Source organism: Mustela nivalis (genome assembly GCF_964662115.1).
Source record: "Mustela nivalis genome assembly, chromosome: 18".
In the NCBI taxonomy this organism is placed as follows: domain Eukaryota; kingdom Metazoa; phylum Chordata; class Mammalia; order Carnivora; family Mustelidae; genus Mustela; species Mustela nivalis.
This window is the reverse complement of record NC_139037.1, coordinates 45246327-45480796: the sequence shown is the minus strand read 5'-3', so window position 1 is coordinate 45480796 and position 234470 is coordinate 45246327. Positions and strand designations below refer to the sequence as shown.

The 234470-nt window shown below is 51.8% G+C and overlaps 11 protein-coding genes and 4 long non-coding RNA genes across 44 annotated transcripts; 11 read left to right on the top strand and 4 right to left on the bottom strand.

Annotated features, from left to right (window-relative positions):
- Positions 1-273: 273 nt before the first annotated feature.
- Positions 274-14835, top strand: BLVRB (biliverdin reductase B). 2 transcript variants are annotated; one of them, XM_082709274.1, is made up of 5 exons: positions 274-635; positions 10011-10175; positions 10312-10401; positions 11509-11637; positions 14577-14835. In XM_082709274.1, exons 1-5 carry the CDS (start codon positions 557-559, stop codon positions 14732-14734), a joined length of 621 nt encoding a protein of 206 aa, XP_082565400.1. In that variant the 5' UTR covers positions 274-556; the 3' UTR covers positions 14735-14835. The 2 variants fall into 2 exon arrangements, with proteins under 2 accessions (XP_082565400.1, XP_082565401.1); XM_082709275.1 differs by having other exon boundaries at positions 442-656.
- A 1428-nt stretch (positions 14836-16263) lies between these two features.
- LOC309852518 lies at positions 16264-17184 on the bottom strand. The gene is made up of 2 exons (XR_014305228.1): positions 17069-17184; positions 16264-16738 (listed from the first exon to the last, which is right to left on the bottom strand). It is a non-coding gene; the product is annotated as an uncharacterized lncRNA (long non-coding RNA).
- A 48-nt stretch (positions 17185-17232) lies between these two features.
- On the top strand, positions 17233-20734 carry SERTAD3 (SERTA domain containing 3). Of its 2 annotated transcripts, none has more exons than XM_082709272.1 (2): positions 17233-17473; positions 19483-20734. In XM_082709272.1, the coding sequence occupies exons 1-2, from the start codon at positions 17435-17437 to the stop codon at positions 20083-20085; spliced, it is 642 nt and encodes a 213-aa protein (XP_082565398.1). In that variant the 5' UTR covers positions 17233-17434; the 3' UTR covers positions 20086-20734. The 2 variants fall into 2 exon arrangements, with proteins under 2 accessions (XP_082565398.1, XP_082565399.1); XM_082709273.1 differs by lacking the exon at positions 17233-17473 and adding an exon at positions 17694-17818.
- Positions 20735-22775: 2041 nt separating this feature from the next.
- On the bottom strand, positions 22776-26747 carry LOC309852517. Its single transcript, XR_014305227.1, has 2 exons — positions 26669-26747; positions 22776-22887 (listed from the first exon to the last, which is right to left on the bottom strand). It is a non-coding gene; the product is annotated as an uncharacterized lncRNA (long non-coding RNA).
- Positions 26748-26801: 54 nt separating this feature from the next.
- Positions 26802-29733, top strand: SERTAD1 (SERTA domain containing 1). 4 transcript variants are annotated; one of them, XM_082709268.1, is made up of 2 exons: positions 26802-26981; positions 28663-29733. In XM_082709268.1, exon 2 carries the CDS (start codon positions 28663-28665, stop codon positions 29374-29376), a length of 714 nt encoding a protein of 237 aa, XP_082565394.1. In that variant the 5' UTR covers positions 26802-26981; the 3' UTR covers positions 29377-29733. The 4 variants fall into 4 exon arrangements, with proteins under 4 accessions (XP_082565394.1, XP_082565395.1, XP_082565396.1 ...); XM_082709269.1 differs by lacking the exon at positions 26802-26981 and adding an exon at positions 27011-27067; XM_082709270.1 differs by lacking the exon at positions 26802-26981 and adding an exon at positions 27038-27331.
- Positions 29734-36062: 6329 nt separating this feature from the next.
- On the top strand, positions 36063-50921 carry PRX (periaxin). The gene is made up of 7 exons (XM_082709251.1): positions 36063-36119; positions 39519-39562; positions 39657-39761; positions 39883-40008; positions 41943-42099; positions 46097-46293; positions 46922-50921. Exons 4-7 carry the CDS (start codon positions 39982-39984, stop codon positions 50714-50716), a joined length of 4176 nt encoding a protein of 1391 aa, XP_082565377.1. The 5' UTR covers positions 36063-36119; positions 39519-39562; positions 39657-39761; positions 39883-39981; the 3' UTR covers positions 50717-50921.
- A 1839-nt stretch (positions 50922-52760) lies between these two features.
- HIPK4 (homeodomain interacting protein kinase 4) lies at positions 52761-61540 on the top strand. Its single transcript, XM_082709252.1, has 4 exons — positions 52761-53643; positions 57319-57675; positions 58458-59306; positions 59959-61540. The coding sequence occupies exons 1-4, from the start codon at positions 53179-53181 to the stop codon at positions 60136-60138; spliced, it is 1851 nt and encodes a 616-aa protein (XP_082565378.1). The 5' UTR covers positions 52761-53178; the 3' UTR covers positions 60139-61540.
- On the bottom strand, positions 61189-79237 carry PLD3 (phospholipase D family member 3). 10 transcript variants are annotated; one of them, XM_082709256.1, is made up of 13 exons: positions 78970-79114; positions 71557-71619; positions 68451-68542; positions 68270-68344; positions 68033-68175; positions 67364-67547; positions 65962-66082; positions 65725-65852; positions 64320-64520; positions 62896-63035; positions 62347-62512; positions 61798-61897; positions 61189-61688 (listed from the first exon to the last, which is right to left on the bottom strand). In XM_082709256.1, exons 3-13 carry the CDS (start codon positions 68475-68477, stop codon positions 61501-61503), a joined length of 1473 nt encoding a protein of 490 aa, XP_082565382.1. In that variant the 5' UTR covers positions 68478-68542; positions 71557-71619; positions 78970-79114; the 3' UTR covers positions 61189-61500. The 10 variants fall into 10 exon arrangements, with proteins under 10 accessions (XP_082565382.1, XP_082565385.1, XP_082565379.1 ...); XM_082709259.1 differs by lacking the exon at positions 71557-71619 and having other exon boundaries at positions 79014-79237; XM_082709253.1 differs by lacking the exon at positions 71557-71619 and having other exon boundaries at positions 78970-79176.
- LOC309852513 lies at positions 69804-72799 on the top strand. Its single transcript, XR_014305226.1, has 3 exons — positions 69804-70787; positions 71764-71836; positions 72598-72799. It is a non-coding gene; the product is annotated as an uncharacterized lncRNA (long non-coding RNA).
- A 40-nt stretch (positions 79238-79277) lies between the features above and the next one.
- Positions 79278-99470, top strand: LOC309852512 (uncharacterized protein C19orf47). Of its 5 annotated transcripts, none has more exons than XM_082709265.1 (11): positions 79278-79374; positions 80705-80811; positions 84207-84259; positions 87881-87968; positions 88100-88214; positions 89624-89705; positions 93297-93434; positions 95340-95489; positions 96554-96624; positions 98174-98522; positions 99179-99470. In XM_082709265.1, the coding sequence occupies exons 3-11, from the start codon at positions 84241-84243 to the stop codon at positions 99274-99276; spliced, it is 1110 nt and encodes a 369-aa protein (XP_082565391.1). In that variant the 5' UTR covers positions 79278-79374; positions 80705-80811; positions 84207-84240; the 3' UTR covers positions 99277-99470. The 5 variants fall into 5 exon arrangements, with proteins under 5 accessions (XP_082565391.1, XP_082565389.1, XP_082565393.1 ...); XM_082709266.1 differs by adding an exon at positions 84658-84688 and having other exon boundaries at positions 79280-79374; positions 98174-99470; XM_082709263.1 differs by having other exon boundaries at positions 98174-99470.
- A 14999-nt stretch (positions 99471-114469) lies between these two features.
- On the top strand, positions 114470-159899 carry AKT2 (AKT serine/threonine kinase 2). 11 transcript variants are annotated; one of them, XM_082709235.1, is made up of 15 exons: positions 114492-114697; positions 124841-124986; positions 133195-133324; positions 141889-142017; positions 143220-143331; positions 150014-150167; positions 150596-150727; positions 152527-152592; positions 153652-153720; positions 154531-154653; positions 155837-155965; positions 156154-156368; positions 156828-156915; positions 157010-157112; positions 158187-159899. In XM_082709235.1, exons 3-15 carry the CDS (start codon positions 133279-133281, stop codon positions 158264-158266), a joined length of 1446 nt encoding a protein of 481 aa, XP_082565361.1. In that variant the 5' UTR covers positions 114492-114697; positions 124841-124986; positions 133195-133278; the 3' UTR covers positions 158267-159899. The 11 variants fall into 11 exon arrangements, with proteins under 11 accessions (XP_082565360.1, XP_082565352.1, XP_082565361.1 ...); XM_082709236.1 differs by having other exon boundaries at positions 114522-114697; positions 124853-124986; XM_082709227.1 differs by lacking the exon at positions 114492-114697 and adding an exon at positions 124031-124299.
- A 4077-nt stretch (positions 159900-163976) lies between these two features.
- CCNP (cyclin P) lies at positions 163977-167846 on the top strand. Of its 2 annotated transcripts, XM_082709245.1 has the most exons (7): positions 163977-164075; positions 164243-164437; positions 165612-165701; positions 165783-165938; positions 166509-166667; positions 166803-166954; positions 167593-167846. In XM_082709245.1, the coding sequence occupies exons 1-7, from the start codon at positions 164070-164072 to the stop codon at positions 167756-167758; spliced, it is 924 nt and encodes a 307-aa protein (XP_082565371.1). In that variant the 5' UTR covers positions 163977-164069; the 3' UTR covers positions 167759-167846. The 2 variants fall into 2 exon arrangements, with proteins under 2 accessions (XP_082565371.1, XP_082565370.1); XM_082709244.1 differs by lacking the exon at positions 163977-164075 and having other exon boundaries at positions 164082-164437.
- Positions 167847-170410: 2564 nt separating this feature from the next.
- Positions 170411-172747, top strand: TTC9B (tetratricopeptide repeat domain 9B). The gene is made up of 3 exons (XM_082709248.1): positions 170411-170887; positions 171425-171607; positions 172528-172747. The coding sequence occupies exons 1-3, from the start codon at positions 170473-170475 to the stop codon at positions 172635-172637; spliced, it is 708 nt and encodes a 235-aa protein (XP_082565374.1). The 5' UTR covers positions 170411-170472; the 3' UTR covers positions 172638-172747.
- A 173-nt stretch (positions 172748-172920) lies between these two features.
- MAP3K10 (mitogen-activated protein kinase kinase kinase 10) lies at positions 172921-187382 on the bottom strand. The gene is made up of 10 exons (XM_082709209.1): positions 186399-187382; positions 182463-182643; positions 179429-179577; positions 178803-178978; positions 177939-178185; positions 176209-176325; positions 175501-175672; positions 175273-175385; positions 174217-174867; positions 172921-173524 (listed from the first exon to the last, which is right to left on the bottom strand). Exons 1-10 carry the CDS (start codon positions 187078-187080, stop codon positions 173202-173204), a joined length of 2811 nt encoding a protein of 936 aa, XP_082565335.1. The 5' UTR covers positions 187081-187382; the 3' UTR covers positions 172921-173201.
- Positions 187383-187733: 351 nt separating this feature from the next.
- On the top strand, positions 187734-226048 carry LOC309852507. The gene is made up of 4 exons (XR_014305224.1): positions 187734-187940; positions 197463-197557; positions 221991-222071; positions 225964-226048. It is a non-coding gene; the product is annotated as an uncharacterized lncRNA (long non-coding RNA).
- The last annotated feature ends 8422 nt before the right edge of the window (positions 226049-234470 follow it).

The window sequence follows — 234470 nt, the reverse complement described above, 5'->3', positions numbered from 1 at the left end:
CCCACAAACTTGCTCTCCCTTGGGGCTACTCACAGTCCCAGAGTCACACGGGCACATATACACACAGTTACAGGGGCACACCCTCCCTCCCTCACTTTCTTCCCTTGCAGCTTCCAGAAAGCCTTTGGGCACAGTGCGAACCCCAGGTCAGCGTCAGGCCCTAGGAGAGGGGGCGTGAGCCAGCCGAGGCCGGTGGGCGGAGCCCGAGTTTCGCCCCGCCTCCGGCTGGAGCTCAGAGGCGGGGCACCGGGTCCACCCACGCTCCTCCCAGTTGGCCAGATACGGCCACGCCTCCCAGCCTAAGTGACAGGCGGAGGAAACGGTGCGGGGCGGCAGGCAGAGGCGCGCAGCCTACTACGTCCCGCCCGCCGCGTTCTTCCTGGCTAGAGGCGTGGCCTGTTTGGCCCAGAGGCAAGCTGAGGCGTGGCCTTCTGTCCCTGTCCCGCCCCCTCTCTCCCGCCTGAGAAGGACTGAGAGGGCGGCCAGGCAGCCAGTAGGTTCCGGGTTCCCGCGCGTCGTGCAACTTCGTGGCCTCGCACCCCCACGACTCCGCAGAATGGCCGTCAAGAAGATTGCCATCTTCGGCGCCACGGGCAGGACCGGGCTCACCACGCTGGCGCAGGCGGTGCAAGCAGGCATGAGCTGGGGTGGGCGGGGTATGTCAGCGGGGTGCACGTGCAGCGCATTAGGAAGGGGACTCTTGAGGCTGGTTGGGCCATCAGTGCTTTGGTTTGTGACCTGGGGCAAAGCAGGTGGCGACGGGGACAGTAGTGGGGGACGCTGTGAGATCCAATTTTATGTGAGTCCAAGGACTGGGAATTGGCCTTGGGAGGCAAGGGGGGACTCCAGTGATAGGTTTATATACAGTGCTCTTAGGAAATGTTGTTATTGTAGTTTTGGTGGTTGTTAGCACACCCAGCGAAGACTTCCTCAGCCAGGAAGCGGCTTGCCTCCCAGCGCCTACCGATCTTTCCCAGTGTTAAATCCTCACCGCCCTCAGAACGAGTATCACTTCACTTGACAGAGGAGAAAACTGAGGCCCAGAGAGTGGCTTGCCCAATATCAGACCACTGGAAAGTGCTGGTGCTGGGATTTGAACCCAGCCTGTGCTCTTAACTGCCAACAAAAGTCGATGGGCTCCGGGCTGGGGCACCAAGGCTGGAAGTGGAGACTTCTGGGGGGGGGGGGGTTGCTGGGAGCCCCTAATGGAAAAAGCATAGCAGAGACATAGGTGAAGACTTGGGCTCTGGTCGTGGGAAAGTGGGTGAGAGCTGGAAATTCACAGTTGTCTCAAGAAAAGGGATAAGCACCTCGCAGCCTCCCTGCCTCCACTATCCAGACTTCACCAACCCCCAGTAGGGCCTGGGACTTCCAGATATAGGGCCCCACCCTTGCTGGTCTCAGTGACTCTGAAGATATTAGCTATCTGGGTGCCCCAAAGGGGTGGAGGCTGCTATGATGTCTCATAGCCCAGCCCACCCTTTGCACACTCTGCCTGAGAGTTCCTTGTCAGACAGGCCCACTGCTCACCCCTTCTCCAAAAAGACCTAGTGAGGATCTTGATTTGTGGGGAGGGTGGAAAGAAATTTGTGGATAAGCATTTCTGGGGGAGGAAGTAAGAGGGAGAAGTTTAGAGGTGCTGAGTCACCATGAGGATCTGGATTCTCATGTGACTCCCTTACCCTTAATCCTGAATTCCATGAACAGCGTTTGTCCGCCCTGCTGGGCACAATTGGGACTGCACCCCCAGGCAATTGAGAGCTGAGGCCTAAGTCTCTTCAGAGCCACAGTGAACCCCTGAGCCTCACTGTCCCCATCAGAAAAAGAAGAGCTTGACTGAATTGGGACTTTATTTACCTCAGTCATTCTATGACGCTCGTTCTAGCCTGCCCGCATGCCAATCCCAGCTCTAACACTTACTACCTACATAGTCAAATGCCTTATCACCTGTGTGCCTGGATAACTGGAAAGTGGGAATAAAACTAGTAGCTCTTGCTCCCGGGTGCTTGCAGTGATTAAATGAGATAATATATGGGAAATGTGCAGAACCGTGTTCAGTATATAGTTGGTGCTCAGAGGGATATGAGCCGGAGGGGACTTCAGTAAGCCTTCTATAGGCTAAGTGAATTCATAGTCATGTGAACCCCGCTTAGTTGCCTAAAATTGCTTCAATTTCTCCATCTTCAAAATGGGCAGTTAATACCTTTTAGGGTTGTTGCAATCTGGTGCTTTTCAAACTGTGGGTGATAGCGAGTTCTGAAATATACTTAAGTTGGTCATAAAGGTGTCAGAGTGTATCGCATGTTGAATATTGGTGTTATGAACCTTCTTTCAGTTACCTATGCATGGATTTGTATATACTGGGTTAGGCTTTGAAATTCATTTCGTATTGAGGGTTGAGATCAAAAAAGCCTAAAAGGGGAATGATCTCTGTAACGTACTCTCAGATTGTTAGGAAAAAAAAATGTGTGTTTATGTATAAATGTATTTATATATATATACATATACAATTATGTATGTTATATATTACACACACACAGAAAGATAAAGCAAAAGCAAGCATGAGAATTGAGGTCTTGCAACTTTCCTAGGTATCTAAATTTATTTCAAAATAAAAAATTAAGAGAAAAATATCAAGTAAGGGATTTGTTAAAAAAAAAAAAAAAGAAGAAGAAGAAAAAGATGAAGAAGAAGGAAAAAGTTTGGAAGTACCATCCAAACACTCTGTTTTCTAAAGGGTAAAAATCTGTAAATTCTAAAACACTGCTGTTTGGTATGGTGGCCACTAATCACATGTGGCTATTGAAATTTTCATTTAAATGTGGGTTGTGCTAAAAAATTTTTTTGAAAAACAATACCATTCATCCATTAAAAAGATTAGCACAGCACTTGGCCGGTAAGAGGTTCTCCATAAATGTCACTAATCAGCAAAAATAGAACACTAATGGGCACCCTTGTACTGAGCCTGTGTCCAAGTTCTCTCCAGGAGGACATTTTTCTCCCCCAGAATACCCGGAATTACTAGGGTCCATTTTAACCATTGGTAGTTAACCAATGCCTACATTGGCTCCCTGATGTGTATGAGTACAGCACAGGTTTTGTGTCATTCCCTTAAGAAAGGTGGTCACACGGGATGGGGACACTGGGATTTATCGTTTTCACACTATAGGGGAGACTGGGGTTCAATCAGGGAAGGTGTTTCCTGTGATTCCTCAGCTAGTAAGTGGCAGAGTTGGAACCCAGGTCCATAGGGCAGTAAAGCCTGCACTTTTGTGTTTATCAAACCCCAGGGAGATGGTGGCGAATGTGACGATGTCCCCAGAACTGCAGGGCCATTGATTTACTCCAGGGCAGCGTAAGCGACAGAGAACAATGACAGAGGACACCCAAGTAACCAGCGGCCCCAGGGAAAGGAGAAGGGTGCTTGAGGCAGAGGGGGCAGCACGTGCAAAGACCAGGAGGCAGGAAACAACATGATGGATTTGGGGAACTGAAAGAGGTGCAGTGGGTGAAGAGGGCAGTGGGTCCAGGGCAGGCTGAAGAGGAGAGGACAGACCCCGAGGGACTGGAAGGCTGTTGTGAGGAGCATAGACTTTATCTCAGGGCGCTGTGGGGAGGGGCATCATGGGAGGGATATGAGCAGGAGGGGACTTCAGTGTAACTGTGGAAAGCTCTGCCTGGCTGCCATGTGGAATACGGATGGGAGGGGGTGAGACAGGGGCCAGGAACCCAGGGAGGCCTAGACCAGGACAGGAAATAACATTCTTTTTTTTTTTTTTTTTTAAGGGTTTATTTATTTTTTTTGACCGAGAGAGAGAGCGTGCACAAGCAGGGCGAGCAGCAGAGAGAGGGGGAGAATCAGGCTTCCGCTGAGCAGGGACCCTGACACAGGACTCGATCCCAGGACTCTGAGATCATGACCTGAGCTGAAGGCAGACTCTTAACTGACTGAACCACCCAGGCCCCCAGGAAATAACATTCTGAGATGATTAAAAATTGTGGGAACAGCCAGCACCTACAGATCATTCATTCCTGTGCCAGGCACTCCCCTAAACTTTTCATTTGTCTTAGCTTCATACTTTTTTTTTTTGAACATTTTATTTATTTGAGGGGCGCCTGGATGGCTCATTGGGTTACAGCCTCTGCCTTCGGCTCAGGTCATGATCCCAGGGTCCTGGGATCCAGCCCTGAAACAGGCTCTCTGCTCAGTGGGGAGCCTGCTTCCCCCGCCCCTCTGCCTGCCTCTCTGCCTACTTGTGATCTATGTCTGTCAAGTAAATAAATAAAATATATTTTTTAAAGATTTTATTTATTTGACAGAGAGAAAGAAATCACAAGTAGGTAGAGAGGCAGGCAGAGAGAGAGGGGGGGAGGAAGCAGGCTCCCTGTGGAGCAGAGAGCCCGACGTGTGGCTTGATCCCAGGACCTTGGGATCATGACCCGAACTGCAGGCAGAGGCCTTAACCCACTGAGCCATCCATGCGCCCCAATAAAATATTTTTTTAAAAAGATTTTATTTGAGAAGGAAAGAGAATGAGAGAGAGAGAGAGAGAGAGAGCATGAAATGGGGGAGGGTCAGAGGGAGAAGCAGACTCCCTACCCAGCAGGGAGCCCGATGCGGGACTCAATCCCGGGACTCCAGGACCATGACCTAAGCTGAAGACGGCAGCTACTTAACCAACTGAGCCCAAGTTTCATACTTTTATAACAGCTTTGTTTTGTTTAGATTTCCTTCATATCCCATTTAATTCACCCACTTGAAGTATACAACTTCGTTCTTTCTGGCCTAATCACAGAGTTGTGCAGACATCATGCCAACTAATTTAGAACATTTTCATCACCCCCAAAAGAAATACCTAGAAGTCACCACCACCCTCCATTTTTCTTCTCAACCTCTCCCCCAGCTGTGGGCAACTACTCATCTACTTTCTGTTTGTATGGATTTGCTTGTTCTGGATGTTCCGAATAAATGGAATCCTACACAGGGATTTCTGGGTGGCTCAGTTGGTTAAGCGCTGCCTTCGGCGTCGGTCATGATCCCACCATCCTGGGATCGAGTCCCACATCAGGCTCCTTGCTCGGCAGGGAGTTTGCTTCTCCCTCTGCCTGCCGCTCTCCCTGCCTGTGCTTGCTCTCTCTCTCTGACAAATAAATAAAAATAAAATCTTTAAATGGAATCCTACACTATTTGGCTCTTTGGGCCTGGCTTCTTTCACTTAGCAAAAAAACATTTTTTCAAGATGTATCTATATTGTAGCATGTGTCAGTATGTCCTTTCTTTCCATCATTGGATACTGTTACGTGCATTGTATGGATAGACCATATTTTATTTATCCATGTGGTTGAGGGACATTTCCACTTGGGGCTATTGTGAATAATGCCTCTGTGGACTTTGACCTAATAATTTTTATGTGACCATATGTCTTCAGTTCCCTTGGGCATATACCTAGGAGTGGAAAGGCTGAGTCATCTGGTAACTCCATGTATTTTTGTTGTTGTTGTTTTTGTTTTTGAAGATTTTATTTATTTATTTGACAGAGAAAGAGAGAGAGAGAGAGATCACAAGTAAGCAGAGAGGCAGGCGGTGGGGAATGGGGGAGGAGGGCGGCGAGGAGTGGGGGAGGAGGGCGGCGGGAAGCAGGCTGCCTGCTGAGCAGAGAGCCCAATGCTGGGCTCCATCCCAGGACCCTGAGATCATGACCTGAGCTGAAGGCAGAGGCTTTAACCCACTGAGCCACCCAGCCACCCCAGATAATTCCACTTTTATTCTTTAGAGGAACTACCAGACTTTTCCAAAGTAGCTGCATCATCAGCACACCCATAAGTAGTGTATGAGGGTTTCAATTTCTCATTGTGCACTAGTATTTATTTATTTATTTATTTATTTATTTTTTAAGATTTTATTTATTTATTTGAAAGACGGAGATCACAAGTAGGCAGAGAGGCAGGCAGAGAGAGAGAGAGAGGGAAGCAGGCTTCCTGCGGAGCAGGGAGCCCGATGCGGGGCTCGATCCCAGGACCCTGAGATCATGACCCGAGCCAAAGGCAGCAGCCCAAACCACTGAGCCACCCAGGCGCCCCATCATTGTGCACTAGTATTTAATGTCTGTCTTTTTTATTACCCATTCTAGTGGGTCTGGAGTTGTCTCAGTGGTTTTGATTTGCATTTCTTTGATGACCAGTGATGTAGAGTGTTTCTGCATATTTATTGGCCATTTGTGTATCTTCCTTGGAGAAGTCTCTATTTGGACATTTTGCCCAATTTTTTTTTAAAGATTTTATTTATTTATTTGAGAGAGAGAGAGAGTATGAGAAGGGGAGGGTCAGAGGGAGAAGCAGACTCCCTGCCAAGCAGAGAGCCCGATGCGGGACTCAATCCTGGGACTCCAGGATCATGACCTGAGCCGAAGGCAGTCGCCCAACCAACTGAGCCACCCAGGTGCCCCATTTTGCCCAATTTTTAATTGGGTTTTTTTATTTCTGAGGTGTAGAAATTCTTTATATATCTTAAATACAAGTTCCTTATCAGATGTATAACTTGCAAAAGTTTCCTCCCATTCTATGGATTATCTTTTCGCTTTCTTGATGGTGTCCTTGAAGCACACAAGTTTTTAATTTTGATGATGTCAGTGTGTCTGTGTTTTCTTTTGTGGCTTATGTTTTTCATGTCATAGCTAGGAAACTATTGCCTGATCCAAAGTCACAAAGATTTACAGCTGTGTTTGTTTGTTTCCCTAAGATTTTTTTTTTATGGTTTTTTTTTGGTTTTAGCTCTTACATTTAGGTCTGTGGTCATTTTGAGTTAATTTTCATATATGGTGTGAGGTAGGGATCTGAATTCATTCTTTTTACAGATGGATATCCAGTTGCCCCAGCATCATTTGTTGAAAAGATTGGGGCCCCTGGGTGGTTCAGTGGGTTAAAGCCTCTGCCTTTGGCTCAGGTCATGATCCTGGAGTCCTGGGATCAAGCCCCACATCTGGCTCTCTGCTCAGCAGGGAGACTGCTTCCTCCTTTCTCTGCCTGCCTCTCTGCCTACTTGTGACCTCTCTCTGTGTCAAGTAAATAAATAAAATCTTTAAAAAAAGAAAAGCAAAGACAAGACTATTCTTTCACCCCTTGAATTGTCCCGGCACACTTGCCAAAAATCACCTGATCACGTTAAGTCTTTTGATACATTATTTAAATCTACATTAACCCTGTAAGGTAGAGACTATTATTAGTGTGGCTTTACAAATGAAGGCCCTAAGGCCAAGAGAGGCTAAGTGACTTGCCCCTTGTCATACAGCTAGCTAGTGGTGGGGCCGCAGTTCCAACCCAGGGTTACTTTGAGTGTTAAATGAATTAATATATGTGAAAAGTTGTATAAATATTATCCTTATTATCATCACCTTTGCCCCAGAGTGTTCAAATCTCCCATCATTTGTTTGTTATTTATCTATCTATCTATTTATTTATTTATTTTAAACATGTTGGGTTTTTTCTTTTTTTATTATTTTTTAAGACTTTATTTATTTATTTGACAGAGAGAGAGAAAGCACAAGTAGGCAGAGCGGCAGTAGAGGGTGAGGGAGAAGCAGGCTCCTCACTGAGCAGAGAGCCCCATGCAGGGCTTGATGCCAGGACTTTGGGATCGTGACCAGAGCTGAAGGCAGACGCTTAACCAACTGAGCCACCCAGGGGCCCCTTTGTTGCATTTCTGTTTCAAATATGCACAAGACATCCTCTTCCCAGTGTCCAGTGATGTTTAGCACATGGTGGACCTCTCAGTGGTAGTAGTAATACCTGTTTTCTTGCATGCCGCTTCTCTATAAACTCTCACTAGGGTTACGGGCAGGTCTGCGAGGAGGTCAAAGGCCTTCGTCAAATAGGTTACAGGGTTGGGCAGCGAGGTCTGCGGTGAGGTGCGAGCATCGGCACTGGGGCTTGGGGTCCCTGTCCTTGTCCCAGCTGTCCGGCATGGTGGCAGCAGCACAGGGGGTGCTCTGCTATCCCACATGCAACCCTTTCCCATCATTTGTTTTTAAGAAATACATGAGGACTCGGGGAACCTAGATGGCTCAGTGGGTTAAAGCCTCTGCCTTCGACTCAGGTCATGATCCCAGGGTCCTGGGATCGAGCCCCGAATCGCCCTGCATTGGGCTCTCTGCTCAGCAGGGAGCTTGCTTCCCTTCCTCTCTCTCTTTCTCTGCCTGCCTCTCTGCCTATTTGTGATCTCTCTCTGTCAAATAAATAAAAATTAAAAAATCTTTTTAAAAAGAAAAAGAAATACATGAGGACAGAAGTGGAACAATGTTGTTTTTCCTTTTCTCATTTTCCAAATAATGAATGAATCCTCTCACAACTGTCCTGATGACCCATGAGGTTTCTTGGTTACTATCATTAGGAACTCACAGATTTTTTTTTTTAAAGATTTTATTTATTTGACAGACAGAGATCACAAGTAGGCAGAGAGGCAGGCAGATAGAGAGTGAGAGAAGGAAGCAGGCTCCCTGCTGAGCAGAGAGCCCGATGTGGGACTCAATCCCAAGACCCTGAGATCATGACCTGAGCCGAAGGCAGCGGCTTAACCCACTGAGCCACCCAGGCGCCCCACAGATTTTTTTTTTAAGATTTTATTTATTTATTTGACAGATCACAAGTAGGCAGAGAGGCAGGCAGAGAGAGAGAGAGAGGAGGAAGCAGGCTCCCTGCTGAGCAGAGAGCCCAATGTGGGGCTTGATCCCAGGACCCTGGGATCATGACCTGAGCCGAAGGCAGAGGCTTTAACCCACTGAGCCACCCAGACGCCCCAGAACTCATTTTTAAGTACTTCATGTGTTTCAGTTCTTTGTGGTCCATATTTGTTTGGATAAATCATATTGTCCCTGATCTTTCCAGTGAGCTGTCTCAGTCAGCTCAGGCACCTGTAACAAAATAGCATAGACTGGTGACTTTAACGATAGACATTTATTTCTCATAGTTCTGGAGACTGAGAAGTTCAAGATAAGGTATCGATAGATCTGGCTTCTGGTGAGGACCCTCTTCCAGGATTCCAGACAGCTGTCCTCTTGCTGTGCCTCCCCTGTTGAACAGAGAGTGCTGGTCTCTCTTCCACTTTCTTTTTATTTATTTATTTTATTTTCTTTCTTTCTTCTTTTTTTTCTTTAAGATTTTATTTTGGGGCACCTGGGTGGCTCACTCGGCTGGCTAAGCGTCTGCCTTTGGCTCAGGTCATGATCCCAGGTCCTGAGATCGAGTGCCGCATTGGGCTCCTTGCTCAGTGGGAGCCTGCTGCTCCCTCTGCCTGGTGTTCCTCCTGCTTGTGCACTCTCTGACTCTTGTCAAATAAATAAAATCTTTAAAAAATATATAAACAGGGCGCCTGGGTGGCTCAGTGGTTGAGCCGCTGCCTTCGGCTCAGGTCATGATCTCAGGGTCCTGGGATCGAGTCCCGCATCGGGCTCTCTGCTCGGCAGGGAGCCTGCTTCCTCCTCTCTCTCTCTGCCTGCCTCTCTACCTACTTGTGATTTCTCTCTGTCAAATAAATAAATAAAATCTTTAAAAAAAAATAAAATAAAATAAAATAAAAAATATATAAACATAGAGTTACTCAAAATTCTTTGGGAGGGGACATACCAAGATGGTATGTCCATCTTAATGACCACTTAGACTGAGCCCAGACCTTCAGAAGTAAGCCTAGAGGACCAATTGCATCACTGGGCAACCTTTGGGCAGCTCATATTTTCCTCTATACCTCAGTTTTCTCCAGGACCGAGGATAGGGGGCATAGACCAGTGGGATGCCAGGGTTTAACCCTGTAGTTTCTGGAGAATGGAGCAGTTTGGGAGTGTTGGGGGAGGCCCTTGGAGGCAGGTCGTTTACAAACTGGCATGAAGGTATTGCAGCCTCACAGGGGGCCTGGGGGGTGATTTGGGGTTCATGGCACCCTCTAGGACCCAGCTCCTGGAGCCTGGGGGTGCCAGCCCACAAGCCTACTGACATGCCTTTCTGTCCTTCTTTGCCCACAGGTTATGAGGTGACAGTGCTGGTGCGGGACACCTCCAGGCTGCCCCCAGAGGGGCCCCAGCCGGCCCACGTGGTAGTGGGTGATGTTCTGCATGCGGCCGATGTAGACAAGACTGTGGCTGGGCAGGATGCCGTCATCGTGCTGCTGGGCACCCGCAATGACCTCAGTACTGGGCCCCCCCTCTGCCCACGGCCCACCCCTGGGCCTCGGCCCCCAGCACCACCCCCGCCCCCGGCCCCACCCCTGCCACCCCTGCCACCACCACCACCTGCTAGTGACAGCCACTCTCTGTTCCCTCTAAGGTCCTACCACAGTTATGTCCGAGGGCGCCCGGAACATTGTGGCGGCCATGAAGGCCCATGGCGTGGACAAGGTCGTGGCGTGCACCTCGGGTGGGTGGCGGGGTCATAGGGATGGGACTGAAGGGTTGGGCAGGGCAGGTCCTAGACAGGCAGCCAAAGGCTTCTGCAAGGTGGCATTGGAGCCATCCCAAGTTACTCTGCATTTATTGAGCACTAACTGTGCATGAACCTTGCTGGGTGATGCTGGGGACACAGTGGTGACCAGTACATCCCCAGGCTCTGTACTCCTGGGTCTCATAGGAGGGAAGGAAGTGGTGAACAGCCCCATTGCCACACAGTGATAGGCCCCAGAAGTCAGGGCCAAGATGGAGAAATACAGGCAGAGGGAAAAGGGCCAGAACAGGAGAAACCCTGAGGTGGCCCCTGACCCAGCCCGGGAGGAGGGCAGGGAGAGCCTCCTGCAGGAAAGGACAGAGCCTGGCTTACACAGACCAGGTATGTCCTCTCTCCTCTCACAGAGTTCCCTCATTTATGAGGAGAGAGACATTAAACAAATGCTTGCCTAAAATTGTCCAAAGGACAGATTTCATAAAGGGACAGCTAAAGCGAACAGCATTTACTGAGCACTGACTGTGTGCTAGGCACCATCTGAGCCCTTAGGGACGAATGCCACTTAATCCTCACCAAATTCTGAGTATCTATGCTCACAGAGGCACATGCTAGGTGCTCAGTTAACAGAAGTTCTTATGCCCTGTTGTATGGAAGGCAGAGGAAGCCCAGGGAGGCCCACCAGCTGTGCTGAGTTCATACAGCTCATGGCTGGCTGTCTCTCCACGGTCTCCACGCCTTGCCCCTGGGTTTCATCCTCCCCAAGAAGGGAAGCGACCTGGGGGGTGGGGAGAGGGATCAGTAGGTGCAAAGGCTCTGAGGTGGGACCATGGCGGGGCAGAGTATGTGAAAGGGAGTGTTGGGTAGGCAGACCAGGGAGGAGGCAGATAGGTAACTGGACAGGAACAGGTAGGGAGAGAAGTGGTCAGCCCTTGGGTGGCCGTCAGGAAGCCAGGAGGCTGGGCCAGATGCAAGGCTGTGGAGAGCCCCTGTAGGGTTTTGTCCTGGCCTAAGGCTGGCAGGCTGTGTGGCCTGGGCAGTCTGTGTTCAAGCTTTGGCTCACCATGCCCTGTGTTCCCTCCACCCCAGCCTTCCTTTTGTGGGACCCAACCAAGGTGCCCCCACGACTGCAGGACGTGACCGATGACCATATCCGGATGCACAAGGTGCTGCAGGAATCGGGCCTGAAGTACGTGGCTGTGATGCCACCACATATAGGTGAGTAGGGCTGGGACCTGGTGGCAGGGTCGCCACCAACTCACCCCCCCTCCTGCCTGCAGGGGAGGTCTGCCAGGGCTTCCCCAGCCATTCTAAAATTGCAGGCCTTCCCTTTTCACTTTCTCTTCTCTGTCTTGCTTGCTTTTGTCTCCTTTCTGACACCTTTTTTGCCTCGCTCTGTTGAACCAACCACCCCAAGTTCAGAAATGTAAAACAGCGCTTATTTATTATTATTATTATTTGAAGTGAGTTACTGGAGCTAGCCCATCTTCAAGGGAAGGGGACTTCCCTTTCACCACACAGAGCATATCATTCCTTTCTTTCTTTTTTTTTTAAAGATTTTATTTATTTATTTATTTGACAGAGAGAGCGCGCACAAGTAGGCAGAGCAGCAGGCAGAGAGAGAGGAGCTGACTCCCCGCTGAGCGGGGAGCCAGATGCGGGGCTCGATCCTAGGACCCTGGGATCATGACCTGAGCCAAAGGCAGAAGCTTAACTACTGAGCCACCCAGGTGCCCCATATCATTCCTTTACTTATTTAGTGTGTGCCTCTATCACTAGGATGTTAATTAACTCTTTGAAGGCAGGGATTTTGTTTAATTTCAATCACAGCTGTGTTCCCACTACCCAGAACAGGGCTCAGCATATAGTAGACACTCAGTAAATACTTGTCTGATGAACTAATCCAGAGGAACCATACTTCCCAGTGGCGTTGTGGAAAGGATTAAAAACTATATCTACTAGACCTACATTCTCTTTTCCTCTCCCAGGTCTGGAATCCTCCTTGAGAGACACACAGAGTCAGACTCAGGGAGACATTCATTCATTTACTCATTCATTTCACAGATGTCTCTTGCATACAGAGTGTGTGCCCTTGTGACACAGTCACAACATGAGCAGGAGGCAGCAGAGGGAGGGAGAAGCAGACTCCCTGCTGAGCAGGGCACCTGACACAGGGCTCGATCCCAGGACCTCTAGATCATTACCTGAGCTGAAGGCAGGTACTTACCCTGCTTAGCCACCCAGGCATCCCTGCTTTGAGCAGTTCTACTTTGCCTTCTGCCTCCTGGGACCCCTGACAGGAGGAGGCCTGCATACCTTCTAGAGGGTCAAATAAAGTTCAGTGTTTAGGCCCTCCTGGGACCAGAATCCTAAGCTTTGACTCAGCAGCAGTGGTGAGGCTACAGGGTGAAGCTGGGTCAAAATCCCAGCCCCGGCACCAGGTGGACCTCGGGCCCATGGCGTCTGGCCTTGGTTTTGTCGTCTCTGAACAGAGTACGTATTACAGAGTGCCTGTGCATATCTTGACCTCCCGGATTTGAAAGTGAAACCCAAAGACATCAGCCTCAAAAGTATTGAACACATAGTACCATTCTAAAAAAAGGGAAGGGAGTAAATATATCTATTTAAATATATGTATGTTTAAAAAAGGGGGTATATATGTATAAATATATACATATTTTAAACTTTTTTTTCTGAAAAAGAAAAAGAAATTTTTAAAAATTAAAAAAAATTTTTTTTCTGGCTGAACCATTTGAGAGTAAGGTCCAGACCTTGTCACACTCCACTCCTAGAACATCAGTAGGCATTTCCCAAGAAGAAAAGTCTTTGGGAATGACCCTGTGTACCATTAGTGCACCAAGGGAATGGATCTGAACTCTTATCATATCATTTAGTGTCCATGCCATAGTCAATATTCAGATTTTTCAGGGTGCCTGGGTGGCTCAGCGGGTTAAGTCTCTGCCTTCAGTTCAGGTCATGATCTCAGAGTCCTGGGATCAAGACCCACATCGGGCTCTCTGCTCAGCAGGGAGCCTGCCCACCCCCCACCCCCACCTGCCTCTGCCTACTTGTGATCTGTCTCTCTGTGTCAAATAAATAAATAAAATCTTAAAAAAAGTTTTTCAGATTTCTCCAACGGTCAAGAAATATTGGAATGCCTGCGTGGCTCAGTTGGAAGAGCTGCAACTCTTAATCTTGGGGTTGTGGGTTCAAGCCCCACATTGGGGCATAGATTACTTATCTGCACGCACATTGGGTGCAGAGATTACTTAAAAGTAAAATCCTTAAAAAATGTAAAAATATATATATACTTCAATATTCCCTCCCTACGAAATCAGGATCCAACCAAGGATCGTGGGTTGTGTGCTATGCCACCTTGAATCTGGAACAATCCTCCATCTCTTTTTTGAAATATGTCTCATAAAATTAACCAAGCCAGGTATCTTTCTAAATATCCCATGTTCTGGATTTCTCTGCTTGTTTTCTCTCAGGCTCAGATTAAACATTGTTGGCAGGAATGCCACTTGAAAGAGGGTGTGCGTTTTTTCGTGCACATGGTTCCATTCCAGGTTGCCCCTGCACTGGTAGGCTGAGTTCAGTCCCTCAGTTAAGTTGGTCACTGTCAGAGTTTTTTAACTATCATAGTGGAGCCAACAGATGCCCTCCTAATGGCCAGGTTCTGCCTCCAGATGTAAGGACCCAGAGCAAATCTAGCCTTTACCACTGGGAAGTCACCCTTTGCAAGCCTGGGGTTGACTTTGTCTCTTGCGGATTCAGTTTACTCATGGGTAGCATTGAGTTAACCGTTCCTAGCCTAGTCCCTGCTTTATTTCTCTCCTTGTAACATATTGTCTATTTTACTCTCTTATTTGTTGACTTTTCCCAGGGAAGCTCTGCATGCAAAGGGCAGGGGCTCTTGTATGTTTGGCCCTTGCTGATTGCTCAACACCTGACTCCTTATAGGCCATCAGTAAGGATTTGTCGAATGAATGAAGTAAGGGGTATAGACTGGTATCCTCCATGTTTGTAAGGGTTTCATACATCATTGACTCTTATACCTTCTGGGCTGGGGATGCTGTAAGCACCCAGGAGTGATCATGTGCTGTGGGGAGGGGAAAAGACATGGGCTTCAGCCATCCTGTGTCCTTACCTTGCAGGAGACCAGCCGCTGACAGGGGCCTACACGGTGACCCTGGATGGACGAGGGCCCTCCAGGGTCATCTCCAAACACGATTTGGGCCACTTCATGCTGAGCTGCCTCACCACCGATAAGTACGACGGGCACAACACCTACCCCTCCCACCAGTATGACTAGGGCTATGGCCCTGTCTGGGAGGACAGCATTCTGGGAAATGGAGAACAGAGGAAAGGAGTAAATAAACCTTGAGCCAAGAGCTTCAAATTATTCTACAAGAACCAACTCTTGTGACTCTTCCTCTGTCTGGATTTGTGTGGGTGATTCGGGGTCTTTGTCTGCCTCTGGGGAAAGTTTTCATTCATGTATGTCTGGCCCTGTGCTAGAGACCACATGAGGATTGTGAAGGCCCAGGTGTGACCTGAGCTTCACAGATTTCACAGTCCAGGGAGGAAGACACCGGGCCTGCGAAGTGACAACCCAGAGAGGCCACAGCTCTGAAGGAGGCAGCCCAGATGGCTGAGAGAACTATTTGACCAAGCTTGTGGAGCAAAGAAGTTAATAATACTCCTCCACTCAGAGGGGAGAAGTGGTCGGCCCCAAGAGGCTGTTACATGGAAGCTATACCAGGCAGAATCATTATAAAAAGGTTGAGCTTTATTATGAGGTTCTGTGCAAGGAGTGGAGCAGGAGAGAGGTGGGGAGGGGGCACAGTCAGATTTTTGTTTTATAAAGCTGCCCTTGGCTGCTGGGTCAAGGGATACCAAGAGGGAGGCCTTGAGCAAGAGAGTGGGTGTGAGTGGAGTGGACAGTCCATGATGGGGGTGGGGGTAGAGATGGAGGAAGAAGCAAAGAGCTAGAACCTGGAGACAGGGTTACAGTGGGGCCACTCTAACATGAAGGGGAGTGCAGGGGGGGCTGGAAAAGGGGCAGGTTTGGGAGGGGGAAGAATGATCCCTTCCTAATCATGTCCCTCTTTGATATCTACTGTCCCCTGCCCTTGTTCCCCAGAGGCACCTTTCCCGCCTCTGAGTGAGCCACTCCTCCCTCGCTACCTCCAGCCTCCCCCACCCCTACCTTTTCCTTTCCCCTCAAAAAAAAAAAAAAAAAAAAAAAAAATCCATTCCATTCCTATATTGTTTCTGCAAGCAGCAGGATGACTGGTTGACAAATTCCAACCTATGAGAACTGGTCTGAAGAGCCTTAAACCTCCCCCCTCCTCTTGGTGAAACTTGTGGGGGTGGGGCACGACTGGTTCAGGCCTTTGGGGCCCTAGCCCTGTTTTGCTGTTTTTTGTTTTGTTTTGTTTTGTTTTGTTTTATGCCCCCTTGCTCTTTCTGTCATATTGGGCATTTACAAAACTTCACTCGGTGCCTTCCTTGTGTCCAGCCTTGTGCTAGGTAACGCTATGGACCAAGTCCCGGTTGGTACCAGCCCTGGGTGGGGGTGGGGGGGGGGCCGCAGTCCCAACCGCGAGTGCACACAGGGCCAGGAATGGGAGGCATGGACAGAGGGGTCAGGGCCAGGACAGGGGAAGCCCAGGACACTAAGGCAGCCCATAGTGGTACTTCACCCATTCTGGAGCGTCAAGGGAGAACTGAAGGTGTATTTTCAGGATGGGGAAACAAGTTTAAAGATCCAGAGGCCGTCTACCGTCATTTTTGAGTACTTGCTATGGTACATAAAAGACTGGGGATTAGGCAGGAAGAAAACAGACAAAAATCTCAGCGTTTATGTCGGCGGCGGGCACGTAAAGTCATTTTGTGAAAACTGAAATTCAATTATTGTGGCCGGATTCTGGGGAGCCAGGAGGAGTGTGCATCAGGCCAGACGGTGAAGGGCTTTGTGGCCAAAGGGGAGGAGCTGGGACTTTGTTCCTGGGGCAGTAGCGAGCAAGGAATGAGTTCCCAGCAGTGGAGGTGGCATCCTGCCTGAGAGGAAGGACGGGGCTCCGGGAAGAGGGGTGCTGGAGAGACCACCCCAGGACTTGCAGAGAAATCCAGAGGATTAAGAAAGGGGCCGCGGGGGGCGCCTGGGTGGCTCAGCGGGTTAAAGCCTCTGCCTTCGGCTCGGGTCATGATCCCAGGGTCCTAGGATCGAGCCCCGCGTCGGGCTCTCTGCTCAGCGGGGAGCCTGCTTCCTCCTCTCTCTCTGCCTGCCTCTCTGCCTACTTGTGATCTCTGCCTGTCAAATATATAAATAAAAATATTTTTAAAAAAAAGAAAGAAAGAAAGAAAGAAAGAAAGAAAGGGGCCGCGGAGTACGGAGCCGGCCGGAGCTGGGGGGCCGGGCAGGAAGACAGGAAGCGGGTTGCGATCGCCCAGGCAACGTAGGTCGCGCGGAACCATTGGCTGGTCTTCAGCTGCGTCATCCTCCTCCCCGCAGCGTCCGCCCTCGGAACGCCGGGGGCGCGGCCTCCGCGAGGGGCTCAGCCCCACCCGCCCGGAAAGCGGGGTGGGGAGGGGCGTGCCAAGCAGCACCCCCGCCCGCTCCCGGGCTGACGGGCGTCCTCACCTGGTATAAAAGTATCCCAGAGAGCAATGCTGACGATTTTGGAGCGAGGGCAGTGGCTGAGTTGAAGGAAACGGTTCTGACGTCCTCGCCACGCTCCACCCTCGAGACATGGCCCCGCCCCCGGGCGAGTCGGAATCCTTTAAAAGGTCCGGGGAGTAAGGAAAGGGAGGGCCAGTCGGGCGTCTCCTGGCGACGGGCCGGTGACTCCACCCAGCCAATCCTTGCCCCGCGGCGGGCAGGACTCCAGCCAATCGCGGCTCGCGGTTCGGCCCCGGGGCGGAGCTGGGTGGGCCCGAGGCCAAACCGAGAGGCCCTGGGGAGGTGATTGAGTCTCCTACTCGGCGCTGCTGGGTCGTAAAGCTGCGGATGTTCCAGGACTTGGTCACTGCGAACCTGGCAGCTAAGGTGAGAGAAAGAGAGTAAAGCCACCCGGCTTGAGATTTGCCCTGAGGTGGAGGCGCGCCCCCCCCGAGAGTTGTGGAGGCGGGGTCAGGGCGTGGGTAGGGGGTGCAGATAAGGGTGACTGATGGGGTTGGTGGGGTTTGGGGACTGGAGAATTCGAGATCCCGGACTGAAGGCGAAGTTGGTAGGGCAGGATCTTCCAAGTGGACGGAATTTGAAGCTGGGACATGGGGTGTTTGGAGAAGCGAGAGAACCAAGGAAGGAACTTTTGGGGCAGGAAATCTGAAGATTGGGACAATTCGCGTCTCCCGTGCGGGTTGAATTCGGGGCTCCAGTGTTCTGGAAAAGGTGTGAGGGGTTGGGGCTGGGATTCTGGGCATTTGGAAAAGCGAGAGAACTACGTGCAAGGAATATTGGTGAGGGAGACGCAGTGGAGGAGAGGAGGTGCTGGGGAAGAATCCCATGTTCAGGTCTTGGAGTCGGGGGGGGGGGGGGAATAGGAGAAAGTTGACGACTGAGGGTATCAAAATTAGGCTCCCGAATGGAGTAGATCGGAGCGCATTTGTAGTTTTTGAGCGATGTGTTGGGGCCTGGGTCTGTGGACCCAAGAGCAGTTTGGGGGAAGAATCTGGAGCCTTCTTCGGGTCCGAAGGACCAGGAGAAAGCAGTTGTAGGGCCGGAGTCTGGGGTGGGGGAGGGGAGTTCCAGGCGTGGAGCTCAGACCCGCCGCCCTAGAGGCAGCGGAGGGCGGGGCTCGGCAGGCGCCCGGCAGCTGGACGTCCGGGTTCCCTTCCCCCACCCGCCCCGGGCCCTGTGCGCATGCCCTAGGGGAGGGCGGGGGAGGGAGCTCCCTCCGGCGTGCGGAGCCCTCTGGGGATTGTAGTGCACGCTCAACATTAGCGACCGTGCCAGGTAGCTCTTGGCCCACATTTCCCAGAAGCCTCTGGGCTAAATTGTTGCCTGCCAGGATGCTGACTGGAGTTCCATGGAGGGGGCGGAGCCTGGCAGGAGTCGAGTTTAAACAAATTTTCTTGTGGGGTGCGCTTTGGGGGAGGCCGAAGCGGTAGAAGAGGGAAGGAGGGAGGCTCCTTCCCAGCTTTTGGGTGTGCTTCCAGTGGGTTAGGAAGAGGACATGGAAAGAAATCTACTCCCTGGGATGCCTGGGAGGCTTAGTCGCTTAAGCGGTTACCTTCTGTTAGGGTCATGATCCCGGGGTCCTGGGATGGACCTCGCTTACAACTCCGCACTCGATGGGGGGGTCTGCTTCTCCCACTCCCTCTGCCTTCCCTTCCACTTGCGCGCGCTCTCTCGAAAATAAATAAATAAAATCTTTAAAAAGAAGATACACTTCCTGTGAAAGAAGAGTCTCAACAAATAGGTGTCTTAACGGGGCTCCAAGTGGCTTGAATATAATAGGCCGTCAATAGATAAAAATATTGAATGAATAAATGGCAATTAAATTCTTGTTTGTTAAGGTTAACTGTAGGTGGGCCCCATGCATATTTTACAGGTGGGATCTCCTTGAGAATATGGTGAGAAATTTTACAGTCCTCATTTTTTTTAATTTACCTGACACAGAGAGATCACAAGTAGGCAGAGAGGTGGGGGTGGGGTGGGGGTGTGGCAGGCTCCCCACCAAACAGAGAGCTGGAATCGGGGCTTGATCCCAGGACCCTAAGAGAGAGGCGATATCACATAACTCAGAAGGATCAAACAGCTGAGCAGTGTCAATGGTAGAATTTAAACCCAAGTTTCCTGCCTCCAGGCCAGGTCCCCATACTCCACACCTGTTATATGTGACACTTTTGAAAAAATGAGTATTGTGTTTCAAGGAGGCAAATTCACTATTCAAGGCCACACAGACAAGTAAGTGGGATGTAAACCCAGCTATGTGTCTGTCCAGATCTAGTTTTCTCCTCCGCGGCCCTGTGGGATTCCTCCTATGTCCATTTTATAGATTTGGGATTTGAACTAGCCCTGCTATATCTGACTTGCTCCTCTTCTCTCTTCAGGGCACCATGGTAGGAGGCTTGAAGAGGAAACACTCGGATTTGGAGGAGGAAGAGGAGGTTGAGAAGTGGGACTGGGGTCCAGCAGGACTGCGGAGCTACCAGCAAGCCCTGCTTCGAATCTCCTTAGACAAAGTCCAGCGAAGCCTGGGCCCCCGAGCCCCGAGCCTACGCAGGCATGTCCTCATACACAATACCCTCCAGCAGCTCCAGGCTGCCCTTTGCCTGGCTCCAGCACCCACCCTACCCCCTGAGCCCCTCTTCCTGGGCGAGGAGGACTTCTCCCTGTCAGCCACCATCGGTTCTATTCTCAGGGAACTGGAGACGTCCATGGACGAGACGGAGCCCCCTCAGAATCCAGTGGCTCCCCCAGGTCCCCAGAACGAAGTGCTGCCCCAGCCCGATCCAGTCTTCTTAGAAGCTCTGAGCTCCCGCTACTTGGGGGACTCCGGTCTGGATGACTTCTTTCTGGACATTGACACATCAGCTGTGGAGAAGGAGCCTGCCCTGGCACCCCCGGAGCCTCCTCACAACCTCTTCTGTGCCCCAGGGTCCTGGGAGTGGAATGAACTAGATCACATTATGGAAATCATTCTGGGATCCTAAAACTTTGGGGGCTCTTTCCTCATCTCAGCCTTGGTGGGCTGGATCCCTGGATGCAACTGTGTGTGTGTATGTATGTTTTGGTGGGGTCTCTAAGCAGTGACTGTGGCCTCCTTTCCTCCCATTTCAGGGTTCCACAAACCATCTTGCATGTGTGTGTGTGTCTGGTTACCGCAGCCTTCTGTGAAGGTGGGTCTTCCTGAATTAATTTATCTGTTCCAAATGCCTTAACATGACTCTGTTTCTGGGAGTCTGATTTCCCACTTCCACATTGCTTCTGCCTTTCCCTCCAGTTCCTACTCCCCTTGTGACCACTGGGGCCTCAGGGAAGATAAAGCTGGGCCTGTCAGAGGATGACAGGGATGTGCTGCCTGGTTACTATGGGAACTCAGACTTTGCTTCTTGCACCTCAAGGGAGCAGGAGGGGCTGGCCTCCTCCCCCAAGGTTGAACCCCACCTCTTTGGCAAGACCCCATCCCAGCAGTCTCCTGATTCATAACCAGGCCGGACCACGTGCAATAGGGTGGAAACCAAACCGCTCCATGCCGCGTTATTTAAAAGAAAGGCGGGTTTTGTGGTGGGTTTTGTTTTTTTTGCTTGTTTGTAATGACTTTTTTGTTGTTGTTTTTTAATAAAAGTATTTTGGAAGGGCTGGTGTTGCCTGAAGTTTCTAAACCTCAGTGGGTCAGTGGGAGGGACCCGGTAAGTTCCCTGGACACCTGCACCCTGCACCCTGCCAAAGTGGGGGCAGGCACATTATTAAACATAATAACTACTGAGTACTTAAGAGTACTATTCTATCCACTTTGAATTAAGTCATTTAATCTTAATGGTTATATAGAATTTTGTTAACAGGCTTTACATAGGAGGAACCTCAAGTTCAGAGGGGCTAAATCACTAGCTCCTGGTCACAATGCAAGAAAAGCAATGACCATGGGGTGCCTGGGTGCCTCAGTTGGTTATGCAACTGCCTTCAGGTCATGAACCTGGGGTCCTAGGATGGAGTTCTACTGAGCTGGGAGCCTGCTTCTCCCTCTGAGCCTCTCCCCTCTCATGCTGTTTCTCAATCTCTCTCAAATACATAAATAAATAAAATATTTTTTTTAAAAAAATAAGCAAGAACCAGGGAGCAAGGACCCAAAACTAAGTTTGGCCTCGAGCCACTGGTTCTTAACTATTTGTGTCTTTGCTACTTGGTAAACTTAGATCTCCAGCCACATGGATGCATACAGGAGAAACGGTACCATGAATTACCAAAAGGATAGGTCACTCTTAGCGCTTAAAAAAAAGTCACCGCTTTCTTTGTATGCAATGTATTGCTGAGGCCCAAAGGGTAAGGAAGATGCCCCAAAATAGCATTAAGTGTAGATCTTTCTAGGGGCACCTGGGTGGCTCAATTGGTTAGGCGTCTGCCTGCAGCTCAGGTCATGATCTTGAGGTCCTAGGATCAAGCTCCCTGCTGAGCAGGGAGCCTACTTCCCCCTCTCCTTCTACCCTTCCTCCTGCTGTGTGCTCTCACACTCTCTCAAAAAAGAAAAAGAAAGAAAAAAAAAATCTTTTTGAAAAAACATTTTAAAAAAGGATCTAGAAAACTGTTGACCAGGCTGAAGTTAAAGTACTAAGGATTTATTTGGGAGGTACAAGTCCAGGCTAGTGAGTAGAGAGAAGAGGGGAGGCCCGGGAAGATGGAATGTGAAATACTGCTGCCCTGGCTAGGCCTACAAAGACCTCTGAAGGCTCACCAGGTGAGTTTACACAGCATTAGGGACTTTTCTGGAAGGTTTGCAAAGAGGAACCACACCAGGGTGGAGTCCACAGGCCAGGAAAGGAGGGGGATTTTGCCTGTGCTTTCTGGCCTAAAGCCAAGATTCTCTTCCTAAGGGGGGCTTTGCATCTAAAAACAAGAAATAAAACACACACACACACACCTGAAAGTGAGGTAACTGACCAATGGGTGCCAATCAAGAGAGAGAGGAGATGGTCATGAGAACCTCAAGGCACATGTGTTTCACATCTCAATATGGATGCCCACTGGATCAGGTCTTACTCCTACTTAAAACTCTTAGTGACCTCTCACACCCAGAATAAAACCCAAACTTCTGTAAGAACCGGCAATCTTGCTCCTAACTCTGCAGCTTAATCTTCCACTATTCTTCACCTCAAGTCACACAGGTCTCATTTGACCTCAAGCTCATATACCCCAGGGCCTTTGCATTTGTTAATGGCCCAGAGGACATTTCTCCCATAGCTTCACTGATCCAAATGTCCCCTTCTCAGATCTCCAGGTGCGCCATCCCCCCACCACCCTCTATTTGATTTTCTTAGTAGCACCTATTCTATCTCAAGTTATTTATTACCTATTTATGGTTAGGTTTCTGGTCTATTAGCAACTGGGAGAGGGAGGGGTTTTGTTGGTCTTACCACAGCTGTATGCCCCAGTACACACAACTATGCTCAGTACAGGTGTGCACTCAAGAACAATTTGTTTTCTTATTGAAAAAATGAACTCCCACCTTGCAATGGTCAACCCTCGCTCTCACCTCTCTGAATTCATCTTCTTCACACTACCTCACACTACCACTCTCCAGTTCTTTGAACACACCAGCATGTCCCAACCTCAGGCCTCCAGGAGTACCCACCTCACCCAGCGATTGTGTAACCCATGAAAAGGAGGATCCAATGTACCCTAAGGATTCCAATAATTGCTTACATTTATTGGGTGCCTACTCTGGGCCTGGTGCTCCTCCAGTCATGGGAATAAAATAGACAGCTCCTGCTTTCACACAGCAGTGCATTTGGGGAAGGCTGAAATACACACAAAAATAAGTAAAATGTGCAGTCCCTCAGGAGGTGATAAATGCTGTAGAGAAAAAGAAAGCAGGAAAGTGGTGGGGGCATTGTTATTTCAGTGGGATGGCCAGAGAAGGCCTCACTGACAAGGTGACATTTGAGTTAAGACCTGAAGGAGGTGAGAAGTGAGTCATTATCAATTGGGGGGGTGGGGTGGGGAGGGGGATCCATCCTTGTAGAGGTAACAGCTAGTGCAAATGCCCTGAGGTGAGAACATGAGTGGAATGTTTGCAGGACCCTGAAGAGGTCAGTGTTCCTGGAGCAGAGTGTACAAGAAGAGATCATCTTACGAGATGAGGTGAACAAGGTGGGTGTCCCACGGGAAGGAGTGAGCTTTACCGAATTTGATGGAAGCCATGGAAGGCTGCTGAGCAGAGGAGAGATGAAGCCTGACTCACCTTTTACTAGGCTCTCTTTGCCTTACAGATCCTGTAGCTTGCTAGTACCACAATGAGGTTAGTATAAGGAATACCCCCACTTTCCAGATAAACAAACAGGCTAACAGAGACCCAGCTCCTGCCCCGTTAAAGAACTGATGAGAGAAGTGTAAAGGATGGCCCGCAGACGAACCGGGCCTGAGGACAGAGTCCACCTTCCCCAAACTGCCCTCCTCCCGCCGGCGGGGCGGGGGGCGGGGCTAGGGGGTGGTGGTATGGATGGGGCGCGGCCGTCGTGGGGCGTGGCCGTCGTGGCGGGCCCCTCCCACCTGTCCGGCTGCATCCTCACCCCGAGCTGGGGGGGCGGTGGAATACCCCGGAGGCGGCGACGGTGGCGGGAGCCTGCCCGGCGCCTGCTCCCTCCCCAGAGGCCGGGTGGGGCGGCAGGCTGGGCGGCCGGCTGGGGGCGGGGCGCTTCCCTCCCCCACCCCCTTCCCCTGCGGGCGGAGGCTCCTCCCCAGGCCTGCTGGACCCGATGGCTTGCTTCTGGTTTCATTTCCCAAGGCTTGACCTCTCTCCCTCTCCCTTCCCCCCAGCCCTTTGAATTCCTGGCTTCTTCTGCACTTTCTGGTCTCAGCTCCAGGGTCACCTCCTCAGGGACGCTCTCCTGGACCACCCTGGCACAGGCCTCCGTATAATCCCGTCCTATTTTGTTTTCTTCAAGGCACCGAAGAGAGGCCGACATTATCTTCCTCGGTTATTCATCTTCCAGGGTCTCAAACCACTTGGAATAAAACATAACCTTCTCTAGACTTCTCTAAACGGCCCGAAAGCTTCTCCGACTGCCCCCTCCGCAACATACAGTCCAGCTACACTGGCCTTGCTGCCCCGCAGACTCCGTCTTCGGGACCTTTGCATTGGCCCTACCCTGTGGCTGAAGCATTCTTCTTCCAGAGCTTTACTACTTCTCCTATTTCATCAGGTTTACTCCGGGAGCTTTCTACCAGCATCAGCACCCGCCCAGTCTACCCCACACCTTCATTCCTCTCCTTTTCGCTCTGCTTTATTCTTTTCCATTTCACTTGTCACCTTCTAAAATACTAAATTATTTATTATATGAAGTGTATTGTCCATCCCCCCCATCAGGGATTTTAATATAATTACTGCCCTATCTGGTGCACAGGTGTTCGATCCATGAATGTTTTTGTTGTCATACTTCTTTTCTGTTTACTTCCTCCCCTGAGCCATGAAAAGCGAGACCACTGTGTGAGACTTACCCAGCACTGTACCCCTAGTGTCTACAACGGCGTCCATGATATAGTAGGTGCTCAATAAACACATTTTGATCAAATTCTTGAGGTTCCTATGAATCTCCAGCATGTGATCTGGAGCAAGCCACTTTTTTTTCCTAGGCCATAAGGATAGGTTATGAGGGAAATTATGTGAATTTGCCTGGGAGGGGTTTGGTTCTATTAGCATTTTACCCTCCTTTTATTAGGAAAAAAATTTTTTTAATTAAGCATATAGAAAAGATAGGGGCAGGGGTGACTGGGTGGCTCAGTCGGTTGACTGTCTGCCCTCTGCTCAGGTTGTGATCCTGGTGTCCTGGGATGGAGCTCCCTCTTCATTGAGTCACCCAGGCCTCACCCCCTCCTCCTGCCCCCTGCCACAAATATCTTTTGTAGCTGTCTCCTCTTCCCCAAATCAGGATTCATTGAGCATTCATGTGCTTATTTAGTTGTAATAAAGAAATTATATAGTAACTTTCATTCCAGAAATTTCCAAACTACCAAACCCACCAATCCCTTTTTCTGTTTTCTCAAAATTGAATTTTTGGTGGAATAGCCCAGTTGTACTTGTAGATGTCCCACATTCTGTATTTGTCTGATTGTGTTCACGTTTAATTTGTTCCTCTCTGTTTTCTGGAAACTGAAGCTCAGGTCTGGAGGCTTCACGAGATTCAGCCTATGAAATGTAACAGGGAGACCCCAAAGGGAATGTTGTATACTTCCTAATGCATCACATGGGGTGGTACCCAGTGTCGGGGTGTCCCATGATTGTGGGTGCAGGGTTTCCTCACATGGTTAAGATGGTGAGCAGCACATCTCCCCATCATAAAAGGCTATTTGTCTCTTGGCAGTTAGCAAGCAACCTGTGGGGGAATGCCTTGGAGCCTGCCAAGATCCTGTTAACCTTTTACCCTAAGGTTTGAATGAACATCCATTGCTAACTGCTCCCTGATTCAACTAATATAGTTAGGATTTTCTGGAGCTTGCTTTAGCCAGGAGCTTTACTCCCGACAGTTCTTCCCACAACTCCAGAAAAGTTAGCAAATAAGCTACTTGGCGAAGCTAAGTCCCACTGTCAGTTTATCAGACAAGTGTTAAATTCCTGTCTACCTATATCCCACTCTGTGCGTCCCCCCGCCCCCACCTAATTGCCTGTGCCATAACCACAACAGCTTTACTACCAACAAAAGAACATGAGCATTTTGTGCAATTATTCTTTCTTGTTTTTAAGATTTTATTTATTTGAGAGAGCGAGCCTGCGCACAAGCAGGGGGAGCGGCCAGCAGAGGGGGAGACAAGTAGGCTTCCCGCTGAGCAGGGAGCCCAATGGAGGGCTCCATCCCAGAACCCTGGGATCATGACCTGAACCGAAGGCAGACGCTGAACCGACTGAGCCACCCAGGCGCCCCCAATTATTATTATTTTTTTTCTTTTTAAGTAATCTCTACACCTAACGCAGGCTTGAACTCAGAACTCGGAGATCAAGGGTCGCATGCTCCTCCGACTGGGCCAGTTTGGCGCCCCTGTGCAATTATTCTTTTTAATCCTCAAAATAATCTCATTTTAAAAAGACGAGGAACCGGAGACCCTAGGGTATTAAAACACTTGCCCAAAGTCGCAGAGTTACTTAGGGAATGGAGCCAGGGATGTTACTCCCGTGGCTCCACTCCTAACTCCGCCCGCTCCTCCTCCCCCTCCTGTAACCGCCATTGAGTCCAGCTGCCCGGCATCTATTTGCTCAGTGTGCTACAGGGCTCTTACAGACACAACCTTATTTTAAATTTTCTAACTTTCAAAACATAGGCAAGAAGATGCCCATTTAACAGAGTCTGTATGGCTCAGAGAGATCCAAGATCTTTTTCCAAGATCGCACACCCAGTGAGCGGTGAGAATGTGAACCCATGCCTATCCGGCTTAGAGTGCAGACTCCTGTTAGGGCAAGGAGCTCAGTTGCTGGGTTTGGGCAAGTCTATGGGCAGGTGTGCGGTCCCGCACCTCGAGAGGCAAGAAACACCGGACCCCTCGCCCGCCGCCCAACTGTCCCGCCTCAAAAAAAAAAGCCAAACCCACCTGGCCGGGTACCCCCACGCAGTCGCTGGGCATGCGCCCTGAAGCCACCCTCCTTTCCCTCCGAGCCTTCCTTCTACAGGCTCCGCCCATCACCGTCCCAGGCCAATCCCCGGGTGGAAGGCGGGGCCACTACAGGAGTGGGCGGTAGTTAAGGGGAGTCAGGAGCCCGGAGTCGTGAGCCGGAGTCAGAACTGCGTCTCCCGACCCAGGCGTCGGTTGCTGAAGGAGAGCTAGCGAGCGATGCTGCCGTCGCCGCTTCCTGATTGGTTGCGCGTGGATCCCTCTTCGTTCTGATTGGCAGCGGGTCAGCTAGGTATGTAAATGAAGTAAAGGGGCCTGAGGAGAGAAGGGAGACCCGCGGCGGGGTCGTTTGGCAGGTTCGATCCCCGGGTCCGGCCGGTGAGCACCGGGGCTGCCCGGCATCGAGATGCGCGGGCTCCTAAGTGCCGCCCGGCCGGGCTGGGTGAATCACGCCGCAGCCCGGGAAGGGGGCGGAGGCGCCGGCTCTCTGGCTCCGGCTGCGTGACTCACCCGCCCCCGCCGCCGCCGCTTCGGGAGGAGCCGCCTCCACTGCCTGCCGGAAGCGAGCACGGGCCGAGAGGGCAGAAGAGCCCTCCGGGGATCCCGACCCGCACGGCCCTGGGAGGCAGGCAGGAATGACAGGCAGGACGTGGGGGCAGTGTCGAGGATCCCGGGGTCACAGGGGCCGGAATCCCCGGGGAAAGCCGTCCTGGCGCCTCTAGAGGGCGCCGGGACCAGGGGGAGGAGTTCGGGTGGGGGCTGAATTCCTGCAGTTCTGGACTCCCGGGTCTTCGGAAGGAGGCAAGGACCGTTTTGAGTAGTGTGAGGGGGTCAGTCTTAATGTACTGTTGGGCAAGGGCTCGGGGACTGGACCTTGCAATCTACCAAACTCAAAAAAGCAAGTTGGGCCCAGGGTCCGGAACTCCAGGGGCCCCTACCCCGGGGAAAGTGTGGGTTTTTAAAAGTTCTCTCAGTGACCCCCAGTGCCCGTCAGGATTTCCCAGCAAGCTCTGTCTACTCTGCCTCCCAAATAAATCCTGAATCAACCAACTTTCTTCCAAGACCACTGCCAACCACTTTCTTCTCCAGGCCACCATCATCACCCGCCCCAGAGTGCAGTAGCCTCTGAGTGGAGCTCGGGACCACGTTCTTCTGTTTCCCTTCCTTCCCGCATTATCTTCCTCAAAGCAGCTTAGGGGAATCTTCTGGAAACCTAACCAGTTCACAACGCCACTGTATTCCCTGATCAAAATCCTTCAATGACACAGTGCAGTCCAAACTCTGCCTCTGCTTGTTTTCCAAATCCCCTCCCATCCTGCGTCACTCTGTGCGCTGACAACACTGGTGCTTTTTATTTTATTTTATTTTAAGTTCAAGTTCATCCAGCCTCCAAGTCTTTCTTTGCCTTTGTTGTTGTTCTTTCTTACCTGAATGCTTTCCCCTTGGTTCTTCCGTGGCTGACTCCTGCTTGAGGGCTCAGCTCAAATATCACCTCCTCCCAGGAGCCTTCCCAGACCACTCTCCAGAGAACCTGCTAGTATCTTCCTAGCACCATCTGTACATTTCCTATATTTTATTTGTCTGATGGGTGGTAGACACTTAATAAATGTCAAACTATGTGAAACAGCTGCTTTCCCCCGGGGTTAAAAAAAAATTTCCTGAATATTGGGTGCTTCACCTGGTTTGCTAAAGAAATATACTAGCTATTCAGAGTACTTGTTAATCAGAAGAGTTACAATGTATTAGGCACTGTTGTAAGTGCTTTTTTGTACATTATCGCGTTGATTCCATAAAACAACTCTTTGAAGTAGATAACTATCATCATTCGTATCTTAAAGTTTCCCTAAGAAAGCAGAGGCTCAGGAAATTAAATGGCCTGCCCAAGATCACACCTGCACATCAGTTATCAGAGCCTGGGTTTGAACTTCACGTTGACTTTCTATAACGAATGACTGACTCCTCCCTCCCTGCAGATGATGCTGAGCAAAGGTCTGAAGCGCAAGCGGGAGGAGGAGCAGGAGAAGGAAACCCTGGCAGCGGACACCTGGTGGCTGGATCCCAGCCTCCCTGCAGTGGCCCAGGCCCCCCCACCCGCCACCTCCAGTTCCCTCTTTGACCTTTCGGTGCTCAAGCTCCATCACAGCCTGCGGCAGAGCGAGCCAGACCTGCGGCACCTGGTTCTGGTAGTGAACACACTGCGGCGCGTCCAGGCATCCATGGCCCCTGAGCCGACCCTGCCACCCGTGCCCAGCCCCTCTGTGGCCCCTTGTGTGGCTGACAGCCTGCTGGCCAGCTCCGACGCCGCCCTCTCGGCCTCCATGGCCAGCCTGCTGGAGGACCTCAGCCATATCGAGGGCCTGAGCCAGGCCCCCCAGCCCTTGGTGGACGAGGGGCCCCCAGGCCGCCCCACCGGGGGATCCCCACCCAGCCTGGGTGCCTTGGACCTGCTGGGCCCGGCCACTGGCTGTCTGCTGGACGATGAGCTTGAGGGCCTGTTTGAGGACATTGACACCTCTATGTATGACAGTGAACTTTGGGCACCAGCCTCCGAGGCCCTCAAACCTGGCCCTGAGGATGGACCTGGCAAGGAGGAGGCTCTGGAGCTGGATGAAGCCGAGTTGGACTACCTCCTGGACGTGTTGGTGGGCACACAGGCCCTGGAGCGGCCGCCGGGTCCGGGGCGCTGACGCCCACAGCAGGGATGGTAGTCTGGTGTCCCAACTGAGCCTCGTGGCCAGACCAGCTCTCCTCTGAAAGACATAGCTGGCTTCCCTAGAACAGAGAGAGAGGGGCTTTGGAGAGAAGAATCCAGTCCTGAGTAACTCCACCTCTGTCCTCTAGTCTAGGACTTGTGAGGGGAGGCTGGGGGAGACTGGGATTGGCTGTGGGGATGGGAGGACAGGGCCTGGTGGTTGGAATGTGATTTGGACCAGGGTCTGTGCTGGACTGAAACCCCAGGGGCTGGAGCCTGGGAGTCTTTTCCCTGATGTGGGAAGAGACCACACCATTTTGTGGAAATTAAAACTAGTCCTGGGAAATTTCAAGTCTATGTGCTTTGTATCTGGACTAAGGGCGACATAGTAACTTCCAGCATTTAGTGAGCAGGGAACTGGGCACCTGGCACAGTGCTAACCCTTGCCAGCCCCCGAACAAGATGGGCGTGATTACTATCCCCATTTGACAGCCCAGAAACCTGAAGCTCCAAGGGGTCATCCCTTGAGGACATGGGTTTCAGACCATGAACTTCACTGCTTTATATTGGTCTGAGAAGCAGATGGATTAGCTCTAGTAATTGGAGAAAACTCCCCAGAAGTACTCAGCCAGGTTTCCCTGGTGTGCCCAGTGGGTACATAATGGGGGGGGCGGGGGTGAGCCAGGCCACTTGAATCTTCCTCTGTGTCTTGGGGCTGGGGGCAAAAGGGAGCTTTCAGAATGAGCCAGAAAGAAAAGCCCAAAGCTGGAGGCTGGACAGAGTCTCCCAAAAGAGCATGGAGAGCTAGCTCTCCAGGAAAATGGGGAAAGACAAGGAGACTCCAGCAAGTTTATTAAAAAAAAAAAAAAAAAAAAAAGGAAAAAAAATCCCCCCGGGGCCTCAAATCCGCATTTGGGCAGAGGATAGGGCAACTTGGAGAGGGGCTGCGAAATAAAGCCACCCGGTTTAGTGGCTTGACAGCAAGACAGGCAGTCCTGCTTTCCTTCTAGAAGAAACCCAGGCCCCCGTGATCCGGGGCCACCTGCCCGACTGCTTATGTGATCGGGCTGGCCTGAGCGCCGAGTGTCTGTGCCGCCCCCGCTGTCCAGCCGCATTCCTGGCCGGGCTGGGAGGGGCCGCACACTCAGAGGCCTGGCACGGGACCCAGGCGGCGTCCTTCCTGGCGGCCGTGGGGGCAGGGCAGCGCCCGGGGTGCGGCGGAGGGGAGGAGCACAGTGAAAGCCGCGGGGGGCGGGGGGTGGAGGCAGGGCGGGGGGTGAGGGCCGGGAAGAGCAGAGGGCCGGACGGTGAACTGCCAGGCCCACTGGGCCTCGAGTGGGGAAGACGCCAGCGAGGGAACATCAAATCGTTGGGCCCCAGGGCCTACCCTCCGGCCGGAAGCTCCAGGGAGGCTGAAGCTGGGGTGGAACTGCGGGAGGCGGGCAGCTTCGGGCCAGAAGAGATGCCTCTGCCTCTCTTGGGCCGGGAAGGGGCGGGCAAAGCGGAGCTTCTTGGAGGAGGAGAGGAAGTCGTGCCCATTTCTGGAAGTGGCTGAGGCGGCCCACCGAGGCGGAGTGGAAATGGCCCGAAGAGAGCTGGGGCGGTGGCTGAGGGTCTTCCGGGTGCCTGACTCCAACACCTGGTGACTTCAACTCCCGGGCAGTGGGACTCAGACTCGGTTTTGACCCGAACCCAGACCTTGGGAGTTCGGGTGTTGGGCTCAGCAATGCCCTCTGGTGCTCAGTCTGAGGTTCTGAGATGCCACTGCCTTAGGTTCCCTTGAGGTCTGTCCAGTGGTCAAGGAGTCCCCCAGTGTGGGGTCAGCAATGTGCTCTGTTTACGACACTCTGGGAGCCTGTTTTTGATGTCTCTGTGTGCCAAATTGGGGGATAATCTGTGATACATGCTGGTGCAGACAGCCTACCCATCTGTCAACGATGCTCCCATCTGCCCCGGTGCCTGCTTGGCCAGCGATGCCCCTTCTCCCCAGAGCCTCTGCAGACAGTTGCACAGGTTGTGCACTAAACATAAATTCCATATTTAAGGGGCTACCGTGCATGTTTCAGGCATTTACATATTTACTACAACAGTTTCCCAGCAGATGGAGGTCAAATGCCTTGGGGAAGGGGCAGGTCTTTTGCATAAAAGCACCATATGGGCTAGATCAGTCAGTACTAGTCTCTTTCCTCTGGTACCCTCAGGTTTATGAGCAGCTCAAGCCTGAGGGCCTACCTGACTCTCCCCTCATCTGATCCCAGATGATTGTGCAGGCTCCCTGGCTCAAGTGTGCCCCTCCGCCCTCAGGCTCAACCCCAAGAGGCCACAGGTCCTCAGCCAGCAGATTCCAGGGCCCACACCATTCCTAGCTGAGCCACCAGCCCTGGCACTGGTTTTCCACAGAGCCTCTGTGTGCTCCCACCAGGACACTCCCCAGGCTGGCTCCCCTCCAGGGACTTTCACGGGGACCCCCTCCCATGACACACACATCCTCTCCCCTTGGACACCTGGGAGAGCTGTCCTCCTCCTTCCCTCCTTCCCTTCATTCCTTCTCTCATTCAGCAAAGATTTATGAGTAACAACTGTGTGCCTGGCCCGAAGTAAAAGGCAAACCATGTCTGTCCTCTGCTCTGGACCCTCCGAATTTATCTCAGTCCTCTGAGCTTTGAACAACTCTGTCCCTTCCAAGCCTTGCCTTCCACCTCTGTCCCATTCACACACTGAGCGAATCCTTATGGAGCACCTACAATGCTGGCCAGGGAAATCCGATGATGCTTAGTCAATGATTATTGACCCAATGAGACTTTGAGCAGATGTGATGCTTGAAAGCCAGACCACCTACCTTTGAAACTTTGCTTTGCTGTTCTGCAGCTGTGTGACCCCAGGAGAGGCACTTCACCTCTCTGGGCCTCGGGAGCTCATCTGTAAAGTGGAACAGCAACAGTGCCCAGCTCCAAGGGCTGTGGTTCCGGGGAGGGGGCTGTCCCAGGCAGAGGGAAGAGCACAAGCAAGGGCTGGGATGAGAGGGACCTCACAACATTTTCAGGGATCTGGAAGCTATGGGTTTGGCTGGAAAGAGGGAGGAGAAGTGAGGCAAATCATGGGGCTGGAGGGGTCTGCAGGGGGCCAGTGCACAAAAGGCCCTGGGTGAAGGACGTTACTGCTAAGGCACGAGGGAGTCAGGAAGTGCAGGGATCCCTCTGGCTGCCACGTGGATGTGGTGGCTCAGAGATGAGACTGAAGGCTGGGAGCCTTGAGGGGAGGCTGGGAAGGGACATCACACCCCTGGCAGGGTGGTTGGGAGGACGGGGAGAGGCGCTTAGCAAGCCAGGAGGACAGGTTCTGGAATTGATGAGACTCGATGGGGCAGGGGCCTAGGATGAGGTCCAGGGTTCTAACCAGGGAACTGGGGTTGGGGGAGACTGTGGGGCTGCCCTGGGATGGTGACTGGGGGGACAAGCAGGTCTGGGGTTGATGCTAAAGCCAGAGAGGGACACAGGGGGTGCAAGAGGCTTGGGGAGAGGGAACCAGGAGAAGGCATCCAGATTGCTGGGCCAGTGGGATTGGAGCTTGGTAAGGGAGGGTAGGAGGCTGGAGCAGGTAGAGAGGATGGGAGGGAAGAATGGAGAGATCAGCTGCTCTGTTGGGGACCCAGCTGCCACTTGGCTCCTAGTGGGTGGGAGAGGGTTGTCCCTAAAGATAAGCTTCGATACCACTCCCCTACCACCCCCCTCCCACCCCGTCCCACAGGATGTCCTGTGTTTACTGAGGTGACTTTGGCCGGAACCGGGATACTGGTGCCACCCCCTAAACTCAACTTCCCATGGCCACACCCCCCTGGGGGAGGGAAAGCAAGAGAACGCAGAGCGACAGAGAAAGAGAGAGACAGAGACAAGGAATGAGGACAGAGAGTGGAACAGAGTGGTAGAGAGACACACGCCCTTCATGACAAAGAAGCTTCCTTTACCCGCTGAAGGGTGACCACAAAACACAGCCAACAGGGCAAAACCCAGTCTTTGATGCACCACCTGCCCAGCAGCCTTGCATGAATGCCTATGTATCTTTCAGGTGCTGGCTTAAATGCCACTTCCTCCAGGAAGCCCTCCCTGCCCTTTCCGATAGTCCCAGAGTGCAAGGCTCCTCTTGCTGGCCTATATCTGTCCCTCATACTCCTTAAGTCAGTGTGAATTATATACTCATTTCACTGAGCACTTCTTGAATTCCTGCCCCCATACCGCACCCCCCCCCCCAAGCTCACAAGCTGTGAGCCTTGTGAGGCCGCAGTCATGGTCACTTCCATGATAAAACCCAGGGATGGATAAAGAAGAGGTGTCTGCAAATAGCTGCTGAATAAATGTATAAAATAGGAGGAGATATAAGCAAGGCGCATATTTGGCCCTGGGGACGCAGCCATTAACAAGGAGTCAGCTCTCAACTTTTAGAAATTTCACATGTGCTGAGCTCTCTCTGGATTCAGGTCCTGTGCACAGGCTATTCCCTCTGCCCATAAAACTGTTCTCTACATTCTCTTGCCTGGTTCCTGTGGGTCATCCAAGTCTCAGTTCACATTTCTCCTCCTCCAGGAAGCCTTCCCTGACCTCCCTTGCAAGGCTGGAGCAGGCACGTTTCCTGGGCTCTCCCATCAAGGCCCTGACATTTCTGACCACGACTCTCTCATCACAATCGTCACCATTCTGGGTCTATCTCCCTGTTAGACTATGAACTCCACAAAAACGGGCCCGGGCTGTCCAAGTCACACTGTGTCCTCGGCACCATCCAGCATAGGGTTGGACACCAAACCAGGTGCTCATGGACTGCTGACCTTGGATAAAGACCGTTGCCTTTCTCCCCTCTGGTACTTTGCCTGCATTTGCCCCTCTCCCTGGAAGCCCCTTCCTACACATTTTTTTTTTAACCTGGCTCCCTCCTTCTCAACCAATCAGTTTGACTTCACATGTCATGTCTTCCAGAAATCCTTCCCTGAGCCTGCCCCCCCAGGATAAATTTAGGTCTGTCAGTGTCCCCAGTGCCTGGCAAAGAGGCTGCGGCCAAGGGCTTGTGTTTGTTGAGTGAATAAACAAACACATAAATGGTTGAATGGATCAATGAGAGAGACTGAGAGAGTTCGCCAGGGTGAGGGTCTCCTCAGGCCCATCAGACGCCCTGATCACACTGTTTCTTGCACCCTTCCCATGAGAAGGGTTCTGGCAGGGACCTGGCCACACCCCAACCCTTGGTGGCTGCCAGGCCTGGAAGGCATTTCCCAGAGCTCAGCACATTCCTGCCTTCCCTGGCGGCTGAGAGTGGGCAGGGGGCATTTTGGAGAGAAGGGGGGAGGACCCTAGCACTCTGGGATCCTGCCAGCCTGCGCTTGGTCCCTGTGCCCTCGGGAGTAGGCCCCAAGCTCTCGGTGCAGGGTGGGGTACAGGTCCCCAGAGGGACTGGGGGGCTGGTGCAAGGAGCAAGGTTGACAACTGAGGTGAAGGCTTGGTGGCCGTGTCTGGCTCGACAATGGGACAGAAGCTGCTGACGCGTGCTTTGGGGGTAATCCCCAGTTTCATCCCAGGTCTGGCCCCAGGCCGGGACTCAGAGAGCTGGGAGCATCGGAGCCAGCGGCCGGGTGGGCGCAAAGGGCATGTGGGAATACTTGTGCTCCTTTTGCCGCCCCCCAGGGTCTGGTGAGTCAGGGCAGGCTGGGGTTGGGGGTCAGGGGATCAGGGTGAGGCCTGGTGGCCTTGGTTTGGGACTTGGGCAGGTCTGGCTTCAAAGCCTGTTGCTACCAGTGACTTGCTGCAGGCGACCTTGGGTGTCACTGTCTCTGAGCCTCCTTGTCTGTTACATGAAGAGGACAGAAGAGAGCTGCAGGGTCTTTGGGGCCCCGCAGAAGTGGGGTTGAACCCCAGCTCTACCACTTCCTGGCTGGGTAGCTAAATACTGGGCATAATGTGCTCACCTTGAACCCTGGATCCTGGGAGCAGAGCTCAGGGTGCCCAGTATAGTACTTAGCCCACGACAGATGTACCCCCAACATGGAAACTCCATGAAACAGAGAAGTGGGGCTCCTCCGTGGCCAGCCTCACTCAGGCCTAAAGATTCCCAGCGACAAGTCTAGCCAGACCCCTAATTTGTGTGAATAATAATGCAAAATTCTTAGAAGTGGCGCTCACTTGATGCCAGGCTCTTAGCCTCTTTTAATTCCTGTCATCTTTGCAGCAACCCCATGAGGTGGGCATTTTTATCATCCCTGTTTTAGAGATGAAGAAGAAGAGACCCAGGAAGATGCTGTCAGGCAGCCGGCAAGTGACTAGGCTAGGACTTGAATCCAAATGGACCGAAAGAGGGAGCGTTAGGACTTTATTTTAGGGGCCCCAGGAACCAGCAGGACCGTCCCTGGGTCTGGAACCAGGACATAATGCTAGTTGGGTGGTCAGCCTCCAGCCTCCAGCAGCAACGAGCAGGTCTCTGGAACAGAGGCTCCAGCAGAGGTCTCAGCCCAGGCCAGGGCAGCAGCTGTCTCTGTCCTCTGCCAGCCTAGGCTCCCCACCCGCTTCCCGGTGCATGTAGCTGGGAGAGGGGGGATGTTTGTTTCCCCACCACCCACTCCCTGGTGATGTCATGCCTCAACAGCCAATGGCTGGGGGTCTCCCCGCACTTCCCCCCTCCCCATTCCTTTTCCCCCCCAGCCTGGGCTGGGGCTGAGCAGACAGACCGGGAGCTCTCAAGGTGTCTGGAGACCCAGTGGTAAGAGATCTGCTGGTCTTACCCCATCCTTGGCAATGCCCGAGAAGCCGTGGGAATGAGACCTAGGGTCCTGGGAGGTGCTGGGAGGTGCGGGGAGGACACCTTGGGGGCTTCAGAGGTAGTATGGTAAAGGCACAGACTTCGGAGCCAGACCCTGGGTTCAAATCCCAAGATTCCTCTTTTATGGCTATGTGGTTTTGGGATTGATACCGCACCCTTTGTCCCTCTGCTATCCCACCTGTGAAATGGGCGGACGGAGGTCTCTTCACAGGGCTGGTGTGAGAGTAGATGAGTTGCTGCTTCCAGAGAGCTGGGGCAGGATGCCTAGGCTGGGGCCAGCTTTTTGGTGCTTAGAATAGAGTGCTGGGGATCTTGGTGGTAGGAGGCCAGTGCCTGAGCTGGATGTTGTCGCTCACCCAGAGTTCCCCTTGGGTAAGAGAGAAAGTCTGATGAGCAAGAGCTGGATATGAGACAGCCCACCTTCCAGCATACATTACTTGAGCACTTACTGTATACTGGCTGTATACTTTATACTGGCTCCGTTTCACAGATGAAACCGAGTCCCTGAATACCTTGCCCAGGTGTTCAGACATGAGATGTTCTGGAGCAGGGACGGACTGAGGCTGCTGCTAGGCCACTGTCCAAACAGAATGTCTAGGGGCCCAGACAAGTCAGGTTAACTCCCATTAACTGCTGAGGGCTCCCCATCATTGGCGATTGGGGAAACTGAGGCTCTGGATGGGGAGCGTTCTCATATGGGGTTGGCACCAGCCATGGGGAGAAGAGGGTGCCAATTCGGGATCCCTCAGCAGGCCCCGCTCAGCTGAAGGGCCCAGGGCCCAAATGACAGGCCCTCCCCCCAGCCTGCTCTGAGGGAAACCAGTGACATCTTAAATAGGACTCTCGGTCACATCTTCCTCAGGGAGGTATTCTGAGGATGTAATGAGCCAAGGTGGGCAAGGATCTTTGTGCATCGTAAGTACTCAAGAAATGGGGACTCAGGAAAATTCTGGAAGCTGAGGAATGTACGAGGACAGGGCCACAGGACCCACTCAAGAATAGCTGTGGGCATCTGGAGGGTCCTGCCTGACCTTCAGTTACCAGGGGAACCCCTTTAGAAGATCTTCCCCTAATACAGTCAGGGACCACCAGGAACCTTCCCCCACTTGTCCTTCTCCCATCCGTCCCACCTAAAGGGATGGGCAGAGCTGGGAACAGAGAGTGCCCGGGGTGTATTTGGGGGGGGCTTCCTTCCGAAGCCACCCCTACCCCACCCCAGGAGCTGGGTATATGGTTCAGGAAGGGCACAGATGGGCTAAATATAACCTGGGCTGGGCAGGGAGGAGGGCACTCTCTCTTGCTCCCGCCCTGGTTAAGCTTCCTGTGCCAGCCTTTGGGTGTGACCCTTGCTGCCCTGGCCTGAGATGGGGAGCTGGCAGGCCAGGAGAGCCTCCCTTCCATCTCCACTACCTCCTACAAGTATCAGGCTCTCCCACCTCCTGCTCAGGATGCTATGTAATGTCAGGGATTCAGTTTTTCAGACCTGACTCTGTCACTGTGGTGTCTTTTTTTTTTTTCTTTTTATTAAGATTTCATTTATTTATTTGACAAATAGAGATCACAAGTAGGCAGAGAAGCAGGCAGAAAGAGAGAGAGGAGGAAGCAGGCTCCCCGATTAGCAGAGAGCCCAATGTGGGACTAGATCCCAAGACCCTGAGATCATGACCTGAGCCAAAGGCAGAGGCTTTAACCCACTGAGCCACTCAGGCACCCCTGCCACTGTGGTGTCTTAACCCTCATTTATTCATCAGTAAAATGGGGTATCAAGGCCACATCTATAAAGTGCCTGCCCAGCCCATGGTTGGCCGAGGACTTACCTTTAAACATTCCTGTTTGGGGCACCCTCAATCCCCACCTCCCTTCCCAGCCCAGCCCCTCCCCCAGTTCTTTAGCTACTTGGGGCTTCTCCAGTGCTCAGAGCCACCAATGAAAGTTCAGGTCCAGAGTTGGGGTCAAGGGCAGGGGCTTGGGTGTGTGACTCCAGACAGGTCACTTCCCTTCTCTCAGACTCAGTTTCCAACCCTAAAACAATCACCATATTCAGGGTGATTCAGAGACCTAGGGGGTTCCTCACTGGGGCTAGTCTGTAGGAAATGCCACAGATATGGGACCTGGAGCAGCTGCGGTCTCAGAGGAGAGGTTGGGGAAGGCCACAGAGACCAGGACTCCTAGGAGGGCCAGAAAGAAGCCCTCTGCTACTGTGGGGTCCCTGCCAGTGGAGTGGGTACAGCTAGACCATTGAGGGGTCCCTGTGTCCTCTATCCTGGCCAGTGGTGGGCTATGAAGGGCCATTGTGCGGCTGGGGGTGGGTGGGCAGGGGCGGAATGTGACTGGGCACAGCAGATGGGCCATTGTTTGAGGGAATGTGCCGCGTGAGGCCTGACCTTTCCTGGTAGAGTGGGGGTTGGAGGTTTGGCATGCCAGGTGGGGGCTGGGAGGACAAGGCCAGAGTCGGCCTGGGGAGGGGATATGGAGAGACAGTATCCATGCCCTTTTCCCCAGAAAGGCCTGTTGGGGAAGAGGCATGGGAATCCCAGTTCTGCCTCCTTCTCACTGGGCTGTGTGACTTTATGCGAGATTCTTGGCCTCTCTGAGGAGCTGTGGGTTTTCCACAGGGAGGAGGTAGAGCACAGGACTGACAAAGAATAACCGCTCAGTACCCATTAGTTACCATCACCTGTAGAAAAGTCTGGAATTCTCAGATAAGTTCAAATCCTGGTTTAGCCACTCGTGACCATTTGTGGTTGTCCTTCTCCCAGCCTCAGGTGTCTTCTCTGTAATGGGCTCGAAAACTCTCTTGACCTCACAAGAGTGTTCTGAGGTTTAGGGGCAATGAATGACCCCTGTGGGACATTTGTCACAAGATCAGGACCACAGAAAGTGCTCAGTAATAATAATAAGGCTTCAGAAGCCCCTCCACGTACCCAGCATTTTGTATTTACCCACTTCTTTGACGTAGTAGGTGCTCATCTCCCCATTTAACAGATGTGGAAGCTGAGGCCCAGAGAGGTGAGGTGATTGGCCCACAGGGAGGACAGGGGAGTGGTTAGGATTGTTTTATGGTGAATTTGGCTCTCTCGGTCGACCCAGGTGGCTGGCACAGGGGCTCTACTCTCAGGCAGTCCTAGGAGTCAGCTCGGGCTTTACTTTACTGTTTGTTGGCCAATAAAGGTCTTCTAGGCCTCAGTATCCACCCCCCCCACCCCCCCCACCCCCCCCCCCCCCCCCCCACCCCCGCCACTGTGGGGATGGGATCCTGACAGAGCGCAGGAAGCATCCGGCACTCAGCAAGCAATGGGTGGGGTTAGCTGATGGTAATGCTCACATTCTTCTTCTCAGAGCCCGGGACCCAGGAGGCCCAAGGAGCTGGCCGTGACCCTGAGGTGAGCATTGGCCGTTGCCACATGCCCCCCCACCGCTCCCACCAACCCCTCCCCGGCTTGCTTGGAGCCTCATGCCCTGGTCTCTTCCTGACAGGTAGCAAGACCCCAGAGGAAGGGCGTGAGCCCCGCAGACGACTGTGCCTGTGCTACACCCCAGGCTGGGCTCCTGTTAGGCGGGGGTGCCTGTGCCCAGGCAGTGGTGAGAGGAAGGGGTGGGGGGCCCTTCTCCTGTTCTGATATTTGTCTTGGCCTCTCCCTCCACACCTGGCTTCCTCCTTGCCACTCTTCTGGCCTCAAGCCTCCCTCCCTGTCCCCCACAGGCTCAGAGGCAGCTGCTCCATGCAGAGCTAAAGCTGGTTCTGCAGCAGAAGGGAGAGAGGAAGCAGGAGCCTGGGGCTTGGGTGACTCCCAGCTGTGCCATGGAGGCCAGGAGCCGGAGTGCTGAGGTGAGCACCCACATGCCCTGCAAGGGGAACTTGGGGGCGGGGGGTGGGTAGGGGGCACAGACTGAGGCAGCAAGAAGACACTTTCTGGTTTCTCTGTGCCTCAGTCTCCCCATCTGTGAAATAGAAATAGCGACAGTGCCTATTTTATAGGTCACCGGGAGGAAAAGAATTTGAACATATGGAAAGTGCTTAGCACAGTGCCTGGTACAAACTGAGAGTCCAAGCAGCGAATTCATTGGGGACATAACAGAGTTATATTAATAATGAGCTGAAGAAAATTGGGCAGAAACTTTTTGTTGGAAGAGGCAGGCTGCTATGGGGGTTAAATACATCAGCTTTGAGCTCCTGGGCTTAAATGCCAACCCCCCACTTTGGTTGTGCAGCTCCAAACAGGAGACCTGACCTCTCAAACCCTGTTTTCCCATTGGTGAAATGGGACAACGGTCGCTGTTATGGCGCTAGAGGACCCGCATTGACCACTTCTTACAGGATGCAAGGCACAGAGCGGGTCTATTTTCCCGGAGCCAAGCTGAGGCTGAGGGGTGGCAGGCCAGGGGGAAGGCCAAGGAGGTCACTGCCTCCAGGATGGCCTATGGGCTCCGAGGTCACAGACGGGGTTTAAGCCCAGCTGCTTAACTTTGCTGTGTGGCATTAGGCAAATCACTCCGCTTCTCTTTACCTTTGTGTCTGTCGGTGCTGTGGGGAGGATGAAATGAGACGCTGTAGGTAAAATGCTTAGCCCAGGGCTTTGGGGAGGTGGTCATGTTCCTGCTGTTCCCAGCTGCCTCTACAACTCTTCTCACCTCCTCTCAACATGCTCCTCCCAGCCCTCTAGTCCCAGGGCCAGGGCCAGCCTCGACCGGCTGCCCTAACCCTCTCCAAGCCCTGGGCTCAACTCCAATCTACTCAGTCCCGATACCCCGCCCATTACAGCATCCTCAGATCCCTGTTGCTTCAGGTCTCAGCTCACACGGACTCCTTCCGTAAACCCATGTCACCCATGGGCCCAGAGAGGGCAAAGTTCTCCTCCAGAAACACACAGCAGATTGAGTTCCTAGACCGTTGTGGAACTGGGGTCTCTCACGGCCTTTTCTAAATCCCGGATGTGAATCGCGACGGGCGCTGCTGGGCCAGGGCCAGGACAGCACCATATACAGTGAATACCAGGAATGCCACGTCTGCTGGTCCACTACTCATCACCCACGCACCCTTCTTCTTCACTGGATTCCCTCTCCCAAAGGCGTTATGCAGGTCTTGGGGTCACAGAGTCCACAATAGGGCATAGTCTCACACGCGTTCTGGCCTCGGAAGAGCCCAATCTCACCCTCCCCTCCATCCTGCACCACTTAAAGACCCAGCGCTTTCCTCGGAAGCCCATCCTCACCCCACCCCTTGCTGGGCTGTTTTTAAAGCCTTTTTCCTTATCTCAGTCCCACCCTTCGACTATGGATCCCCGCCTTACCTTCCCGTATTACTCTCTTGCCACACCCCTCTCAGATTTTTGGCCCCTCCTCTGTGGCCTGAGCTCTACCTGCGACTGCGGTCTGTTCACAAGCCCCGCCCCCGAACTGGTCCCGCCCCTGAAGACAGAGCCCGCCCTATCATGCCCTCCCCTCTCGCACACCCACCGCTCCCTCGCCTCCCTACTCCGCTTCTGGTCTATAACTCCGCCCCTTCCACCAGGACCCCAGGGCTCCCGCCGACAGCAGTGGGCCGAGCTGTTGGGCCTTGCCGCAGGTGTGAGAGAGCAGGCGGCCCTCGCGCTTCCTTAAAGGGAAGATGTCGGAGTGGGTGGGCCCGCACGGCCGGCCGGAGCCGCGCTCAGGGTCGTGTAACTGGAGGGCCGTTTTAAGAGCCGCTTTTAAGCGGGATGCCGGACTCTGGGCGAGGTCCGGCCCCAGCGCCCCATGGCGACCCCTCGCTGCCCTCCGTAGGAGCTGAGGCGGGCGGAGTTGGTGGAGATCATCGTGGAGACCGAGGCGCAGACCGGGGTCAGCGGCATCAACGTAGCAGGCGGCGGCAAGGAGGGAATCTTTGTCCGCGAGCTTCGGGAGGACTCGCCCGCGGCCAGGAGCCTCAGCCTGCAGGAAGGTGGGCGGGCCGGGAGCGTGCAGCGGGGCCTTTCCGAGGTGGCCGGGTTAGGAGTGCGCCCCAGGTCCCGGGCGTGGCCTGCTCCCAGGAGGCGGGGAGAGTGGCTTGGGGCGGGGCTTTGTGTGTCCGCCTGGCAGTGGCTAAGAGCGGGCTCTGGAGGCTCATAGTGTCGGTTTGACTTTGAGATCTGCAGCTAGCTTGTGATCTTCTGTGCCTTGGGTTTTCCATCTCGAAAATGGGAATAATTCTAGTACTCACCTCGCAGGGTTATTACGTGGATCAAGTGAGTCAGTAGTTGAAAATGCTTAGCGCATAGCTAAGTGGCACACAATAAGCACCGTGTAAGCACTAGTTATTATTTTTGTTGTTGGGCCTGGAGAAAAGAGGTGGAGTTATCTTGGAGGGAGTCTTAGTAAGGGATATTTTAAGTGACATGGATGAGGCCGATGTGATTTATTCATGCAACAACTATTTACTAAGTGCCTTCTATTTCCAGATACGATTCTAGGTGCTTGGGCTACTACAGTGAACAAAACAGAACACACTCTCTGCATTTATGCTTATTTTCTAGAAGGGAGAGATATATTTGACCAAAATATGTAAAACACATAGTAAACTAGAAGGCATTGTGTGCTGTGCATGCCTGTAGGACAGTTGTATTTTTAAATAGGGTGAACCAGGAAGGGAGGAAAGGCCTGGTGGAGGGAAGGGAGTGAGTTGTGTGGCCATCTGGTTTTCAGAGGGCTTCATAGGCCATGGTGAGAATTTTGACTTTTAATCTGGGAAGGTTTGAGTGGGACAGCACAGAACTCCCTGCTTGTGCATGTACTCTCTTTCAAACAAATAAAATCTTTTAAAAGTTTATATTTTTATATTTTTATTTTTTTTAAATTTTTTTTTTTTTAAGATTTTATTTATTTATTTTACAGAGAGAAATCACAAGTAGATGGAGAGGCAGGCAGAGAGAGAGGGAAGCAGGCTCTCCGCTGAGCAGAGAGCCCGATGCGGGACTCGATCCCAGGACTCTGAAATCATGACCCGAGCCGAAGGCAGCGGCTTAACCCACTGAGCCACCCAGGCGCCCCTATATTTTTATTTTTAAAGATTTTTATTTATTTGACACAGAAGAGAAAGCACAGGCAGGAGGAGCAGCAGGCAGAGGGAGAGGGAGAAGCAAACTCCCCAATGAGCAGGGAGCTGGGTATAGGGCTCAATCCCAGAACCCTGGGATCATGACCCGAGCCAAAGGCAGCTGCTTAAGGCAGCTAAAGGCAGGTGCCCATCTGAGCCACCCAGGCACCCTAAGACTTTTTTTTTTTTTCTTTTAACTTTATTTGAGAGAGTGAGAACTAGCAGGGGTGGGGGGGCAGAGGAAGAGGGAGAAGCAGATTCCCCACTAGTCAGAGAGCCTGATGTGGACTCTATCCCAGGATCCTGGGATCATGACCTGAGCCAAAAGCAGATGCTTAACCAACTGAGCCACCCAAGTGCCCCAAGATAACTTTAAATAAATAAATAAATAAGTACACACACACACACACACACACACACACACAGAGGCTACTCTGATTATCCAGGTAAGACATGGTGATGTTCAGAGACAAAACAGTGTTAATGGGCATGAAGAGAAAGGTTTGGATTCTGAATCTATTTTATTTATTTATTTATTTATTTATTTTTCTGGATATATATATATATTTTTAAAAGATTTTATTTATTTATTTGACAGATCACAAGTAGGCAGAGAGGCAGACAAAGAGTGAGAGAGGAGGAAGCAGGCTCCCCGATAAGCAGAGAGCCTGATGCAGAACCCTGGGATCATGACCTGAGCCGAAGGCAGAGGCTTTAACCCACTGAGCTACCCAGGCGCCCCTTTCTGGATATATTTTAAAGGAGGAGCCTTCAGGACTGGATATGGGGTGTGATGAAAAGAGAAGGGTCAAGGATGTGTCCAGGGATTTTTTTTTTTTTTAATATATATTATTTATTTATTTGAGAGAGAGAGAGAACGAGAGTGAGCACTAGCAGGTAGAAGAGCAGAGGGAGAGGGAGAAGCAGGCTTCCTGCTGAGCAGAGAACCCAATGTGGGGCTCGATCCCAGGACCCTGGGATCATGACCTGAGCTGAAGGCAGACACTTAACCAACTGAGCCACCCAGGCGTCCCTGTCCAGGGATTCTTAACCTGAGATTGGAGTTGCTAGTTCCACAAATGGGCAACTGGGGCTGGAGCTTGTTTGGAGTAAGGCCAGAACAGTCTGGATCTGTCAAGTGAAGGATATCTGTTGGATGCCATGGTGAAGCTGTGGAGGGGGAAGTGGATGTATGAGTCTAGAATGGAGGGGAGAGTGCTGGACTAGAGAAATAGACTTGGGATTTGTCAGCCCATTTATGGTCTGGGTGACCCAGATTAGGTCACTCCTAATCTGGGTGAGCTTCCTAAAGGGGTGAATATAGCATGGAGATAGAGATGAGAAGGGGCCCAAGGCCTGAGCTCTGGGACAGTGTGTCATTAAGAGATCCAGGAGGTGGGAGGCTGAGAAGAAACCTCCAGGAGGTTCTAGAGGGTGTGTCTTACCCTGGAACCCAAGCCAGACAAATGAATGAAGGAGAGTGATGTTAGGTCGAAGGCTGTGAGGTCCCCTCAAATGAAGTCTGGGACTTGATCACTGGGCTTAGCTATACAGATGTATGGGACCTTGAGAGGGGACATTCAAGGTTCTGGAAATGGGTGTCAGAAGTGTGATTGGAGCCATGGAAAGTGATGCAGCTAGACGACTCCGTGCATTTGCCGTGAAGGTGAACAGATAAATAGAGCAGGAGCTCCAGGAATGAGGTCAAGACAACTTTTCCTATGGGGCAAATAATGGTATGTTGTATGCAGATGGGGATAACATAGAAGAAAGGGACAAATTGGTGATGTGGGGAGAGAAGGGAGAACTGCTGAGAAGGTAGTGGAAAGGCTGACCTGAGTTGGAAGTGGGGATGGTTCATCCTTAGAAATAGGTGGAGAGTGGAGTGAATAGCCACAGGAACTGGGGGGTGAGTAATGGCGTGGGGAGAGAAGGGAGAACTGCTGGAGGATGTCCCTGAGAAGGTAGTGGAAAGGCTGACCTGAGTTGGAAGTGAGGATGGTTCATCCTTAGAAATAGGTGGACAGTGGAGTGAATAGCCACAGGAACTGGGGGGTGAGTAATGGCGTGGAAGATTCTGGAAGTTCTGATTCTGTCCTCTCAGTAAAGGAACCAAAGTCAGTGTCTTATAATGTGAGAATAGGGGAGTGCATGAGTGGCTCCACTGGCTAAATTTCTGCCTTGGGGTCAGGTCATGATCCCAGAGTTTTGAGATTGAGCCCTGGGTCCAGCTCCCTGGTCAGCAGGGACTCTGTTTCTCCCTTTCCCTCTGCCCCTCTGCCCACTTACTTGTGTGCTTTCTCGCTCTCTTAAATAAATGAACAAAATCTTTAAAAAATAAAATAAAATAAAATAAAATAAAATGTGAGAATGGGGAGGGTGCCTGGATGGCTCAGTCCTCTGGACAGGGTGGGAGGGGTCTGTCTTCCACTCAGGTCATGATCCCAGCATCCTACGATCAAGGGGCTCCCTGCCCAACGGAGCGCCTGTTTTTCCTTCTCCTCCCTGCTTGTTCTCTCTGTTGCTATCTCTGTCTCTCTCTCAAATAAATAAATAAAATCTTTATAAAAAATGAAGTAAAATGTGAGAATGGGGGAGGGAAGTGGAAAGGCAATGGGCGTGGCTTGGATGGGAGGAGATTTGTTTGGCTGGGGCGGGGCTAAGGCCATGGGGCGGGGCTTCACTGGAGACTGTTCGGGATCTCAAACTGGGAGGACTTCGCTCAGGGTGGGGGCAGGGAGGATAGGCGGGGCCAAGGTTTGGGGCCCACCAGCCTTGCGGAGGTCGCTCCAGGGAAGTGGGTGGAACCAGGCCTAGGTGGAGCCAGCAGATGCCCACGCCCTGCCCACCTCCACCTTGCCTACAGGAGACCAACTACTGAGCGCCCGTGTATTCTTCGAGAACTTCAAGTACGAGGACGCACTACGTCTGCTGCAATGTGCCGAGCCTTACAAGGTCTCCTTCTGCTTGAAGCGCACTGTGCCCACCGGGGACCTGGCTCTGCGGCCTGGCACCGTGGCCGGCTACGAGATCAAGGGCCCACGGGCCAAGGTGGCCAAGCTGGTACGCGTGCTTAGCCCGGCGCCGGCTCTGGACTGCCCCAGCGATCCAGTCTCTGCGCCCTGAGCCCTACTCTTCCACACCGTGGCCGTCTTATCACTAACCCAACGCTAATCCCACCCTCGCCTTCTGTTCTCTACCCCTAAACTCCTTCCTGGGGAGGGGGACCCACCTATCTTAGACCAGGGCCTTTATCCACTTTGGAGAGCTATTAGCTCTAGGCTTGCCAGTAGTCCTGAACCAGGGGACTCCAAACCAGCAAGGCCAGTTCAAGCCTGAGTGCTGCTCACTTAACTGCTGAGTGACCCTGGACCAGTTTCTTTCCCTTTCTGGGCCTCAGTTTCCCCATCTCTAGAATGAGGGTATTGGGGAAAATCCTGGATGAGGACCTGGCAGTCTTGGGTCCCAGTTCCTACACTCCTGTTGACTCATTGTCAGCTGCTAAATGAATGTCTGTGCCTTACAGGGGCAGTAATTGCGAAATGACAGGAAGGAAGAGGGGCTGGTGTTTTGGGGACAAGATGCTTCATCCAACACATCCCCACCCTGGTGCAATGCCAGATGGGGTTCCCCCATCTTCCCCGAGCCTCTCACTGTCCCACCGCCTCCCGCATCTCTCCTCTCTCCCCAGAACATCCAGAGTCTGTCCCCTGTGAAGAAGAAGAAGATGGTGATGCCCGGGGCCCTGGGGGCCCCTGCAGACCTGGCCCCTGTTGACGTCGAATTCTCCTTCCCCAAGTTCTCCCGTCTGCGTCGGGGCCTCAAAGCCGAGGCTCCCAAGGGTCCCGTCCCAGCTGCCCCAGCCCGCCGGCGCCTCCAGCTGCCTCGGCTGCGCGTCCGAGAAGTGGCAGAAGAGGCCCAGGCAGCCCGGCTGGCCGCTGCTGCTCCTCCCCCAAGGAAAGCCAAAGTGGAGGCTGAGGTGGCAGCAGGAGCCCGTTTCACAGCCCCCCAGGTGGAGCTGGTTGGGCCCCGGCTGCCAGGCTCCGAGGTGGGTGTCCCCCAGGTCTCAGCCCCCAAGGGGCTGGGAGAGGTGGCCCTCCACCTGCCAAGCCTTGGACTAGGAGCCCCTGCTGCCCCTGCTGTGGAGCCTGTGGCCCTAGGGATCCAGGTCCCCCAAGTAGAGCTGCCCACCTTGCCATCGCTCCCCACTCTGCCTACACTTCCCTGCTTGGAGACCCGGGAAGGGGCTGCGGCCGTGACGGTGCCCACTCTGGATGTGGCAGCACCTGCCGTAGGGGTGGACCTGGCCTTGCCAGGTGTGGAGGTGGAGGCCCGAGGAGAGGTGCCTGAGGTGGCCCTGAAGATGCCCCGCCTCAGTTTCCCCCGATTCGGGACTCGAGCAAAGGAAGTCGCCGAGGCCAAGGTGGTCAAGGGCAGCCCCGAGGCCAGGGTGAAGGGGCCCAAACTTCGGATGCCCACCTTTGGGCTTTCACTCCTGGAGCCCCGGCCGGCTGCTGCCGAAACTGCTGTCGAGAGCAAGCTGAAGCTGCCCACCATCAAGATGCCCTCGTTTGGCCTTGGGGTCTCGGCCCCTGAGGTCAAGGTGCCCAAAGGGCCTGAGGTGAAGCTCCCGAAGGTGCCAGAGATGGCCGTGCCAGAAGTGCGGCTCCCCGACGTTCAGCTCCCCAAAGTCCCCGAGATGAAGCTCCCCGAGATGAAGCTCCCGAAGGTGCCAGAGATGGCCGTGCCAGAGGTGCAGCTACCCGACGTTCAGCTCCCCAAAGTCCCCGAGATGAAGCTCCCCGAGATGAAGCTCCCGAAGGTGCCAGAGATGGCTGTGCCCGAGGTACGGCTCCCTGACGTTCAGCTCCCCAAAGTCCCCGAGATGAAGCTCCCCGAGATGAAGCTCCCGAAGGTGCCAGAGATGGCCGTGCCTGAGGTGCGGCTCCCCGAAGTGCAGCTCCCCAAAGTCCCTGAGATGAAGCTCCCCGAGATGAAGCTCCCGAAGGTGCCAGAGATGGCCGTGCCCGAGGTGCGGCTCCCTGACGTTCAGCTCCCCAAAGTCCCCGAGATGAAGCTCCCTGAGATGAAGCTCCCGAAGGTGCCAGAGATGGCCGTGCCAGATGTGCAACTCCCAGAGGTGGGGCTTCCCAAAGTGTCAGAGATGAAGCTCCCGAAGGTGCCGGAGATGGCCGTCCCCGAGGTGCGGCTCCCCGATGTGCAGCTGCCAAAAGTCCCTGAGATGAAGCTCCCCGAGATGAAGCTCCCAGAGATGAAACTGCCAGAGATAAAACTCCCCAAGGTGCCCGAGATGGCTGTGCCTGACGTCCACCTCCCAGAGGTGCAGCTGCCAAAGGTGTCAGAGATACGACTGCCAGAAATGCAGGTGCCCAAGGTCCCAGAGGTGCATCTTCTGAAGGCGCCCGAGGTGAAGCTGCCCAAGGCTCCGGAGGTGCAGCTAAAAGCCGAACAGGCAGAGGCGATGGAATTTGGTTTCAAGATGCCCAAGATGACCATGCCCAAGCTAGGGAGGGCAGAGTCTCCATCGCGAGGCAAGGCAGGCGAGGCAGGGGCTGAGGTCTCTGGGAAGCGGGTGACACTGCCCTGTCTGCAGCCAGAGGTAGGTCCCGAGGCTCGTGTGGGTGTCTCCACTCTCACACTGCCCTCCGTGGAGCTAGACCTGCCGAGGGCCCTCAGCCTGGAGGGGCAGGTCCCAGCAGCTGAAGTGGGCAAGGTGGAGCGGGCAGAGGGCCCTGGGGTGGCCACAGGGGTCGGGGAAGTGGCCTTCCGAATGCCCTCTGTTGAAATCGTCACGCCACAGCTGCCCACTGTGGAAGTAGAGGAAGGGCGGCTCGAGGTGACGGAGATGAAAGTCAAGCCCTCCTCCAAGTTCTCCCTGCCCAAGTTTGGACTCTCGGGGCCCAAGGTGCCCAAGGCAGAGGCTGAGGGGGCTGAGCGAGCCACCAAGCTGAAGGTGTCCAAGTTCACCATCTCACTCCCCAAGGCCCGAGCGGGGACTGAGGTTGAGGTGAAAGGGGCAGGGGAGGCAGGCCTGCTGCCTGCCCTCGATCTGTCCATCCCGCAGCTCAGCCTGGACGCCCGTCTGCCCACAGGCAAGGTGGAGGTGGCAGGAGCTGATGTCAAGGTCAAGGGGCCGAGGTTTGCCCTGCCCAAGTTTGGGGTCAAGGGCCGGGATGCTGAGGCGGGAGAACTAGCACCAGGGGTGGCCGAGTTGGAGAGCAAGGGCTGGGGTTGGGATGGGAAGGTGAAGATGCCCAAGTTGAAGATGCCCTCCTTTGGGCTGGCTCGGGGGAAGGAAGCTGAAATCCAGGGTGGGCGTGTCAGCCCAGGAGAAAAGCCCGAGTCCGTGGCTGGGCAGCTTAAGATCCCTGAGGTGGAGCTGGTCACCCTCGGGGCCCAGGAGGAAGGAAGGGCTGAGGGGGCTGTAGCTGTCGGTGGGGTACAGCTCTCAGGCCCGCAAGTGTCCGTGACCAGGCCGGCAGGCACTGAGGGCCAAGAGGGAGCGCTGAGGATGCCCCTAGGCATCTCCCTGCCCCAGGTGGAGCTATCTGGCTTCGGGGAGGCTGGCCTGGGCACCACCGCTGGGCCACTGGTCAAGGGTGCAGCCCAGTCAGTGGAGGGCGCAGCAGGCTACAGGGTCCAGGTGCCTCAGGTGACTTTGTCTCTGCCTGGAGCCCAGGTGGCAGGTGGCGAGCTGTTGGTAGGTGAGGGCGTCTTCAAGATGCCTGCTGTGTCAGTGCCCCAGGTTGAGCTGGATGTGGGACTGGGCCGAGAGGCGAGGGTGGGTGAGGCAGCCACAGGCGAGGGGGGCTTGAGGCTGAAGATGCCCACATTGGGGGCCAGAGCTGAGGCTGGGGAAGAGGGGTCTGGAGACCAGTCCCCAGGAGCCGAGCGCACCTTCCACCTCTCACTCCCCGACGTGGAGATCTCCCCACCCACCGTGGGCGGCCATGCTGAGTACCAGGTGGCAGAGGGCGACGGGGAGGCCGGACACAAGCTCAAGGTGTGGCTGCCCCGATTTGGCCTGGTTCGGGCCAAGGAGGGAGTTGAGGAGGGTGAGAAGACCAAGAGCCCCAAACTCAGGCTGCCACGAGTGGGCTTCAGCCAGAGCGAGGCAGTCCCTGGGGAGAGCTCCCCCAGCCCTGAGGAGGAGGAGGAGGAGGGTGGCGGGGAAGGGGCCTCTGGGCGCCGAGGCAGAGTCCGGGTCCGCTTGCCCCGCGTGGGCCTGGCCACCCCGTCTAAGGCCTCTCGGGGCCAGGAGGGCGAGGCAGCCCCCAAGTCCCCTAGTGGGGAGAAGTCACCCAAGTTCCGCTTCCCCCGGGTGTCCCTAAGCCCCAAGGCCCGGAGTGGGAGTGGGGACCAGGAAGAGGGTGGATTCCGGGTTCGGCTGCCCAGTGTGGGGTTTTCAGACACAGGGGCTCCAGGCCCTGCCAGGATGGAGGGGGCTCAGGCTGCTGTTGTCTAAAGCCCCAGAACAGAGGGAACGTCCTCTCCCATTTCCCCATTCCTGCCTCCTTCTTGTTTTGTGTGTGAGATAACTAGCACTAACCCCTCAGAGGGTCGGGAGGTGGCTGACTGACTGGGACCGGGCCAGGGAGGCCTCATGCCCGGCTCACTGGCAGGAGGGCCTGTATCTTGCCGAACCATGTGAATAAAATAATCCAGAGGTAGCCTTGTGTTGGGTTTCCTGTGTGCGTGCCTGTGTGTGTGTGTGTGTGTGTGTGTGTGTGTGTGTGTGTGGCGGAGGAACAGGGGAGGGTGGAGAGGGTGCAGGGAAAGAGGTCCCCAAGGAGGGGGCCTGCTGGAGCCTGGCCTGAGGAGGGCCTCTGTTGGCAGACACTGGGCCATCCCAGGTCTGAAGGGAGTCAGGAAAGATTCTCAGTGGGTCCTGCCCTAGCCATTCAGAACTCCTCAGGGCCTCTGAGCCAGATCCCTAGGCTGAGGCCTCTCCCACCAGGACCTCCCTAGGGGGCCCTGAGAGAGCAGCACAATTGCTACGCATGTGCCCTCTGCTGGCCACCTTCTCCTCAACAAGGCCACCTCCACATCCTGGGGATTGCTTTCCTGTCTGGCTGGTTTGACTGCCCCATCCGGCCCGGCCCCACCCTGGAAGGCCCCTCCTGGTCCCTCTCCAGGATCCAGTCTTCTTAGGACTAGGTCCCAGCGTCCTCAGCTCCCATCAGGGCTGGCTGGGCACGCAGGTCCTAAGCTCCCACCAAGGAGCTCCAGATTCCCCTGCATCTCTCTGCGGTGGCCCAGGCTGGGACAAGAAGATACTCTGTCCAGTCCCAAGTGTCCCCCTGATGCCCCAGTATCCGTCTGTCTGTTCTTCTCACATCCGGCCGTGCCCTTGAGTTGTCACACACCCCTGGCTTACTCCAGTATCTTCTCCATTAAAGCTGACCTCCCCTGGGTCACCACCTGGTCACGTGCTCTTCATCCCCACAAGACATGGCAGGAGTGACTTATACCTCTGGCGCACACTCTTTGCCCAGCCCTCCCCTCCCCCCATTTGGGGTTTCCCTCCCACTACAGCTGACCTGTCAGTGTCTATGGTGACTTCTCTATGGCCATGCTGAGGACTTCCTCTGTCTCCCTTGTCCTGACTTCTCAGGGTCCCTTTCTCCTTTCTGAACACTCTCTTCTCTCCTCCCCACTCCCCTCTCTCCTCATGCCCCTTGGGCCCTCAGGACTCTTGTGGGGCCCTTGCCACCTCCACCCTGTCCCCAGGCCATGTCAACCTTCCTGTGGTCCACATGGGAACCTAGTGTCCCTTGCGTGCCCCTGCTGGATGTGGCAGTGGTTCGGAGCTTAGGTCTAGAGTCAGACTGCTTGGGGTCAAAGCCTGTTGCTGGCACCCAAGTGGGTGGCCTTCGGCATTTTTTCAACTTCTTTGCATCTTGATTTTCTCTTCCATAAATGTTGCTATTAACATGTATGCATAAGGACGGGTTAAGGCTTCTAAAGCACTCTAGACTTGTCTAACCTGACATCAGCATCTGCTCCCCCAAGGTGTTCCTTATCCATGTCCCTGTTCCGGGGGCCATCCCTGAGCCCTGGGCCTTGTTCTGGATGGTTCCCTCCCTCCCACCAAACTATCGGTCCTACAGCCTGCCCTCCTGGCCACCAGTCTCATACACCAGCCTCCCCCCCGCACCCCCTGATCCAGGGTCCAGGCCTCCACTCTTGTCCCCTCCGATCCAATCTTATTTGCTTGATAGCTTTCTGACATTTAAATCTGACCCTGTACTCTCTTGCTCAGAGCCCTTCTGTGGCTTCCCAGGGCCCTCAGATAGCTGAGTCCAAACTCCTTAGCCTGGCATTCAAGACCTTTTACCAGCTGGCCTGGCTTGAGCCACACCCCTCCCCCCATGGCATCCACTGGTAGGGGCAGGTGTTTGCTCACATGGGGACACACACACACACACACACACACACACACACATATCCCCCAAGCTCTTCACCTCTGTTTAGGAATGTCCCAATCCCCCCTGCCAGAGGTCCGGGATTGCACTTCCTTCTCTGTCGACCCTTCACCTGGCCAGCCCTCCAGGATTCCGATGCTGGGGTGGGGGAGGGGGCTCCACCGGCCACCCCACCCCCCATTCCAGCCTGGGGCTCAGGTCTCCAACAACAGAACCAGAGCCACTCAGCAACGCTGGAACCCATTTGGGGGGGCCTGGGGCCCCTCGTCCCAAGCCAGGAGGGCTTCGGGGGAGGGGTGTGGCCCCTGGCGGACTGGCAGTGTGGCCCAGGGCGCTGGGGGGTGCCAGGGAGGTGGGCGTGAACCTCGAAGCAGGAGGCACGAGTGCGGTTCTCTTTCCCCCGCTGGGGGGGCCTCAGAGCCGGTGGCGGGCCGGAAGCCTTCGAAGGCAGAGCCTGTGGGGCAGGGGCGGTGGCAGGGCTGTGCCCGGGGACCGGGGCACCATGGCCACCATCCAGTCTGAGACCGACTGCTATGACATCATCGAGGTGCTGGGCAAGGGCACCTTTGGGGAGGTAGCCAAGGGCTGGCGGCGAAGCACGGGGGAGATGGTGGCCATCAAGATCCTCAAGAATGACGCCTACCGAAATCGCATCATCAAGAACGAGCTGAAGCTGCTGCGGTGTATGCGGGGCCTGGACCCCGAGGAGGCCCACGTCATCCGCTTCCTCGAGTTCTTCCACGACGCCCTCAAGTTCTACCTGGTATTCGAGCTGCTGGAGCAAAACCTGTTCGAATTCCAGAAGGAGAACAACTTCGCACCCCTGCCTGCCCGCCACATCCGAACGGTTACCCTGCAGGTGCTCAGAGCCCTGGCCCGGCTCAAGGAGCTGGCCATCATCCATGCTGATCTCAAGCCCGAGAACATCATGCTGGTGGACCAGACCCGCTGCCCCTTCAGAGTCAAGGTGAGTGGGGCTGCCCCAGTATGGCCACATCCCTCCTCCTCGTCTTCTCCGAGCTTCCCCCGGCCCTGGACACTTTCCTGTCGCTAATGTCTCCCGTGTCCCCCACTCCCAGCCTTGAGTGTCTCCCCTTCCCTGCCCATGATGCCTCTCCCCACCTCCTGGCCCTAAAATCCTCTCCACCTCCCTGTCCCAATTCTGACATCCTCTCTGTCCCAGATCCGAGACCTGACCTTCCTTCTCCAATTCATAGTCCAGCTCCTCTGGCCTGGCCCTGTCTATGTAGGGCTGACATTCCAGGAATGGGGAGGGAAACACAGTTGCTAAGATAAATGAGTCAAATGTGGTATGTGAGTGAGAAGGAGAAAAGATAAAGCAGAGAAGAGGAGGATGTGGGTGGGGTATTGATTGGCGGTGGCAGTGGTGACCAAAATTGTATACATGGCCATCAGGGAGACCTCGTTAAGATGACATTTGAGGAAGGTCCCAAAGGAAGGAGGCAGTCATGTAGACATCTGGGGAAAAGCATCTGGGGAGAAGGAAGAGTTCATGCAAAGGCCCTGAGGTAGGAGTGATCTGAGTATATGTGTTTGAGAAGCACCCAGGAGGCCAGGGTGAGAAGAGAGAGGAATGGGACCAGGGATGTGACAGGCTGGGACACACAGGGCCTCGAGGACCACAGTGAGGACTGGTTTTATTCCATGTAGGATGGGGCCACAGGAGAATTCTGAGCAGAGAGAGATCATGATTCGGCTCAGGTGTTCCCAGGGTCCCTCTGGCTGCGTGAGAGCAATAGCCTGTGAGGGTCAGGAGCAGGAGGGCAGTGAGGGGTGGCTGCTCCCCGCCAAGTGGGAAGCCCGGGTGCGGGGATGGAGTCGGGGTAGTGGGAGGAAGGGACACGGTGGGTATTCTAGGTAGGTACAGGATTTGCTGACTGATCTTATGTGAAGTATAAGAGATGACTTGATGGGAAAGGAGAGCCTGATGGCCCGAGCGACTGGAAAGATGGAGGCGCCATTCTTCGTCACAGGCAGTTCATTAACAAATATTTCCTGGGGACTCCGGGTGGCTCAGATGGTTAAGCGTCTGCCGTGGGCTCAGATCATGATCTCCAGGTCCTGGGATCGAGCCCCATGTTGGGGCAGCAGGCCGTAGGGGGGGTGGGCGTCCTGGCTCAGCGGGGAGCCTGCTTCTCCCTCTGGCTCTACTGCTCCCCCTGCTGTGCTCTGTCTCTGTCTCCCTCTCTCAAATGAATACGTAAAATCTTTTTTTTTTTTTTTTAAGATTTTATTTATTTATTTGACAGACAGAGATCACAAGGCAGAGAGGCAGGCAGAGAGAGAGGGGAGGGGAAGCAGGCTCCCCGCTGAGCAGAGAGCCCAACACGGGGCTCAATCCCAGGACCCTGGGGTCATGACTTGAGCCAAAGGCAGAGGCTTTAACCCACTGAGGCACCCAGGCGCCCCTGAATACATAAAATCTTCAAACAAAAACCAAACACTTACTGAAGACCTCCTCTGGACCTGACCCAGGACCTGACCCTGCGTTGGGCACACAGAAGCACCTCTTATACATGTCACAAGCTCACTGGACTCCCCCAACCAGCCCCAGCTCCTCTGCCCTGGACCCCCACCTGTGTCCCCCATCCCAGCCCTGGCCCTCTGTCCACTTCTGAGCTTGTCACTGTCTGGTGAAGGGTCTGGACCAGGAGCGGGCAGGGCTGTGAAGGCAGGACCAGGTCAGTTGTGGCCACTACTGTGTCCTCAGCATCTCCCGGCACAGTGCGGGGGCGGAGTCAATGAGAAATGAAGGTCAGAGTCACAGGGAAAGAGGCAGGCAGGAAAAGGCAGATCATTTTGCCCTAGGAAATGGAAGGACAGAGCCCCAAGGAAGGAAAGACTCCCACAAACACACCAGGAGGCAGACAGGACGCATCCACAGCACCTGGCTGGCATTGGCCCTCCTTCCTGGTCTGTGGAACAGATGAATGAATGGATCCCGTGGCCGCCAAGTGCCCCAGGGCCCTCACGCTCTCAGATTCAGGCCTTTGCCGCCCACACTCAGAGTGCAGGTTAATAACCCTCCCATCATCCCACCTTCTGCAGACAGAACACGAGGGAGGGCTGAATGAAAAGCAGAGAAACTCAGAGGGGGAAACTGAGGAAGGGGTCCAGAGAGTCTTAGAGATTCAGAGTAAAAGTGGCACAGGGCGCCTCCCAGCGACATCAGGAGAGAAAGATTTTCAGCCTTCCCCTCCATGTGCCTGATGATGAAGACGGAAGAGGGTGGGGCTTCCGGGAGGTGTCTTCCCAGCCAGGACATAGAGGTAGAGACACAGAGAGATGAGACATCAGGAAGCAATGAAGAGGCAAAGAAAGAAAGAGCGATACAAAAAAGAGGTAGAAGGAAAGAGCATGCCAGGGACATAAGGCCCCTCATTCATTCATTCATTCATTCTCTCCTGATTGCGCCCCTAACTGTGTGCCGGGCACTGTTCTAGGCACCTAGGGATGCAACAGTAAACTGACAAAATCCCCAGACTGGCGTCCTAGCTGGATAGAGAGACAATGAACTTGACTGAATGGTAAAACATATAGAATGTGAAATGGTGTTAAGAGTTCTGGAGAAAAACGGGTGGCTCGGTGGGTTAAGCCTATGCCTTGGGCTCAGGTCATGATCTCAAGGTTCTGGGATCGAGCCTTGTGTCAGGCTCTCTGCTGGGCTCTGCTTGGTGGGGAGCCTGCTTCCCCCTCTTCCTCTTCCTGCCTCTCTGCCTATTTGTGATCTGTGTGTGTGTGTCAAATAAAGTCTTAAAAAAAAAAAAGTGCTGGAGAAAAGCAGGGATCCAGGAAGGGGGATAGAAACCATGGGGGATGGTGTTTTTTTAATAGGATGGCCAGGGGAGGTCTCACGAGTTGACTTTTGAGACCTGAGATGAGGGACTCATGTGGACACCTGGGGAAAGAGATGCCAGGCAGAGGGAACAGCTAGTGCAAAGGCCCTGTGCTAGGAATGCGTCTGGCTTGTTCAAGGGACAGTGAGACACCTGTGCGAGAGGGGAAGCAGGAGGAGCTGAAGCCAGAGAGGTGATGGGTGATGGCCAGATTGCTCGATCCTTGGCGACCACCATGGGAAAGTTGACTTTTATCATAGGATGATAAAGCCATGCGGGGATTCTGAGTAGGGGAAGGATGTGATCAGACTCAGGCGCTCACGGGATCCGCAGGGGCATGCATATGACTAGTGAACTGGGGTGCAGAGGGGAGGAGCAGGGAGCCCATTGAGGAGGTCCCCACATCAGCCTCAGTGGGAGATGCCCCAGGACAGGGTGGCATGGGGTGGGGGGGGAGCCAAGGCTGGGGATGGGGAGGCTGCCCAGTCTGGATCCCTTCAGAAGGTGGAGCCGACAAGATTTGCTGATGGACAAGGTGTGGAGTGAAAGACAAAGAGAGGGGTCCTAAAGTCATACGTTCTAGTGGTTCGAAACAGAGAGACAGACACACAAAACCAGAGACAGAGACGAGTAAAGGCAGTGACATAAACAAGAGATAAGGACTAACAGATACAGCGACAGTCAGATGGCAGGGGCAGAAAGACACTGGTCAGAGCCACAGGGGAGACCCTGATCGGTAGTCGTCCCCCGCCCTCCCGCCCCCCCCCCCCCCCCCCCCGCCGCAGGTGATTGACTTCGGCTCAGCAAGCATTTTCAGCGAGGTGCGCTATGTCAAGGAACCATATATTCAGTCGCGCTTCTACCGGGCCCCTGAGATCCTGCTGGGGCTGCCCTTCTGCGAGAAGGTGGATGTGTGGTCCCTGGGCTGCGTCATGGCCGAGCTGCACCTGGGTTGGCCCCTCTACCCAGGCAACAACGAGTACGACCAGGTGCGCTACATCTGTGAGACCCAGGGCTTGCCCAAGCCCCACCTGCTGCACGCCGCCCGCAAGGCACACCACTTCTTTAAGCGCAACCCCCATCCTGATGCCAGCAACCCCTGGCAGCTCAAGTCCTCTGCTGACTACCTGGCTGAGACGAAGGTAGGCTGAGGTGGGTGGGGCAGGGGGGAGGGTGTGGGGCAGGCGGGGTGAGGGCTGTTCATGTGGGGGCTGCTGCACCGAGAAAAAAATCTAGGCTAGACCTCAGAGAGGACTGGAGATTAGAGGGTCAGCTCAAATCACAGCAAGTGACAGCAAGAGAGATGTGGGTGAGACCCAAGGTGGCACTGGAAGTATATGGCGGCTGCTCTGAGTTTCCTGGCAAAGAGGGGTCGACAAGCTAGTGTAGCAAGCTGGTTGGACCACCTGGAGGCCTGGTGGGCTGGGCTTGGTGGTGTGGCCCACAGCAGCAGGAAGGATCTGGATTTGACACCAAGGAGGGACTAGAGGTTGAGGGCCATCCCTCTGCTAGTGGCTGGTTGGGGCTGCACCCATCGCTCCAGAGAGGACTGGAGGTCTGAGGGAGAAGTGAAACTTGGCTCAGTGAGACTCTGGGTGAGATGGCAGGAAGACCAAAGGGCGTACTCTGGTAGGTTTCCTGCAGCAGCAGGAGGGCTCTGGGTCAGACGAGAGGGGTTCCGGCCATAGGGAGTGGGTGTGGCCCTTTCCACAGCAAGAGAGCTCCAGATCAGATCCTGGGCAGAACTGGAAGTCTAGGTTTGGGTGTGTGGGCTTCACGGCCGCAAGAGAGCCCCGGACCAGACTGGAGGGCAGACTGGAAGCTGGGGCCGGGGATGGCGTGGTCATACGTGGGCCCCACAGCAGGAGCCGGAGAGCCCGGACTCGGTGTCGGCCCCATGCCCACCACCCCCATGTCCCAGCAGGTGCGCCCCCTGGAGCGCCGCAAGTACATGCTCAAGTCACTGGACCAGATAGAGACCGTGAATGGCGGTGGAGCAGCCAGCCGGCTGACCTTCCCAGACCGCGAGGCGCTGGCGGAGCTTGCCGACCTCAAGAGCATGGTGGAGCTGATCAAACGCATGCTCACGTGGGAGTCGCACGAGCGCATCAGCCCCAGCGCTGCCCTTCGCCACCCCTTCGTGTCCATGCAGCAGCTGCGCAGCGCCCACGAGACCACCCGCTACTACCAGCTCTCCCTGCGCGGCTGCCGCCTCTCGCTGCAGGTGGAGGGCAAGCCGCCCACGCCTGGCGTGACAGCCGTGGAGGATGGGCCCCCCTACTACCGGCTGGCCGAGGAGGAGGAGGCCGTGGGCATAGGCAGCGTGGTGGGCAGCGGGCCCTTCTTCTGCGAGGAGAAGGCGCCGGGCATGCAGAGGGCCATCGATCAGCTGGACGACCTGAGTCTCCAGGAGGTGGGACGCGGGCTGTGGGGCGAGACCCGAGCCGACGCGGTTCCTGACATGCTGGCCCCACTCAAGGCCGCTGCTGCTAGCCGCCGGGTGCCCGACTCGGGCCCCGAGCCCATCCTGGCCTTCTACGGCAGCCGCCTGGCGGGTCGCCACAAGGCCCGCAAGCCACCCGCGGGCTCCAAGTCAGACTCCAACTTCAGTAACCTCATCCGGCTAAGCCAGGCCTCCCCTGAGGACGAGGGACCGTGCCGGGGCAGTGGCTGGGCCGAAGGAGAGGGCCGTGGGGCCTCAGCCGAGCCGCCCAGCCTCCCACAGCGGGATGGGGATGGACCAGACGTCAAGGATATGACTATGGATGCTGATGTAAGCCCAGTGGGCCTGTAGGGTGTGGGTGGTTCTGGGATCAGGGCCTTCCCGAGCTCCGGGATGGCGGGGACAGGCTACAGCTGGCTCAGGGTTCAACACATACGAGTCCGCTCTCAAGATGTGACAAGGTTCAGCAAACACTAACCCACACTCAGAATATGATGAGGATTTGATATGGCTCAGCATATACTAACCCGGACTCAGTATATAACATTCAGCACATACTTACCCACCCTTACAAGGTGGTGAGGCTCAGCACACACTGATCACTTCAGGATAGAAGGCTCAGCACACACTAACCCACATTCAGGATAGAAGGCTCAGCATACACTAATCCACCTTCCTGATGTATAGAAAGTCAGAATGCATTTAGTCCCCCTATAGGAAGTGATAAAGGCCCAGCACTCAGAACAAGGCCTTAGCAGGGGCTCAAGAAGTGACAAAGCCTCAGAGACCCTAATAGTCCCTCAGAACACATTAAGGTTTCTGCACACAGTTTGAGCCCCTAAGTTGCATTTGGGATCTACAAAATCACCCTGGGGAAGTGACAAGGGTTCAGCTGGGACTGGAGAAGAGTCCAGGAGGGGCAGGCTGGTGGTTCCCAAGGCCAGGGGCTCCTTGGCTGATGGTCCTTTCTTCTTCCTAACAGAGGCCAGGCCCTGAGCTCTTCGACCCCAGCAGCTGCCCTGGGGAATGGCTGAACGAGCCAGACTGGACCCTGGAGGGTGTCAGGGGACCACGGGCTCAGGGACTCCCAGCCCGCCACGCTCACCCGCATGGTCCCTCCCGGACCACCAGCTTTCTGCAGCACGTCAGTGGGCACCACTGATGGTGACCCCACCCCTGCCCATCACTGGGGGCTATGCTAGTGGGGCTGGCATCCCCTCCTGAGAAGCCATTTCCTGAACCCACAAATTATTCTTACAGAAAGATAGTTATCCAGAAATCCCCCAATACCCTCGCCCTGGTGCATGCCAGCACATACCCCCTAAACACAGGAGGGCCTTGGGGTCTGGCCCGTCGCCTCCCCCTTCCCCCCCGGGCCAAAGGGACACAGGAAGGGGGCTGCCCCCGCTGGCCCTGAGCATGCCCTCAGCCCTGCTGCCCTTGCCCATTTCAATAAAGAACTGTTCAGCAGCCCTGTCTGAGGCCTGGACTGGAGCTGGGGTGGGGTTCAGGTTGGCCGCCCAGGGCCCTGCTCTCCGATGCTGAGCCCTGTTGGCCCCTGGCTCAGGTTGGAGGCTGGGCTGCCATCACACTGTGAGGGACAGGCTGACCCATTCCCTGAATATGCTAAGCGTTTGGCACGTGAGGATCCGTCCACAGAACGTTCCCAGTGTTTAGCAGGTGCCAATCCGAGCTTGCCAAATGCCAAGGTCTCATCTGTTGACCTGCCCTTGCCATGTGTATAGGCTTGGCATGCCCGCACCGCTGCTTGGGTCATGGCTAAATGTAAATTCCTGTGGTGGTCATCAGTTTATGCTTGGTGCACCCTGAGGTGTTTGGACCTGCGAGGCCACCCTTGGGAGCCGGTGATGGTCCGGCACGTCCCCATCTGGGAATGTGCCAAGTGTGTAGTGCTCACTACCCTGTGCTGGCTGCGTGAGGCTCAGCTCACGCCAGGCTGTGTGGTCACACACTACATGCTCAGCACATACTGGCTCATGGGCATCGCACACTCATGCCAGTCCCATGCTGTGTGCTCAGCACATGCCAAATCCATGCTAAGGGCCCAGCACGTGCTGTGGCCTCAGGACCTGCCAAACCACGCTGGTAATACGCCGAGGTTTCTGCCAACACCAGGTCTCCAAGAGAGGGGCATGCCGGCTGTGACCTACCCGACGCCCCACTTCACATCACTCAGGTCCGGCACAGACAGTACAGACAAGTTATTTACTTATTATAATAACCTGGAGCCCTCTTTGCCCTGGAAAGGGGGGTGGGCCAGGGGGCCAGGCCCAGCATGCACCCCCATTTCTTTGGGGGCTGATCCCTCCCCCAGCTGGGCTGGTCCCAGGGCCATAGCATCAGGCCGGCAGGGACCAAGATAGAGGTGGGAGAGCAGGGGAGAGAGCCAGTGGAGCCACGATGGGGCACACAGAAGCAGGGGCACAGGGACAGGGGCCAGGACCCAGGATGTCTGGGTCCACAAGGGCCGTGCAGGCCTCGGCCTGTCTGCCGGACCAGGACCTCACAGCAGGCGACAGGCATTGCCCACACTGTCGGCTGAAGTGTCAAGGTCATGGCTGTATGGGGAGTCCCAGTCCCTCAGGAAAACTGCCTCCAGCTGGCTCCTCAGGCCGCCCCGCCCATTCTGCGTCACCAGCAGCGAGGTGCCCGCTGTCTCCGTGAAGTAGCTGCCAGACCAGTTGGAGGTTCCTGGAGTTGGGGTGACGGTGGGGATGGGGGGAGGCAGTCAGAGAGTCAGAGCCCAGAGCTGTGCTCCCCGCTTCCCCTCCTGCCCCCTGGGGGCGCTTGGGATACTCACCGATGTAGGTGGCCCGTTCCGTCACCATGTACTTATTGTGGTTGACGCGGGCGTACGGGATTCGGGCCTGGCTCTCATCCGCGGGGACCACGAAGAGTTTCTGAGGGGGCGGGCAGAAAAGGAAGGAGCGTGAGCTGCAGGGTAGGGGTGCAGAAGCCCTGGGGTCTGGGCTGGGGTATCAGTAACACCCGCTGAAAGGGAAGACCCAGCTGCCTCCCTTGTCATTCCTTCTTGTGTGGCTCCTATCTGTCCCTTAGTTCTCGCCTCAGATGTCCCCTTTCCCAGAAAGTCCTCGTCGACCCCCTCCCCCAGGCTGGGGTAGAGGCTTCCTCTGGGTCCCCCTATTCTGGCCACAATGCCACCTCCGTCAGGGCCCTGCCCCCTCTCCTTGGGCCCCACCATCCTGGCGCGACTCGGGATTTCCCTATCACGGCACGGCCCCATCCCTCAGGGTCAGCCCTGTCAGGTGACAGGTGAGCTCCAAGAGGGCTGTGCCTTCAGTATTGTTTGGCACTAGGGCTGGGGGCTGGGTGTGTGGTGGGTGCTTACCACCTGGACATCAGAGTGGGTATGGTTGTCACGCAGGGCAGCCAGGGAGAGCAGGAAGGCCCGCATGGACGGCTCAGAGTGTCCCCAGCAGCTGATCAGCAGGCGAACCTTGACACCCCGCTCATAGGCAGCCCGCCGCAGCCCATCATCGATGGCGGGCCAGAACCTTGGGGACGGGGTGGAGAATTTGGAGGGCAGCTTTATTTAAGGTCTTCCCCTGAGCGTCAGGGAGCCTGCTCTAGCTTCTAAGCACTCTTAAACCCCAAGAACGCCCTACTCCTGGCTCCCAGTCCTGCCCCCAAGCCACTCATCCTGTCTCCAGCCCATACTCCCCGGCCCCGCCCCCAACCCCAGGATTCTCAGCCTTTTCTCTGTCCCCATTTTCTGTCTCAAGGGTTTAGACCCCCTCTCCCTGTCTCCTCTGCCTCTCGCTGTGGCTTCCCACCATCTGTCCCTTTGCCTTGGTCCTGCCTGCTTTCTGGCCTGGTCACTCCCTTTCCTGCTCACGGTGGGTCCCTTTCCTGAGCCCCATCTGCGAGGCCGCTGTACCTGCGCGGGTGGGAGAACTCCATGGTCGGCAGGTAGTTCATGACAGCGATGTAAATAAAACTCCGGGCATTGTCCACTACGTTGAGCAGAGCCTTCAGATCCGGGGTGCGGCCACTGGGACACAGTGGTGGGGGCGCACTCTGGGTGGGGGAAGGAATAGTCAAGACACGTGTCTGCTAAGGGTGCTGTCATCGCGGACCCCATGAATGCACAGTTTGTCTCAAGCCGGTCCTGTGGGTCTCACTGAATCCTACAGCCTCCATGAGGGGGCGGGGTAATTGCCATATCCGTTTTACAGGCAAGGGAGCTGAGGCTCATAGAGGGTTAGTGGCTTGCCTAAGGTCACACAGCTGACAAATGGAGCCAGGATTTGCACCCAGGCTGCTTGGCTCCAGAATGTTTGCTCTAACACAGGGGTTCTAGACATAAGGGCTCTGGTCCAGCAGCAATGGCATCATCTAGAACTTGTTAAATTTGCAAATTTTGGGACTTCGCTGCACACTGCCTACTGAACCAGGGTACAGGGGTGGGGCTCAGGAATCTGGGTTTTAACCAGTCCTCCTCATGCTTCTGGGGCATGTTCAGGTTTAAGGACTTCTCCTGTAATCATCTGTGTCCCCGACTTGCTCACAGCCCGCACAGATGACACTCCTCACGTGCCATTCGACACCAGGCTCTTTACCCGCTTCCCTCCCTCGTGACAGATGGAGCAAACTCAAGCTCTGAAGGGGAAGTGGCCGTGGGGGAACCCTTAGCCTTCTGTGCAAGACCAATGGTGAAAAGGACCCCAATGAACCACGTGTCCCTGCGCCCAGGCCTTTTTGGGCCCCCCCCAATGACTCTGGGGTTGGCCAGGTAACTGGCGCAGAAGGGGACAGAAGGGGACCCAGATGGGCCACTCCAAGGGGGCCATATCCAAGAGCTGCAAATAGCAGTGCCTTGCTCCCAGAGCTTAGTATCTGCCACAGGCCAGAGAACTTTCCACGGTGGCAGAAACGTTCTATGGCTGCACCATTCAACATGGCAGCCATTTGCTCCCTGGGCCTACCCAGCACCTGAAACGTGCATCTGTGCAATTCCGGAACTGAACTTTGAGCAATGTTTAATTTCAACTGACTTAAAAGGGCAAAGAGCCAAATGTAGCTATATTGGACTGCTTGATAGCGCAGAGCTCCCCCAGGGGCTCAGTGTGCATAAACCCTAGCTGGACTTCCCCATTAGCCCTAAAGGTTGCAGATAATTTTGACAGCCACCATGTAAAGGACACTGAGGCCTGGGGAGATCAGGACATAGTCTTGGTCCCAAAGCAAGCAGACTGAACAGAAGTGAGGGGTTGGGACCCTCTTCCTGCCCCCCTTCCCACATCACTGGGTGGGGCTGGACAGAGACCGTGAGTGGCCTAGCCCCTCCCTCTAAAGACTCACCGCCAAGTAGGCCAGAGCAGGGGTTCCATTGAGACAGATCTCCATTGGTGTCTCCTGATTGTAGCGGGTGTCATAGGGCCGGGGCCAGGTAGCCGGGATGGAGCTGCCCGCCTGGCCCAGGTACCAGTAGGCCTCGAAGATCTTGGTCAGGTCCCGAGCTAGGCAGCTGCAGTTGTACATGACCACTCCTAGCTCCTTGACCTGCAGGAGGGCGGTGCTGAGCTTTGGGGTGGTGGCCTGGCGCCCACAGGTGACAGGAACACCTACAGCCTTCCGCCCCCCTTCCTGTCCCTGGCCCCTCAATCTCCCCCTATCTTATCTGTCCCTCAGGCCCCCGTCCCCCCACCCCCTGCCACCACCATCAGAACTAAGTTCTAAAACGGGCATGAACTTGACTCGAGGCTAAAGTCTTGCCAACTTTTGATGAAAGTTCCTTGGTTATTCTAAAGAGCCAGGTTTCTTGAAGCTTTGCATATGCTGTTGCTTCTACCTTACACAGAACAAGCTCCTACTCATTCTTAGATCTCAGATGACAGCCTCCTCCTCCAGGGAGCCTCTCTGGACTGCCCCACCTGTGTCAGGCATTCCTCTGGGCTTTCACATTCCCTTGGGTTTCCCTCAAGTCTGTCTCTGGTGACACTGGACCAGGAAGGCAGGCACTGGGGATGTCTTAGCCATGGCTTTGTCTTTAGCATCTCCTCACAAGAGCTGGTTAGATTAGGAGCTTGGGATGTATTTGTTGAGTCTATAAATGATCACTGGCTAAGCTGTACCTTCTTTCCTGTCTTGCGCCAATCCTGCTTCAAGCGTCTTGTGAGTTGTCACCTCCTTTGGAAGACATTTTCTGATACTCTGGCCTGGATCCCCCATCCTGGCCCTGACCCTGGTGACCAGCCCGTCACCACACTGGACTGGCAGTTCCCATCGCTTACCACCATGTCCTCAGCATCCCCCGGGACAGGCTTGGGCTTAGAGCAGGCACTCAAGGAACTGAATAATGAAGGGCCAATCAGTGGACAGGGCCTTGAATGCCTTGCAGTGGGGCTGGCAGCTGTCATCAGGGATCAGATCAAACCCCAGGCTTCTAAGAGCAGGGGAAGGCTGGATTTGGGGGGAGGCACCCCAAAGAGATGCAAGTCGCTGTATTCACCATATTCCCATAAAAACAGCTGAGTCATCAGGGCACCGAAGCCCCCAACCACCAGAATGAGGACCAGCAGGACCCAAGGGGCTTTCTGGGTTGGGGGGGCAGCAATGAGCCAGCCCATGTGGGAGGGAGGAAGGAAGTCACTTCAGAGACTGGCCAGAGAAGACTCTGGGATTGAAGAGTGGTACGGGTGGAGGCTGGGGGCCCCATGGGGCAGGGAGCCATCATGGAGGGCAGCTAGGCAGGGTGCAGCCAGACCTGGGTCAGGGAGCGCCAGTCCATGTTGGCACTGCCGATATAGAAGTGGGTCTGGTCCACCACCCAGAACTTGGTGTGCAGGACGCCATGGGTCAGCTTCTGCATATCCACCATGCGCACCTGGGCACCTGGGCCAAACAGCACATCAGGACCCGCCCTGGAGCCAAGCCACGCCTCCCAGCCCCTCCCCCTGCCCCATACTGCCCCCCCACCCCCCCACTGCCCCGCCCTGCTCACCACTTTGCAGCAGTGCCTGCAGGTCAGCCTGTGGCTGGGGCCCATTGGGCTTGCTCACGGTAATGCGGACCTTCACACCTTGAGGGGCCAGGGACTGTAGCTGCCGGAGGACCTCCTCACCCTGGAGAGACGATAGCTTCTGAGGGGCAGGGCCGGCCAGCTCTCTAACCCCAGGTAGCCCCCCTACCCCAAAAAGGCTGTTTTCCTATCGGGTCCCAATTTGCAATCAGGAGTGAACAGGCTTTCCACTCGTCAGCACGCCTAGGGATGGCTTTACAAGCTTTTAAAATCTTTCATCTCTTTTAATTACTGGGGCTCTGGGCCCTGCCAGGGCCTCCCGGCCACTCCTGTTCTGCCAGGGACCTTCCCAAGATCCTGCCTTGGAAGCATCAATGCCCAGCACTGCGGGGGACTTCAAGCAGCTTGCAGGATATTGGGAGGCACGGCACAGGCCGGAGGGGCCGGGAAGGTACAGCCAAGGGTTCCCTGTCTCCTCCTATGACCTGGCCCCATTCTAAGCCCCTACTCCTCTGAACTCACCGATTTCTCACCACTCTCATGGATGGGGCAGGGCTGAGTATAATCCCCAAGGTGCGAAGGAAGGAGAAAACGGGAGCTGGAGAACTCAGGGGCAACGTGGGATTTGAACTCACTCACTGGTTCCCTATGGCCATGCTTGATGCTTTGAGCCACTCCAGTGGGATCCAGCAGGGAGTGGGCGCTCCTATCACTTTTACTTCTGTTAATTATTTTTTTTTTAGGCAGTGCTCAGGGAGACCCACAGTTTTACTAAATGTTAACCCCACTTCTGACAAAAAGAGATAGCAGGGGGAAGATAAAAGGAGGGACAAATTCAGCGTGTTTTGCAAGGAAGAGGTTAGTTTTCTGTTTTTTAAAAGTGTGCCTGTACACTGTCACGAGGATATAAAACAAATGCTCTGACCATGTCAGATGCTGCGTGAGGATCTGCCTGTTTTCTTCTCAGAAGGGCAACTGCTATGTATTGGCCCCATTCTACAGATCAGGAAACTGAGGGCTTGAGGGGGTGAGGCATCCTGCCCAAGGTTACACAGCTGAGCAGTGGCAGGCTGGCTTGAGGCTGGGCTGTTATTCACTCTGCTCCTTCCATTTCTTTGGACGACAGGGTTTGGGGCAGCTTGTGGGGGAGTGACATCAGTCAGCCTAATCCCTTGTAGGCAAACCCACAACCTGACATTCAGAGGCTTCCAGATGACTGTGACAAACGCCTCCGGTCCAGGGGACCATGTGAAGACAGTTGCGTTCAATCACCTGTGTCCCACTTGCTGTGTGAGATGTGCCTACCCATGTCCCAGGCTGCTGGGGTGCCCTCTTCACTCCCTCACCCCCACCCCCACCAGCCAGGGCCCAGGTTACCAGGTACCTGCTGGGCAGAGGGCTCCTGAGTGTGGGTGTCGTTGTTGGTGAGGGTCCAGTAGAAGGAGGCGATGTCCAGAGTGCTGTGAACACCGGCGAGCAGGCCCAGCCAGGCCTGGCTGGTGGAGGGGTTGCCCGTGGAGGCATTGGGGAAGTCCAGACCTTCGGGAATGCTCTCTACCAGCACTGCTCTGGGGTGTGAGGGAGGGTGGTATCAGCCACAGGGGGCCAGAAACAATCAGCTGGAACCTGTGTCTGCCCACAGAGGATGGAAGACGATATTGTCTGTGTGTGCCCATATTCAAGACTCTGTGTGTCTCTGTGTCTGTCTGTCCAAACATACAGAAGGAAGACCATGTATGTAGACACCTATGTATGTGTGTGTGTATGTGTCTGTCCACAAATGTGATGGAAGATGCTGTGTCTGTGTGTGCCTGTCTGTTCATAGATCTGGACAGAAGATGATGCTGTGGGTGTCATGGGAACAGTGTTGGGGGAAGGGGCTGCGGGTGGAGGGAAGCCCGTGTGACAGGGCACTTGGGCGGCTGTGATCACCTCCGACTGGCACAGGGAGTGGGTGTGGCTCTGTGCAGGCCCTGCCCCGTGTGTAAGAGTCCTCATGGGAGGCTTGAGACAGCTCCTCCCCGGCCCTCCAAGGTCCCCCTCCCCAACTTACTCGCAGGGGTCATAGCAGGGGGCTGGACGCTGGTTGGGTCCAAAGAGATGCAAGTCGCCGTATTCCCATAGAAACAGCTGAGTCATCAGGGCACCGAAGCCCACAACTGCCAAGATGAGGACTAGCAGGACCCAACGGGCTTTCTGGAGGGAGGAGGAGGAGGCGGCGATGAGCCAGCCCATGGCGGGTAGCCCAGCCCATGCCGGAGACAGGCAGGGGGTGGTGGTGGGCTCCTACCTTTTCTGCAGCCTTCCAAGCCTCGATCTCGTTCATGGGCAGCTCGCTGGCAGGTTCCTCCGCAGGCACCTTCAGCTGGGGGATGGGGATGGTAGAGGGGGTGAAAGGGCAGATTGATGGGGTGTCTGCCCTCCACTGCACCCAGCCCCATCCCACTGGGCTCCTACCCAGGTCCACCTACCTCCTGGTACATCAGTTTAGGCTTCATCTTGCCAGGCAGCCAGGGGACACGCCAAGACCAGGCAGGAAAGTGGGTGTGTCAGGGTCTCCAAACTGTGGGGAACAAAAGCTGGCACTGTGGGGGTGCTCTGGGCCTTAGGGGAACATCACAGAAACCAGATTAGTCTTGGGCTCATGGGATCCACTGGGTCTCCTTGTCTGCGATCACGGGGGCCACTGGCATGGGGCCCGCCACCCCAAAAGGAGGAAGCTGACCGCTGGTCAGCAGGGATTTCGAAATCCCTCAAGGTCTAACATCTAGCTTTCTTCCCATCAGTCTATGCTGCCCACCCTGCCCCCCTGAGCGCCCACGCGGCTCCTCATTAACGCTCAAGCTGCTCATTAGCATCTTCGCTTCTCCGAGCGCTCATCTAGACATTCCCCAAAAGACAACTGTGGATGGGGTCAGCGGAGCCCCAAATCTTTGCCTGGCTTTTCACCACCCAGAAACCACCCAGGGAGCATTTTCCAGGTGGCTGCCCTGCCATCACCCACAGGTACCCACCAGACGGGTCAAGCTGGGAGCTCGCGACTATCGGGAACTCACCACCAGTCCCCAGCCCATCCCCCTAGCCGTCTTCCTCCACCTTACCCCGGAGGGGACTCGGCCTTACCCCGCTGGCGGCAGCTGCTACCTCCGCGGGGCCCCAGCTACTGCCCCAACAGGCTGAGCAGGGGCGTGAGGAAGGAGGGGGCGGGGCCAGACGGAGCTCCGCCCGCTGCAGCGGGGAGTCTGCGCAGTGCGCAGACCGCCTCGGCTCACCGCAGGGAAAAGGGGGGCCGGGGTCCCCCAGATACGGTCGCGTCAACCTGGCCGGGTGGGTAGAGTACGTGGCTGGGGGATGGGCTTTGCCACCCGTCCACCCCCCCACACACAGAGCCCCAGTGTGGGGCAGGGAGGCCGCGGGTAAAGAGAAAAAGGAACCCCACGTCTTTCTTGTCTACAAACCTTGTGAATTTTTGTACCATGGGCATGTATTACCTAGTCAAAAATAAATAAAATTAATCGTTAAAAAACGTATAAAGGAAATGTCAACTATACTAAAAAAAAAAATTTTTTTTAAAAGCCTTATAAAATAAAATGGAGAGCTCAGGATTGAATGATACGATTTCTAGATGAACAGAATAAAATCAGCAGAAGACACAACCCAAGCTACGGGGTGAGGGGAAGAGCAAGGTGGCGGAAGGAGACGGTGGGTTTTCTGTTGGAGTCTGTTTGGATAACAGTATTTTATTTCTTTTAAAAAGCCAACTGATTATATATATATATATATATATATATATATATATATATATTATTTATTTATTTGCCAGATCACAAGTAGACAGAGAGGCAGGCAGAAAGAGGAAGGGAAGCAGGCTCCCCGCTGGGCAGAGAGCCCGATATGGGGCTGGATCCCAGGACCCTGGGATCATAACCCTGAGCCGAAGGCAGAGGCTTTAACCCACTGAGCCACCCAGGCGCCCCAGCCAACTGATATTTTGATAGGGATTTAAAAATTTTGGTTTCTGAAATCCAGGCTCTGGCTGGAAGGATAAGCAAGATTTGCCATTTCACATCTCATATCTCCCAAGAAGGATTTAAGACCACCACTGGGATGAGCCCCACACCGGGTTCTCTGCTCAGCGGAGAGCCTGCTTCCCCCACTCTCTCTGCCTGTCTGCCTACTTGTGATCTCTGTCAAATAAATAAATTAAAAAAAAAAAAAGACCACCTCTGGAGAAATGAATTGAAGAACTCTTCCACGCCCACCTTCCCCGGTAAAAAAGGGGGGCACGCTCTCCCCTCCGTCCACGCAGGAAGTCAACAGATAAATGCAGAAAAGGCTTGGATCATTGTGAGAATTAACAGCGTCAGAAGTGGTTGCCTCGAGACTGGGATCTAGGGTGGATGAGGACTGCTTTTTTTTGCATGCCTATTTTCTTTTTTAAAATTGTGCGATATAAGCGACTTACAGAAAAGCAGAGAAAAAGTAATTCTCCGCAGGTTAAGGAATAATTATAAACGAACACAGGTGTTGCGGCGTCCCACCGCCATGCGTAGGCATTACCCTGATTTTAAAAAAGAAGAGCGGAAAAAAAGAAAATTCCAAAAGGGAGCTAGGTTCTCTCCTCACAGGAAGATCCAACCTAGATCTGAAAGGATAATTTGGAAACTCCTTCCCCCACAAAGTCCGACCCCAGACTGGCAAGGGGAGAGCAGAGCTGGAGCCCCACCTCTTACTATAAAGGAACAAATGCGGATGGACCAAGTGGATTCAGCAAGTGGCAAAAGATCAAGGTTATTTGGAATTGAGAGGTCAGCAGGGGAAGCAGAGGCTAAGTCTCAAGAGGTGGCTGACCGCAGGGTTGCTAAGTGGGGGAGGGGAGGAACGGGGCAGGAAACAGTTGCCTTTTATTAACCTGCGAAGGCCTTGGTGAGAAATGTTTTATTTAAGAATACAGGTTTGGGGCGCCTGGGTGGCTCAGTGGTTTGGGCTGCTGCCTTCCGCTTGGGTCATGATCTCAGGGTCCTGGGATCGAGCCCCGCATCGGGCTCCCTGCTCCGCGGGAAGCCTGCTTCCCTCTCTCTCTCTCTCTCTCTCTGCCTGCCTCTCTGCCTACTTGTGATCTCTGTCTGTCAAATAAATGGATAAAATCTTTAAAAAAAAAAAAAATACAGGGTTGGGTCGGTAGAGCATGCGACTTTTGGTCTCCGGGGGTCATGGGTCCGAACTGCACATTGAGGGTAGAGAGTACTTAAAAACAAACAAAAATCTGCAGTTGGAACAGCAGGTGATGTAAAATTAGGGAAGAGAAAATGAGCAAAACGGAGCGAGAGGTAGGGCATGGGGATGGAAGGAATGGGATGCCCACTAACGCACCAAAAATAGGAAGAAGATAGACGGTGTTTGTTCAAATTGTTAGCGACTTTTTGGCTTCCAACTTGTATAGTGATTATGGGTCTAGTAACAATGCTTTTAACTTTAACTTGTTATATTTTTATCAAAATACCTCTATGGTGTTTAAAAAGAAAACTCGTGCTGGAGAAGCGGTTTAGACTGTTTAGATTGCAAGGCTGTTAATACCTGCGGTTCTGCACCAGATGCCTGATTTGAAGACGAGCTGCAGCCCTTATGTGACTGTTTGACCTTGAGAAATGACAACATTTAGTTGTTGCCATTAGTTTTCCTGTCATTAGTTTTCCTGTCTGTAAGATGGGCATGGTAACAACAGTACTTACTTTCCATAAGGCTGTTCATTAATTTTACACATACTTAGTATCTGTGTACCAGGTGTTGTTTTAGGCGCTGGAAGTACCGTTGTGAACAAAACAGACACCAGGCAAGACAGACAAAAAACGAGATGGTGAGTGAATTATATGTTAGAAGGTAATAAATGCCATAGAGAAGCAGGGCAGGGGTAGGGGTGGGATTGTTTGCAATTTTAAATAAGGAGGTCGAGGGGTGCCTGGGGGGCTCAGTTGGTTAAGCGTCTGCCTTTGGCTTAGGTCATGATCCTGGGGTTCTGGGATCAAGCCCCATGTCAGGCGCCCTGCTCAGTGGGGAGTCTGCTTCTCTCTCTTTCTGCCTCCCCCGCACCCTAACTTGTGCTCTCACTTGCTCTCTCTAGTGAATAAATTAAAAAAAAAAAATCTTCAATTAAAAAAAATTAAGGGAGTCTGGGAGAGCCTCACTGAGAAGGGGATACCTGAGAAAAAAAACTTCAAGGAAGGGAAGGAAAGAGCTACAAGGACTTCTTAAGGAGTGTTTCAAACAGAGGGAACAGTCAGTGCAAAGGCCCTGAGGCTAGAATGTGCCTGATGTGGGTAGGGAAGAGCAAGGAGGCCTGTGTGTCGGTCGTGGGGTGGGCAGGGGGGTGGGAAAGAGAGATGCGTCAGAGAGCTGATGTGCAGGGCTGCCTGGACTGCAGTGAGGAGGACATGTTCCAAGCAGAGCGGAGACATGATCTGCCTTGGGTTTTGCAGTTGGTTGAGTGGTGACCTCAAAAAAGATACGCCCAACATGGCCATAATCTCTGGAACTTGTGAACATGAACTTGACTGGAGAAAGGGTCTTTACAGATATAATTATATTAAAAATTTTGAGATATCATCCTGGGTTATCTAGGTGAGCCTGAAATCCAATAACAAGTTTCTCTTAGAGACAGAAGAAAGAGAGAAGACCACATGACCAGGGAGGAAGAGCCACCAGAATCTGAGAGAGGCAGGAATCCCCCCACAGAGTCTCAGGAGGGGATGTGACTCCACCAACACCTTGATTTTGGACATCCCGCCTCCACTACCATGAGAATAAATTTTGGTTGTCTTAAGCCACCCTGTTTGTGATTTGTTATAGCAGCAACAGGGAACTAATACAGGTATCTGCCGGTTCCCTCTGGCTGCATGGGGCACGTGTGTGTGTGTGTCCTGAATATACAAAATTTGAGAAGTGACTCCTTTGAACTAAAGGAATTAATATCTTTCAAGCATACAAATGGACACACAAGAGTTTCTCAATAAATGTGATTGTGTTAAGGATCCTGACAGTCCCCCCCCAAAAAAAGAAAGAAAAAAGAAAAAAGAAAAAGAAAAGCCCCTCCCCCCACCAAGGCAAGATGCTTGCTTTCCATTGTAGACTTCTAGGTACTTTTTTTTTTTTTTTTTTTAAATGCACTTCTTTGGAAATGAAATTATGAGGCCCAGGCTCTTAGCTGGAGTGCCCCCTTCTCCACATGTTTCCAGAAAAAGAAAGTTTTCCTCCATATCCAGCATCCCGGTCCCCAGGTCCCTTGGGGGCACAGGGCAAGGTGATATTGAAGGTGGACACGGAAAGCTGGACTGATTGAGCCAGGCTGACAGGTGCAGGCATTTCCCTCAGCTCAGCTCCTGCGTTCCCAGGAACCTGGAACCCCCATTCAGGTTCCAGGGCAATGCCCAGGCTGGTCCCTATGCTCTATTTCTTTGATGGTAGGCAGCATCTCTGCCAGCAAGCGCAGCCCTCCCAGCCCCAGGGATATGCCTGGCCCCTTGGCTTACATGCTGCCTGCCTTGGGGTGTGACACCACAGCCCACAGAAAAGGAGGAAGCAAAACCCGCTGGGTTTCTGAGACACGTTCTGGTCACAGGTCCCTGAACACCCCACCCTTGGCTGGCGGTCGGAGATGTGATCCCTCCCTCATAGCAGTGCTTTAGATCGTGGAACTCACGGTTCAAATCCCACCTGTCACTCTTACTGAGTGACCTCAGACGTGGGACTTTATTTATCTGAGCCCTGTGGGACTAGCTATAGAATCAGGATCATCTCCTACTCATCTGTGGGGCAGAGGCTGAGGGATCTCTGAATGGTTTAAGGGGGTGGGTCTTGGAGTTCCTACCACCCTGGGTTCTGATCTCAGCCATGAGTAGAGGCTCCTTTTTCTGAGCCTTACTTTCTTCCTCAGACCAATGGGGAGACGAGTACATTAACCTCACATTTGCTGGGAAGAGTCAATGAAGCCATCCACGCAGACAGGCAGACAAGCAAACCCCCGAAACAAGTTTGCTGGTGAGATCTGTGTGTCCCTTAGCACTGTATGCATACTTTTATCGCAGACAGACTTATATGTCCCTTAAAAAGCTTAGTCTGTGTTTGGTGTATTTCTCTACTCCCTGGTGCCCAGCACATCATAAGCACTCCATGAATGTTTCCTGAAAACAGAAGAAGGGGAGCAGGAGAGTGAAAACCTTGGAGCACAGACTTTCATAGAGGTCTCTGTAGACCTAGTGACATTTGTTTTATACACAGTGATAACCGGCATGTGCTCTAAGCCCAGAGCAGATGGGGAGGTAGATTATGGCCTTTCCGCCCAAGAGTAAAGTTCAAGGTCAATTTAAGGTTGATTCAAGCCATCAGAGAGAGCTGCTGAAGCACCAGACAGAGAACACCACAGGAAACATTTACATATAGATTTTCCATATGGTTCAAAACAGAAATGTGTTTAAAAGGAACCGATTTTCAATTGATTGTGCAAACCATTTTGAACTGATAAATCAGTTGTCTGAGCTCAGGTCCACAGAAAACAGAACAGAGCACTGGTTTTATCAACTTTGGTTGGTTGGTTTTTAGCAGTAGAACTTTTATTTCAAAGGACCCCTAGCGCCGGTTTCCGTAGTGTAGCGGCTATCAAAGGACCCCTAGAAGGGGCCCTTCATAGAAAGAGAAGATGCTTGGTCTGAAGAACAATTAAATGGGTAAAAAAACTAACAAAACAACAACAAAAGAAACCACATCATGATTGGTGAATATTTCTGAGTTGGAACTCAAAATAATCTAAGCTAGTTTATCCCTGCTCAGAATCCCTCTGTGGCTCCCCACTGCCCTCAGGGCAAAGGGTAAACTTCTTACCATGTCCTCTAGGGCCCAAAGCTGTCTCCAGCTCTCACCTGTTCCCTGAACTTCAGCTTTGGAAGTCCCATGGCCTTCACAATGCTTCTCCCCAGGGATTCCCAAGCCCCTCACAACTACCATGTCCCCAACTGTCCTTAAAATCTCTCCCAAATCTGTTCCTCTCCTTGGTCCCCACTTCAAGAATAGCTGTCTTATCCATCCCACAGGTCTCGGTCTGTGTGCCACCTCCTCCAGAAAGCCCTCCATGATTGTCCCAAAGCCCTGGGCCTTATCCTGGACCCTCCACAACTTGTCTACTTGATCTCCTAAGGGTCCCTCCCACACACCCCTTTTCTTTCTCCCTTCCATGGCCTTGACCTGCCCTCTCCCACCTGGGTCCCCACTTCTGCCACCTCCTTTGGTTCCCAACCTCCACCAAACCCTTCCAGTCCCCCCTCCATCTGAGACAAACTTGTTCCTCTCCTGCTCAAAAACCTATGTCCCCCACCGGCCCCTGGTGTCCTCAGGACAGTCTCAGCTCCTCACTGTGGTTCCCAGAGCTCTAAATGATCTCCCCTCAATAAAACCTTTTCAGTTTACCATCTCACCGACCTTTAGATCCCATCCATATTTAATAGCTTTCAGTTCCTTGAACTGAAACCACACTTTTACCACCACACACTCTCACGGCTGCTGCTCCTGCCCACCACACCTTTCTCTTCTCTTTGTGTGGCTTGTTCCTATCATCTCCTGTGCCCCCTCCCCCAGGAAGCCCTTCCTGACTCCTGGGCTGGTCCAGAATCGCCCCCTCTGGGTTCCAACAGTCCCTGAGCTTTTCCAGCCCAGCCCTGACCCTTCTGCCTACGCTTCCCCAATCCCAGCCCTCCAGACTGGCACTGCCTGGTGATGAGTCTGTTTGTCCCACTGGACTGTGAAACCCATGAGGGCACCAGCGTGGGGCTGTCTCTGTCACCGCTGTGGGCCCAGTACCACCCAGCACAGGGACAGCACATGGCAGGTGCTCAAGTCATTCATCTGTTCATTCAGCTACTATTTGCCCAGTGACTACTTGCTGGTAAAGCCTGTGTAGACACCGGGAATACAGCACAAAACAGAAAAATCCTATTAAAGATGGCATTCTCTGGGGGGTAGAAAATAGATAGATGAGGATGAGGGAAACATATAACATGCGCCTTGAAGAAAAATAAAGCAGGCGAGGGGCAGAGTGGCCTCACAATGGAAAATGGTTGATGTCTCAGCTCAAAAAAATAACACCATGTCACCGCACATCTGGGGTGCAAAGCATTGTTAGCCCTGCTTTTCAGATGAGGCAGTAGGGGTCAGGGAACTCTCTGCTCAGGCTGTACGGTGTCAGTCTGTCGGTATAGAATTCGAACCCAGAACTCAGTTCTGTTCAGGACACTATGATGTCGAACCAGCTCATGAACATAAAATAAGGCAGAATGTCTTTTCCTTGCTCTGCTCGCTCCCCAGAAGAGGGCAGAGCTCCTTGTTTACTGAGCCAAGCGCTGCTGGAAGCACTTTATGTATTTAATTACTCACACTGGTCCTTTTCTTAGCCCCATGTAACAGATAAGGAAACTAAAGACCCAGAGAGGTCAAGTCATGGGCACAAAAGGACACAGCCAGGAAATGGTGGAGCCAGGATTTGATCCTGAGCTGCCTTGGGGTCCCAGGTGTAGAAAGCTGCCTCTCCTGTTGTTTATCATCTGCAGATCTGGGGCTGCCAGCCACCCCAACCCAACCCCCCCATAGCACCTGAACCCAGAGGTTCATTGGCATTGTCTTCTCAAAGACTCTCCCAACATCTCCTCCTTCTCTTTCTCCCAGTCTTTGACAGGGACCTTGGAAGCTTTCTCCAAATACAAAGGATATGTGAGTAAGACAGCTCTGGCTCTCCTTCTGACCAGGTTGCTCTGGCCAATCCATCCTTGGTAGAAGTTCTGGAGCTGGGCTGCTGTTTCACATCACATCAGATTAAGTCTCTCTTCTCCAAATCTTCCCGTGGCTGCTGCCTCATTCAGGGTAAAGCCAAAGTCTTCTCCATGGCCCATGAGTTCAGCCGATCTGCCCACTCCCTCCTCTGGCCTCGCTCCACCCCTCTCCTCCCTCATTGGCTTCCTTGCTATTCCTGAAATAGTCAATGGATGCCCCAACCTCAGGGCCCGAGTATGCGCTTCCCCATGGAGCCACATCACTCTCTCCCTTCCTTCAAGTCTTTGTTCAAATGTACCACCATCTCAGAAAACCTTCCCTGACCACCTTATTTAAAACTGTAACCTTGGGGCACCCGGGTGGCTCAGTGGGTTAAAGCTTCTGTCTTCAGCTCAGGTCATGATCCCAGGGTCCTGGGATCGAGCCCTGCATCAGGCTCTATGCTCAGCAGGGAGTCTTCTTCCCTTCCCCTCCTCCTCTCTCTCTGCCTACTTGTGATCTCTGTCAAATAAATAAATAAAATCTTAAAAAAAGCAAACAAACTGTAACCTTTACTATGTATTCCCATCCCTCTTCTGACATATCATACAATCTACTTACCTGTTCGCTTGTTGTCTCTTACCCCTGCTAGAACGTAAACTCCATGAAGCCAGGGATCTCTGTCTGTTTGGTTCATTGCTGTGTCCCCCAGGACTAGCACAGTGTTGGGCATGTAGAACATGCCTAGTAAATATTTACTGAATGAACAACTTGTGTTTTTATTCCCATATTGGAGATACAGCAACTGACGCACAGGGAGGTGAAGCCACCTCTCGAGGCCATGCAACTCTTTTAAGTACGAAGTCCTAGAACCAAGGTTGGTGCCAGGGTTCCAGATCCCAGATACCCATTGCTAACCACTGTCTCATACAGCCTCTCTAAGGCAAGGTGACTAAGATATTTAACTTTCTACCCAAGCATTCAGGGTTGCTGAGGTTTGACTGCGGTGTGCTGGGACCTGCCTCATCTCTCTGTACCCCCGATTCTAGAAGTCAAGGTGATCTGGGTCTAAGCTAGCTAGTCCCCCCCACCGCCCACTACTCCTGGACTCTCATTTTGTAGGTGGGGGAACCACTCAATCCATCAAGGTAGAGAGATAGGGATGAAGTATTTACCGGAGCAAGGTTTGGGATGGCCGATGGCCCACCCCCTCAGGTGGAATGACGTGGCAGAGATGAGGACATGGAGACTGTGACGTGGGGTGGCATGGGGTGATTTCCGTGGCAGAGGGTATCATGGTACGGGGAGCATACAGATGCCATGGAAATGAAGAGGGCAGCTGGTGGGAAGAGTGACAACGATGTGATAAAGGTGACTGCTTCAGGATGAGAGTGACATGGTTAATAACATGATTAGCCCAAATCGCCACGCCAAGCTGCACACATCACAAGAATAAACTGGCAGAATCCTCAAAACCATCCTGGACATAGGTGTCCTGTGTGCATTTTACAGCTGAGGAAGCTGAGATTGCAAAGGGGTGATCAGGTGGTCAAGGTTACCCAGAGGTTTCATGGTAGAGCTGGGAGTCTGGCACAGCCCAGGAAACCGGCTCTAGTAGCCCATATGGTGGTGAGGATCTGAGAGGTGACACGGGAAAATGACGAGACATGGAGGGGAAAAAAACAACTGTAGGGCAGAGTAGCTCCTTATGGGGAAAACTAGCGTAAGGCATGGACGGTGACTGCTGGGAGCAAAGGTGATACGGGAGAATGGAGACATAAACGGTGAAAATGACGTAAGGGAAGAGAGACTGCGATTTAAGGATTTGGTGACAGAAGATGTGTGCGGGTGAACCGGGGTATGACGACGACTTATGAGAAGTGAGGACTCCATAAAGGAAAAATAGCAACAAAAGAGGGGCGCATGCGACATAAGGCGATGGCGGCATAAAGGGGGAAAGGCTGCAACGTGAGGCGGCAACGGGGGCTTAGAACAGAAGCGAATTAAGGGGGTTGACAGCGACATAAGTAGGGTGATGGCGACAGAAGTGGGTGATGACCATTCAACCCGGATGCGACAGAAGGGGAGGGATGGCTACATAAAGAGACATTGGATGACATAAGGGGAGAAATGCATTACAGAGGGAAGGACAACACGAAAAGGGTAGCAGAGGTGCCGCGCCCCCAGATCGCACAGTACCTGCACTCCAAGTCTCCCACTCCGGGACCCAGCCCCGCACGCACCTTCCAGGCTGGAGCCCCGCCTGGTCGCCCCCGCCGCGCACACGCGCACTTCGGCTGGACTGCGGGACGGCAGGGGCTAAGCATGTGCTTTTCTCATTGGTCGCGCTCCTCGCTAGCGCGGGGGGAGGGAAGCAGGCCAAGGGAGGTCACGTGACGGCTGGAGTGGGCGGGGGGCGGGGCCCGCACTCTCACTGGTGGCGGTCCGGCGAGCTAGAGCAGCCGCGGGCTGGACGACCCAGCTTCCGGTGGCGAGGGCTGTATTTCCGGGGAGGGTTGCCGGGCGGAGGGAGGAGGGTCTGACAGTTGGCGCGGCGGGCTAGGAGGGCGGGCAGCGCGTGTGGGCGCGGGCTCGGAGGGTCAGGTGAGGCGCGGGCCACGGGGTGGTGGGACGGGCAAGATACGGAGGGGATGGATGGCGTCTTAGTTCTGGAATCAGTCTCGGCGTCGCTGTGCGGCCCGGACAAGCGACTTCTTTCTCTGAACCTCAGTTTCCTCCTCTGTAGAATGGGGGCCAGAATCTGACTGTAGCATCCTCCTTAGGGCTTAGAGTGGGAGGTCTGCTTGTGCATATCGGAGACCCTGGTTCAGCGCCTAGCACACTGCACACTTCGTTACTGTACTTTTACTGTTAATACTGTAGCGATGATAATGTTTGCGCTTGGCGTGGAAGATCTGGGTGTGGGAGTGTGCAATTGGAGGCCCGCCGATTTCTGCGCACGTCCCAGCCCAGCTTTGTGGCAGTGGGCCTGTGCCTGAACCTCTCTGGAGCTCATTTTCCTAATCTATACAATGAGAGTTAATAGTCCTATATCATAGGGTCGTTGTGAGGATGCTGGTGAAATGTGCGTGTAAATCCCTTAGCATGGGGCTTTGCACTGTATGCTCAATATATTGGGACTATGTTAATAATGATAATGAGAGTTATTGGCGTAGTTGGGACTTCCAGGGAAGAACGGAGTAGGGGGAAGCTCAGAGACAGCAATAGGAAAATCTTGGAATCTGCAATTGGCCAAATGGACATCCTGCCACTTCCTATTTGACTAATTTTGCCCCATCTCATAGATTTAGATTTTTCTTTTTCTTTAAAAGCACTGATGCATTTTGCTCCAGTCAATTAATTTGAGAAGAAAATTTTATATTGGCCTACTAAGGGAAAGCTAGCACTGCTGGGTGCAAAAGGAAGGAAAACGTAACCTGAAATACAACAGAAGCAGAATAGTCTATTTAAATTGTAGACAGAAGTTGAAAGAGAATTGAAAAGGGACTATCATGGTCCCACAGACCCTGTCTATTCTTTGCTTACCTTTTGCATGTGGCTGACATTAGGTCAGTGACGGTCCTCCCCTTTCTCTAGCTCACCAAAGTTTGATTTATTTAATGCATATGTACATAGCACTTACCATCTGCCCCACATTGTTTTAAGGACTTGGTGTTTGTGAACTCACTTCATCCCCCTAACCATTTTAAGAACATATATTCCTATATTCTTGTTTTATAGTTGAGGGAAGTGAGATCCAGAAAGTTAAGGTTAACCCCCGACTCCCAAGGGTGGGGTTTTGGAAGTGGCAAAGTCAGAACATAGATCCAAGCCTTTCAAGGGCTTAGCCAGGGAGTCTGATATATGGTAATTACATGAGTTTTAGAAACTGTCATTTGCTATTATTATTAATGTTCCAATTTTCACTGTTCAGAAAGTGATCACTGGAGATGGGCTTTTAATGGAGGAAAGAGGCAATTGAGTCCAGCCGGGGGACTTCTGCCGCTGTACGGAGAGGATACCAGTTCTCAAAGGCTTCTGGTAAGCATTAACTGACACCTCGGAAGGACTGACCACAGTGCCTGGCTTGTAGTAGTCTATCAGTCAGTGTTAGTCGTAGGCATTGGACTGACTTGGGTTCAAGTCGTGGCCCTACAGTTCCTTGCTGTGTGACCTTGGACCTGCCACTCTCATTTTTAACATGGGGATCATTTTTTTTTTTTTTAACATTATTTATTTATTTATTTGACAGAGAGAGAGAGAGAATAAGTAGGCAGAGAAGCAGGCAGAGAGAGAGGAGGAAGCAGGCTCCCTGCTGAGCGGAGAGCCCGATGGGGGGCTCGATCCCAGGACCCTGGGATCATGACCTGAGCTAAAGGCAGAGGCTTTAACCCACTGAGCGTCCCAGGCACCCAAAATGGGGATCATTTTAACTTTTTTTTTTTTTTTTTTTTTTTTTTTTAGATTTTATTTATTTGACACAGAGAGAGAGATCACAAGTAGGCAGAGAGGCAGGCAGAGAGAGAGAGGGAGGGAAGCAGGCTCCCCGCCGAGCAGAGAGCCCGATGCAGGGCTCGATCCCAGGACCCTGAGATCATGACCTGAGTTGAAGGCAGAGGCTTAACCCACTGAGCCACCCAGGTGCCCCTAACATTTTTTTTTTTTTTTAAACCACCCCAGGTGGTTATGAGGAGACACTGAGCTGTATACTCAGTGCCTGACACCATAGGCCTTCAACAGGAGTTACCAAATGGCCAGTGGAATCAGGGAGAACTTGTTTTCGAATCCCAGTGAAGTCACTTGGTAGATGTGACATTTGACAAATGACTGCACCTCGATGAGTTGGGTTTTTTTTCCATCGATTAAAATGGGGCTAATAATAGTCCTCCCTCCTGAGGAGGTAGTGAGGTGTCAGCAGGAGGCCTCGCTCCGGTCCTGGTTCATGATCAGTGCTTGGTATGTGACATGTTGTTTTTCTGTGTGACACATTGAAGACTCGCCATGCCGTGCTCTTTCAGAGCTGCTGGTGGTGTTGTCTTTGTTCAGTGGCAAAATCCAGAAGACAAAGTAGATCTTAGGAGTCCAGTACGGGGGCAGAGTGATGTCTGTGGTCTTTATCATCAACAAGAGATGCAACAGCAAGCCAAAGAAGGTCAGCATGAGCCCCACTTGGAGGCAGAGGGGAGAGTCCCACATCTGGGGACTTTGGGAAAGTTTCCCAAAGCCGGTGACAGCCAGAGTGAAGGAGAGCTTGCCAGGAGGACAGGATAAGAAAGCATTCCAGGCACAGGAGAGCTTCTGTGGAACACCGGGAGGCAGGCAAAGCTCCTGGGTGTCGGCTAAGACGGGAGGCCTGGGAGGTGAGACTAGCCAATACTTCCGCACTCTTAGGGGGCATGGCCACTGCCTCAGGTGTTCTGAGCCTAAAAGTTCATTGGGTGTTCCAGCCATCCTTTGAGGGAAGTAACATCTGTACGGTCCTGACTTCCAGATGGGGACACCAGACCTGACTGGTGAAGTAGCTTGCAGAGACCACATGGCTAGGAAGTGGTAGAGCCAGATATGAGCCCCGAGGTCTGGTTCCAGAATCCTTACTGTCATACCATCTCTGTTGTACCATTAGAATGGAGGCAGGGAGGGGCAGATTGTGTATGAAGGTGAGCAGAAAGGGACTAATGCACCCTGTGGAGCAAGCTGAGGAGGGATGACGGAGAAGGATCAGAATTGGGAGCCGGGGCGGGGCGGGGGGGCGCCTGGGTGGCTCTATTGGTTAAGCGTCTGCCTTCGGTTCAGGTCATGATCTCGGTTCAGGTCATGATCTCGGAGTCCTGGAGCTCCTTGCTCGGTGGGGAGTCTCCTCTGGCTCCCCTGCCCACTATCATGCTCTCTCTCTCTCTCAAATAAAATCTAAAAAAAAAAAAAAAAAGAATCAGGGGCCAGATGGGGTAGAAGGGAGCAGAGTGAAGGAAGAGAGCAGAGGGCGTAGAGGAGAGGGCAGGACTAGAGAAGGACGGGAGGGCTGAGTAGGCCAAGTGGCCCTGGAGGCAGATCGAGATGAATCATCAGGCAAGGAAGTTTTTCCCTTTAGTTTCCTTTCTTTTCTTCCTTCCTTCTTTTTTTTTCTTTTCTTTCCTTCCTGACTTTATTTATTTGACAGAAAGAGTGAAAGCATAGGCAGAGGGAGCACAGAGGGAGAGGGAGAAGCAGGCTCTCCACTGAGCAGGAAGCCCAACTTGGGACTTCATCCCAGGACCCTGGGACCATGACCTGAGCGGGAGACAGACGCTTAACTGACTGAACCACCCAGACGCCCAGTAACATTCAGGGGAAATGTCCTTAACAGCTTTCTGCCACCTGCTCATCTTACCTAAGCAGGCGTTGGTTTTCCATTTCTCCTACCAGGCTCCTCATGGTGTAGTGGCCCACCTCTCTGCCCTCAGCTCCTCTTGCTCTCCTCCCCCTGTCTCTCCCCCTCCCGCTGTCCCCTCTCTCACTGTACTATAATCACCCTGGCTCTGTGCTGTCCCGCATCTATGCCAGATGGGCTCCTGGCTCAGGACACTGGACTTGCTGTACCTTCTCCTGGAACACTCCTCCTCTGAAACCACAGGGCCCACTCCTCCGCCTCCTTTGGGGTCTCCGAATGTCGCTTTAGAGCAGTCTCCCCTCTTCAGCCTGTTTGGAATCACAACCCCCTCCCTCCCTCGCCAGGCCCTCCCTGTGTTCTGGGTGACACCAAGGGCTTTCTGACTCACCGAATTGTGATCCATTTTGCTTGTTTACTCTCTCATCCTTCCTCCTCTGTCCCCACCTAGATGCCACTCTCTGTATTTTTTTTTTTAAAGATTTTATTTATTTATTTGACAGAGATCACAAGTACACAGAGGCAGGCAGAGAAGGGGGAAGCAGACTCCCTGATTCAGGGCTTGATCCCAGGACCCTGAGATCAGGACCTGAGTGGAAGGCAGAGGCTTTAACCCGCTGAGCCCCCCAGGCGCCCCTGTATTTTTGTTCACGGCAGTATCTTTAGCTCCTAGAATTGTGCCTCGCACCTTGTAGGTTGTCAGTAAATAATTTATGAACGGATGACTAATGGGTATTTATGGTTAAAGTGTTGAGTGAGGGTCGGCTTGGTGTGTTGTGGGGGAAGATGTCTTTTTTTTTCTTCTCTCACTCTCTTATCCCAGCCAGAAACTTCTGAGGTGTGCGGGGATGGAGCTGTGGACATTTGCTGTTGCTGAGTCTTGTCCCAGGCAGCAGCGGGAGCTGTGGTGGCAGCACTGTCCCAGGCTGACTTCCTGCCAGCTGTTCAGGCTATTCCTGGGCTGTGAGCCCCCAGGCACTCTCCTCTGGCCCGCAGGCAGGCAGGCAAAGAGGGACACGCACTCACAGCCTGCGGCGACTCATGGGCCCTCTCTCCCTGTTCTCTCTTCCAGGCTCTCGGAAGCAGCACCAGGGCCCGGGGAGACAATGGTCTCAGTGACTATGGGTGAGTCTGTGGGCTTCTCTCTGGGGCTCCCCTCCCCACTGCCCTTTCTGAAGTTATGACCTTGGGGAGGGGAGCCAAGGTGGGGGAGGGAGAGCCAGGTCACTGAGAGGAACAGCTGTTCTCGGAGCACCCCGTGGAGGCAGGGCCGTGGCCTGCCCAGGGCCTAGCCACTCTGTATCTTGGCCTCCCAATGGCACAGTCTAGCCTTAAAGAACTTGTGATGTGAAATCCAGCAGAGTCTCGGTTTTCTCACGTGTAAAACGGAGATACTCACAGGCCTTACGTCCTGGGATGTTGTTAGGATTAAGGAGGTTAGTGCATGTCAGACCTTGGGCACACTTCTGACAAATGTCCGCTATTAGGATTCTCGTAAGCCTCATCACTATCTTCTCTTTCAGCTCTGCACTCTGGGGTTGCCAAAGCTCAGAGGTTAGTGGGTAGCTTGTACCTCTTTTGAGATTTGTTCATATAGAGAAGTACATAAGACATCTTTATGTGGTCATGGGAGCAATGAGAGAAGGTAAACGTTGGACTGCATCCTTTATGATTCCATTTCTATGAAGCACAGGGACAGGCAGGACCAGTCCATGTTGTGGGAAGGTGGCTGTGGCCCTCGAAAAACAGAGTGATGTCACTACATAGGGAATGTGGTGGTGACAGGGGGGTGCCTGTGGGATGTTGGAAATGTTTTATTTCTTGATCTAGAGGCTGGTTCCGTGCATGCGTTGGTTTTTGAACATTACCAACTTACGTGTGCTTTTGTGTGTCTGTATGTTATAGTTCAATACAAAGGTTTAAAAAAAAAAAAAAAAAGCAACCCCCGCCCCGCAACCATTCAGGTCAAGAAATAAAGTATTGCCAGCCTCCCTGAGGGCCCACCCCAATCACGACCCTCTCCCTCCTCCAGGGGGAATGAACCATGATTTGGGGATCATTTCTCCTTGCCTTTTTTTTTTTTTTAAGATTTTATTTATTTATTTGATAGAAGACACAGCGAGAGAGGGAACACAGCAAGGGGAATGGGAGAGGGAGAAGCAGGCTTCCCGCTGAGCAGGGAGCCCGATGCGAGGCCGGATCCCAGGACCCTGAGATCATGACCTGAGCCGAAGGCAGACGTTTAACGACTGAGCCACCCAGGCACCCCTCTCCTTGCATAGGCAGAAAATATTCCTATGCCCAAGGCTTTGGTTGTGAGCTAAGGTGAACGAAATGTCCTGTGTTCTCTTGCTCCACGCAAGGGCCAGGAATCCTCTCCATGTCTTTCCTTTGAGCCGCTGTGTAGTATTTCCTGCCCCTGCTTCTGTCTATGGATCCCACGTTGCTTCTGGGTTGGGCCTGTTAACAGACTAGCTGCTGTGAATATTCCAGTGTGTGTCTCCTGCTGTGTCCTGAGTCCACGACACATTGTGTGTCCCCTCTGACTCTTTCTGGAATGGGGGGTGCTCCTGACCATTTACTTGGCACCGTATTTTTTTTTTTAAGATTTTATTTATTTGACACAGAGAGAGAAATCACAAGTAGGCAGAGAAGCAGGCAGAGAGAGAGGGGGAAGCAGGCTCCCCGCTGAGCAGAGAGCCCAATGCAATGCGGGGTTCGATCCCAGGACCCTGAGACCATGACCCGACCCGAAGGCAGAGGCTTAACCCACTGAGCACCCAGGCACCCCACTTGGCAGCATATTTTCCTCTTTAGTAGGACATGAAATGATGACAAGGGCCCGATGTGCAGAGGTTCTCAGTTCCTTGACTTTGCTTCAGGCAGCTAGCCCCCCTCAAATGATGTGGCCCCTTTTCCCTCCTTAGTAACAGCGTGATTGAGATGCAGTTCACATTTTATACAATAAAGTGTACAGTATGGTGGTTTTATACTGCGTTCGGAGTTCTATAGCCATTAGCACAATCAATTTCAAAACCTTTTCATCACTTCCCGCAAGGCACCCATACCCATTAACTAATCGTCACTCTCTTTTTCCTGTCCCCACCATCCTGCCGGGCAACCACTGATCTGCTTTCTGTCTCTCTAGATCTCTATAGATGTTTACCTATTCTGGACATTTCATATAAGTGGAATCATTATGTGGGTTTTTTTTTAACAGACGAAGTTGCCTGCTTTTGGCTGATGGAACCCAGGGCCCCATGCCTGGGCAGGTGGATAGTGCCTCTGTGAGGCAGAAAAAGGCCCCCTGTCCTCTGGGCCTGTGGCAGAAGTCCTTAGGGCATGATCTTCACCTGCTGCAGTGCTGGGGAGATGGGCCTGTGGCTAGGTAGGCAGAAGGATGGTCCCAGGCCTGCGCCCGAGCCCTGAAGTCACCTTCAGAAGAGACCAGAGTCTCTTTCCCCACTCTGTGCCTCAGTGGTCTTATAAGCAAAATGGGCATAGCAGTAGCAAATTTCATATTTTGATTGTTGGGGTTTCAAGCTGTATATGATGAGAAAGAAAAGTTTCGTCAGTGAAACCCTTGACTGTGAGGTGGCTCTTAGTTTCAGAGATGTTAAAATGTGAAAAGGAAGTTCTCAGAATCAGTGATCTTATCTAACAGCCATTGGCCAGACAGGGTGAATTTGAAGGTCACACCCAAGAGGCTAAAACAGAAAAGTTTAGAAACAATAAAGCGGGGCGCCCGGTTGGCTCAGTGGGTTAAAGCCTCTGCCTTCGGCTCAGGTCATGATCCCGGGGTCCTGGGATCAGAGCCCCACATCCGGCTCTCTGCTCGGCGGGGAATCTGCTTCCCCCTCTCTCTCTGCCTACTTGTGATCTCTGTCTGTCAGATAAATAAAATCTTTAAAAAAAAAAAAAAAAGAAACAATAAAGCTTCGTGGGTGGGTGGGTGTGTCCCTGGTCTGGGTCTTGGGCTTGGTAGTGGTGGCAGAGTAAAAATAATAGCAGCAGCTGCGACGAGTTGAGGTTGTCCCCTGGGCCAGGTGCCATTTCATGTCCTTTATGGGGACTTTGCGCAGTGAACCAAGGATGTACGCCTTATCGCTAGAATGTGAGCTCAGTGAGGGCGGGGGCGTTGTCTTGTGCAGTGGAATCCACCTGCCTAGAACGGGACCTGCCGGTAAATCCTTCCTGGATGTCATCCTAAATTTCCGGACAAGGAAACGGAGACCCCAAGTGTTAACTTCCCATAGGCCCTTAGCCAGGAGCTGGCAGAGCTGGAATTTGAACCCAGGCGCCAAAGCCTATGCTTGCTGTTTCTGTGGTGAGGAGCGAGCTTGCTGACGTTCGTAGGCCGGCTCTGTGTCCCTTCTTTCCCTTCACCTGTGGATCCTGTCACCCTCAGCAGCTGCGCCTGCCGATGGGGACCAGGCCAGAGAACCTAGAGTCCCAGCTCCCTGAACTTGGGCATTGGCCGTGTGTGAAGATGATCGTGGGGCCTCACGGCCCAGGGCAGAGCTGTGACCAGAAGGGTCAGACAGAAGCACATGGCCTTCATGGCCTCAGTCTCCTCCTTGGCAGAGGGAGGGAGGCCTAATGCTGTGAGCTGCTCGCAGGGAAACGCTTGGCCGGGGCCTGGCGTGCAGTGAGCATTTAATATGTGGGAGCCACTGCTCTTGTGGTTTTGCGGCTGCTCTTCTCTGGAGGGAATAATGGGAATAACGAGCCCTGTCCATCCCCCAGCCACTTCTGAGTGGATCCAGTTCTTTAAGGAAGCCGGCATTCCTCCAGGGCCTGCTGTCAATTACGCGGTGATGTTTGTGGATAATAGGTAAGGGGGCCTAGGGGACAGAGTGCAACTTGGCGAGAGGAGGGGAGAAGAAGCGGATGGGGGGAGACGGGAGCTGGCTAGCCCATCTGTCCTGGCCTGCTTGTGGCCTCACTGCTGACCCTCCCCCACAGGATCCAGAAGAGCATGCTGCTGGATCTCAACAAAGAGATCATGAATGAGCTGGGCGTGACTGTGGTGGGCGACATCATTGCCATCCTCAAGCATGCCAAGGTGGTGCACCGCCAGGTGGGTGTGCTGCCCAGCCCCTTGATCTCTGGGTTTAGGGTGCGGTGGGGGGCTCTGTACCAGAGTCAGCAGGAGGCTTGGAAGCAAAAGCAGGCAGACCTGAGTTCCAAGGCTGGTTATACCATTTGCCATGTGACATTGGACATGTTGCCTAATCTCTCTGAGCCTTTCTTATTCCATTGGTAGAATGTAGATAGGTAGACCTATCTCACAGGGTGGTTGTAAGCATTAAGTTAAAGAAAGCCCCAGTATAAAAAGCCTCCAGTGTAAATAGTGGGGCCTTGGTAGAGGCTCTCTTTCCATTACTAGTTCTCATCTTCCTCATGATAATCAGCTTTAGCAGGGCTCTTCTCTGTCCCCAGGACAGGAGCTCCCCCTGGGGGACTCAGGCAGTCACCGGGCCAACAACATGGTTATTCCATTCTTGGCCCCTCTACTTACAGTGACCTTAGACAAGTGAAGATCACTCCTCCCCCCACAGTCTCTCTGAAACAGGCTTTTCACACTGCACTGCTGCGTAGGGGAGCCGTGGCCACCTACCAGATAGCGTGTGTGGCACCGAGCACCTGGAATGAAGAGCTCATTGAATCTTTAGCTGACACTTACCAGGCCTTACCATAGCCTGCCATTCCCTGTCTCCATTCTTTATACATTTTATTTTATTATGATTTTTTTAAAAGATTTTATTTATTTGACAGAGAGAGATCACAAGTAGGCAGAAGGCAGACAGAGAGAGAGGAGGAAGCAGGCTCCCAGATGAGCAGAGAGCCCGATGTGGGGCTCGATCCCAGGACCCCAAGATCATGACCCGAGCTGAAGGCATAGGCTTTAACCCACTGAGCCACCCAGGCGCCCCCTGCCCCCATATCCTCTTTTTTTTTTTTTTTTTTAAGATTTTATTTATTTATTTGACAGACAGAGATCACAAGTAGGCAGAGAGGCACGCAGAGAGAGGAGGAAGCAGGCTCCCTGCTGAGCAGAGAGCCTGATGCGGGGCTCCATCCAGGACCCTGGGATCATGACCCGAGCTGAAGGCAGAGGCTTTAACCCACTGAGCCACCCAGGTGCCTCCCATATCCTCTTTCTGCTCCGCAATACCACCTTGCTTTTATTTGTGTCTCCTAATCTTTCCTTTAGTCTCCGTGAATCTGTGACAGTTCCATAGTCTTCCCAGGTGATTGATACCTTGACAGTTGTGAAGAGTCCTGTTTAGGTGTTTTGCAGCACCTCAGTTTGGGTTTGTCCTCTGCCTTCTCGTGGTGAGGAGTGAAATGTTCTGAAATCTCTTCTCTAACAGCTCGGGCTCTCATCCTCCCAGTGCTGCTCAGGTTTCTTTTCCCCTACCTTTTGCCCTCGTCCCTGTGGTAACCCAGACACCTGTTCGGCTCTTCTTTCTCCCCCCACCACAGGACATGTGCAAAGCTGCCACTGAGTCCGTGCCCTGCAACCCCAGCCCCCTCCCTGGCGAGATCCGCCGAGGTGCCTCTAGCGGTGAGTCCCACCTACCTAGAGTTCCTTCCCTTTATCCCTACACTTTAGCTCTAAAGGGGACACACCCAGAATCTGCAGGGGTGAAACAAGGCCAGCAGAAGTTCTCTCGGCCACCGATTTTCACTGGTGGCAGTTCTGTTCCGTAAAGAAACTGTGAACACTGAATGAGCGAGTGCCGGGTCATTGCTCCTAGAGGAAATAAAAGGTTAGGTTCCTGCAAGCCTCTTCTTACAACACTTTTGTCAACCGATCAACACAGACTTTACTTTATATATGTTTCTGTAAAGATGTTTCATTTGTCATATGTTGCTGGCGCGTACACATCGAGCTCATGGCCAGCAGCTCTGTAATGCGTGCCTGGACAAAGCTAATCTAACACAGATATTTTCTCTGTAAGGAACATCACTTGGGAATACTAGAAAGCACTTTGCCACTCTTCTTCAGGGCCATTTTATTTTATTTTATTTTAAGATTTTATTTATTTGACAGAGATCACAGGTAGGCAGAGAGGCAGGCAGAGAGAAAGAGAAGGAGAAGCAGACTGCCTGCTGAGCAGAGAGCCCAATGTGGGGCTCAACCCCAGAACCCTGGAATCATGACCTGAGCTGAAGGCAGAGGCTTTAACCCACTGAGCCACCCAGGCGCCCTTGGGGGCCATTTTAAACAGCCAAAACACTTAACACAGGTTTTGGTTTTGGGGTTACAAATCAATCTTAGCGAAGAGGCGAATTTGCAAATAGGGAATCCATGAATGGTGAGAACAGACGGTATTTACACATTTGGGTTTTTTTTTCAGCAGTGTGATACCTTTTTAAAGAAGAATAAATTTAAAAAATTTAATGTGCATATTAGCCTTTGCTGCTTAACGACCCCCAAACTGGTTTCAGGCACAGACTTTTATTTCTCATGATTTTATGTCCTGGCTGGTCTGTTCTGCTCTGGGCCAGCTCAGTAGATCTCAGTGGTCACCTAGCAGCTTGGTGGAGGCTAGGTGATTTAGCATGGCCTGACTCACACATCTGGTGGTTGGCTTGATGTCATCTGGGCCCACAAAGGTGACCGGGCCACACGTCCCTTGTATTCCTATAGGCGTGCCCGGGGTCGTCCACATGGGGCCAATCGCAGGGTGCCCTAGAGCAGCAGGAGAGGGCGGGCCCCAGTGTGCAGAGCACCTCTTAAGGTTCTGCTTGTGTAACACTTGCTCTTCTCCCATTTGCCAAAGCCTGTCACGTGGCTAAGCCCCGTGTTGGTGTGGGCAGTGCCAACCAAGGGCACGGACAGAGGGAGACTGAACAAATTGGGGTTCTTTGCTGTAGCAGTCTGCCTGAACTTACATATGATCACGAAGGTACAGCTGAATCACTTTCCACAGGCGCAGCAGCCGTGTAACCAGCAGCATCCAAATCCAGAAACAAAAACCTGACCAGCGTCACTCCCCCCTCTCCAGGGCACCCATTACCCTGATGCTTCACAGCAGAGATGGTCTGTTTTTGTTAGTCTGTCAAGTGTACATAACTGAAGTCAGACAGTATGTATTTTTGTATAGCCTTCTGAATGCCTTTGTTTAAAACAAATTTTAAAAAATTAAAACTAACGGGGCACCTGGGTGTCTCAGTGAGTTAAGCCTCTGCCTTCGACTCAGGTCGTGTTCTCAGGGTTCTGAGATCGAGCCCCACATCAGGCTCTCTGCTCAGTGGGGAGCCTGCTTCCCTCTCTCTCTCCACCTGCCTCTCTGCCTACTTGTGATCTCTGTCTGTCAAATAGATAAATAAAATCTTTTAAAAAAATTAAAACCAACAAAAATACTAGTGGAGAAAATAGGCAGTCGGAAGGAGTAGGAGAAGCAGACAAAAAAGGAAAGGGAGTGCGGAAGAATGTCCCAGAACAGCATTCTTGGTACGCTCACTTGTATACACTTCAGAATATATGCTTTCTAATATATGTGTCTGTGTCTGTGCGTATCTGACATCGAACTATAGCTTAGAGTCATTAGGGCAAAGACAGAGGTTTTTTTTCTTCCACCCAAATGGCGCTTACCTGTCATGAGGAAACATCGTATCCCTTATTCCTTTCAAGTAAGACGTTTCCCTCTGGGTACATTGCAGGAAGCAGGGCCTCTCTACTGTTCACTTTCTATCACAGATCATCCAATCATCCTGGGAGGTTCTGCCCAGCTCACCAGAAAGCCACCCTATCTGGCTTCAGAGCTGTCCGAAAAAAAAGTTATGGAAAAATTGTGGAAGCGTATATGCCCGTCATTATCAGGGGAGTGAGCAGGGCTGGAAACCAACCATTTTTCCCCAGTAGGGGGAAGGAGGAGGTCTGATCAGGAAGGGCCAATCCCCAGACTTCAGAAAGCTCCAATTCTTTTTCTTCTTCTTCTTTTTTTTAAATTTAAATTTAATTAGCCAACTTACGGTACATCATTAGTTTCAGTTGTAGTGTTCAGTAACTTACCAGTTTCACATAACACCCAGGGCTCATCACAGCACTTGGGGCAGGCTGCGGTTCTTGACCTGGGTGGTGGGTACGTGGGAGTTGACTTTCTGTTAAGTGGTCTGTTTTTCCTGTATGCTGTAGTTATAATTTCAAAACCAAGCAAGCAACATATTGTGTAATGCATCGAGAGTCATGGTGGGGGACTTCATTAGGTTTTGAGAGGCAGCACATAGCAGAAAAAGGGAAGGCTTTGGGGGGTGGGTAGGCTAGAATACCCATACCTGAAAGCTGGTGGAGGTAGGAGTGGGGAGCACCGGGCCTGTGGGGTGAGCCAGGCATCATGAAGCTCTTCCCCAAGAGCTTTTGAGATCTGGGCCCTAAAACCAGGAACACTGCTCTGGAGACAAGACCCTTGTCCTTCCCGCGCCACCTATAAGATGGGCTTGTAGTAGATCCTCTTCTGGTAGGGATGTTGGGATTTTCCATGAGAGGGTTCATTTTTTCCAGTAGATGTTTATTGAGGACCTGTGAAGCACCAGGAACTGTCGCAGCCCCTGGAGATACAGAAATAAACAACCCTTGTCTCCTGGTGGGGCCTGCATACTCAAGGGAGACATCCATGAGACATGTCCCCCCCAGGAGACATCCATGTCATTTAGCGTCAAGCAGGACTTAGGGTTATGAGGCAAAAGCAAGCCTACCGCAGGGTTGGGCCGGTGGAGGTTGGAGTGGTTCGGGAAACTTTCTCTGGGGAGGTGCCCTCGGAGAGGAGACCTGAATGAAGAGCCAGAGCGAGCTGGTTGGTCCTCGGGGAACCGCATGCCCAGTCGAGGGAACAGCATGTGCTAGGAAGAGGTGCACGCTTGCTGGGTGAGGAATATCCCCAGACCAGCTTAGCTGAAGTGGAGCTGGGAGAGGAGCTTGGGAGAGGTATGACAGGAACCAGTCTGGTCTAGGGCCTTAGGAAAGGCCTTCATGCAGTGAGGGGTGGGCCCGCTCCTGGTTAGACTGGCCAACACCCATCGTGGCCGTGCAGCCCCAGCATGACTCCAGCTGCCCCTTCTCCATTCAGTCCCAAGGTTTGCCTTCACCATTCTGGCCTTCATCCCCGGGCCCCTAGCATGACTGGACTCTCCCCTTTCCTCCCTGTAGCTGCCTCTCGAATGATCGCCAACAGCCTGAACCGCGACTCCCCACCCGGCACTCCCCCCAGGCGGCCGGACACCAGCACCTCCAAGATCTCGGTCACTGTGTCCAACAAGATGGCAGCAAAGAGTGCCAAGGCTGCTGGTGAGGGGACGTGGGCAGATGGTGGGAGGAGCTAGGGGTGAGGGTGGGTTGGCGGATGGTCTTCGGAGGTCAGGTGCCCAAGATCACAAGGTGCTTTGAAGACCACAGCGTGTCCAGAGAGTTCAGGGTTGGTCAAGCCCCTGCGCCTCTGTGGGCCTTGCTTTCCCAGTCTGTAGAATGGGGACAGTGGGAAGCTCTTGAGACCGTGTACCTGCCAGTGCACTGCAGTTCTTAGTGGTCAGTTCTGTCGTTTTTAAGTTTTTGTTTATTTTGTATTGTGGAAAGAACACTTAACGTTGACATTACCATCTTCATAAAGGCTAAAGTGTTCAGTACAGTGCTACGGATTACAGGGTCTCAGTCTGTTTTCACAGATGCTCACCGAGGCCCACACTAGTGCCAGGCACTGTGCTTGGTGCAGGGGTCAGAGGTCCAGAAAGCACCGTTTCCTCTCAGCAACCAGGAGGATCCTTCCAGACCTTTGATCTGATCCTCTCACCCTGGGCTAGAACTCTCCAGAGCTTCCCACTGTCCCAGTAATAAAATCATCTTCCTGCATGGCCTTACAGGCTCTGTATAATGTGACTCCTTCTCTGGCGTTTCTTCCCCTGGCTCTCTCCCTCGGGTCCCTTCCAGGCTCCATCCCACCGTGGGCCCTTGCCCTGATGATCCCTTCTCCCAGCACACTCTTCCACCAAAGACTTTTCTGTGCTTGGCCTCTGTTCCTCTTCCAGGTCTCAGCTTGAAACCTGGGAATAGGACACCAGCCTTTGGGCTTCCAAGCCCTCCTCCTGTGTGCCCCACTGCTCTGCCTTTGTTGGACCCACCCCCACAGCAAAAATCTTGGCACAAGTGAAAACCGAGGCCCAGGGAGGGAGCTTGGTTATTCTGACGCCCGGCCCCATCACACCCTGTGCTCCTGCACCTCCTCCCCATCTCTGGCCTTTTTGATTTGTGTGTCATGAGCAAGAAAGTTAAGATTAATTTTTTTTTTATTTTTTAAAAACTTAATTAATTAATTAATTAATTTGACCAACAGAGATCACAAGTAGTCAGCGAGGCAGGCAGAGAGAGGGGGGGGGAAGCAGGCTCCCTGCTGAGCAGAGAGCCCGATGTGGGACTCGATTCCAGGACCCTGGGATCATGACCTGAGCTGAAGGCAGAGGCTTTAACCCACTGAGCCACCCAGGCACCCCCAAGATTAATTTCTGAAGTATTGAAAAGATGACGAGCCTGGGAGTGACCAGCTCAAATGTGTTGAGATTCATTTGTTTTTTTAAATCTAAGTGATTTATATAATTTACTTACGTGCAGTGCACAAATTTTAAGTGTACAGTTTATTTAATTGATTAATTTTAAAGATTTTATTTATTTGACAGAGAGAGATACAGCGAGAGAGGGAACACAAGCAGGGGAGTGGGAGAGAGAGAAGCAGGCTTCCTGCCAAGGAGAGAGCCAGATGTGGGACTTGATCCCAGGACCCTGGGATCATGATCTGAGCCGAAGGCAGACGCTTAATGACTGAGCCATCCAGGTGCCCCCAGTTTGATTAATGTAAAAAAAAATGATCACACCCATGAAAGCTCTACCTAGATGAAGCTCTTGAACCATTCCATCAGCCAGCAGTTTCCCCCTTCCCAGCTAGGCTGGGAGGTCAGCCTATTGGGGGCAGGGACAGAGCCACAGGGAGCCCTTAGAGGCTGGCCGCAACGGGGGGATTCTGAGCGCCTCTGGCAACCCTGTTGTGCGTAGACCCCTGAATCTCTTGGTGGTTCAAAGTCTACAGTGGTTGGGAAGATAAGGGAGATAAAGGGCACATTTGTGCCCTTCGCAGGGCGTCCAGCCCCCAACCCAGGAGCACATTCTATCCCAGAAGATGCTCACCATCCCCCTCCTCCCCATCAGCCCTGGCCCGCCGGGAGGAGGAGAGTCTCGCTGTTCCCACCAAGCGGCGCCGGGTCACTGCTGAGATGGAGGGGAAGTACATCATCAACATGCCCAAAGGCACCACCCCCCGGACCCGCAAGATCCTGGAGCAGCAGCAGGCAGCAAAAGGTATCAACCTGGCAGGGGTGCCCTTTGGCGTCAAGACTGCATTTCCCTTCGTTGTGTGGTGCAGGGTTGGTCAGGCCCTACAGGCACTGGCTGAGAGGCAGGCTCTAGTGAGATCCAGGGGGCAGGTGCCCGAAGTGTAGGAACCGTCATGAGCCAGAGGACCCTGGTTGAGGTTCTGTCCATAGCTGAGGTATAGAGGGGGTCTTCCCCACAGGGTTCCTTTTAGAATAGTGTTTGTGTCTTCATGGAAAAACACTCATATGGTGTGGAAGAACATACAGTACTGCCGAACTCTGTCCCCTCAGTCCCATAGCCCAGGCCATCATTACCCTACCCAGACCAGTGTGAGCTCGCCTGCATGTGTTTGTACATAGAACCATATAGGTAGTTTGTTTTAAACCACAAATCGCATCATTTTGTAGGTATTATTGTAGAACTTTTTTTTTTTTAAGGAATTTTTTGTTGTTGTTAGGGGGGAGAGACAGAGAGAGCATGAGTGGGGGTTGGGGGTGTGGAGAGAGGGAGAAGCAGGGAGCCTGATGGCGGGGTTAATCCCACGACCCTGGGATCATGATTTGAGCTGAAGGCAGACGCTTAACTGACTGACCCACTCAGGCTTTAACTCTTTTTAATGATCATTTAGTAGTTGCATCATATTTGTATATCGTGATTTAATAAACATTCTTTCAATGGTCATTTGGGTTGGGATGTAGAGAGAGAGCTTATCACCACTCAGTAGGCTCTCAGAGGCCCATGACCCCCAAAAGAGTGAGGGGAACAAGTAAGGATTAAGAACCCTTCCCACACATACACGCATTTCGAACTTGTACAGCCTCAAGGAGCCCAAGAGTCAATTTCAGTGGCCAATTGCACTAGCCAGAGATGTGTGGGTCACTATTAGCCAGGGCGTAGACACAGAGCCTGTGCCCGCCTGGACCAGAGCTGCCTGGGCCTGGACTGGCCATGTCTGCCCTCCCTTGTCTGCACCATGCGTGACTCTTGGCCAGGCCTGGGCTCCGTGCGTGGCTCGGCAGTTGCTGGCTGAGGGCTCACTTCCCTCCCAGGTCTCCAGAGGACATCTGTGTTTGACCGCCTCGGTGCCGAGACCAAGGCAGACACGACGACGGGGAATAAAGTGAGTTGGGAATGGGGAAACCACCTGAAGTTTTCTAATTGTCTTCCTTGCTGGTGTTGATCCCACATCTAACCCCTCATACTCCCTGCACCGTCTTACCCACCTGGACAGCCTCAGTTCCCTTCTTTGCACCTCAACTTCTCTCCTCATTTCCAGTGCCTGGGGTCTGGCCAACTCCTGCCTGCTGCCCTCGGGCCGCTCCCACCTCCGTGTCCCAGACTGGCCTTGGCATCTTTCCCCTGGAGGGACTCCTGTCCTAGGCCCTGTCTCAGGGATGCCCCGGTGCCCCCGTTCCAGGCTGGCTTCAGTGAAGCTCTGTCTGTTGTCCCTGATCTGCCACCTCTCCCCATCTCCTGCCCTTCCCCCACAGCAGCAGTGTGTGACCACGTCCATGACAGGCCTCCTACCCACCCCCATCATTCTTTTCAGTGCGGTCAGGATGAACACCACCCTCCTTGCCTTGGCCTGCAGGCCCCCAGGATGGTGTGTGGTTAGGAGCCCATGCCTGAGCCCTGCCCAGTGTGAATCCAGCTCTGCCACTCCCTGGCTGCATGGCCTTGGCCATGTCACTTAAGCTTCTTGTACCTCGGTTTCCTTATCTGTCTCATACCCACCTCGTTGTGAGGATGAGCTGAGCTGCATTGCACGGTGCTGGGGCGTCTGATGCATGGTTAGGCATGCTCTAGGTGTCACCTTCCATGAACTGCGCCGGGGCTCCTGGCTGCGTTTCCTGCCTCTCCATCCCTTGCTCACCAGGGCTTACCTGACCTTTCTCACCTCCTAGAATCTTAATCGCGAGCATGATAGTAACAATCGGGCTCTTGTGGCTAGAAGATACAGCCATGTGAAGAGCTTACTTAGCACAGAGTGAGCGCTCCATACTTAGGATTCTTATTCCTGCCTTGGGGGCTTGGCCCTTGCTCTGCTCTTGGCCCACTCATCCCCACTCATCTGTGAGGGCCCGGCTTACACATCAGCACCTCGGACAAGGTGTCCCTGAACTCCTGGAGGAGGCAAGGCTTCCCGGTCTCTTTGCCAGCACTCCCATCTCTTCCAGAGAGTGCATTACTGTCATAATTAGGGAGTTGTTTGTGTCATTTCCGCTGGCAGGTCTGTCTGCCCCACTGGACTGTGAGCCCCCTGAGCACAGGGCCAGGGACAGTCAGGACTCGGGAGACACTTGTTGAGTGAATGACCAAATTTGTCTTTTGTTGTGTTCCCCTGTCGACCTTGGCAAATGGTCTTCTCACTGTGCGTGGGCCCGCCCTTTGCCTTCCCACCTTTGTTAGACCTACATGCCGGAATTTTCAGATCTCATCTCAGGTGTCCCTCATCCAGGGAGTCTCTCCTGAACTTCAACTAAGGTCAGGAGACTCCTTTGGGCTCTGCCAGCTCCCTGGATGTCCTGTCATGGCTCTCACCACTGGCTAGGGTGTCACCATGTCACCATGGGTGTTCTCCCAGCGAGGCCAGGAACAGTGAGACAGCTCTGTGCATATGCGTGTTGAATGACTAAATGACTCACTTGTCCCGTCTCTGACCCCTGCAGCCCACAGGAGTCTTCAGCCGCCTTGGGGCTACCCCAGAGACGGACGAGGATCTGGCTTGGGACAGCGACAATGACAGCAGCAGCTCTGTCCTGCAGTATGCTGGGGTCCTGAAGAAGCTGGGCCGGGGCCCGGTGAAGCCCAGTCCCCAGCCAGCACTGACTGTCAAAGCCAAGGCCACAAGCTCGGCCACGACAGCTGCCACGCCTACACTGCGGCGCTTGGCCCTTTCCTCACGCCCTGGGCTTGACAGGAAGCCGGAGTCCCTGTCCAAAGTCAGCATCATCCAGAGACTGGGCAAGGCTGCCCTTGTGCCCGAGGCCCAGGACAGCCAGGTCACAAGCACCAAGAGTAAGTCCTTGGCTGAGGTCAAGGTCACCATTAAGAGGACTCTTGTGGGGCCCCGGGGGAGCAGCTCCAGTGAGGGCCTGGGCGCCCAGATGGACCATGCAGGCACAGTGAGCGTGTTCAAAAGACTGGGCCGCAGGACCTTCTAGCCTCTGGGCGGGACCCAGGCCCCTCTCCATGGCTCCTGGCTCCGGCGGAGGCTCCCGTGAGGCTGCGCCCGGCCCTCTGCTGGCTCCCCCTGCTGGCTCCCGGATGACACTGCTTGTCTCCCTCAGGCATTCGAGCCGGCCCAAGCTTTCTGGGAATTCACCCCAGTGTTCTGAGACCGAGATGGTCGCTGTGGCCAGGCCTTGCTGCTCTAGGACTTTCCTTTTTCATGTCCTTTGCTCTCTCCTCTCTGACTGTGGCCTTTGGCAGGACCCACTTTTCTACCGCACCCAGAGCCAAGCGCTCTTTTCCCGCCTCCATTCCCCCTCCTGCCCCCCAGCAGCATCTGCTGTGTCCACCCCAGCTCCCCAGCCTTCCCATCCCCCAGACTCCCCCCACCTTGCCCATGTCCCGACTTCCCCTCTGCCCCCTCTGCCCACTCCTTTAACTTCTCCGTCTCTCCCTCTCTTCACACTGTTCATTTCTCTTCTGTTTTCTGTCCCTGTGGCAAGGCCTGACTGTGCGCTGCGTCCTGCCTGACCCTCCTGCACCTCCGGCCTCCCAGCGGCCCCCTCGTCGGCGGTGGCGTCGAGCCTGTAGAGACTGTTAACCGCCCTCATGCCCAGGCTGGAGGGACCGCCCCTGACCCTGGGCTGCAGCGGGCTGCCTCGGTTTTCCTGTCCTGGGCATCTTTTTCTCTGACAGCCCATGGCGGGTGGTGGGCAAGGGTCACTGGGAAGGGAGGCCAGCGCCGGGAGAAAAAGAAGAAAATGGCTGTTTTAATATATTTTTGTGACTTTCAAACTGTTTCCCTCCCCTCCTTCAGAGTGAGTCACAGGGTTGTTTTTCACACAAAGCACAACGTAGGTGTGGGTGGCAACGAAGGGTTGGGTTCTCTCTCTGGAGGCCAGACTCCCTGGAGGTCACGGCTCCACGTGGGCCATGTCTGTGGGGCAGGCCCCCAGCTGAGTGGAGTCATGGTCGTGGTCATCGTTCAGTTGGACGTCCTCTTCCCTTCCCCTGGCTCTAGGTCCGTCACTCTGTCCTCCCGCTCTGTGTAGTTCACCTGTTCTGCCACTCTGCCTGTTGATGGCTTTCCAAACTGTAGGCTCCCGTGTGAGGCAGTGGGTTCGTGTCATTTGGGTCATATACGCGTTCACTGCTGCATAGCCCCTGCCCTGTGCCAGACTGTCTGGAGGAAAGCAGACAAGCCTCCTGCCTGCTTGGCTGAGCTCTCCAGTCAGGGAGGTGGCGGGAGAGGGGCCATCCTGTCCAGAGAATGGGAGGGAGGAGCAGAAGTGGCCAGGGGGACTTCTGATGTTGGGGATAAGAAGGTAAGGGCTGAGTAGGGAACCGTCAGAAGCTGCTGTGTGAGGTGTAGGAGGAAGAGGGTCCAACAGGGGACACAGCCGGGGCAAAGGCTCTGAGGTCAGAGGAGCAAGGAGCACGAAGGCCAGGGGAGCTGGGGGTGCTGGCCAGGGAGCGAAGGGCCTGACACAGAGCACCTATTGTTGGGGCAAGTGGGCAGGGACCAGATGACCTGGGGCTTCATGACCCGTGGTAAGGAATTTGGACATCTTCTATAGGCCCTGAGAAGTTTGGGAAGGTTTAAAGCTAGCAAGTGATGTCTGACTTGCCTTTTATGAAGATGGCTTTGGCCCCCATGAGGGGCTAAATTGTGGGGAGGGCAGGGGTGGGAAAAGGAGGGCAGCTGTGCAGGAGCCAGGGCAAGAAAGGAAGGTGGCATGGGGTGAAGCGTGGGGAGGGGGAAGGAGGGTGGGCTTCAGAGGAGCTGTGGGCAGTGCAGATGGATGAGAAGTTGGGGCACGGGGGTGGGGAGCAGGGATCACCTAGAGGGGGTTCCAGAGCATCTAACTAGAGGTGCTGTTTGTGTAGATGAAGGGGTTGGGGAGGGAGGAGCTGGGGAGACAGGAGGGTGCTGGGCTGTTGGGACTCGGTGGGGGGGGGTACCTGAGCTGGAGACCAGTAGCTTTGGGGAGCACTCAGGGGACTCTGTTCAAAGCCGAGGGCCTGGTGATACCAGTGGAGAGCAGCACAGAAACAGGAAAGGGCCTAGCAGGGGACGGAGGGCCCTTTTCTCCGTGAGAGAACAGAACTGATGGGATCAGCAAGGAGTGGGCTGTGGCTTGGGAGACCTAAGAGCTGGTGATGCTGAGATGAGACGTCACCCGTTTTTTGTTTTTGTTTTTGTTTTTAATTGTGGTAAAATATACATAAGATTGACTGTCGCAGCCATCTGTAAGTGCCCCGTCTAGTGGCATGAAGCACATTCCCGTTGCTGTATAACTGTCACCACCATCCGTCCCCCAACTTCCTGGGCCGATTGTCTGCTTATTTGTGGCTTTTGAGTCCCTTCACGTCGGGGGGCTGCTGTGTGCGGGGGCTGCCGAGCAAGGGCCCAGGGTGAGAAGGGCTGGGCGTCGGGGTGAGTGAGGGCTGGTGCTAGGGCCCACGGGGCGCTGCTTAAGGTTGGCCTTGGGGAGGGCAGCGGACACAGATAGGGACGATTACAGAAGCTGCCCCTTTGGGGTGGCGGGGCCACAAGTCGGGGCTCGCACACCTCCACGCTGGGCTTGCTGCTCTTCAACTCTGGCTTTTGTTTCTTTCCCCTGTCGTTTCTTCTGGTTCCACTTCGTGGATCATTTTAGCAACTGCCGGGGTTGATAGGACGACTTCCGGTTATGGAACTTGAGAGCGCTGGGTAACTCCTTGCTGTGGGGTGATGTAGAAACAGGAATAGCTCACCTAAACCTGAGACGCTCACTGGCGTGAGCCAAGTCATGGGTCGCTGTTGCTCTTTACAGATGTCTAGAGGGGAGCGCCCTGCCCAAGGTGTCACCCTGCCAGGAGCCTCGTCCCTCAACCCCTGCCCTGTGCTGTCTCAAGACCTTTCGGAAAGATGAGGGTGGGGTCCTAGGAGAGAGGTTTGGGGTTTTCTAGAGTTATTTACGTGCTTGTGTTCCTCCCACCGTGTCAGCTTGCTGCAGGAAGCATTTGCAGCTTTGGGGTGCCCTGGCCTCGAGAGTCACACTGTGTCCTGCCACCATCTGCTGGCTGGACCAGACCAGATACCTCCCGAGCCTCCCAGCTGCTCCAGGGCCACAGGGTCCCTGCCATTTGATTTGGCGACGCCCCCACACCAACCGCCATGTCTGTGACCCACAGCAGTGCGTCTCTTTTCCTCTGGTTGTATCAGATATTTTTGAGCTTACTACATTCACGTGGTTCAAAATGCAAAAGATACAAAAGGCTTTATGGTGACAAGTTCCTGAGTTTCCTAGCCCCCCAGACCTCTTCTCAGAGGCCACCAGTATGGCCAGTGTCTTGAGGAATCCTAGAGATGTGTTTATGGGGTGTGTGCTGTGTGTGTGTGCATGTGCGCACGTGTGTACACACACACACGCACGCACACACGCACCCCTACAGGCATACGGGCAGGAGACGATAGAGTAACACACGTCTATTTACTAAACCATCCCTTTCCAGAAGGGAATTTGGGTGGCTTGCAGTGTCGTGCTGTCACAGGCAGTGCGGCAGTGGACAGAAAACCTTGTCACACGTGGGGTCCGTCAGGGGTGAATATGAAGAATTCCAACCATATCGCTTCAGTGCAGATACTGATGCTAGGCCGATAGCAGATCTGAAGCAGGCTTTCCCGAAATCACTGGCATTCTTCTGATGAGTGATTCAGACACTTGTCGCCCCATTCCAGAAAGGCCTTCAGAGCCATGGGACTCTTCCAGCTGGAAACCCCTGGAGGAAGCAAGTAGGGAATGCTGAGAGCTAACACTGACCACATCTTTGTGCTAAGAAGTACGAAATAAGTGCTCCGTGAAGTTAACAGACTCCCCAAGTCCTCAGGGAAAGGGCAGCAGCATGAGGGTCAGGGACTTCCTATTGTCATCCCGTGAATAGATGTGCACTGGAGGTACAGCGGGCCTGGGGCTCATGGTAAGTCACCGAGCCAGAGCTGAGCCAGCCTGGGGGGATGGTTCTGTTTGGGTGGTGGTCTTGGAATGAGGTCATCTCCTCTGGTAGCTCACCCCAGGAGATGCAAAAGCAAGACGGGAACTTTGGGTAACTGGCAGGCAGCCCCACTGCCCCCTTCCTCCTGTGTCACAGCCTGTGCCTCCCAGATGGACCAGGCATTGGGCGGCGGCAGACTCGATCCCTCCTTTCCCTCCTTTGGGGATCAGAGCTGACTGGTTTGGGGCGTACTGCCCCTGTACCTGCCTGTGAAGACCCAACGTTCCCCTACACTGAGCTTTACTCACCTTGTGAATGCTGGGCCCTCTGCAGCCTTCACCAAACAGGCCAACCCTGACCTAGCTAGGGAGTGGTGGGACCAGGTTTGATGTCAGGACCAGGAGCCTCACCTTTTTTACATTTGTGTTTTAAGACTTAATCTTTTCTTAGAACAGACTTCATTTTGCAGGACCGTTTTAGACCTACAGAAGAATGGAGAAGTACACTTAAGATGGAACTCCCTTACACCCCATGCCCAGTTTCCCCTCTTATGAGCGTCTTGGTAGTGGGATTCATTCGTTAACAATGAATGAACCAATCTTGATACCATGAATGTGAAAGCCCATAGTTACTCAGATTTCCTTAACTTCTTCCCCAGTTTTAGTATCTTTTTTCTGTTCTAGGATCCCACGTAACATTTGTGTTGTCTCAACATTTGCGTAGACCCAAATGGAGCTGTCATGCCTCCTTAGGCCCCTCTTGCTTGTGGCCATCTTTGATGACCTTGAGAGTTTTGAAGAATACTAGGCAGGTCTGTTAGCGATTGTCCTTCCATTGGGATTTGTCTGTCTCATTCGTAGACCAGGGTTACATGTAATTCAGAGGAAGAGCTCAGAGGTAAAGTGGCATTTGACCACATGGTTTCTAGGGTCCATACTGTCCACTGGATGGATTGCTGTTGATCTAACCTTCATCACATGGCTTGACTGCCTACTGCTTACCAGATGTCTCCACTGTCAAGTTCCTCTCCCTTTCCGTACTGACCTCTCCGAACGGAAGTCAGTCACTTCGTGCAGTCCGTACGTGAGGAGCCTGGGGCGTATGTTCCACCTCCTTGAGGGCAAAGTACCAACGTAAATTAGAAATAAATTCTTCTGCAAGGGAGATGTTTCTCTTTTCTCTATTAACTTAATCATTTTCTTTTAATCGGTATGGACTCGTGGGCATCTGTTTTACATTTTGGGTTATAGAATCCAGTCCTACTTGATTTATTTTGTTGTTCACATTATTCTAGCTTTGGTATTTGGGACCTCTTGAAGTTGGCTCCTGGGTCCTTTGACTTCCATCATTGGGTGGTGGGGGTTTTTGTTTGTGTTTTTATTTCTAATATTGTACTCTGTGTCTCCTGGCACTGTAGATACTCCAGGCTCATCTGTATACATCCTAGAGTTCTAGAGTCCCCCGTTTCTCCAAGGAGCTCCAGCTTCTTTTTATTTAGAATGGTAACTGAGAATCGAAACCCAGATCTAGGCACGAGACGTGCCAACTGCCACTGGGCAACACCTCCTTTTTGTTTTATTTTTTATTTATCTATTTTTTCTTTCTTTTTTTTTTTTTAAAGATTTTATTTATTTATTTGACAGAGATTACAAGTAGGCAGAGAGGCAGGCAGAGAGAGAGAGGAGGAAGCAGGCTCCCTGCTGAGCAGAGATCCCGATGTGGGACTCGATCCCAGGACCCCGAGATCATGACCCGAGCCGAAGGCAGCGGCTCAACCCACCGAGCCACCCAGGCGCCCCTATTTATTTTTTTTTAAAGATTTTTTTATTTATTGTCAGAGAGAGAGCACAAGCAGGCAGAGTCACAGGCAGAAGCAGAGAGGGAAAGCAGGCTCCCTGCTGGACAAGGAGCCTGATGCGGGACTCGATCCCAGGACCCTGGGATCATGACCTGAGCAGAAGGCAGCAGCTTAACCGACTGAGCCACCCAGGCATCCCTGTTTTATTTTATTTTTTTAAGATTTTATTTATTTATTTGACAGAAAGAGATCACAAGTAGGTAGAGAGGCAGGCAGAGGGAGAGGAGGAAGCAGGCTCCCCGCTGAGCAGAGAGCCCGATGAGGGGCTCGATCCCAGGACCCTGGGATCATGACCTGAGCTGAAGGCAGAGGCTTTAACACACTGAGCCACCCAGGTGCCCCAGCACCTCCTTTTTAAAAAATGCAATCTTACTATGGAACCCCATTACATAGCGCATGTTCAAAATAGGAAAGCCAGAATGTATTAGTGCACATCTCTGTGTTTATTTGGGGTCAATTCATGCAACCTGTAAAAAAATTCCAAGGTCTAAAAAGACATAAACAACAAGACTTTTGTGCCCAGGAGACTGGCAAAACATTTAATGTTTTCTCCAGTGTTGGGGAAGACTTGGGGTGATGGGAGTGTGGTACCCTGCTCTGGGAGGGGCAGTTGGTATCAACCATTTTGCAAAATAATTTGGTAGGTTGGAGTATAATTGAAGATGTGACACTCCCCAGCCCAGCCATTACTGATCTGGGGAAACTTAACATGTGCATACAGAGACATGTCTGTAGGAGTGTTCGTAGGATTGCTGCTCGTAATAGCATTAACTTGGAAGCTACCCAGATGTCCCTCAACTGGAGAGTGGACGCATCAGGGCCTAGTTGTTGCAATTACCTAACTTAAAACAGGTTACCTCAAAACTGACCGGCTCGAATCAGTAGTTACTACCTCTTACAGTTCTGGGGGTTGACTGGGCTCAGTTAGACTGCGTCACTTGGGGGCTCTCTCGTGTGGTTGCAGTAAGATATCGGCTGGGGCCAGTGTCCTCTTGAAAGCTTCCCCAGTCGTTTGGTGGTTATCAACCCCGGCACTTAGCTCAGACCTCACCTTGGGCTGTCAGCCAGAATGCCTACATACGGCTTCTCCACACCGCCTGGGCTTCCTTGCAACACCGTGGCTGGGTTCCAATTGCGCACTGCTCAAGAGAGCCAAGGAAGACACTATTGCCTATTCTAGGCTATTGTTGGAAGTCACATTGCTTCACTTCTGCCCAGATGCAAGGGGAAGGGACCCTAGACCCTGCCTCTCAAAGACAGGAGTGTCATTGTCTCCGGGGAGGAAGAGCATGGGGGACGAGAGATGGATTTGTGGCGATTTCGGCAAATTACCCATCAATATTGGACATGCTGTACCATGTACCATGCGGTATGTTAGACATCAATGAAAATGAACTAGCACTGCATGTATCAATATGAGTAAAGCAAAAACATTCAGTGCACAAAGCAAATCGCAGAAGAAAGTGTGTAGTTTTAAAATACACAAGCTATTTACCACTTAAATATTTATTAAGAATTTCATCACTTTGGGGCTCCTGGGTGGCTCAGTGGGATAAGGCCTCTGCCTTCGGCTTGGGTCGTGGTCCCAGGGTCCTGGGATCGAGCCCCATATTGGGCTCTCTGCTTGGCGGGGAGCCTGCTTCCTCTTCTCTCTCTGCCTGCCTCTTTGTCTACTTGTGATCTCTCTCTGTCAAATAATTAAATAGAATCCTAAAAAAAATTAAAAAGAAAAAGAATTTCATCACTTTACTATTTAAAATGTAGTATATGTCTGAAATGTACAGGGATGGTACACTCCAAATGTGGGATAAGGGTTCCTCTGGGCTGGGGGGTGGAGGTGCGATTGGAGAGGGCATGAAGAGATTCCACAGACTAGGAATGGAGGGGGGTGCACAACTCTTGATCGCCGGGTTGTGAGTTTGAACCCCATGCTGGGTGCAGAGGTTACTTAAAAATAAAATCTTAAAAAACAACAACAACAGTATAGGCATGGTTTTTAAAGCTGGGCAGTGGACACAAAGGTGTTCATTGTATTATTCCTTATGCTTTTTTGGTATCTCTTAACAATTAAAAACAATTTTCTTCTACTCTGGGTCATCCAGTCCTTTCCAGAAGCAACTGGTGTCACTTGGGTTGTATGTGTCTTTCCAGCAATATTCATTTACAAACATAACTATATTTTCCCACTCAGATGGTAACATATATGGTAGTTTTGTGCTTTGTTTTTTTGGCTTAATATATCCCGGAGGTCATTTTTTATCAGTACTTAATGATCTTCTTTTAAAAAAGCATATTGGGGCACCTGGGTGGCTCAGTAGTTAAGCGGCTGCCTTTGGCTCAGGTCATGGTCCCAAGGTCCTGGGATCGAGCCCCGCAACGAGCTCCTTGCTCAGCAGGAAGCCTTCTTATCCCTTTCCCACTGCTGTTCCCTCTCTCACTGTGTCTCTCTCTGTCAAATCAATAAATAAAATCTTTAAAAAAATGCACATAGACATACAAACTTTATTGAGATATAATTCAGTGGCTTTTAGTTATTCACAGAGTTGTGCGTCTATCACTAGACTTTAGGATTTTTTTCATTACCCCAGAGAGAAACCCCCTCCCCCTGAACTGTCATTCCCCAAGTCCTCCCATAGAGTCTGCCCCCCATTCCAAGCCCTGGGCAACCACAAACCTGTCTCTATAGATTTTGCCTTTTCTAAACATGTCATATGGATGGAGTCATACAGTACGTGGCCTTCTGTGTCTGGGTCCTTTCACTTAGCAGTTTTTGAGTTTTGTCTATGTTATACCATAGATCTTCCATAGTACTTTGTTTTTCCAAAATTGTTAAATAATGTTGCAATGTACGGATTTTTTACATTTTGTTTATCAAGATGATGGACATGTAGGTGGTTCCCATTTTTTGGCCATTATGAATAAGCATTGCTCTGAACACTCGTGTACAGGAGATTATATGGACATGTTTTCAGTTTTCTTGGGTCTATACCTTGGAGTTGAATTGTAGGGCTGTACGTTGATTTTATTTTAACTCTTCGAGGAACTGCTGGACTGTGTTCCAAAGGGCTTTGCCACTGTCCATTTCCACCGGCGGTGTACGAGGGTTCTAATTTCTCCACACACTCACCCCCGCGTTGTCTTTTTGATTGTGGCCATCCTAGTGGATGTGAAATGACATAATTTTCTTTTGGCTTTGATTCTCATTTCCCCGGTGGCCAGTGACATTAAATGCCTTTTAATAAAAGTGCTTCTTTGAAAGAGCTTCCTTTTCAAGTAGCTGCCTGGTGTCCCCTTGTGTGGATGTATCTTAGGTATGGAACCAGTCTCACTGGGGAACCTAGTGGTTTCCAGATCCTTCTATCACAGACAGTGCCTCTTGCATCCACAACATTTTGCTTATGCATGGACATATCTGTAGGGTAGATACCTAGGAGTTAAATTACAGGGGGAAAGGGAAATGTTTTATAAGTTTGAATTTATGTTACAAGTAAATATTGAGAATACTCAGATTTATTTGAAGAATATTCTAATTTTTCCACCCAGTTAACAGCTAGCAGATTCACCTCAGAATCAGCAGCCTCTTGATTTCTGGATTTTATTTTGGTTAAGCCTTGCATAATTCAAGATTGGCTTTGGCATAGACTTGATTAGCAAGTTGAGGCAGGGGTTCAGAGCCCATAAACCTACATTCGTTGTTCCAGAGCTTTTCCCTAAAGCTTCCTTTTTTGCCCCCTCACATTTAGTGCTGTGCTTCCTCCGAAATGACCAGTATAGGGTCATATATATCGTTGCCACTGTTTGGCCTTCTTGATGGTCTTTTTGTTGTTAAAATGCCATGACTCTGGCTGTGTGGTCTTGGGTGGGTTACTCAGCCTCTCTGTGCTTGTTTCTTCTACAATAAAATGGGAGTAATAGTAGTATCTACTTCATAGGATGATTGGGAAGGGCTTCACAATGCCTGGTACAGCGTTGTCATCTCATTTTATCCCTGAAATTGATAATTTGCAGGGAAGATCTTTAGCTCCAACACTTAACTCTTTCATGACATTCTTATGGGCTACAAAAAAAAAAAAACAACTTTCTGGGTAACTGTTTATTTTAATATAAATGTAAACTTCAGGCACCTGGTGACTCCCTCAGTTAGGCTTCCTACTCCTGGTTCTGACTCAGGTGGTGATCTCAGGGTTGTGAGATCCAGCCTTGCATTAGGCTCTGCCCTGAGGGTGGAGCCTGCTTGGGATTCTCCCTCTCCCTCTGCCCGACCCACCCCCCTGTGCAAAGAGTATAATTGTAAACTAGAAAAGTTGCAAGAATGGTACAAGGGGTTTCTCACATCTGAGATCATGACCTGAACCAAATAAGAGTCTGACGCTCAACTGGCTGAGGCACCCCTGATTTCTGTATATTATTCAGTCCGTACTTCAATTTCTTCAGTTCTCACAATAGTGTTCCTTATGGCCATTCTCTGCTCCCCCCCAACTCCCAGCTCACAGTCCAATTCTGGATCGTGCTTTGCATTCAGGTGTCACATCAGTTTCTTTATTCGCAGTGAACGTTTAAGTAACCGGCCCTTGCCCGGGGTGGGTTCCAGCCTGAGTATCGGCGGGGATGACCAGCTCACGTTGCGCCATCTTGTGGCAAGATCAGGAATAGTTTATAAACCATTCCGCTGAGTGGCTGTGAAAGGATTCCCTTCATGAGGACCTAAAAAAAAACTAGGTGGTATTCATATTATCTCAATTTTTCCTTTTATTTATTTCTTTTTTAAAAAAGATTTTTATTTATTTATTTGACAGCAAGAGAGGGAATACAAGCAGGGGGAGGGAGAGGGAGAAGCAGGCTTCCCACTGAGCAGAAGGCAGTCGCTTAACAACTTAGCCACCCAGGCGCCCCTCAATTTTTCTTAATATTGTAGGAAACTCTGTTTTAAGTATTTCACGGTTTTAAATCCATATGCTTCAGCAGAAAATGAGATTTTCTGTTTCTCAAATCTGGGCCCACACATGTAAGGTCCAGTGCTTTGTTTAAAAGTGGGGGCTTGGCCTGAGACACGTGTGGGAATGGATCTAGCCGCCACAACATTCTGGCAGTGTGGGATTTGGTGAGAGGCTTCTCCTCCTGTGTTTATTTCTGCAAAATAAGTCTTACAGAGCCTTCTACCCGCAGGATTGTTTAACAAGGTCATGGATATAGTTCCTAGCGATGTGCCTGACATGTGGGAACTCACTAATAAATGTTAAGAGATTATTATTATTTGTTCAACTTTTTGTGAGTGGACAAGTACAGACGAAGTAAAATTCACCCCAGTAGCTTTTAAAAATATATATTTTATTTATTTATTATTTGAGAGAGAGAGAGAGAGTGAGAGCATGAGCAGTGTGGGGAGAGGGAGAGGGAGAAACAGACTCCCCGCTGAGCAGGGAACCCAGTGCGAGGCTCCCAGGAGCCCAGAGACCGTGATATGAGCTGAGGTCAGACACTTAATGGACAGAGCCACCCAGGCATCCCTGAATGTGCTTTTGACTAAGAAGGTTAAGATTACTAGGGTGGGGGGCACCTGGGTGACTCTGTTAGTTAAGCATCTGCCTTCAGCTCAGGTCATGATCTCTGGGTCCTGGGATCGAGCCCCATCCTTTGTCAAGCTCCCTGCTCAGCGAGGAGTCTGCTTCTCCCTCTGCCTCTCCCCACCGCTTGTGCTTGCTCTCTCAAATAAATAAGATCTTAGAAAACACAAACAAACAAAACCACATTCAGTCAACAACTATTTATTGACACCCCCCCCCCAAGTCCTAACTATGTGCCAGGCATTGTTCTAGGGGTGGGAATACAGTGGTGCCTACCCAAGACAAGGTCTTCACCCTCACCAGCAATTTATATTCTGGTTTGGGGGAAGACAGCTGCAAAGGGGCATCAACAACAAAAATACTCTTTAGAGTTAAGTGCTAAGTAGGGGAGAAGGAGAAGCAGGCTTGCTGCTGAATAGGGAGCCTGATGCAGGGCTTGATCCCAGGACCCTGGGATCATGACCTGAGCCAAAGGCAGATGCTTAATGACTGAGCCATCCAGGTGCCCCTAATGAGGTGAGATTTGAACTCAGTTCTGAAAGACAAGAAAGAGCCAGTCCTGCAAAGATCAAGATCAAGGAGGTAAATAGTCCAGGGAAAAGGAACAAACAGCAAGAGAAACAGCTCCAAGGTGGTAAGAAGCTTGTAGTTTTGGGAGGGGCAGAGGTTAGTGTGTCCAGAATGTGGAGGTCAAGGGCAAGAGGAGCTTGAGATGAAGTTAGATAAGCAGGGGCAGCTCCCCGTGGGGCCCTGAAGGCTATGATGAGGCCTTTAGCTTTTATTCTGCATGTGATAGGAAGCCATCTATGTATTCAGAGCAGATGGAAAAAGGGTTTGTTCTTATCAAGAGCAGAAAAAGCTTCATTTCAAGGTCCGCCTACAAGTGCATTAGCTTCGCGTGACCACTTACGCATTTGGGAATCTCTGATGTGTTAAAAAGTTGAATGTGCACGACGCATGGTGTCTTCCATTTACAGTTTTTGGAACAGAAACATATTGTATAAAAAGAAACTGGAAGGGACATTTACAGAATCCCTGAGGCTTATATGTATTTATGCCAAAAACTTAAAATGACTCTAAAAGGATCTTCCCAAACAGCATCAAAGGTGGGGCTTAGTAACTTCTGGCTGGGGAGTCAAAGATATTTCAACATTTCTGTAGAACATGGGAAACTCTCTTAAATAAAAACTCATTATTATCATTATTTTAAGCTCCAGACTTCTTTGAGAATCCGATTAATGCTATGGACTTGGTCCCCTGGAAAATGCTCTGTTTAGGATGAAGAAGGGGGTAAATCAGAGTTCTTCTGCTTGTACCTCCTGACTGGGCCTGTGTGGCAGAGAGATTTCCTCCCCATGGCCAGCTCCATCACTGCCACAGACACCACCCCCCCACCCCCCACCTTGTGGGAATGGAGCGGAAGCTCCCTGTTTGCGACTACTAAGAGGTTCTTTTTTTTTTTTTTTTTTTTAAAGATTTTATTCATTGATTTCATTCATGGAGAGATAGCACAAGCAGGGGGAGTGGCAGAGGGAGAAGTAGGCTCCCTCCTGAGCAGGCTCCATCCCAGGACCCCAGGTTCATGACCTGAACTGAAGGCAGCCACTTAACTGACTGAGCCACCCAGACACCCCTAAGAGGTTCTTATGGTTGGTCCATGCAACTTGTCCAATCACCACTGAGAGCCCAATCTCTGAAAGGGGTAGAAATATACTCTAGGGCCAGATTTCTGCTGGGAGGCAACAGAAGGGGATTTTTGAGGAGATGCCCTCTCCGCCTGTCAGGAAAGGATTCTTTTTTTTTTTTCTTTTTACACATTTTTTTTTTATATTTTATTTTATTTATTTGACAGAGAGAAATCACAAGTAGGCAGAGAGGCAGGCAGAGAGAGAGCAGGAAGCAGGCTCCCTGCTGAGCAGAGAGCCCGATGCGGGACTCGATCCCAGGACCCTGAGATCATGACCTGAGCCGAAGGCAGCGGCTTAACCACTGAGCCACCCAGGCGCCCCTCAGGAAAGGATTCTTGATCATTCTTTCTGAATCAAGAGGCCTTTGGGCAACCTTCCAATGAGAAGCTACTGGCCCATCTCTGCACAAGTGCATATGCAGCCCATCTTTACAGTTACAAGCAGGGCGTTCACAGAATAGATTAGAGGGTATAGAACAATTTGAGGTTTTAGGGAGTTTTCTCCTAAATTACCTTTGTTTTGGAAATTGAGACACTGAGACCCCCAAAATGATAATTAAGTGGTCTGCTGGGGCCGAAACAGGGCTATGACTTCCCATTTTCCAGCATGATATGAATTCAAAGCACAGACTCTTGTAACAGACGGCTTGGGTTCAAATCCTGCCTTACCCCTAATGTGTCCTGGGACCTCGAGCACCTGACTTCCAAGATGGTATTGATGGCAACAGGATAGCATTGGTGGGACTGTATCAAAAACAGAATCTGGCCTATAACAATTGCTAAGTCAATGCTATTGATACTGTTTTGCAATGAGAGAAGTGATTTTATTTTATTTTATTTTTTTAAAAGATTTTATTTATTTATTTATTTGACAGACAGAGATCACAAGTAGGCAGAGAGGCAGACAGAGAGAGAGGAGGAAGCAGGCTCCCTGCTGAGCAGAGAGCCCGATGTGGGGCTCGATGTGGGGCTCGATCCCAGGACCCTGGGATCATGATCTGAGCTGAAGGCAGAGGCTTTAACCCACTGAGCCACCCAGGCGCCCCAAGTGAAGTTATTTTAACAAGGACACAGGAAAGGCACGATTAGAAGCCAGGCCTATGAGTGTTGTTCACCACCAGACTAATGTGTTTTAAACTGCAAGGCATGACCCTTTAGTCCTTCAGAAAATCGGTTTAGCAGGGCCTTGAATAGCACTGGGGAAAAAAAAAAATCTCAGTGCATGATACATACTAGTTAAATAGTATTTGATGACATTTTCATACAGGTGTATATGTATATAGGTAAGTATACCTACGTGTGTACTAGATCTTAGGTTGAAAGCATTATTCTTGACTACTGTGCCCCACAGAATTTATACACAAGCACAAGGAAGATCTCAGTGAGATGTCTTTACGTCTTATAATCCATCTCGCGAGGGACAGGGATTCCAGTTCGCTCAGGAAGACTCAGAAATAGGGGAAGGGGCTATGAACTGTTCAGCATAGAAAGGAGCAAAGAAAGTAGACCCCAGTGAGCTTGAGTCTAGGTTATACCGGAAAGGACTAATTCCTGAAGCAAATATTCCCCAAGAGCACACTCTGTGCCAAGACTTTTGCTGGGCAGTGTTAGCTACACGGTGGTGACTGAGGCAGTCCTGGTCTTTTTCCTCGTGGGACTCTCTGCACAGTGGAGACAGACCTATCACCAGACAGTAGACACTAAAATGATCAGGCCTGTGGTGGGGGAGGCGTTGGTTGGTTATCAACCCTGTGTTGGGGGAAGCCCATGAGTAAGGAATACAGAGAAGCTTCTGAGCTGGATTGTCTGCGTTACTCTCACAGACTTTGGTGGACCTAGGATTCTTCAACTACCAGCTAGGGTTTCCAGAAGTATGCACTGACCAATATATACCTGCCAAGCTCACTGGAACCAAAATTCAGAAGACAGCAAGCCCTACCCAACCTCTGAGAGCGAAGGACCTGGGAGACAGAGGTCTCACACTGCCTAGGACACTAGCTGACCAGTGCACCAGAATAGAGCCCTTTTCTTACAAGGCGATCTTAAGGCCTTTTAAGGACCAAGTTACCCCATTAAATAAAGTTATACCCCTATTGCATATATATGATGAGCAGTAGGATTAATATTTTGGATTCACAGAGTGTCTAATTGATATAAACTGCTCTATTTACATAAAAAAAAATAAAAGTCCAATATCCCAGTGACGCAGCTGTTTCCATTTTGCAAATTTGGATACACAGGCACAGAAAACGGTCAATCTTCTGTTTACTATCACCAGCGAGGAAATGCAAAGCTGGGTCTGTGAGACTTCAGAGGATGTGCTCACCATGGCGAGACACAGTGAAAACTCTCCTAAACCCCGCTCCAGGGCTCTTTAAGAGCCTTGGAACCGAAAGGAAAGGCGAGATCACAGTAAAGCGAGATCAAAGCGTATGTAAATAAGGACCTGGGGCTGCCGGGAAGTATCGCTGCGGCGAGCCTTTAAGGAAAGCGGGCGTCAGAGTCCTGCTGCGCCTGCGCAATCCTGTCTCTTCTTTACATCCGGCGCCTGCGCGTGGTACCTCTCTAGCTCACCTCGACCCAAACTTGCCTAAAATACGCAGGCGTCCCGCTCTGAGTCGGCCTCTGGCCAGGCCTTGCGCCTGCGCCCTAACGCTCTCCGAGTTCCTCTCTCGCTCTTTTACGTCAGTTCCTGTTTGTGGCGGGAGAAGGCGGTATTTCCGGCCAGAGGGTGGGAGGGGGCGGTAAGCGGGGGCTGGGGGGAGGGGGCGGGGGGGCCGCGCCGCGCGAGCCGTTGGGGCCTGGCTCGGAGAAGGCGTTGCCGCTGCCGCTGCAGTTGCTGCCGCCAGGAAACACAAGGAGCGGGACCAAGCGCAGCGTGGCGATGGGCGGGAGTAGGGCCCCGCCGGAGAGGCTGGGCGGCCGCCGGTGACAGGTGAGTGCGCCAGCGCGTGTCCCCGAGCGCCTCCCCCCGCGATGGTTGCGTCCGGACCCCCCGCCGTGCGGCGCTGGGCCGTACCACCAGTGCCCGCCGGGCGGGGACCGCCGTCCTCGAGCCCCCCCTTCCGGGACAGAGTGGGGGCGGCTGCGCGGGGGCGGTCGGACTACCCCAGAGGGGCCGGGGGCGGGGGCGGCTGGCCGTACCACTGAGGCGGCGCCGGTGGGGGGCACGCCGAAGTGCGGGGACCGAACCACTAAGGAACTGGGGGCTGAACCAGCGGGATGGGAAGGGTGCGCCCGCCGGGTGTGCGAGAGCTAACCCATCGGGGTGGGGTGGGGGACGCGCCTTACCATGTGTAGGGGGCTGTACCTATTCGGGGCTGTGGGAGCTGTTCTTCCAGCGTGTTTAGGGAGGTGGGGGGCTGCTGGGGAGGGAGCTGTACCAAGTGCGGCCCGAGTAGCGCCGTGTGGGTCATACCACTGAGGTGCGGGGGGGGCATCCTGAGAGCGTGGAGGAGCCCCGTAACGAGGGCGGAGGGTTGTGATGTTTATAATCTTTGAGGGATGAGGGGGCGGGGTGAGGGGAGCAGGCCACGGTGGGTTTTCGGGGGAGTATTTTGGGAGGGCTGTAATGCGGACTGTTGAGGAAGGGCTTTGCCTCCCGAGTTTGGTGGGTGGGGCTTGGGGGTTTGCTCGGAGCCGTAGGAGGATCACTATTGAACTTTTCAATGACTTTGGGGGAACTGGATGGTCGCTGGGATTGCTGTCTGTCCGACAACCTTTTCATATTATTAAACCTTTTTAAAAGATGTGTGAGACACTTCTGTGGCAAATTCTTTGTTTCTGTGGGCAGAAGATGTTTTAGAAGCCTCTGAAGTTTTCTGAGCTTTCAGCTCCATATTTGGGAGGGGAGGAGGTATTGTGCTCAGATTTGAGGAGCTGTGGCCCCTGGATCTGCTTGTTAAGACTTAGGAGGAAGGAGTGTTTAGAGGGACACCTCTCTGTCAAGGCAGGGTGGCGGGGGACGTCTTGATCCTTGGAATTCTGAAGACCCCCTTCCTCTCATTTGGGGACTGCCTGGGCTAGAGTAATCATGTTGGTCTTCCATGGTCTGCCTTTCAACCTTGTCCTCTCTTCGCCTCTCAGAGAAGCATTGGGGAGTTCAGCCTTGGCCAGACCTTGCTGGCCTAGGCAGCAAGGGCAGTCACTCCAAGCACCCACTGAAATAGCCCTTGCTGGGCGGTGGATTTTGAGGAGCCAGGCTCCAGTACAGATCATGGCAGGCTCCATTCTAGTTATGAGGGTGTTTGTGTCTCCCTGGTTAGCTGTCCAGCCTCCTATTGTGTTTACGCTCCCCACTAGGCGATAACAGTTGGTCTCACCGATAGGCGACAATGAGGCTGAGTGCTGTTTTCCCAGCTGTTCTCTCTGCAGAGGCCCAGGGGACTTGGGTAGAGGTGCCCTGGCCCAGCCAGAACCAGGGAGGAAGGTTTCTCTGAAGGACTTAGGGTAGCCAAGTCTCCCACAGATCTAGTTTCTCAGTGTTATCACTGGGTGGGTGCTTGGAGCAACTGCCCTTGCTGCCTAGGCCAGCTCGTGACCTTGGCTTGCTGGGTAGCCTTTGCCCCGGGTCTGGAGTTCCCAGAAGGCTGGCTGCAGTCCCTGATTGCCCCAGCTAATGTGGGCTGGTGATGTGGTCAAAGGCTGGTCCACATCCTTGGCTCCCAAGCTGACTGTCTTCTCAGGCTGTGGTTCTTCGAGTATAGTCCATGAGGTCCTTGAGGTCCTTGAGTCTTTTCTAGACTGTGGGGCTCTAGAATTTTTCTCCACTAAGGGTTTGTTTCTCTGGTCTCCTTCTGCCAGCTTTTAAAGGGTTTGCCTGATGGGGTTAACAGCAACAGTAAGAACCATAATTGTGAGATTGATGACTGACATTTATTGAGTGCTTTCTGGGTACGATACACTATTCAGAATGGATTAACTTGCTGAATACACATGCTAGAGCCATAGGTACGGTTGCATGGTCTCCGTGTTCAAAAGGGAAACTGAAGCACAGAGAGGTAAGTCATTTCCAGAGCTAGTGAACAGCTGGTGGTTTTGGCCATCTACAGTATGTCAGGCGTGGGGCAACCCTTTTACACACATAAGCTCTTTTAAATCTCAAAACGAACCTACAGGTTAGGTATGGTTATGCCCATTTTATAGATTCCTGTGAGCTAGGTAGGAGTGTGGTGCCCATTTTACAGATGAGGGGACTGAGACACCTGCTGTGAAGTGAAAGGCTTGGCCTGATGTGTCACAGCCAGAGGTAATAGAACCAAGATATGCACCCCTACCTGGCCAGGTTTGGTCTCAGTGAGCCTCTTGTCAACAACTAAAACTGTGGGTTAGTTGCCCCCAGCAGTGGATGTGGTAGTTCTCTCCTTTTTGCAGAATGAGACCTCAGGTAAGAATTGGTTTGCCCTAGGTCCCTCCGACCCTTGGGGGCAGGCTGGGTTTTGAACCCAGGTCAGCTTGCTTCTAGTGTTGTGTGCTCTTTGGTCCCCAGGTCCCCAGCTAGAGTGGGTCTTGGGCACCTCAGAGGCCCTGCCCTGGACGCTGCCAACTGCACCCTTGGGCATTTCCTTCCTTTCACCATCCGCGCCCAGGGCTGCTGTGAGCACCTCTGCCAGCAGCCAGTCTAGTAGTTCTGGGCTTGCTGGTGAAACTTGGTCCCCCAGTGTTGAGCTAGGGGACGTCTTTTAACCCGGTGCAGAGTAGCTGGGAGCCAGGAGAAAACAGCAGGGGGGCGCCGCGCACGGGGTGACATACTCAGGGGAGCCATGCTAGAGGCCCCTGCCCAAGCATGGTGTGCAGGGCCTGCATGCAGTTTTCTGGAGCTTTCATGTTCTGGCTGTGTGACCTTGGACCTCAGTGTTCCCCTCTTGTGCAGTGGGCTCTGAATGGCACCCACATCAGAGTGTTGTGAGGGTGAAACGAGTTCATCCACCAGAGGCTCCTGGGCTGGTGGTTGGTGCCATGTACAGGCCCAGTCAGCAATCCTGAGCCCGTCCATCCTTTCCCACGCCCTCTCCCCTCGCTCCTCTCTCCTCACTCCTCTCTGGTGTCTTGGTGTCCAGCTCCCCAGCTGGCCCAGCCAGAATCCGGGAATCCTGTGTCCTGGTTTCTGAGCTCTGTAAAGAGCTCCACCAACGTGATTCAGAGCAGCGGGTTCAAATCCAGCCCTGGCACTCCTGACTGGGTGCCCTTGAGCAGGTTCCTCAGCCTCTCTGAGCTTCCATTGTGTCGAGGGATGGTCATTCCCCCTTGATACGTTGTCCTGAAGGTGAAATGGGTTAATCTGTGGAAAGCCTCCCCGGCACAGCCTCCAGTAAACGTTTCTGGCTGTCACTCTTTCAGGAGAATGCCTGATACATGGTGAGCCCTCTGGACAGCTTAGCAATTGTAATTTGTGTTATTTTGGAGGCTCTGCCCAGGCTGCAGAGCCTTGGCAGCTACCACCAGGAGGAGGGCCCAGCTGAAATTAGCATCCCCATTTTCCAGATGAGGAAACTGAGGTTTTGGAGGCTTGGGGCAGAGGTGGGACATATAATCAAACAAAGGGTAGCAAGTGCAGCCCCCAGGCCTCCTCATCCTCCCACACAGTTGCTGCCCAGAGCTCTTCTGAGGTCACAATTCTAGCTCTTTTTCAGATGTCAGGCTCTGCTAACCCCCCGTGCTCTATGTGCTTTTACCGAATCTCCACCACAGCCCCCGGGAGTGGCAGGAAGGGCCTTGACCCAGGTGAGAACAGCCCTTTGAAAGCTGGGAGGCAGAAGGATGGGCGCAAGCTGGGTGAGGCGCAAAAGTGCTGGTGGGAGTCAGGGGCCTAGTTGTGCAGAGCCACCTGGGCCAGGGTTGGGGGTGGGGGGCGGGCAGGGGGAGAAGTGTCCCTTTGGTCCTGAAGGTGTCGCAGAGCCAGAGGGTTTCCCTGATCCACCAGCCTTCACTGAGCACCTGCTGTGTGCCTTTCGTCGCTTCGGGTGCTGGGGATGCAGCAGTGCCCTGGACGGAGGTGCTCCTTCCGTGGCACTGAGGGAGACAGTCAGCCTGGCGAATAAATGAGGGACAGGTTCAAGGGAGGTGCCAAGCAGTCAGTTACAATCAGGTGTGACTGGGAGCTGCTGTCATTGGGCTATCAGGAAGGCCTCTCTGCTGATCCCCAATCGGTGGACCAGGTGAGCGAGGAGAAGAACTGGCCTTGGGGGTTGCGCGGTGGGGGAACCACAGGGCCAGAGTTGAAAACTTGGTGAGGTACAGGGACCTGCAGCACGGAGGCCTATGTGGCGGGGCAGGGTGAGTGAGGGGAGACTGGAGCGGAGGGCAGGCGAGGTCAGAGTCTTGCAGACTTCTCTGAGGGATAGCTCAGGCAGATTTCAAGCTTCAGAAGGTGCCTTTCACCAGAAGAGGTTCTCAGGCCTCTGCTTGGGGTTGGGGGGGGTAGATTTTTGAGTGGGTCAGGGAGTTTCACATGCCTCCCACTTCCCCCTTGAGTAGAATCACTGCCTTAGAAATGGTGGCAAAGGCGTGATGGTCGCCTCCCTCCTTTGTGGTTTTCACACCACATTCCCCAGGGCCTAGGCTGTTCCATTTAGGGACAGATGGGGGGAGGCTCAGTGAGGTGATTTGTGCCCACCCCTCCCCAACCCAGACAGCTGGGCTAATATCAAATAACAGTGCAGAACAACGGTAATACCTGATAAAAGCTGTACTTGGCTGACTTGACCTTCCACGCAGCTGTGTGCCTGAGGACCTGCCACATTCCTGGTTGCTACCCTAGAACTTAGAAAACCAGGTGTTGCGGGCCTACCTTCTAGTGGAGACAGGTGCCCAGCAAGCAAATCTAGAAGAGGATATCAGTTTGTGACCAATGTTAGAAAGGCAAAAGAGGAAAGAGTGTGTGGGGATATTATTACTGTGGGATGATTAAGGAGTGTCTCCTGGAGGAGGTGACACATAGATAGGGATCGTGGAGTGCTGCAAAGGAGCCACGGGAGGACTTGAGTGAAGATCTCCCTTAGATTGAGGCAGACGCGGCTCTTGATTCCCAGCTCGCAGAGGCCTGGAGATCCTCAGTAACCAGTGCTGGGGTTGGGCTCTGAATTTGGGCAGCATGGCTCCAGGTCTTCTGAGACCAGGTCATCATGGGTTAGGGAGCCTCATATTGAAGGCTTAGTGCACTAAGCAGAAGCCGGGCTGTTGATTTTCCCAGGCTTGCTCTGGGCTGTCTTTCTGGAAGGAGTGGAGAGACCCTCAAGAGCAAACCTCTGGCGTCTCCGGAAATCCTTTGGGATGGGGGATGGAAAGGAGTGTTTTTCGAAGTTGCTCTCCCGGCCTCTGGAGGACCCAGGGACACCCTTCCCTGGGCCTCTCTTCAGCTGCCCAAGAGCTCTCAGTAGAAGGCTTTCCACCACCAGGCCTCCAGGCTGCATGGTGGGGTGGTTCCGTGGCAGGCTCTTCTGGACAGCCAGCCAAGCAGCAGGAGGCCCAGCTAGGGGAGACAGCCCTGGGAGCAAGACCAGGAGGGGAGGGAACAAGGGAGCAGGGGTGGGAGGGTTGGGGGTGGGGGGATGGGAGCTCGGGCCTGGCCCCCTTGGGGGCAGGATCCACCGCCAGCTCAGCACCCACAGTGGGGCCTGGCTGCACTGGGTGCGTGAAGCAGGGCATGGTAAGCGGGGATTGGCTAAAGGGAGACTACATGTGGAGGTCTGTGCAGGAAGTTCATTGAGCCCTGCTGTTCTGCCCAGGAAGCTTGTCCGCAGATGTTGTTTCTAAGGGTGAGGCCAGAAATCCAAGCCTGCCTTGGTTTGCCACCTTGTGGGCTCTTTGCAAATGGAAGAGGGGGGCAGCTGCCACTCCCTTGCCCTGCTCCCTCACCCCTCCCGGCCTGATTTCAAGGCCTTCATCATCGGTGGGTCATTACATAGTGGTAGAGGCTGCTCCCAGCTTCTCCCTTGGTTGCTGTGGAACGCTGGGGGCCTTGTTTCATGTCCTTGAGGTGCATTTTGCTGGGCTAACACGGGAACAACGCTGCCAAGTGGGGCTGTCGGGAGGATTCAGGGATCGTGTGTGTTAGAAAATGCCTGACATGGGGCCTCCTGGGAAAGTGCTCAGTAGAATGCCATCGTTACTGAGAGCTAGCGGGGCGGTGTTTCCGTTCCAGGCCTGCCCCGGGGCCTGATGTGCCTGCTCTCACCAGTCCTCGCCATGACCTGGGAGCTCTGTGCAACTCTTCCTCCCATTTCTTAGGTGAGCGAGCAAAGGCCTGGGCAGGTTACTGGATTTGCCCAAAATCACGGTGTTGATGACAGACAGGAAATTTGAAGCCCACTCTGTCTGGGGTTCAGTCTGCCTCTTTGAGACTTGGTCTTCTGCCTCTGATGAGTGCTATGGTCACTGTTTCTGAGGTCATTACTGCCGTTGCTGTTTTAAGAGATTTTATTTTAAGTAATCTCTACACCCAACGTGGGGCATGAACCTACAACCCCGAGATCAAGAGTCGCACACACCACCTACTGAGCTCTGAGCTGGCAGCAACTACTATTGTCCTAATGATCTTTTTTTCTTTCTCTTCTTCTAAACAGAGCGGGCATGAAGTAGGCCTCAGTTGTTCTGGAAATGACTGGATTAATCTCCATTCGATCCTTGCTTGGGAGATGGGGTGCAGCAACCTTCCCAGTGCCTGTGGAGCCGTGGCCTTGGCCAGCCCCTTCCTTCCCTAGAGGCCAGGGGGCAGGGGGCAGAGTTGGGAGGTAACTCTCCTATCCCCTGCCTTGGGGTCCCGAACGGCCACTGGAGCCCACCATTGGCTATTTTTGGGCATTTGTGTATTCCATTCTTTTACCAGGTGATTTATTGAGGACCTACTGTGTGCTGTGGATGGTTTTGGCTGTCAGGGAACAGCACCCAGTTTACTGGAGGAGGCAGAAAAGTAGCGTTTGTCCAAGAGTGCTTGGTGCCACAGAGGAAGGGAACAGAGATCTGGATGGCCTTGGCAGGAGGGGAACTTGGGGAAAGCTCCTGAGGTGAGGCATTCAGGCCTTAACATGAAAGCCCAAAGCAGCAGACCAGGCAGGGGTGCAGCATAGGTAAAGGCCCTAAGATGGGGTACACCTCAGTGTGGTGACCCTGAGTACATGCCACTGCAGCTGGGGCAGCAGGGTCGGTGCATGGGAGGGCGGCAGGGCCCAGGTCTGGCTGGCAAGTCTGTGCTTCTCAAACTGGTGTCCCAAGACCTGAAGGAGGGTGAGGGAGTGGGGAGTGTGAGCATGTGTTTTTGGGTAGTGTCTGCGACTTGTCTACTGTTTTTAGCTGTGTGTTTTCATTTAGATGATATTTTCAACAAGTGAATATGGGCATGTCATGAATCATCTGGATGATTCCTTTTAACCAGCGAGTGACAGGATGAACATAGCTGCCACTTCCATAGCTCTGACTAACTCAGGCTCAGGCTGGCCCTTGACTTTGGAGTTTGCCTTTGTGTAATTGCTGCCTGTTTTCCGAATTACTGGCCTCATCCCCAGCTGTGCTTGAAGCATGTCTCACTGGGTCCCCATGATGACCCTGGATTGCCAAAGACAAAAAAACAAAAACCCCAAACCCCCAAAAAACAAAACATCTTTTGAAATACTCTAAAAACATGTCAGGTTGTCCTGAAGATTGCATTTTATAGAGGAGGAGGACACTGAGGTTCAGGGAAGCGACCTGTGAATCCTGGAAGGTAGCAGCCAGGACTGGACTGACCAGCACTCTGGGTGTGGGTTTGGGCTCTGAGCCCTGTTTTGGCTCCCTGGGCCGAATGGGTCAGGGGTTGGGAGTGATGGTGTCACACGGGAGCTCCTTCGTGGCCGGCTGGGAGGATCCAGCCCCTTGGGCCTGGGAGCACGCCCTAGCGCTCGCCTCCCCCCAGCCCTTCTGCCTTCGGCCTCCTGGGGCTTCATCCCAGTGCTTCTGTGGAGCTACACTTGGAGTTTGCTAGCCACTAGCCCTGCAGGGCTGTTTGAGTTTTAGTGAATTACACTGAATTACAAGTAAAAATTTAGCTTTTTACTTGCACTAGCCCCTGGAGCTACATTTCTGTTATTACAGAAAGTTCTGTTGGCTAGCGCAGCCATCTCCTACACTCACGACAGTGTGATCTTGGGCCTGTGATTTCGCCTCCTTGGGTCAGGATGGCGATAGTGATAGCATCCACCTCCCAGGATTTGCCGAGAGGGTCCCCATGAGTCCGGACCTGGCTCATCGGGAGCCCTCAGCAAACCTTAGCCGTGGGCAGGAGCCTCCCTGCTTGCTCCTAGGTGCCCCATGGGGTAAATGGGGACTCACGCCGCCAGGTCCTGCCTCCAAACTTCTGGCCAGGGAGGCAGCCAGATGGTGATGTGGAGCAACGCCTGTGAGAGAGGAAGGCCTCAGCCAGACTGGGGCAGGAGGGGGTGGCCCTCTTTGCGCATGTGCGCACGTGTGTGTTTATGCCCACAGGGGCAGCCTGGGTCTGCAGGGCGTCAGGGGTGTTAGGGGAGGGCTGGCCCGGGTGCAAGAGGGGACTCGGTCTTGTGGGAGTGAGGGCAGAAGGTGGTGGAAGAGGCTCAGGATCAGCTTTCCTCTGCCGCGTCCCAGCTGCCCAGCATTGAGTGCTCACTGCATCCTTCCTGTCCTCAGTTTCCCCACCGATAAAAGGTGGGTCCTCGTGGTCCCCCAGTGAGTCAGGAGATGAGAGAGTCAGGCCAGTGCGTAGAACTTCTTCAGGGGACAGCTGCAGAAAGCAGCTGTGATACAGCCTCTGCCTCCCTGGGGCCAGGAACCCCGTGTCCCACTGCGCCCTAAGCCAGAGGGCTCCCCGTCTGTCCCTGAGAAGTAGCCACAGCCCTTAAGGCGGCCCCCCAGGCTTCCCTGGTAGTTTCACATGCTTCGTTCCCCTCCACCCTCCTGACTGGGCCTCACGCAGGCCCCACCTGGCCTTGGCGCCACTCTTGGGCCTGGGGCACTCTCCCCTCTCCCCTGGCCCCAGTGGCTGCCTCATCTCTCAGTGAGAATTTCTGCTCACCATTCACCATCTCAGTGAGTCCTCCTCTGAACACCCTGGATAAAACCAGAAACCCTCACCCCTTCCCACATACCTAGTCCTCCGTGCGCTGTTTTTCTCCATAAGGTTTGTCAGCTTCTGTTACAGCATGTAATTTGCCTCTTCCTTCAGCTTTACCTCGAGGCCTGTCCACCCTCTCCCCTCCCCCCATAAACTCCCCTAGGGCAGGGAGTTCTGTTTTGGTCACTGCTGCCTCCCTGGTGACTAGAGCAGTGCTGACACAGCATGGGTGCCATAGCGGTGGAAGGAATGAATGCAGGATTTTTTGTTTTGCTTTTACTTGACCCAACTCTGACTTCAAAAGCTATGATTGGGGGTGCTACCCCTGCCTAGGTTCATGAAAGCTCTGGGCATGGCCATGTGGTGGGGACACAGCGGGGACCAGGACACTCCCACCCCTGCGTTGTGGAGCTCCCTGTCCAGTGCAGGAGGTACCATTACCTGGATAATTGTCCAAGTGACTGAGCACATTAGAGGTAAGTGCTGTGAGGGGGCAGGAAGCTGAGCTCCGAGGATCTGTGACTCTTTGTGGGGCAAGGAGCAGTCAGGGCAGGCTTCTCTGAGGAAATGAGGATTTAGCAGGTGAAGATGGGTGAACAGTGTGCCGGCTTGGGGGACTAGTATGTGCAAAGGTCCTGGGGGTATGTGTGTGTGTGTGAGAGAGAGTACACATGCAAAGACTGAGGGACCAGAGAAGAGCGTGTGGGGATGGTGCTACTGATCAATGAGGCAAGAGGGTAGGCAGGGGTAACTTCTGGTGGCCCTTGTCTCTGTGAAGGCCTGGGATGTGATCCCAAGCAGGGGAGGGACAGGGTCAGAGCTGTGTTTGGAGGGTCTCTGCCCACATGCAGCTTGGTGACCTAGTGTGTTCGGAGCCTGTTGGCAGGCCGGCTCAGATATCTGATGTGATTTCTGTGGGGTGCTCTAAGGCCCTGGGTGACGGGCTGAGGGGGCAGGTGTGGGGCGGGGGTGGCAAGGAAGAGAAGGAAATCTGCTCTGTGCTTATTCTTGTCCCAGTATCTTTTGCAGGCCGCCTACGTCTTCAGCCTGCTCCCAGTCCTACCTGCTCCAAGTAGACAGATGGGGCAGCTGAGGGGACTGTGCGCTGTTGAAGAGAAAAAAAGTATCTTTAACGCTGCCTTCCCGCCGAGGAGGTGGAATAGGTAAAAATTCACATGTTACAGAAACGTGCAACGTGGGAGGCAAGGGTCCCCCCGCTGCCCCCCAGCAGTGGCAGTAACACCTGACGGTGCTGAGCAGCTGCGCCGCGGTTCAAGGGGCTGGGTGTGGAGTGGCTCCTTCAGTCCTCACCGCCCCGAGTGCCCGAGTGCCCGGTGCTCCTGTCTCCGGTGTGTGGGCGGCGAGGGAAGGGGAAGAAGGGGACGCAACGTGCCCAGGAGGTGGCAGAGCTCTGAGGGGAAAGCACATCTGGTTCCCGAGTCAGCCTTGACCCCTGCATCTGTGATTCTGCCTTTTAGGGCACAGTTCCCTCCACGCAGGTGACGTTTACACACGCACCTCCGTGTGGCCCCCAGCCTGACACCCTTCCCTGCCAGAGCCATCATCGCATGGCTGCTTTCCTGAAGAGGTTGTTGCAGCTCACGTTTACCTGCCGTGAGCGGCGCTGCTGGCTCTGGAGCGTGGCGGGTGAGAAAGCACCAGAATGGAGGCTCTGTGCCAGGTGCCCGTTTGTGTGGCGGGAAGGCAGCTGGGGGCCATGTCCCGTTCAGCCGTGAGCGCGCGAACTGACCTGCCTGCGGACGCTGCCCCTGTCCAAGCCACGCCGCCCTGCCACGCGGGACCTGAGCCTGTGCTGGAGGCACTGCCGGCCTCCCCGCTTCACAGAGGGGGACACTTGGAGCTCACAAAGCTGGGGAGCAGGGACCCGGCTTCCGGTGTGCCAGACTCGGGCCACGGGGCCACCAGCCCTGCCAGCTCCGCGCTTCCCGGTTTGAGGACTGGCACTGGTCGTCGCACTTAGTGACTTAGTTTTTTTCACTAAAAAGAGATTGTAAAAGTGCTGGGGAGGGGGTGCCTGGCCTGCGGTGAATGAGACACCGGCACATGGGAGTCTGCTCCTTCTTTTTAGTGCTGTCACAATCATGCCAGAGCCCTGGGGTGGGTGTTTTGGCTGCTTCCAGTCTTTCACGACTTCAGCAAGTGCACCCTTGGCACAGTGGTTCGCGGTCAGGGGGTGGCTCTGCCCACAGTGGACATTTGGTAGCGTGTGAGGACTCTTTTTTTTTCCCCCCCTCTTAGAGCAGGGGGAGGGGTGGGAGGGAGGGAGAGGGAGAAGCCACCTCTGCCCTGAGCGCGAAGCCCCAGGAGCCCCAAGCCAGCTTGATCCCATGACCCTGAGATCGTGACCTGAGGCCCAGATTAAGAGACACTGAATCCACTGAGCCCCCCAGGCGCCCCTATGAGGACTTTTTTTTTTTTTTTTAAGATTTTATTTATTTATTTGACAGACAGATCACAAGTAGAGAGGCAGGCACAGAGAGAGAGAAGGGGAAGCAGGCTCCCCGCTGAGCAGAGAGCCTGATGGCATGACTCCATCCCAGGACCCTGAGACCATGACCTGAGCCGAAGGCAGAGGCTTAACCCACTGAGGCACCCAGGCACCCCTATGAGGACTTTTTTGATAGTCACAGCTCAGGGGAGGGTGTGCGGGTGAGACCAGAGATGCTGATAAATGGCCCCCTGTGCGCACAGCACCTTCTGCACCACGAGTTACCCAGTTCCAGATAACACTCCTGCTGAGGTGGAGAAACCCCACCTTAGAACTTCTTGCACCACCGCGATCATTTTCTTGCAGGAGAAATTCCAACGGGGTTTGCCACTTTCCCAGTATTGCTAAAGTGAGCTCACAAGAGTGAGGGACCAGTTCACAGAGCCACGGATGGCCAGCAAGGCAGTGGCTTCCCTCTGCTCACGCCACACACCTTGTGCATGTCTTTCCTCCTGGATTCCGGCAAGCAGGTGCTGCCTGTTGAAAGACAGGTTCCTGTTGTCTTTGCATTCATCTCCTGAGCAAGTCCTCCTCAGGGAGCTGTAGTGAAAGTGCAGATTAGAGGGCAGATGGTGGAAGCCCCTGCGGGGTTGTAGCGTTGGGAAGAGCCGCACCCTGCTGTCTCCAGCTCCAGGAGCCTCGGCCTCTCCTCCTGCGTCCCTTATGCCATCTGTGCTATCTGGCGTAGAAAACCAGGTGGGGGTGGGGGGCAGAGGAAAAAAAGGACGTGACAAGTGGTAAGTAAAGGAATCTAACTAACTTTAGTCTGTTCTGGGCACAGGGCTTCACTCTGTGCACATTCATTCCACAAATAACTTTTTAAGTGCCCACTGTTTACCCAGCGCCTTGCAAGGCTCAGAGGACCCAGGAGGGTCCAAGACAGGCCAGGGGCCCTGCTCTTACCATGCTGACATCATAGTGGGGAGAGGTCAACAATAAACGGGTTAACAAGTAAGTGGTCACATCAGCCATGAGAAATGCTTACAAAGAAAAATAAAGGGTAAGGAGAGGTATGGAGAAAAATAAAGGGTGAGGGGAGGTAGGATGGATGCTCCCTTTTTGCTGCTTTGGAAGGCTTCTTGAAGAAAGGCATGTGAGTAGAGGCTGAGGAAAGGGGTTAGGGCCCTTCAGATTCCGACCAAGGGGGCAGCAGGTGCAAGGGCCCTGAGGTAGGGATGTCCTGGTGTGTTGGAGGAGCCATAGGCCTAGGCCCTGCTGAAATGGAGTGTATTTGGAGAAGTAAAGGGGAAACCATGCAGACCTCATAGGGTCCTAGGGTTCCTGTAAGGACTCTGGCTTTTACTCGGGGTAAGATGGGGACACTGGAGGGTTTGAGCACAGGAGGGATGGGCTCTAACTGGGATGGTCCCAAGGTCCCAGACTATAGGAGGGGTGAGGACAGAAGTGCTAGAGCTCAGTGAGGCTTCACAACCCTCCCTCCCCCTCTCCAAGCAGTAGGAGCCACACAACCCTAATTTTACAGATGAGGAAATAGGTTTGGAAGGACCCTGCCCAGGGCTGCCACGAGGGCCTTCCCCAACTGGCGGCCCTGCCTCGCCCTGTGAGTTGCTTCTCACAGATCTGACTCTGGCTTTGTGAGTTGAAGCTTCTCAAGGAGTTACAGTTTGGAAATCATTGAGCAATAATAACACCCGTGAGTCAGATAGATGGGAATACAAATGCCTTAAAGAAGTTTTAAAATAAACTTTTTAAAAAAAGATTTTATTAATTTATTTGATAGAGAGGGATCACAAGTAGGCAGGGAGGCAGGCAGAGAGAGAGAGAGAGAGAGAGGAAGGGAAGCAGGCTCCCTGCTGAGCAGAGAGCCCGATGTGCGGCTCCATCCCAGGACCCTGGGATCATGACCTGAGCCGAAGGCAGAGGCTTTAACTCACTGAGCCACCCAGGCGCCCCTAAAATAAACTTTTTGAGTTTATTTGAGTTTGAGACCTTACGGTGCAGTAGGTCAGTGACACCGGTGTACTCGGCAGCTCTTGAGGCCAATAAAAGCTTGCTAGAGTGCTCAGAGTCTCCTTGGGGACCCCTGTCCTGTCGCCTTCCCCCATCCCTGCTCAGTGACCACCGAGAGCAGTGATCTTCATCTCTGTTCAGCTGTCTTCTCTGCAGAGCTAGACATCCCCTCCCCTCCCTCTAGCCCACTCCCCACACCGTGGGGCCATGGCCCTTCTCATGGCCCTTCTCCAGCAGGATTGTTGTATGGAGGGAAGCTCTGCAGTCACACAGGGCGGGGTGTCACCTGCCTGTCACTGCATAGCCTGGAAGCCAGAAAACCTGCGGTGAAAGTCAGATCCTCCAGACCTCCTCCTTCCTCACTGGTGACCCAGCCTCCTCCTCCTTCTTCTTTTTTAAGATTTTTTAATTTATTTGTAGACAAATGAGCATGAGCAGGGAAGTGACAGGTAGAGGCAGCGGAAAAGGGAGAAGCAGGCTTCCTGCTGAGCTAAGAGCCTGATCCCAGGCTGGATCCCAGCTCGATCCCAGGATCCTGAGACCATGACCTGAGCCAAAGGCAGGCGCTTAACGACTGAGCCACCCAGACGCCCTAACCCAGCCTTCTTGAGGGGAAAATGCAGGCACATCAGCTTTGGGGAGGACGAGCCCTGGAAGCCAGGCGCCTGACTTTGGATCCCCGCATTTTTTGGACTCTCAAAGCTAGGTTCTTTCTTTATAGTTATTTTTTTGTCATAGGATACAGAAAGATATGTTAAGCCCATTTTGTGTGGTGCAGTATAACAAACAGCTAACGAGAACAGCCCGGTGTATCCACAGCAGAACACGGTCAGCTCCTGGAAGTTCCCCCTCCGGTACTCCTGATACCCACTCTCCTGACGTTCACGGATTTGGTTCCTTGGCATTTAGCATAGTTTTATAAGTGAGAAAGGCACCCCAAACATATAGTGTGGTGGTGGTGCCTGTTCCAGACTTACTGTGAATGGACCCATGACTGATGTGTTGTTGTGTGTCTGGCTTATTTCATTTATTTCATAGTAACCTTCTTAGGCTTTGTCCCTGTTGTATGTGTTGGTAGTGAGTGGAGGAACGTTCTGCTGTATGAATTTACCTCCGTTTGTTTATTCACTCTCCTGTGGGTAGACACTTGGTCTACTTCCAATTCAGGGGTTACTGTGAGTATTGCTGCTGTGAACATTCTAGTGTAGGTCCCTTGCTAAACAAACACTCCTTTCTGTCGGGTTGGGTTGTGGAATTGCTGGTCCTGGAGTGTGGGCGCGTACTGAGTTTTAATTTTTACTGCCAAGCAATTTTCCTTAGCGGGTGAACCATTTTACACTTCCACCGGTAATCATTTGTGTCTTTGTCAACACTTGGCATTGTTAGTTTTTAAAATTTCACCCATCCTGGTACATGATTTTACTTGGCATTTCTCTTTAAATAATGAGATTGTATGTGTTCCTTAGTAGTGTGGGTGTCCTGTCTTGTGAAGTGGCCTTGCCCTTTTCACCTTGCCTCCCAGGGAGCTCACCTCGAGCTTACAGGCTGCAGCTCTGGCCCAGGCCCTTGGCTGACTTGGGCCCCAACACTCAAGGAAGTGGCAAGTGGGGATGGGGCCATGTAGGCCCTTCCTGCCATGGGGTGTGCTGCCTGTGGGCTGGTGGCCGGGGCAGGCCCCTGCATGCTGACACTGGCTTCCAGAGGCCATTCTCTGCCCTCCTGCCTGGGCGGCCTCTGCCGGCAGCTCCCTGGGGAGCAGGCCATCCTCTTGGCTTCAGTGCCTGGTGTTTCATCACTCCAGGGCCACTTCAGAGACTCCTCAGTGGGAGGACGGGGTGGGGTCTGGGAGGGGCACAGGGGGTCTTCCAGTTCCTCCCCTGCCCTCGTTCAAGCTGCTGCTGGCTCTCTAGATGCCGAAATGAGAATGTAGAAAGTGGCCCCAGGTGCTGAGCAGTGGCCAGGGCTCACGCCTTCCTCAGCAGGGAGACCCAAGGTAAATGGCTTCTACTCTCTGAGCTTCTGCCCTCCCCTGAGCATGGTCACTGCCCTTCCGGTGGGGCAGTTGTGATTGTTCAGGAGGACCGGCTGGCAGCAGCTCTCAGACTCTGCGACCCTGACCACTCTTGGCCACACTTGGCTGCCTTTGCTTCTCTCAGACCACAGCAGCTGTGTGTTTGAGCACTCACCCACGTGTTTGGCTGTTCCCCAGGGGCCAGGCCAGGCAGTAGGCCGAGCTACCAACTATCCCAAGACACGCAGAAACACCGAAGTGAAGTCATCAGGCTGGGGATGGGAGGGGAGCCCGAGATTGGACTCCAGGCCCCTGGTCCTGTCTTTCCACATCCACCCTTCCTTGGGACTCAGGTTCTCCATCTGGCTTCTTTGGAACTTCTGAATCGAGCTGGTACTGGGGAGAGCGCAGTGCCAGCCCCTGCGTCAGGGGAAGACCCCTGAACTTCCCACCACCTCTAGCCAGGCCTGAGCTTCACTAAGGCAGGGACTGTGTCTTCCTCATGATTTATCTCTGGGACCCCTCTGGTTGTCTGGAGCTTAGGATATGCTTAGGATATGGTGGCGTGAATAGACCCTGGAAATGTTTCCATGGCTTTGTCTGGTCCTGGGCTGGGGAGACACGGTTCATTCATTATGCACTTGGCAGATACCCAGATGCTGCGCTCATCCACTAGATGAGCACTGAGTAGGTGTCGGGAGAATTGGCTAAGGAGGTGCACAGAGGGCATCTAGGCTCTGAGGTCAGGAAGGCTTCCTGGAAGAAGCTTTGTTTCAGCTGAGACCTCAAAAGGAGAAGGGAGAACCCATAGAAGGTATAGGGGATGGAGGCCAGAGGGACAGGCCAGAGAAACAGAAGCCTGGTTAGAGAGAGGGGTGTTGGGAGGAGGAGCTGGAGACAGACGGAGTACCAGCTATAGTTGTTGTCATGGTCTTAGCTTTCTAGGTGATACTGGACTCGTGCTGGAAGGGACTTTGTTCTGTGAGCACACTGGGGAACCCCAGAAGGATTTTTAACGTGGAGGGACAGGGCCAGATTTAGATGGAGTCTCAGGGTTGAAAGCAGAGACTCAGAGCCCAGGCAGAAGGCCAGGGCAATTGGGAGAGGTGTCAGGAAGCAGGTGGATGGACAGTGGGGACTGCTGGCCTGAGCAGGGGCAGGAGGCAGTTGGCGTGAAGGTCAGCAGAGGCCAAGTCCTGAAAGGCCTTGAATCCCAAGCGAGGGAGCTCAGCTCTTTCCCGAGGCCAGCGGGAAGCCACAGAAGGGTTTTGAGTGGGGGAAGGACAAGGTCAGATTTGAGGGGTCTGGCTGGTGAATGGGGACAGATCAAAAGGAGGGATAAGGGAGCGGGAAGTCTAGGGAGGGGGTGAGGGAGGCCCTCGAGGGCGAGGGCGAGGACAGCACTGGACCTGGATGGGAGCCAGTGAGCGGGGCCACTGGGAGGGCGGGAGGTGGGGCAGGAGGCGGGGCGAGAGGCGGGGCAGGTGCCGGGACTGTTCACATTGGAGGTGGAAGCGCAGGCTGCTGGGATCTTCAGGCTCTGCGTCCTCGGTGATCTGTCCACGGGTGTTCTTTCCACGGAGCGTGAGCCCCTTGGGGCTGGTCCTGCCTACTGCGCACGGGGGCCCCCTCTGCTGCTCCTGGCCCTGCCTTGGTGGCTCGGAGTCCAGAACGTGATTTCTCACCCCCGCTGTTTACTTCCCTGTCACTGTCCATCTTGTCTTTCCTTTCGCTTCCTCCCACTTACCTCCCTTCCCTGCCTGGGCCTGGGCAGCCTGCCACCGTCACATGCCAGGCAGTAGTGCGTCCGGTCGCCAGCTCCCCTGGGGCATGAGCGAAAGCTGATGCCCATGGTGTCCCTAGAGCCAGCTGCCACTTCTCTGGGGGCCGCTGTAGCTCCTGACCTGCTGTCCGCAAATAACCCCAGCCCCAGGAAAGGCAAAAGGCGCCTTGGGCTCCATGGCCCCTTTCCAGGCCTGTGGCTCCAGGTAGGGGCCCAGCGGGCGGCTGCCTCCCGCCCTTCTCCCTTCCACCCTGGGAACCTGAGACGAAGCAGCGGCCTCGGCGTCTGTCAGTCTGTCGGCTGCTGGTCCCTGAGGACGGAAGTGGAGGTCCCGGGGAAAGGACCAGGGCCTTGGTTGAGCCCCCAGGACTGGCTCCTAAGCCCCAGACAAGTGCATACACAGTAGGTTGCTGTCTTGTTCGAGGTACTGACCGTCGGAGACTTGTCTTCCCTCAGTCATCTGGTGGGGCAAAGAGGGGACTGAGGCTGAGGGAGTGACGTAGGGTGGCTTGGCACAGGGGGTGGGGGATACTTGGTTTGCTAAGGGTGCTAGGCTGAAAGGAGGGGAGGGGGCAGAGAAAGAGTGTGCAGTGTGTGTGTGCGCGCGCACGCGTGTGTGTGTGTGTGTGTGTCTGGGTTGGGGGTGGCAGACAGATGCTGGTGGCTTTGAGCGCTCCCTCAGGTGCCCAGCGCTGTCTGATTCATCCCAGGTTACCTTAGTGTGGGGGCCCGGGAGTGACACAGGGTGGGGCCACTGCGCCTTCCCTCCCGCCCAGTGCGCAGTGATGGCAGGCGGTGGCAGGACTGCCTCGGCTCAGGGAGGCTGGAGGAGGCCAGGGAGCTCTGTTCCCTCCAGAGTAAGGCTCTGAGAGCTGGGTCATGCTCCCCCTGCCCCCAACCCCCAGATGGAGTCCCTGAGGACGAGGCCACCTCTTTCCCCTTGGTCTGGGCCAAGTGGGCAGGGCTCCCTACCCTCCTTGACTCCACTTCGTGCAGTGCCGGCCAAGCAGCCAGAGGGGCCAGAGCCTGGCTGGCCTGAGGACAGGGGCTGCGGCTGAGTCCCCCTGGCGTTCACAAGCTCCTCTCTTGTCTTGCAGACTGTGTTCTGTCCACCGCGCCTCCTGCATGTCCTGCTGCCCTGAGCTGTCACAAGCTAGGTGACAGCGTGTCACATTGCCACCATGAACGAGGTGTCTGTCATCAAAGAAGGCTGGCTCCACAAGCGTGGTAAGGGGCTGCTTTTGTCTACTGGATTGCATCTCTCCCCTCTTGCCTGGGCTTTCCACCTGACAGCTGGTGCCCTCTGTCCAGGGAGGCAGAGGGACAGGGTCCTTATGGCCCAAGGAGCCAGGCTGCTGAGACCGACCTGCCTGCCCAGGTCAGTTGCTCCTCACAAGCCCACTTCATGGAATCCTTCAGCAGCAGCCTGGGGAGTTGCAAATCTGTCTGGGGCTCAGTCCCCCGACCTTGCTGGACACTCTGTATAAGCCCCCGGGGGCCAAGTCTCAAATCTGCCTCTGCATCTGTGGTCCAAGTCATAGCCCCATTTTATAGATGAGGAAACTGAGGCTCAGGGAAGGGAAGTCTCTTGACCTAAGTAACACAGTGAGGCAGTACTCAATATTCATTCATTGTGCTCCTACTAAGTATGTGTGGTCTGCCAGGCTGTCCTGGGCTCCCAGGCTCCTGGGACATGTGCCCTCATGGAGTTTACATTTTAGTGGGGGCTGAGGACACCAAACAGAGAAGCAGGCATACAATGTCAGGTGGTGAGGAGTGTTCTTATGAGCAGTAGGGATTTTGAGGGCGAGCCTTTCTGAGGAGGGGACAATGGTGGAGGCCCCGGGTGGGAGGGGAGAGGGTGGAGGGAGGCCAAGGAGTGAGACACACATAGCTGGGCAAGGCTGTCCTAGGGAACAGGACAGCAGGGACGAAGGCAAGAGTGTACCTGGTTGAGTTGGCCGGGCTGGCTGGAGTGGGGAGAGCAAGGCCTATCCGGATGTGGCATCCGACCATGCTGAGCCCTGGAGGCCATGGGAAGGACCTTGGCTTTAATTAACCCTGCAGGCGATCTGAGCCCAGGACGCCGGGAGCTGGGCCTGGCCTCGTCTGCTTGTACGGCTGGGCAGTTGAAGCCCGGAGAAATGAGGTCATCGACAGTGAGGAGCCTAACGGCCTACACTATTAGAGCCCAGGCCTCCTGTCCCCCAGAAGCGTGGAGCTCCCTGCTTGAGGGGGCAGCCGTCCAGGCGCTGTGGAGTGAAGGAGGCAGACTGTCCAGCTTCTATGGACCTTCTCCTAGGGAGGGAGGGGCCCACACCTGGTGGTCGCTGCTTTCTGTGCACCCCCATTTAGTCAGCAGACTCGTACTGAGTAGCTTCTGTGCTCCAGGCACTGGCGACTCAGCAGTGGACCAGGCAGGCGAAAGTTGCCCTTCTCGTGTTGACGTCTTACATTCAGTAGGGAGGGGACCAGTGCTTGCAGTGGTGGTAAGGGGCATGGAGAACAGTGGCGCAGCAGGAGAAGGGATGTGGGAGGAAGCAGGGGGAGCTGTCGTAAACAAGGTGATCAGGTATAGCCTCACTGAGAAGGGGTATTTGATAATGACCTGTGGAATTGCAGGGAGTGAGCCCCACGGCTACCTGGGGTAGGAGAGGGCAGCCGTGAGGCCAGAGAGGGAGTGGGCCAGATGTGTTTGAAGAGGTAAGGAGGCCAATGGGGCCAGTCCCGTGAGAACCAGAAGTGCCCTCTCCTTCTGCCCTGTCCCAGTCTGCAGACACAGAGCAGTGAGGAGGGATGGAAGTGATCCCCAGGGCCAAGCCTCCACCATCAGACTGGGCAGGGGAGACCTGTTTCTCACTGACCTTTCCAGGCAGGGATGGTATTTGAGGCACCTTGACTGTACTTGCCTGGGGTGCCCATGAGTTTGGGGCTGTCAGTGGAACTTTCTGAACCTTGGCAGATGTCAGAGTTCTAATCCTGGCTCTGCCACTTCCTCTTGGTGACTCTGAGCAAGCTCTGTTACCTCTCTGAGCCTTGGTTTCACATCTGTAAAATGGGTTAACAGCCCAGGCCTCTGATCTACTCAGTTCTCTGAGGGCAGGGATTGTTATCTGGCTATTTACTGTGGTAACCCCAGGGCCTAGGAGAGTTCTTGGCATGCAACAGGTGCTCAGTAACTGATTGCTGACAGAATGATAGGGATCGTGTGCGGGTGGTATGAGGGTGTTAGGGTGTTGCCAGGGTCTCAGCTCCTTACTATCCCCAGGCTGGTCGCTCACTGGGCTGGGCTGCAAGGAGCTCTGGAAGCGGCCAGAGAGCTATTGCCAGGCTGGGAACTTGTGTCTGGTCTAGGGCTGCCAACGGTATTAAATGTGGGTCTCGGCCCCTCTTATGCCGTCAGCACCTCCACTCATGCTGCCAGGGCCCAGATGAGCTACTCAGATGGCCTGGCTGGGATGTACCCACCTTGGGTTTGCCCACACAGATGCAGGGTGCTCTGGGGCCTCCCACTGCCTGCTATTCTTCTTCTTTTTTTTTTTTAAGTAAGCTCTAGGCCCAACTTGGGGCTTGAACTCCTGACCCCAAGATCCAGAGTCAAATGTTCTAAAGACAGCCAGGCAGGCACCATACCCCCCTCCCTGCCATAGTCCACCATTCTGAGCAGAGGTGGGCAAGGGCAGATGGGCACCTGTGCCATCTCACCCCACTTCTGGTGGCTAAGAATAATGGAGCCCTAGTTTGCCATGTCCCTTTTTGGTGCCAGGCACGAGGCTCTGCTCTAGGCAAGTCCAGTTTTACTGTGTTTCCATAGCTGCCCTGGGAGGTGGTGCCGTCTTCCATAGCTGCCCTGGGAAGCTCGGCAGGAAGACTGATATACCCCGAGATTCAGCAAAGACTTACCCTCTGCCTCCTGAACCCGGTGCTCTCAAGGCCTGGTCCGCAAGCTACCTCTCGCTGAGCAGGGTCTGCTCAAGGAATCGGCAAAGTGAGAGCATGATTCTTGGAGTCCCTAATGCCCTGTGCTGGTCCTCTTTCTGACATGGCCTCAGCATACAGTCTGCCAGCCCCCACCAGGCCAGCTCCTGCCTGCCAGTTTTGAGGTAGGCAGTGTAGTGGTCAAGAGGGGAGACTGGGTGGAGCAAACCTGAATTCCAATCCCAGCTCTCCTAGTGAATCCCTGTGAGCCTCAGGCAAGTAATGGAGCCTCTGGGACTCAGTTTTCTTATCTGTAAAATGGGATTATTGTGAGGATGTTACTCCTTTCCTCCTCAGTTTGTTTGTTTGTTTCTTTCTCCCTCTCTCTCTCTCTTTCTTTCTTTCTCTCTCTCTCACAGGTGAGTGCCTGCATCATAAGCTCACTCTAAAACCGATGTCCAGATCAAGATGTAGAACAAGACAGGGGCGCCTGGGTGGCTCAGTGGGTTAAGCCTCTGCCTTTGGCTCGGGTCATGATCCCAGTGTCCTGGGATCAAGCCCCGCATCAGTCTCCCCCACCCCCACCTCAGTGAGGAGTCTGCTTCTCCCTCTCCCTCTGCCACTGCCCCCCCCCCCAAGCTCATGCTCACTCTATTGCAAATAAATAAAATCTTTTTAAAAAATTAAATGGAGATAGGGGCGCCTGGGTGGCTCAGTGGGTTAAGCCGCTGCCTTCGGCTCAGGTCATGATCTCGGGGTCCTGGGATCGAGTCCCGCGTCGGGCTCTCTGCTCAGCAGGGAGCCTGCTTCCTCCTCTCTCTCTCTCTCTCTCTCTGCCTGCCTCTCTGCCTATTTGTGATCTCTCTCTGTCAAATAAATAATAAAATCTTTAAAAAAAAAAAAATAAATGGAGATAAAATTTGCATAACACAAAATTTACCATTTTAAAGTATACAGTTGAGGGGCACCTGGGTGGCTCAGTGGGTTAAGCCTCTGCCTTCAGCTCAGGTCCTGGGATTGAGCTCTGTATCCGGCTCTCTGCTTGTCAGGGAACCTGCTCCCCCCCACCCTTCTCTGCCTGCCTCTCTGCATACTTGTGATCTCTCTGTCAAATAAATAAATAATCTTAAAAAAAAGAAAATAAAGTATACAATTCAGTAGCCTTTAGTACATTCACAGTATGGTGTAACTATCACCTCTGTCTTGTTCCAAAACATTTTCATCTCCCTGAAAGAAAACACCGTACTTATTAAGCAGTCACTCCTGATTCCCTGCTCCTCCCAGCTCTTGGCAGCCTCTGATTTGTTGTAATAGTTTTCTGTGTCTAAGGATTTAGTTATTATGGGCATTTCCTACAAATGAATCATGCAGTTGGTGGCCTTTGTGTCTGGCTCCACTTTCATTTACCTTAATGTCTTCAAGGTTCGTCCATATCTTACCTTGGATCAGCACTTCTTTCCTCCTTATGACCAAACAACATTCCACTGTATGAAAATACCATGTGGTGTTTCTCCATACATCAGCTGATGAACATTGGGGTTATTTCTGCCTTTTGGCTATTGTGAACAGAACTGCTCTGAACATTTGTGTACAAGCATTTGAGTTACTTGTTTTCAATTCTTTTGGAGACAGACTTAGGAGTGGAATCACTGGATCATATATTCTGCATTTATAATCTGTATTTGTACAGGTTATATAAATTGGGTCATATATTCTATAATTATAATCTAATGCAGTCTGTGTGATTAATTATATGCATTTATGCATATATGCATCAGGGTTCTATATTCTTTATAATCTGTAGTGTATTCTGTACTTAAAATTTTCAAGGAATCACCAGACTTTTCCGAGGGCTGTAGCACTTCACCTTCCCACCAGCAGTGCCCAAGGCTTTCACTTTCTCCCACATCCTCACCAGCACTTTTCTTTTTCTGTTCTGTTCTTTCTCTTTTATTATTATTGTTGTTATTTTTAAATTTTTTAGAAGGGAGGGGGACAGAGAGGAAGAGAAAAAATCTTAAATAGGCTCTGCAGGGCTCCATCACACATCCTAAGATCATGACTTGAGCTGAGATGGAGAGTCAGATATGGGGCGCCTAGGTGGCTCAGGTCATGATCCTAGGGTCCTGGGATCAAGCCCTGAACCGGGCTTCCTGCTCAGCCAGGGAGCCTGCTGCTTTCTCTGTCTGCTGCTGCCCCTGCTTGTGTACTCTCTGTCAAATAAATAAATAAAATCTTAAAAAAAAGTCAGACACTTAACTGATTGAGCCACCCAGGTGCCTGTTTTCTTTTTTAAATTACAGCCCTCCTAGTTGGAACGAGGTGGTAGCTCGTCATGGTTTTGGCTTGCATTTTGCTAATGACTAATGACGTTGAGCATCTTCTCAAGTGCTTGATGGCCATTTTTATATCTTTAGATAAATGCCCATTCTTTGCCCATTTCTTAATTGGGCTATTTATCTTTTTGTTGTTGAGTTGTAGGAACTCTATATATTCTGGATACTAGACCCTTATCAGAGCTATGATTTGCAGATATTTTTGCTCATTCTGCTTATCTATGTATCTTCTTTTTTTTTTTTTTTTTAAGATTTTATTTATTTATTTGTCAGAGAGAGAGATCACAAGTAGGCAGAGAGTCAGGCAGAGAGAGAGGGTGAAGCAGGCTCCCCGCTGAGCGGAGAGCCTGATGCGGGGCTCAATCCCAGGACCCTGAGATCATGACCTGAGCCGAAGGCAGAGGCTTTAACCCACTGAGCCACCCAGGCGCCCCTCTATGTATCTTCTTGATAATGTCATTTGCACATCAGTTTTATTTTTAATGATTAACTTTATTTTTTTCTTTTGGTGCTTGTAATGTTGGTGTCATATCTAAGAATCCATTGCTAAATCCAGGGTCATAAAACCTTACCCCATGTATTCTTCTAAGAGTTTACCATTTTAGCTCTTATATTTAAGTAGATCCATGTTGAGCTAATTTTTGTATATGGTATATGGTGTGAGGCTGGAGGCCAGCTGTGTTCTTTTGCAGGTGGATGTCCTGTTGTCCTATCATTTGTTGAAGAGACTGTTGTTTCCCCACAGAATGGTCTTAGCACTCTTGTTGAAAATTAATCATATGTGTGGGTTTATTTTTTGACTCCCAGTTCTGTTCCATTGGTTTATCTGTCATTAGACTACGCTAATTTGATTACTGTGGCTTTGTAGTAAGTTTTTGAAATTGGGAAGTATGAAGATTGACTTTTCTATTTCTGCAAAAAGAGTTGTTGGAATTTTAACAGGTGCCTTGCCTTGTTGAATCTGTAGATCGCTTTGGGGATTGTTGCCGTCTTAATATATGAAGCCTTCTGATCCATGAACATAGGATATCTTTGCACTTGTTTAGGGCTTTTATTTCTTTTAGCGGTGTTTTGTAGTTTTTAGTGTGTGCATCTTTTGCCTCCTTGTGCTATTGTAAGTGGATTTTTTTTTTAATTCCCTTTTTGGATTGTTCATTGCTAATGTATAGAAACAACAGCTGGTTTTTTGTTTTTGTTTTTGTTTTTAAGGTTTTATTTATTTATTTGACAGAGAGAGAGAGAGCACAAGTAGGCAAAGAGGCAGGCAGAGAGGAAGGGAAGCAGGCTCCCTGCTGAGCAGAGAGCCCAATGTGGGGCTCCATCCCAGGACCCTGGGACTATGACCTGAGCCGAAGGCAGAGGCTTAACCCACTGAGCCACCCAGGTACCCCCAACAGCTGGTTTTTAAGTGTTGATCTTGACGCATTTATTAGCTCTTGTCATTACTTTGTGGATTCCTTGTGATTTCTGCAAATAAAGATAGTTTAATTTATTCCTTTTCAAGTTCAGTGCCTTTTCTTTCTTTCTTTTTCTTTGTCTCTGGCTAGAACTTCCAGTGTAGTGTTTCACCACAGCAGTGGTGAAAGCAGTAGACATCTTGTTTTTTTCCCCAATGTTAAAGAGAAAGTTTGTAGTCTTTCATCATTGAATGATGTTAGCTATGGATTTTTCATAGATACCCTTTATTATGTGGAGGAAATTCTCTTCTATTCCTAGTTTGCTAAGTATTTTTATTACGAAAGAATGTCGGGTTTTGTCAAATATTTTTCTGTCACAGTCGGAATGATCATGTAGGTTTTTTTCCCCGTTCTATTAATGTGTATTACATTAGTTGATTTTCATAATTGAACTACCTTTGCATTCCTGGGATAAAACCCACTTGGTCATGTCGCATAATCCTTCCTTTGTGCTGTTGGATTTGGGATTTTGCTGGTTTTTGAACTTTGTATACATTGAGTCATTTAGTATTGACATTAAAAAGAATTGAGTAGGGGTGCCTGGGTGGCTCAGTGTGTTAAAGCCTCTGCCTTCGGCTCAGGTCATGATCCCAGGGTCCTGGGATCGAGCCCCACATCGGGCTCTCTGCTCAGCAGGGAGCCTGCATCCTCCTCTCTCTCTGCCTGCTGCTCTGCCTACTTGTGATCTCTATCTGTCAAATAAATAAATAAAATTTTTAAAAAAATTGATTAAGTTAAGTCCTAAAAGATACTCAGGGCAGCACCTGACACAGAATACCATTAGAGTGTTACCTAATCATTGTCATCGTTAATGGATACCTCGACGAAGACTCAGAGAAGTGAAGCGACTTATTGGAGACTACACAGCACACCCTGCTCAGAGCCCACCCTGCAAGCCTGCCTCCTGTGTGCCATGTGGGCTGGGACCTGGCACAGTCTTGTTTTGCTTGCTTGCACAGGGGACCGAAGATAACAAGTGTTTACTGAGTGCCTGTGGTGTGTTGGGCCCCAAGCTGGATGTCTTATGGTTGCCATCTCATGATTTCTAACAGCTTGAGCTAGAATTTGCACACCATACAGTTCAGGAATCTGAAGTATACTGCAGTGGCCCTCGGTGCCATCAGAGCTGTGGAGGCCTCAGCCCAGTCAGTTTAAAGCATTTTTCACTCCCCCTTGGCCATTCCCTCCGACCTCCCCCCAGACTTCCCCCTCCCAGGCCTAGGCAGCCACTGATCTGCTTTTCACCTATAGATTTGCCTCCTCGGGACATTTTATACAAATGGAACGTCATTTGTGGGTCCCAAGCTTTTTTCATTTAGCATAGATTATGGTCTCTCCGGGTTGTATGTAGTGTGTAGTGATAACTTCTTCATAGGACCAAGTACCGTTCTCTTGTCTGAACACGCCACGTTGTCTCTCTGTTCATTAGCTGACGGACTTTCAGTTTCCACTTCTTACAATTATGAGTAATATTGCAGTGGACATTTACGCACAAGTTTTTCTGCAGGTATATTTCACCATCTTAATTTAGTTCTCCACGGCCCTCTGGGGACTGGGTCCTCGCCATGAGGGCGTGTGTACACAGGGCACTTGGATTTTCATGGTTCGAACAAATGGAAGCAATCAAGGGGCACTCAGAGGGCACAGCAGCAGTTAGACCCTGCCTGGCACGGTGTTGTGACATTTGATCCGCCTGCACGGCTGTCCTGCTGCATGCCAGCCCGTGGGATTTGGCCTTACAGGGCCACAGGGCGTGTGTGCTTGGAAGCCCGGGTCTCCCCTGGGAGTGGGCCACGCGCTGGCAGGGACGACCGGGCTGGCTTGCTGCTGGCCACATGCGGAGGCAGCCGGTGCCCCAGGGCAGTGCAGCAGACGCCTTCCTGCCAGGCCTGACCTCTGGGTCACTGGGGCCAAGCCCAGCGCCTGGCCTGGCCCAGCCTGCGTCAGCAGGGGCTGCCTGGAGGGGCACTCTCCTCCCCGCCCTGTCATCAGCCGTCCTCCTGCCTGGGGGCCCTTGCAGGTGGCTGTGACACAGGGCCTCCTGCCCTGACCACTCTCCCTGCCCCCTGCCCCGGCTCAGGTGAATACATCAAGACCTGGAGGCCCCGGTACTTCCTGTTGAAGAGTGACGGCTCCTTCATCGGCTACAAGGAGCGGCCTGATGCCCCTGATCAGACCCTGCCCCCACTGAACAACTTCTCTGTCGCAGGTGCGTCTCGGGGCACGCCAGGCCAGAGATTGGGGAACCAACTGCTGGCAGGCCCAGGCGGCCCACGGGGCTTGGCCTTTCTTTGGTGTGGGCCTGTCCACAGCCTGCTTGCCCTCGGCTCCATTTCCCACTCTTCCCACCTGCCCCGACTGTGTATCAGCTGGGCCTGGGGTGGGAAGGCTGAACTGGTGGCCAGTGGGGAGCAGGAAAAAGGGCGAAGCCAGGCATTCCCCCAGCCCCTCACCCCAGGCAGCACCGCCTCTGGTTCTGAATCGGCCGGCCGGGTCCCATGGTGCTGGTTGGTGTCAGGCGCCTGCCATCCTTCCTGCTCTCTGGTAACAGCCCACTTCTCTGTGCCTCTGACCTCGAGATGGACAGCGTGGCCTCCCTGCTCAGCTGATCGCAGGGCCAACTTTACATCCTTCGTCCCCTTCATGGTACCCCAAGTGGTGTCTTCCTGCTGGACCCTGGCCAGTAAAAGCTTGTCAGACTCAAATCCCTTGCCTGGTCCTCATAGAACCACAGTCCTGCCCCCGACCCCCTGCCACCTGGATCGGTCTCCATGTCCTCATTGTCCCACCTCCTGAGAATATCTCAGAGGCACCCCCTTCTCCCCTGCTGCTCCTCAGCCCCGACCACCAGCCTCCCACCCAGCTCCCCGTGCCGGCTTCTCCCACAGCAGCACCCAAGGCCACTCCCACCCATGCTCTCCGAATCCAACTCCAGTCCCTTCTCTGTCTTGGTCACTCTCCTTGTGTTCTGTGACTCTGATGTGGCTGTGCCCCATGCCAGCTTCTCACTTGAACTGTCAGCCTGTCCCGAGCACTTTCCTGTGCACTTTTCCCTGGGTGTCCTCTCGTCCCGTTTACCTACCATGCCCCAAACTGGCCTTCAGTTCTCTCTGAGGGCTCAGTGCAGGGATGCTCCTTCCTCTGGGATACCCCTTGAGCTCTGAGCCAGGTTGGCTGCCTTTTGGGTGTCCCCCGTCACAGCTCTGCTCGCTGAGCTATCATCGTCTGGTGGTCTGTCCCTCTCCCCAACACACACTGGACTTTGAGCCCCAGAGAGGGCCAAGGCCGACTCCATCACTGATGTATCTCTGTATCATCTGGCACACAGGGGGTGGTTTGGGGAATGTGGGCTGCAGGCCAGCAGGGCTGTCCCCTCACCCTCCTGGCTCTGTCCCCTCTCTCTGTCCGCAGAATGCCAGCTGATGAAGACTGAGAGACCACGGCCCAACACCTTTGTCATACGCTGCCTGCAGTGGACCACGGTCATCGAGAGGACCTTCCATGTAGACTCTCCAGATGAGAGGTGAGCTTGGGCCTCTGTGTGGCCGCCCTTTGAGAGTGACCTGGCTTAGTGTGAGGAGGAGGGTCACAGAGTGGCAGAGTCCCTTAGGCTCCTGCCTAGGAGTTTCCTGTCTCAGCCCTTCTGAGAGCTGGAAAGCAGGTTGTTGTTGTTGTTGTTTTTTTTAAGTTTATCTGATAGAGTGAGAGCACAAGCAGGGGGAGGGGCAGAAAGAGAGGGGGAAGCAGGCTTGACGCTGAGCAAAGAGCCCAGTGCGGGGCTTGATCCCAGAACCCTGGGATCACGACCTGAGCCGAAGGCAGACACCCAACTGACTGAGGCACCCAGATACCCCTCCCCCCTTGTTTGAGATGTGCTGGAAAGTGGAGAGAAGAGACGAACGTGCAGGTGCCCTGCACCTAGACTCAGCAGCCCCACTTCTGCCACAGTGGCCTCATCTGGCTTTGTTTTGTGCTGAATTGTGCACTTCTGATCACGCTTCTGACACTTTGCCCCTTCACACGTCAGCAGGTGTCTGCTAAGAATGAGGACTTTCTCCTACAGAGTCATGATGTCGTTACCACCGCTGAGGGGACCATTCTCAGGACTTGTGATCTCTCCATGTCTGTGTCTACTTGAATTTCCCTGGTTGTCCTCAAAATGTTTTTCAAGCCAGGATTCCTTCAGGGTATTCATTGTGTCTTTGGCCTGTTAACCTTGTTCAGACCTGTCTCTCACCCCCACCCCACCTCCCTGCTCCGGACTAGCCAGGCTAGTTGTCTTGTAGAATGTCTCGCTCTCGGGATGTGTTATCTTAACTGCCTTTGGCACCATTTACTTTGTTCCTCTGTGCCTGTATTTCCTGTAAACCAGAAATTAGGTCCTGAGCAGGGTTGGCAGACAAGGGCCCAACCTGCTTTTGCAAAGAAAGTTTTATTGAAACACACCATGCCCGTTCATTTACAAATTGTCCGTGGCTGCTTTGTCCTATGATGGCAGAGTTGAATAGTTTTAACAGAGATCTTGTGGCCTACCGAGCCTAAAATGTTTGTTCTTTGGCTCTTTCCAAGAGAAGTTTGGAGATGTTTGGTCTGAGTAGGTATACTTAATAGTGCATCGGATTATTATGACGTTTCAAGGTAAATCTTACTGTGTCATTTCTCTGCTGAGAACTCTGAGTGGTTTTACTTCCACTGGGAGTAAACTCCAGAGTTTATGCGCATTATTTTTATTTTTTTTTTAAGATTTTACTTATTTGAGGGAGCAGGGAGAAAGCATGCACGTCAGGAGAGGAGCAGAAGGACAGGGACAGACTCTGCGCTGAGCATGGACCCCAGTGTAGGGCTCCATCCCACGACCGTGAGCTGAGATCATGACCTGAGCTGAAATCAAGAGTCAGGTGCTCCACTGACTGAGCCACCCAGGCACCATTTTTTTTTTTAAGTAGGGTCCACACCCAGCATGGAGCCCAGTTGGGGGCTCAGACTCAGGACCCTGAGATCATGACCTGAGCTGAGATCCAAGAGTTGGCCGCTTAACAGACTGAGCCACCCAGGGGCCCCACTTCATGCCATATTCTGCCCAGTGCTCCGTGATCTGGTCTCCTCTGCAGAGTCATTTTCTTCTATGGCTAGTTTCTTCACTGTAGCCACACTGGTCTTGTAATTCCTTAAACATGATAGACACTGCTTCAGGCCTGCTGTGTCACTCGCACAGTGGAGCTGGGCCCTTGGCTGCTGTGGGAGCACACACCTCTGTGTGCCTCACTTTCCAATCAGAAATGTCCCCGCTCTGTCCAGTGTTGTTGAGTGTGGAAGGGGCTCGAGTCTGTGGAGCCCTTAGTTTTCTCCCGAGGAAGCAGCCGGCCCAGGCTGCCTGCATGGAATTGCGCTTGCTGGTGCCTTGTCTCTCCTCCGTCCCCTCTGCCACCTGGCACCCTTTGCCTGGAGGACGGCCATAGTCTCCTGATGCTTCCTCTCCCTGCTCCTGACCCGCACCCCACTGCCGCTGCAGATGGAACACAGAAATTGGATCCCATCACCGTTTGCATGGACCCGTTACAGCTTCCCGGGCCATTTGGTTGAACACGTCTATCCCTAACCCAGTGCCACATGGAGCCCGGCGTGTTCTGGGCCCATCCTCCCTCCTCTTCTCGTCTCCTCTGTTCACTCTGTCTGTCACCCCAGCCACGCAGGCGCCTGCGGGCCTTCTGCAGACACCCTGGGCTTCCCGGCTGCACCCTCAGTGCCAGAACACAGGCCTGGCATCCCGAGGGCGCTTGGGAAGTGTTTGCCGGCTGGCTGGGTGCCCCGCGACCCCTTCTGAGGTACTTGCTCCGTGCCAGGCATTGCCCGATGCATTCTGTCTCCTGCTCATTTTGCACGACCCTCGTCCCGGCTCTCCGTGTCAGCCAACTGAGGCACAGGAAAGTCAGATGGCCTGGCATCACCACCAGGAAGGGGCAGACCTCGGATTAATGCCAGGCCATTGGCTCCAGAGTGTGCTTTTCAGCCCGTGTGTCATATCCTGGTGCATGGAAGGCAGATTGAGGCCTGAGAAGCGAGGTCCCTCAGGGCCCCAGGGCTGGTCCACAGTGCACTTGAGCTCTGGGCCCAGCTCCCTGCTCCCACGCTGATCTGCACTTGGCCTAGTGCTGCCCAGGGGAGCGTGGCTCCTCCCAGTGGGCCTCCGGTGGCTCCAGAGCCCACAGGAGGGATGAGATAGTCCTTGAAAGTACTCTGTCAATGGGGAAGGTGCTTTGAGTGTGGTGGGGACTGGTGGGCTTGGGGCCTGCAACTCTCGATGGCTGGCTCTGTCGTGTGCGCCTGCTTGCATCCCTGGGCCCCTGTCTCCTCGTCTGGAGAGCGAGCTGAGTGGCAGTGCCTGCTTGGGAGGGCTGTGGGCAGACTCCCGAGTTGAGGTGCGTAGAGCACCCGCGCAGCTTCTGGCCGTAGTGCGCTCTGCAAGCCGGTGGCATTCCTCTTGCTCTCTGGTGGGGGAGGTCCACCATTTCGAGAGGTCGAAATGGTGGCCGGGGCCAGAACTCCCAACGGGCTGCTTTCCGCCCCGCCCCATGCCCGGGCTCCACAGCATGTGTGCCTTCTCCCCGAGCCTTCCTGCTGGAGGGCCCTGGCCGCATCTGGGAAGGGAGCTGTTACTCTCATCAGGGAACAGCAGCAGGGTGCCAGAAGGAGCGCAGGGGCCCACTGTGAGTCTCAGCTTTGGCACCGTCTGTGTGTGTGTGACCCCGACAAGCGATTCTATCTCGGTGTGTCTCAGTTTCCAATCAGAAATGCCCCCCTCTCTCCAGTGTTGTTGAGTGTGGAAGGGGCTGGTGTCTGTGGAGCCCTTAGTTTTCTCATCATGTCTCTGGGGAAGGAGGGTGGTCCCCTTAGGGGCTCTCCTTTGAGGGCGAGAAGGCACAGCAGCCCCAACTCTGGGTGGGAGCTCCCCTATGCCCCAGACACCGTGTTGCAAACCCTTAAGGAGTAGCCTGGACAGAGGCCCTCGCTTTTTCTCCGGAATTCTGTGCTGCAACCTTGTAGTCTTGGTCCAGTTGGAACAGGAGAGGGGGCTTGTCTGGCGGTGGGAGAGCCCCTGTCACCCCTGAACAATCTCCTACATGTTTATGGGTTCCTTGGCTCCTGGGGAACCTGGGCAGCGTGAGCCAAGGTGGAGGGTTTAGGTCCAGTCCTTGCCCGGTATCTTGAATACCTTCCTGGAGTCAAACCCTTCCTGAGTACTGTGCTCCCTACACAGCAGCTCACCTGTGCCTTCGTGTCCCTGCTCTGCTGGGGAGGGGAGAGCTTGCCCTCGGGGCAGAGCTGTTGTTTGAGCCCCAGCCCGCATGACTCCTCAGTGCCAGCTTTGCGGCCCAGAGAGGCCCCTTGGAGCTGCTGCCGGCGCTCCTGTGGTGTGGACAAGCCATCATTTATTCATCCAGACTTCTGTTGACAACTGTGTTCCTCTCCCTTATAAACAGAGCTGACGGCATGCTCTGCGTCCTAGGCTTTAACTTGCTTTTTCATGTGACAGCTCCTCTGGGTACATATATGTCAGATACATACGTATTCTGTTCTTTTTGATGTCTCTTAGGAGATTGGTGAGTTTTTTACCCTTTTCTTTTCTCGTTTGTTCTTTCTTTTTTAAAGTAGGCTCCGTGTCCAACATGGAGCCCAGTGTAGGGCTTGAACTCACAACCCTGAGATCAAGACCTGGGCTGAAGAGTCAAATGCCTAACTAACTGGGCCACCGTGGTGCCCAGGTGATTTGTTTTGTCTTTAGTCCATAGTCTTACACCTAAAGTCAGCATTTAAAAATCTCTAGGAGGACAATGGTGATCTGGTAAAGCCTGTCATGGGATGTACTCACCCCTCCCGTTACTGAAAAATAGGAACAGGAATGTGGGGGTAGGGATTTATACTGTACTGTGTCCCAAAGAGGTCATGGGTTAAAACAAGTTGAGAAATGGCAGCCCGAGGCTTTGGCTCAGAGAGGGAAGAGGCCAGTCCTGCCCTGCCTGCGTGTGCGCCGGGCCTTAGTGTCAGCTGTGTGAGTGTGTACTGGACCTGTGTGTGCACCGGGTCTGGGGCTACTTGAGCTTTGGCCTCCTTGCTTGCTCGTTCCCCAGGTACCTACTGAGTGTTCACTCGAGTGTCGCATTGTACCACAGACAGACGAAATCCCTGCCCTCGGGGGCCTGACATACATCGGTTATGGGGCCCCCGGACTCAGCCTGGGGAGGGCCAGTGTGCTAGCACCTGGCGTTGGTACTGGCAGCATTTGTACATCTGTCTTACGAAGCAGCATCTCCTGTGAGCAGGCCACTTTGAGACCTGGAGCTTCCGGATGTGAGCTGAGGCCTCTGGTGGCAGTGACTGCCCGGCTCAGCAAGCCGTGGAGTGGAGCGAGAGCAGCTTTGCCCTTGGCTCTGGAAGGTCACGGGCCCTCTGTGATTCCAGCCACCAGGCTCGGAACACCCACTATGCTTTTCTTGAATGGTGGGGTTTTTGTTTTGCCTTTTTCCCCCAACCAATCTGTCCCTCAGTTTCCCCATCTGTAACACAGAAGGACAGACAAGTGTGCTCTGGGAGTGTTTGTGATGGGGGGATAGTGGAATTAGACTCCCCCTTGCCCCTGGCTCCTAGTTCCCCTCCCTAGAGGCAGCCAGGGCTCTGTGTCAAGCACGCCCTTCCAGAGGGGTCCGTGCTGGGTCGTGAGCACACGTGCCTGTGTGTGCATTGCTCTTGTTCTAACTCCAGCAGCGTGACACGCTGCCCTGTTCCGTGCGTTCTTTTTTCCCTTAAGGTGTTTCAGGCCGTCCAGGTCTGCGTCTAGATTCTCTGAGCTGCCTAGCGTTCCTTACATAGAAGCTTCACATGCATTCCCAGCACCTCCCAGCGCCCAGGGAGATCCAAGATGCCATCACCTGGAGGCATACCATTGTTTTCTCTAATACCATGCAAACGTGATACCTAGTTCAATCGAGATAGGCCACCGACTGTGAGGTGCCCCCGGATTCCAGCAGTGTCAGAATGCAGGACGAAGTACCCGTGGCACTGCCGGGTGGCACGGAGTGGCTGTAGTGCCCCTTGGGATGTGAGGAGCAGGAGACTGAGTGCAGCCCCCCAGGGTAGCCCCAGCTCCTTAAGCCGCTTGCTCCCTGTGTGACCTTGGCTGGGGGCCTCCGTGCCTCCGGAGTGCAAGCATAGCTTCACCTCCTGCCTGGGGCTGGGCTGATGATTCTGGAAGAAATGAGGCTGACCCCCGGTCTCACTGAAGTTTATCTAAACTGCTGTGATCTGGAAAGTTGCCCTCTTGGGCTCTTTGAATTTTCTTGTTCTTAGTGTGTATTTTATTTTTCTCACCATTCACGGGGCTGTTTCATAGACCTAAGCTGAGTCCATAGCCGGTCAAGCCACCTAAAACTGTGTGGTGAGTCAAACCTGGGAGGGGCATGGAAAATGGAGTATCATTCACCCTCCTACTTTCTTTTTTGTGGCCTCTGGTTGCTTTACTTCTTCCTAGACCGCTTTTCCCTTTCTAGAGACAGAACAGTTTGCAAGTATCAAAAGAAAGCTATTTCCAAGCAAGTTCTAAATCGTGAGTGACAGAAATAGTTTATTCTTAAACAAGCTCCTTTTGGCTGGGACCTGCTTCCCTGTCTGCCACCTTCTGCTTCACGTCTCTGCCCCACTAGGAACCTCTGTCCCTGAGTCCTCCTGGCAGACAGCTCCCTCCGGGGAATCTTGCTGTATAAGATCTTCGGCTTTCTTTGGCTGATGAATTCTTCATTTTACTCTTGGTTTGCTTTTACAAATCATCGCGCTTGTCATTTGTTCTGGAGTAATCCCGAGGAGTGCTGTGGCTCAGGGTGGTGGTTTATTTTCAAGGGGCTGTGAAGAAAGGTGGTCTCCCCTCTTTGGTCATTGAATTACTGCTCACTTCAGGTGGCCCTCAGGCCAGGCCTCTCCTGGCACATAGATTCAGTCTCTGTCCTCGTTCTACTCTTGCCCTCTCTTACCCACTGCAGCCAGAGGATCTGCAAAATGTCAGTCCTGACCGGTTGGCTCCCCGCCAGCTCAGACATATCTTGCCAGAATGCTCAAAGGTGTTGGGTCATTTGCTCCCATTGGAGGGGGTGGGGCTCAGTCCTTCCTGCCCAGGCTCCCTGGGACTCATGGCTCTTGTGACCTGTCCCTCGCAGGGAAGAGTGGATGCGAGCCATTCAGATGGTCGCCAACAGCCTCAAGCAGCGGGGCCCAGGGGAGGACCCCATGGACTATAAGTGTGGCTCCCCCAGCGACCCTTCTGCGGCTGAGGAGATGGAAGTGGCAGTTAGCAAGGCCCGGGCCAAGGTGGTAAGTGCTGGAGGTGCAGGCAGCCTGTCTGGGAGCACCCCCACCAACACTGGCCCTGCTGCCCTTGGTTTCCTACAGAGCGCGCAGGGGCACGGCCGGGACCCTCCGGGACTGCCCTGTGGGATGGCTGATACACAGGTGTAGGTTCCCCAGGGCTGCTCTTTGACCCTGGAGGGAGGGACAGCCGCATCCTCAGTGACCTCGAAGACCTGTCTGCCCCCATGTTCGACCCTCCCAGGGGCCTCCTGCCTGGGAGAGCCCCGTCTGAAGGCCACTTCGGAGCAAAGAGTTGCTACCCAGAGCCTCCCTTCCTGCTTATGCCCAAGCCTTTTGGCAACAGTGTCCTTTGATTTTCCTTTTCTCTTTGTTAAAATGTCCTCCCGTGGGCCATGTGCCAAGCATTGACACTCTCTCCCTCTCCGGGGCAGACCATGAATGACTTCGACTATCTCAAACTTCTGGGCAAGGGCACCTTTGGCAAAGTGATTCTGGTGCGAGAGAAGGCCAGCGGCCGGTACTATGCCATGAAGATCCTGCGGAAGGAAGTTATCATCGCCAAGGTGGGTGCCCCTGGGGGCAGCTGCTGGCTGGCCACCTGTGCCTTCAGGGAGCCTGAGGCCCACCTCACCCTGCCCTCCGGGCGCACGAGGGACTAGGGTGGAGTGTCTGACTAGGCCTCACCCAGTGGGCGCTGTCAGGGCCTGAAGGCAGGTCTCTTGGCCACAGAATGGGCCAGCGGGGAGGCCCTGTGGCAGGGGGCGTGGCTCAGGGCCTCTCCATAGGAGGCTGGACCAGAATGGAATTCTGTTCCTCTTTCTCTCCCTTTAAAGTTTTTAAAAGGGCAAGTTCCTGACATACACCAAGTATTTAAGAGAAAAGTAAACACAGTGGGTTCCCACGTAGCTGACATCCACCTTCAGTGGTTGTCAGTATCTGGCCCATCTTATTTCATTAGTCTGCCCTCCCCTTTGTTTGCCCTGGAGTATCTTAAGGCATGTTCTAGACATTGTATAATTTCACCCACAGATACTTTAAGATTTTATTTATTTAATTTTGAGAGCGAGCGATTAAGAGAGCAAGCGAGCACACAACCTGGGGGGTGCAGAGGGAGAGGTAGAAGCAGGCTCCCCACTGAGCAGGAAGTCCAATGCGGGGCTTGATCCCAGGACCCAGGGATTAGGACCTGAGCCAAAGGCAGCTGCTTCACCAGCTGATCTCTCCAGGTGCCTCAAACCCATATATACTTAGATTCAGATCTTTAACAGCTAAAGATTTTGAAGCCTTTAATGGAGCTGTGGTCTCCTCCAGCAAAGCTGCCCGTCCCCCCAAGTCAGGCTTCCTCAGCCTCAGCACTGTTGGTCTTCAGGGCCAGATCATTCTGTACAGCGGGGCTGTCCGGTGCACGCAGGAGGAGTAGCTGCACCCTGGCCTTCACCCCCAGAGCCACTAGCACCAAGTTGTGACTGTCAAGAATGTCATCAGACATCATCATCGCGTGTCCCCTGGGGATGGACTCAGCCCCGGGAAGAGCCGGTGTCCCCGTGCTGCAGGCGGTATAGGATTTTCAGCAGATACCACACTTGAGTGGTATCAAGTGGCCTGCAGGGCCTGTGAAGCCCATGCCAGGCCCACCCCCATGTGTCTGATTGGGTGGGTCTGGGAGGGGCCTGAGAATTTGCATTTCTCCCAAGTTCCTGGGCCACATGATGCTGCCATCGTGGGGACGCACCGGGAACCCGCTGCTCCCCGGGGTAGAGCCCTGATCAGCTTTTCTTCCTTTGTTCATCAGCAGCACTTGCAGGGGTGATTCCCACTGCCTGCAGGGTCACCTTCAGGGTGTTATAGGGACTGCTTCTCCCTCCTTAGAGATGCTAAACTTGCCTGGTGGGTTCCGCAGGTGACAGCTCGAGCCCTCTGTCATAAAGTCCCTATAAACTTCTCGCCTCGGTGCTTTGAAAGTGAGCCATGATGGGCCTTGTCTGGGGCATTTTTCTTTTTTCTTTTTTTTTTTTTTTAAAGATTATTTATTTGAGAGAGAAAGCGGGAGTGGGGGGAGGAGCAGAGGAAGAGAATCTTCAAGCAGACTCGCCGCTGAGTACGGGGCTCAGTCTCAGTCTCACAGCCCGTGAGGTCATGATCTGAGCCGAAACCAAGAGTCAGACGCTTAACCCACTGAGCCACCCAGGTGCCCATGGGGCTGTAATTTAATTCTGGTTTGCAGATGATAGTCTGCCTTTCTCTGTGGAGCAGTTAGGAATGGAAGTGCATTTCCCTGAAGCACTGCACCCCCATCCCTGAGCTGAGGGCGGGTGCAGGTGTGGTGTTGCCCGCCAGCCCCTCACCCAGCCTCTCTCTGCAGGATGAAGTCGCCCACACGGTCACCGAGAGCCGGGTCCTCCAGAACACCAGGCACCCGTTCCTCACCGTGAGTGCTACTTCCCTCTCAGGCAGGGCCTGGCCTCCCTGTGCGCATGAGAGGCCTGCTTCCAACGGGGCTCAGGAAAAGAGCCCAACCCCGCCACCTTGAAGCATGGATTTCGTGTCAGCCAGGTGGTCAGGGCCAGATGGTGTTGGGCTCCCCAAATGGCCTGAACCAAACCCCAGGTTTGGCAGCTTCTTCACAGATGGTGGCTTCATAGCAGTGTTTCGGCTGACTGATGATACCACATTACAAGATGGTTCCAGGAGAGCTGCTGTTCATGAGTTAGATGGGTTTAGCCCAGCTGGTCAGAGTAGGAACATTGTTTTTTTGTTTCTTTGTTTAAATATAGTCCTAGAAGGAGATGTATTCTTGTGCTGCTGTCAGCTTAGTCTGAGGAGACACCTCTGTGGGCTGCAGTCTCCATCGAGGCCAGCAGCCATCAGTTAAATGGACCAGGTGGAAGATGGCTTATAGGATGGGTCATTTCCTTAGCTTAGCTGCTGTCCAGGTGTCGTATTAAGCCATGGCACTTGTTCAAATGAAATTCTATGAGGTACTTTGATGTAGCAGACAGAGAATAGAAGACTTGTCACGAGCAGAGGGGTCACTCAAGGGTTCTTTGAGGAACTTTCTGTAAGGACTCCTTAGAGCATAGTGAGAACTACTGTTTATTGGGCAGATCACTTGTGCATCCTTATCTTTGGGGTTGGCTCTCAAGCCACTGCCGACTCCCAGCCAGCAAACGTGTGTGTGCGCGTGTGCATGCAACACATCTGTGGAGAGAGGTGAAACAGCTCTGAGTTGCTCAAAACTGAATGTCTCCCTGGCTGCACCTCTCAGAAGTTTCGTTGAAGGCTAAAGACAGCATCCTTCAGCCCAGTAACCCTTTCCCTGCTCTCAGGGCCACAAGCTCCCTCATGTAACACAAGCTCACTCATGTACCCCAAGGTAAAGCTGAAGTTTGAGCCCTGGCTACAAGGGTCGGGGTGGGGGTGCTTGCGGAATCAGCAGAGAGCCTACCTTCTTCCCACCTCCCTCCCTGGCCGTTTTCCTGCCCCACAGGCCCTGAAGTACGCCTTCCAGACCCATGACCGCCTGTGTTTCGTGATGGAGTACGCCAATGGCGGCGAGGTGAGCAGCAGGCCCCCTGCCAGCTTCCCATGTCTCCTTCCCAATCGTCAGGGTAGCGGAGGGGAGCCACGAGTGAGACAGTGGGGGTGGCAGGGACCTTGCTGGATGTCACCGCCCAACCCTTGAGGCAGACATCATCACCTCCATTTCACAGACGGGGAAACTGAGGCCCAGAGAGGTTAAGTGGCTTGCCCAAGTTCACCCAGCTAGTGAGTTGGGGGTAGGGTGCACACGCAGGTGCTGAGAGTATGGAGGGCTGCGGGGTGGGTGGCCAGCATGCTCTGGAGTGCGTTCTATAAGGTGGCAAAGAAAATGTATGGGGAGGGGGTCACGCAGGCCGGTCCATGCTCTCCTGCTGGGTGGAGGCCGCCACTCGTGTTCACTGGGCTGTCACCTGCTCCTCATCCCTCACAGCCTTCTCCCTGCACACAGGTGTCAGCCGCTGGCTCCTGACAGTGGGCTTTATCTGTCCCATTGTTCTCATGGCTTATTGTCCCTTGCTTGTGACCTGTGTTCTTGCGTGTTCTTGCTCACTGTTCCGTTCCCCCGTCCCCACACTCTGTCCCTCCTGACTCTCCCCTTGATGCTTCCTGACTGTCCTTCGCTCTTCATGTCCCGCTCCGTGTTTTCCTCCTGGTGAGCTCGTCCCTTCTCATCATCTCTCACTTGGTTCCTCCCGCTGTCACTTGCAGTTTCGGGGAGTAGGTGTCGCCATGGCACTGGGCTGGAGGTTGGGGGCCAGTGGGCAGCATCCTGGGTTTCACTCCTCTGGGCCGACGTATGACTTCCTGCCCCTCCTCCCTCCTGCAGCTGTTTTTCCACCTGTCCCGGGAGCGTGTCTTCACGGAGGAGCGGGCTCGCTTCTACGGCGCGGAGATCGTCTCTGCCCTTGAGTATCTGCACTCGAGGGACGTGGTGTACCGTGACATCAAGGTGAGCGTGCACCTGTCTCCTGGCCCGTGGCACCTGCGGAGCTCACACCAGGGAGGCTGGACCCAGGCCCTCAGCCCCGGACCTCCTCCTCTGCAGAGGGTCTATCTACCTGCGTGTTCCTGAGTCCACCTTGCCATGGGATGCCGACCCACCTGCTTCAGTGGCCTTGGGGGCCCTTTGGGACCCCTGGTGAACACACACCTCCATGCAGGGAGAGGGGGGCTGGGGAGGGGCGGGTGTATTTATCCAAGCACTGTAGGAGATGGTTCTGCAGAATCCACCAGCGCCGATTGTCCGCACGCCCTGTGGGTCAGCCATTCTGCCCTGGGGTTATGCACAGCCAGAGCATGTCCCTGTGTCTCCCTCAGAGCCTGGGTGCACCCACACTGCTGGCACACAGTTCACACGAGCCCCAGGCTGGAAGCAGCCCCACACTCCACTGTCTGGGACTGGTTGGAAGGCTCTGCACAGCCGGTACCAAGAGAACTGCGGCCCCGTGGCCATGCACATGCACCTCCCAGGCTCATGTGGAGCGGAAGCCAGGATGGACCACATGTTATAGGGGCGTCCTTAGGTGGGGAAACTATAAAGAAGAGTGGAGGACTAGAGTTTGTGTTCAGTTGCGAGGATGATTCATAACAAGGAAGGGGTACATGGGGTTTGGTTCTGGGGTCTGGGATGGTTTCTTGAACTGGTGGAGCTTCCACACAGGCTCGTTATATTGCCCGTTTGTGTTAAGTTTAGTTAAAAGTGGAGGAAGAAGGACATCTGGCTGGCTCAGTGGGCAGAGCATGCGTCTCCTGATCTTGGGGTTGGGAGTTCAAGCCTCATATTGGGCCTAGAGCTTGCTTTTAAACAAAAAAAAAATGCAGGAAGAAAGCAAGTGTTGCTCACTAGTGATGCCAGCCTGGGAAGCTGTAGCCCATGGGGGCAGCAGGTAGGCAGGGCCTGTCTCCCATCTTTCTCTACCTTGGCTTTTTTTCCAGCTGCCCTGGGCGTGGCCTCCCTCTGAGCCGCAAGGGCTTAACGTTTTGCTGGGGGTATGCCCCGTGATCGGTCTGGAGCCCCGGCCATGACAACTATCACCCCAGGCCAGAGCCTTCCTGGGGCCTGTGGGGTTCCAGGGGGTGCAAAGCCTTGGGAAGACGTGACCCTGATACGTTGACTTTTCCTTTTCTTACAGCTAGAAAACCTCATGCTGGACAAAGATGGCCACATAAAGATCACGGACTTCGGCCTATGCAAAGAAGGCATCAGTGACGGGGCCACCATGAAAACCTTTTGTGGGACGCCCGAGTACCTGGCACCTGAGGTGCCTGGGGCTGGAGGTCCCCGGGCGGGTGAGGCCGAGGGAGGAGGGGCTCTCAGACCTGTGTGGTTTCCTTAGCTCAGACCCTGTGAGGACAGGCTCACATTCCTTGGATGGCCCCCCTTGGGTCCCTGTGAGCCCAGTGGCCCCAGGGCTGTGGACCTGGCCCCTCATTGCCCCTCCTTGCCCAGGTGCTGGAGGACAACGACTACGGCCGCGCGGTGGACTGGTGGGGGCTGGGCGTGGTCATGTACGAGATGATGTGTGGCCGCCTGCCCTTCTACAACCAGGACCACGAGCGCCTCTTCGAGCTCATCCTCATGGAAGAGATCCGCTTCCCGCGCACGCTCAGCCCTGAGGCCAAGTCCCTGCTTGCTGGGCTGCTTAAGAAGGACCCCAAGCAGAGGTGAGGGCTGGAGTTTGTTCCTGCCCAGCCCAAGGCCACCTGCTGCCACTGTCCCCTTGGCCTGAAGGGGGCTGAGTCACAGGCGCATGCCTGCGTATTGTCCCTGATGCAGGCCCCCAGGGAGGGCGCTCTTGGGGCTGGGCTTGTCCTTAGTGCTGTGCCTGCGCCACCTTGTTCTTGGGGGATGCTCAGAGACAGGGCAGCCCCGAGCCTGGCTGAGGGTGGCTCAGCCTGCCCTCCTGTCTCCCGTTCTGGACTTGGAGTCCAGGTTGCAGGCTCCCTGGCTCTGACCCTGGGCCCGTGAGCCCCCACCCCCACCCCCAAGCCACGGTTTCCTCCTCTGCCGTGTGGTCTGTGGCCGAGACAGATCCATTAAAGTTGTTCAGGGCCTGCACCGAAAGCCTCTCTCGCAGAAGCCAAGGGCCTGGGAGGCTGGTGCTCATGGCCATCTCTGCCCAGGCTCGGCGGGGGGCCCAGCGACGCCAGGGAGGTCATGGAGCACAGGTTCTTCGTCAGCGTCAGCTGGCAGGACGTGGTGCAGAAGAAGGTGAGCCCTGCCACCCGCCGGCTCCCGCTCGAGGGTGGCCTTGGCCAGGTCTCCTGACCCCAGGGTCCTGAGTCTGGGCTCCTTTCCTCCACAGCTTCTGCCACCCTTCAAACCTCAGGTCACCTCTGAGGTCGACACGAGGTACTTTGACGATGAGTTTACTGCCCAGTCCATCACAATCACGCCCCCGGACCGCTGTGAGTGTCTGGCCCTCCCTTGCGGGGCCTGGCTGGGTGTGCAGGGGTGGGGCCTGCCCTTGACCTGTTCCGGGGAGGAAGCTCATGGGCCCCGCGCCATGTCCGGGCAGTTTGGCTGTAGTTTGCTCGCAGGGCTTTCTGCCATTGGGCTCGGCACCTTTGGACCCAGTGAGGGTCACTGGGAGCCATCAGCCACAGCACGTTCCAGAGCTCGGGTGGCACACAGGAAGCTGTCAGGGCCAGGATGGCACAGTCACAGCTGTCTTTTCAAGTTGCCCAGGTCTTTGGGGCCTGATTGGTGCATTGCCTCTGCTCCTGTTTGAGTTCTTGCTGTTACTCAGCCATTGCTGGGTTGTGCTGGGGACCTTCCAGTGACTGAGACAACCCTGGCCCTGCCTTGAGGGAGCTTCGGGCCAGGTGGGGCAACAGCTCAGAGTGTTCAGGTCTAAGGTGTAGGAGCTCAGGGACTGGGGGACCCAGAGGAAATGCCTGACTTAGTCTGCAAGTCAGGAGGAGGAGACGTGGCAGCTGAGCAGAAGGAATGGCATGAGGGAATGGAGTCCAGGAGTGGGAGTGTTGCAGAAGCCAGCGCATCTGAGGGATGGAGGGGGGCGGGGCCCAGAGCAAGAGGATCTTGGGGGCTTCTGGGAGGAACAGGGACTTGCATATTGTCCCTGATGCAGGCAGGAAAGGTTTGGTATTGTCCCTGGGGAGGCAGGAAAGGTTTGGTGCAAGAAGGGGTAGGGCTGCCTCTGGGATTTACAGAGTTCCTCTGGCTGCACATGGAGGCTGGACTGGCAGGGCAGCAGGGGCAGCCGGTGTGGTGGGGGGAGGTCTGGGCTAGACCAGAGTGGGGCGCCAGAGGGGAGAGTGAAGTTCGCAGAGGGAGCAGCCTGTGGGGCCTGTGGGCCAGGCTCTGGGGGTGGGGGTGGGGGACCTGTGCCAGTTGGGGTTCATGCTACCTGTATTCCTTCCTGAGGCCAGGCCCCCTTGCCCACCTCAGGAAGTGCACTTGGGGTGCTGGGTCCTCCGCAGGCCGGTTCTCCCCAATTCACCTCCACCTGCCCCCCACAGATGACAGCCTGGGCTCCCTCGAACTGGACCAGCGGACCCACTTTCCCCAGTTCTCCTACTCAGCCAGCATCCGGGAGTGAGCAGAGCCGCCCACCGCCGCTGACTCCGCTTCAGGATGCTCAAACGGCTGCCTTCACCGCCCTGGGGGCTTGTCTCTTTGTTTTTAAACTTTTTATTTTGCCTTTTTTTGTTTGCATCCCCATCCCTCACCTGCTCACCCCCATTTCCAGTTTTTTCAGCCCTCTGCCAAACTGACCTCGGCGGTCCTGGTGGCCCCACCTCCAGGATCCTGTCCTGTCCTCACCTTGGTGCCCAGACCAGGATTTGGGAGACTCCACTAGCCGCCCCAGGACCAGGGCTTCGGGCAGTTGGAGAGATTCCGGTTTTTAATCAACACAAGCCCCAGCATAGGGCACCATGTGGAGCTGCGGGTCCTGCCCAGATTTCTGGCCTGATGCCTGCAGCCAGCCTGTCCCTGTGCCGCTGCCCTGGTCAGAGGCTGCCTTCCTGTGGGACATCTCTTGGGACACGACGCCCTGCGGACAGTGCCCTGGTGCTGTTGGGCTCAGCGCGGCCTGGCGCTGGCGGTCCGGCCCCTCCCCCCACAGGGGCAGCAAAGCAATAATGTCCAGGGACAGGCGGTGGGGGGGGGGGGCTTTGGAAGCTGTGGGGTTGGGGGTTGGGGAATTCCTCCTGTAGGTGGGGCCCAGTCTACCCTAGGGGGCATGAGGAAGGCCCCAGGGATGGGTACTGCCTCCTTGCCCTGCCTTCCCCAGCCTCCCAAGCTGCTCTCCTGACCCTGTGGATGAGGCAGGAGGGACATTTAGGGACTGAGCCTCCCCACCACCCAGTCCTGTGCCTTACCAGGGCTTCCTTCCGGCTGGCCTTAACTCCTGCAGGGCCCCGGGCCCGGCCCCAACCCTTGCCAAGGATGGGGGTTGGGATCACCCCCTTCTGGCTGCCGGGGGGCGGAGGGTGCCAGCTCCAGCTGTTACACATCTCGCACCGAGACAGTATTGGGCCCTGTGGACTGGGGTCAAAGAGGGGGTGGGAGTGGGGTTCTCTGGTACGTACTGGGGGGGTGGCCTCTGAGCAGGGGAGGCTCCAGGGCCCCTCCCACCCTCCCTCCCCCTCCCTGGGCCCCACGTTCTGCAGCCTTAAGGTGAACGTGTGTCACTGCTGTGGGCTTGCGTGTGCGTGTGTCAGCCTGTGTCTGGATGGCCCCGTGCATCTGGGACTTGGGTGCATATGGGGGTGTGTGTGCATGTGTGTTCGGTATGTGTGTGTCAGGGCAAGTGTGTCCCGGCCTTGAGTGCGTGTGTGTGTGTGTGTGTGTGTGTGTGCGTGTGTGTGTGCGTGCATGCTTGGGCCCTATCCTCAGCCCCAGCATTTCATCCCACAGGGGAAGGGTGCTGGCCTCGTGGGGGAGCCACACCTGGGGTCCATTTGCTGCCCAGCCTCTCTCCTCACCAACATCTCTGGGTGTGTGGAATTTAGTTGTGGCTTTGATCTCCCTGCCCCACCTCCTGTACTAGGTAGTTCAGAGAGAGACATCCTAGGGTGGGGTGAGGGTTGGTTTGGGTGGGTGGGGGGTCTTTTTCCTTTCTGTGTGTGTATGTCATTTATCTGACAATTCTCTGTCCTCCCCACTGGCCTTCCCCATTCCTCCCATTTGTACGGTACAAGCAATAAAGACACTCGTTTCAGACCGGGGCCCGCCACCCTGGGCCCTTCCTTGCCTGCGGAGCCTGGCCCTGGCTGACCCGCTCCCGGGACCTGGGCACCTGGACCTGCACTTGTCCTCTGGCTGTCGGGGTGGGCGCCCCTGCAGCGGGAGCCACTGAGGGACTTGAGACGTTTCCTGGGGCGTGCGGGTGTGGCAGGCTGAGACCTGGGGACCAGGTCTTCAGAAGCTGCCTGGGTGGAAAGGGGGAGCACGAGGGTGGGGTGGTCGGGTTGGTGGCTCTGAACGAGGAGGGTGCTCAAGGCACCACTGAGCCCTGGAATTGAGCGTGAGGGAGCGGGTTCTCTGCGAGGGCCCTTGCGCCCTGGTGCTGGGCACTGCCTGCATATCCTCTTCTCCCCACTTAGGTTATACCAGGGAGCCTTAAGGCCCCCAAATTCCAATACAACCTTGGTATGTGAACAGGAGTCGTGATGGCTTTCAGCTGGGGGCATTTCTGGTTACAGCCCTCACAGACTGGGGTCCTGATGGCTGCCCCCTTTACCCTGGGGTACCCGTGCTTAGCTCAGTCTGCTCCCATCTGGGGACTAGGGCGGGCGTGGCCCTGGTGAATTGAATGTCAGACTTTCCCCAGACGGGTTGGGGCTTCACAGATGTGGTCTCAGAGACCCTGATTGAGGGTAGCAGAAGAGTCAGATTCAGCGAATCTGCGTTTGCTGCAGCCAAGGCCCAGGGAACACGTGGCTTTTTCTCACTTCACATCGACTTTATTATTTATTTGGTAACAAAAGGATGCCCTGGCAGTTGTAAGACCAGTAGCACAGTAGCAGAGAAACTTCTATAGAAAAGCCTCAGTTGAAGCCCCTGGGGTGGATGTCACTCCCCTTGCTCTCTGGTGGGGGGCATCCTGAGTCTACCTCAGCCCGCTGGGTCCCCTCGCGGCCCCTGGGTCCCCCGTGCGGGGGCCCACAGGCTGACGCTCCACTTCCCTCTGGCAAACGTAGCTCCTTGGCCGTAGTGGTGCTTCCTTCTGTAGAACTTCTCCCGAAGGGACTTTCAGGTGGGAGCATTTTAATAATAAAATTTTATCAATTGGAAACTAGTTTTGAGGAGGTGAGTCATCTTTTGTTGTGCTCGTGGGAAACTTTGTGTGTTGTGTAATAACAGGAGCAACGCTGGAGCTGAGGGAGCCGGCGACATGGAGATGCGCCCGGATCCCAGGTCCCCAGCGCTCCCCCTGGTGCTCGCTCATTTCCTCTCTGTGCAGGTGCACAGAGCATCAGAAAAAAGGCTCTTTCCCTTCGGTTTGGTTTGGTTTGGTTTGGGTTAGGCGCGACTTGCCTCCCAGTTAATGCCGAGTGTCTAGACTGCACCTGCCGCATCTTTCTGGCTTCCTGCCTAGAGATGGACATTATTAATGGGGTGTGTTGGTCACTGATAAAAATGAGAGCCTCTGAGATCTCTTCCTGTATGTCAGGGACCTCGTCGCCAACATGTTGCAGAGGTCTCTCAACTGATCCAGCCACTCCCAGTGGACAAGAATTGACTTTGTCTGCAGAAGTATTTTAGTTTTCCTGACAGTGCCGGCATAAACTATAATGATGCAGCTTTCCCGTGCTTTTGTCACCTGCATTCCAGGGTGGCTGGAATTTAATACGTGTCTGTTAGCTTTCCAGAGTGTGCTGATTCACATATTCTTACCTTTATTTTAAAAATAATTGCACGTGCAGGCTTGGAGCAGAAAACTTCCAAAAAGAACAATACTAAACATGATTCAAGGTGCGGAGTGCCATGTAGTGCCCTGAAGTGAGGACCCGCTCAGAAGCTGGCAAGGCAGAGCCTTCTCGATGGGGGGCATGAGAAGGGACTCAGGGGCCTGTGGAAAGTGCTCCTGCTGGGCTGAGAGAACTTGGAGCAACAAAAGAAATAGGATAGCACTGGCTTATATGCAGAGATCATGATCTGTGAGTTTGGACGGAGGTCAACGGTAAATGGTGGGAACAGATGGATCCGAACAGACTTCCAGGTAGTTTCTGGAGGGGCACCCCCCCTTACATGTAGGCTGCAAAGTGACTTCCTTCCAAAGGAGACAGTATAAGAAGGGGGGAAGGAACTTTTCCGTGAAGAAACCTGACACGTTATGTGAGGAGATCAGGGTCAACGTCAACCCTGTAATTCCTGTTGGCAGGAAGTGCCCTTTACAGGCGATGAGGATGCTGTCCCAGTTGGTCCATGGTTGTGACAAATGTACTACACTGGGATGTTACAGGGGAATGTAGGTTTGGGTTGTAGGGAAACTCTATTCTCTCTTTGTAGCTTCCCGTAAACCTACTATAAAATTTGACCTTAAAATACAAAGTGTTCTCATCGACCCTTCACATGGGTTCCTGTGACACTCCCTGCGCACTCCCTCCTTCTCCCCTTCCGTGTTCACATATCCTACTTGAAGCGAGAACATTGTCTTGCATGACCAAAGTTCAGTTTTCCAGGTCAGGAGGCGAGTACTGAAACAACCCTGTCCTGGAAGATCTTTATCAAATTTGACTAAAGGTCCCACTCCTGTCCTTGTACACGAGGGAACAGCCACTTGGCTGATGACTCCTGTTGCATTCGGTTGTCAGGTCTGAAGCCTACAGGGCACTTATTTCACAGAATGTCCCTTAGTTAAGGTTTGTGGCCTGACATTTCCTCATGGTTCTAGTCAAGCTACCTTTGATAGGAAGTCAGAAATGCCGTGCCCTTCTCCCTGCCTCCTGTCAAAGAGGCACATGAGATTCTGTCTCGTGACTGGTGAGGACTTCCAACCCTTGCTTACGGTGTCTGTCAGGTGTCCTCACTGTAAAGTTACTGCTTTCCCTTTGAGGTTAGTATCTTGTATAGAGATTCTCAGAAAATGTAGGTATCTACGTTTGATCAAGTGTTGAAGCAAAGGGAACAGCAAACACAAAGGCCCTGAGGCCAGCAGGTGCTGGATGTGTTTGGAGGAATGGAAAGAGGCCAGGGGGTATCAAAGGGAACGAGGGAGGGGGAAAACAGAAGGAAATGGAGTTAGAGAGGTAACAGTGGGCCGAAGGGACCTTGTGGCCAAGGTAAGGAGTTTGGGTGTTCCTCTAAGTGTGACAGAAAGTCATTGGTTTGGCGTCTCACATTCCTCTGCTCACTTTAACAGCCTTGCTGACCTCCCAGTGCCTGAAAACAGCAATCCCTTTCCTAGCTCCGTGTCTTTGCTCACACCACTCTCACCCCTTGGAATATTCTCCCCTCCCTTTGCATTCCTGGCCCCTTGCCTTTCAGGTTTCACTCCAACATCACCACCTCAGGCCCTTCCAGGCCACCATTTCTAAGTTATGTGCTGCCTGTTCACTTACTCATCCAACAAATATTTCTCGAGTACCTGCTGTGTGCCAAACTCTGTTCTAGGCGCTGGGAATACAGCAATCAAAACAAAACACCAGACAAGCCTTGCCCTCCTGGGGTTAACAGTCTCATCAGGAGGGAGACAGTAAATAAGATCAGGCAGTAAGTGCTAAGGAGAGAGTAAGGTACAAAGAATGGTGATGGGAAATTCTCAGGATAGCCTTTTTCACAAGGAAGGTAGCATCTGAGTAAATACCTTAAATGAGGGATCTCTGGGAGAGGAGAATTTCAGGCAAGGGAAACAGCCAGCGCAAAGGCCCTGAGGTAGAAGTGTGCCTGGTCTGCGTGAGAATGAGCCAGGGTGCTGGTGTGGCAGGAGACAGCCGAGTTGGGGAGAAGGTTGGAAGATGAACTCAAAGGTGTGTGGGGTTGGGTGGAAGGGTAATAAAGGACCTTGTGGGCTTTCCAGTTGAGGGAGATGGGAACCACAATAGAGTTCTAAAGAGAGGCAGAGTGTGATCTGACTTGGGTGTGCACAGGATCCCTTCTGGCTGCTTGGCGTGAGGGGGAACAAACCGAGGAGGATGGGAAGCAGGGAGCAGTGAGGAGGTCTCTGCACTAGTCCAGGCCCATCGCTGGTCATTTGTCTTAGTTTTGAAACAATCCTTACTTTATAGCTGAGGAAAGGGAGCCTAGGAGGGGCTGTTTCCGATCGTGCAGTAAGTAGCAGGAAGAGGATTTGACTCCAGCTGCCTGACTTTAGGTTCGGAGGGGCCAGAGCCAACCTGCATAGCATTCGCCATCACCTCTGCACCTGCCCGGGAGAGGCTAGCTCAGCGCGCATGCGTGTAGGCACAATTTAAAGCGCCCGCGGAGGGTCCTTCGCTCCAAGAGGAAGAGGAGCCCTCGGCTTGGTCCCCCGACGCCGGCGTGGAGGATGCTGGTGGGACGCAGCAGCCAGCGTCCCGCCTCAGGCTTCTCTTCAGCCGCTGACCCCCACCGCTCTCCCTTGCAGAGTCCCGACGCCGCGTCCCCCGACCCTCCGAGCGCCCCAGGCCCCGACAGGATCCCCGAGGACACAAGTGTGTCTCCAGGACGCCAGGAGAGGCCCCCTGGGCCGTGCGCGCCACCGGGGCTGGCGGAGGCGCTGAGCGCTCTGGGGCTGGAGGGAGAGCGCGAGTACGCCGGGGACATCTTCGCCGAAGTCATGGTGAGCGCCCCAGAGGGCACCGGAGGGATTTGGTTCCAGTTAGAGGAGGGGAGATCTGGCCGCTCGCCCAACCCCAACTCCACGAGCCTTCCCGAACTCCCACCTGCTTGCAGCCCCTTCTACTCGTCCCTCACACGGATTCCTTCACAAACACTTCGCAATTTATTAACAAATGTGCTAGAGCATATTCTAGGACCCGGGGATGCAGTGATGAACAACATAGTCTGCTCTCATTGTAACAACCAAGCAAACGTAGGCGGTAATAATGGAAAGGAGACCAAAGTGCAGGTACCTGTGCTGGACAGGCACTGTCCGAGGACATACTGCAGGGATAAAGTTGTTAAAGAGACCGAAGTGGGGAGCCTCTCTCCCCAGCCAGGGACTCTGTGAGAACTGAGGTATGGGCATGATCCAGAGAGAAATTCCCTGCCCTTGTGGTGCCAGCAGTCTAAGGAGGCAAACGGACAGAACACACAAGGAAACACCAGCTATCTCCAGACTCAAAACGCTACGGGAACCATAAAGTGCTGACAGAGAGCAGGATGCATGCCGGGAGAATTCTGTGTAGGAAAAGTCCAGGGAGTTTGAGCTGAGGTTTCAACAGTGCAAGGAGCTGGGGAAGGACCATTCCAGGTGGAGGGAATGGTGCATAAGTGCAAAGGCCCTGGGGTAGGAAAGAGCCTGCCCTAGTCTAGGACTAGAGAAAGCTGGTATAGCTGCAGTATGGGTTGTGAAGGGAGAGGGCGAAGAGATGGTGTTGGTGTCAGGGGGCAGCGCCTGAGAGAGAGTGATTAGGGTTCTCTCCTGAGGATACTGGAAGCCATGGAAGGGTTTTAAGCTGGGGAGTTTCTTGGCCAGTTTTGTATTTTAGACCCTTCTGGGTGCTCTGAGGAGGGTGGGTTAAGGGTTGATGACGGCTTGTGGTCTGGAAAGCCAGGGGGCAGGGGCAGATGCTCGGGAGGCGCCCTGGCCATCGGGGCTACAGATTGGAAAGGTGGACTGGGGAGGCGTCCAGAACAAAGGCCAAGGCTCTAATGCGGGATAAGGAATAGAAGCACATTTGGAGTAGACGTTGGAGGCCAGTTTCATTCAGTGTGGTGCTCCAACGGGGAGGCCGCTACACTTGGGGCTGGAGCACAGGTGTGGAGAGTGAGTCCGCCCTGCCCAACCGCAGGTGTGCCGTTCTCTGCCGCGGAAGGCCCTGCCCCGGACCGTGACCCCAGAGATGCGCGCGCTAGTGGTGGACTGGCTGATCCAGGTGCACGTACGTAACCGCCAGGGGGCAGGGCTGAGCCCGTATCGCAGCCTAGAAAGCTGGTGATCGATCACTCACGCCCTTCCCTAGGAATATCTGGGCCTGGCGGGGGACACGCTCTACCTGGCGGTGCACCTGCTCGATTCCTACCTGCGCGCCGGCCGAGTGCGCCTACACCGCCTGCAGCTGCTGGGGGTGGCCTGCCTGTTCGTGGCGTGCAAAATGGAAGAGTGCGTGCTTCCCGAGGTACTTTCCCGAGTGGGGGTTGGGAAGGCGGAACGCTTGTTCCTTGTGTCACAGAACACCTACTGTGTGCCGGGCTGCCGCTTTGCCTATTCTTGGAATCCCAGCATATCTGTATAGGCCAGGGCTACCAGTGTGTCCCTTTAGCAGAGGAGGAGACTGAGGCCCAGGGAGAGGAAGACATTTTGTCCAAAGCAGGTGGGACTCGGACTCAGGCTTGGACAGTTAGTCTCTGTAGCGCTTTACTAGTTATAGTCCCTGCCTGATCAGAACTCTGTGCCTGCTCAGAGCTGCCTGACGTACGTTTTACAAACGAGGAAACTCCGTCTCAGGTGTTCAGTAAGGTCCATGTAAACACGGTGTGAAAATGGTAGGGTTTGAAGTCGAACTCAGGTCTTGCTGATTCTGAAGCCTGTGCTCTTCATGGCTTCTAGAGAACAGATCAATAGCCCCATTTTACAGACTAGGCAGTCGAGGTTCAGAATGGAGCCTGAGCCGATCCGAGGCTCTACAGGGCAGGGAGCAACCAGCCGGGATCCAAGACTCTCCCACCTCTTTCCCCGCCATCCGCAGTCGGCCTCCCTCTGCCTCCTGGGCGCTGGCTCCTTCTCACGGGCCGAGCTTCTGCGTGCCGAGCGGCGCATCCTGAGCCGCTTGGATTTCCGGTTGCACCACCCGGGCCCGCTACTTTGCCTTGGGCTACTGGCTGCGCTGGCCGGGAGCAGCCCCCAGGTGCGGGGCGGGGCGGAGCGGGGGAAACAAGGGGGAGGGGAAGGGAGCAGGGGGGCATGTCTCGCGGGTAGGGACGTGGCCTGTACGGGGATAGGGACGTGGCCTGATCTCCGCGGGGGCGGTGGTGCTTGGCAGGTGATGCTACTTGCCACCTACTTTCTGGAACTGTCTCTGCTGGAGGCCGAGGCTGCAGGATGGGAGCCCGGTCGGCGTGCAGCTGCGGCGCTGAGCCTGGCGCACCGCTTGCTCGAAGGGGCGGGCTCCAGCCTCGAGCCCTCGCTTTACAGGTACCGCCCCAGGGGAGCGCCTCTGTGGCTACAGGAACCTACTTTCTTGATCACTGTGTTTCCTGTCTCAGATATGAGAGACCATGGCGGGGAGGCGGGGCCCAGACTTGACTTTTCTGGGTGTGAGAGAAAATGGTATGTCTGCCCCCCCGGTCTTGGGGGGTGTCAGAATGAGGTGTTTGTCCACATTTGGGGACCCTTGCCTCTGGGTAGAAGATGCACGATCTTCCCGGCCTCGGAAGATCCTAGCTGCGTTCCAGGGTTGAGGATGAGAGGTCTGCCACCCTCGAATCCCCCCGGCTCCCCTGCTCGCTTCAGCTGCCAGAGGGGCGTCCTTCCCGTCCCCCCAAGCCCCCGTTAACTATGTCACTGGAGGCCAGGGTGAGTCCCCTTTTCTCCCAGCCCAGCGCCCCCCCCCCCCGGGGGGGGTAGAGCTGGATGTCTGTCCATCCTCAGATCCGCTCCGTCCCTCCCCGAGGTTCCGGCTCTCCACTGGCTCGAGAGAGCCCCTGAACGGTCCTCGGGAACCCCAGTCAACGCGACTCCTCAGCCTCACGCCCCCAGCTCCGAGGACAGGTCGTCTTCACCCCTGCCCCTGCTCCCGCCCCCGCCTTAGTTTCTCCGTCTTCCCGCCGCAGCCCCGCAGAGCTGCGCCCGCTCGAGCCGTGCATGGCCCGCGCCGCGCTCCGAGGCCCCGCTCCCGGCCGTGCCGCCATCTTTCTCAAGTACGCGCGGCCCCAGCGCCAGGGCACCAGCCTCGCCGCCGCCCGCCTGCTCCGCCGCCCCCAGCCCGAGTCTCCCTGAGCTCGGGGACCCCAGCAAAAAAGACTGTCCGTGTGTATCCGTTTTCCACGTCAATAAAGGAGGTGTGTGGGTTTTTGTTTTGTTTTAATCCTGAGCGCTCTCTGTTCTCATTGGGTGAATTCCACCCCCTCTCTCGTTTTTGATTGGTCATTTCTCAGGCCTCTCCTCTTTCTGATTGGATGCTTTTTATCGAGTCCCTTAATGGCGGCTGGCAGATGTGATGCAGATTCTGGGCCGCTCCGCCAGGGGGCACTGGCGGACGTCCGCAAGCGCCGCTTGACAAGCCAAAACTAGGATCCCAAGTGCAAACGCCTGGGGAGATAAATGGAGAGATGCTGCAACCTGAGTGGCTCAGGGTTCAGGGTTGGGAAGAAACTAGGAGGGACGGGGACTGTGGGAAGCTATCCCAGTCATAAGAAATGCTGCCTCGATGTTGCCAGATTTTCAAATTTTGCTCAAGTGAAGCTGAAAATCTACAATTCCATAAGTATCTCTGCTTCCATATATTAGCAACTAATTCAATATTTTTTAATGGTTGCACAAGCCCAGCACATAACATATGCAGGCCTGTGGGAGTCCTGAGTTTGTGATAGTATGGGTCTTTGATAGCAACTGTTCTATTAATGGCATCTGATTTACTTAACCCCTAGAGTGCCACAGTGTGAATGGGTCTCATAGAGGTGTGAGGAGGGTGTGAGTTAATATAGACGTAGAGCTTTAGGACCGGGCCTGACACCTAGTAGGTATTATGGAATTGCTAGCACGGCCTCTAAGCAGGAGTGTGAGCTAGGTACACTTGTCCCCGGTTTCTATCAAACCCCCAGCACCTAGCTATTTAGTAAGTGCTCAGAAAATAATTGTTACAAATCCATGGATCTCCACACTCTCTAAATTAGAAACAGGCCTGAGGTGATCTCAGGAACTCAAACCTAAAGAATATTAGATTCTTTTTTTTTTTTAAGATTTTATTTATTTATTTGACAGAGAGAAATCACAAGTAGATGGAGAGGCAGGCAGAGAGAGAGAGAGGAAGGGAAGCAGGCTCCCTGCTGAGCAGAGAGCCCGACACGGGACTCGATCCCAGGATCCCGAGATCATGACCTGAGCCAAAGGCAGTGGCTTAACCCACTGAGCCACCCAGGCGCCCAGAATATTAGATTCTTAACCAAACCTAGGTTTGGAGGTACAAGAGAGGAGGAAGTTTTTGCCCTGGAGATGTTCACGCTTGGAGGACTAGAGAGGGGGAGAGTCACTCGGGAAAGCTCATTAAGAGATAGAAGCAAATGTTGCCACTGGGATGAAAGGTGCTGTGTTCTGGTTTGGACCTGTCAGGTGGGACCCGCCATGTGCTCCAGGAAGAGGACATGCAGTGGCAGGGGAGGGGAAAGTGGACATTTAAGTTTGGTGCCAGGGGCTGAGGCCCAAGCCAGGGTCTTGCAGCGTTCAGGGGAGGTGGGTAATATGTAGAGCACAGAACGTTATTCATCCACTCATTCCTTCAACAACTGTCCTTGGATGCTGACCCAGCCAGAGCTTGTGATCCCGCACCTCCCAGTCTCATGGGTGAGAAGAAACAGGGGTTGTTAATTTGTCCATTCCTGTGCCAGGCCCCGTGCTGCTTTATCTGCATAACGTAATTCGGTCCCTACAACTACTCTGAAGTAAATTCACTTGGTATCCCCAGGTCACACAAAAGGAAGGCAGGGGGGAAGCCGAGCTCCCACCACCAAGTAAGCAGCTAAGGAAGGTTGAAGATCAACTATCTCATTCACCCTGTTTTTCTCCTAAAAGCTTCTCATGTGATTCCTTTTCTATATACTCTTGTATTATTGTGCTACTCACTGTGGGCCATCTCTTGTCTGCTTTTCCTACCCAGGCAGTGAGCTTGGGGAGGGCAAGAAGCAGGTCTCTTTTGTTCATTGATTTATTGCCTTCTCCAGGAAGCCTTCACTCACCACCTCAGTCTAAGGCAGTCACCTCACATCCCGTTGTGCCTCCCCCATGCATCCCACCCTGGCCACTTTGTCAGAGCTTCCCAGGCTAGACCATTGGGGCTGTCACTCTCTGGTCAGTGGTCTGTCTCCCGGCTGGACTAGGGGCTGAGGCTCTCTCAGTCCCTGCTCTTTCCCACCATCACCCAGACCAGAGCCGGGCACAGAAGAAATATCAGTGAATATTTGTTTGCTGTATAGATAAACAAATGAGTTTCCAGGTTGCTATCATTGTCCTATGGTACTGATGAGGATATAGAGTTTCAGGTAATTTGGGTGATTTGCCCAAGTACTATCACTAATGAGAAATTATAATAAGCAGGGAATTGAATCTGGACAGCACAAGCCCCATAACCTGTGTTCTTATCTAAATCCCTGAAATGCCTAGGGTCTGAAAACCGGCTTTCCACTAGGTTGATATCTTCCGTCTTTTTCCCGTAGACTTGTTTTCCTTCCAGAAAGCTGTGGGAGTTTTGGGCAGGGGGGAGGAGAACAGGCAGGAGGGTGGGAGTAAGGGGAGTGGGAAGAAGGGAGAGGCCGGTTGGAGAACTAAGGCTGGGGCTGATTTGGAGGATAGAAAGGGAAAGTCCTGAGGGGTTTCTCTAGACCCATAGGGGGCAGGCGGAGTCGGCTGCCGGAGGTGCGGGGGCGGAGAAAGGGTGGGGACCGGCCCCGCGGGGGGCGATGCGGTAGCTGCAGCGGCGGCCGCAGGAGTTTCCCACAATGCAGCGCGGCGCGCTGTCCCCGGTGCTGATGCTCAGCGCTGCCCCGGAGCCTCCACCGCGCCCGCCTCCCGCCCTCTCCCCGCCGGGCCCGGGCCCCCGCCATGGCTCGGCTCGTCCCAGCCCTGCCCCCGAGCCGTCGGGGGCCCTGGGCGCGGCACTCGACAGCAGCCTGCGGGCCGCCGTGGCGTTCAAGGCGGAGGGCCAGCGCTGCTACCGAGAGAAGAAGTTCCGGGAAGCCATCGGCAAGTATCACCGGGCACTGCTGCAGCTGAAGGCGGCTCAGGGGGCCCGCCCTGGAGGCCTGCCCGCCCCTGCCCCCGGGCCCTCCAGCAGCCCGGGGCCAGCCCGCCTCAGCGAGGAGCAGCGGCGCCTGGTGGAGAATACGGAGGTGGAATGTTATGACTCTCTCACGGGTATGGGGCCGTCGTGGGGCGCAGAGGGTGCATACGGAGAGGGTTGGGGAGTGAGGGGCAATCGTGAAGCCTTGGGCGGGGGGCTGGAGGCTGGAAGGGCCCAGATCTGGGGTCTGTGAAGGGAGACCCCAGAGCTTATCAAGGAGAGGGGTTGGGGGTGTAGGGGAACACAGGGATAGAAGAGCTGAGGTGCAAGAAATGGGCTTTGAACTGTTACCTGCGAACCTCAGGTGAGAAAATTTTACCCGGGATTAGCGATTCAACGCCCCATCCCTCACCTGAGATCGCCTTTAGTCCTCTCCCCTGCAGAAACTTCCCAGTTAATCGCCCGTGAGCGCTTGTCTGTGTTTTCGCGCCCTCTAGCGGCCGCGCAGATTGACTCTATCCTGATTGGTCAGAAGATCGGCGGCCCCGGTGGCCTGAGCAATCCCTAACCCAGGGCTCAGTCACCGGAAAGGGCTGGGGGGCTCCTAGCAGTCAGGTGAGGTCTGGGGGTGCCGCCAGGCTCTGCGAGCACCGGCCCCGGTGTCCCCGCAGCCTGCCTGCTGCAGTCGGAGCTGGTGAACTATGAACGGGTGCGCGAGTACTGTCTCAAGGTCCTGGAGAAGCAGCAGGGCAACTTCAAGGCCACCTACCGCGCCGGCATTGCCTTCTACCACCTGGGCGACTATGCACGCGCACTGCGCTACCTGCAGGAGGCCCGCAGCCGGGAGCCCACAGGTGAGGGCCGGACCAAGCAGGGAAAGGGGCTAGAGCAGAGAAAACAAGGAAACACGAGGATCAGGGCAGAGCTGTTTCAAGGAAGGGCTCTGCCTCCTCCCCAGGATCTACCTCTCCATCCACCTACTCCTTACACTCTGGCACTCAACCGCCATTCATTCACCTCTCTCCTCCCCCCACCATGTTCCCCTGACATTCACCCAACCACCTCCCATCTATTCATTGACTCATCTATACCTCCCACTCACCTACTCAGCCACTCCCTACTCAGTCACCCCTATCTCCACCCACCCCCCATTCTCATTCATCCACTCACTAACCCATTCACACACCCACCTAATCATTACCCTCTTCACCCACTCGCTGCTGGTGGAGCACTTGCTGGGAGGCAGACCCCAGGGTGGACAAGGCTAAGAAATTCACAGGGGTGGGGTCGGGTGGGGGAGGCTTGGCAGAGCTGGAGGCTTGTTGCTTGCTCTCTAAGACATCATAGTTGGGGGGAGGTGTTGGGGACAGGGGACAGACACAGCATCAGTCTTGTGTTGAGAGCCAGCGACAAGGGAGCAGAACAGGTATAGGTCCCAGCCAGGGCTGTGAGAGCAGAGGCAGCATCAGTTTTCCTGGTGAGAGGTTTAGAGGGAACAGACATCTCGAAGATGTTCTTGGGAGGGTGGGCAGAAGTATGACAGCAGCGTCTGAGCAGAGGCATTCTGGCGGAGGGCACAGCAAAAGCTAAAGTGTGGAGGTGTGAAAGGCCCCTGTTCCGCTTGTTGTGGCTGGGGCTTCTGGAGGACTCTGGCAAGAGCGGCTGTGGGGGGAGCTGCTGTAGGCTGGGCATGGTGAAGTGTGAGTGGCCACGGTGTGGATGCCACCGACTGTCCCTGGACACACAGGTAACGCCGTACCCACCTCCTCCACAGACACCAATGTCCTCCGCTACATCCAGCTGACTCAGCTGAAGATGAACCGTTGCAGCCTCCAGCGGGAAGACAGTGGGGCCGGGGCCGGGACTCGGGACGTCGTTGGCTAAGGCCAACCAAGGGGGGGGGGTTGCTTTCCCTCCCCCCACACCCACCTCACCGGGTAACTTCCCCTGACTCATGTGTTTGCTGGTAAAGCACTTGTCACTGGTGACCGTAACCTCTTTGTGTGGTGTTCTTGTGGGGCACAGGGACAGACTGCCTGGGCTTCCCCCTCTGGATCTCGGAAACCCAGAGGCTCAGGGAGGAAGTGTGGGATGGGGGGAGGGGGTGCCCCCCTGGGGATGACCCAGGATCAGGGCCTGGGCTGGGGAAAGACACAGCCAAGAGCAGTAGGGGGCAGGGGTTACCTTTAATGCTGCATTTTGTGCCGAATCCCTATGATGCCCTGTCCCTGAGTATCCCTGCCCGCCCTCCCCCCAACTGCAGGGTGGGCACAGGGCCCCACCCTCTGGGGTACAAAGGAATAAATTAAGTGACCCCCACCCCCCTTCCCCAATAAATAGAGCGAGTATCCTGCCCAGGGCCTCCCCCCGCCTTGTGGCACAGCAGGCCGGGGCGGGGCCTGGGGTGCTACATTCATGGCTGCCCAGGCGGGCGGTGGAGGGTGGGCGTCAGCGAGAGCCATGGGCCCCGCACAGGGGCACGGTGCTGTCCTGGCTCTGCCCCTCCATGTCCATGTCAAGCAGCGTGGGCTGCATGCCAGGGAGTCCGGGGCTCTCTGGGGTGTCCGGCCTGCTGGGAGGCGAGATGCCAAGTGTCCGGCCAAAGGAGACCAGTTTCCAGGGGTCCAGGCGGGGGCGACTGGCAGCCGGCCGGGGTCTTGGGGCGAAGGTCAGGGTGGTAGGGCGGCCAGGGAACTCAGGGGGCCGGCGGTGGGTCGGGAACAAGGTCTGGGGGTCGGGCAGGCGAGGGAAGTCCAGGGGGTCTCGAGGGCCTGGTAAGAGAGGATCAGATGAGGTCAGTGGGGTGGGCCAGAAGGTGGCACTGAAAAGCCAGGACCTTTACAGGAGAAGTGGAATTTCTGACTTTTTTGGGAAATACCCGCTGATGTTTGGCCTGCTCTCCAGCTGGGGCAAGACCTTGGCCTCGGCCCCCAGCACCCCTAAGTGCTCACTCATCTGGGGGCGACTCTGAGCATCTTCCTTAAGCTGTCACAGCCTGTTCCCCTGTCACCACTCTAGATAAAGCGCTCCCCTCCAATCCCTCTCTGAAGTGCGGGGTGTGGGCACACAGCCCAGCAGAGAGACCTGAGGCACAGTACTGCCTCCGAGGGGCAGGACAGCAGCTCCCTCCCTGCCCAGTGTCTGGTAGTAGGTATAGCCCATGCCTATGCATTCCTACACAAGTCGTTGGCCTTGTTCATAAATGCACAGGGAACAGCGTCAGGCACAAGAGACTCCCCATAGCTGTTGCTGTCGCCACTAATGTCACCCGCCTGGCTCCTGGAGCCAGTTCCATTTGCCACTTCTCCAGCATCCCGGGGGCTCAACCACCCAGCAGTGAGGACTGTGGGGACACAGACCCTGGCATTGAGGGGGTCGCCGCTGGACTGGGACCTTGGACCTTGGGGGTGGGTTGGGGAGGGGAGTGGCTTTCTGCACCCTGGCTGCCGGGCATCTCACTCACCAGGGCGGGGAGCCGCGGGCTCAGGCGCCCCCCGCTGCCCCAGCGCCCCGTCCGACGGCGTCCGCCGGTGCCCGCGGCTCACTGCGCGCGCGGCAGTGACGTGGGTGGGCGTGAGCGACTGGCGGGGGTCTTTCTTGAAGCTCTCCAGCTCCAGGTCCACTAGGGGGTTGGTGCTGGGCGGGGAGGGCGGCGGGGAGGGCGCGGCCGGCGCGGCCTCGTCACTGTCGGAGCGCAGCAGCGAACGCGTGGAGTTGCAGTCAGACACGGACGACAGCGACACCAGGGTGGCCGAGGGCGCCAGGCCCGGGCCGGAGGCCGCGTCGTCGCGGCGGCCGGGCGAGCGCCCGGGTGGGCTGAGGCCCCGCGGGAAGCGGCCGGCGCGGGGGAAGAGGCCGTCCAGCCAGCGCCGCTGCTCCTCACAGTCCGCCGCGCGCGCCTCGGCCACGTCTGCGCCCAGACCCACGGCGCCCAGCAGCGTGGCGCAGCCCAGCAGGGCCAGCTCGCAGCGCCGCCGGCCGCCGTGGCCCGGCCGGGAGAGTGGCGCGGGCGCCCCCGGGGAGGGCTCGGCAGGCAGGGGCACGGTGAGGTAGGACGGGGTGGTGTAGGGGGAGGGGGGCACGCTGTTGCCTCCGTCCGCCTCGGCGAACTCCTCTGCAACCGGGAGAGGGCCCGTCACTCGCCTCCCGGGTCTGGCCACCGCCCCCCACCCGACCCCGCTGTCCCACGGTGCCCGGGGGACTCGATGGCAAGGGGACAGCCCCAAAAGACCCTCCGGGCAGCGCGGCCACCAAGTTCCACCAAACATGGTTCTGGACTCTTTCCCACCCCAGAGCCCCATGCTGCAGGGAATGAGCCTGCGACCAGCAGCTGCTCCCGGACCTTTCCAGGAACGTTGCCGACCCACGGGTCCAGTGCCCCGGCTTCCTCCCGGTAAGCCCCCAAACCCGCAAGCCCGCAAGACCCCAAGCCTGAGGAGCGGTCACCTCTTCCTCTTGGGTTATGTTTCTCTCCGGATGCCCCTCCCTCTCCATTTTAAAGGCACCCTCACACTCTTACCCATCTCATTGAGGCTGGCGAAGCCTGGGGCGATCGGTGTATGTTTGGGGGATTTGCCCAGGTTGGGGGCGCTTGATGACCACTGTTTGCTTCCTTCCCCCAGGGCCTTCAGCCTGCAGGGAGCACCAGAGATGGGGGGAGGGGGTTACAGTGCAGGCCTGCTGGCTGTGCAGGAGAGGGCCTGGGGGCCAGGGGCGGGGCCAGCGGTGGGCTGCCAGCGGCAAGTACCTCTCCTCCCCTCCAGCCCTCTCCTTCTGCAGGGTGGAGCTGGGTCCCCAGGTCCGGCCCTTCTTCTTGCCTCCAACCAGTTCTTCCTTCTTTGGGGGCCCGCTGCGGCCCCATGTCCCACTGCCACCACCGCTGCTGCCACTGCTGCTGCCACCACCATCCACAGGAGTCACTGGGTCAAGAGAAGCTGCTGGGTCACGGGGTCTTGGACAGTCTCTGCCCACTGTGCTCCCCGCCTCACTCTCGGATCCACCCTCCACCAGCAAGTCCAAGGGACCTTGGATTCTAACTCCAAGCATGATCCTTCCCTTGCTTGTTTCCACCTACCTCCACCCCCCGCCTTGGCCCTTGCTGGTCCCTCTGGCAGGGATATTCTTCCTTCGGATCCTGGCCCTCCTCTCTCCTTCTCACCCCGCAGGTCCCTGCTCAAACCCCAGTTCCTTACACGGGCCTTCCTGATGTAAAACAGCCATTTTGCTCTTTAATTCCCTTCCCTGCTCTCCTTTACAGCACTTACCGCTATAGGAAATTGTCCTCCTAACTGACTTGTTGGTTTGTTTATTCTGTCTCTCCAATGAGAATCAGGGAGGGGACCCTGCCTGTCTTGTCCCTGTTGTTCCTGTTCCTCCGGCTGAGTGCATTCTCTGCAGATGTGTGCAGAGAAAGTTTGTTGATGACAGATGGGTCAGGGCCTGGGGAGATACTCACGGCGAATGGCCCTCAGCCGGGGAATGATGCTGGGGCTTGCTGGGGGGCTGGCCCCGTCGGATCCTTTCCGCTTGTCCAGGGTTGGAGAAGCCTGGACTGTGATCTTATGCTCGAAGCCTGCAAAAAGAGAGACTTTCCTGAGCAAGCCGCTCCATGGGTAGCCAAAGAGAAGGTCTCTTCATAGGATAGAAGGAGTGCTGGAATGGGAACCCCACTGTTTTGCATTCCCAAACTGCCCAAGTTACCTGGAGGCCAAGGATGGGGGGAGGGTGCCCACTTTTGGGACTCCTGCACCTCTGGGGTAAAGGGCAGGCTTCTAACCATGACGAGTCCACCAGAGACCTCTGGCACATGCCGGATGTTGAGAGGAAGGATCCTAACTGAGTCCCTAATTAACTAAGGATTGACTATGGATCTAGGCCTAATTGTCCAACGTGGTGGCCATTATCCACATGTGGCCACGGAGCACTTGCCTTGTGGGATGGCCGCTGAGGAACTGGAGAGTTTACACTTCATCTGTGTGGTTGCAGTGGATTTAAACTTAAACTTAGAAATGGATACTCAGTTTGGTTATTGAAAACCTTGAAGTACATTTGGAACAACTTGGGTATGTGAATCACGTGTGTGTGTGTGTGTGTGTGAGTCTACTTTCCCAACTGCAAATTTCATGAAATCCAAACACAGATCAAGTATTTTTTGATGCAAATTTAGTGCCTGGACCAAGTGAGATGCACTGTAACTTGTATGCTGGGTTTCAAAAATTGAGTATGAAAAAAGAAGGTAAAATCCCTAACAATGTTTCTTATGTTGGTTACATGGGACACCATAACATTTTGGATCTATATATGGGGCTAAATAAAATATATTGTTAAATTCAATGCCACCTATTTTTTTTTCCAGCTTTTAAGGCGGCCAGGAGGAGATTTAAAACTCAGCTGTGTGGTTTGCATTAAGTTTTGTTGGCCAGTGCTGTTCTGAACACTGCACTATGGCTTCTAATATCCCAGAGAGAGTCTAGCAACTTTACAGGGCTTACGGAGGTGAACACTGTAAGGGTCCCTAGGAAGCAGCCTTTGGGAAAACAAGAGCCCAAACCTGAACTTGAAATTGATTAAGCCATGTGAAACAAACGGGCTGAAGGTTAGCAATTTCACATGGTTTAATACCACTTTATCAGAAATGCAGGGGAAGGAGGGGTGTGTTATGCGATGCCAGGGGGACCCAGGGGGATGCAAGCGGCAACATCCGCTCCCATTGTGGGAGATGCCATGGATAAATGATGTTTCTCAACAAATTTCTGGCAAGCCAGAAAAAGCAGGAGACTGAAAGATAATTTAAAAATAATAATAATAAAATAAAATAAAAAAAATTTTAAAAACCCACAAAATTAAAACAAACAAGCAAAACAGGTGGGAGAGGAAACAACAAAGAGAAGTAGAGGAATGAACAACTCGAAGGTCATAATAGAGGTTACTCTTGGTGGAGGTGGGGGTGGCTGGGGGTTGGTGTTCGGAGGGGGTGTGAGGGCACTCGGGGTGGCTGGAGGTTCTCTCTGCCTTCATGGGGCGGGGGCCTATATGTGCTCCCGAAGCTGTACTGTTTTTCTGGTCTTTTTCCACATGCGTGATATAGTTAGCAAGAAAAAAAAGTTTACAAACTAAAAGGAAGAGGGAAGGCCCTTGTTAGGCCTGCTCCTGGCAGCCTCCGGGGCGCGGGGCGGGGGGCGGTACCGGAGGGCAGGCTGATGTGGCTGCCACCTTCCCGCAGCTTGAGGAGGCGGCTGCGCTTGAAGTTGCCCTTGCGTTTGCGGACCCGCGGCTTCTCCTGGCTCAGCTGGCACATGAGCAGGTGCAGCTCCCGCTCCACGATGTCCATCTCGCGCTCTGCCAGCTCCTGCTCCCGCCGCCGCAGCTGCTCCTCCTGGAAGCGCTGCTCCTGAGCGGCGCGCAGCAGCTCCTCCTCCCGACTCCGGAGCTCCTGGGGAGGAGACGGGTAGCTGGGGACGAAGAGGCATACCTATCTGCCCCCTAGCCCCATACCCACCTCTCTCGGTATCCACCTCTCCTGCATCCCACCCCCCCAGGATGCACCCACGGTTGCTGTGGTCAGGGCGCAGCACAAGCATGACCAGTGATGGGGCAACTCACTCTTTACCAGCCCTGTCAGGAGGTGAGACTGTTTTAGCACAAAGAAAAGGGTGGCTTTATTTTTTCCCCCTTTGATTTTTAATTTTTTGGCTCCTCAATTTGGAAAACTTCAAACATCCAAAAAAGGCAGAGTAGTGCACCAATGTACTGTTCACCCCTGGAGGTCAGCCACTGTTCATACTTTGCAAAGCTGCCTTCATGCCACGTCTCCCTTGCCTCCCCCGTCCCTCCCATTCTGGCTGTTAGGTTTCAGAACCCCATAGATCAGGCAATATCACTTGTAAGAATGTCAGTGCCTGGTGCCTTTTCTTATTATGCAAAGAAGCCCCCCCCCCCCAGCTCTGGATGGGCCCAAAAACTGCAGCTCAGGGAGGGGCCTCTGCCACACTGAAGGCCCCGGAATGCAGCCTCTCACCTCATCCCCCCCACTCTGTCCCCTGCCTTCACCTTCTCTTTGGTCCGGAGGTCATCGAACATGTGCTGAATTTCCAGCTTCCAGTCTTCCTGCAGTGAGTGGAAGGACTCCAGTGGCATCTGGAACAGGGCTGACTGTTCGATGACTTCAAGCCGCTTCAAGATGCTCCCAAAATCTGGCCGCCCGTGGGGGTCTGGGTCCCAGCATTCTGGGGTGGGGGTGGGGAGGACAGCAGTGGGAGGGGAAATGTCAATGGTCGTGCTCTGGGGCATCACCTTGCTCCGTGGAAGGCAGGACTTCGGGGAACCAACAACTTCCACGGAGCCGAGGGGAAGGAAGGCAGAGCCAAATTCCTGGCAACATTTCACTCAGTGAAACTCTGGGAGAGAAACCTGGGGACCCGCTCCCTCATGTGTGGCAGAATCAAGGATCAGGGAGGAATCCCGGGGCCAGTGAATGCTAACAGCTGCCCTGAGGAGCCGTGGGCCTGGCCAGAACAAGAGTGTGGGGGCCATGGAGGCAGTCTGTGGTCTGATGGTTGTGTCCCCTTCTCCCTCATTCCTGGGCCCACTGGGATGGATGGGTGTGAAGGAGTGAGGGCTGGCCCGAGGGCCCCTGCCACCCGAGCTGAGCCTATCTCCACAGGGCCCTGGCTCACCCTCCAGGAGGCGGGCAAAGGGCTCGGGGCACGTGGAGGGGATGGGCAGCGTCAGCTTGTTCATAGCCACGCCATATGCCACGGCCAAGGCGTCGATTTCACGGTAGGGGACCTCACCCGTCAGCAGCTCCCAGAGCAGCACCCCGAAGCTGCAGGTGGGGAAGAGGGAGGGGTGATGCTGCAGCCCACCCCAATCCTCACCTACACCCCAGCCCTGCCTCTGGTCCCCTGGGGGGCCTCCCTCACCCTAGCAACCCCCAGTGAGGCCACGAGAACGTGATTGACCTCTGCTGGCCTGATCTCAAATAGATGTTGTGGGGTTGGCTCTCTCTTACGTCTTGCCCTTGCTCTCTCTCCCCTCACCCCTATCTGAAAACCTTCAGTGTGTCCCCTGTGCCCATGGGGCAAAGGCACTTTTCTTAGCCCTGACTTCTGATGACCCCTGTAGCCCCTGCCTCCAAGTGCTCTTGCGCCTGTACCAACCCCAGCATCAGCTGCAGTCACGTCGAACAAGTTGAACCAGCCCTGTTCTTCCTACCCTCTGGCTTCGCACATGCTGTTCCCTTTGTTGAGGACATCCTTCCCTTTGCGTAACTGTCCTTTAAGTCAGAATTCAGGTACCCTCTCTACCAGGAAGCTTCCTTGATTCCATAGCCTCCAAAGCTAGGTTAGAGGCCCCTCCTCTATGTTCCCACAAGACCCCTCAGCACTTACCTCTAAAAACAAGTTAACACTATTTAACATGTATAAAGCACTTACTCCAGGCCAGCACCGTGCTAGGCGCTCTCAGTAATCCTCACAACAGCCCTGTAAGGCAGAAGGTATGGGTATGACCCCCGTTTTATCTGGCGAGCAGGCGCAGGCTCAGAGAGGCTAAGTTGTCTGCCTAAAGGTCACACAGCCAGTAAGTGGATAGGTCTCAGGCCTGCTTGAGGCCCATGGCAGTGTCCTTAATGGATATGCAACATCGGGGCGTGCACCCCTCTGCTGGTCCCCTGCGGGTCCACCTGCTCTGGGAAACTGACCTCCCTCAGGAGCCTAATGACCATCTCATGCAGCGCCCGGCATGCGGAAGGTCCCCGGGCTCCCCCACATCCACACGTGCGTTCACTCCACACAGAAACACATCCGCTCTGCACCAGACATTGTTCTAGGCCCCAGAGCAAGAGGGACACCACATCTCCTCTCCTCCAGCTGGCAGCCTCCCTTCTGATGGCCAGCACTAGGACTCTGAGTGGGGCGTATCCTGTCTGAAATAATTTTCCATCCTCCTTTGTAGCTAAGGGAGCCCCCGGGGTGATAGCCCCAGACGGTGGGATGGAGGAGGCTATGTCCACTGCAGCTAACTTCTGGGAAGTGTCCTTAGAGAGAAGGGGTGTCTTTTCCGCTTTTGGCCTTTTTACTGGCTGTAATGTGGTCCTAAAAGCTGGAGCCCAAGCAGCCACTTTGGATGTTGGATGATGAAGCGAGCTTGGGAAGAGAGGCCACGCGAGGTGGAGGAAAATAGCAGTGGTGTGAACCCCGCACCTCCCCCACATCACTAGAAACCCGTTGGGATGTTTGGACAGTCATGACAACCAGGGAGCGTGATGACGTCTGGGGGCCAGGAACCATGGATGCCTGGTATCCTGAAAAGTACGGGTGGGACCACACAAGAAAGAATGACCTTGCCTGATGTCAATGACACCCCTGTTGAGGAACCCCCTGATCTAGGATCCCGAATTCCTGTTGCCGGGGGCCCCACAGAGGCCCTGGGCTTTACATACAAGCAGAAGCTTCCGTTTGTTGCATTTGGGGTTTTCTGCTCAGAGATCTGGCTCTGTTAAATGTTCGGTACCACAGATGAATGTTTCAACATAAAGCCACTGAGAGCCTTCTCCTAAGGGCTGCACTGCTCTCATGGAGACCTCCTGTCTGATTTGTCTGCCCCAAAGCCATGACTTTGCCACTTGGTCCATCTGGAGCCTCAGCTGGGGACTGACCTGGGTTGGGCTCCCTCCCAGGAGGAGGTCTGGGGTTGAAGAGGTCCAGCTGCCACCAACCAGCCTCGCTGGTAAGGGCAACAGCCTCCTCACTGGCACCCGCCCCCACTACTCCTGTCCCCCACAATCCTGTCCTCATCCTCCAGCCTAGGGAGCCTTGCAACACTCAGCCAAACCATGCCATTCACTAAGGCCACTCTTGGCTTTCGCCCACACTTAGAATAAAGCTCAGTGCCTGGTCCCTCGTCCCGCTCTCTCCTCTGTCATTTCCTACCACCTCTCTCCTTGCCTGCTCTGCTCCAGCTGCGTGGGCCTGGTAGTTGTATCTGGAATGGACCAAGCTTGTTCTCATGCTGGGGTCTCCTTTGTGGGCCCTGTCCCCATGGCCTGGGAAGCTTCTTCCCCCAAACTGCACAGGGTTGGCTCCCTCGTGTCTGCCTGCACTCAGTTCAAGTCTCGCTTCCTAGCAAAGCCTTCCCCAAAGTCATCCTCCGGCTTTTCGATCTGCCACCTGGCTCTTAATACTGTCTGCTGCTTTGTCCTGGGGGATTAGCTCGCTATCTTTTGAAATTATTTTAGGACTTTTTAAACTCAAAACCAGCTGTTTTCCCAGCTTTTTTGTGTTTATTTACTTATTTACTATCCCCACGGGCAGGAAATGTGTCTACTTTTATTTCCTGTCATATCCCTAGCACCCAGAGTAGACAGATAGACAGACGGCTGGGTGGATGGGTGGATGGATGGATGCCTCTAAAGGCCTCAGTTTCCTGCTGACAAGTGGGGTGGCATGCTAGATGGTGACTGAGGGCCCTGGTACTGACACCTTATCTCTAGATCTTTGGAATTTTCCACTAGAATCCGAGTCCTCAGCTGCCACCTGACCACACAGAGCAGACACCCGCTTTGGTGTCTGCCGGCCTGACCTTGCCAGCGGGCCCCTTGGCCAGGCCCGGATCCTTGCTTCAGTGGGAGACCGCCCCTCCCACTCTGTCACCCCTCCCCGTGCCCCTGCTCCCCTATTGCCAGGACTCCCCCACCGTCCCCATCAGCACCTCCAGACATCACTGCTTTTGGAGAAGAGGGAGAGACGGATAACCTCTGGAGCCATCCAGGCGTAAGTCCCCGCAGCGCTCATTTTGGTGGTCTTGTGCCACTCGCGGGCGAGGCCAAAGTCTGTGATCTTGAGCACCGTGTCTGCGAGGTTGTGGTTCTCGATGGCCTCCAGGATAAGGACTGGGGGGTGGGGAGGAAGAAAGGTGGGTCACCCCACAGCTTCTGGGCTACAGACCCAAGTATCCTGGCCCCTGCCTCAACTGGAGTCCCCGACTTGTTCTCTCCCCCACCTCAAGCTCTCCATCCCCCTCCCCACAGTGGCTCCTTTCCTGGTCTGGAATATCGTGGACCCTTCCCTGCAGTCCAATCCCTGCCCCAGGCTCCCATGAAGGCAGAGGGGGCTTCTCCTGGGCCCACTACCCTCCTCACTTCAACCTGGGCTCTGGGGAGCTCATTGCAAGGTCTGTAGCCAATGCCTTGGTTCTCCTTGGTCTAGGCCTTGAATTCCCAGCCAGCCCAGAGGTGGGAACTATAGGCCATGAGCAGAAGGGACGAATGTGGTTCTTTGTTACCCCCTGTGGCAAACTGCATGGGGGGTGCAATTCTACTCCCTTCTGCAGCATCACAGTCCTGGCCATGTGATTGTGCCTTCCTCTCCCCCGGGAAAGAGGCAGAGTATATTTCCCCCTCCTTGACTTCCGGGTTGTTGGCCACATGACTTGTTTTGGTCAACAGGATGAGAATGCCAGGTCCTAGCCTAGGCCTTGAGAGGCCTCACCCGTCTGCCTGCCCTCTCAGCTTCTGCCATCACCACGAGACCATGCCTGCTGGTCCAGAGTGCATGGGAGCTACTTGGAGTCAAGGCTCTCCGGCTGAGCCCAGCCTACAGCTTACCCTCTGGCAGGCGTGCACATGTGTGAGCAGCAATAAATGACATCAAGTTTTAAGACATGGAGTCTTGGGGGTGGCTTGTTTCATAGCATTAGGGTGACAGAATTGGACAGATATATCCCCCAAGCATATTGAGTGGTTCCAACTTGCTGCCTGGGATGGTTCCTAACGATGATTATAATCATGGCTGGTGTTTATCAGCAGTCCATTATATGGCACGCACTGTGCTAAGCCCTTCATATGAATTAACTAGAAAGCAGCCCATTTTATTGACTAGGCTCAGAGAGATGAAGTCTCCTGACCAAGATCATACAGCTAGAAAACTGTGCAGCAAAGACCTGATCGAGATCTGTCCCGAGAGCCCAATATCTTAACTGCTATGATGTTCTACCAGCTTCTACCAAGGAGAGTCTCCAAAGCGTACAGGGCCCTGCCTAGGTTTGAATCCCGCTCTGCCACTCACTGGCATATCCTTGTTATAATGTATTCTTCTTAATGCTAAAATTTCTCCTCTGTTAAATGGAGACAACAGTAATATTTACTCTAGAGGGTTGTAGGAAGGATTTAGGGCCTGAAGCAACAGTACATCCTTACAAAATCCTGGCTATTGTTATTAGTGTGCGATGTCACCATAATTGGTCCTTTGTCCTCCACCTGGATCTTTGATCCTTTCTGGCTACATCTCCCGTCATCAAAGACCAGAGGCCTCCCTTGACTCTCTGGCATGTGACTCTATCCCTCTCTTCTTGGTCCCCACCTCTCCTGTTTGTGGGGTGACCCTGTGACAGAGGGAACACTCTCCCATCTGCGTCACCCCTGTGTAGAAACTCTCTAATGGCTTCCATGGCATTGACTAAAATACCCCAAATCCTCATCATGGCCCCCGGGGTCATCCTGATCTGGGCCCTGCCTACAATTCTGACCTCATCTCCTAACTCTGCCTCATTCCTCTTCTTCCAACCCCTCTGGTCTCCTTGCTGTTTTCTCCAACAAGGCATGTTCATTCCCACCTTGGGACCTTGGGTCGTCTTTGCTCAGGCCTCCACTCCAGGACTGCCTCCCCTGCTCATCTGACTCCAAGAGCTCCTTCTGCCTCATCTGTGATCTACTTTACTTCCTTCAGAGCCCCTGATACTCTCTGGAAACTGTCATCTGTCTCTCTACCTACCCATTTAAATAACCATCATCTACTTCTATTTACTGGCCCCTAACTTCCATATGGGGAAATCTTGCCTGATTCACTTCTGTAATCCCAGAGCTTACGACAGGGCCCATATACTTAATTCTGCTTATGAATTACTGGTTGAATGAACCAGTGTATGTGTGGCACCAGGAGAGGGGCTCCTTTGGGAAAGAGGAATGGAGGAAGCTGGGCTGTGAAGCCCCATGACCGACTGTCCCAGCCACAGACCTGTCCCACTGACTGAGCCTACAGAGCCCCAACAATCCTATGTCTGGCAGCAATGGCTGCAGGAAACCTGGCGGCACGGGTGTGTGTCCTTACACTCCACCTTTAGGCTGTTGAATCAGCAGGGGTGAGGAAGGGCCAAGAAGAGCACGGTCAGTCTTCAAGAGGACACGCTGCCCATCCTGCCTCCACTTGCCCAGCAAATCAGAGCATCAGGGAAGGCAGGAGCCATCTGTGTGTCTCTTGCTCCATTCCCCAGCCCTGGCACAGTGCTTGGCACCCCTCGAGCTCCTGGCAGCTCTGTTAGTGCCCAAATGCGAGGTCTAGAAGGTAAGGAACACACATCCTTCTGCTGCGGGGCTTTGCTGTTGCAGGGTGGGGGGGGGAGGGCAGAGCGACAAAATTATAAAAAACAAACAAACAAAAACAAAAAACCCCGCGAAATGGATTCAAACAAATGTCAAGGCGCAGAATTGGCAGAAATCAGAAGTAGATGAGATGCGGGGATCCAAAGGTGAGGGCAAAGGGGAACCCACCACATTTCAGGTGAGGGCAGGGCACACTCTGGCCTCATTCACTGCTGAGCCCTTTCCTTAGCGTATGACTTGGCCCAGCAAACACCAGATGAGAAAAGAAAGAATGAATCCATCAGTGTGGAAGGAAAGGGAGTGAGGTGGGGCAGAGGAAGGATGGGAGGTGCCAGGAAGGTAGGCTTTCCCCTGCTGTATACTTAGGACCCCCAGCAGGGTGTGGCTCGGGAAGTACTGAGGAATGAATGAAATCTTTAGTTTGTGAGGACCACAAGAGTGGAAACCACCGGGAATAGGTGCTCCGTTAACATGTGCTAACATTATGAGAAGCTCCTGGACCTAAGTGGGGGTCCTGGGGAGCCTTCCCTTCTGCCTGGCCCCAGTTCCCATTCAACCAACCAAGCAACTTCTGAGAGCCTGGGATAAGCCAGGAAGCCTGGAAGATTTTACATAAGGCACATCCCGCTTCCTCCTCCCTCACCTCCACTTGGCCTCCGCTAGCTGGGGCAGAGGCCTGGGAGGACTCCAGGAAATGGTTCTCAAGTGGGGGCGGCTTTATCCTCCCCCCACCCCCAGGGGACATTTGGCAATGTCTGGAGACAAGTTTCGGTTATCATAACTGGGGATGGGGAATGCTCAGGGCATCTGGTGGGCAGAGGCCCATGAGTCTGCTAAAGAGACCCCGACACACAGGGCAGCCTGCTCCGATCCTCTCGCCCCAGAGGTAAATAGTGCCAAGGCTAAGAAACCCTGACTCCAGGCTAGGCTCTTTCTATTCCCACCCGGTGGACTCTGGCATCGGGGCTGGACAGCGAATGCCATGAGGGCGGCCACTGCATCGGTGCTGTTTGATGCCAGGAGGGCAGTGCCGGTCACATTTACTGAGCAACTGTGACTCTGTAGTCTGGGGTACAGGTGGCCCCTTGACCTTTCTGAGCCTCCTTTTCCTCCCTTAATGGGCGAGGCCTGCCTCACTTGGCCGGGAAGGTATACTGCTGCCTCTTCTCACCCTAGGCAGTGTCTTCTGGTGTCCCCATTTCCCACCACCTACACTTGACCTCACAAGATTCTGTAGAAGCAAGTTTTGGGGGGAGGACACCACTTACTGTTGATGGACTTGAGGTCCCGGTGGATGATGGGCACAGGGGCATCATTGTGTAGGTAGTTCATGCCCCGGGCCACCTGCACAGCCCAGTTGACCAGCACGTGAGGGGGCACCCGGCGGCCTGCCAGCACCCTGCTCAGTGCGCCCCCCCTGGCATACTCCATCACCAGGCAGAGGTGTGGGGGGCTGAGGCAGGCACCTCGAAGGGCAATGATGTTGGGGTGCTTCAGGGCTCCGAAGAGCCGGGCCTCCTGGCGCACCTGCTCTGCTGTCACTGCCGGGTCCCGCTCAGGGTCCAGCCGGGCGGCCTTGACAGCCACCTCCTCGCCGCGCCACAGGGCCCGGTAGACCTTGCCAAAGCCCCCTACACCGATGATCTCCTCTAGCTGCAGCTCGTGGAAAGGGATCTCCTGGGGCAGCTGGAGGCCCGCGGGCGCGGCGGGGGCGCCGGGGGCTACGTAGTTGCTGGGGAAAACGCCCACACGGCCGCTGGGTAGCTGCCCGGTCCACCAGCCCTCGTCGCCCGACACCGCACAGTCCTGGGAAAGCACCTGGACGCGGTCGCCCCTCCGCAGGGTCAGCTCCTCATCGCCCGCCGCCTCGTAGTCGAACACCGCGGTCCAGACGGGCCCCGTGGGGGTCGTGCCCCACTCCTTGGCCGTCCCCCCCTCCTCCTCCTCCATGGGGGAGGGGCCGGGGGCTGCGGGAGGCCGCTTCACACTGGCTGCCCGCGGGATGCAGAGGGGGGGCCCCGGTGGCCAGGATGGGGGGCAGTCCCTGTGGGTTTTAGGGGGCTCCTGGTGGCCATGGCCGGGGGCGGGGGAGGGCCTCCGCAGGAGCAACAAAAAGCCTCCTTAAAAGGGCAGGGTCGTCCCCTCTGATTTAGCTGCCCAAGCGGGGCGGGGTGCGGGAAGGGCGGCGGGTTCACCTGTTCCCCCGAAATGTCAGGGCGCTAAGAGGGCCTGGCCGCGCGGCTCCCGAATTCCTGCCGGGGCCCGCCGGTGGTGGACGAGGGTGAGGGAAGCAGGCAGCCCCCTTCCCCGCGCCTCTCACCCCGCGCAGCTCCACCGGCGGCCCCCGGCTCCGCATCCCGGGCCACGACTGCCGGGCGGGGTGGGGGTGGCTGGGCCCGGGGGCGCCTGCCCCGCGATGGGGTGGCGCGCCCCTCGGCCTTCTCACGCGCGGGGCGGCCGGTCGGCCCCCATCCTCAGCACCGGCCTCCCGGTCGGCCCCAGCCCTGCCCCCGCCCGCGCCGCTTCCCGGGGCCGCCGGCGGTGCCCGAGTGACGTGGTCGCCGCCGCCGCCGCCGCGGTGCCGCCTGGGAGTTGTAGTCTCCGCCCGGGCGGCCTCGAGGCTGTCCACTAGCCCCCAGAGCCCCGCTGCCAACGTCGGGCCGCAGAGCGGATCCCGCGGGGCCGAAGGAATCCTCCCGGGGAGTTAAGCCTGGCCTCGAACCCTGGGACCTCTTGGGCCGGACGCCAGGAGGAGGGAAGGAGGAGGGGGCCAAGCGCTCCTCACAGACCCTGCGGTTCCGCTGCTCAAGGTGGGATTGACGGCGGCTGACTGGCTTCGCAAAGCGAAATATAGAAGCTGCCTGAGTGGTGGTTACTGCCTCCAGCCTCTAACGCGGCTGGGACAAGGTCCTCTTTGCTGGCCGGCCCCTTGGGGTCCCGACCCGAGGTGCACGTCGGGAAATGTAGTCCGTTCTCGGACCCGCGCGACAGGAGGCGGCCCCAAACTCTGGAAGCTTGTTGGTGGCTCTTGCAAGCTGGGGGGGTCCGGCGATGAGAGGCCTCAGCGGGAAAGACCCAGCAGGCAGGACGTGTTTACTGTCCGTGGGGAAATCATAGCCATGTCTTTTCCCACCAGTTCTGGGTTCTTCCGCCTCAGCAGTCAAACCTCATACCCTCGAGAATTCCCCGCCTCCCAGAATAGGAACTTCAATTTATTGGGGCTTAACGCGCCTCTTGTGCTAAGTGCTTTGCACGCGGGGAGCATCATTAAATTCTCGCAGAGACCCCATTTTATAGATGACGTGTTAAGAAGCAGAGTCTCTTGTCCGAGGTCACAGAGGTGTAAATGGCAAAGCGGGAATCAGAGGCAGATTTTTTAATTAAACATGATTCTTGGGACGCCTGAGTGGCTCAGTTGGTTAAGCAGCTGCCTTCGGCTCAGGTCATGATCCCAGCGTCCTGGGATCGAGTCCCACATCGGGCTCCTTGCTCAGCAGGGAGCCTGCTTCTCCCTCTGCCTCTGCCTGCCATTCTGTCTGCCTGTGCTCGCTCTCTCTCCATCTCTCTCTCTGATAAATAAATAAAATCTTAAAAAAATAAATAAATAAACATGATTCTTCAAACACACTGCCTTCCCATTTAAAGAGTGAGGAAACTGAGTCCTGCAGAGCTTCAGGGACTGGCTCAAGATCTGTAAGCTCGTAAGCGGCAAAATTCTGGGCCTTTTCCCGTGGCTTTTCCTGGGTGGCCCGAAGGTCTGGAGGTAGGAGAGAAGAGAGGAACTATGATGGGGTGTGGTTCCCAAGGTCCAGAGAACTACCCCCAACCTTCACCCTCCCTCCCCAACTTAGGACCTATCAAGAATGCTTGTTAGAAGCCAGAGTCCCCCCCCTTATTCTGAGTACAGGTGATTTTGCTGTAACCGATATATGCTTTCCTGAAAAAACTTGGAGTTCTACAAAACAGTGCACAATATATAACAAGGGTTTATAGGAAAAATAGAACTAGGAACAGATTGTTCAAAACGAACGCAACTTTATAATCAGAGCTACAAAACCAATAAGACATACCAATGAGAAACCAGTAGAAATACTAGCACAGTTAAATTTCCACGGACATTCACACTTAGGAGCGCCTTCAGTCTCTTCTTTGCAATCTTTAAAAGCTGGGGCTTGTGCTTCCTTCTCAGAGATGCTGGTCTGGAGGTAATAATTTCTAATGAAGACCATTTCCATCAAAATTAAAAATCTGATTGAAGGTGTTGTCTCCCATTAATCTGTCATTTTGATATGAGAGAATATCATTGTAGTTTCTTCATCTGCATTTACAGCTTGGCCACATACCATAACATTGCAGCAAGCATTATGGTCTTTAAACCACCAAAAGGAGCCACTGTGTATCTAAAGGAAGAGCCTTCTGCAGATTTGCAGCTTTTTGTGTGTAAAGATCCTCTTTGATCACTAGGCTTCCCCTTTAACTGTGAGAAAGCTTGCCCCTGATTGCTTCAAAATATTAACTTCCAGGACAAAATTGCCTATTAACCAACATGCTTGTGTTATGCTGACATTGTTACTCTGTTTACCTTGTGGGTTGATTCAAATCAGAGAGAGGCAGATGGGCAGCAGAACAAGTGGTTTCCAAGTAGCTGTCTAGACTTGGGTGAGGAAGGGGAGCCTGCTTGATTCTAAGTCTGGGGGTTCCTGCAGGGGAATGGGGAGTGAGATGGACCTTGTCAATTCCACAACAAATACCTTGGATTTTCATTGAGCTTGTAATGAATAAATTACTAATTTGGGGGAGAATTTATGATTTGTGATATTGAGTCTTCTGTCTTGGACACAGGTATAATTTTCTCCTGGGATATCTTATGCATGCGTTCTCTGGTTCACTCCCTGGGACTTTACTGTTTTTACTTTTTATTTATGACTTGGGTTTTTTTCTTCTTATCAGTTACAACTGTTGTGCTTTTATTGCTAATGTTGTTCTGGCTACGTTGTTGAACTCACTCTTACTTGTTTTAATTCTCCATACTCTCCTGGCTAGATGATCCTCTTGTGGTAACAAAATGACAGCTTAATATTTCCACCTTTATAACTCTTTGCTCTCCCCTTCCCGTTTGGCTAGGAATTCCAATGCAATGTTACCGATAGTGGTGATAATGAACAATCCTTATCTTGTGCCAGGCTTTTAAAAATATATATTTTTATATTTTTAAAAAGATTTTTATTTATTTATTTGACACACACACACAGAGATATCACAAGTAGACAGAGAGACAGGCAGAGAGGGGCAGGGAAGCAGTCTCCCTGCAGAGCAGAGAGCCCAATGTGGGGCTCAATCCCAGGACCCTGGGATCATGATCTGAGCCCAAGGCAGAGGCTTAACTAATGCACTGAGCCACCCAGTCGCCCCACTGTGCCAGACTTTTAATACTATTTCATTTAGGGTTGTTTTGCGTTTGTTTTCAGAATGGAATTGGCCCGTGTTTTTCTTTCTTGCCCTGTCCTTGCCCAGTTTTGACAGTAGGGAAATGCTAGCCCTGTTCTATGATTTGGGGGAACCGTCTACCTTATTCTGCAATCTGGAATGGTTGTGGTTCAGTGGAGTTATCTACTCTTTGAGCATTTGGTGGAATTTGACTGAAAGGTCATCCACGCATGGTACCTTTCTGGTAGTTCTTTGTCATTTCAACTTCTTCTGTGGGTGTTGGTTTACTCAGATTCATTACTTTCTCCTGGAATAAATTTTTGTGATTTATATTTGCCTACAACAATCTCTGTTTTATCTAGGATTTCAGATTCATTTATGCATGTTATTTTTTAAACTTTATACATGTTATATTTTATGATTTATTTGCATCTGAAGTTGTATTTCCTTTGGTTTTCCTGGTACTTACTTGTTCCTTCTCTTCTTTTTCTGCAAAGTTGTCCAACATTTTATAGTTCTATCAGTGTTAAAAAAACAAACCAGGGGCGCCTGGGTGGCTCAGTGGGTTCTCTGCTCTCTGCTCAGCAGGAAGCCTGCTTCCTCCTCTCTCTCTGCCTGCCTCTCTGCCTACTTGTGATCTCTGTCTGTCAAATAAATAAATAGAATATTAATAAAACCAAACAAACCAGATTTTGTTTACTGATGATCTCTCCTACTTATTTTTGGGGAGGGATTTTATTTTATTTATTTCTGCTTTGTTGATTCATTCTCCACATTTCTCCCCCGCATTTAGTTATTCTGTGTACTCCAGGTCTTTTTTTTTTTTTTTTAAGATTTTATTTATTTATTTGACAGAGAGAGAAATCACAAGTAAGCAGAGAAGCAGCAGAGAGAGGGGGGGAAGCGAGCTCCCCGCTGAGCAGAGAGCCTGATGCGGGGCTTGATCCCAGGACCCTGAGATCATGACCCTCATGATCTGATTCGAAGGCAGAGGCTTAAACCAGTGAGCCACCCAGGCCTCCTCCAGGTTTTGATATGTGGTACTGATGAAGTTCTAGAACATAGGTGAGGTTCGGTGGGGTGAGGTCCGGAGCCAATAACCAAGAAAGAATTCTTGAGACATCTTTGGTGCAAAATGGTGGTTTTTTTTTTAATTTTTTATAAACATTTAATATATTTTTATCCCCAGGGTACAGGTCTGTGAATCGCCAGGTTTACACACTTCACAGCACTCACCACAGCACATACCCTCCCCAACAAAATGGTGGTTTATTAAAGCACAAGGACAGGACCTGTGGGCAGAAAGAGCTGCTGCCCTGCTATCCTGAGTCGTTGCTGATTATATACACGGGAGTTGGGTAGGTGAGGACAAAGGGGGTGTTCAGAAGGGCTGTCACAGTAAAGAAGACTGTCAGGATACTGGAGCCCTATTTATTGTAAAGCCAAGGCTGTTTTTCCCTCTAACAAGCACTAACGTGAAGACAATTGGGAGTTTCCTGGTGGAATGTCACATTCCTCCTATCAAACATCCTTGTCAGTGAGTTTTAGGTTTGGAAGAAATTTAACTTTATTTACATTTCCTTCTGCCTCAGCCTCCTTCAGTTTTATGGAGGGGAGGGCGACATTAGGGCTTGAGGAACTGAGTTACTTATCTCTAGAAGTTGGGCTATTGATAAGATAGCTTCTTTGTTGTAAATCAGTAGGATATTTGTAGACCGAGGGAGACTCCTGTCTTGCAGGATGGTGATCTCTGCAAGTTAACTATGTTTTTCTTTTAGGGCAGCCAGGGGTGCCTGAGGAATGTCACACAAATTACCCAGGGGAGCGGGTGGACAGGGGGTGCAAGGTGCCAGCTTTTGCTTTGTTCTCAGCCAGCCTCCTGCTCCCTCATCAGTACCATTCTTTGTCATTCAGTTCTCCAAAAATGTAATGTCGATTAACCCCCAAATTACTTAGAAATGTATTTTTGATTATCTATGTATCTGGATTTTTCCTTGATCATCTTTTTGTAGTTGATTGCTGGTTTTATTCAATGAACATGTTCTGAATGATACAAATTCTTAGGAGTGTGTTGAGATTTCCCTTTGGACCTAGTATGTGGGTTTTTTGTTTTGTTTTGGAAGTTTCTCTATGGCTGTTTAAAAAAATTTTTTTTAAGATTTTATTTATTTGACAGAGGGAGACACAGAGAGAGAGGGAACACAAGCAGGAGAAGTGGGAGAGGGAGAAGCAGGCTTCCCGCTGAGCAGAGAGCCAGATGTCGGAACTCGATCCCAGGACCCTGAGATCATGACCAGAGCTGAAGGCAGACACTGATTGATTGAGCCACCCACATGTCCCCTATTTTTTAAAGGATGTGCATTCTGATTGTTGGGATCAGAGATCTGACCATTCGGGTTTATTAATTCTCTATATCTTATCTGCTGCACCCTTACCTTTTTTTTCCCATTTGATTTGTTACCTTCTGGAAGTTATAATAAACTCTCCCACTTTTAGTGAGGATATGTCCACTTCTCCATTTAGCTGTCTCAGTTTTTGCTTTATATATTTTGAAGTTATGTTGTTGGTGAATGAGGATTTATGATACTAACATGATATCAGTGAATTATTCCTTTCATCATTATGAAATATCCTTTGTTGTCTTTCCTTATGATTTTTGCTTGTATTGCTTCCTTTTCTTTCTTTCTTTTTTTAAAGATTTTATTTATTTGACACAGAGAGAGAGAGAGAGACAGCAAGAGAGGGAACACAAGCAGGGGGAATGGGAGAGGAAGAAGCAGGCTTCCCGCTGAGCAGATAGCCCAATTTGGGGCTCGATCCCAGGACTCTGGGATCATGACCTGTGCCGAAGGCAGATGTTTAATGACTGAGCCACCCAGGTGCCCCTATCATTTTTTTTTTTTTAATCTGTGAAGGCGACGATGTGAGTTTCCTACTTTATTCCATAATATAGTGCATTACATTGTTAATTTTCAAATGTTTACTAAAATCTACTCAATACCATTTTATTTTCAGTACATTATTTGTATTTGCTTATCTAATATCTTATCTAGGAATTGTATATGCATTTATTTATTTTTTAAAAATTTTTTAAAAAAAGATTTTATTTATTTACTTGACACACAGAGAGAGAGAGAGATCACAAGTAGGCAGAGAGGCAGGCAGAGAAAGGGAGAAGCAGACTCACCACTGAGCGGGGAGCTGGATGTGGGGCTTGATCCCAGGACCCTAAGACCGTGACCCAAGCTGAAGGCAGAGGCTTTAACCCACTGAGCCAACCAGGTGCCCCTGCATTTTTTTTTTTAAGATTTTATTTATTTATTTGACAGACGGATCACAAGTGGCAGAGAGGCAGGCAGAGAGAGAGAGGAGGAAGAAGGCTCCCTGCTGAGCGGAGAGCCAGCCGTGGGACTCGATTCCAGGACCCCGGGATCATGACCTGAGCCAAGGGCAGAGGCTTTGACCCACTGAGCCACCCGGCACCCCTGTATATGCATTTAGAAAGTAAAACGGGCCTCTAATATTCTTTCCCCAGATTGTCCTTATTCGGTTGAGGAATCAAGGATATACTAGCTTCACAAAATGAATTTCTTTCCTCCCCGAGGCCCCAGTAATAATTTGTATATGGTAGGTGTTATTTGTTCTTTGAAAGTTTGGTAGAACCCTCTTGGTAAACATTCTGGGGCTTCTTTCAATTAAAATTTCCAGTTCTTTCATGGTTGTTGGTCTATCCAAAAGTTACTGTTTCTTCTTGTTTCAGTATTAGCATTTTCTCTTCTTATAGGAATCCATCCATCTTGTCAACATTTTAAAATGTATTGGTTTAGGGGTGCCTGACTGTCTGAGTCTTGATTTTGGCTTAGGTCATGATCTCAGGATTGTGAAATCAAGCTCTGCATTGAGCTCCACGCTGAGTGTGAAGCCTGCTTAAGATTTTCTCTCTCTCTCTCTGCCCTTCCCTGCCCCCACTAGTGCATTCTCTCTTAAAAAAATGCACTGGTTAATAGAGTTAGAATGTTTATTTTATTATTCTAAAAATATTTATATCTGTAGTTCTTTCTTCCTTTTCACTAAGAATTACATTTTTATTTGGCATCTCTCCATCAGTTTTGCCTGAAGCATTTCAAATAGCCAAAATTTGTGGTTTTTTAAAAAGATTTTATTTATTTATTTGACAGAGAGAGAGATCACAAGTAGGCAGAGAGACAGGCAGAGAGAGAAGAGGAAGCAGGCTCCCCACTGAGCAGAGAGCCCAATGCTGGGCTCGATCCCGGGACCCTGAGATCAGAGGCTTTAACCCACTGAGCCACCCAGGCGCCCCTCATATATAATTTCTTAAGCTAAGCCTTTCTTCACTTGTTTTCAGTCTTCTTTGATAAAAATGTTGAAAGCTAGAATTACCCCTCAGACATTGCTATTGGTCATGCTTTTGTTGCCATCCAGTTATAAGGATTTCTTTCTTTAATGTTTTATTTTTTAAACTCGAGAGTTATTTATATTATATTATTTAAGTTTTGGGGGCATTTATAGTTTTGCTTTTTAGAGATGTCCACACTAGAGTTTGGACTGAGGTATAACAAAGAAAGCCCAGAACAAAATGCCTCTGAGACATTTATTTCACAAAAAAGTCCCAGATCCGGTAGGTGGCCCCACACCCAGAGATCATAGGTCCCGCCTTTCATCTTGCTCTGCTCTGAGCATTAACCTGACTCACATGGCTGAAGCCATCCCCCTGCCACCACATTCACATCCTAGCGTCTGAGAAGACAGAACTTGGAAGTATGGAGCCATTAGCTTCCTTTTAAGGGCATTTGACCCGGAAGACGCCCACCTTCCTTCTGCTCCTATCCATTTGGCCGGGATATAGTCCTATGGCTCCAGAAGGCAAAGTGCATCAAGTGAGAGGTTTGGTCAGAAAAACAGAAATTGAGCCAGTAATGTGAACAATCTACAGGCCAAGGAGAGAGGCCTCAGCAGAAACCGAGTCTGCGGACGCGTCCATCTTGGATGCTCCAGAGCTGTGAGAAAGTTCATTTCTGTTGTTGTCTGAGCCGCTCGGTCTGTGGTACTTGGTTACGGTAAACTAACATCGTCTATCGTGCTATAATCTCAGACACAGCCTTTGCCCTGGAAGGAGGAACTAGGTCTTGACATGGAAGCCTTTCCAAAGCTGTTTGCATCGCACCCATAGTCCCACCTGGTTAGGCAGCCCGATTTAACAAGCCCAGGCCTGGGATGTGTCTCATGGAGGCATCAGGATATTCCTTTCTTCAGAGTGTCATTCACGTCCTTCTGCTCAGGAAAGAATCTGAGGACAGGCAACATCTTGGCGAGGCTCTGGACTCTTCCAGCTGCCTTGGCTGGGAGGACCTGTGGGATGCACTGGGAAGGACTGGGGGAGAGGTGAGAACAGCAGGGGTGAGGATGAGGGAAGAGAGAAAGAAGCACTTCCTCCGTCATGGAACCAGATTTCTTTCAATGGGTGGGAGGAAGACACTTTATGAGGTTAGAAACATAGGGAGATGCAGGAAGGGAGCGGTGTATGATGGGTTTGGGACTAAGGGATCCAGACATAGCTCAGGTCCCAGCCTCTTCTGCCTCCCTTGATTATGTCAGGAGGCTAATTTCCTCATAGCTAATTGCATCTATTAACCTTGATTATGTCCTTCCCTCAGTCTCTATGTATGACAAATTCACTGTGTCACTGAAAAAATATTTACTGAGTATGAGCACAGTAATGCTATGTAGCAATGGCGCAGACAGCCTCTGCCTTCATGCTGCTCCAGTCTGGGTGGGCAGGCGGGGCACTGAGCAAGCACCACAGGGAATGTTGAGTATCTCACAGGGGCAGTAGGGGTGCTGCAGGAGCACTTACAGAGAAGGAATACTGGATCTGAAGATCTCAGTGAGGAAGTTAAGACCTGAGAGATGAAGAGGGGTGTGTAGAGAGAGTTCCAGGCAAAAAGAACTGTGTTATGAAATTCCTGAAGCAATTCGGGTGTCAGCATATGACACAGAAGAAGCCCAGGTCCTGGACTGTGGAGTGACCAGGACAGTGGCAGGGCCTGAGGCAGCAAGTGGGGGCCTGCTGGGAAGAGCTTTCTAGGAAAAGGTAAGGATTTGGGACATTCCCGGAAGGTCAGTGGGAAACTATGGAAGGATTTAGGCAGCGTGACTGACTCTGCCGTTTGTTGGGTAGATGATGTATGAATCGTAGACCAAGCTGCTGTGATAGTTATTCACGCAAGAAATGATGGTGGCTTGGAGGAAGATAGTTGTGGTGGGGACGGAGAGAAGTGACAGAGAATCTCGGGAACATTCTAAAGGATCTGATAGGGGGTGCAGGAGAAGGAAGAGCCAAGTGTGACTCTCAGATTTCTTAGAAGACCGCGAAGAGCTGGAAGACAAGAGGGTCTAGACATCACTCCATGAGGTCTGTCAAGGGGAAGCAGTATTAAAAAAAAAAAAAATAGGAGCATGGGGGCCCAGGGTGGCTCAGTTGTTTAAGCATCTAACTTTGACTCAGGTCATGATCTCAAAGTCTTAGAATCAAGCCCCAGGTCAGCTGCCTGCTCGGTGGCAAGTCTGCTTCTCCCTCTGTCCCTCCCCCCTGGCTCATGCATACATGCATGTGCTTTCTCTCTTTCTCTCAAGTAAATAAATAAAATCTTAAAAAAATAAGAGTGGAGAAGGATTAATAATATCTGGAAACACCATTGGGGTGCCAATACGATAGCACATTGTTTATGATATTTGCGGCCTCTTCTGAAGCTCAGCTGATAGCTGGCTTGGCCATATGACTCACTTTAGCCCATGAAATTTGAACGCAAGTGACATGCATCTTTTCTGAGTGGACACTTCAAAAGCCGGTTCATGGCATTCCGTGTGTCTTTTCTATCTGCCAGGGGATTCAGAGGCTGCCTGTGAATGAAGACACTGGGTCCATGGACGAAGGCATGGAGAAGACCCCAGCCACCCCACACTGGATGAGGGAACACGAGTGAGTCTCTGATTTTATGTATGTGAGAACCACTGGGGTTTGGGCTCATTTGTTTCTGGGGCATATATGCTGACCACCCCTCTCATCCTCTAGACCATGAGTTGTTTGGTGAGTCGGGAGTGTGAAGAACCTTCAGTTAGGATTGTAGGGCTATATCCAGGGATGGATCTGGTTTTCATTAGGGCAAAAGTTGGAGAGAATATTCAGGGAGTGGTTTGTAGGGCTCACTGTGGAAGAGTTTGGGAAGGATGGAGGGAGGCAGGAGATGGGCAGAGCCAAAGACAATGCAAAGAAAAATGGAGAATGGAGAGGGAACCCAGGACAATAAAGGGAACTGTATTGGGGGAATTCCCAAGGAAAACAAAGATGAGAACCATGATGAATTTGGTTATGACAAATGGGAAGGCAATGGGCTCTGAGGCTTAGAAGCACATAGTGCTGCAAAAGCAGCGCCTTGATCCCCACCCCACCCCCAGTCCCATGGGGAGACTCAACTGGCCTGAGCTGTTCATCACTCTACCCTGAACGTCAGCTATCTATGGGGTGAATGAATTAATGAAACATATGGATCCATGCTGTTGGTCAAACCTCTCCCATTAGCAAAGAGTGCCTCTCAGCAGTCTGCAAACCAAGGTTGACTGAGGGCAAGTTACCCAACCTCTCTGACCTTGATTTCCCTAGCTCTAACATAGGATAATAATAGTCATCCAAATCATGGGGCTGTTCTTAGAAGTAAATGAGATGCTGGACAGCCACCCAGATTTTGGTATTTATTTCATCCTAATTTTCATAATGCCATCTCTGCTGGTGCCCAGTACAGACGAATATGTCACTCCCCTCCACGAGAATGCCACCCATTCCCTCCCCCCACCAATCTTTCTGCCCCCAGCCTTAGCAGAGAAGAAAGTCACTTGTCCAAAGACCCTCTAGGCAGATTGAAGACCCAAACTAGGGGTTTCCCTACTATCCTTGAATAAGTCACCACAGTCTAAGAGTCTTACAACAACACACATTTATCATCTTCTGGTTCGAAAAGTCAGAAATCTGAACTGCGTCTCCCTGGGCTAAAACCAAGGGTCACAGGGCTGCACCCCTTCTGGAAACTTGAGGGGAGAATCCATTTCCTTGCCTTTTCTAGCTTCTGGAGGCCACCTGTATTCCTCGGCTCATGGTCCCTTCCTCCATCCTCAGAGCTAGGCACTACATCCGCATCCCCTTCTGACCCTCCTGCTTCCTTCTTTCACTTGTAAGGACCCCTGTGCTTACATTGGATCTACTTGGATAATCCAAGATAATCTTCTCAACTCAAAATCCTTAATGCTTCATCGCATCTGCAAGGTTCCTTTTGCCAGGAAAGATAATACATTGACTGGCTCCAGGGATTAGGACATGGGCATTTTTGGTGCCCGTGATTTTGCCAACACAGAGGGCAAGTTGGAAATTGGCTCTCAGGCTTTAGAGACTCTTTGCATCCCTCCCACTCTCCCCAGCTGGGTGCAGATCTCATCTTTCTTTCCTTCCTTTTCCCATTTATTTCTGGCCATACAGTTCATTAAAAAAATATTTTACTTATTTATTTGAGAGAGAGAGAAAGAGAGAGCACAAGCAGGGGGAGAGGCAGAGATAGAGAATCTCAAGCAGATTTCGCACTGAGCATGGGACCCGATGCGGGGCTTGATCCCACAACCCATGAGATCACAACATGAGCTGAAACCGAGAGCCAGAGGCTTATCCCACTGAGCCACGTAGGTGCCCCTACAGCTCATTTTAAAACAGATATCATCAGCTAGATGATATCAGCTAGATATCATCCCCCAGTCCTTAAGAATGGTGGTCCAGATGAAGGACCGCCTTTGATTCTGTCCACTGGGATGAGCTAGATCAAACATAGTCTCTGGGTGGACCCTAGTCTGGGAGAGCACAGTCCAAGAGAAATTGAGTGTGAACCACCAATGTGAGTCACATATGTAATTTCAAAATTTCTAGGAGTCTCATAAAAAGAAAGGTTAAAAAAATGGTCTTAATTTTAATAAGATACTTTTTATTTAACCAAATATAATGAAATACTATTTCGGATGCATCCAATATAAAAATTATTAATGAAATAGTTTATATTAAGCCTTTGACATCTGGTGTGTATTTTATACTTTAGCACATTTCAGTTCAGACTGGCCAGCTGTGCCAGTGGCTACCATGTTGGATGGTACGGGCCTAGAACAAAAGCTTGTGAGGGCCCGGGGCCTAGAACAGTCCCTGGCACAATAGGCCTTCAGATCTGTGGAAAGCAGGAGTTAAAGGCTTAGATTCTGTTCTGTAGCCCTCAATAGCTGACCCACGGAAGGAAGGAAGCCTAAAGAGGTAGGTTCCTTGTATTTAATCTGCATAACCCTTCCCAGGCATTTACTCTTCAGGCCATTTGTCTCTGCTCGTTCCCACTGGGTCTACTCTTACCTGGACAACCTTGAAAAATGCACTGTTGAGCTGCATTTAGTGCTTAGTCCTACCTAGAAGGTAAAGGACAGAAAGGGAATGCTCCATGGAACCAATTCCTTGGGGACCTCAGTGGGTGGATGGGTCAAGAAGAATGTCCCCAACCATATCTTACTCAAGGCCCTTGTGACCTGGTTCCGGTCCCTTCTCACCTCCTGCCTATCACCTTGTTAGAGATTGAACCATGTCCACCCCCTCCCCCCAAATCTGTGTGTGGATGTACTAACCCCCCAATGTGACCAAATTTGGAGATGGGAACTTTTGGGGGGGGTCATTAAAGTTAAATGAGGCCATGAGAGTGGAGTTTTAATCCCATGGGACTGGTGGTGTCCTTGAAAGAAGAGGAAGAGAGGGGCGCCTGGGTGGCTCAGTGGGTTAAGCCGCTGCCTTCGGCTCAGGTCATGATCTCAGGGTCCTGGGATCGAGTCCCGCATCGGGCTCTCTGCTCAGCAGGGAGCTTGCTTCCTCCTCTCTCTCTCTGCCTGCCTCTCTGCCTACTTGTAACCTCTCTCTGTCAAATAAATAATAAATAAAAATCTTAAAAAAAAAAAAAAGAAAGAAGAGGAAGAGACACCAAGGACACACACACACCCAGAAAAGTTCATGTGAGGACACAGGGAAGCCACTCTGAAGCCTCAAGAGAAACCAGCCCCGCTGACACCTTGATCTTGGACTTGCAGCCTCTAGAACTGTGGGACAGTAAATTTCTATTGTCTAAGCCCCCCGATCTGTGGTGTTCTGTTGTGGCAACCAGCAACAGTCAACTAATAATACAAGCTGCTGCTCTCCTGTCTTCAGCGCTGCTCTCGAGCCACACACTGGTCCCTCAGCAAGTTAAACACACGGTCGCCGCTTCACTCAGCAATTCCATTGTGAAGAAAACGCCCAAGAGAACTGAACAGATGTTCACACAAGAGCCTGTACACGAACGTTCACAGCAGCTCCTTGTAGTGGTCAGAAGGTGGAAACAGGCGCCTGGGTGGCTCAGTCAGTAAAGCGTCCAATGCTTGATCTCGGCTCAGCTCATGATCTCAGGGTCATGAGATCGAGCTCCGTGTCAGGCTCCACGTCCAGCACAAGATTCTCTCTCTCCCTCTGCCCCTTCCGCCTCTGCTCTCTCTCTAAAAAAAGAAAGTGAAAACAACCCAAATGTTCAACTGATGAATGGATAAACAAAATGTGGTATGAAATGAAATATTCAGCCACAAAAAAGAATGAAGTTCTGAGACAGGTCATCAGGTGGCTGAATCTGGACAAAACTACGCTTGCTGAACGAAATTAAACATACAGGGGCGCCTGGGTGGCTCAGTGGGTTGAGCCTCTGCCTTCGGCTCAGGTCATGGTCTCGGGGTCCTGGGATCGAGCCCCACATCAAGCTCTCTGCTCAGCAGGGAGCTTGCTTCCTCCTCTCTGCCTGTCTCTCTGCCTACCTATGATCTCTCTCTCTGTCAAATAAACAAAAGTAAAAAAATTTTTTTTAAATATTAAAAAAGAAAAATAAATTAGATATACAAGGACAAATACTGTTATCACCCTATTTACATGAGGCAGATCGGTAGAGACAGAAAGTGGATTTGTGGCTGCGACGGTTGAGGGAAGAGGGGAATGCGAAGTCACGGCTCATGGGGATGGGGTTTCTTTTTGGGGTGATGAAAATATTCTGGTCATGGACACAACACGTTGAGAATGTGCTGAAAACCACTGACTTATGCCTTGAAAATGCTGAATTTAATGGCACGCGAGAAGCATCTCAGTTTTAAGAACCACAGGCTGCCATATTGGATTTCCATCCACTCCTTGATTCTGCTGTATCATGTCCCCTCTGAGACTGCACGTGCAGTTCATTTTACTCAGAGAAAAAGGCAGGGCGCCTGGGTGGCTTAGTGGGTTAAGCCTCTGCCTTTGGCTCAGGTCATGATCTGAGGGTCCTGGGATCGAGTCCTGCATCAGGCTCTCTGCTCAGCAGGGAGCCTGCTCCCCTCTCTCTCTCTGCCTGCCTCTCTGACTACTTGTGATCTCTCTCTGTCAAATAAATGAATAAAAAAAATCTTAAAAAAGAAAAAAAAGGTTTCACTGACACCTCCTTTTCCCCCCTACTGGTAAAATTCAGGCTCTGTAGTGTCCAGGAAGAGAGAAACTTTGCTGTTGAAAGTTGTCGTTATTGTCTGTATTGACATTAAGATACTTCCACAGATTCTGAGGTGCAGAGCTGGGGTTGAGGATGGGCAGGGTGAGGGTGGGGTGGGGTGGGGAATTGTTTTCATTATAAACCCTATGCAGATACATTTATTATTCTATTTTATTCATTTTTATTATATATTTTTAAAAGATTTTATTTGGAAGTAATCTCCATACCCAACGTGGGGCTTGAACCCACAACCCTGAGATCAGGAGTCACACGCTCTTCCAACTGAGGCAGCCAGGTGCCCCTATATATTTTTTTTTAATTTTGTATTGCCAAGATGATTATTAAAAATCTGAAGAAAAAAAAAGCCACCCGGGACCGAGTGATGGCTATGTGGGTGTTGTGTTTGGATCTACACTGCACATGGGCCCTAATCACAGGGCCACACTCCAGAGGTGGCTATTACCAGGTTTTAATGAGCTCTCTCTCCAGGCAACATAGAGGGAATTAGAATTAGCATAACAGGTGTTAGAATGGCTTTCACTTCAGTAAGATGAGCCAAAGTCAACATGCACATTGGACAGAACACTAAGGAGGCTCGAGTTCTATGAATCCAGTCGGCTCTGTAGCCTTGGAGTTTTCTGACCCTGTGACCCCTGGTATGGGGGTTGCTGCCTCCCGAGGGTGAGGAGATTGGCAGACCTATGGCTACCTTAGGGTTTCATCGGTTTCCAGGGAACCTTTCATACAACAAAAGTGCCTCAAGGGGTGGAACCTGGACCTCACCCATAGTTCAGAGGAGGTTGTCTGGCTGTTGTATTGTGGGTCTGCTCCTCAGTGTTTACACAGTGACAGCTCCGACCAGCCCTTGTCTTGACAAGACATACTCCCTAGCACTCTCAATGACGGGATGACCGACGTCTCTCATAACCGTGAATGGCCAAGCAGGCTGTGAGGGATGAATGGGGCCTTCTCCCCACCCAGTCCAGCCCCCCAGTACCTCAGCATGTGAAAGAGAGGTCTTTACAGAGCTATCACGTTAGAATGAGGTCATTTGGGCAGCCTGAACCCCATAAGGCTGGTGTCCTTATAAAATGAGGAGATTTGAATGCAGGCATGCTGGAAGGAAGAGGGTGTGAAGAGGCAGGTAGAAGATTCTGGAACAGATCCTTCCCTCTCAGCCCTCAGAAGGAAGTAGCCCTCGGGGCACCTCGATTTGGAGCCTGTAGCTTCCAGAACTGTGAGGCAACACGTTTCTGTTGTGTAAGCCTCCCAGGCTATGGTCCTTTGTTACAACAGCCCCAGAAAATTAATACACAGGCTTAAATGCATCTGTAGCAAGGTGACATCCACCAACTGTCGTTCTAGGCCACCTCCAAAGGCACCAGCCGAACCACGGCCACAGTGTGGTACCTGCTGCACTGCAGGGGCAGAGCCCTGCTGTCATGCAGCCTTGCGGCCACCTGCTCACTGCCCTGGGGAGTTGGCTGGAGACCCAGAGGGGCGACTCTGCCTTGCTGCTCCTTTGAGCAACATTTGCTGTTATAAAACCCGAGGCCAGCACTTGACCCCACTTAATTAGCTCTTTCCCATGTGGTGTGACCCCAAGACCCAGACTCGTCACAGCAAGAGTCAGAGAGATGGAGGGTGGTGTGTCTGAGCGGCTCTTATCTGGGTCTTTCTTTTGGAGAAATATCCCGCCCCGGGGGAGATATGAGAAGTAGCCAAGCTAGCTGGTCAGCAGGGTGCATTCTGGAGGGGGAGACTGAGATGCTCCAGAGCAGCTAGGAGACAGAAGGAGTCTGAAGTGAGGGATTTACCAAGCAAGAGCTTGCTGTAGGCCAGATCTCTGTTAATCACTGAACATATTACTGGTTTCAGCTCTTAAAAGTATGACATGAGTGCTGTTGACCATATTTCAAGGAAAATAGCTCCAACAGTGAACATTTAAATTCTATCTAAAGTCTCAAGCTCTGTGGCACGTGGGTTAAGTATCTGCCTTCGACTCAGGTCATGATCCCAGGGTCTGGGTATCGAGTCCTGCACTGGGCTCCCTGCTCAGCGGGGAGTCTGTTTCTCCCCCTCCCTCTGCTTCTCTGCCCTGCTTGTGCTCTCTCTCTCTCTCTCTCAAATAAATAAAATCTTTAAAAAAGTCTTGAACCATATGCTCTGGACCTAATACACATCATCTCATGAAATTGTCACCGTAAGGGATGAGATAGGAGTCATTACCCTCCCTGTTCTGTGGGAAAGGAAGACAGGCCCAGGGCAGTTGGATCCTTGCACCAGGCCACAGGTCGGGCACTGCTGGGCAGGGTGCCCACTCATACCCCCTGCACTCTACCTTCCAGTCCACTGAGACTCAGGTAACCACAACTTGCTCGAGGTGGAGACTAAAACCCGCAGTTACAGCCTCAAAGGAGGATCGGCATAGTGGGAAGACAGTCATGCTGTTATAATCTTGCGCAATGGACGAAGGTTCCAAATCCTGTGGGACCCCATAAGGAACCTCGAGTTTGCCTTGAAAATCCTCACAATGGATTTATGTTGGAGAAAAACCAAACAGGACTGGTCAGAAATCACTTGTTTAAAAAAAATAATAAAGTATTTCTGTAGAAAGAGAGAAGAAAAGCAAAAACACTCTTAACCACATAAACATACAAAGAGTCTAATTCCTAGCCTTTGAGTTTAAGAACAAGCTTAGTAGAGGCACCTGGCTAGCTCAGTGAGAAAAGCATGCAACTCTTGATCTTGGGGTTGTAAGTTCGAGCCCCATCTCAGGTGGAGAGACTACTAAAAAAGGAACAATGAGCTTAGTAAACTGCTGTTGAATCTTTTATGTCATCAGATAGGATTTTATAAACCATCTCTGATTTTCCAAACCAACTATTGCTTTTCATCTATGGAATTCATTTGAAAGTGTTTGGAGCCTTGAAAAGACTTCAGGTATAAATATCTTTAACAGGAAAGAAAAACTAGCACGTTTCATTAGCACTGGGAGCCTTCTTCTCTTTTTTCTCCTTGGGTGTTAGAAGCTCGGGAACAGTAAATAACTGTGGAATTCAAAAATACATTTGCTTTGAGATTTTCTCTGGCCTTCAAATCCAGCTAACCCTTCATCGATTGAAAACTAACTTCCATTCTTAAAGGGGAAGCACATCTTCTGATCTGATTTTTTTTCTAAAAAGGGGGTTTATGTGTTTTTAACCCAGATGTGGGAATAGTCTATTCAAAGCATTACACCTTGGGAATATGATTTGCTTTAGGAAATGAAGATTTATATATTTCTGGGACAGAAAGTTCAGGAAAGGGGACTAGGCTGTAAGTGCAAATAACTTTGTCTTTTGTTTTGGTTTCTTTTGATTTAAAAAAAATAATTTCAAAGAGCCTTTTATGTTGCATTAAAAAGCTGGAATTCAGGGCACCTGGGTGGCTCAGTCAGTTAGGCATCCAACTCTTGGTTGTTGTTGTTGTTGTTGTTTTAAGATTTTATTTATTTATTTGACAGACAGAGATCACAAGTAGGCAGAGAGGCAGGCAGAGAGAGAGGAGGAAGCAGGCTCCCCACTAAGCAGAAAGCCTGATGTGGGGCTTGATCCCAGGACACTGGGATCATGACTCAAGCCGAAGGCAGAGTCTTTAACCCACTGAGCCACCCAGGCGCCCCCAACCAACTCTTGGTTTTGGCTCAGGTCATGATCTCAGGGTCATGAGATGGAGTCCCTCATTGGGCTCCTTGTTCAGCTTGGAGTCTTTTTAAGACTCTCTCTCCTTCTGCCCTGTCCCCCTGCTCTCTCTCTGTCTCTCTGTCTGTCTCTCTAAAATAAATAAATGAATCTTTAAATCATTGATCTTTGGGGATTAACACAACTTCTAGCCTCTCTTCTCTTCTTGGAGGTCAGTAGGAGCGAGGCTGAGAGTTCTGGGAAGTTGGTTCTCTAGCAAACAGTCCCCATCTCAGGGGGTTTCTAAAAGTCACTGAATTAACTGAAGGAAGGTGTGGTTGAAGGGGGCTTGTTTTAAATAACCAAAGACATTCCTTCCATTTTATCACTCTTACCGCTTAAGGAAATCCAAGGGTTTTAGGGACTCTGTGCCAGGAAGGGAGACAGAGACCAAACATATACTTCTCGGGGCACCTGGGTGGCTCAGTGGGTTAAAGCCTCTGCCTTCAGCTCAGGTCATGATCCCAGGGTCCTGGGATCAAGCCCCACATTGGGTTGGGATCTCTGCTCCGTGGAGAGCCTGCTTCCTTCCCTCTCTCTGCCTCTCTGCCTACTTGTGATCTGTCAAATAAATAAATAAAATCTTAATATATATATATATATATATATATATATATATATATATATATATATATATATATCTCACTCGAAATCACAAAGTCCTGGGCTGCTATTGAAAGGTTTTTAGCTAGAGTCTGAAATGATAGGTTTTACCTATGTATAAAGTGCCCTTGACGGGGCCTCGGGGATGGACTGCTGAGGCCCAAATACCATGAGAAGTGAGTATCAGTGATGCAGCTCTTCTCCCTCAGCTCCAAACCCATCCTCCTCTGCTCTGCGTTGTGATGCCGAGCTGGGAAACCACATTCCTGCTTTGCCAGATGGCTCTCTGTGAGATCCTGGCAGTAGGGTTTGCTAGACTGCAGAAGTCGGGTGATTAACTCGTTCCGCTTGGCTTAGGATTTCTCCCAGCTTCAGCGCTCAAAGTTCTGCACGCCCGCCCCCTGGGAACCCCTTTCCCGGGATGGTGGGACACCCTATACGCAGAAGGAAATTGCCTGCTGTTCCTGAGCGTGTTTCCCCAGCCACGCTTCCTCCTGTGCCAGCACCCCAATTCAGTCTGTAGTTTCCAAGATCAAGTTTATCACAAACATCAGCACCAGCCCGAGGGGACCCGCTCTTTAGCATCCCTGTCCCTCCCTCCCATCCCTAGGGGGCGCTAGCTGCTTGCTGCTGCTGCTGCTACTTCTATGGTCTCCTGGGGCTGGGGCTGTCAGAGCGTGGTCCCCACGCCCGACCAGCAAGCCTGGTCAGCAGCCCCCGCCCCCCGAGACTTGTGAGACACTCAGTTTCAGGCCCTCACCGCCCAGCCCCATCAGAGATTCAGACAAAGGCACAGCAGTCTGTGTTTTAACAAGGGGGTCCTCCAGGCTATTCGGCTGTTTAAGAACCTCTTAGAGTTCTCTTTGTACCCTCTCAATTGCCTACATAACAATGTTACACCAAGCTGGCAATTCCTTATGTTATATCCCACGTGTACTGCCTTTGGCTCAGGTCATGGTCTTGGGTCCTGGGATCAAGTCCCACCTTGGTCTCCCGCCCAGTTGGGTGTCTGCTTCTCCCTCTGTCCCAGCCCTGCTTGTGGTCTCTCTCTCTCTCAAATAAGTAAATTTTTTTTTTTTTTAAGTAATCTCGACACCCATTATGGGGCTTGAACTCAAGAACCTGAAATCAAGAGTCCCATGCTCCAGCGAGGTGCCCCTCAGTGCAGTTTTTAATTTGTGGTTTTAAAAATTTATGAGTGAGGTAGACCATATTTTTATATCTGTAGGGGACATTGGCATTTCCTTACATGGTGAGCTTTCTATTCATATATCCTACCCATTTACAAAAGTTTTCTGGGTTCCCCCCCCTCTTTTTTTTTTTTTTAAACAATTCTATTTATTTATTTGAGAGTCATAGCGAGAGAGAGCAGGAGCTGGGTGGAAAGAAGGAGAAGCAAGCTTCTTGCTGAGCACGGAGCCCAAAGTGGGGCTCTTTCTCAGGACCCGGGAGTCATGACCTGATCTGAAGGCAGACACTTAATGGACTGAGCCACCCAGGTGCCCCCTCACTTCCTTTTTTTTTTTTTTTTTTAATTTATCTGACAGAGAGAGACACAGCAAGAGAGGGAATACAGCAGAGGAGTGGGAGAGGGAGAAGCAGGCTTCCTGCTGAGCAGGGAGCCTGATGCGGGGCTTGATCCCAGGACCCTGGGATCAGGACCTGAGCTGAAAGCAGACACTTAATGACTGAGCCACCCAGGCGCCCCCTCCCCTCAATTTTTAGATGCCTTTTTTGTATTTTAGGGATATGAACTCTTTGCGATACAAGTTGTATTTTTTCTCGTTTTGTCCCCTGTACTCTTTAGCTCATGTAGGATGGGTTTACGATTTGAAGTTGGGAAAGGTTTCATTTTGTTCGGCCATTTAACAAGATTCTCCTTTCTTGCTTCTGTTGTCAAATTTTTGGAAATTCTGATGAATAGTTTGGAAAATTTACCCAGCTCCTGCAAGGTTGGGAGACTCCGCAGTGTTTTCTTGTATTATTTGAGGGTTGTATTTTTTCACTTAGATCTTTGATGCACTTTGAATTTAACGTGATATCCAGGGCGAGAAGTGGATCTCAGCTTTTTCTCTTGGTTGTATAGTTGCTCCCACACTAGTAAGTTAAAAAACTTCCCTGAAGTCCCTTCCTGAATTAAAAACGATTATAGTATTATAAGCATACGCAATTGGTTCTATTTCTGGATTTTATAATTTTCCCTTGATATGTATGCTTATTCACACGCCAATAATACGTTTTATATTGGTTTTAATATCTTGTAGAGCTACTCCCTGGGTTTTTCCTTCTCCTCCTTCCTCTTTTTCAGTTTTTCCTCCTATCTTTGCATGCTGTACTCCCAAATGAACCTCATAATCAGGTTGTTTGTGTCTAGGGAGAAACCCTGATGACATTTTTATTAGGATTGTGATACATTTGTAAACTAACTCCGGGGCAATTGACCTGTTTGGAATGTTGGCGGCAGCTCTGTTTCCATGCTTGGAGTCCTAGCGCCACCTGGTGTCCACTGTTCACAACAGCAATATTTTCTCTTAAAAAGTCACTGAAAGCAATAAACATTTATTATCACACACACTTTCTGTGGATCAGGTACAGGGGAGGCTTCGATGAATGGTTCTGGCTTGAAGATCTGACAGTGAAGACGTTTTCTAGGGCTGCAAGTCATAAGAAGGCTTGACTGAGACTAGGGGATCCCCTTCTAAGATGGAGCCTTCACACTTGGGGAAGACTGTGCTGGTTGCTGGTAGGTCTCCCTTCTTCAGCACATGGCTTTCTCCATACTGTGCATCTGGCCCCCCAAAGCCGGTGGACCCAGAGAGAGGGAGGCAAAGCTACAATGCGAGATAATTTTAGATCTGGAGGAAAGTTGCAGATAATACAGGGAATTCTGCTGTGTCTCCTCACCCGACGTTGACATTACAGTACAAGGATCAAAACCAGGAGATTAGCATCGGCTCCCATATTGTTAACTAAACTACCCACCTGGTTTGGGTTTTAATAATCTTTCCACTGATGTCCTTTTTTTGTTCTAGGATCGAACCCAGCATTCCACACTGCATTTGTCACATCTCCCTGGCGGTTCCTCTGTATTTCCTTGCCTTTCATGACCTTGACGCTTTTGAAGAATACAGCTGTTTTATAGAATGTCCCTCAAGTTGGGTTTGCTATTTTTCACAGTTGGACTGAATTAGGCGTTTTTGCCAAGAATACCATGGGAATGATGTTTTGTCCTTCTCAGTGCATCATATCTGGATTATATCCGGGGCTTCCTAATGTCCGTGTGTCCTGTTAGGGGCGATGTTGACTTTGACTTGATTATAGTGCTGTCTGCTGTGCTTTCCACTATAAAGGTATGGCTTTTCCCTTTGTAATTAATAAGTATTTTAAGGGAGATACTTTGAGACTGTACAAATCTGGTTCCCTCAAACTTTTGCCTACTAACACCTATCAGTGGGTTTTGTCTGCAACAGTTATTATCCAGTTATGTGCCTAATAGAGATTTTTTGTGTCATTTTTTCCTTCTACATTTATGAACTTGAATTCTGTTGAGAGAAAAAGCCCTTTCCCCCATTTACCTGTTTACCAGATCCTTTCCTTAGATCAGTATGGACTCACGGATATTTGTTCTATTCTGTGGATTAACACCTGCTATTGACTTTGTAATTTTTGATGGTCATCAGAATATGAAATGTCATGCTATTGGGGCTTTAGTCAGAATCTTTCTTTTCTTTTCCTTTTTTTAAAGGATTTTTTAAAAAAAATTTATTCATTTAAGAGAGAGCACAAGTGGGTGGAAGGGCGGAGGGAGAGGGAAAAGCAGACTCCCCGCTGAGCAGGGAGCCCAGCGTGGGGGGGCTTGATCCCAGGACTCCACGATCACAACCCAAGCTGAAGGCAGACACTCAACAGACTGAGCCCCCCATGCACCCCTTTGTCAGACTCTTTCTGAATACTGAATTCTAATGAGGTCAGACATCATCAATCTTTCCCGTTGTGGCCTTTAGGAAATGCTTATATTTGTTATTTTTATTTCATTTCTCTAGGTTCGGATGTCAGGCTCCCAGTACAGATACAAAGGAGTCGATGTCTTGGGAAGAATGCCTGAAATACTTTAGAGTCTGTGTATGTGGTCTCTATATTTTTTAAGTGCGACTTCTGGGTTTTATGTGCCACCTGTATGCTGATGAGTCCTCTTGGCCGTAGAGCCCTCTGGAAGTGGGCACTGAGATGCTGTGTGAAGTGTAATCTCTCTATTAGGGATTGACACCTGTGGGAGGGGGGTGGGAGGAACAGCGCTGGGTGGATGGAGAATCTGAACTGTGATCCAGGCCCAAGGTTGGACTTGACTGATTCCACAAGGAGCTCTGGAGTGTGGATAAACTATTAGTCTTCTGTTGTTTGACTCAGAGCCTACTAGAGTTGTCCCCTATGTGGCTCAAGTTCCTGGGTCTTCTATCCCCGATTCCCTCAGTTACCCCATGGGGACAGCCATCTGTGAGCCTTTCTGTGCACCCATGGGCACTCAGGGCCCAGCCTGATGGAGCTGTCAGAATTCCCAGTGGCTGGAGTGGCAAGTCCTACCTCAAAGGGGGATCTAGGCAGGCTGTCTCTGCCTCCAACACTAGTCCCAGATTTCTGTCTCTGGTGCAGACTTATCCCCTGAATTCTGCCCTTGGATTTGTGATGACTCATCCAAAATCAAGCTCTTGATCTTTTCTCTCAAACCTGCTCAGCCTGCAGGCTTCCGTTTCTCAGTTGCCAGCGACTCCACCAGTCCCAGTGCTCAGGCCAGAGTCTTTGACTGACTCCCCTCTTTATTCCATTATGTGGCCGTCTGATCTGCAAATCCCGTTGATTTAATTTGTGAAACATCCCAAATGCGAACACGCTGGACCAAGACACACACCATTTCTCCCCTGGGGTTTTACATTTGCTCCCTAACCACCCCGCTTGGCTAAATTATTCTCTTGTTGAAATGCAAACTTGATCACGTCCTTTCTCTGCTTATTACTGTCAGTGGCTTCACGAGGAGTAAAATCCAGATTCCCCTCAAAGGCCTGTAAAGCCTGGCAAGGTTGCCCCCCACCCCCATCCTGGGCCCCATCAACCCTGACTTCATCTTCTCTTCCCCTCCTTGCTCACTCCTCTCTATCTGGAATTGCCTTCCCCTAGGGTCCCCCATGGCTCCCTCTCTCCCGTCCTTCAGGCCTCTGCTCAGAAGTTGCCTTCTGAGTTTAGGTGTCTCTGGCCACCCCTTTAAGCTTGCAGCTCCTACTGTGGTACCACTTGCCTTCTTGGCATATGATCCTCCATGCCATTAATCCCCACCCGATGTAATTTACTCATCATTTTGTTCATAATCTATCTCACTAGCAGACTGCAGAAGGTATGCAAGGGCAGCAAATCCCCCCCCATGTTCTTTTTTTAAAATTTATTTATTTCTCAGAGAGAGAGAGAGAGCGAGCACATGCAAACAGAGTGGCAGGAAGAGACAGAGAGAGAAGCCGGCTCCTTGCTGAGCAAGGAGCCCGATGTGGGACTCGATCCCAGGACGCTGGGATCATGACCTGAGCTGAAAGCAGCCACTTAACCAACTGAGCCACTCAGGCGTTCAACCCATCCCGCTGTGTTCTTGCCCCAGTGTTAGAACAGTGCCCGAAAAGAGCAGGGGCTCAATAAATATTTTTAAATGAATGCAAGAGTGAATTTATACAACACTTATTACTACCTTAGGTGAGTTTGTTTCTTTTTTAATTTTAATGATACTATTGGTTATGTAAATGCATTTTAAGGAGATATTCAGATGTTAGAGGATGCACAAGAGTCCCCCTTAACATGGGTGGTGGGCATTCTACTTTTCTTTTGTGTCTACCCAGGCACCAAACATTTCTTCTCTCTTGTGAGCCTCCTGAGCTCTGTGGGTCTGGAACGGGAGGCAAATTAATACCTCCCTTTGAAGAGACTGTATTAGTTTCCTCTTGCTGCTGTAACAAATTGTCACAAGCTCATGTAAAAAGAACATGAGTTTATTATTTTATAGTTTTGAAGGTCAGAAGTCTTACTGGGCTCACATCAAGGTGGACTGATTCCTTCTGGAAGCTCCAGTGGAGATCCCAGTTCCTTGCCCTCTGGCTTCCAAAGGCTGCCTACATGTCTTGGCCCCTTCCTCCATTTTCACAGCCAGCCATGTGGCTTATTCCTCACTGACTTCTGCTTTCCATCCTTCCATCTTCTCTGTTGAACTCTGATCCTCCTGCCTCCTTTTGTGAGGATCCTTGTGATGACATTGGACCACCGAAACAATCCCTATGGCTGCATACAAGGACATAGTCCCAGGTTCTGAGGATCAGGACAAAGACCTCTTTGGGGGCTGTTATTCATCCTACCCAGATGGTTAGGCCTTTTTTAAAAAATAATTATTTTTTAAAAGATCTTTATTCATTTATTGGAAAGAGAAAGAGAGAACACAAGTGGGCTGGGGGGAGCAACAGAGGGAGATGGAGAAGCAGACTCCCCACTGAGCAGAGAGCCCAACATGGGGCTCCATCCCAGGACCCTGGGATCATGACCTGAGCCAAAGGCAGATGCTTAATGACTGAGCCACCCAAGCACCCCATGTCAAACATTTTTTCAAGGGCACATTGACCTTTTATATTTCTTCTTTGGGAAGTGGCTGATATCTTGCTCATTTTAAAATGGAATTGTTTGTATTCTTCTTACAGATTTCAAGAGTTGTTTATAAATTCTAGATATGAGTTAGATATAGGGCTGTAAATGCTTCCTTCCATGCCATGGTTTGTCTATTTTTTTTAAAGATTTTATTTATTTATTTGAGAGACAGAGATCACAAGTAGACAGAGAGGCAGGCAGAGAGAGAGGAAGGAAAGCAGGCTCCCTGCTGAGCAGAGAGGCTGATGCAGGGCTCGATCCCAGGACCTTGAGATCATGACCTGAGCTGAAGGCAGAGGCTTTAACCCTCTGAGCCACCCAGGTGCCCCATGGTTTGCCTTTTTATGTTCTTAACTGCAAATTTTGAAGATCAAAAGCCTTTAATTTTGATGAAGTCCAGTTTTTTCTTTTATGATTTGTATTTTTGTGTTCTGTTTAAGAATTCTGCACCTACTTCAGAGAAATATATATTTTCTTCTGGTGTATTATAGTTTTAACTTTCATATTTAGTTCTATGATCAAATCTGAGTTAATTTTTGTGTGTGATGTAAGGTATGGGTCCAGTTTCTCTCTCTCTCACTTTTTTGCATATGGATGATGAATTGTTCTATAAGTCTTTATATGAATTTTTAGAATGAATTTCTTATGCACAGCTAATGGTTGGTTCTTGCATTTTTTTTCAATTTTATTTATTTAAGAAATCTCTATACCTCATGTGGTCTCAAACTCATGACCCCAAGATCAAGAGTTGCATGCCTCTCTTACTGAGCCAGCCAGTGCCCTGGGTCTTGCCTTTTTTTTTTTTTTTTTTTTTGAAGAGTTTATTTATTTGACAGACAGAGATCACAAATAAGCAGAGAGACAGGCAGAGAGAGAGGGGAAAGCAGTCTCCTTGCTGAGCAGAGAGCCCGGAGTGGGGCTTGATCCCAGGACCCTGAGATCATGACCTGAGCCAAAGGCAGAGGCTTAACCCACTGAGCCACCCAGATGCCCCGGGTCTTGCCTTTTTATCCAGCCTGCTATTCTCTGCCTTTTAGTTGAAGTATTTTTACCATTTATAATGTGATTATTCATATCATTGAACTTAAATATACCTTTTTTGATATCTTCTTTCACTTTTACCCTCTGTCACTTATTTTTTCTCCTTTTTTCCTTTTTGGGTTAATTGAAGGTATTTTTGGTTTGTTTGTTTTTAGCATTGTGATCTCTGTTATTGGTTTATTAGCTGTATATCTTATTTTATTGTTGTTGCTCTAGGGTTTACAGTGGACAACTTACCAGTCTACCATCAAGTAATGGTGGGCCACTTCACGTACCGGGGAGTCTGCTTCTCCTCTCACTCCCTTTCTCCCTCTGTGCTCTCTCTCTCTCTCTCAACTAACTAAATAAATAAAGTCTTTTAAAAAATAAAATAAAAACAATATTTTAAGAAATCAATGCTGAAGAACTCCTGGGTGGCTCAGTGGGTTAAAGCCTCTACCTTTGGCTCAGGTCATGATCTCAGAGTCCTGGGATCAAGCCCCACATTGGGCTCTCTGCTCAGCGGGGAGCCTGCTCCCTCCCGCCCGCCTCTGCCTGCCTCTCTGCCTACTTGTGATCTCTAGCTGTCAAATAAATAAATAAAGTCTTTTTAAAAAATTTTAAAAAAATAAAAAAGAAATCAAAGATGAGAAAAACCCCTTTGATATTACCTATGCATTTCCCATTTGCAGCACACATTATTTATTTGTGTAAATCTAGGTTTCCATCTGCTATCATTTTTATTCCATTCGAAGAACTTCCTTTAACTTTTCTTCCAGTAAATGTCTTTTGGTGATAAATTCTGTTTTTGTTCATCAGAGAAAGTCTTTTTTTTAAAATTTATTATTTGAAAAGTCTTTAAATTCCTTTGAGAGAGATATTTTTTTTGGGTGTAAAAGTCTAGGTTGACAGTTTTTCCCCCTTTCAGCTCTGTAAAAATATAATTCAATTCTCTTAGGGTCTGTGTAAATTCTGATTAGAAATCATTAACGTTTCTTATTTTTCTTCTTCTTCTTTTTCTTCTTCTTCTCCTTCTCCTTCTTCTTCTTCTTCTCCTTCTTCTCCTCCTTCTTCTTCTTTTTCTTCTTCTTCTTTTTTGATTTTAGGCAGAGAGGCAGGCAGAGAGAGAGGGAGGAAGCAGGCCCTCTGCCAAGCTGACCCTGAGATCATGACCTGAGCCAAAGGCAGAGGCTCTAACCCTCTGAGCCACCCAGGTGCCCCTCCTCTTCTTTTTTATCTTTTTTTTTTCATTAATGTATAATGTATTATTTGTTTCAAGGGTACAGGTCTGTGATTCATCAGTCTTACACAACTTACAGCACTTACCATAGTGCATACCCTCCCCAGTGTTCATCATCCAGCCACCCCATCCTTCCCTCTACCCCTAACAACCCTCAGTTTGCTTCCTGAGATTAAGAATCTCTTACGGTTTGTCTCCCTCTCTGGTTTTGCCTTGTTTCATTTCTCCCTTCCTTCCCCTGTGATCCTCTGTCTTGTTTCTCAAATTCCTCATATCAGTGAGATCATATGATAATTGTCTTTCTCTGATTGACTTATTTCACTTAGCATATAGCCTCTACTTCCATGCATGTTGTTGAGATGGCAAGATTTCAAGTTTTTTGATGGCTGCATAATATTCTATTGTGTATAGATCCCACATCTTCTTTTCCATTCATCTCTCCTTTTGGGCTGGTCATAACTTGAATACCTTCCAGCTTTGAATGAGCTCTGGGAAGTGTTTAGTTCATAGATACCTATCTTTTGTATGTGTGACCTTATGGAGTTTCACCCTATGCATGTACAATTTAGTATTCAGCAAAGACTCTGGTGGAATCCCATGCAGATTTCTGGGGCCCTTTTTCTGCATAGCTCCCTATTCTCTCTTATCGCCTCTGGAGCCTATTACATACATATTCTTAGTTTGCTTTCTTTTTTTTTTTTTTTAAGATTTTATTTATTTGAGGGAGAGTGAGAGAGGGCATGAGTGAGGGAGGGAGGAGAGGAAGAGGGGAAAACAGAATCCCTGCCAAGCAGGGAGCCCAAGGTGGGGCTCAATCCCAGGGTCCTGGGATCATGACCTGAGCTGAAGGCAGATGTTTAACTGACTGAGCCACCTGGGCTCCCCACATACTCTTTTTTCTGTCATATCAATTCATCCCAATATTTCTTTATTTCTCTCTGTAATTTACTGGTCAGTCTTTTGTTGATCCCAGTATCCTTACTTCTTTTCTTATTTCATCACCCTGACCTAGAAAAACCTCAGCATTAATTGAATCTAGAGTCCATTTTCCCCCTGGGTCTACAACTATGGCAATTTTGTACAGCTGAATACACAACTTGGTAGACTGGTGTCAGCATAAATGTTTCATTGGAAATAGCCTGAATTCCTCCTGTGATTCTGCCCAGCAGATCCCTTCTATTTCATCTTTCAACTCTTTCTATCATTATCTGCCACTGGGCTTTCAAATATTCTCAGCCATCCTCAGATCTTTATGCTTCTTCCTCCCTTTTAAAATATGCTTGTCAAAAAAATAAAATAAAATAAAATAAAATATGCTTGTCTTCTACATCATAGAGAGGTTGAAGTGATCTGTTGAGAAATCCCTGTGTTTCCTTCCACAATTCAGAATGATCCTCACTTTAGACACTTTTTTTTAAAGTTTTATTTATTTAACTAATCTCTATACTCCGCTGGGGCTTGAACTCATGACCCCGAGATCAAGACTCAAATGCCCCCCTGATTGAGCTAGCCAGGTGCCCCATGCCCATTCTTTTTTCCTACACTTATGTTAAGTGATGAATTCCTTTTTAAAACTAAGATTAGGGGCGCCTGGGTGGCTCAGTGTTAAGTGTCTGCCTTCAGCTCAGGTCATGATCCCAGGGTCCTGGAATTGGGCCCCGCATCAGGCTCCATGCTCAGTGGGAAGCTTACTTCTCCCTCTCCCACTCCCCCTGCTTGTGTTCCCTCTCTCACTGTGTATCTCTCTGTTAAATAAATAAATAAATAAAATCTTAAAACAAAAAAAAAAAATCCCTAAGATTAATTTTTTTTGCTAATGCACGGGTCCAGTGTTTCTCCTCCTCCTCCTTCTTCTTACTTATTAATGGGCTTTGATTTAATTAATATTAAATATGTCTCTTTACTGTAATCCAACAAATCCAATCTACCAGCTCTTACCCATCAGTATTTAAACTCTCTTCCCCATGAAGTTCTGGTTACTCTCTCACAGTTACATTTATTGGTAGAGTGATCTGTACTCCCCTCCATTGCCTCACTCCCATACACTGAGTGCATAGTAAATTGGCCTTCTGTCACACAGCCCCATTGCACTTATTTTATCTTTTTTTAAAAAAATATTTTATTTATTTATTTGACAAAGAGAGAGAGGGATCACAAGTAAACAGAGCAGCACAGAGAGAGAGAGCGAGGGGGAAGCAGGTTCCCTCCTGAGAAGAGTTCCCAATGCTGGGCTTGATCCCAGGACTCTGGGATCATGACCTGAGCTGAAGGCAGAGGCTTAACCTACTGAGCCACCCAGGCATCCCTATTTTGTCTTTTAAAATGGGTCTCTGTCAATACCTACTGCCTTGCTTATTTAGTTTTTTTAAATTTTCATGTATTTAAGTAATCTCTACACCCAAGGTGGGGCTCAAACTCACAACCCTAAGATCAAGAGTCACATACTCTTCCAACCGAGCCAGCCAGGTGCCCCTCTTCTGTCTTGTTCAGATATCCTGCACGCTCCTTCCTTGGAAGGCCTCTTGTTTTCCCTACCAAACCTTTGATAGGTGGAAGCCATTCAGGCCTGTGAGAGATTTTCCAAAAAGGCAGAGTCCTATGTTATTCTCTAAGCCCTCACTGTTTAATGACCTCACAATTATTTGACCTCATCCCAGTAGGGAATACAGAAAAATGTTTTCTTCCTGCTCCCTCTGATAGCTTCTTGCGATATTCTCTTGAAACACTGATAATTAATTTGGGTAATTAGTATGCTGAGAAAAAAATGTTTAGAGATTTTTCTTGGAGACACTGTCATTGATGCTAGAAATAACATCATAATCACAGCTCTAAAGAGATGAGGTCAGTAAAACCAAGCCTGTAACTGAGGGTTCAGCTTTTCCCTCCCATGGCAAATCTGGTAAACTTTGGGTTTACTGTCTTCTAACAAAGGTTGCTCAGGTGAGTGGAGTTTTAGTTCAGATTTAGAAACTGGGAGAAAAGAGGGGTGGATATTCAGAGATGGGAATCTGCACAGCATCTGGACAATACTGCCTTTTCACAAGTACACACAAGAATACATGGAGAGCCTGCCTTACTGGGAAAGGATGTTCTCTAATCACTTGGAGATTCTCTTCCCCTTGCCCACTTGCCTACAGTGTCTCCTTGATTCTTTCTCTGCATTAGTTCTGCCCCAATTTTTACCTCTGTTCTTTGATTAAACCTTAGTCTGAGATTCCTTAAGTGTGGAATCAAAATGAATTAAATATATAATAGGGAAAGTTAGAGGCCTGATGCATAACATAGAATGTCTGAAATAAATATTAGAATGTCTTAAATAAATATTAACATCTTCTGTTTCCACTGGACCTTGTCCGGATGAGACTGAATTTGGGTAATTTATTTATATGGGAGAGTGCTACGTGTGCACAGCATGAAAAATTTAAAAACATTGTCTGCATCTTAATTAGATTGGTACACCAAAAAATTATATCTTATTGTAGGTTCTGATCTTTTAACAAAATAATACACCTTGGAACACATGCCAGACCCAATTACTGAAGAAGGCATGCTTACCCGTGACTATCTCACAGCTGGGTTCTCATTTCCAATAGCATACTTGGAACAAAAACCAAAATTCTGAGATGTGGTATATTGTTCTTACAATCAGACATCTGATGTGGATCCTTCTTTCTGCTCTCTGTTCCAGGGACATAAAAATCCTGAAAGCAAATATGACTGATCAGGACCATGGCTAGCACAGGGTCAGTGCTCACAGGGGCTTAAGGATTTGGTGCAATCTCACTGAACCTTGGGGGACATGGACTTTAGGAAGCCATTTTCACACTTTTTTGCTCAGGCACAGAGCCTATACAGAATTCATCATCAGCCTCAGTATTCCCTTGGTCAGCAGCACCTCTGCTGCTATTTCTTTTTTTTTTTTTTTTAAGATTTTATTTATTTATTTGACAGATAGAGATCACAAGTAGGCAGAGAGGCAGGCAGAGAGAGAGGAGGAAGCAGGCTCCCCGATGAGCAGAGAGCCAGATGCGGGACTCAATCCCAGGATCCTGAGATCACGACCTGAGCTGAAGGCAGCAGCTTAATCCACTGAGCCACCCAGGCGCCCCTCTGCTGCTATTTCTATCTGCGTGTATGTGTCTGGTTCCTGCTCTTTCCTTTTCCCTGAAATTTATTTGTCTGTTAATATTTGATTTGACAATCCAACTTTATACTTTCCAAATCATCCACCAATTATTCTGCTCCCTCATACCAAATGGCTGTTTTCTAATTTGTTGAATTTTCTATTTATTTATAATTTTTAATAATAGAATTATAGATTCTATAGATAATAGAATTATTCTAGTTAATAATTATATTAATAGTTATAGTTGATAATTATACCAATAATTATATTCTATAGATAATAGACATATTAGAGAATTATAAATTATTCTATTTATTTATAATTTTTATATTACATAATAATTACGTATTTATAATTTTTTCTGGACACTTCATCCTGACCCATTGATATATTTGACTGGTTTTCAATTGTACCCACACTTTAATTGCTGTAATAAGTTCTAGGAAATCAGGTAAGGAAATCATTGTTATTATTATTTTAAAAAAATGAATCAGTTTCTGTATGTTTGAAAATTTTGGTAATAAAGTATTGGGGAAAATGACTTGGATTTTCTTGTACAATTATAGCTAAATTTTGAGATTAATTTCCCAATTCTCCCCAAAGCTGTCTTGCTATTTTGACTGACATTGAACTGAATCTACACATTTGAAGAAGTTTCAAGAGTTGAATCTATACCTTTGAGGAAGTTTCAAATCTTGAGGCATTATATCTTCCCATCCAGGAACATGCGATGAATTCCACTCATTCAAGATTTTTTAAATGCTATTTATTTATTTATTTATTTATTTATTTACTTTTATATTTCCAGCACATTACTGGTCTAGTTTGGTTCCAAGATTTTAAAAGTGTTTATTCATAATACACCTTAAATTTTTAAAAAGATTTTATTTATTTACTTGACAGAGAAAGACAACAGTGAGAGAGGAAACACAAGCAGGGGGAGTGGGAGAGTTAGAAGCAGGCTTCCTGCTGAGCGGGGAGCCTGATGCGGGGGCTCGATCCCAGGGTCCTGGGATCATGACCTGAGCTGAAGGCAGGGGCTTAATGACTGAGCTACTCAGGTGCCCCTATATTTTAAATTTTTGCATACTTGTGTAACATTTGAGCAAATTACTATCTTATTACTTCTAAAATATTTCAGCATGTTCTTCAAATGTTACACATAAAAATGATCTAATTTTCAAAGAGAAATAACTTTTTCCTGCCATTTTGTTGACCAAGTCAGAAAAATAATGAATTGTGTGCATGAGTTTACGTTAGTCATTTTCCCCCCCTTGAAATGAGATTGTTTCTAATATTCATTGTCATATTAATCGTGGATAGTCTCGGAATATATCTTCCTTAATGTTGTATTATTGTTAAGATATACTGCTCATCCAGTTTAGGTCCTTGATTCAGAGTTGTATTAAAAAATTACATAGGGGGACACCTGGTGGCTCAGGTAAGTGTCTGCCTTCACCTCAAGTCATGATCCCAGGGTCCTGGGATCAAGTCCCACATCGGGCTCCTTGCTCAGTGGAAGCCTGCTTCTACTTCGCCTGTTGCTCCCCTGCCTGTGCGTACTCTCTCTCCCTGACAAAAAATTACATTGGTTTATAGAAACATAACATTTGACAGAGGGTATTTGATAGGATCCAGTGCAACATAAGCTACTTGAATACCTATCTCTCAGATAGATTAGGCTTTTACATAAACAAAACCAAGCAAATGCTCAAATCAAGCAAGAACATGCAGTTTCAAGTAACACAATTAGTGAGCTTAAAGCATTATTTTTAACAGATTTTATTTATTTGTTTGACAGACAGAGAGAGAGAGAGAGAGAGAGAGAGAAAACGCACAAGCAGGGGTAGCAGCAGGCAGAGGGAGAGGGGGAAGCAGACTCCTCACAGAGCAGAGAGCCTGATGGGGGCTCAGTCCTAGGACCCTGTGATCATGACCTCAGCTGAAGACAGATGCTTAACTGACTGAGTCACCCAGGCGCCCCTTAATGCATTATTTTTAACAATTAAGTGGAGGATATGCATTCTGTGTTAAGAAACCTGTCAATGTAAAGAATATATTGAAATGACTTTTGGCATGAAAATAATGACTCTATTCATATTTGTTTATTCATGTAATAGATATTAATTGACTGCCTACTAGTAACAGATTGTTCTAGACCCTGGATATGGACTGAAAACATGGAGACAAGACCCCTGCTTTCGTGGCTCTCATAGTTCTTTTGGAGGAAATGGTCTTCCTTTGATAGAAATAAGGTTATCCAATAAGACCATTTCAGTTGTTATAAGTACCACAAGAGATATAGTAGGTGATGAGGAGAAAAGAAAACTTCAGGGTTAGGATTTTTGTGCATGACAATTTTTAAAGAAATTATGGTGAGAACTGTAGTTCACTTGACTTGAAGACACTCATGTGTTCTTTCTGTTTCTCGCCAGGTGCTACAGACCCGAGCAAAATCATACCTCAGTCATGACCTTCAGTCTCCGAAGCAATGATTTTTGCTAACTTGACAATAGGTATGGTCATCCTTGCTCAAACTGGAATAAGGATTGTGGGTAATGCTTTACTCTGTTGTCACGTCTGCTCTCTTTTTAGGAGACCTAGATTGCTTTAGCAACCATCTTGCTTTAGCCAATACTTTGATCCTTCTTTGTGGAGGAATCCCTTTGACAATGGTAACCTTTGGGTTGAAATATTTCCTATATGATGTCATACATAAACTTATCTTTTATTTTCAGAGTTGCCTAGGGAAATTCTCTTAGCATCACCTGTCTTTTGGGTGGTTTCGGGCCTCGAGTATTGACCCTACAAACTATAGATGGGCAGAACTCAAATTCAACTCCCCAAAGCACATTAATTCACCATATGTCTCAAGTTGGATGTTTCATTGGCTGATAAATATCATTGCTCCCATGAAAGAAACTGGATAAAAGACTAGCAGAAATATCAGTGTGAAATAAAATCTGGGGTATTGCCCTAATTGGTTGATTAATGCAATTACAGAATCAACACATTTAATTATTTTCACCTCTGTTGATGTTACTTGCTTGGGATTCATGATATGGGCCAGTGGGTACATGATATTTTTCCTTCACAGGCACCAACAGCAAGTCCAACACATTCTCAGCACTAGACAATCCTCCCAAATATCCCCAGAGACCAGAGCCATGAAAACTATCCTAAGACTTGTGAGCAGTTTTTCTATATTTCATTCTCTCTCTTCTGGTTTTGAAATGCATGCTTATCTTTTTGAAAACCACCCATTGTGGCTTGTGAACACCAGTGTGCTTCTAGCATCTTGTTTTCCAACCCTCAGTCCCTTTTTGCTCTTAAAAAGGGACCCTCATATCTCCAGCTTCTGCTGTTCCTGCTTGAGGAAGTTGTAGAATTCAGCCAACTACTGACAGTCTTCTAGAACATTCATTCACCCATGGATCTCCTACTGTCAAGTATGTGAAGTGTATTCTCGGCACCACTGACGTGTGTTAGACACAGTGGTGAACAGCAAGGGTATTTGCTCCAATGAAGTCGGTGGGGAATCCAGACGTCAGACAAATAATGATAGAATTGCAGTCACGCGGATTGGTGCACTGAGTAACTCAGGACAGCATGTTTTAGGACTGTGGAAAGCTTCACTTTGCTTAGGCTGCTCCCTGAGCATTTTGGAGGAAGTTTGCCAGCCTTAGTGGGTGTTTTAGGTAAACAGAAAAGCGTGTCTGGACACCATTTGCAGGAAGGAACAGAAAACATACAAAGAACTGAAGGAAACCCCATGTACCTCGTATGCCAAGAGCAAGGGACTTTGGCATGATCGAAGTACGGATGACAATTAGCTAGGTCTTACAGATTAGGTGAAGAATTTGTATCATGACTCTCAACAGTCGTTTCAGACAATTTAAGGATTTTTGTCTAGGAGAAAGGAGGCATTAAAAGAAAACGTCTAATTTGCATACCCATTCTGAGCATGGTTTATTGAGTTGAGCAACAGTGGCTTTGGGAGGCAGATACGGGAGACTGTTGAGGTCCACCAGGTGAGAGAGGATGATTCTTCTGATAAAGATGATGAAAATGAACATGAGGGGGAGCAGCACATGGACTTGAGAAAAACTTCCTCAGAAAGAAGGAAGCAGGGGCACCTGGGTGGCTCAGTGGGTTGAGCCTCTGCCTTCGGCTCAGATCATGATCTCGGGGTCCTGAGATTGAGCCCTACATTGGGCTCTCTGCTCACTGGGGAGACTGCGTCCACCCCCTCTCTGCTTGCCTCTCTGCCTACTTGTGATCTCTGTCTGTCAAATAAATAAATAAATAAAATCTTTGGGGAAAAAAAAAAGAAAGAAGGAAGCACTGAGCTTAGCGATCATCTTACCAATGGCTATTTAAGGCTGCTGTGGACAGTGGCTCACCATTCTCCGGGGACATGGGCACCTGGAGGGATTGTGGTGGTGTGTCTCGATCCTGAGAAATTGGGAAGGGTCCTTGGGGTGTCGATATACCGCACATTCTTTTTAGCACGTGGCATGTGTTGTGTCTCTAAGGCATCCGCTTCACGGATGTGTCTGGTGAGGTATCACACATGTATACATGAGCCAGGGACAGAGGGAAGGCTTGATTTGTGGATACACATTTGGGTGCCAACAACACATATCGGTACTAGGGACTTAGGTAGGGTTGAAATAAAAGGAGGAGCAGTTTGAGAGTGGAGAGAATATGCCTGAGAACTTAGTAACAAGTTAGCTTCATTTAAAGATCTGATAGAGGAAACAGATCTACACTTCTACTCTGTTCATTCCTTTATTCATTCATTTTAACGAGAATATTCAATGCTCCTTTACTATATGTCTGGCACTGTTATAGGCAATGTTTCAGATATGAACATATAGTTATACATCTGATAGGAAGAAATAGTGGTCCTTATGAAGTTTATATTCTACTGCGAGTGGCAGAAAATATTAAATGGATACCATAGTATTTCAGCTGCTGCTAAGTGCTCTATTGAAAACTAATGAGTAGGAGGGGGACAAGAAATGCCCTGGGTGATTCAGGTTTAGTGGGGTTTTTTTTGTTTTTTGTTTTTTAAGATTTTATTTATTTATTTATTCGGAGAGAGAGTGTGTACGTGCTCATGAGTGGGGTTGGGTAGAGGGGGAGTGAGAGGTAAACAATCTTTTCTTTTTCTAAAAGATTTTATTTATTTATTTGACAGAGAGAAAAAGATCACAAGTAAGCAGAGAGGCAGGCAGAGAGGGGGGGGGAAGCGGGCTCCCCGCTGAGCAGAGAGCCCGATGCAGGGCTCAATCCCAGGACCCTGAGACCATGACCTGAGCTGAAAGCAGAGGCTTAACCCACTGAGCCACCCAGGCGCCCCTAAGATTAAGATTAAGATTCATCAGAGAGAATCTTAAGCAGACTTCCCCTGAACGTGGAGCCCAACGTGGGGCTTGATCTCATGACCTTGAGATCATAACCTGAGCAGAAACCAAGAGTTGGGCGCCCAACTGACTGAGCCACCCTGGCACCCCCTGTAGGTGGTTCAGTTTTCAATAATCTGGTCAGGAGATCCTTCCTGAGAGTGTGATATTTGAGCAGAGACTTGAAGGACTGGAGGGAGGACGTGATGCATACAGCCTTTGGCAAGAACATAGAGGGTAGAGCGGATAGGTAGGGGAAAGATGGAGCAAGGACAGTTATTGGTGCGTTTAGGGATTAGGAAGGTGACCAGAGGGGCTGTGGGGAGACTGGAGCCACAGGAAGAGTTTAAAGTGCCAGCTTATATGAAGTATTGTAGGTAGTGTAACTATTTTGACTTTTTTAGGGAGCCACTAGATATTTTTGAACAGAGGAATGACATGGCCCTATTTATCTTCTGAAAGAAAGATGATGGTGGTTTTCTACTCTACCAGTTCCAAGAACTCCCTTTCCCTAATGGTTTCAGGATGGGCTTGGCGGAGGCGATGTTTGTGCCATATTTGGAAGCTGGAAGAGAAGCAGTAGCCATATGCTCTGAAGGGCAGTGTGGGCCCAGGTGCTGCTGCAGCTCCCCACGGGGCTGCTCATCTGCTGACTCAGCGGCGGGCACGGGGCCCCAGCTCCTGCCAGGACCTTGCTCAGCTCCTCCCAGCACTGTGCCAGGTGTGTGTGCAGCCCAGGACTAGGTGCCCGCTTCTGCATGTCACCCACATTGTAGGAGGTGGAGGTCGTGAGGCACCGACTTGGGTCCCAATTTGTCCTTGCCCTTTCCTATTTCACACCCAGCTTTTATGGCCTGTGTGGCCTGTCAACCTGCAGCGACCTCAGGCCCACCCCTGGACCTGTGTGGCATCCCGTAGACTCCCACAACGGTGAGAGGTCTAATCCTTATTTTAAGAAAACCTCCTATTTCATTCCCCTCCTATTCCATTCCCCTTCCAGTGGTTCTACTTCTCTGATTGACTCCAACCTGAAACAACGATGTTCCTCCTGGGTTCTTGCTTGGGAGATCAAAGGGCACAAGAAGGCAAATTTGCTTATATCTTTACACATTTGCTTTTTTCCCTTTCTGAGGCAGTTACAATTCCCAGGCAAATAGGAGTCTTTTTTAAAAAATATTTTATTAATTTATTTGAGAAAGAGTGAGAGCGAAAGAGATCACAGAGTGAGGGGGAGAAGCAGACTCACCACTGAGCAGGGAGCCCAATGTGGGGCTCAATCCCAGGACCCTGAGATCATGACCTGAGCCGAAGGCAGCCTGTTAACTGACTGATCCAGTCAGGTGCCCTTAAATGACATCACTTTTAAAGTTTCTTTGTTAAAAAAAAAAGTAAAGTTTCTTTGTTGGTAGTATTTAGAAAGTACATAGAAATAAAGTCAGCATTGTATTTTGAATTTGAGTCCAGCAACATTGCTAAATTATAGTATATTGCTTAATTTTTAAAAAAGATTTTATTTATTTATTTGACAGAGAGAGAGATCACAAGTAGGCAGAGAAGCAGGCCAGAGAGTGAAAGGAGGAGGAAGCAGGCTCCCTGCTGAGCAGAGAGCCCGATGTGGGACCCGATCCCAGGACACTGAGATCTTGACCTGAGCTGAAGGCAGAGGCTTAACCCACTGAACCACCCAGGTGCCCAGGATATTGCTTTATATTCCATTTTATTTTCTATGTGCACCATGCTGTCATCTGCAGATATAACAAGTTTATTCATTTTCATCTAATCTATATGCCTTTTATTCATTTGCCTTGCCTTAAATTCATTGGTAGAACCTCTAACAACATGGTGAGAATGGGCATATTTAGTTAATTCTGATGTTAGGGGGGAAAGCTTTCCGTTTTCATCATTAATTATAATAACTCATCATTGTGATTGGCTGTAGAAATTTTCAATGTTATTGTAAGAATAAAGAGGTTTTCTTCGGTTCTCACTTTGCTAAGAATTTTGCATTTCTTGAATAAACCCCATTTGGTTGTGATATATTTTTTTTAAAAGATTTTATTTATTTATGTGACAGACAGAGATCACAAGTAGGCAGAGAGGTAGGCAGAGAGAGAGAGGGGGAAGCAGGCTCTCCGCTGAGCAGAGAATCTGATGCGGGGCTTGATCCCAGGATCCTAGGATCATGACCTGAGCAGAAAGCAGAGGCTTTAACCCATTGAGCCACCCAGGCACCCCGGTTGTGATATATTTTTTATTTTTTCTTGATTTATTGGTATTTTGATAAGGAGTTTTGCATCTATGTTTATGAGATGCATTTTGAAATGTCCTTATCAGGTTTGGTATCAAAATTGCTGGATTTTTACAATGAGTTGCAGTGTTTCCTTCTTTCTGTTCTCTGGAAGAATTTATGTAAGACTAATATTATTTCTTTATTAAATGTCTAGAATTCCCTGGTGAAGCAATCAGGCATGGAGTTTCCTTGTGGAAAAAATTTAAAATAGTGGTCCAATTTCTTTAATAGTGCTAGGAGAATTCAGACTTTCTAATTCTTCTTGTATCAATTTTTATAGGTTTTATTTTTCAAGAAAATTGGTCATTGAACTAGGTTTTCAAATATTGAGAAGTTGTTTATTGGATTCTCATTATCTTTAAAAATGTGTGGAGAGGGACACCTGGGTGGGACAGTTGGTTAAGCATCTGCCTTTGGCTCAGGTCACAATCCCAGGGTCCTAGGATCAAGTCCCATGTTGGGCCCCTTGCTCAGGATGGAGTCTCTGCCCCTCCTCCCTGCTCATGCTCCCTCTCTCTCACTCTCGCATTCTCTCTTTCAAATAAATAAATAAAATCTTTTAAAAAAAGAAATTGTGGTCATTTATTCCATTTCTTGATGCATACTTGACAACAGCAGAATCCCTGCCTTTCCTCCTTAATATGATGAGTGAGTACTGTTACTATAAGTGTCCTTGGAAAGCCCTTGCAAATTAATCTGACTGTTGCAATAGCAATTTGCAATTGACACGTATATATGGCATTGCGAGGAGAGTGACTTTGTCAAAGAATAAAAGAGGCAAACGGGGTGACTCCTATCACCTACCTCTCTGCGGACTTCACTTGTTTAGCTTGTGTTGAAGTGGGTGGAGTTTGGATACTGACTATAGTTAACCATTAAATCAATCAGGATTCCTAATTTCTGTGCGTTAGAGGATGGTGGGTAAATTCATAACAGATGCCAGTAGTACAGATGTCTCAGCTACGTCACCCAAATGACAGTCATTGCTGCATTTAGCAACTCCCTCTACTTAGAAGCACAGTGTTAGTGGCCTCTGAGTGGCTCAGTCAGTTGAGTGTCTCTGACTCTTGATTTTGTTTTGGGCTATGATCTTGGGGTCATGGGATCCCGTCCCACCACAGGCTCTGCACTGGATGTGGAGTCTGCTTGGGTTTCCCTCTCTCCCTCTGCCTGCCTTCCCCAACCCAGTTCACTCTCTCTCCCTCACTCTTTCTCTCACACACACAAAAAGCGCAGTGTTTATTTGGTTTTGGTTTCTGTACATTTTAAACATACACACCATTTGAATGTGCTGCTCTGATCCATTTTTTTAAAGATTTTATTTATTTATTTGACAGACAGAGATCACAAGTAGGCAGAGAGGCAGGCAGAGAGACAGGAGGAAGCAGGCTCCCCGCTGAGCAGAGAGCCCGATGCGGGGCCTGATCCCAGGACCCTGGGATCATGACCTGAGCCGAAGGCAGAGGCCTTAACCCACTGAGCCATCCAGGCGCCCCTCTGACCCATTTTTTTATGAAATAGGCAGTATTGATTGGGTTCTAAAGCTAGAGAAGATTTGGCAAGTCTTTTTAAAATTTTTTTAAAGATTTTATCTTTAAGTAATCCCTACACTGAATGTGGCGCTCAGACTCACAACACTGAGATCAAAAGTCACATGCTCCACTGACAGAGCCAGCCAGGTGCTCCTGGCAAGTCTTTTTTTTTTTTTTTTTTAATGGGATATAATTGACATATAGCATTGTATTAGTTTTAGGTGTATAATGACGATGACATAATGATTTGATATTTGCATAGATTGTGAAATGATTAAGCAAAATAAATTTAGTAACCATTCATTACCAAACATAGCTACACATTTTTTTTCTTGCAATGAGAACTTTTAAGATCTGAGATGCCTGGGTAGCTCAGTCAGTTAAGCGTCTGCCTTCAGCTCAGGTCATGATCCCAGGAACCTGGGATCATGTCCCACATTGTGCTCCCTGCTCAGTGGGGAGCCTGCTTCTCCCTCTGCCTGCTGCTCCCCCATGTGTGCTCTCTCTTTCTCTCTCTGACAGATAAATAAATAAAATCTTTTTAAAAAGAACTTTTAGGATCTATCTTAGTCAATTTCAAATATATGTTTTGATCTTACCAAATATATGATATGATATTGTTAACTATAGTCACAATGCTGTCTGTATATTACAACCCCAGGGCTTATTGATTTTATAACTTTTGAAGTTTATACCTTTTGACTCCTTCACCCATTCCACCCCTCTATTTTACTATTGATGTACTTCATTCTCTTAGTTTCTGAACAACCCCATTCTTTTCTGTCCCACATTCTTTGCTGCCCACTTCTTTCAACCTAGATCTCTTAACTCTGTAGTACACCAGGGGTTGTTCTTAGTTCTCCTCCTCCTCTCTACCTTCACATTCTTTTAAAAAAAGATTTTATTTATTTATTTGAGAGGGACACAGAGAGAGCAAGAGCACAAGAGCAGGGGGAGGGAGAAGCAGACTCCCCACTGAGCAGGGAGCCCAAAGACAAGGCTCAATCCCAGGACCCTGAGATTATGACCTGAGCTGAAGGCAGACACTTATCTGACTGATACGTTCAAGTGCCCCCATATTCTTTTTTTTAAGCTTTATTTATTTATGAGAGAGAGAGAGAGAAAATGTAAGCAGGAGGAGGGGCAAGATGCAAAAATCTTTAACAAATTATTAGCAAATCAAATCCAGCAATACATAAAAGGATATTACATCATGAGCAAATGAAGTTTCTTTCAGGAATGAAATATATTTTTTAATTTTTATTTTTATTAACATATAATGTATTATTATCCCCAGGGGTACAAGTCTGTGAATCACCAGGTTTACACACTTCACAGCACTCACCATAGCACATACCCTCCCCAGTGTCCATAAGGAATGAGATATATTTTTAACATTGGAGGCATTTTACCATACCAATAAAGAAAAAAACCACAAATTTTACATTCATCTAGGTACATAAAAAATTAGTAAGTGAAGAACATTTGACAAAATGCAAGACCCATTTATGATGAAACTCATAGAAAACTGAAACCAGAAGGCAACTTCCCAAGTCTGTTGAGTGATATCTTACCCAGCCCCCCGCCAACAAATCAACAACAAACATCATAATGTCAAACTGTTAAAAATCATTCCTCTAACATTAGGGATAAAACAAGGATGTCTGATGTTAAACAACCTCTACTCAACATTGTACTGGAGGTCTTAGCTATTGAAATAAGGGGAGAAAAAGAACTAAAAGACATACGAATTAGAAAGGAAGGACTAAAATTGTTATTTTTTAAATTTTTAAAAGTATTTATTTATCTATTTTTAGAGTAGGGAGAAGGACACATGGAGGGGGCAGAGAGAATCTCAAGCAGACTCCATGACAAACACAGATCCTATGCAGGGCTTAGTCTCACTACCTGAGATCATGACCTGAGCCAAAACAAAAAATCGGATGCTTAACTGACTGAGCCACCCAGGTGCCCCAAAATTGTTATTACTTGCAAATCACATACTTGCTTTGGGTTTTCTAGATACACAATCTTTATAAATTCAGAGTTAGTGAATTTATCAATGTTGATATGTATAGGTCAATAAATAAAAGCCAATTGTATTTCTGTTTATCTGCAATAAATTAAAAATGAATCATACCATGTACATCAAAATACAACACATACCTCAGAATGATTTTAACAAAATAAACAATACCATAACACTGAAAAACACAAAATTTCTCTAAGAAATTAAGGAAGACCTAAATAAGGAAGAATATAACATTCATGGACTAGAAGGCTCAATATTGTAAATATGTAAAAATTTCCCCCAAATGTATGTAATGCAATACTGATTAAAAATCACAGAACAGGGGCACCTGGGTGGCTCAGTGGGTTAAAGCCTCTGCCTTCGGCTCAGGTCATGATCCCAGGGTCCTGGGATTGAGCCCCGCACCAGGCTCTCTGCTCAGCAGGGAGTTTGCTTCCCTCTCTCTCTCTCTGCCTGCCTCTCTGCCTATTTGTGATCTCTGTCTGTCAAATAAATAAATAAAATCTTTTTTAAAAATCACAGAACATTTTGTGGAAATTGACAAGATGATTCTAAAACTCATATGAAAGGGCGCCTGGGTGGTTCAGTGGGTTAAAGCCTCTGCCTTCACTCAGGTCATGATCCCAGGGACCTGGGATCGAGCCCCACATCGGGCTCTCTGCTCAGCAGGGAGCCTGCTTCCTCCTCTCTCTGCCTGCCTCTCTGCCGACTTGTGATCTCTGTCTGTCAAATAAATAAATAAAATCTTAAAAAAAAACTCATATGAAAATGTGAAGGTCCCAAAATAACCAAGGCAATCTTACAGAAGAATAATAAAACTGGAGTACTTTTGCTGCCATGTATAGAAATCCATTATACTGGTACAGTGTTTAAGATAGTGAGATACTGATGCAAGGGAAGAGAAATTGACCAGTGGAATAGAATAGAGTCTGGCAATAAATCCTTGCATATATGGTGACCTGATTTATGACAATTATGCTACAGCAATGCAGTGATGCTGCTCCAAGTCAATTCCAGATAGTTAGAGACTCTGTAAATATTAAATAAAGTTTTTAGAGGGAGCAGAAGAGAATACCTTCTTGACTTTAGAGGAGACAAAGATATACATTTTTAAAATATTTATTTATTTTTGAGAGAGAGAGCGTGTGCAAGTGGGGGAGGGTTAGAAGGAAAGGGAGAGAGAGAATCTCAAGCAGACTCCCGCTGATATGGGGCTCAATCTCACACCCCTGAGATCATGGCCTGAACCGAATTCAAGAAGCAAATGCTCAATCAACTGAGCCATCCTGGCACCTTAAGACAAAGATATTTGTAACAGGACACAAGAAATATTAACCATAAAATAAAAGTATCACAAGTTGTAATATATTAAAATGAAGAACATTTTTCCAATGGCAACATTAAGGGACTGAAAATCAACCCACAGAATGAGGAAAGATACTTTCTTTTTTAAAAAAAAGATTTTATTTATTTATTTGACAGATCACAAGTAGGTAGAGAGGCAGGCAGAGAGAGAGATGGGGAAGCAGGCTCCCTGCTGAGTAGAGAGCCCCATGCGGGGCTTGATCCCAGGACTCTGGGATCATGACCTGAGCCATGTTTCTCCCTCCCCAAGGCCCTGGCAGCTACCATTTTACTCACTGCATCTATGATCTTGACTATTTTGGATTCTACATATAGCTAAGAGAATATTTGTCTTTCTCTATCTGGCTTATTTTACCTGCCATAATGTCCTTCACGTTTTTCAATGTTGTCACAAATGGCAGGATTTCCTTCTTTTTAAAGGATGAATAATATTCTACTGTATGTTTGTGCCACAATGTATGTCCCTGCATCCTGTTTTCCATAGTGGCTGCACCAATTTACATTTCCACCAACAGTACACAATGATTTCCTCTACTCCACATCTTCACCAACACTTATTATCTTTTCCGTTTTTTCTTTTAATGATGGTCACTCTGACAGATGTGAGGTATTATTTCACTGTGTTTTGATTTGCATTTCCTTGGTGATCAGTGTTATTGAGGACTTTTTCATGTACCTGTTGGTCATTTGCATGCCTAGAAAAATGTCTATTCAGGAGCTTTGTCCTTTTTTATATTTTATTTTTTTATTAAAGATTTCTTTTAATTTTTATTTATTTGACAGAGATCACAAATAGGCAGAGTAGCGGGAAGAGAGAGAGGAAGGGAAGCAGGCTCCCCACCGGGCAGAGAGCCTGATGCGGGGCTCGATCCCAGGATGCTGGGATCATGACCTGAGCCAAAAGCAGAGACTTTAACCCACTGAGTCACCCAGGTGCCCTGCTTTGTCCATTTTTAAATTAAATATCTATAGATCTGAGCTCTTAAAAATTACAGGAGTTCCTTATTTTTTAAATATTAACCCTTTGTTGTATATATGATTTACAAATACTTTTTCCCTAATCTGTAGGTTGCCTTTTCGTTTTTCTGACTTTTTTTTCTATGAAGAACGTTTTGACTTTGAATTAGGTAGGCTCACTTGTTTATTTTTGCTTTTGCTGTTTGTGCTTTAGGTGTCATATCCAAGAAATCATTGCCAAGACCAACACCAATGAGCTTTTTTCTGTTTTCTCCTAGGGGTTTTGTGGTTTTATGTCTCATGTTTAATTTTTAAATACATTTTGAGTTGATTTTTTGTGTATGGTATAAGATAAGGGTCCATAATTCTTTTGAATATGGTATCCTGTTTTTCCAGCACCATTTATCCAAGAAACTGTCCTTCCATATTACGAATTCCCGGCTCCCTTGTTAAAGACTGTTTGACTGTATATGTGTGGGTTTATTTCTGGTTTCTCTATTCTAGTATATGTGCTGCCAAAGCGAGCTCTGGGTTCTCTATTCTGTTCCATTGATCTGTGTGTCTGTTTTTATTCCAGGACCATGCTGTTTGATTACTATGGCTTTATAATATAATTTGAAGTCAGGAAGTGTGATGCCTCCAACTTTATACTTCTTGCTTAAGATTGCTAGGTGCCTGGGTGGCTCAGTGCGTGAAAGCCTCTGCCTTCAGCTCAGGTCATGATCCCAGAGTTCTGGGATCGAGCCGGCATCATCGCGCGCTCTGCTCAGCAGGGAGCCTGCTTCCTCCTCTCTCTCTGCCAGCCTCTCTGCCTACTTGTGATCTCTGAGTGTCAAATAAATGAATAAAATCTTAAAAAGATAATAAAAAAAGAAATAAATAAAATCTTTAAAAAAATTATTTAAGATTGCTTATTTGAAGGCTTTTGGGCTTCCATCTGAATTTTAGGATTTTTTTCTATTTCTGTGAAAAATGCCACTGCAACATGATAGGCTTGCATCGAATTTGTCCATTACTTTGGGTAGTATGGACATGTTAACAATATTCTTCCAATCCGTGAACACGAGATGTCATCCCATTTATTTTTGTGTTTTCTTCTATTTCTTTCATCAAAGATAATTTATGCACCTCCTTGGTTAAATTTGTTCCTACGTTTGTATTGTTTTGATGCTATTGTGAATCAGACTGTTTTCTTTTCTTTTTTTTTTTTTAAGACTTATTTATTTATTTGACAGAGAGAGATCACAAGTAGGCAGAGAGGCAGGCAGAGAGAGAGAGAGGAGGAAGCAGGCTCCCTGCCGAGCAGAGAGCCCGATGCGGGACTCGATCCC

Coding starts and splice junctions, on each gene's coding strand:
- AKT2 (XM_082709226.1), top strand. CDS start 133,279: ATGAACGAGGTGTCTGTCATCAAAGAAGGCTGGCTCCACAAGCGTG. Junction 153,721..154,530: donor AGTACGCCAATGGCGGCGAG/GTGAGCAGCAGG, acceptor TCCCTCCTGCAG/CTGTTTTTCCACCTGTCCCG. Junction 156,369..157,009: donor AAGAAGGACCCCAAGCAGAG/GTGAGGGCTGGA, acceptor TTTCCTCCACAG/CTTCTGCCACCCTTCAAACC.
- BLVRB (XM_082709275.1), top strand. CDS start 557: ATGGCCGTCAAGAAGATTGCCATCTTCGGCGCCACGGGCAGGACCGGG. Junction 657..10,010: donor CATGAGCTGGGGTGGGCGGG/GTATGTCAGCGG, acceptor CTTTGCCCACAG/GTTATGAGGTGACAGTGCTG. Junction 11,638..14,576: donor TGTGATGCCACCACATATAG/GTGAGTAGGGCT, acceptor CTTACCTTGCAG/GAGACCAGCCGCTGACAGGG.
- SERTAD3 (XM_082709272.1), top strand. CDS start 17,435: ATGTTCCAGGACTTGGTCACTGCGAACCTGGCAGCTAAG. Junction 17,474..19,482: donor CTGCGAACCTGGCAGCTAAG/GTGAGAGAAAGA, acceptor TTCTCTCTTCAG/GGCACCATGGTAGGAGGCTT.
- PRX (XM_082709251.1), top strand. CDS start 39,982: ATGGAGGCCAGGAGCCGGAGTGCTGAG. Junction 40,009..41,942: donor CCAGGAGCCGGAGTGCTGAG/GTGAGCACCCAC, acceptor TGCCCTCCGTAG/GAGCTGAGGCGGGCGGAGTT. Junction 42,100..46,096: donor GAGCCTCAGCCTGCAGGAAG/GTGGGCGGGCCG, acceptor CCTTGCCTACAG/GAGACCAACTACTGAGCGCC.
- CCNP (XM_082709244.1), top strand. CDS start 164,165: ATGCTGGTGGGACGCAGCAGCCAGCGTCCCGCCTCAGGCTTCTCTTCA. Junction 165,939..166,508: donor AAGAGTGCGTGCTTCCCGAG/GTACTTTCCCGA, acceptor CGCCATCCGCAG/TCGGCCTCCCTCTGCCTCCT. Junction 166,955..167,592: donor CTCGAGCCCTCGCTTTACAG/GTACCGCCCCAG, acceptor TTCCCGCCGCAG/CCCCGCAGAGCTGCGCCCGC.
- SERTAD1 (XM_082709268.1), top strand. CDS start 28,663: ATGATGCTGAGCAAAGGTCTGAAGCGCAAGCGGGAGGAGGAGCAGGAG.
- MAP3K10 (XM_082709209.1), bottom strand. CDS start 187,080: ATGGAGGAGGAGGAGGGGGGGACGGCCAAGGAGTGGGGCACGACCCCC. Junction 175,386..175,500: donor AGGGCTGGAGGGGAGGAGAG/GTACTTGCCGCT, acceptor TGCTCCCTGCAG/GCTGAAGGCCCTGGGGGAAG. Junction 173,525..174,216: donor GCCCGCGGCTCCCCGCCCTG/GTGAGTGAGATG, acceptor CTCTCTTACCAG/GCCCTCGAGACCCCCTGGAC.
- HIPK4 (XM_082709252.1), top strand. CDS start 53,179: ATGGCCACCATCCAGTCTGAGACCGACTGCTATGACATCATCGAGGTG. Junction 57,676..58,457: donor ACTACCTGGCTGAGACGAAG/GTAGGCTGAGGT, acceptor ATGTCCCAGCAG/GTGCGCCCCCTGGAGCGCCG. Junction 59,307..59,958: donor ATATGACTATGGATGCTGAT/GTAAGCCCAGTG, acceptor TCTTCCTAACAG/AGGCCAGGCCCTGAGCTCTT.
- TTC9B (XM_082709248.1), top strand. CDS start 170,473: ATGCAGCGCGGCGCGCTGTCCCCGGTGCTGATGCTCAGCGCTGCCCCG. Junction 170,888..171,424: donor ATGTTATGACTCTCTCACGG/GTATGGGGCCGT, acceptor GTGTCCCCGCAG/CCTGCCTGCTGCAGTCGGAG. Junction 171,608..172,527: donor CCGCAGCCGGGAGCCCACAG/GTGAGGGCCGGA, acceptor CCTCCTCCACAG/ACACCAATGTCCTCCGCTAC.
- PLD3 (XM_082709259.1), bottom strand. CDS start 68,477: ATGAAGCCTAAACTGATGTACCAGGAG. Junction 64,521..65,724: donor ACTGGCGCTCCCTGACCCAG/GTCTGGCTGCAC, acceptor GCCCTCCTGCAG/GTCAAGGAGCTAGGAGTGGT. Junction 61,689..61,797: donor GGAACGGGCCACCTACATCG/GTGAGTATCCCA, acceptor CCCCAACTCCAG/GAACCTCCAACTGGTCTGGC.
- LOC309852512 (XM_082709263.1), top strand. Junction 88,215..89,623: donor CCAAGGTGGTGCACCGCCAG/GTGGGTGTGCTG, acceptor CCCCCACCACAG/GACATGTGCAAAGCTGCCAC. Junction 96,625..98,173: donor ACACGACGACGGGGAATAAA/GTGAGTTGGGAA, acceptor TGACCCCTGCAG/CCCACAGGAGTCTTCAGCCG.